Source organism: Sorex fumeus, unplaced genomic scaffold (assembly GCF_029834395.1).
Source record: "Sorex fumeus unplaced genomic scaffold, SorFum_2.1 ptg000265l, whole genome shotgun sequence".
Taxonomy (NCBI): Eukaryota; Metazoa; Chordata; class Mammalia; order Eulipotyphla; family Soricidae; genus Sorex; species Sorex fumeus.
Window position 1 is genome coordinate 3,915,581 of NW_026606322.1, and position 288,358 is coordinate 4,203,938.

At 41.2% G+C, this 288,358-nt stretch overlaps 1 protein-coding gene across 2 annotated transcripts; it reads left to right on the forward strand.

The window, feature by feature from the left end:
• The first annotated feature begins 21,845 nt into the window (after window positions 1–21,845).
• IGSF11 (immunoglobulin superfamily member 11) lies at window positions 21,846–208,855 on the forward strand. Of its 2 annotated transcripts, XM_056109386.1 has the most exons (7): window positions 21,846–21,954; window positions 179,395–179,558; window positions 184,556–184,763; window positions 186,460–186,615; window positions 202,889–203,011; window positions 203,805–203,955; window positions 206,609–208,855. In XM_056109386.1, the coding sequence occupies exons 1-7, from the start codon at window positions 21,903–21,905 to the stop codon at window positions 207,048–207,050; spliced, it is 1,296 nt and encodes a 431-aa protein (XP_055965361.1). In that variant the 5' UTR covers window positions 21,846–21,902; the 3' UTR covers window positions 207,051–208,855. The 2 variants fall into 2 exon arrangements, with proteins under 2 accessions (XP_055965361.1, XP_055965362.1); XM_056109387.1 differs by lacking the exon at window positions 186,460–186,615.
• The last annotated feature ends 79,503 nt before the right edge of the window (window positions 208,856–288,358 follow it).

The following is a 288,358-nucleotide window of genomic DNA, read 5'->3' on the forward strand; positions in this document are numbered from 1 at the left end:
GGTTCCCCCAGACATTGTTCTTCCACCCACTTGCTCAATTGCTGCAGTGACTCTGGAGCAGAGCAAGCGAAGACATGCCAATTGGAACTTTCTGGCCTTCTAACTATTTCTTTCCTTTGATTCCTCTTTGAAAATTTTTCTATCCTATGTGCTAGGGTTGGGACTTTCTGGGACTTCAATTCTTCCTGTGTCTGTCTCCGTCCCTCTGTGTATCTTACTCTGTGTCTATGTCTCTCTCTTGGTGTGAGGACTCAAACCCAGACTCTCGTCTATATAAAGTGTGACTCTACCATTTATTTATATATCAGCATCTTTTCCTTTCCTTGAAGCATGGTATGATATAACCTTGCCATAAACTCAGTTCAAAAAATAATAATTATTCTCAAGGCAGAAGAATGATCCCCACCAAAATTGTACCCATTTTCCCATTCTATGTGTACAAAATTTGTGGCGTGATATAAACGGGTAAAATATAGGAAATCAAGATTTACTAAAGAAAATAAAATTGCAGTGTTGTTTCAAAATATGTCCGTTATACATTCTATTGCTTTATGTTGATGTCAGAAATTGGCCTTCCTTTTGTCTAATCAACCTTCAGTCTCGGTAGTCATTTCTTAGGGAACTTTTCCCAACTCTCTCTAATTCTAAAAAAATGTTATGGTCTTACTAAAACCTTTCTTCTTTATTCATTTCCACATGCTGTCACATTTGTTGGTATGTTGAAGTACTGAAGAATTTCTCCCTTTCCCATAAAACTTGAAATTTCACAAAAGTAAAGACTTTTTGATTTTTTGCTACTTAAAGTGGTACTAGTACCTTGGACAGATCCTGAGACTAGTGTACACATTTTTAGAGAACTTCAGTATAATATGCTGAACTAGTAATGATAATTAGTGTATAATGCAATTGACAACTCTTGACCCAATTTCAGCTCTTTGTCAGCATAGGGGATAAAGGAGATAAAGGTTAGAGGCTTACTTTCTAAGGGAGGGTGTGCTGGATGGAGTGGGCTTAAAATTACTGACTTAGAAAGCAGATAATTCTGTCCTAGGAAGCAGACAGTGGGTCACTATCTTGTACATCCAGTGCTCTTGGGTTAAGGTGAAACCAGCGTGCACTCACTAGGCCAGGTGTCACTGAGGTTACCCTGGGAGTGTCAGTCGATATAGGATCCTGAAACAGTAACTGAGTTTGTTTGAAGGGCCACCAGATGGCACTAAAGCACAGTTAAGAAAATGCTATGGATGGATTCAGCAATTCCTGACTTGCTAGCCAGGTTATTGGCCGAATCATTTTATTAACTTCACAATGTGGCTGCACATTTTAACACAATATAACTGTTTGGCACTTAAGGCATCATTGTGGTATTTTTAATATTTGTTTTTGTCCGCCCCTCTCGGAGAGCCCGGCAAGCTACCGAGAGTATTCGATATGCCAGACACAGTAACAACAAAGTCTCCAATGGAGACGTTACTGGGCCCGCTCGAGCAAATCGACGATCAACGGGAGGGCTTTACCTTTACCTTACCTTTTGTGTATAACTGATGAAGGACTCCATGGAAGAAGTGCCATCCGCTACCAGAGTAAGGGCAGGTAGTGTTGGTTGTGAGGCAAAGGTATTTGTTAAAGCACGTGTGTCTGGAAGCCACTATAGAGAGGCCTATTAGGTTTATTCTATGGACATGTCTTCATTTTAAACATCAAATGAATGAAAGTATTTGTTTGGAAGCTATAAAACACAATAAAAGGGTTTGGTAGAAGACAAGGGGGATGTAGGTGGTGGCAGGAGGTGACCTAGGAGTATGGTTGGGGGTTCGTGGGCACTTTAGTGGTAGTGAGGAGAGGTAACTGTACACCATTAACATACATGTCAGCACTTTTGTAAATAAGGATAATATAGAATATAAAAATGTCTAATTTTTTACCCCCCCTTTTTTCCTTTTTTTTTCTTTTTTGGGGGCTCACAGCCAGCAATGCTCAGGAGTTACTCCTGGCTCTGCACTCAGGAATCACTTCTGGTGGTGCTTGGGCAACCATATGGGAGCTGGGACTCGAACCCAGGTTGTCCGCGTGCAAGGCAAACGCCCTACTTGCTGTGCTATTGCTCTAGCCCCCCCCCTCCCCTGGCTTTTTTTTTTATTGAATCACCATGAGATACACAGTTACAAAACTGTTCATTCTTGGACACACAAACTAATCTTGGACCCAAGCAACTTGTGGCAGAGATGGCCCGGGACTTTGCAATAGGCCTTCTCCACTGGGCTGCTCCAGACGGGGGTAGGTGTTGTCCCTCTGCCTGCCCTTTAAGAGCTCCAGTGGTCTCCATTTTCTAGAAGCCAGCAAGAAGCACCAGGTACAAGTCGTGGTGATGGTAAATCCCAAGTGTTGTGGGACAGGAGAGGAGTGGGCCCACCTCCCTCCCCCCACCTCCTGCCCTGATGGGACACCGAGATGACGCCACATCCGCCCACCACCCATCATCTACTTAAGCTCTCACGTGGCCAGGATCAAGAGACACACAAACGAATCTCGGACCCGAGCAACTTGTGGCAGCGATTTCTTCAGGCCCTAATTATTAAAATCTTAGAATTCCCAGAGTGTGTGACCACTCTCATGGCCGCACAACATTATATTATATCCATAACAAGCAATATAAAACACACTGTGTAGTAATTGTATTTTCGGCAGGTATGAAGAAGGGTGGTAGGACTGGTTTTGAAATATCGAAGGTAACTAAAGTAGAGAGAGAATATTTTGCAAATTGTCTGCCACACATGGAGGGCGAGGTGTGGAATGTGTGTGTGTGTGTGGGGGGAGGGAATACTTGGGATTTTGGTGGTGGAAAATGTGCAGTGGTGAAGGGATGGGTGTTTGATGACCATGTGATTGATGTTCAAACATGAAATTTTTGTTACTGTACCTCAGGTGAATTAATAAATTATTATTATTATTAAATAAATAATAAAATGTAAATGCTAAAAAATTTGTTCATGCTTGGATTTTAGTCATACAACGTTCCAACACCCTTCTCTTCACCAGTGTGCATTTCCCACCACCAATGTCCCCAGTTTCCTCCTGTCACCCATCTCCAACTTGCCTCTATGGCAGGCACTTCTCTTTCTCTCTCTCTGTCTCTCTCTCTGCCTCTTTTTCCTTTTGAGCATCGTGATTTATAATACAAATAATGAATGCCTTTGCCTATTTTCAACACTCAGTTCTCTTCTAGAGTGATCATTTCTACTATTACTGGCATAGTGGTCCCTTCTCTATCCCAACTGCCCACACCCCTCTTTATGGCAAGTTTTCAATGATGGACTCTCCTGTCCCTTGTTTCTACCGTACTTGGGTGTTAGTCTCATGCTATATTTTTTATATACCATAAATGAGTGCAATCATTCAATGTCTATCCCTCTTCTTTTGACTCAAAAATATATTTTTAATGAAAAGGCCTTGGTGGAAATATTTTACCCCTATGACAGTAAACTTACAAACAGAATCACTAATAAAATAAATATGTAAATAATAAATATAAAATAGTAATAAACTAAAAGTGGGATTAACAACACCAGTTAATACTACTTGCTAGGCTGATTATCTGTCCAGCATTAAAATTAGTATTTTCACATATGTTGCCTCATTGAATCTTTTATAAAAACCTGGAAAATAGGAATTACATTACTCTTCCTGTTTTTATAAAGGTGATAGTTGGGGTATCAAGAGATTGATTTTCAAAGGTTTACTGTCAATATATAGCAAAGGGCAGGGGAGATAGCTCAAAGGCTGGAGCACTTGCATTGTAAGCAAAGGCCTAGGTTTAGTGTCCAATGCTGCGTGGTATTGGGCACTAAACCTAGCGTATATACTCTGAGCACTGCTGGGAGTGACAGAGAATTAGTGAGCAGGAGAGGCCACTGAGCACAACTGAGTAGGGCTCCAGAGCAAAAGGTACACATAGACAGACACACACACACACACAGATACACAAACAGAAATTTCACTTGATCACTTGACATCCCATTACTCATCAATTTGCTCGAGTGGGCACCAGTAACGTCTCCATTCATCCCTGTTGCAAGCTAGTGCAGCCCAATGGTGTCTGCTTGTTCTAGGAACACGAAGAGCATCAAACCGAGATCGTTCAGGGTCTTGACAAAGAAGTCTGACCATCTCGTAGGTGGGCGGCCATGTGATCTTTTGACATCCCGTGGAATCCAGTCGGTAATGGCTCTAGTCCAGCGGTTGTCTGTAAACCTCATTACGTGTCCAGCCCATCTGATTTTCATCGCGTTGGCAAATGAGACAGCGTCCCTGATTCTTGATCGTCGACGAAGGTCGGAACTCCAGATTCTTTCTCTCATTTGAGTGAAGCAGGTTACTCCAAGCATAGCTCTTTTGATTCCTCACACAGAAATCTAAATTGAAAAAACCTTTTATTCTGTAGAAGTTAGAATGCAAAAGTTATACTCTGCTTACTTTTTTAAATTATAGAAGCAAACCCCACTGGTACTGGGCGGGGAAAGAGGAGTAATGGGTCTTTTTCTGGAAATACTCAACTTAGTGTCATAGCTGAAGGTGCTTGGATCTTCATGGGCCTCCAGGGCTACTTCCTCACAGGTCACCAGGACCACTGGGGGACATGTATTACCATGGATCAAATTCAGGGTCTTGCACATGCTAGGCACTGAGATATTTCCCTACTTTAAAGACTCTATTTTTTAAAAAAAATTTATTGAATCACCATGAGATAGTTATAATCTTTCATGTTTGGGTTACAATCACACAATGATCAAACACCCATCCCTCCACCAGTGCACATTCCCCACCACCAATATCCCCAGTATACACCCCCTTTCCCACCCTCCCCCTGCTTCCGTGGCAGACATGATGCCGCATAATCTCTCTCTACTTTTGGGCATTATGGTTTGCAATACAAACCCTGAGAGCTTATCATGTTTGGTCCTTTATCTACTTTCTGCACACGTCTCCCATCCCGACCGATTCCTCCAGCCATCTTTTTCTTAGTGATCCCTTCTCTATTCCAGCTGCCCTCTGCCCTTTGCTCATGAGGCAGACTTCCAGCTATGGAGCAATCTACCTGTCCCGTGTATCTACTTTCATTAGATGTTAGCCTCATGTTATGTTGTTTTATATTCCACAAATGAGTGCAGTCCTTCTATGTCTGTCCCTCTCTTTCTGACTCATTCCACTTAGCATGATACTCTCCATGTCTATCCATTTCTAAGCAAAGTTCATGACTTCATCTCTCCTGGCAGCTGCATAGTATTCCATTGTGTAGATGTACCAAAGTTTCTTTAACCAGTCTTCTGTTGTAGGGAAGTTGGGTTGTTTCCAGATTTTGGCTACTGTGAACAATACTGCAATGAACATATAGATACAGATGTCATTTCTACTGTGCTTTTTTGCACCCTCGGGATATAGTCCCAGAAGAGGTATTGCAGGGTCATATGGAAGCTCAATTTCTAGTTTTTGAAGGAATGCCCATATTGTTTTCCAGAAAGATCGGACTAGTGGGCATTCCCATCAACAGTGAAAGAGTGTCCCTTTTTCCCCACATCCACGCCAGTCCTGGTTGCTTTTGTTCTTTTGAATGTGTGCCAGTCTCTGTGGTATGAGATGATATCTCATTGTTGTTTTGATTTGCATCTCCCTGATAATTAGCAATGTGGAGCATTTTTTTTTATGTCCCTTTTGGCCATTTGTATTTATTTTTTGTGGATGCTTCTGTTCATTTCTTCTCCCCATTTTTTGATGGGGCTGGAGGTTTTTTTCTTGCACAATTCTATTAGTGTCTTGTATATTCTGGATATTAATCCCTTATCAGATTGGTAAAGTAAAGTAAGTAAGTAAAGGCCCTCCCGTTGATCGCCGATTTGCTCGAGCGGGCCCAGTAACGTCTCCATTGGAGACTTTGTTGTTACTGTGTCTGGCATATCGAATACTCTTGGTAGCTTGCCGGGCTCTCCGAGAGGGGCGGAGGAATTGAACTCGGGTCGGCCATGTTGGCCGCGTGCAAGGCAAACGCCCTATTGGGTAAATATTCTTTCCCATTCTGTGGGCTCTTTCTGTATTTTGGTCACTAAGTGCAGAAGCTTCTTAGTTTGATATAGTCCTATTTGTTTATGTTTGCTTCCACTTGCATGGTCAGTGCTGTTTCATCCTTAAAGATGTTTTTAGCTTCAATGTCATGGAGAGTTCTGCCTCCATTTTCCTCCATGTACCTTATGGATCCATGTCTGATATCAAGGTCTTTAATCCACTTTGATCTGACGTTTGTGCCTGGCCTTAGACAGAGGTCAGAGTTCATTTTCTTGATGGTAGCTATCCAGTTTTCCCAGCAGCACTTGTTGAAAAATCTTTTCTTGTTCCACTTCACATTTCTTGCTCCTTTGTCAAAGATTAAGTGGTCATATATTTGGGGGTCTGTGACAGAGTATTCAACTCTGTTCCATTGGTCTGCAGGTCTATTTCTAGCCCAGTACCATGCTGTCTTAATTACTACCACTTTGTAGTACAGTTTGAAGTTGGGGAGGGTGATGCCACCCATCTTCTTTTTCCCAAGGATTGTTTTAGCTATTCGTGGGGATTTATTGTTCCATATGAATTTCAAGAGTGTTTTGTCTATTTCTTTGAAAAATATCATGGGAATCCTGATAGGGACCGCATTGAATTCGTATTGTGCTTTGGGCAGTATTACCATTTTGATAATGTTAATCCTCCCTATCCATGAGCAGGGGATGTGTCTCCATTTCCTAGTGTCCTCTTTCATTTCTTGAAGTAGTGTTTTGTAATTTTCCTTGTATAGGTCCTTCACCTTTTTTGTTAAGCTGATTCCGGGGTACTTGACTTTTTGAGGTACTATTGTGAATGAGATTTTTAAAAAAAATTTTATTAGTGAAACACCGGGATTGTTTTTTTAATGTCTATTTTTTCTCTTTCATTATTTGTATGTAAGAAAGCCATGGACTTTTGGGTGTTGATTTTGTAGCCTGCCACTTTACTAAACTGACCTATTGTTTCTAGGAGATTTTATGTAGAATCATTAGGGTTTTCTAAGTATAGTATCATATAGTAAAGACTCTATTTTGTAATTGGCTAAATTGATTCTAAATACTCACGAAGTTACACCGGGGAGACCTGCGAGATTCTCTAGGACAAAAAGAAGTATGCTATTCCCATAGTTTAGACTGTAATTTGAAAAGAACTGTCTTTTCAAAAAACACTGTAGCACTGTCCTCCCATTGTTCATCGATTTGCTTGAGCAGGCCCAGTAACTTCTTCATTTTGAGACCTGTTGTTACTGTGTTTGGCATATTGAATACATCACAGGTAGCTTGCCAGGCTTTGTCCTGAGGACGAGATACTCTCTGTAGCTTGCCGGGTTCTCCGAGAGGGGTGGAGGAATCGAGCCTGGCTCAGCCGGGCTGTCTGCGAGCAAGGAAAACGCCCTACTGCTTTGCTATTGCTCCAGCCCCCCCCCCCCCCAAACAAACAAAAAAACCCCAGCACACACAACTGTAGGAGAGACTGGAGAGATAGTAGAGCAAGCAGGGCACTTGTGTTGCACGAGCCAGCCCAGGTTTGATCCTGGGTACCACATATGGTCTTCCAATCTCTGCCAGGAGTAAGCCCTGGGTACTGCCAGGTGTGGCCTCAAAAACCCAATCCCCTGCTTAAAAAAATAATCCCCAACAGATAAAACAAATGCAACAACAACAACAAAACTGTAGGATCCATATGGCTCTGAGTAAGAGCCGTTTACCAAATCTACTAAAGAGTTTATTTCTTCACCTGGATTTCCCAAAGGTTTATCCTGAGTCAATGGCTTATGTAAAATGCTTTTTATGTAAGAAACAATGTCTAGAAACAGGGTTAATTGGTGTGGGGAGTGATAAGGGGGGGGGGAGGAAAAGCCAATCAGGGATATATTCATTGTTGGTTGTTAGTTGATTTCTGTGGAATCTCTTGCAAAACTTGACCTCTGGACCTCCTGCAGATCTTGATGAACCCGGAACAGCACTCATGGAGAATGCAAGGGAAGATTGTTCATTGACTGTCATTCAGAGAATTGCTTCCAGGTCACAAGTCAGTGTCATCGGATTCCTCATCAAGAGAGCCACTTGGTGTATGCCAGGGTGAAGCAAGCTACAGTAGATTCATGCCTGTGAGAAACTGAACTTGCTTGCTGCAAAGGCTTGAATATGTCTGAGAAGATCTGAGAAGGAGGGCTGAGAACAGTGTGCTAAAAGGTGCTAACACTGTACGTTTCCTTTGAGACTATATGGCATTAGTATGTGAATTTTTGGTAATAATTAATATATATGGATTTTCCTAAAAAATTATATTAAAGTTGTGAACCAATTTATTGGAATCAAAATATCTTTTCTCTCAATTATGTTACCATAGAAACATAGCTTGCTGTTTTTAGTTTGAATCCCAACTTTTATAAGTTATTGCTGATCTTATTATTAATAGTATATAAAATCTAAGCACTATTTAGTTTTTAATCTTGCTAAATATAAAATTTCAGATTAACTTTCAGAGGGGGATAGTATCCCTCTGTTTAATTAAGACTTTTGTTTTTTAAAAATATATTACAAACTTTTTATATTAAAAGTTGGAAATAAATGGGGCTGGGGAGATAATATAGAGGGCGTGGTACCTGCCTTGCATATGATCAATTTAGGCTCGATCTCTAGCATTCCATATGGTCCCCTAAGCACCGCCAGAAATTATTCCTGAGTAACCCCTACATATCTTCACACCTGGCCCCAAAACAAAAAAAATAAAATCTACAAAAAATATTATCATTGTAAACTTGTCAAATCAAATAAATAATTGAAATTGAAGCATTAAGACAGTGAAAAGAAAACTGACCTTGATCTTGTCTAGTCAATATAAACTTTTACTCTCAACAAAAAATCAACAGGAAGAATGAGATAAATCTCCTTATTTTAGAGGGTTGTTGTGAAAATTTATACAAAAGTATAGATATGGATAAAGTGCAAAGCTTGTTTATAATGAGCACGATAGCAAAATTATTTAAAACTAATCACTTGATTACTTGATCACTTGACTTCCCGTTAATCGTCAATTTGCTTGAGCGGGTGCCAGTAACGTCTCCATTTGTTCCTGTTGTGTGCTAGTGTAGCCCAATAGCGTCTGTTCGCTCTGGGAACATGAAGAGCCTCAAACTGATTGTTCATGATCTTGATGAAGAAGTCTGACCATCTGGTAGGTGGGCGGCCACGCTGTCTTTTGACACCCCATGGGATCAAGTCGGTAACAGCTCTAGTCCAGCGGTCATCTTTAAATCTCATTATGTGACCAGTCCATCTGATTTTTGACACCTTGGCAAACGAGACAGCGTCCCTGATTCTTGATCATCGACAGATGTCGGAACTCCAGATTCTTTCTCTCATTTAAGTGAAACGTGATTTCCAAGCATAGCTCTTTCAATTCCTCTTTGGGAGACCCGAATAGCATTCTCATCCTGTTAACGTAGGGCCCAGGTCTCTGAGACATATGTTAATGCAGGAAGAACAGTGGAATCAAAGAGATGTGCCCAGAGCCGGAGGTTCTTCGTCCCTCCTGCTCAGCTCGGGTGCCAGGTCATTCATCATGTTGACTTCTCCACCTAGGTACACATAGCTGTTGCATTCGGACATGGTTGTTCCATTGAGAACGAATGGGGCATCAGGAACGAGGCTGTTTCTCATAAACATTTTCTTCATAAGATTCAGCTGTAGTCTGACCTTTCCACACTCACAGTCAAAGTCGCCCAGCATTTGTGCCGCTTGGCTGATGTTTGGTGTTATTAAAACAATGTCATCAGCAAAGCGGAGGTGGTGTAGTTGCCGACCATCTATCTTCACTCCCATTCCTTCCCATTCCAGTCATCGCATGATGCTCTCGAGGGTGGCACTGAAGAGTTTCGGGGAAATGGTATCACCCTGCCGAACCCCTCTCTTTTTTTTTTTAAATTTTTATTAGTGAAACACCATGAAGTACAGTAGTACATTAACAAATTTTTGTGCTTGGGTTTCGATTATACAATGATCAAATACCCATCCCTCCACCAGTGCCCATTTTCCACCACCATGGATAATATCCCTCCCATCCCCCCACCCCCGCCATGCAGAGGCAGGGCATTCCCTTTAGTTCTCTCTCTCCCTTTGGGTGTTGTGGTCTGCAAAAGAGGTATTGAGTGGCAAACATTTTCAGTCCATAGTCTACACCCAACACGCATCTCCCCTCCTGGGAGGATCCTCCAAACACCCTTTATTTGGTGCTCCCTTCTCTATCTGAGCTGCCCTTTCCCTTAGAATACCCGGCTGGCCTCTAAGCTATGGAGTAATCCTCCTGGTGCTGATCTCAGCTATTCTTGGGTATTAATCTCATATTTTGTTACTTTATATCCCCCAGATGAATGCAATCTTTCTATGTCTATCCCTCTCTTTCTGACTCATTTCGCTTAACATGATACTTTCCATGTGCCGAACCCCTCTCTTGACATCAATGATTACTTCTTTGTAGAATGGTGAGATCCTGGTAGTGAATCCGTAATACAGCTCATGGAGGATCTTGATGTATTGAGCTTGAATGCCCTGATTGGCTAGGGCTTCAATGACCGCTTCCGTCTCAACAGAATCAAAGGCCTTCTTTAAATCAATGAACGTTAGACAGAGCGGCATCTTGAACTCCCGAGAAACCTCAATGAGCTTGGTTATCATGTGGATATGGTTGATGGTGCTGAATCCTTTGCGGAACCCGGCTTGCTCGCATGGTTGTCCCTCATCTAGTGTTCTGCCAATCCTATTCAGGATGACTCGAGTGAACAACTTGTAGATGACAGACAATAGGCAGATCAGGTGATAGTTGCCAATGTCATGGATGTCTCCCTTCTTGTACAGTCCTGCTGGTTTTCCATTGTGATGGAACCTTGCATTCAGACAGGTAGCGTGTGAAGAGGTGAGACAGCATATTGATAAGTACTGATGGCAGGTTCTTCAGGTGTTCAGGTCTGACCTTGTCTGGGCCGGGTGCTGTTCGTTTCTTTACCAATGAAATGGCGTGTCAGATTTCAGAAGGGAGAACATTGGGAACAACATATCCATCCTGTGGAATTTGGTATGTTGGCAAGTGGACATGGCTATCGAAGAGATTTGAGTAGAAGTCATGGATAATCTTCTCCATTGCTGTTCTGGAAGATGTGATAGATCCATCAGGACGTTGGAGGGCAGTCATCTTGGTCTTGTAGTTGGCAAAGCACAGGCGGGCCTTACGAATACTTTTCCCGGCTCCTGCCATATCTACTAGCACTTCTGCTCTTCTCTCTTTGAGGTTGTCCTTGATCGCATCTCTGCGCTGCTTTGCGAGCTCTGACGTTAGCTTGTGGTTGCCTGAGGCATGCGTCAAACCACGCTGGTGAGTAAGCTCAAGAGTTTTCGAAGACAGGCTTTTTTTTTTTTTTTGTGGCCATCTCTCTCTTGGCATTCCTCGCACAATCATGGAGCTGCTGAACCAATCAATCGTATTCTTTGTCAATGTTGTCAATGACAGCATCTTCCCATGTTGCCACAATAGTGCCAAAGAGTTCCCAGTTGGTGGTCGTTCTGGAAGTTCTCTTCTTAAACTTTGCAGCTCTTTCTCCCCACTCTGTGAAGTAGAATTTTGCATGAAGGAGACGATGATCCGATCTCGTTTGGAATTTTCGGACAACAGCAACATTGTTCAGGCAAAACCGTCGATTGAATATGATATGGTCTATTTCATTGTGGAATTGTCCCCCGGGAGACTCCCATGTCCAATGTTTAGATTCGGTCTTCTGGAATTGTGAGTTACCATGGATGGTACATGATGAACTCAGACAGTCTCTCACCCTGTTCGTTCCATTCTAGGGCATGGGTCCCGATGTGAAGTTCTTCGACTGATCTTCTCGGTCCTATCTTGGCATTAAAATCACCCACAATAATCTTGCAGAAGGTGTGGTCTTCTTTATAGAACTTCTCCAGCCCCATGTAGAACTTCTCAACTTCTCCTTCATCATAATTAGATGTTGTGCGTAAACAACGAAGATAGAAACTGCCGGCAGTGAGCCACATACATTCAAATATAAATGTCGATTCAGGTTGTTAGGCATTCGAATAAATCAATGCTCATGACCAAGTTTGTGTTGACAAGAACACCAACGCCTCCGACACCTGTTCTATCACATGTTCCGAGGAACAATTCTTCTCCAGTGTCGAAAACGGCATGGTGAGATTGGTGCCTTCTTGTCTCGGTCAGACCAATGATGTCGTACTTGATCTTTCGCACTTGTACCATCAGGTCCTCGATGCATGCATCTGATGCTAGTGTACGTGCATTGAAAGTACAGACGATCATTTTTGTCTTCCTTCGTTGTGGCAGCCTAGTTCGGCCTTGAGATTTTATCGGCCTCTCCTTTCTCATCCTTCTCAGTGCTGCCATGTTGTTGAAGACTTCAGGGTCAGGGGAATGAGACCCATTGTAGTTACTGGTTTTGGCATATTGAATACACAACAGATAGCTTGCCAGGCTCTTCTGTGTGGGCGGAATACTCTCGGTAGCTTGCCAGTCTTTCCGAGAGGGATAGAGGCTTTTGGGGCGACCTCTAATCACCCTTGTAGGTGTTACCATATTTGAACCCTATCAGATATGGTACGGCAATTCTGGAAGATGGGTATTTAGTGTCTTATAATGTGTCCAAGGTCTCAGAGTTCCACTTATATTGTTCTGTGGGGCTTCAGTCGTGCGTGAGTCTCGGCCGGAGCTGCCACGTGGGTCTGGAAAGTGTCCTGGAGTGTGGTGGCGGCTGGGTAGTGGAGGTAATGTCGGTAGTGGAGGTCTGCCAGTGTTTGCAAATGATAAATGATAAGTATTTTTGTTTTCCTAACACTTGGTAAAAACTGTTGTGAAGGGGCTGGATTGATAGTAGAATGGGTAAGGCATTTACCTTCCATCCAATCCACCCAGGTTCGATCCTCGAGATCCTGTATGGTCACTGCCAGGAGTAATTCCTGAAGGCAGAACCAGGAATAATCCCTGAGCATCGCCAATTGTGACCCAAAAAGCAAAGAAAAACAAATGAAACCTTGCTGCTAAAATTCTCTGGTTATGAAATTTTATTTTTTGGAAGATTTAATACCATTGCTCCTATTCTTTTAGTTATATGGAACTATTCAAATTTTCTGTATATTTTTGAATAGATTCTAGCAAGTTGTATTTTTCTAGGATTTTTCCCTGTCTTTTTTAAGTGTCAAATTTATTGATAGAATGGTCCAGGGACATAGGGATAGAGGGAATATAGGGAGGGTCGATGCCTTGCATGCACCCAACGTAGATTCAATCTATGGCACCCTTTGGCCTTACAAGCATAGCAGGATATGTCTCTGCAGACTCCCAGGCACCATGGGGTGAAGGCCCAATCAGGACCTCATTTTCAGGTGCTAACACTGAAGCATTGGCATGGTTGGCTGAAGAGTGACTCCACCCTGATAGCTTTGGAGACTCCCTCAAATTACTTACAAGTTCTGTAATCTTTTTATTTGTTTGCTTTTGTGATATTTTTGAGTGGTGCACACCAGGCTGTGCTCAGAGGTTATTCCTGGCTCAGTGCTCAAGGACCTCCTGGAGGGTTAAGGGACCAGCTGTGGTATTGGGAATCAAACCCAGGTCAGCTACATGCAGGATTAGCACCTTATACACTGTACTATCTCTCCAGCCCCCATTTTCCTTATCTTTTGTCCATGGCATCTGTAGTAATGTCACCTCATTCAAAACTTGTTTCTCCAGAGATATGTTAATGATGAATGAATTAATTTTTAATATAGTTATGGCTGTAGCAATAGCAAAGCTGCTAGGGCATTTGCCTTGTATGTGGCCAACCTGGGTTCTATTCCTTCATCCCTCTTAGAGAGCCCAGCAAGCTCCCGAGAGCATCCTGCCTGCATGGCAGAGCCTGGCAAGCTCCCCGTGGCATATTTGAAATGCCAAACACAGTAACAACAAGTCTCACAATGGAGACATTATTGGTGCCCGCTCGAGCAAATCAATGAACAATGGGACGACAGCGCTACAGTGCTATAGTTATGGTGGTAGGAGTTCTATAGTTGATTGTGGTGCTCCAACACTTGGCTAAGGTGTGTTTGGAGAGGCAGATTTTTGTTGTTGTATCCAGCAATGTGGGGAATCTTATTTGTTGATGTGAGGCAATGCTGGGGATTTGACTCATGGTTTCATGTAGGCTAACACTGAGCCACAACCCTTGTTAATGTAATCAAACCTTTCCAAGTATCAACTTTTGATATTTTTATTATAAAATATTTTTTTATTATTCTCTTTTTATATATTATTCTTCATTATAAAATTTGTTCAATATTTTATTAACTTTGCCTGTTATTTTCTTCCTTCTACCTTCTCTAGACTTATTTTATGTTCTTCAAGCTTCTTAAGTTGTGTTTTTACTGTGTTTAGTCTCTCATCTTTTCTCATGTAAATACTTATGACAAAGTTTTCCTGCATTGTACAGGACATACAAAATACAGGTTTGTAATGCGAAATATCTTCACTATTGTTTTCCCTTTAGTTTCCTTTATGATCTACACTTAGATTTTGAATTATTTAGGGGTATATTTCTTAATATTCAAATGTGTTTGTACATGTGCATTTGTATTATTTTTATATCTGCTTACTAACATTATGCCCTAGCTGATATCAGCCTTGGAAGGTTTCTTAAGACTTGTTTCATTAATGATTCATTGTTTGAAATGTTTACCATGTCTCTGATATGTCAGCCACTTTTAAAGACACTGATGATCCAACAATGAATAAAGCAAATTAAGATCCCTGTCCTCATTGGTTCTGTTAAGTAAAGAAGACAGTAAGCAAAAATAAAAAGTCAAGTATAGATTATATGAGTGATGGAGTGCCGAGGACAAAAATACTATATGGGAAGTTATTTTAAAACATGTTTACAAGGAATCTAGAAATTAGTTTCAGGGGTGGCATGGCTGCTTTATAGGCTTGTGAGCATGAATTTGATACCTGGAACTAATCCTACATGTGTAATGTATCCTGGTGCTTTTGTGTTTGTGATCACTGCTGTTTGTGATCCTGGCATTACAACCAAAGTCCATCTCAGATGTACCGCAACTGTGTGTTATCACCATAACCAAGTATTAGAGTGCCATAACCAGATGTGTGTCACCCTTGATCTATGTAGGAAAAAAAGGAAATCGAAGGAAGAGAATGTCATGTTAACGATTTAGTTTATATGGATGGTCAGCACTGTAGCACTGTCCTCCCGTTGTTCATTGATTTGCTCTAGGGGACCCAGTAACGTCTCCATCATGAGACTTGTTGTTACTGTGTTTGGCATATCGAATACATCACGGGGATCTTGCCAGGCTATGCCATGCGAGTGAAATACTCTCGGTAGCTTGCCAGGCTCTCCGAGAGAGGTGGAGGAATCAAACTGGGGTCAGCTGGGTCGGCCACATCCAAGACAAATGCCCTACCCTCTGTGTTCAATAGTCTGGTCGGCTGAGTCAGGTTCGATTCCTCTTCCCCTCTCAGAGAGCCCGGCAAGCTACTGAGAGTATCTCGCCCGCAGGGCATAGCCTGGCAAGCTCCCTGTGACGTATTCGATATGACAAACACGGTAACAAGTCTCACTGTGGAGACGTTACTGGGCCCGCTTGAGAAAATCGATGAACAACGGGTGAACAACGGGAGGACAGTTAGGTGATAAATTTAAAATATATATAAAAAAGTCAGCTTTGCAAAGAGAACGAGCAAAATATCTAGGTGAGAACAATTTCAATGACCTGGAGGTAAACAATATTTTGCTTGTTTAAGGAACTTTGAGTAGGTCCATAAAGTGAGAACAGATTGTGAACGGAACAAGAATAGAAGCAACTAGATAATGTGGCACCAGACCAAGTTGGATCTTGTGGCAAGAAAAATAAGGTTTCCTTAAAAACATATTTATAGTTTCTAAGGATTAAACATTAGATACATTTTTTACCTGGCCGAAGGGAATTAAGTTTGCCAGTAGAATTAAGGTTACTTTTCACAGGACCTGAAGAGGAGGAGATTATCCTGGATTTATTCATGTGGGTCCACTATAATCATAAGTAACTCTAAGTGTGGGAGGGAATAGGAAAGAGTTGCGAGGAGGAAGTGTGAGAAAGACTTGATATTGAGGCCTTAAAGATGAAAGATGGAGAACATGAGTGTTTGGACTCTGGATGTTGGAGAAGTTAAGGAAATGCACCCATCAGAAATAAACACAGCCCCGCTTTCATCTATTATGTAGCCCAATCAGGCCCATTTTGACCTTTAGATCTATATGATGAATTTTTGTTTTATTGCCATGAAGTTAAAAATAATTTGTCACATCAGCAACAAATATCTAACACAAACTCTTTTTTGTTTTTAATGAAAAGAAATTTATAATGAAAGATGTGAGGGGTAAAAAGAGGAATTCAGCGAGAATATGGGCTTGAAAGAGCTAGCTTCTAACACACTCTTTGTAGTAAGCCCTTGTATTTGCAGCCTGAGTGAAAGGGGAAATCAGTGACAGGATAGAGCATCAGGCTTTCTGGCTCACCGCCAAAATTGTGCTGAGAATAGGCTATTGCAGGAATCTTCCACTCATCTAGCATCTGGCTTTATTTTTTCATATTTGTTGAGAGCACATCAATTTACTTAAGGTTTAAAAAATATATAAATCTACACTTTTGTATACCAAATTCTGTAATCTACTTTGTATCCAGAAATGCATTTTATTTTTTGCTGTTCTTGGGTCACACCGATGATGCACAGGGATTACTCCTGGTGGTGCTCAGGGAACCATATGGGAGGCTGAGAATCGAACCTGGGTCTGCCACATGCAAGGCAAACGCCCTACCCGCTATGCTATCACTCCAGTCCCTTCATTTTAAATTAAACTTAGGAAAATTTAAAACTGAGGTAACTGATAATCAATATCCCCATTTATATAAGTGACTAACAGATTGAGTGCTTTACTATATTTTATTTATGTATTTATTTGTGCTTTTTGGGTCACACCTGGTGATGCACAGCGGTTACTCCTGGCTCATGCACTCAGGAATTACTCCTGGCGGTGCTCAGGGGACCATATGGGATGCTGGAAATGAATCTGGGTCTGTCGCGTGCAAAGCAAACACCCTACCCGCTGTGCTATTGCTCCAGTCCCGAGTAGATTACTTTAGATTAGTAAACAAACACTAGTGTTTTATTCGTGATAAAGAGGTTTTAAAGAGTATTTGAAATTGCTTGAAAATTTTCTTCCTTAAAACAGACTACAAAGTTTTAAAATTTGACATAAATGCTTCTTAAATCGTAGCTTCTTTGAGTCCTAAGAAACAAAGCAATGCCCTTGTATACCTAAAGCATATAAGCATTTGCACTCCTACAAGCCAATGTTACATAAATATGCAGAACAGTGCCTTTTAAAGTTTGTCATTGGCATAAATTCAATAGAACTCTGTCATAATAGGCCCTGTTTAGAGAGTAATTGCCGAAAAATAAGTAATTTAAAAATAAAATACATCAAGGAAAAGAGTAAACTTGGGGCAGGGGTAATAGCACAGTGGGTAGGGCATTTGCCTTGCAAGCGGCTGACCCAGGTTTGAGTCCCAGCATCCCATATGGTCCCCTGAGCACTGCCAGGAGTAATTTCTGGGTGAAGAGCCAGGAGTAACCTCTCTGCATAGCTGGGTGTAACCCAAAAAGAAAAAAAAAGAATAAATTTGCCCCCAAATGGATGAAGACATTGAGAAATGTTAGCCATATTCATGATGGAGATTGGAGTTAGTGGTAGAAAGGAGATAGAGATAGAGTTTACCTTTGTATAAATTTTCTCTTAGTAAAACTTACCAGAGGAGTTGACAGAAATAGGTAGAAGAAAGGTAAACTCGTCAATATGTCTACTTGTAAATTGCTCCAAAATTTGAGAAAGATAATTGTAACATTCAACAATCGACTTCCATCTTTCTAGACAATAAATACTCATTGACTTGCTTGCTTGTTGCTATACTCTGACAATTCTATTTCCTTCTCCACTCTATTAATGCCACTTTAGAAACTTCAACTGCTCGTTAACTAAGAAGGGGGAAGAATTTCTCACATATTTTATCTCCAAAACACCAAGTTCTCTCTATACTCTCTATGGTTCTAAGCAGCTGGGATCAAGTCATTGGAGAATGAGTGACTGACTCAAATAAGATCAGAGAGGTATTTTAAAAACTCTATGAATGATGTTCTTAACAAAACATTTCATAGGCAAACATCCTCAAAAATTATGCAATTAACCCTAATTAAATACATGAATGGAGAGGGCTAGGTGGTATTTAAAATTTAATATAACTAATTAGAGTATAATTTATATTTAATATTGAAGGACATTATAATTCCCTCCATCATTTTCTTTCCTTAGTTATATTTTCCCTAAACTAATCATAAAATAAATGTTCCTTTCTCAGATGCAGAAGAATTGGTTCCAGAAAGAAATGACCCAGCATTTTGATGGTGGAAGAGAGAATCTGGTCTCGGATTAAAATTTGAACTTGGATAGTACATATTTAGATATTTAGAAGTTGACATATTATCAATGTTCTGAGCAAAGATCACTATTATAAGGTGGCTACAAAATAGGTTCTGAGCCAAGATTGCTATTATAAAATAGTTTTAGTGATTCTTTCCTCCATTTCTCCTTGGTGAAATTGCTTCTCTATGTTTGAAGACAGGGCAATCTCATCTGAATGTTACAGATACCCATATGGAGTTTGGGGGTGGAGATGGGACATAACGTGTGTAGATGACAGAAGACAGTATAAATGTAGGGGAAGCGACTACAGTTTTCCCCACATTGAGTTTTTTTCCCATAAAACTAACACGTTTTATTAATCGTCACTTGTAAGTCAAGTGTAACAACAAGTCTCACAATGGAGACGTTACTGGGCCAGCTCGAGCAAATCGATGAACAATGGGAGGACAGTGCTAAGTCAAGTACTTGACTTTACATTTTACTTGTAAGTCAAGCAAAATAAGGACCGAAAATCAGAGGTCATTTGTCAAATAGAAGGCATTAATAACTTTGCTGAAACATTTTAGAAAAAAATGGACAGAAAACACTGACAAAAATGTTACAGAGAATAGGAGGTGGTAAAAGATAAGCTCTATACATATATTAAACTTTTTTAATTGATTCACTGTGAGACAGACCCTTACAAAGTTGTTCATGATGGATTTCAGTCATACAGTGCTCCAACACCCATCCCTCCACCAGCGTACATGTCCCAGCACCAGTGTCCCCAGGTTCCCTCCCATCACCTCCCATTCCCCACCCGCCAGTCTGCCTTTATGTCAGCTTTATGTCAGGCGCTTTTCTTTTCTTCTTCTTCTTCTTCTTCTTCTTCTTCTTCTTCTTCTTCTTCTTCTTCTTCTTCTTCTTCTTCTTCTTCTTCTTCTTCTTCTTCTTCTTCTCTCTCTCTCTCTCTCTCTCCCCCTCCTTTTGGACATTGTACCTACAGAAAGTTTTAAGACACTATGATATATGCATTTCTTTACATGTTGTCTATAAAGGGATAAGAGAAAAAGACATTATGGTGTTCTAGAAAAAAACTATAGACTGTCAGAAGTCCTTGCTTCCAGTCCCTCCCATTAGTAATTGCGATCCCTTAAGGTGTCCCTTGATCTTTCTGAGATTTTTAAGTATCTAAGTGAAGAGAGAGTAATAATACCTGCCCTACCTACCTCCTGGAGTTTCTGTGAAGATCAAATCAGATAATAATATATGTGAAAGCACTTTGAAATTTATAAAGTATTATAGAGATGTAGGATGTCTGTTGCTTTAACACTAAGAATACTTAAGAGATTGAAAGAAATCCTACTGTGCTCATAAGGCAGATTAGGATAAAAGAGTTGGTGAATTTCATCTTTGCTAGTAAAAAGTTACTCAAAATACATGGCAGCAGGAATTAACTGTCTTAACTCTGAATTAAAAAGCACACTTCTCCATCTCACTTCTCTCCTCGCCTCCTCTTGCTTTTCCTGTGAGAATGTGCTTTTGGAAGCTTCAGTGTACAGCACTAGGAGTTTTTAGTACTCAAGATCTGCTTTCTTTTGAGTCCACCCTCTACCATCTGCCCTCCCCTCCCACCTTGCTCCTGGGCAACCAGATTGCCTCTTGAAATCTGAGGACACCACTCTTTCTTCAGAAGTCACACTTCTCTGTATTAAAGGGTTTGGCTCACCAAACTGTGGGCACTCTGTTCTCTTAATAACTCACTAGGTCCTGTTTGACAAGGCATTAAGTACACGAGGGTGATTTCATTCCTTTATTGCCATTAGAGATCTGGTAAGAGATTTTAGCAAGCTGGAATTTTAAATTGCAAAAGTTCAACCATCTTTAATTCATAATCAAACATCATCTTCAATGCATCCTTATAAAAGCTGATTGACATTTCTGAAATTGCTCCTTTATTTTACTTGAAATTAAGTCAACATTTCCAAGGGAGAAAAAGGGCACCCATAATTTCATATCTTGATGCTGTTCTCACTTTATAAATATCTTTCAGTGTTTGCCCAAATGCATAGAGATGTTTTCCATATTTGCTTTTCTTCTGCGAGCACATTATTTTTATTTGTGAGTTTCTTGGGAGGATTGTATCTGCCAGATGGAAGCAAAATGTTTGAAGGGCCTCAGGAATCCTCATTTCTGCCACTGTAGAAAAACTGGAAATTTCTGGAATGGGGATGGGGGGTGGGGTGGGGTGGTGGTGGATCTCCGTTCCCCGAAGAGGTTGGCCTCAAATTTGAAAGGTGATGTTGGAGGCTGGAGAGTGAAGATGGACTTGAAGACACAGCAGCAACATTCCCTAGACAGGGAGTAGAGGTTCAGTTTAACAGAGAAACAACTAAGTAGAATAATTCCATAACATACGGAATTATCGGGTTTGGGGTTTCAGATGGAAACATCAAACACCATCTTCAGGGCATCCTTCTGAAAGCTGATGGACATTTCTGAAATCGCTCCTTTATTCGACTTGAAATCAAGTCAACATTTCCAAGGAAGAAAAAAAGGGCATCCATAATTTCATATCTTGATTCATATCATTCATTGGGTTTGGGGGTTCAGATGGAAACCCCAAACCCAAGAAACAAATACCCGCAGCCTCTATTATCAGCTGGAAACCTTTCAAAAAACACAAGAAACAACCAATAACCCCCAAGCCCCACCTGCAGCCAAGGTAACTTATCATTCCCAAAGTCCTCACTGGTTAACACGATGGAAATCGACGTCAGAAAAAAGCGATGGCAACATCGACCAGGCAAAACCAGGCAAAACTGCAAGTTTACCGGAGTTTTTGGCTTTGGGCGGACTCTGGAGGGGAGAACCCGGCCCAGCCCCGAACGCTCTTTCGGAGGAAAGGGCGGCCAGCCGGTCACCTGCCCTGGACATCAGCCGCCGGGGGGCACCACCGAGGAGGAGGAGAGCGCATCCCTCGATGATCCCGACTGCGGCCCCCCGAGGCGGCCAAGTCCGCGCGTGGGAAAGTCCGCGGCGCGCGCGGGGCGCGGGTCGGGGCGCGCGCGCGCGCGGGGGCCGGGTGGGCCGCCAGGCGTCGCGCTGGAGCCGCGGTTGCCCGGGAGACCGGCGCGGCCGGGGGGCGGCGCGGAGCCGGCGGCGGCGGCGGCGGCGGCGGCGGCGGCGGGAGCCACTGGGCGCGGGTCGGGGGCGGCTCCCTCCGGGGCGGCGCGCGCGGGCAGCGGCGGGCCGGGGCGACGCGCGGTGGTGGCCGGGCGCTGCGGGCGCGGCGGGGACGCGGCCCGGGATGCCTGCCCGGGGCGCCCCTCTGGCGCCGCTGCTGCTGCTGTCTCTGCACGGTGAGTCGCGCCGCCGCCGCCGCCGCCGGGGGTCCCGCCCGGGGCCCCTGCCCGGGCTCAGGCGCGGCCCGCGCGGAGCCCCCGGCCGTTACCGGGCGGCCCCGGGGGTCCCCAGCGGCTGCGGGCGCGGTCGGGAAACTTGCGGGCCAAGTTGAGGAGTCGCGCCCGCGGCGGCGGGGACGGGCGCTGACAGCTGCATCCCGCGCTGCCCCGGGTTGCGAGTCCGACTTAGGAAAATGCAAAGATTTCCCTCCACCCCTCCTCCTCCTCCTCCCCCAGTTTTATTTTTATTTTTTAATCGACTTGTTAAGATGCACGGAATAGTCTGAGGTTGCAAAGGGAGTAGTCTGAGGTTGCAAAGGGGACAAACGCGCGTTTGATTTTTTGGATTATTAAATTGAGTTTTCTACCCTTTTTTTTTTTAACACTGTTTGCTACCAAGAGCTGTCGTTGGCAAATGCCTCCTTTGCGAGTGTATTGTTAGGTGGAATCTCTCTCTCTTCTTTTTTTCTGGTCTCGTTTAATTGGTTGATAAGATTGACTAAGGTTTATCCTCCAGGATGTCTTTAAAAAAGGTGCCGTGACCGGCGGGGCGGGTTATTGTGGTTGGCCCGGTTTCTTTTTGGAGTTATCCGTATGTTTCCCACAGTTTTCGGGCCTCATTTGAACCGAGTACGTGTCAGGTTTTGGAATGACCGTATTTTAACCGACTTCCATTGCGTAAATGCATTTTTAGTTCAGGGAAGTGAGGGATACAAAACTTTAGTATGAATTTTCCGTAGAAGCTAGTGAGGAGAATCGTCAGAATTACAGTATGTTTTGCAGGAGGGATAAGGTTGTAGGTAATAATTTATATATGTGGTTTAATTCTATTTGTGGTTTACAATGATTTTGTCTGCTTACTTGTTTGGGAGGGCCAACGTTTTTTTTTCCCCCTGTTCTCTTCAAGTGTGACATAAGATCGAATGAATGGATTTTTAAAATTTAATCCCTTAGGCAGAGCTGAAGAGGGTATAAATATTACTAGAAGAGCGGCTGGATTTTTTGATAAATTATGTTAAAATTTATTTTAATCAGTGCCACGGTTTGTAAACATCATTTGTGTGTAGTCTGCCTTTGAATTATTAGACAGTACTTACAAAGAGTTGATGTAATTCACAAGGATCAGTCTTACAAGGTCATCTGATTTTTTTCTTCTTTTTTTCAAATAGAAATATTTCTAAATCGCTAGGGTGTTTTTTAAAAACTTTCAAGGACATTTTAGACTTCTTGATAATCTAATCTGGAGACGCATTTTTCACCCTTCAAAAAATGAGCTGGTTGTTTTCCTTCTTTTTAAAAAATTTTATTTTTTAATGAAGTTGTTTACGATGATTTGTTAAATTTAATATTCCAACACCAATCCCACACCATTGCATCTTCCCAGAGTCGGTTATTTTCAACAAATATTTTTCTGAGTGTGTGTCTGGTAGGCAGGGATGGTGGTGGAAGTCAAAGGTGCCTGAGAGTTTGTCTGTCTTCAGCTCCTCAGGAGTTTGCAATTTTAAGCATTGCAGATTTAAGGCATGCACCTATGATTTATAACACAAGGAATATTTGATAAATGCTACTTTTTAATGGTGTTAGTCATGATGGAAGAATTAAAGGGTGGAAAGTTTATATTTGATCTGAACTTGGAAGGAGTAGGATTAAATCGGCTGAGTGGGAATGGTTCAACTTTCTTTCCTTCTTTCAAATTTTGTTTTTATTTTTATTAAAACTTGAAAAAATTGAGATTCTTTGATATAATTTCTTTGGCCCTATTTCTTTTTTTTTCTTTTTTTCTCTTTTTGGGTCACACCCAGCGATGCACAGGGAGGACTCCTGGCTCTGCACTCAGGAATTACTCCTGGTGCTGCTGGGGGACCATATGGGATGCTGGGAATCGAACCTGGGTCGTCTGCGTGCAAGGCAGATGCCCTGTCCAGCCCTGGCCCTGATTCTTTTTGGAGTTATCAGTGTTAGTAGTGTTTTTTCATGCACGTAATTGCAAGCTCACACTTATCACCAGTGTACTCAATTTTCTTCCTGCCAGGACCCCAGGGCCCCTCCCTTTCGGCCTATCCCCCACCCAACTCGATTGTGTGGATTAGTTCAATTGTGTTGCCTTTGGGCCTTTGTTACTACTTTACTCTGTATCTTTGGGTCTCAAATATGAGAGAGATCATTCTGTATCTGTCCTCCCGTTGTTCATCGATTTGCTCGAGCGGGCCCAGTAATGTCTCCATTGTGAGACTTCTTGTTAACTGTGTTTGGCATATTGAATACTCTCGGTAGCTTGCCAGGTTCTCCGAGAGGGGCAGAGGAATCGAACCCAGCTGGGCTGGGCTGGCTGTGCGCAAGGCAAACGCCCTACCGCTGTGCTATCACTCCATCCTGCATCTGTTCCTTTTATTTGAAATTTAAAAAGGACTTAAAGAGTTTTTTCTTTTTATTAAAGCACCGCAATTTACAATTATTGATAGTTAGGTTCTAGACGTACAGTGTTCCAGCATCTCTTCTGTCCCCAGGTTCCCTCTCCTCCCTCCGCCCGTCCCCCAGCCTGCCATCTTGGCAGGCACCTTTTCAAGTTTGGTCGTTAAGGTTTGGGTCTCCTGATTTCAGTTTTGTTTTCCCTGTGATTTGGATATTCAGCCCAGTGATTCCGTCACCCCATTGATGTCCCCGAATCCCCGCGATCATTGCCCATTGTTGCGTCTCTCTCCCCTACCCCCATTCCATTTCTTTTCTTCTCCCTCTACTCTGGGGCTAAGATTGATCTGAGCACTCTCTGTTTAAGCCATTGCATATCCTCAACCAGTTATTCTAAATACTACGTATAACTGATAATATCCTGTGTTTTCCTTATTCTTCCGGCTTACTTCATTTAGCATGCTCTCTTCCAGTTCTATCCATGTTGCAGGAAATTGCATGACTTCATCATTCCTTGTGGCATCGTAATATTCCATTGTGTATATTTACCACATCTTCATAATCAACTTCTCTGTTGTTGGACATCTAGGTTGATTCCACGTCTTAGTTATTATATTGAATGCTACAGTGAACGGTTGTGATCATTTGTTCTTCTGAGTGAATGTTTTTTTGTCCTGGTGATAAATGACAAAAGTAAAATTGCTGAGTCATATGGCAGCTCAATTTTGAGTTTACTTAAGAAACCTCCATATTGTTTTTCCATAGGCGTTAGGACCAGACAGAATTCCCACCAGCAGTGGATAAGAGTTCTTTTTCATGACATCCCCCAACCCAGATTGTTTCCAGTATTTTTGTGTGTTCTGTTCTCATTGGTATGAGATGATATCTTGTAGACTTAATTTGGATTTCTCTAATAATAAGTGATGATGAGCATATTTTTCATGTGCCTGTTGGCCATCCCTTGATCTTCCTCAGAGAAATTCCTATTTACTTCCATTCCCATCTTAAGAAAAAATTTTATTGATTCACTGTGAGATATAGTTACAAGCTTTCATGTTTGGGTTATAATAACACAATGATCAAACAACCATTCCTCTACCAGTGCACATTCCTCACCACTAATATCCCTGTTATACCCCCCTTTCCCACCCTCCCCCTGCCTCCATGGCAGACATGATTCCCCATAATCTCTCTCTACTTTTAGGCATTATGGTTTGCAATACAGACCCTGAGAGGTTATCATTCATGTTTGGTCCTTTATCTACTTTCTGCACACATCTCCCATCCCGACCGATTCCTCCAGCCATCTTTTTCTTAGTGATCCCTTCTCTATTCCAGCTGCCTTCTCCCCTTTGCTCATGAGGCAGGCTTCCAGCTATGGAGCAATCTACCTGTCCTGTGTATCTACTGTCCTTAAGTGTCAGCCTCATGTTATGTTGTTTTATACTCCACAAATGAGTGGAGTCCTTCTATGTCTGTCCCTCTCTTTCTGACTCATTTCACATAGCATGATACTCTCCATGTCTATCCATTTCTAAGCAAAGTTCATGACTTCATCTCTCCTGACAGCTGCACAGTATTCCATTGTGTAGATGTACCAAAGTTTCTTTAACCAGTCATCTGTTCTAGGACACTTGGGTTGTTTCCAGATTTTGGCAATTGTGAACAGTGCTGCTATGAACATATAGGTACAGATGTCATTTCTACTGTGCTTTTTTGCACCCTCGGGATATAGTCCCAGAAGAGGTATTGTGGGGTCATATGGAAGCTCAATTTCTAGTTTTTGAAGGAATGCCCATATTGTTTTCCAAAAAGGCTGGACTAGTGGGTATTTTTACCAACAGTGAAAGAGTGTCCCTTTTCCCCCACATCCACGCCAGCACTGGTTGCTTTTGTTCTTTTGAATGTGTGCCAGTCTCTGTGGGGTGAGATGATATTTCATTGTTGTTTTGATTTGCATCTCCCTGATGATTAGCAATGTGAAGCATTTTTCATGTGCCTTTTGGTCATTTGTATTTCCTTTTTTGAGGATGCTTCTGTTCATTTCTTCTCCCCATTTTTTGATGGGGTTGGAGGATTTGTTTTTATATAATTCTACTAGTGTCTTGTATATCATAGATATTAATCCATTATCAGATGGGTTGATTTGCAAAATGGATGGACAGATGAAGACCAGAGAATTTTTTGAGCCTTGGGAATATTCTCTCATATGATGAGTGACTGTATCACTGTCCTCCCGTTGTTCATCGATTTGCTCGAGCGGGCCCAGTAATGTCTCCATTGGAGACTTTTGTTGTTACTGTGTTTGGCATATAGAATACAGTCATGGGTAGCTTGCCAGGCTCTCCGAGAGGGGCGGAGGAATCGAACTCAGGTCGGCCATGTTGGCTGCGTGTAAGGCAAATGCCCTACCGCTGTGCTATTGCTCCAGCCCTTCAGATGGGTATTAGGTAAATATTCTTTCCCATTCTGTGGGCTGTTTCTGTATTTTGGTCACTGTTTCTTTTGAGGTAAAAGCTTCTTAGTTTAATGTAGTCCCTTTTGTTTATGTTTGTTTCCACTTGCTTACTCAGTGGTGTTTCATCCATAAAGATGCTTTTAGCTTCAATGTCATGGAGGGTTCTGCCTACGTTTTCCTCTATGTACCTTATGGATTCATGTCAGATATCGAGGTCTTTAATCCACTTTGATCTGACTTTTGTGCATGGCCTTAGACAGAGGTCAGAGTTCATTTTCTTGATGGTAGCTATCCAGTTTTCCAAGCACCACTTGTTGAAGAGGCTTTCCTTGTTCCACTTCACATTTCTTGCTCCATTGTCATAGGTTAAGTGGTCATATATTTCCTTTTCCCATTTTTGATGGAGTTTTGGGATGTTTTTGTTATTGATCTTCATAAGCACTTTATATATCCTGAATATTAACCCATTATCTTATGTTGTCCCTGAAAATACTTCTTTATTATTCAGTGGGCTGTCTTAATTTTAGCCCATGATCTTTGGTCATGCAGAAATTCTTCTATTTTCTGTAATAGTACCATTTATTTATTTTTGATTCTTTCATCGTTGCCAATGGTATTTTATCATTGACAACACTTTTGAAGTCCATTCTGTCCCACTATTTTGTCACAGCATCATCTGGTTCCATCTGTGTTTCTGTAAATTGCATGGTTTTGTTCTTTCTTAGAGCTGTGTAGTATTCCATTGTGTGGATATGAGTGTATATGTGTATATACCACAACTTCTCGATCCACTCATCTGTTGTTGCACATTCGGGTTATTTTCATATCTCAGCTATTGTACCAAGAACCACAATGAACATAGGTGTGCTTATATCTTTGAATTAATGTTTTTATATTTTTGGGGTAGATGCCAAGAAGTGATGTCGGTGGGTTGTAATGGACTTCCATTTCTTATTTTTGCTTTGTATCTACAAATTGCATTCCATAGAGGTAATAGTCCTACCAACAGTGGATGGTGGTTCCTTCCTCACTATAATCCTGCCAACACTATTTTCAGACTTTTGGATAACAGTACCATTCTCACTGGTGTGAAATGATATATCATTGTTTTGATTTGTATTTCCCTAATCAGGAACGACGACGTGCACTTATGCCTGTTGGCATTCACATGTCTTCTTTGGGAAAGTGTCTGTTCCTCTTCTTGGCCCATTTTTTTTAATTGAATCACTGTGAGATAGAACATTACAAAATTATTCATGATTGAGTTTCAGTCACACAATGTTCCAACAGCCATCCCTCCACCAGGGTAATTTCCCAGCACCAATGTCTCCAGTTTCCTTCTCACCCTTTAAGCCATCCTCAACCCTGGCCTGCCTCTATGGCAGGCACCTTTCTTCTCTCTCTCTCTCTCTCTCTCTCATTTTAGATATTGTGATTTGCGATACAGATGCTAAAAGGTTATTATGTATATCCCTTTACCTGCTTTCAACACTCAGTTCTTGTTCAGAGTGATCATTTCCAAGTAGTATTGTCATAATGGGCTAGAGCAATAGCACAGCGGGTAGGGCGTTTGCCTTGTACACAGCTGACCCAGGTTCGATTCCTCTGTCCCTCTCAGAGATCCCGGCAAGCTACCAAGAGTATCCTGCCTGCACGGCAGAGCCTGGCAAGCTCCCCGTGGTGTATTCAGTATGCCAAAAACAGTAACAAGTCTCACAATGGAGACATTACTGGTGTCCGATGGAGCAAATCGATGGATAACGGGAGGACAGTGCTACTGTGCTATTGTCATAACGGATCCTCCTCTATCTTAACTACCCTCTATCTCCCACATCACTGACCAACCACTGACCAGACCTCCTGGCCTGTTTTCCCTGTCATTGGATATTAGTGTCATACTTTTTTTTTTATAATGTAAATACATTGCATTTACAAATAAATGCAGTCATCCTGTATCTATCCCTCTCGTTCTGACTCATTTCACTCAGAATGATACTCTCCAAGTCTATCCATTTATGGGCAAATTTAATGACCTCATTTTTTCCTAACAGCTCTGTATTATTCCTTTGTGTAGATGTACCATAGTTTCTTTATCTATACGCCTGTTCTTGGGCACTCAGGTTGTTTCCAGATTCTGGCTATTGTGAATAGTGCTGCAATGAACGTAGAACTGCAGATGGTGTTTCTGCTGTGTGTTTTTCGGTAAGTTCCCAGAAGTGATACTGCTGGGCAAAATGGGAGCTCAGTTTCTAGTTTTTTGAAGAATGTCCATATTGTTTTCCAAAAAACGGTTGGACCACAAGCAATGAATGAATGAATGAATGAATGAGGGTCCCTTTTTTTCCTGCATCCGAGCCAGCACAGGTTATTCTTGTTCATTTACATGTATGCCAGTCTCTGTGGTGTGAGATGGGTATCTCATTGTTGTTTTGATTTGCATCTCCCTGATGATTAGTGATGTAGAGCATTTTCCCACGTGCCTTTTGTCCATGGCCCAATCTTATCCAAAACAAGAGCTTGGATGAAGGCTCTGGAGTGGATTTCTCAAATGGAATGTGCAGTGGCTAGTGTGGGAGACACGTGCAAAGAAGAAAAAATTAGAAAGATAATAAAAATAGCTAGTCGAGAGCCTTGAATGCCGAGTTGTGCTCTTACTCAGTAGAACATGGAAAAGCCGCTGGTCCTGTTTCCTGAGATCGAGAAGGGGCGGGGAGAAATAGTCCTAGAGAGCCTGTGTCTAGCACAACAGTTTCCAGAAGAAACAACAACATTCCCAAAGAATGTTCTGGCTGCATTTTAGTTCTCCAGCCAGCTAATGGCAAAATTGATTCAAACAAAGTAAAGCCCGTACTTTGAGCTTCTCAAGTGGAGTTAGTAGGGCGGCAAGGATATTAACAGAGTCGTTTCACTGTTAAGTGGGGAAGGGAGACGGAGACCAGATTTAAGAAGCAGAAACAAAATATGATGGTGGTGGGACATTTTCCAATGGGATAATGCTCTGAAGGGAGAAATGGTCTCGTCAGTTTTTGAGAGAAAGTGGCTATCAGGCAATGTTTTAGAATTTCATTTAGTTATCTATGGAGTAACTTCAAAAGGAATTTGAGTGGAAAAGTTGACCTTTGCATACGTCTACCAATGGGTTTGATATATTTAAAGTGTTTTTGTGCATCTTATGATTCCTTAGGTTAGTGAAAAATGTTCCTGAGTCTGAGAAGTTGTATAAAAATAGAGAAAACAACTAAAGGAAGTCAAGTGAATTATGTGCTTACTTGCTAACATTATGAAAAATTTACTGAAAAAAATTTAATGTATTCAGTATTTTGGAAGGACTTAATTTTTACTAAATATGTCCATAGTTTGACCTTCATGAAAAGTGAGAGTAGATGAAAATTTTAGAGAAATTAAGCTTAACTACACGTGATATTCAATGTGGACTATTAAGGAACAGTTTAAATATTAAATCGCCAATTGCTTCTAAAATGTTTGCTTAGAACTTGTCAGACCCACCCAAGGTGATGATGCAATGGGTGAAGACTTTTTCCCCCCAGTAACAGTATGTGGCACATTTTCAAATGTGTTTTCACACTTTGATAGTGGAAGCATTTATAATGAAAAGTGTCATTTGAATCTTCATACTTCAGCCATGTGATTCAGTGTCAAGCAAGGTGATGTGCTGGTGCACAGGATTTTTTAGTTGCAGGGACAAGTTTGGGAAAATCGTCTGAGTTGGGTGAGAGTTGGGAAAATTGTGGCATCCCACTAAAATTCTCATCGACAACTGTTTTATTTAGATAGACATCCTGAATGCATTGTTATCCATACTAATGATCATAATTTGCGTCTTAATTTTCGTCAGAGGTAGAATTGCTGCAATTGAGGTACTGTTGAGACTTTGTGTGAACAGTTGGACCATTGACTTCCTTTTCCCCAGAGGACTTCCTGGTGCTCACACAGCTCTCCCTGGGTTTTTGAGAGCATCCTTCAGACCATCTGCAGGCTTTGAAATCTTCTCTGTTCATGCTGTGACAGGAACTGGTTTCAGAGAAGTTATTGGTTTTGGGGGTTGTATTCAGAATGCCATCTGATTTGAACAGTTTAAATATTTGAACAGTTTAAACAATTTAAAAATTAAATTGCTGACTTTGAGTTTAAAAGTGCAAATTAATTTATTAATTAAGTCATTTTACTAACTGTGGAAAGATCTTTTCGTTTCTTCAGTATTTGGGTAACTGATTTCCTCTATACCTGGTTTCCTACCACCTAACGAATATAACTGGTTTTCATCTCTGATGGTTTTAAAATTGTAGAAATGAGAAATCTGTCAAAGAGATCTTGTTTCCTAATTTTACAAATGACAGACTCAGCCATGAATAAGATAAAGTTTATTATTATCTTTATCGAATATTGTATTGGTGTTGAAGGCTCTACCTCACTCATGTATTATAGGAGATAACTGAAATTTATTTATAGAATAGAATTAAACTAAATTAATACCAATCTGGTGCTGTGAACACAAATCTATTCAATAAAAAAATCTATAGAAGTCTCCTTTTGATTTCTGTTCACTTTACATTTTGATTGTGAGAAATTAAAAAACTGGTAGGATGAGGTGCATAGTTTCTTTAGAAAAGTGATGAAGAAGTAGAGATCCCAGAATTTCTGAGTTGGGAAACTCTTGTGTCACATGCAGTTTTTCAGAAGACTCATCAGAGAACTAGGTTAACCTCAGCTATGAATGGTTAGGATTGATTAGGATTGAGGTTTGGGATAGATGATTTAAATCTATGTTTGTATGATCAAAAATGAAATGGAATAATACATCCTTGTTTTGTGACTTCAGCATAGTGGGGCCACTGTAGGCTAGTTTTAAAAGAATCATTAATTCAATATTTTGTTTTGTTTTATTAACTTTCTTAGTGGATCACGGCAGTTTTTATTGAATGAAACTTGCTTAAAAAGATATGAGGGGACTGGAATGATAGCACAGTGGGTAGGGCCTTGCACACTGCCAATTTGGGTTCAATTCCCAGCATCCCATATGGTCCCCTGAGCACTGCTAGGAGTAATTCCTGATTGCAGAGCCAGGAGTAACACCTGTGCATTGCCGGGTATGACCCAAAAAGCAAAAGCAAAAAAAAAAAAGGATATGAGAGGAGAGAAAGAGGGAAAATAATGTGGTGAAAAGAAAATAGAGGTTCTCCAGAGTGGAAATAAGCTAACAAAGAAACAGGCAAGCGAGAGACAGGTGTGCAGAACATGGGGTTGGAAGAACAAACCTAATCCAATATTTTAAAACATGGAAAAAGAAAAAAAATTTTACTGAATTATCTTTCTGTTTTATGCCAGTGGAAACAATATTATAATTTAGAGAACTTTCTGTTTATAGCAGCTGCTCATATTAAATCATTTTTTTCCATTCTTGTATCTTTTAATGTTGACACTTGACTCTTTTCTCCTTATCTTTTATCTTAGTATATTCTTTTGCTAGAAGCATCATGTTCTTGTAAGATAAATATATCTAGTCGTTCGTAGCTCTAATTGTTCACCTGTTTTTTTTAAATTTAAATTTTAATTATAGCACAGCGGTAGGGTGTTTGCCTTACAAGTGGCCAACATGGCCAACTCGAGTTCGATTCCTCCGCCCCTCTCGGAGAGCCTGGCAAGCTACTGAGAGTATCTCGCCCGCAAGGCAGAGTCTGGCAAGCTCCCATGACGTATTCGATATGCCAGACACAGTAACAACAAAAGTCTCCAATGGAGACGTTACTGGGCCCTCTTGAGCAAATCGATGAACAACGGGAGGATAGACAGACAATTCCAACTTTTTAATTTTTAAAAATTTTTATTGAATCACCATGAGGTACAGTTACAAAGCTTTCATGATTGAGTTTCAGTCATACAATGATCAAAACACCCATCCCTCCACCAGTGTGCATTTTCCACCACCAGTGTCCTCAGTTCCCTTCTGCCCCTGCCCCCTCTCCGTGGCAGGCACCTTCCTTCTTGCTCTCTCTGTAATTTGGGCATTATGGTCAGAAATACCGTATGTCTGTTTTGAGAGTTGGTAGACAATAGCTTCAGCAACCCTGGGCCTCGACCTGGTGTATGCAAGTGGAGATCTCACCAGTGCTGATAGCTTCTCTTGTTCCCTAGAGTTAACTCTATGATCCGGTGCTTGGTATGTGTGCCAGGTGTATGTGTGTGTGTGTGTGTGTGTGTGTGTGTGTGTGTGTGTACATGTACGCATGTATATATTCCCTGAAAGAAAATGCCTGGTGGCCTGGTGTTGTGCTTAGTAGATACTGGTGACTGAATGTGAGTGAGTGGTTACTGTAAGAGTGGGAAGCCAGGTGTGCTTGCAGTACCTGGAAGAATTATTTTATTTAAAAAATTTACGTAATGCATTGTTTGACCACACCGGTGGTACTTGAGGGCTACTCCTAGTTGTGTTTTGGGGTTACTCCTGGTGGTGCTTGCGGGAACCATATGGTGCTGTGGATTGAACCAGGATCTGTTTGCATGCAAGGCAAGTGCAATAAGCCTTACACTACCTCTCCAGTTTGATATTTTTCCTCTTTTTAAAATTGAAACAATTGTATTTTATTATTATTATTATTATTATTATTATTATTATTTTGCTTTTTGGGTCACACCTGGCGATGCTCAGGTGTTACTCCTGGCTTTGCACTCAGGAATCACTCCTGGCGGTGCTCGGGGGACCATTTAGGATGCTGGGAATCGAACCCGGGTCGGCCGTGTGCAAGGCAAACCCGCTGTGCTATTGCTCCAGCCCCGAAACAATTTTATTTTTATAGTTAAAAATTTATATTAAAGCACTATGGTTTACAAAGTTATTCATATTTGAGTTTATACATATAGTTTTGCAGAACTGATCCCACGACCAGAGTCAATTCAAGGCTCTGTATTCAAGGCCTCTGTATTCAGTCTTCCCTCACTACCACTACCCTAAATTCTGTGACTTGTTAGTTTAATTTAAAAATGCAGTGGTTACAAATAATTTAAAACTAAATCTCAGTATATTTGTTATCCTAAAATATTGCAGGTTTCCGTTTTGAAATTGTTTTCCTAAAAGATTTTGAAGACTTCTTTTGGAGAATGACATTGGACTTCTGTGAAACTTTTTAGAAATAGGAAGTTTCTCATTTCCCTTTCTGGAATTTTTTTTTTTAATGTGTGTGTGTGTGAGTGGGTGGTTTGGGATATATCTGGTGTTGCTCAGGGTTTACTCCTGGCTCTACACGCAGGAATCACTCCTGGCAGTGCTCGGGGTATCATATGGGATGCTGGGGATTGAACCTGGGTCTTCCACGTGCAAGGCAGTTGCCTTGTGCTATCTCTCTGGCTTCGTTTTAGGTCACGGTCACGGTCACGGTCCTCCCGTTGTTCATCGAATTGCTCGAGCGGGCCCAGTAACGTCTCCATCATGAGACTTGTTGTTACTGTGTTTGGCATATTGAGTACGTCACGGGTAGCTTGTCATTTTAGCTATTCTTTTAAAATATATTTTTGGTTTGTTTTTGTGCCATACATATACTTGGAGTTCCTCAGGGCTTATTCCTACTGTGCTCAGGAGTCATATATATGCATTAACTAAATTAACCTTATGCTGGAATAATCTATTCCCAGTGGCAGTTGTCATTTGTTCTTCCCTTCTGACATCTTCATATTTCCAGCCTTCATTGATTTCAGCTGTGCCTTGTGTCCATAGGGAGCATCCTCTGAAATCTTCAGTGAAGTTTATAGCACTCAAAATGTCAGAAGACTCATGTGAGTCATAACTGATTCCCCAACCATGTGCTTAGAGGCCTTTTTTGTAACACCAGTCAATGATTGTGATAATTAATCTTTGTGGATTTTTTTGACCACACTCATAACTGTCTGTTATTTAACTTCTTTTTCTTTTTCTTTTCAGTTTTTTTTTTTTGGTCACACCCGGCAATGCACAAGGGTTACTCCTGGCTCATATATTCAGGAATTACTTTTGGCAGTACTCGGGGGAACCATATGGGATGTTGGGAATCGAACCTGGGTGGGCCGTGTGCAAGGCAAACGCCTACCTGCTGGGCTATCACTCCAGCCCCTGTCATTTGACTTCTTTCATGCAGGTCAGGATCATCTGCCAGAATACAAAGTCGATGGCAGAAAGAGGGGCTGCAGTATGTGAACGTAACTTAAATAGAGCAATTCAAATCAGACTAGTATTGAATTAAACCACTTCATTCATTAATTCAGTTTTAGGTTTTGGGCCACACCTGGCGTTGTTCAGGGGTTATTCCTGGCTCTGCACTCAGGGATTACTCCTGGGAGGGGGATATGGGGGTCAGTATGTGGTGCTGGGGATCTATCTGGGGTCAGCGACTTGCATGACAAGCACCCTCCCTGCTGTGCTATCACTCTGAGATTAGTATTTTGGACTGCCATTGACTTTGAAAACTTGAAACATGCTCACTTATGCCTATCGTCCATGGGTAAATACGGGCAAATACGGGGTTTATTCACTAGGACCTGAGAGTATGCAGAACGGGCAAAAAAAATTAAAGTTGGTGACATGTTTAAAGTGTTAAAAGTAAACTACAGAGCCATACCACAGCAGACCGGGCACTTGTTTCGCATGTGGCTGACCCGGGTTCAATCCCTGGGCTCCCATATGCCCTCCAGAACACTTCCAGGAGTGATCTCTGAGCAGAGAGCCGGCATAAGCCCTGAACACAGCCACATGTGCCCCCCCCCACCCCTTTTAAAAAAAAAAGTAAACTTTAAAGACTCTTGAATTTTTTTGTAATATTCAAGTCTAAACATTTGGGGGTTTTAAAGGTTATTGAAGACTTGCTCATGCTTTTTTTTTTTTAATGTGGATTGTGTCCATTGATACTGTGTTAGAAATGAAAAGTGATAAAATGAAAAAAAAATGCTAGTTTTCAAATAGCAATGTATTCATTATATGTTGACAAAAGCAGCAGGTTTTAGTGACAAGTCAAAATGTTTTCTAAAGGGGAAATCATTGGAACTGGACAGATCAAATGGGCTCAGCACTTATTTATGTGCAGGAGGCCCGGGGCGCTGCCTCTTCAGCCATCGTCTGTGTTCCTGTGTGTGGCTGTGCTCCCTTCATTCTGAGGTGGCGCATCAGTATGAAGGACAAGAGGATCGCCAGATCTCGTACAGACATGGAGAAAGGGAAGGAGCATTTTGTTGGTATTAATTGAAAGTAAATTTGAATATTATTTGATAGCCTACCAAAACTTGGTAAATGGTGATACTTGAAAGATTGATTTCAGGGGCTGGAGCGATAGCACAGCAGGTAGGGCAATTTGACTTGCACGAGGCCGACCCGGGTTCGATTCCCAGTATCTCATATGGTCCCCTAAGCACCACCAGGAGTAATTCCTGAGTGTAGAGCCAGGAGTAACCAGGAGTAACCCCTGAGCATCACCAGGTGTGACCCAAAAAAGCAAAAAAAAAAAAATAAAAAGATTGGTTTCAATGAGGAATTGAAAGCCATTTGATTTATTTATTTATTTTTTTTAGTTTTCTGGCCACACTCAGCTGTTCTCAAGGCTTTCTCCTGACTGTGCACTCAGGGAGAACTCCTGGCGTTGCTCAGGGGATCGAATTGGGTGCCAGGGATTGAATCCGAGTTGGCTGTGTGCAACGCAAGAGCCCTACTCACTGTATGATTGCTCCGACCCTGTAAAAACCATTTTTGTCAGTTTTTATGCTCTGTTATATTAAAATCCGTTGGTTTATCTTCAGGTGGATCTTTTGCAATACATAATTTTCATGCCATTGTACATTGTTATGTTGGCCCCACTGATGCAGATACTAAAAGTGTGGACATATTAAAATTTACATAAAACTATATTGTTAATATCACTATTGATCTTATCTGAACATATTTTTTAAGTACTGGGAAGCTGTTAAATTCACAGTGGCAGATACAAGTCTTTGAAATTTGATTATTTGTGCAAATTTTATCACTGCCAACAATCAGTTGCCAGTTATTTCAGTTGAAGTGCTAGTTTTATCTTGTGTAGTTTTGAGAGAAGTCGTTGCCAGTTACATAAATCTGAATAACTGTTATTCTTTCAAGTAAAAATGCTGATCCATGATAAAAGAGCAACCAGCTTATGTGACTTTGAGCTCCTACACTCGTGCCAGGGACTTTGGGACAGCCTGGGTTTTCAGTGAGTAAGGTTTCACCCTGCCTATTTTTTTCTCAGAAAGACAATACACAGGTCAGGATGTTTTTTTTTTTTTTTTGCTTTTTGGGTCACACCCGGCGATGCACAGGGGTTACTCCTGGTTCTGCACTCAGGAATTACCCCTGGGAGTGCTCAGGAGACCATAAGGGGTGCTGGGAATTGAACCCGGGTCGGCCGCTTGCAAGGCAAATGCCCTACCCGCTGTGCTATTGCTCCAGCCCCAGGTCAGGATTTTTTTTTTTTTTTATAACATTGCGGTTATAGGTTCTTCATCAAAGACATTCTTCAGTGGAACTGAATTTTCTCTTTAACTGTGGTTCATTTTGGTTAAGACTGCAGTGACTATAGGTAGGCACCGTTTTCTGCTAGTGCCTTGTGCTGTGAAGGTGTCAGCGTATTCATACCCCCTACCCCCTTGCTTCTGTAAAAGGACCTACCATTGCATACTCTTAGTGCAAACATTAGCACAGGTGAGAAAAAAAATAAATCCCCTTATAATTTCTATTAAGAAAATAGCTTTCAGGGCTGAAGAGTTTGGCTGAGCACAGATTTTTGCACTGGGTTTGATCCCTGGGTTTGATCCCTGGCACCACATGGTCCTCAAGCAATGAGTCAAGAGCAGACCCTGAACACTTCTAGGTTTTCCCTCCAAACCCAGAAAACAATTCGAAAACTACAAATAATGATAAAATAGCTTTCACTGCATGGACTTTTTGCAGGGGTTGGAGAACTTCACCTCCGTGGGCCCTTTGACCACACTTAAATTGCTAAAAGAAATAATCTATTAATGGTGAACTTAATTTTTGCATTATATTTGTATATTGTATTACATATTATATTTTAACTACAAAAGTAAGTCATTTCTGGCACAAAATTCAGAGCTGAAGTGTTTAAGAATGAGCTCATTCCCGTCCATCTTCCCAGTTCTCTGGTTTGCTTTGCATGTCAGTGACCATTTTTCTGGCCATAGTATAGCTTACACATAAATTTCAAAAATGCCATCAATTTTTATTTTGGTAATGCTGGGAATTGGAACCAGGACCTCACACTTATGGCATGCACTCTACTGCTAAGCCACATGCCTGGCCTTGTTTTTTTTAGCCATTTAAATGAGCACATCATTCTATCTGGTACACGACAATACCCTTTTAAACAGTAATTCTTTTTGCTGACTGCTATTTTTTTAAAATCGAATCACCATGAGATACAGTTACAAAGCTTTAATGTTTGAGTTTCAGTCATAGAATGATCAACCACCCATCCCTCCACCAGTGCACATTCGCCACCACCAATGTCCCCAGTATTACCACCTCCCCCCCTTTATAACCCTTCCCCTGCCTCTATGGCAGACAATTTCTCCCATACTCTCTCTCTACGTTTGGGCATTTTGGTTTGCGATGCAGATACTGAGAGGCTATCACGTTAGGTCCTTTATCTACTTCCATCACACATCTCCCATCTCAAGCGATCCCTCCAACCCTCATTGACGTAGTGGTCCCTTCTATATTCCAGCTGCTTTCTCCCCCAGCTTATGAGACTGGCTTCCAACGATGGGGCAATATTCCTGGCCCTTGTGTCCACTGTCCTTGGGTATAAGATTCATATTATGTTATTTTATATTCCACAAATTAGTGCAGTCCTTCTATGTCTGTCCCTTTCTTTCATACTCATTTCACTTAGCATGATACTCTCCATGACCATCCACTTAAAAGCACATTTCATGATCTCATCTCTCCGAACAGCTACATAGAATTCCACTGTGTGGATGTACGAAAGTTTCTTTAACCAGTCGTCTTTCTCAGGCACTTGGGTTGTTTCCAGATTCTGGCTATTGTGAACAGTGCCGCAAAGAACATACAGGTGCAGATGTCATTTCCGCTGTGCTTTTTTGCACCCTCGGGATATATTCCCAGAAGAGGTATTGCGGGGTCATGTGGAAGTTCAGTTTCCACTTTTTGAAGGAATGCCCATATTGTTTTCCAAAAAGGCTGGACTAGTCAGCATTCCCACTAACAGTGAAGGAGTGTCCCTTTTCCCCCACATCCATGCCAGCTCTGGCTGCTTTTGTTCTTTTGAATGTGTGCCAGTCTCTGTGGTGTGAGATGATATCTCATTGTTTTGATTTGCATCTCCCTGATGGCTAGTGATGTGGAGCATTTTTTCATATGCCTTTTGGCCGTTTGCATTTCTTTTTTGAGGATGCTTCTGTTCATTTCTTCTCCCCATTTTTTGTTGGCGTTGGAGGTTTTTTTCTTGTCTAATTCTACTAATGTCTTGTTTATCCTGGGTATTAATCCCTTATCAGATGGATATTGGATAAATATTCTTTCCCGTTCTTTGGGCTCTCTCTGTATTTTGGGTTGACGGGTATTTTATAGCATAATTTACTTAGCTCTTTTTTCAATGGTGTACATTTAAATTTTTTCTGATTTTTTGATATTAATGATATAGTTAACTTCTTTTTTCATCAGTTTAGAAATTCATGTATATATTTCTATAGTCTAACTTGCCCAAGGTGGAATTATTTGGAATTATTTGCATTGTATTTGAGGAAGATAATAGCATTGTGTCAAGGTTTGGCTTTGTATAGTCTGATATAGATAATAGATTTAAATTTCTGACTTGTCATTTTCTCTATGACTTTGGAATGCCATAATGTCCTAAGCTTGAGTTTGATGATCTCAGAGTGAAGGTGATGTTGTCCATTGCAAAGACTAAATTAAAATGACTCAAAACACATGGTGTAAACCAGTTTTAAAAATATGCAAGTAACCATCTGAAAACTGAAATGAAATGACCCCTTTTTTGGTGGTGCTGGTGGTGGGGACTGGTCTACACTTGGCAGTTCAGGGGACTGCTCTGGGCTCTGTGCTTCAGGATCACTCGTTTATTCAATGCGTGTTTTCTTAGCCCTTTGAACTCTCTGACTCCTAAAATGACACAACTCTAAAGTGTGTAGCATAGCGCTCCACACTTTTTCAAGAGCAAAAAAACCAGGATTGATCCTCCCCAGTTTGTCAGGAGGTTAGAGTCCTCAGAGTACTGGCTGAGGTGACCTTGGACCAGTTATGTCCTTCTCCAGGACAGTCTTCATTTGCAAAATGATAATCTGCTGTTCTTTTCAGCTCTCTAATCTAGTGATTCTTCGACTTGGCTTTCAAGTGTGCCATTGATAGCATTTCCCAGCTGTTCTTTTTACATTTCCATGGAATGTTTTTATGCAAAGCCAGGTGGTCTCCAAAATGGACAGAGTTGGCAGAACTTTCAAAACAATTCTGAGATTCATAAACTCACGCCTACTGTGTTATCTTGGTACATATAATTTGTTTTCAGATCGTTAAGTTTTTCCTGAAGCGAAGGCACTTTAATAAAGAAGTTTTTTGCTTTTTGTTCTCCAAAACAGTGATAGAAACTTAAACATGATTTATTTTCTAAGAAATGTTTTCTGAAGTTGTGACATTCAGTTCTTAATTTATGATTTCATTGTCTTCAATCTATACATGTTTCAGTTCTCCCTTCTGTCAATGGATACTTCCAGTTTCTGTCTTAATGCTTATTTATACTTCTTTAGATAAGTTTATTGAATTCTTACATTTCCTTCCCTTTTTACCTTGAATTTGGGGATGCATCGTGGGGATGCAGGTGATGGCTGTTGTGTTGTGTTTTTCATTAATGAGAAAGTGTAATGCTCCGAGGCATGGGGAGCTAGAAAGTAAGATCTCTTAGAGCCCTTTAATTCCATAATGTCCTTGATCCTATGAAGCTGCTCAGTAAATCTCCTCACAATTTCCATGACCAAGCCATCTGCCTGCATCAAAATAAATCAAATCTGCTTACTCCTTCAGTGTTAACAAATACTCTACGCGCTGATGATATAGGATGCCATGAACAGCGAAATAATTTGCAATTTTTGACACTTCCTCTTGAATTCTTAGCTTTATTGCTCTTGACATAGGATTGGTGTGCCAACTTTCTCTTGTGACTTGAATGAAAGGGAGTATAACTTTTTTCCCCTGCTCCATTTATTGAGTTGTTCTGCCCATGACAAGGGAACTAAAACTCTTTTGTGTTTTTGATCAAACTTTATAAAGCCTTTCTTTGCCTTCCTGTGTCACATGAGCCAGATCTTAGGTAAAAATGTATAATTTTATTTAAGGTGCTTTGCACATAGAAGATAGAGCAGATAAGCTATATATGTTATGTGTAACATATATAATAAATATAAGATATATAAGTATAAGGTACATAATATTTTATATAAGGTATATTAGTTGTATTAATATCTATATCTATACCATAAAAAACAGGTAAATATATATGGATTTGAATTCTGAATCTCAGGCAGAATGATTTGTATGTCTGGCCTGCGTTTCTGGTACCGTCCAGACTTGAGAGATGTGTTCATTGTGGCAGCATCAAGCTGGGTAATGCTTGCTCTCATAGCCTGTTCTTGGGCAAAACCGTTGCATCTCTGAAGTACTTGCTCTCAGCATTCTGAACTTTCTTCTGTCTTTCTTTCCTTACACCTGCATTGATTTGAATCCTTATCACTTTAAGTATTCATTCTAGTGATTTTCTAGCTGATCTTTACGGTGCCTTTCTTCTCAATGATCAGTCTTCTGTGCCCTGCCAGCTGCAGTTGCTGTCAAATACAGGCCTTCACTAAATCCCTCTCCTCTCCTTCCTTCATCAGCAGCAACAGCAAACTTCAAAAATATTAGAGAATGCCCCCGAGGTTCTTCGAGTGCCTCCCGTGTAGCTCTCCTTTTCCTCCCATGCAACCGTGATGATCCACTCTGCTATCACTTGCTCTCCTCTCCTCTTCAGTTTCGTTGCTTACACTTCTGGTCCTCTCCTGATTCATTATGAGTTTCTTACCTTCTTCTCTAGGTGTCTACACTGTCACCCTGCCAGCGCCCCCTCAAACATCTTTCCTTGGCGACTGCTCTATGGGACATCTTTTTTTTCTCTTGAGTTTCCCGAGCACCTGTGGTTTGTGCTGTTCCGTTGGTGGCACCTGCAAACTGCCTGGAGGCTCCACCAGATGAGTACTCTATGCTGTGCACGTGGCAGGTGCTTCATTTGTGGAGCGAATGGGTGAATTTTAGATATTTGCCTTCTATCGTGCACTAGATCGCAGACTATCAAATTCTCCCTGTTTTAAAGGCAAATGTTGAAATCCTGTATGTGAAAATGAGATATGTGGATTTTCCGCTAAAGATTTTACTCAAGCATAGACATTCTTCATTCTTAAAGTAGGATAAAATACAGATTCTTCTGTGCTTTGGGGTGAATTTGCATTTCACTGTGCTCCAGTTTTGAAAAGGTTAATAATAATATATCAGCCTTTTCCTTTATGTAAACTAAGTTTACAATGTCTTTTCAGTATATTTTAATGTATTCCTGCTGCCTTTCTGCAATTTGTACTTTTTCATTCCACTGAATAATACTGACTGAGTGATTTGTTTCTTTGATTCTGGTATATTTCAAAATTTTGACGTTCATTAAAGAAAATTGATGTAGCAAAAACTAAATTTTAAGTAAAATATATACAGTGTAGAAATAAGTGCCGTGTAATGATCTATTTATTGAATATACAGCCCTACTGTAATATCACTCTGCCGCCCATATTTCTTTGGCTCTCCCGTGTGGTTCTCAGGGAGTCTGAGAACCAGGCTCCTCCCAATGATACTCATCCAGTTGGTTCTCTGGAAGTGTATGTGGACCGTACTGGTGCTGGGAATTAAACCCACGTAGGCTGCATGTGAGGCAGAACCTTTAGCCTCCAAACTGTCAATCTGACCGAGGCATAGAATTCTTTTTTTTTAAAAATTTTTAATTTTGTAAGTTAGTTCACAATATTTGATTACATTTAATAGTCAAAGATCAGTCCCACCACCATGTTTCCATCCCAAAACCCAATCCCTGTCCCAAAACACAACCGAAAGAATGTATTTTGTATATTTTGAAGAACTCCTGAACATGCTTACAAAAAGTGTTTATATAGGAAACTGTGATGATTGTTCTATTTTGGCATGAACCTTTAAGACATTCTATAAGATATTACTAACACGATGTTAAAGTTTGGGTGATGTGAACTTTGGTATATATATCTGAAAATATGTATAAATGCATAGTCTCTGAATCTTGGCCGTTGATGGGATTGCACGGCTGTAATATATATATATATATATGTATTTCCCTTTATGATTTGTTGCCTACTGTCTGAACCCCATCAAATATGGTGTGGTAATAATGGAGAATAGGGAGTGTCTTATGATGTGTCGGTCCAAGAATATGTTCACTCATATGTGAGGCTCGGCTCGAGTGTGTGGGGAGCAGTCTTAAGTGTGGCAGCGGTTGGGTTGTGGAGGTCGGCCTCTAAGGCTAGATCTCTTGGGGCGGATTGGGCTCTCACCCACCTCCCTCTGGGGTGCCCTGAGTGAAAACAGCCTGGCATGGAATCTGGTGGCATGGCTATGGGGGCCTCATTTTGTGCTCCCTTCCGGGAGAAGCATAGGCATAGAATTCTTAACCATGACTCAAAAAGTACTATCGAGAATGGAGAAAAAAATTGTGAAACCAAGATTTCACAGAACTAAGAACTGTTCTTTAAAAAAAAAACCCAACAACCCAAAATGCGAATTAAAAGTCAAATCACACTGTAAGAGATGTTGCAACAATATAACAACTAAAGCACCAGTAGTCCAACAGAATTCTTTCTAGAATTCCTATCTCTCAGGTATTTGTGTGACAAGACTTGGGACTCAAGAGCTTAAACTTCATGCGATCTATCCTGCTGATGCATTTCATTCGACTTCTAGGATCTCGTCCATGTTCCCACACGTGATGTGATCAGTAAGTGCTAATAGCAGTGTTTGGGTTACAGTGACTCATTTATCAAAAGGGACCAAAATAAGAGTGCTGTGAAATTTGACTTTATTGTTAAACAACACTCATGGTCTCTTTATAGCATTTCCCCCACGCCCCTTTCTCCAGCTTATTATCTCTTCTGCCTCCTCTGTCATTTATGTCTTGGCCATCTCCTTCTGAATTAGGATTACCATCACCCGGAACTCATATTAGACACTGTAGACTTATGGTATCCTTTCATTTTACTTGTATAACAACACTTCTAGCTTATTTGTTTGGTACAAGGAATGCCAAGCAAAAAGGAATTTCACAAAAGTTGCATAAATTTTATGTAAAATTTGGTGTTAGGTGAATTTGATGTTTTAATTTGTCATGGGGAGAGTAGCTAGTTGGAAAGTATGTTTTATTTTTTTTTTTACTTTTTAATAAAGGGTCAATGGCAAAAGCACTCTGCACCACTGAATGGTAGATTACAATAGAGTACTTATCATGGTATCAGGATTTGTGGAACTTAATATATTTGGCTATAGGAATGCAAACAGCATTGTAGTTTTGAGATTTGTATGGATAGAAAAAAGAGAAATTATGGAATCCTTGTTGCAATGATGTAAGGATATGAAACATCATTTTACTAGTTATAGCACCATGTGGAAGAGAATAAAGCCAGATAGTTCATGCCCGTATGCATTCTTATCTGGCCTTTTCCCCAGTCAGCCAGCCTTCCCCCCAAAGGCCTTTGTTTCTTTCAAATTAACCTTTGTTTTCTTACTTTTATGGGCTGGAGCGATAGCATGGGCTGGAGCGATAGCACAGCGGGTAGGGTGTCAGCCTTGCACGCAGCCAACATGGGCGACCCGAGTTCGATTCCTCCGCCCCTCTCGGAGAGCCGGCCAGCTACCGAGAGTATCTCGCCCACACAGCAAAGCCTGGCAAGCTACCCGTGACGTATTCGATATGCCAAACACAGTAACAACAAAATCTCCAATGGAGACGTTACTGGGCCCGCTCGAGCAAATTGATGAACAACGGGAGAGCCTTTCTTACTTTTATTTTTGGCCCATACCTGCCGGTGCTCAGGGTTTACTCCTGATTCTGTGCTTAGGGGTCACTCCAGGAGGTGCCTGGGAGACCATATGTGGTGTTAGGGATGCCTCCTAGGGTCACAGTGGATGTGTTGTTTGCAAGGGAAGTGTTTTACCTTCTGTACCATCTCTTTTGCCAAATCAAACATATTCAAAAAGTGTAGGCACTGTCCCCTCCCACAGCAGTTCCAGAAGTCTTGGGCCACAGCTGGTGGTGCTCAGCTTCACGTGCTGTTCAGGACTCACCATGCCATGCTGGGGATCCAGTTCAGGCCGTGTGCATACTTTGTATGCGTTCAGCCACTTCAACCATCTCTCTGGCCCCTGCATTAAGCAGTTTTAAAGGAAAACCAAACTAGTGGATTTATCTTGCTCTGGGAATTTGGGGACAGAAAGGGGCTAACTGGATTTTCAAAGAAAAGCATGCTTCAGCTCATGATACCACAATGAATTGCATTATTGGTGAGAGTGCATTAATGTCTTGCATCCAGATTCCATTCTGTTGACCAAGCCAGGACTTTACATGGTTATTGGCTTCGGTAAGATCTGCTACTGGCGTTTGAAACATATGTTAGAGTTCTGGCATGGAGACAGTGGCAGAAAACTGATGGAGTTGGAAGCAGTGCGCCTGGTCCCTCATAGACTTCTCTAGGAAGTGCTCAAGACACTTAGTGGTGTTTGTATATCCTAGAGAAGGGAACTGAAGAGGCCTGAGGTTTATTATAAGGTATCCTTGTGTGAAGCCTTCAGGGTCAGGTGAATGAGACCAGTTGTAGTTACTGGTTTTGGCATATCGAATACACAGCGGATAGCTTGCCAGGCTCTTCCGTGCGGGCGGAATACTCTCGGTAGCTTGCCAGTCTTTCCGAGAGGTATAGAGGCTTTTGGGGTGACCTCTAATCACCCTTGTAGGTGTTACCATATTTGAACCCTATCAAATATGGTACGACAATTCCAGAAGACGGGTATTTAGTGTCTTATGATGTGTCCGGAAAGCGTCCTGGAGTGTGGCGACGGCTGGGTAGTGGAAGTAGTGTCGAGAGTGGAAGTCTGCCAGTGGGGTATTTATCTGGGTAGGGTGGGTCTCCTGTGCACAATTCGATCCATGATTATCCATGATTAAGTGATCCTTGTGTGAAGTTAGAGTAGAGAAATAAATGGCCAGGAATATAAGGATGGTGACGGGTACATATCCATCACTATCCCCCACTCACCACTGACCAAAAGAATACCTCCACAGAGGGTCCAATTGGCCTCATCTGGAAGTCTGGAAATAGCCAGTCAAGAATACTCGACAGTGGAAGCCTGTGAGTGAGGCCCAGCAGTCTTTGTGTGGATGATCACCTTGCCTTGGAGCATATGAGAAGCTTGTTCTTTATGAAGTCAGATTCTACCCTTGCTTGTTGTTTTGTTTTCTGGACTACATCCAGAGGTGCTCAGGAGCTACTCATGACCCTGTGCTCTGAGGTCACTCCTGGTGGTTCTTGGAATATCCTGCAGTGACCAGAATTGAATCCAGGCCATCCATTTGCAAAGCCTGTGCTCAGCCCCAGATTCCGCCTTGAAAAAAAGCAGTAAAGCAGTAAAGAAAGCAGTAAAATATGCACATGGAGTGCACATTTACCTCAGCCCTGCAAAAGAGACACTTCTAAGTGTCTCTTTTGAGGCTATTCAGAATTTTTAAAAAAATCTTTATTTTATTGCGATAGCACAGCGGTAGGGCGTTTGCCTTGCACGCAGCCAACATGACCGACCTGAGTTCGATTCTTCCGCCCCTCTCGGAGAGCCCTGCAAGCTACCGAGGGTATCTCGCCCACACGGCAGAGCCTGGCAAGCTCCCCGTGACGTATTCGATATGCCAAACACAGTAACAACAAAGTCTCCAATGGAGACGTTACTGGGCCCACTCGAGCAAATCGAGGATCAACGGGAGGCCCTTTACCCTTTACCTTTTTTTGGTCACACCCAGCAATGCTCAGGGGTTACTCCTGGCTCTGCACTCAGGAATTACTCCTGATGGTGCGTGGGGAACCATATGGGATGCCAGGGATTGAACCCAGGTCAGCCGCATGCAAGGCAAACCTCCTCCTGTACTATCGCTCCAGCCCCAATAGAGGCTATTCAGATTATCAGATCAATTTTGGTTACCCGCATTGGACTGAATTATCCCCCTAATTTCTGCCACATACACATACACACTGAGAGAGAAAGAGAGAGAGAGAACATATTAATTTGGGAGAAAATACATTGATTCTTTGCATATGCTAGCTAGCTTACTAATGCAGGAATATGAATGTGCTTATTGCTGTCCTCTTGATAACATTTGATCGAGAAGCTTGTCCCTCAGAATCTTGAATCCTCATCCGGCCAGATGCTCCAATCTTGATCTCTGGCTTAGTTTTAAATTGAAGCTAACGTACCAACATGGCAGCAAATGTGTAATAAGGAAATGCAAGAACCATACTTCAGTGGTTGATTGAATTTCAGTACATGATTGTTTCTTTCAAGAAAAGTCCCTTTATTTGCTTGATCACTTGGAGCGCTTAAAAAAAAAACAACTTGGATTTGACAGCCTTTTTTTTTTTCTCTCTCTTTTTGATACTGAGTTACCCACAGTGAACTGAATGTGGTTAAACATCTTGGAACACTGGCACTGACTAGGCTCTGCACACATGTGCCAGTGAGTACCAAGCCAAGCCGTCCTGCCCTCTGCCAGTTCTGATGAGCTTCAGTGTTGCCGCTGCCACTTCTGGGTGCCCCTCGGAGTTACACATGTTTCTTCTGCTTGCATTGCCCTAAGTTTGCAGTTTGGAAGTCAAATTTCCAAGAAGATTGAGTGCCACACATTACCTTGGCATCCCCCCCCCCCCCTTCATTCTCAAGATCAGCCTGTGGGGTAGATGAATATTAACCATGATTCCAAGTGAGGAAACTGATGGTGCAGTTGTATTGAATGAACTTGAGTACTTAGAGTTAAGTGCCTGGAAGACACAGGATCTTGTGTAAGGTGCCTAATACTGGGTCAGGCTCTGACAATAAGGGGATTGTGTTTTTTGCTCTTTAAGCTGTTGGTAAGTTGTGGTGTAGACTCCATTTTATGGTCTAATCCAGGGATCCCCAAACTTAATAATCTACTGCCCCTTTTCAGAAAAAAAAAGTCAGTGCTCCCTCCCCAGGAATCTACTTTTTAAAAAATGGAACAGCAGAAAGTGCTCACTCCCCCATTGTAAGCAGAGCTCCTCTCCACCACCTTCCAGTACCCCCAGGTTGCACACTTTGGAAAACACGAGCTGCGGAAGGAATTGAGAAACATTTATGAGTGTGAGTTGGGGTCATAAAGACTCTTAACCATGAGAAGATTATGGTATCCACACCAGAACAGCTCACAATAAGTTAAAGCTGTTTGTATATAGATTAAGTACAAAGTAGGTAAGCAAATCCAACACAGAGGCATTTTTTTTTTAAATCCAAAGGGCTGTTTTAGTCTGTTTTGAAATATAAGATATCAATAGCAACCCGCCCCTCTCTCATATTTCCATATTTTTTCACATTTCTCTGGTTATCTCCGCACTTCTTACTCTCCTCACTCCCACCTCCCCGGATGCTCAATGCTGAGTTTTTGTTTGTTGTTCCTGTTGGATAATATGACACTACCCGTGAATACTAAAAATATAAAATTTTAATTTTTGTTTTAGTCAAATAAGTAGATGTCATTGAAGATTTATATATTATCCAGTGCAAGGCAGGGAATGTTACATAAATTACTGTTACCTCTCTTTGAGATTACTTGTGAGCAAGAAATTGTGTTTGTCAGTTGTATTGGGCACTAGAGATGATAGGAGAGAAGTTGAAAACTGTCCATTCCTCCGTTCATGGATTTTAGTTTATGAGGAGGGAAGGAGAAAAAAAATTTGAGTGCCTTTGTGATACTAGTCCTTCAAGACTATATGTATATATGCCTACACACATATATATGTAAAGCTATGTATAGCATGTACTGAAAGCCCTCTTGCATCACTTCCATTTCATAAATCAAAAAACTGATGCTCAGAAACATTAATTTAAATAAGGACACAGCTTCATGTTTTGTTTTCCCCACTTACCACGGTCTTGCTTCAGGGATGAAAAGAACAAGAAAAATAACTGTTTTGTCAACCGCAAAGTCCCTACTCCACCTGTTCTCTGGGCATGGAAAATAATGCTTATCCTTCTTGATGTATGTCAGATGCTGCTGCTCTGCCCTCCCGAGCTGGCTTTTCCCTACCCTTCCTCCATGGAAGATATTTAACGTTAGCCTGTGCCTGTTTTCTATAATCCACACACTGTCTCTTTGTCGAACCCCCTCCTCCCTCCTTACCCCTGGCGCGGTGCCTGCAAGACAGCCCCGGCTTAGTCACTTTATTTCATAATTAATAAGCGATAACTATACTCCAGCCTGTCAGTGCGGCTGAAGTTCACAGAGACTCCACGGGACAGGAGAAGCCAGCGGAGCTTTGCAGGGCAGATTTGGACTTGAACCAGCACAGAGGGGCAGATGTCATCACGTGGACAGGAGCATTGCTGGGTCCTGTTAGGAAGTAATGCGAGCTAAATTTGGATGCCACGCTTGGTATTCCAGCCCTTTGAAATCTGTCCTAATGATATCTCTTTTCTTTTGTTTCCTCAAAATTAATTATCTTTTTGTAGCTATGGTAACTCATTTGAAGCTCTATTATGCATGTAATCTGTACACATTGAACTATTTGCTTCAGCATTCTAAGCATTTTCCTGCATCGTCAATAATTCTATATTTACAATGTTCTGTTCTGCTGAAAATTGGCTTTTCCCTTTGGAGTTCTAAAGATGATTCAAAAAGAAATGGTAATGACAGCTTGACTGATGAGTTGCCACAAATGACCATTTTTTGTCACTCGTGTGCATACCGTGATTTACTTGTATCGACATCTTTCTGGGCATTTTCCACTTTGAGAAACTTTGACCAGAGGACAGCGGGCCTCTGCCTCTCCTCTGCCCTGTGGTTGCTTGTTCTGGGGTGAGACACCTCGGCTCAGTCTTTCCGCCCACTCTGACTTCTGTGTTCTCTCTCTTCTCTCTTCGCCTCGATTCCCTCCCTCTCTTCTTTTCCTCCTCCCCCTCTGCCCTCTCTCTGCCTCCCCCATACCTCATTTCCCCCTCCCCTCCCCCAAATAACCGCCATGTTTCACCTGGGACTACTGTTCCCAAGCCTCCTAGCTTGTTGATGATACTCTGAATCTTTTTCTTCTGGAAAGCATGGCAGGCAAACCCTATCTGAGAAGGGACACACTGAGATGTTCTTCATCTGTGCAAAGTGAGTAAATGCCCAGGACGTCCCCATCCCTCAGCCTTTGGAATGGCAGCACTACTTTTTAAAACATCCAGTGCCTATTTTTTTTTTTTCTTTCTAGATCACACCCGGCAATGCACAGGCGATGCACAGGGGTTACTCCTGGCTCTGCACTCAGGAATCACTCCTGGTAGTGCTCAGGGGATTACATGGGATGCTGGGAATCGAACCTGGGTCGGCTGCGTGCAAGGCAAACGCCCTACCCGCTGTGCTACCGCTCCAGCCCCAGTGCCTATTGAATGATTGCTATTTGTACCCTGAACAGTTTTAGGTAGTGAGGATGTAATGTAGGCAAAGAAGAAAAAGGAATAGACTAGCAACATTTAAAGCTGTGAAAGTGAGATGGCACTGACATTTTTTTTTTAAACTCACTGATTTTGAAAAAAAATGCTCGTTTCCCTATATTACAGCAACAGGTTAAGAATGATACATCTGCTACTGAAAGGACTTATGATAAGAACCAAAAGCTCCTTAAAGTCACGGTAAGCATGCCTTTGGAAGCTTTCTCACAGCCTTTTGATTTTTGTCGGTGTTCTCTAGGTGGGCCTGGAGAGAGAGTTCAGCAGGTAGGGCGTTTTCCTTGCAAGAGGCCGACCTGCGTTTGATTCCTCTGCCCCTCTTGGAGAGCCCGGCAAGCTACCAAGAGTATCTCGCCTGCACGGCAAAGTCTGGCAAGCTACTCGTCACATATTCGATATGCCAAAAACAGTAACAAGTCTCACAATTTGTTGTGAGACATTACTGGTGCCCGCTCGGGCAAATGGATGAACAACGGGAGGGCAGTGCTACAGTTCTCTAGGTATCTGATGCCTTCCCTGGGGAAGTCATAGTTCATGGTGACAGCATGTGCTTGGGTCTCTGTGTCTGAATGGTAGCAGTTGGTTGTGTTAGACAAGCTGGATTTTTGTACAAGTTTATTTTGATGAAGCCACTAATTAAGCCACTCCCTCTTGCTAAGAGATGTAGCAAAAACTTTCAGAAATTTGTCTGAGAGATTCATTGCTCACTAATGCACGTTCCATGGTAAACTTATAGGAGGAAAAGATGAAGAACCCAGAAAATGTTTTGTTCTTTAGATGAACTTTTTGATCCTTCCTTTCTTTTGGGTTTCAGCAGCAGTTAGGCTTGATGGTTATCACCAGTAAAAAGACCACCTGACATCATCTTTGTTTCTCTCTCTCTTTTTAAACTTATTTTCTGAGTTCTTTCAATATGTACTACACTTGTTCTTAGCCAAAAGGCTAAATAAGTATTTATTCTGCTCCCAATATGTGACTCATAGACTTTAAAGGTATATGAGGAGTTACGAATAAACATTTAATTATTTTCTTCTGCATTGAATTTTGATCATTTCAAACCAGGAGAAAACTTGCTGTGCTCATTGTGGCTTCTGAGTGAAAATGGCTGTGGTGTTACACTGTCACAGAACTATAGTTCAGGAAAGTAGCTTCAATCTTCTGGTTTTCCCTCTTGCTCAAATCTGTCTCCTTTCCCACCTGCGTATATTCTTTGATGTTGTGTAATGAGAAACCCATGAAGTAATCTTTGCAAAACTATCCAGCACACGAGTGGCAAAGTCCGGACCAATGTCCAGCTTAGTGTCCTTTCCAATAGGCAAGGGAACTAACAACATCCGTGCAATATTTTAGTTGCATTTTTGGGTCTCGTTCAAATTAATTTTGACCTCTCCAAGGTCATGTGTCGTCTCTTTCTGAGGTTCTGTGTCTATTATCCCATCACCCCAACAGAAGAGTACACAGGAAAAATGTATGTGCCATGGGTGTAGACAGATGTGTACTCAGAGCACGTGCTTGTGAAATTGTGGTGGGATTATTAAAGTACAGTGTGATCCCAATAATAATGATGATGGTAACAGTAATGATATCTTGGGTGCCCTGCCCTTAGCGACATTGATGCTTCTGTCAGTCCTTGTATTCCAGACTGGGTAAGATGAAACAGACAAGAAAACACTCAAATTTCATTTCAGAATCTGTAGCAGCTGGAGCGAACGTCAAACAGATGGGCTTTTCCACCCTGATTAGCCTAACTTCCTAAATTTAGAAATACATGCTTTAAAAAAAATGTAAATTACCCGAGGGGGTGGCGTAGCACATGCCAGGCAGTGCTAACAAGTGCAAATAGATGTCATCTGCTGACTTAGATAAATCTCCGCTCCACTTCTGGGGCTCAGTTATTTCCTTGCCTTTACATTTGTTTTATGTCACTGCTTCCCTTACAGAAAATGTAGCATCAAGCCTTTTTCTTCTCCACGTGTAGATTACTGTTATTTTAAAATGTTGAGATATATACAGTATCCTAAGCCAAAATAATATTTAATCTGGCACATTGCTCAAAACTTCTTCAAACCGGCAGGATACTAGGGAAAAGACATCAGTGAACACCTTGGCAGCTAACAGTGGACTAACTTTGGGCCAGACTCCCGCTCTAATAGGAATGGATGAAACTGGACCACCTCAAATATGCCTTTGAGATGTAGCGTACTTGCACTGATTGTCTTCATGTCTGCATTTCTTTTGCGTTGCTCTGTCCAGCACAATTATAGTAGGTCATAATAAACACTTTCAAACGAATCAGCCCAGGACCAGATAGATAGTACAGGGGTTAAATGAATATGTTGGTGAAACCATCTTTATTCCAGAGTTAAAGTTGCAAGATAAGAGCAGGAAAAATGAGTGAAAAACTTCACTTTAGGGGTTGAGAAGAACTCTAGGAGGGCCAGTGGGTAGTGTGGAGAAGAGCTAATATTTCTGGGCAAAGAGATCAGATGGGCAGCGCCCCAGATTATTATCTGGGTGCTTGTCTGTAGTCAGGCCTAGCCTGGATAGAAGGGTTTAAGGAGACCAGAGGCTAAATAGACATGTGGCTGAAGGAGAGGCAAGCCCCCAGGGACTGTAGGTGAGCAGTGGAAAAGCCTTCTAAGGGTTTCATGGAGGAATTGCTTAAGTTTGCTCTCTTAACAGTTAGACTTTAAGGTCTGGTGGAGGGATTGGGTATAGACTTGGAGGAAGGAGAGATTGGTAAAGAAGTCACCATCACACCAGTCTAGTATCATATAAGATTTCATGTGTTGATAAAGTCCAGGAAGACATTATCAATTAGCGTATAAGAGACTTGACATATTTGGTGTTCAAGGTCTTTCCTTCTGCATGTAATATTTTCAGAATTTTCCTTAATATGTGGATAAACGGGATAATTACATGGCTGAAATCTAGCCACATGTTTGAGGCTGAAATCTAGTCATTTATGACTATTTTCTGCCACTGGTAGTGACCAGATCAAACAGTAAAAATCTGGATAGCATGAAAAAGGAGAAATTCAGTTTTAGTTAAGTAGTTCTCATCAGAGCACAAACTAAACTGCTTTGTTGGAAAAGGGAGATAAATTATTAAACCATTCAATCAAGGATCTTAACCATAGTGAAACCCTTATTGGAGAATTACTTTTATGGTTGGGAAATACAGTGAAATATGAGAAACTCATGATCACTTTGGTGGTGGTGATATACAATAACTTTGTATATCAGTACTATGAACTTAAAACTGTTATAAATATATTATCTAAATCTGATGAGAACAATTAAAGAAGAGAAAACTGTCATTCTCAGAATTATATATAATGACAGTTTCTTTTTACTTGAATTTATCTTGAGAAGCTTCTGATAATTTGCCATTTTCTCTATGTTTCACAGAAGTCCCAAAGAATCTTTGAAAATCTATTTGGGCATTATGGTTTGCAATACAGATACTGAGAGTTATCCTGTTTGGTCCATTATCTACTTTCAGCACACATCTCCCATCCTGATCGATTCCTCCAACCATCATTTTCTTAGTGGTTCCTTCACTATTCCAGCTGCCTTCTCCCTTCTGCTTATAAGGCAGGCCTTCAACTATGGAGCAGTCTTCCTGGCCCTTCTATCTACTGTCCTTGGGTGTCAGTCTCATGTTTTGTAATTTTATACTCCACAAATGAGCGCAGTCCTTCTATGTCTGTCCCTCTCTGACTCATTTCACTTAGCATGATACTCTCCATGTCTATCCACTTATAAGCAAATTTCATGACTTCATCTCTCTTAACAGCTGCATAGTATTTCATCATGTAGATGTACCAAAGTTTCTTTAATCATCTGTTCTAGGGCACTTGGGTTGTTTCCAGGTTTTGGCTATTGTGAACAGTGCTGCAGTGAAATATAGGTACAGATGTCATTTCTATTGTGCTTTTTTGCAACCTCAGGATATATTCCCAGAAGTGGTATTGTGGGGTCATATGGAAGCTCAATTTCTAGTTTTTGAATGTAGCCGTCCAGTGATGCCAACACAATTTTTTAAAGAGGCTTTCTTTACTCCACTTCACATTACTTGAACCTTTATCAAAGATTAGCTGAGCATATGATTGAGGGGAGATGTCAGTATATTCAACCCTGTTCCATTGGTCTGCAGTTCTGCCTTTGTTCCAGTACCATGCTGTTTTAATTATTACTGCTTTGTAGTACAGCTTGAAGTTCGGGAGGTTGATTCCTCCCATTTTCTTTTTCCCAAGAATTGCTTTAGCTATTCGTGGGGGCTTATTGTTCCATATAAATTTCAGGAGTGTTTGCTCCATTTCTTTGAAGAATGTCATGGGTATCCTTATAGGGATTGCATTGAATTTATACAATGCTTTTGGTAGTATTGCCATTTTGACAATGTTAAGTCTCCCGACCCATGAGCAGGGGATATCTTTCCATTTCCTCATGTCCTCTTTTATTTCCTGAAGTAGCGTTTTGTAGTTTTCTTTGTACAGGTCCTTTACTTCCTTAGTTAAGCTGATTCCTAGGTACTTGATTTTCTGGGGCACAATTGTGAACGGGATTGTTTTTTTCATGTTGCTTTCTTCTCTCTCACTGTTTGCGTATAGGAAAGCCATGGACTTTTGGGTATTGATTTTATAACCTGCAACTTTACTATACGAATCTATTGTTTCTAGGAGTTTTTTGGTGGAAGTTATTGGGTTCTCTAAGTAGAGTATCATATCATCTGCGAATAGTGAGAGCTTGATTTAAGGACTGTCCATATTGTTTGGAGGGACACATCTTTATTGCTGCCTAAGTAATTCCCTGTGTCCTTCCCCATCGTCACTTCCTCTGCTCCAGGCTCAGGTATCCACTTACCTACTGTGACCATAGTGTGCTAATTTGCATTTACAGAATTGTTGTAAATGGAATCATGCCATTCACATGGTTTTATATTGACCTTCATTCGGCGTAATGATTCCGAGATTTGTTCATGTTTCTGTGTATATCAGCAATTGTTGCCTTTTTTCATTATTGGAACTCTTTTGTATGGATAAACACTACAACTGGTTTTTCCCACCTTATACTAAGGAGAACTTGACCAGTTATTTCCAGCTTAGTAACTGCTATTGCAGGGGTATTTGTGTGACTTATTTTCAGATTTCAGGGGTCTTATGATTATTAATAGATTTTCTTTGGCAAAGTTATTTTATTATTTTACCCATTAAAATACTACTATTCTTAAATCTGAGTTTCTAAGTGATTTTTTGTCATTCTGTGAATTGCCTTTCACTTTATTAATGGAGTCTTTTGAAGAGAAATTTTTTCCCTTTTTTGGCTGTGACCTAAAAAAAGCAAAAAATAAAATTATTCTTCAAAAGACTCCATTAATAAAGGGCTGGGAATTGAATCTGGGTCGAGCGTGTGCAAGGCGTACACCCTATTTGCTGTGCTGACTCTCCAGCCCCGGAGAGCTATTGTTTTTAATTCTGAAATTTAAAGTATTTTTCTTTCATAGTTTGTATTTTGCCTAAGAAATCCTGCCCAAATTTGAAATTTTTGTTTGAGTCTATATTTTCCGTTTCAGTATTTATGTTTAGACTGGTAATTTATTTTGGATTGATTTTTGGATATGTTGTGGGGTTAAGGAGCATGCTCATTTATTAAAATGCAAATATATAGCTGCTAGAGTATCTTATTTGAAAGATGCTCTTTTTCACATTTAATTGATAAGTTTTATTTTATTCTCTCTAACTTGTCCTTTCTCTTCATTTTATTTTGGTGGGAGCTTATGTGACTAAATTTAGGCCTCCTTTCCCTTCACAATACACATATATAGCTATTACATTCCCTCTAAACACTGTTTTATCTTTCACATGGTTATATAACGTTTTTATATGAATTAAGTTCAAAGTATTTTCCGATTTACATGTGACTTTTTTTATAATTGATTTCTTGAAAGTATGCTCTTTGATTTGAAAGAATTTGAAGTTTTCAGAGATGTACTATTATTACATTTGCATTTTTAATTCCTCTATGTCCAGAAACAACTGTTTATAATGTAATTTCTTATAATTATATTGAAAATTATCTTTATAGACAAATGTATATACATTTATGAATGTACCATGTACACTTAAAAATATGTATACTTCACAGTTATGGGGAACCAAAGTGATTGATAATGTTGCACTGATCCTTTATATCATTGTTAATATTTTGTTCAGTGTTATTAATTGATAAAAAGAATGGGAGGTAAACGTGGAGGTATCAATATCTATTTTGAGTTGTATCAGTTTTGGTTTAAGTACTTTGAGGGGTATCGTATTAGGCATATATAAATTTTGAATTGCTGTGTGTCCCTGATGAATTAGTGATTTTGTTATTATACATTGTTTCCTTTTTTCTTGGATCTTACTCTTTCTTTGAATCTTTTCTCATTATTATATATACTTTTTCATTTTTTATAATTTTATTTATTGAATCACCGTGAGAGCAGTTACAGAGCTTTTGGGTCTAAGTCTCGGTCATACAATGAAACACCCATACCTTCACCAGTGCCCATTCTCCACCCCCAACAAACCAGTATACCCCCATCCCACACCCTCCCCCTACCTGTGGGGCAGATGATTTCCAAATTACTCTCTCTCTACTTTGATCACATTCAATATTTTGACATCAGACCCACCATTACTATTTGAGATTTTACCCCAACACTCAGATCTGCTGAAAAGGCAACAGTAGATAATTTGTTTTCCATTGCTGGTTAGGAATAATATATGATGTCGCGTGGCTGCAGTAGTGGCCACGCAATTTTGAAATTCCAAAATTTTAACACTTAAATCTGGAGGGATTTCTGCCAAAAGCCACTGGGTTTCGAGATTTGCTCCCGAGTCTCTGGGATCATGGCTGTCGAGCAGTTTGATCAGGAGCCAGAGAGGCCGTTCATGGGCAATGACTTGGGGGTCTCGTTGGGGTGGGGAGGACAGGACCGGCTCCTCCCCGATCCGAGGCCCAACAAGTTTCGTCACTGCGGGCCCAGACCTGACTGTCCAATGGCCTCTGGAAGATGAAGGCCACCGAGCCGCCAAGGGGGAGCAGGCGGAGGGGCAACACCCTTTCCCCCTGAGATGGCCTGGTGACAGTAACGTACTGTGGGGTCCGGACGCATTTCTGCCAAAAGCCGCTGGGGTTTGAAATTTGTTTCTGAGTCTTTGGGATCAAGGCCATTAAGCAGCTTGATCAGGAGCCAGAGAGGCCCTTTCGTGGGTGATGACTTGGGGTGTCATTGGGGTGGAGAGGACAGGACTGGCTCCAACCCCATCCCGTGAGGCCCAAAATGTCTCATCACTGCGGGCCCAAACCTGACTGTCCAATGGCCTCTGGAGGATGATGGCCACCGAGCTGCCAAGGGGGAGCAGGCGGAGTGACAACATCCTTCCCTCCCTGGGGTGGCCCGGCGACAGTAACGTACTGTGGGATCCAAACGCATTTCTGCCAAAAGCCACTGGGTTTCGAGATTTGTTTCTGAGTCTCTGAGATCATGGCCGTTAAGCAGCTTGATCAGGAGCCAGAGAGGCCGTTTGTGGGCGATGACTTGGGGTCTCATTGGGGTGGGGAGGACAAGCCCGGATCCACCCCCATCTCGTGAGGCCCTGCGTGTCTTGTCACTGGGGGCCCAAACCTGACTGTCCAGTGGCCTCTGAAGGATGGTGGCCACTGGGCCGCCAGGGGGAACAGGCCAAGGCACAAAACCTATTCCCACCTGGGTTGGCCCAGCACCAGTAACCTACTGCAGGGACCAGACGCAATTCTGCCAAAAGCCGCTGGGTTTCGAGATTTGTTTCTGAGTCTCTGGGATCATGGCCATTAAGGAGTTCGATCAGGAACCAGAGAGGCCATGCCTCCAATTATATAGCTGAGCCGGAGGTGGTTTGTGGGTGTGTTTCCCACATACCTAACTTTTGGCCGTTTACTTTCTTGGTAAACTTTGCCCCAAGTTTTTGGGGTCTGGCCAAAGGCACAGCAGCAATTTTGGGGTATCTGGAAGTCTAAAGGCGCCATCAGGCTGCTGATGCACTCGCCTCACAGGTACAAATTGACCTGCTGGCAGTACCATACCCCCTCTCATGATTATATTTTACCTTTCCCTATTTTTAGTATTTTCCATTTGCTTGGTATTTCTTTTCCTCTTCATTTTAAACATGACTTGTAGGCATATATATATCTGCATATATATACATACATATACATATATATGTACACACATATATGTGTATATGTCTTTTTTGCTTCTTAATATATTTGGATAATTATATGTTGACTTATAAAATATTCTTTATTTTGACTTTTTAGTTTTCTGGATTGTACTATAGATTCTTAAAATTATATACTCAGATTTGGTATTGTACCATTTCACATATAATAAAGAACCCCTGCAGATCCAGAAATTCATTTAGACTGACTCCCATTGTCCATTATGTTTTCATATGTCCTATGGCCACACATGCGTGTGCACACACACACACAAACACATATACACACACACCCTATATATTTTATAAACCCAAAGGCTGCTTATTATATGAGCATAAAGTAATTAAGAGTAATTTAATTTATATTTGCATGGAAATAATCATTTCTGATGCTTTCATTTATTCATGAAGATTGTTTCCCTGAATCATTCCATCCTCCCCTGCCCCCGCTCCCTGAATTCAGAAAAGCCTTTATTAAAGGAAAGGGAATGGAAGGCAGGGAAGTTCCAAGATTCTGTCAGGAGTCCTCTGAAGGAGGGAGACTTCCGGGGACTCATTTTCTTCTAACATAAATTTTGTGGGGTAGGGGGCTAAAGTGCTTGTGTTGCATGTGACTGACCCCGTTTTGACCTCTGGTGCTGCATCTGGTCCCTGAGGGCTATTAGGGATGATCCCTGAGCACTGAGCCACTAGGAGAAAAGTCCTGAGCATCACCAGGTGAGCCCTCTCTCTCCAGCAAAACGGTAGAAAAAGAACATTTGAAAATAGTCCTTCAGTAATTCTTATTGTGCACGGCTGCTCTTGCATTTCTTTATTTGAAAATGCGTTTTCTTTCATTCTTCAAGGATTTTTTTCCCCCCTGAATATAGTATTTCTGGTCTGGCTCTTGTTCTCCTCCCCGTGAATACTCTGAAGATACTGTTTGCTGTTTCTGGCTTCTGTGACTTTGTATGCATCTTTAGTGACTCTAATAGTTTCTCTGTGTGTGTTTCCTTTTATCTGGCAGCTCTGAAGATTTTCTTTTAGTTCCTTCTTCTTTTTTCTTTTCCAGAAGGCGTCTCCTTCCAGGCAGCACTTAGGGTGCCCAGGGACCACTCCTGGAGATATTTGGCTGGATGATTCAAAGCTAGGACTGGAGAGTCATAGCTTCTCAGGCCCTGTGGTTTTGGGAACTGCCACCCAGCTGGTCCTCGGGGGCCAGGTAGGACTGGGACCAAATTGGGGTCCATGCCTGCAAAGCATGCTTATTTTCCTTCTGTGCTATCTCGCCATGCCTTATTTCAGTTTCGTTTTCATACTTATTATGGTGTTTATTCCTGAGAGTAGTTTTATTCAAATTTACCCTGTTGGCTTTTACTAAGCGTCTTGAATTTGTAGAATTTTAGCATTTATTCAGGGAATTTATAGTCATTCTTTTGGGGGGAAGGGTAGGCAGGTGGATTTGGGCACCAGCAGTGTTTATGACTATCTTGGTTCTGTGTTCATAAGTGAGTCCTGGCAGTGCTCAGGGGACCATCTGTGGTGCTGTGGATTGGATCAGGATCAGCTGCATGCAAGGAGAGCTCCTTAACCTCCATGCTATCTCTTCACACCCCTGTAGCCATTAAAAAATATTTTTCTCTCTGCATTTGTTCTATTTCTTATAATAAAGCTACTGTATAACATATTGCACACATTTCTAATATTCAGCTACTATTTTTTTTAAAATCTTATCCTTTTTAGTCTGGATGATTCTTATTATTCTATCCTTTTGTGCGTTCATTCCTCTCATTCAGTTTCCTTTATCCTCTATCCTGAATTTAAACTTGTTGAATGCATGTTATGTTTTTTTTTCTAGTTCTTGATGGTCATTTTATTCTTTTAAAAGTATTATCTAACAGTTCAGTGGCAGAGTGCACTTGCCTTATATGTGTGAGACTCTTATTCATCCTGGAACCACCAAATATCTCCGCCCCCGTCTATTTTTTTTTCTTAACATAGAAATGTGGGGTTCCTCTGTTTTCATTCATTAGAATTTTTTTTATTAAAAAATTTTTTTAATAGTGAGACATCATGAGGTACAGTTGCAGACTTACACATTTTTGTGCTTGGGTTACAATTATACAATGATCAAATACCCATCCCTCCACCAGTGCCCATTTCTCATTATAATTTTTTGATGTAACTTTTCCTCCTTGACATAATTATTGTAGCTATTTTTAAATCTTTGATAATTCCAGCCAGCATCTGTTTCATTTGAGGCTATTATTTGTTAATTTTCTTTTTCTTTGAGAAAGAATTCAGTTTTCTTAACCTTTTATATGTGAAGTAGTTATAGACGGTATTCCAGGTGTGATATTATATTGTAGGAATCTTGCTCCTTTCACCTTGCTGTGAAGTTCATTGCTTTCTTTTTTTTCTTTTATCTGCTCACGTGGCAACTCTGTCGTCTTGCAGTAGTGGGGTTTCAGCACCCATTTCAGTCTGCCTTACATCTGGCTCTTGCCTCAGTGGTCAGCCAGAAATGGGGGCAATATTTATTAATTCTTTTTGTAGTGTGTTCCTCATTCTCTGGTAAACTTTATTGCTTTTAGTTCTGGTTTCTGGTAAACTTTATTGCTTTTAGTTCTGGTTTCTTTTTTCCAGAAAGATGTAGTACTTTCAATTTAGGCTTCCACATACTGTAGCCACCGTGGATGGTGGCTGATGTCAGAGTGTAGATTAATTTGGTCTGTCTCATGCACACAGACTCCAAGTCTTTATCAGGGATGTGGGAAATTTTTTTCAATTCCATATTGAGTGTTTACTCTCCCTGGCTGAATTTCTCCTGCCCAAGCACCTTGTCTCACTGTATGGTAGCGTTGCTTTTCCTGGACTCTGTTTTCCTGTTCTTCTCATTATCCGGACTGAGGGGCTGTTTTCAGGGCAGAGCAGCAAACCCAAAACTCAACCCATGCTTGTTATTTCCTCCAGGTTTAGAGTTCTCTCCAAAATGTTTGCTTTCCTCACTTGCCAGAGCCATTCGGTATGTATTTTATACAAGGTTGGCCAGAGTTAATTTGTTAGGCATGTCTTCTTCCACAGTCTAAGTAGGTCTTACAGTGATTTCGCTCCCACTCTCTCACTATCTTTAAGTAGGGAAGTTGGATCGAATGACATTAAGTTTTCCTCTCTTAAAATTAATATAGTTTAGGTAACATGGCTACAATATTATTTATGGTTTTGATGTACACTGGTACTGTATCTCACCACCATCATAGAATCCAGTTCCTTCAGTTTAAAGTTATATGGCACAGTGGCTAGAATGTTTGCCTTGCATGCAGCTGCATATCTAGAACTAGATAAATGATTTTTCTTGTCCTTGAAATGCCAACCTAGACCTTACCCAGTGTTATAGAACTTCAGATTGTAAGTACACTTTAATCTTTTCTAAGAAGCTGAAGCTTTTGCTGCAGGCTTTATTAACTTAGTTCGTGATTAGCTAAAATAGTCTTAGACATGTTTACCATATATAACTCTATGCTAGTCATGAACTATTCAAACCAGATGTCAGTTAGGATCCAGGCCCATATTGCTGTTTTCCAGTAGGGCAAATATCTTTGGATGTTCCATTGACACTTGAAATGGTATCGACCTGTGCTTAAATTCATCATCTTGTCCTAGATCCCAATCTCTTTCATTCTTTCAGTGTACTTACTAAGTAAGGTGCTGAGTATCCCAAGGAGAATATAACAAGATATGCTTCCTGTATTTATATTTTTGTGCAGTGGGACCATTAAACCATTTTATACTTCAAAGAAAGTCATATTTGTGTGTAGAGCGGGTTGGAGGGAGTTCAGGATATGGTCAAAAATGTTGGAAAAATCAAGGACAGATAATTGTGGCATTTAAGCAGAGTTATAATAGTGGCAACAAAGATGAAATAAATTTTTGTAATTATGATCAGTGGAACTTGGTGTGGAACTAAAGTGTGGGATTGGGGGAGCAGTTGTCCAAGTTGGTCCCCAGGTCTCATACTGAAGCACCAGTCAGGTGCTTTTTAACGGTACTGAGATTACTAAGTGCAGCATTGGGTAACAGGTTTGGAGTTAAAGGAGCTGCTCAGATTCACTGTCACTGTCACTGTCCTCCCGTTGTTCATTGATTTTCATTGATTTGCTCGAGCAGTTAACCAGTAACATCTCCATTGTGAGACTTGTTGTTAGTGTTTTTGGCATATTGAATATATCATGGGTAGCTTGCTGGGCTCTCCAAGAGGGGCAGGGGAATTGAACCCCGGTTGGCCGCATGCAAGGCAAATGCCCTACCTGCTGTGCATCGCTCCAGCCCAGTTTTAGAAATTATTAAGTTTAAAATTTTATTGAGAAAATCAAGCATTTCTTGTGAATTCCCTTTTACCAGTGAAGTTGTTCTTTTTTCTTCCAGTTCAAATGCCTAAGAGACATTCTTGATTCTTTTTCTTCCTCAGTCCTGTGAATTCTATATTTCTTCAGAGATTCTGGAACACTTCTTTCCCCTTCTTCATCATTTAGGATTATCTTAGAAGCTGGCCATTTTTCCCTTCGATGATTGTTCTCGTTTTCTTTTTTCTTATTTAAACTTTTGCTTTGGGGTCCCACTCGGGAGTGCACAGGGATTACTCCTGACTCTGCACTCAGGAAATATTCCTGGCGGTGCTCGGGGGAACCATATGGGATGCTGGAAATTGAACCCGGGTTGGCCGCATGCAAGGCAAACAACCTACCCGCTGTGCTATTGCTCCAGCCCCTCGTTTTCTAATTAGTCTCTAATATTTTGCTTTTGCCTCTCGTTAGTTCATAGTTTTCTATATCAACTTCTCAGAGCAAAAAGTATTTTCTGGGTGGGGGTGGTGGTGGGACAGAGGACTAGTGTCCAAATAGAGCACTTTATTGTTCTTAACCAGAAGAGCATTGCTTTTTGCTTATTTTTTTCACATCTGTAGTTTCTGTATAAAATTTTATTTGAAAACACTTTAAAAATAGTGATGTAGGTAATTAATTGACATACCCTTGCCCTAGTGAATCTTACAATTGCTCACTGATATTCATAAAATAGATCTGATTATCTCACCAATCTAAAATCCTTTAATGATCCACTCTTTTTTTTTTTAAAACATAAGACTTAAAATCTTTAGAATTACCAAAAAACTTCTCATGATATTACTTCCCCAAACTCATTTTCTGATACTCTGTCTTGTTCACAAATTTTACTTGGGGGAGGGAGGACTCTTGAGCAGTGCTCAGGGGGTCCTATGGACTCTCCTGTCAATACTTGGTCATCTGGACTAGACTGTTTGATGCTAGGGTTGAGGATGCAGTGCTGAGTGGTCCTTTGATGCTCAGAACCACCTTTGTCATGGTGGCTGTGCTCAGGTCCCTCCTTGAGCTAACAGTGTTTGGGGAACATGTGGCATCAGGAATTGAACTGGATTCCCACGCTGGCGCCCCCAACAGTGCTATTTCCCCAGTCTGTTTCTAAAATGTTTGTTTTGGGGGCCACACTCAGCAGTGCTCGGGACTTATTTCTGTGCTCAGAAGCCACTCAGGCAGGTTAGGAATCCATCTAGCCTTCTGGGGGTTGAACCCCGGTCAGCCATGTGCCTGGCAAGCATCTTGCCCACTGTACTTTCTTTCAATCCCTATTTCCACTTTTCTTAATAGTCTCTGAACCTCATTACTACATTCTTTCCTTTATTTCCTCTTTACATCATTTCTTTCTACTGTCCTTAAATGCTCTGCTCAGTTTTCTTGTTTTTATTAAACCTTTATGGGTCATCTCCATAAAAAACTTTTGTTATTGATGTGATTTGCATACTATAATATCTACCTATTTAAAGTGTATTTTGATGGTTTCAGCGTACAGATTTGTACAATCATCGCCATAATCTAACTTTAGAAAAATTTTATCAATCTAAAAGACTTGAAACATTAGCAGTTGCTTCGTCCTCCATTGTTCCCTTGTGGAACTGCGTAGCCACTGATTCTTTGTTTTTCGGTCAGTGGGCCACAGCCTACTTCATAGAGTGTGCAAGTCCAAGGTATAGAAATATTGAAAGTCATCCACCTGGTCTACTTCTGTCTTGATCACTTGACTTCCCGTTAATCATCGATTTGCTCGAGCGGGCGCCAGTAACGTCTCCATTTGTCCCTGTCGCATGCTAGTGTAGCCCAATGGCGTCTGTTCGCTCTGGGAACACGAAGAACCTCAAACCGATCGTTCAGGATCTTGATGAAGAAGTCTGACCATCTGGTAGGTGGGCGGCCACGTGGTCTTTTGACATCCCGTGGAATCCAGTCGGTAACGGCTCTAGTCCAGCAGTCGTCTCCAAATCTCATTACGTGTCCAGCCCATCTGATTTTTGATGCCTTGGCAAACGAGACAGCGTCCCTGATTCTTGATCGTCAAGGAGGTGGGAACTCTGGATTCTTTCTTTCATTTGAGTGAAGCGTGATACTCCAAGCATAGCTCTTTCGATTTCAATTTTGATTTTTTGATTTCAATGCACTTCTGTCTATAGAGCCAATTACTTGCGGGGGAGGGGCGGGGTTCAGATATGGTATCCTAAAGCATGAGGTGTCCTTTTTGTTCACTGAGTTTGACGTTTCTGAGTTTCATCTATATTTTAACATGTGGCAGTACTTCTTTGTTTGCTAAATAATACTACATGGACAGGTAACACATTTCTTTATCTGTTCATCAGTTGATGGATTTTGAACTTGTACCTTTCTGCAATCATGAATGTGAGCGTATTTTGTAAGTTTTTGTGTATGCATGTTTCCTGCGGGGGGCGGGGAGGGGTTGCATGTTGGGCCGCACCTGCTGGTCTCTAAACTGATAGTGTCATTTGAGCCATAAGCATTTTAAATTTGCATCAAATTTATAGATTTTTTAAGTTGCTTGTATGTTTGGTATCAATCGTACTTTTGGAATCAATTTTACAGTCTGTCTTTTTCCCTAGAACATTCCTCTCATTTCCAAGGTGGCCATGGAGTCATTGTAATTTATTTGAAAACCTGTAAACTTGTTACAGTGGCAGGACCAGACTCATAAAGACTGAATCATGGGCTGGATGGGTGAGGATAATGACAGTCCTGCCACTTTGGGAGAGAAATTTGGTGAAATTTGATGAAAAAAATGCTTTTTAAATGTATGAACAGGCTTCATACATTTAAACAAAATGTTTGAGAAATACCATTTAGATTATCATGTCTTAGAATTTTAGAATATAATTTAATTTTGTAATTACTAAGTGATTTATAAAAGGGAGGGGAGATTTGAGAGATACCTGCTCGTGAGGAATTTTCAACTGATATGTTAAAAATTTAAAATGCTAACTATAGCAGTATATTTTATTTCACATTTTTGGAGTATATGTTCTTTGTGGTGGTGTCTGTTGCATTTCCCTGGTCTTCCTCTTACTGCCAGTTTAAGGAATTGCTTAATTGTCCATTCTTGTTGGAAAGTACTGATTTCCATTTGAATGTAACAGTCTTTTTGCTAAGACTTTCCTATGGTTGATTCAAGCTAATACAAGAAGCCTTCTGTTTGTGGACTGAATGTTCAGCCAGCCGTGACTTAGTCACTATTATCAATGAAGCCTATTCATCACTTTCCATGCTAGTGCATTGTACAGGATTTTCAGAGAATCTTGAAGACTTTAAATGGCGAGCTTTCTGCTCTTCTTACCTCCATGCAGTGTTGGTATTAAGCAGTTCTGGTCTCTGTCTCTTCCAGATCTTGTGGATAATTACATCTTTTTGTTTTATGTTGATTCCTAGTAGTGTCTTTCAATGGTAGGCACTGGTTGTCCATTTTCTAATAACAAATTTTGTCCATTTTCTGATCACAAAATGACAGTTCAATACTCAGAGTTCCTTGTTTTCTTCTAAGATATAAGTACATAATTTTCACGTTCTCTTCTCTAATATGTGAATACTCATTGCATATACATTAGTATTTTATGAAGACATGGGTAATGTTAATGGTTTTATAAAATAGAACAAAGTGGAGATTAACGATGTTAAATTAAAAACTTATTACTATTCAATTAAATTGAGCTTTTAGATATTTACTCTTGAATATTGAATGATATTTACTCTTGAATGGTTGAATGATTAAAATCATAGATTAATTGCTGAGTTTTTCACATGTGTACATAGAGTTGGAGAGGTATGGGAAGGGTCACTTGCCTAGGTTCATGACCGGAATATAAAACTCGGCCTGTTAGAGACCTGGGTATGATCATGTGCCCTGAAATATGGCTGGTGGTTACTATGTGGGCCTGACAGTGGCAATCACATCACCATGAATGTGAACGTGGGCCTGTTCCACAACAGTGGTGTAATGATAATGGTTTTCCCTGTGTGTGTGCGTTGTTTCTCATTGGAAACAAATATCACTGACAGCATGGCACTTGAAATGTTTCTTACTTCATCTACCTCCACGCTTACCTTTTCCAAAATACTTCACAAAAGACGGTCTCTCTCATTCCACATTTTTGCTTCTCACAGGATTCACTAAGCCTATGATACTGACTCTAAGAAAGAGCAGAATTCTGGGCTTCCCTGGAATCTGCATTTAATTTTGAAGGTCTGCACTGCCCCTGGAGACTGGGGAATGCCAGAGATTCTACTTAACTCAGCAGTTTTTATTTGGTGGGATCAAGTTTTCCCTGGGACTTCCAGGAAACATTCATTTCTTCGGAACAAGGGGCTTTTCCTTCCCTGTCCTACGCACACACACACACAGACACACAGACACACAGACACACACACACACACACACACACACACCTGCACCCCTGAATTTTCTCGAAAATTCAGAGTGTCTCTGGATTGAAAATGAGTTTTAGTCTCATTACACATTAGTTTTAGTCATTGGATTAAGTATATCAGGTGCTCTGTAGTTCAGATATAATGTTTGCGACAACTCTAGGTAAAGACGTTGTGTAAAGAAGTGAGTTGCCCTGCTCTCTTTTGTATCTTTCAAAGTGTAGAAAATGATGCTTTGTGAATCTACATAGTAAATGTGCTGGCTACAATTCCTTCCCCATTATAGATATTAGAATTTTACATTTTGCCACCCACCTACCTCTCCCACCTCATCAACGTTTACTGTGCTTGAGATTACAGAGCATTTATATTTTCGTCCTACCTCTTTCCATTTTACATTGGTATGTTTCCTGTCAGTAGCTCACTTATCTTTAGGCTTATAGATATTGTATACATCATGCCACATATTGATAAAAATGAACAACTGTGTAATTACAAACTGAGTCATATTGATAACGATGGACTGTTACACATTCCTATTACACAGTTGTACATTTAAGACATTTCTCGGAGCTATCCTCTCTTCTCTCTTCCTTAGCATGATAATACATGTTCCAGCAGAGACAAGGACCAGGAATATTGCTCCCTGGTTGGAAACCTGCCTCATGAGCTGGGGGAGAAGACAACTGAAATAGAGAAGGCATCGCTAAGTCAGTGATGATCGGAGGGATCGCTCAGGATGGGAGATGTGTACTGAAAGTAAATGAAGGACCAAATGTGATAGCCTCTCAGTATCTGTATTGCAAACCATAATGCCCAAAAGTAGAGAGAGGGTGTGAGGGAAATTGTCTGCCATAGAGGTAGGGGGAGAGCTGGGATGGGGAGGGGGGGATACTGGGGACACTGGTGGTGGAAAATGGGCACTGGTGGAGGGATGGATGTTAGATCATTGTATGACTCAAACTCAAACATGAAAGCTTTGTAACTATCTCATGGTGATTCAATAAAAAAAAAATAAAAACCATAAATTTTCACTTCACACATATATGTTGTAATCTGACTTAATTTCAACAATCTCAAATCATATTTGCAAGAACTCTTCTCATTCTGAGCACAAGTGCTTCAATAGCTCCCCACTCTAGGGGACTGAGATAGAACTAGTCACATCATGGAAGCAAGTTGCTTCGAGGAGATTGTTTGCTGTCATTTGCAAATGAAGTGTTTTTTATTTTTATTTTTTTCTGGTTTAACTGACTTAGTACGTGCGTCAAGACATTTCTGTCCTTAGTAGAATGCAGCTTCCTTACCTCTCCCTTCAACCCCGTTTCACTCATCGGAATTTGTATGTTTTGAAAGTTGTATTCACCTACTTTAAGGAGCTTGGAAATTGCCCCCTTTTGTGTGATTCCGAAAGCTATGGTGGAAAGCACTGAGCGCCTGAATTCTAGTCCAGGCTTTGCAATTAACTGGCTGCTTCACTCTAGACAAGTCAAAGTCTCTTTTTTTTTTTTATAACTTGTGACCTTAATCAAACATCCAGACACGATTATTTCTATGGTTGTTGTAACTCAGCCCTTTGATCCTCAGAAGGATCAATGTTGGCTTGTTTTGCTGTTTGGCTTTTAACTCTGGTGAGGATCTTTGTAATCATCATACACCTTTTGTGCTAGCAATGACGATATTATCTTGGCATTTTTCTTTGTTGTTGTTTTTGCCTCCTTCCTTATTCCTATAGCTTCCTCAAAAACCTTATATTCTTATTTATGTTGCCCGTTCTTGGTGTGGTGTCTGATTTCGTGGCCAGTTAAATGCTGGTTGACATGTTTAACTGACCGCTGTCCTTTGCTTTTACCAGGGGGCACATTGGTGTGGTTGTATATTTGGTACCCAATTAATAGATTACAGAACATTTATTGAAGCAGTCAAAAAGCTCTGTGAGAGTAATGCTGGTCAGGTTCATGTGCAAAACAGGTGAGGGTTCTGGTTATTCATTAATTGCTTTCCTTAGGAATATCGAATTGATTATTAGCTTATGAAGGATCAAGTTGCTCTGTCTGGGCCTTCTTGACCTCTGGCAGGAAAATTGTGGATTCTCTGCCCACAGACCGTCCAGCCCTTCCTGGCAGCCTGCCCAGAGTACCAAGTCACATGCCCAGTGAGTCGCCGCTTCTCCCCCTTTCTTGTCTTTTTCAAGGCTGCTGTTGTTGGGCTCTCTGCTTACTGTCCCTGAATTGCAGCTCTTGTAGTTTTCTGGGTGATGAATTCCAAACATTGTTCAGCATCTGATGCAATCTTTATTGAGGCTGGGATGCCTTCACTGAATAAGCCAGGCAGAATTTTGACACTTTGCCATCAGGTAGGGTGTCAGGTCGGGTTTATTCTAATGCTCGTACCTGGGACTGAGACATTAAACATACAGTCTGCAGAGCCACGGCTTGGCACACAGTGTCCCCGACCTAGGGCATATTCTGTGAGAGGCAGCTTGTTCTCACCTATATTTGGGAGGAGGGAAGTCCTTTTCCTCTGGAAGAGGGAATCCTCCTCCTCAGGAAATGAGAAAATGAAATAACTTTCACACTTGGCTTTCCTGGTTAGGCATTTCATGTTAATTCTATTTGCAGATCTCAGCCTTTTGTCTGTTTGGAATATCTTTCATATATCAAAATGTACAAGCAGTCAGTACTCTAGGTTTTATTTGATACAACGATAAGTGACGGTCTTGGATTAAAACAGTTCGCATATTCAGTGGGCAGTTTTTCTGGTCCACATATTTATGTGATGGTTTACGAAGGTTAGGAGTTTAGTAGATAGACATCTGGTGGAATAAAATAATTAATGCCTAAGTTTGCTGAACCTTAACCTGAAAGTTAACCTTAACTTTCCTGAGCATGGTGTTCTGAGTACCAGCCCTGATCTTAGAATGACCCTTTCACCCTGAGTCATCTGTTCTACTAAGAAATGTGGACAAAAAACTGTGAAACAAAGATAACTTAGAAGTGTTTTGTCTTTAAATTGCTCCTTCTTTCCATCTAGCTTCTATTTTCTCTCGCATGTGTGAGACAATGTTTAGTTTATGGGGAAAACGATATTTAAGTATTTACTCATATTGACCTATCCACTTTCCAACTGTGCACATTGGGAGAACTTCTTAAAATCTCTGAGCTGTAGTTTTCTCCTCTATAAATATAGGATAATGCCTCTCTCTTTGACAGTTTTCAAAGTCAGTATCATAATAGAAAGCCCTTTGTGTGATGTATTGCAAAAAACTGTAATGAAGGATTCTTTTCATTTTCCTGTACATATAAATACAGATCACATATAAAATACAGATCACAAATTTCTCCTGAATCTGTATTTAAAAACTTGGAGAAAATGTTTCCAATCGAATCAAGTAGAAATTGAGGTACTTGAAAGTATACAATTTAGTTCAGTGAGCATTTCTTTTGTGCCAGATTCTCGGAGAGGAGATTTCTTGGGGCATGACTCATCTTCTCAGCACTGCAGATATGTCAGCTGCTGCTAAGAATATGGTCGGTGGCACAGCATTGTGGCTCGCATGCTGAGATGGGGGAGGTACTCGCTAAGAGGAGGGAAGAGGGAAGAAAAATCAGAGAAGTGTTCTTTTATGTTATCAGTTCTTTTTCTCTCCCCAATTTAATTAAACGTTGTGGTTTATAGAGATGTCATGATGCATTTGTTACAAGCATTCAATGGTCCAGCCTCAATTCCACCGCCACTGTGACCTTTCCTCCATTATTGTCCCCATTTTCTTTTTTTTTAATTGAATGACTATGAGATACAGTTACAAAACTTTAATGTTTGAGCTTCAGTCATACAGTGATCGAACACCCGTCCCTCCACCAGTGCACATTCTCCACCACCAATGTCCCCAGTCTACAACCCTCCCTTTCCAACCTTCCCCCGCCTCTATTGCAGACAATTTCCTCCAGACTCTCTACTTTTGGGCATTATGGTTTGCAATACAGATACTGAGAGGCTGGTTTGGTTCTTTATCTACTTTCAGCACACATCTCCCATCTCGAGTGATCTCTCCAACCATGATTGTCCTAGTGATCCCCTGTCTATTCCAGCTGCCTTGTTCCCCAGCTCATGAGACTGGCTTACAACTATGAAGCAATATTCCTGGCCCTTGTGTCTACTGCCCTTGGGCGTCAGTCTCTTATTATGCTATTTCATATTCCACAGATGAGTGCAGTCCTTCTATGTCTGTCCCTTTCTTTCTGACTCGTTTCACTTAGCATGATACTATCCATGACCATCCACTTATGAGCAGATTTTATAACTTCATCTTTCCTAACAGCTGCATAGTATTCCATTGTGTAGATGTACCAAGGTTTCTTTAACCAGTCGTCTGTTCTCGGGCACTTGTTTTGTTTCCAGATTCTGGCTATTGTGAACAGTGCTGCAATGAACATACAAGTGCCGATGCCATCTCTATTGTGCTTTTTTGCACTCTGGGCATACAGTCACAGAAGTGGTATTGCAGGGTCATATTGAAGCTCAGTGTCTAGTTTGTGAAGGAATGGCCATATTGTTTTCCAAAAAGGCTGGACCAGTCAGCATTCCCACCAACAATGAAAGAGCGTCCCTTTTCCCCCACATCTGCACCGGAACTGGTTGCTGTTCTTCTTTTTTGATGTGTACTAGTGTCTGTGGTGTGAGATGGTATCTCATTGTTTTCGTTTTCATCTCCCTGATGATTAGCGACATAGAGCACTTTTTCATGTGCCTTTTGGCCATTTGTATTTCTTTTTTTGAAGAAGCTTCTGTTCATTTCTTCTCCCATTTTTTGATTGGGTTGGAGGTTTTTTCTTGTTCAATTCTACTAGTGTCTTGTGTATCCTGGATATTAATCCCTTATCAGATGGGTATTGGGTAAATATTTGTTCCCATACTATGGGCTCTCTCTGTATTTTGGTTACTTTTTCTTTTGAGGTGCAGAAGCTTCTATAATGTAGTCCTGTTTGCTTGTGTGTGTTTCCACTTACTTGGTCAGTGGTATTTCATCCTTAAAGATGCTTTTTGCTTCAATATCATGGAGGGATCTTCCTACATTTTCCTCCATGTGCCTTATGGATTCAGGTCTAATATCGAGGTCATTAATCAACTTTGATCTGACTTTTGAGTCTGTCATTAGCTAGAGGTCAGAGTTCATTTTTTTTTTTCTTTTTTGCGGGAAGCTGACCAGTTTTCCCAGCACCATTTATTGAAGAGGCTTTCCTTGTTCCTCTTCACATTTCTTGCTCCTTTATCAAAGACTAAGTGGTCATATATTTGAGAGTTTGGGACTACTGCTTTGTAGTACAGTTTGAAGTTGGGGAAGGTGATGCCACCCATCTTCTTTTTCCCAAGTATTGCTTTTGCTACTTGTGGGGTTTTATTGTACCATGTGAATTTCAGGAGTGTTTTCTCTATTTCTTTGAAGAATGTCGTGGGTATTCTGATAGAGATGGCATTAAATCTGTGTAGCACTTTGGGGAGTATTGCCATTTTGATAATGTTAATCATCCCTATCCATGAGCAGGGGATGTGTCACTTTTTATTTCTTGAAGTAGTGTTTTGTAATTTTCCTTGTATAGGTCTTTCACCTCTTTAGTTCAGCTGATTTTCTGAGGAACTATTGTGAACTGGGATTTTTTTTTAAATATCTCTTTCTTCTGTTTCATTACTTGTCCCCATTTTCTCAGCCAACTCTCAAGCCTGCCCCTGTAGCAAGGTCAGAATTATTTCAATTTATCATTACCATGAAACAGCTAATGAAATTATCAAAAAATACTTCAGTAAAAAATTTGTGAAAATTGTTATTTCTTTTTTTAAAATTTATTTATTTGCTTTTTGGGACACACCCAGCAATACACAGGGGTTACTCCTGGCTCTGCATTCCAGAATCACCCCTGGCGGTGCTCAGGGGACCATATGGGATACTGGGAATCGAACCAAGGTTGGCCGTGTGCAAGGCAAATGCCCTACCCGCTGTGCTATTGCTCCAGCCCCAGAAAATTGTTATTTCTTACCATGGAAACATCGAGTCCTTGTCTGAGGGCTTGCCAAGCTGTTATTGCTAAGTTGAGCCTTCCTGGTTAATGTTTTTCCTAATCGAGCTTAGTTGACTTTGTTGATACTGGGATATTAGTATTGTAGAATTTGGAGATGTTGTGTGACCGCACACTTGAGAAATCCAGAATGTTTAAGTGGGCAGTGAGCTTACATGGTGGCGGTGGTGGAATGTGGGTGTGGCTGCTGGGGCTTCTCAGCCAAAATCCAATGGTGTACCTGAAATTTTCGGCAGTTCGGAGTTTCTGCAGAGCACAGTCGTGAGGTGGTGGAGTCCGGCTGGCCATAGGTGTTGCAGCAGCAGTTGGAGTATGAGAACCACTGCCTGGACTTCAGCAGGGTTGGGTCTTGGCCCGCCCCTCTCCCGGAGTCACCCCAGAGGGTGGATCTGAGAAATGTTTGTGTCTAGTTGATCTCTTTCAAGATTTAATCATGAGTCTCTGAAGCTGGACTAATAGATGAGCTTACATGACAGTGGTGGTGGAATCAGGAAAAGTTCTTAAAGGAATAGATTAGTGTTTTGTTTATATTATTCCTCTGACCCCGACTTCTGTTGTTTTATTTGCAGTGTGTCTTAGTATAAAATTAATCCGGGTCTTTTTTTGGGGGGGGGGGGAAATCTTGAGTTTCTGGCCCGTTCTCTCTCCTCTCCTCCTAGGACCTCTGTGATGTGACTGTTTTCCTTTTTGAAGCCGTTCCATGAGTGGTTGGGTGATCTGTAATCCTTCTATTTTTTGTTCTTTTTCCTGTTCTTTTCCCATTGTTTCTACTTCTTTGAGTGCACTAATTCAATTAAAGAAGGGTTTTGGACCACACCTGGTGGTACTCAGGGTTACTCCTAGTTCTCTGCTCTGCTCAGGAATCACTCCTTTTGGGGCCCAGGGTTCCATGTGGGCTGCTGATTTGCAAGGAAAACACTTTCCACTCTACCATCTCTCGGCCCCACTGATTCAGTTTTTGGTCTTCTGACATTTTGTAATGAATCCTCCACTCTATTTATTTTTCAGTTTCGCTATTACGTTCTTCAGTTCTATGATTTCTTTCTAGACTCTTTCTTAAAATTCCTTCTGTACTTTCTGTTTGTTGAAATTCTCTTTTTATTTAACTCATTTCTGAGAGACATCACTAGAAGGGTTGCTTTGAAGTCTTCTCCAGGTAGTTTGCAAATGTGTGTTGCATTAGGAGTTCTTTTCAGCCATTGTCTCAGTTCCTTAGTATTAGGTGGGCTCTCTCCCCAGTATGTTGGTGCTTTAAGAAAGCTGGGGCAAAAGCCTTAACAGACCTAGGAGTTTGTGGTTACGAGTGCCTGGAACCTGCTCAAGTACCAGTGATGCATGTGCCTGGGGCAACAAGGAGATTTCCATCCAGGGGTGCCAGCTCCCACTGTGGCAGTGAGTTTGCATAGAGCCGGGAGGGACCAGGGTGTTGCAGTTAGGAGTATCTGGGGGTACTTGTAGGCCATGTTTGAATGGATCTGGTGGTAACCAGGAATTGAAGGTCAAATTGCTCAACAACCATTGGATTGTCTTGGTCATGAAAACATGTGTGGTGGTTGGGGAACCCATGCTGGAGAGGAGACCTCAGTCTCTGCCGGTGACAAAAGAAGCAGTCTGCTTGCTCCTGCCAGAAAGAGAGGGACAGACATAGAAAGACTGCACTCATCTGGGGAATATAAAGTAACAGAATGGGAGTCGAACACTCAAGAATTGTTGAGATAAGTACCAGGAGGTCTGCTCCATGGCTGGGAAACTGGCAGCGCATGTTGGAGGAAAAGGCAGTTGAAATAAAGTAGACTATAGACCGAACACGATGACTACTTAATACCTCTATTGCAAACTACAACACCCTAAAGGAAAGAGAGCGCACTTTGGAATGTAGGGGTTGGAGAAAAGATAATAAAAAGAGTTTTGGAAAAATTTAATTTTTTGCTCTTGTACAGTGCAATTGAAGGGGAAGGAAAATCAACAACTGGCTTGATAGATATCTAGGACTTCTGGGAGTCCAGAGCAGAATGTAATTTTTTTTATCTTAATCTTAAACGATAGTGACAACAATGCAGTAAACAGCAAGTGAAATGGTCCCTTTGTTCTTGTATTGTAACAGAAAGGTAGTGATTTATAATGCATACATATGTATATATACATATATATATGTTTACAAATGAAGCTATTTGATAGATTCCTCACCTTCCTCCCTCTATTATTTCTTTAATAGAGAGGGTATATTGCTATCTTTTCTCTCTCCCTCAATTCCCACAGTGCTGTTTGGTTTGAAAGACTGCTTTGAAATTAAGATGGAATTTTGAAGAGTCTTAATTTTTTTTATTTTTTAAATAGAATCACTGTGAAATACAGTTACAAAGCTTTCATGTTTGAGTTTTGGTCATGCAATGATCAAACACCCATCCCTTCACCAATGCACATTTTCTACAACCGAAGTCCCCAATGTCCCCACCCCCCCATCCCATCCCAACCCTTCCCCTATCTGTGTGGTAGACAGTTTCCACAATATTCTCTCTCTACTTTGATTACATTCAGTATTTTGACACCAGTCCCACCATTATTACTTGGACTTTTCCCGTCACCACTCAAACCTGCCGAAAAGGCAATGCTAAGATAATTTATTTTGTATTGCTTATTTTGAATAGCATATGATGTTGTGCGGCCTCCAGAGTGGCCACGCGATCCTGAAATTCTAAAATTTTAATAATTAGGGTCTGGAGAGATCTCTGCACCAAGCTGCTTGATTCCGAGTTTCTTTTGTGTGTCTCAAGTCTTAAATTTTAACGTGAGTTACTTGATGTGACTTCAAGTTCTGCATTTCATTGTTGCTCAGCATATCTTCTAATGCTTCTGGGAACACCTCCGATTATTTCTATAGCTCCTAGAATAATATTATCTTTAACTTTCAAGCGAAAGTTTAGACAAAATTATGAGAAGACTATGGATGTCCTTTCTAGGCTGTGGCAGGGATCAGTGTAAACACCTTGGTACAATGGTTTTTTTGTCTCGTTTACCACACCCTGAAACCTCTTTCTGGGAGCTCTGTGAAACACCGTCGGAATTAAGGTGTCCCTGAGTAAAGTGTTCAGTGACAGAAGGTTTAACAGCTTACAGGTTGGGGGATAATCATCTATATTTTACCTTTTCCCTTTCCCCATAAAGAACGGAGACTTCATCTTTATTTCCAGAGGGCCTTTGGCAGTTACACTTTTGTACAGTCTCATGGTACCTTTTTATGACTTGGACGTATTTTTCTGAATGATTCTTTTCTCAATCCTGAGACTGACAGCAGTTTGTCCTTTTTTAGGCTCTTTTGCTAGAGTAACTTTGAATATCAGCCTTTGTTCTGACCTCCTTGGAATTACAGGTTTGTTCCTGTTTCTTCCCCCCACCCCCATCCTCTTTCTTTCTCTTTCTGTTCATTAGGAAAAAAATAAGTGTACTAGTATCACACATACTCCCTTACCACTATACACTCACTAAACTTGTATAGTGCTCTGGCTGCAGGACCAACACCTTTCCCATAAATTCTCCTGTAAAGTTCGTGGTCTCATGGAACCCATTTTATTTTCATTCACTTTTTTTTTTCCCCCTTTATTTTATTTTATTTTTTTAAAGTTGTAGATTTACAATTTTTTGTGCTTTGGTTTCAATTATACAATGATCAGATACCCATCCCTCCACCAGTGCCCATTTTCCACCACCATGGATAATATCCCTCCCACCCCTATCCCCCCACCCCCCCTGTCTCTGTGGCAGGGCAATCCCCTGTGTTCTCTCTCTCCTTTTGGGTGTTGTGGTCTGCAAAAGAGGCATTGAGTGGCAAACATGTTCAGTCCATAGTCTACTTTCGACATGCATCTCCCCTCCTGGGAGGATCCTCCAAACATCCTTTATTTGGTGCTCCCTTCTCTATCTGAACTGCCCTTTCCTCCAGAATGCCCGACTGGCCACTAAGCTATGGAGTACTCCTCCTGGTGCTGATCTCAGCTATTCTTGGGTATTAATCTCATACTTTGTTACTTTATATCCCCCAGATGAATGCAATCTTTCTATGTCTATCCCTCTCTTTCTGACTCATTTCGCTTAGCATGATACTTTCCATGTAGTACCACTTGTATGTAAATTTCATGACTTCATCTTTTCTAACAGCTACATAGTACTCCATTGTGTAGATGTACCAAAGTTTCTTTAACCAGTCATCTGTTCTTGGGCATTCAGGTTTCATTCACTTTTGTTGTGAAAGGTGTTCTTTATGTAACAGGTGACATTATAATGTACTGACTGGTGTGTTTTCTGTTCCTGGTATTTCCTGATGCCTCTGACAGCTTGCCCCTCTCTGATTATCAGGGGAGGGAAGAGAGGCCTCAGCAGAGTGCGGAGGAGGGGAAAGTGGCTGGGTTTTGAATTGCACAGATCACAAAGCCTCGGTGTAGCTTTCAGACTAAAATCGCAAAAGACAGGAAAGATGGTTTTGTCACCTCTTTGAAGAAGAACAGTAAGGCAGGGAGTGGAGAAAGCCTCGATATTTTTACTGTGCTCTAAAGAAACCCTAAAATGTAAAGGAGAGAAGACCCTTCACCAAGACCTCAGAGCAAACTGCCAAGACCGTTTCTGCCCCTCACTTAAATAAGGGATCACAACTGAATTTAACTCTAGTTACAGGAAAAAAGCACAAAGGGATGTCGTTCTTCATCTTCCCTTTGTGCCTTGTAGACTGAGGTTTGTATCTTCCGGTCCTTTTTTCCCTCTGTCTCTTTCGTTCTCTATCACTAAGATAAAACAGTGTATTCTAGATTTTGATGACACACACACCCTTACCAAGTGTACTCACTCAGCTTTGTATTATTCTGGCTACAGGACAGAATAGTTTTTCCTTAAATACTTTGCTTAAAACTTGAATCACTGTGAATTCCAGTGTTACCGAGATATTTATGATTGAGTTTCAGGCGTATATTGTTGAAACACCAGTCCCTTCACAAGGGCCCACTGCCGCTCTCCTTCCCACTCCCAGCCTACTTCTCTGGCAGGTTTCCCGTCTCCCAGTGTCCTAGTGTTCCCTTCTCTGACTTATCCAACTCACCCCTGCCCCAGTGTCAGTTTTCCTACTGAAGACCAGTTCTGTTCTTGGTTATTATTGCCATCATGCATTTGGTATTCCCCTATGAGGTTTCTGTGTATCCCACGGTGAACAGAGATCACTCTGACTCTGTTCCCTTCCCTCTGATTTCATTCAGCACTATCCAGATCCACTCATTTTGAAAAAAAAAATTACATGGCTTTATCTTTTCTTATGGCTGCAAAGTGTATGTGCCTATGTATTGTAGTTTCTTTATCGAGTCATCTTGTTTGCGGTCATTTGAGTGATTTCCATATTTTAGTTGTTGTATATTGTGTCCCCCCCCTCAGGTGTCACCGACTGCCAGTGACAAAGAGCGATAGCACAGCGGTGGGGTGTTTACTTTGTGCGCAGCCAGCCCGGCCAAGCCGGGTTTCATTCCTCCGCCCCTCTCGGAGAGCCAGGCAAGCTGGGCAGCTACCGAGAGTATCTTGCCCTCATGGCAAAGCCTGGCAAGCTACCTGTGACGTATCTGATATGCCAAACACAGTAACAAGTGTCACAATGAGACGTAGTTACTGGGCCTGCTCGAGCAAATCAGTGAACAACGGGAGGACAGTGCTACAGTGCTATATTGTGTTGCGGTGAACATTGGAGTACAGATGTCTAACCTGCTTTGTGGTTTGGGGCCCTTGGGGTATGTTCTTAAGAGTGGCATTACTGGGTCATATAGAAGTTCAGTTCCTAGTGTTTTTGATCAGTGTCTGTGTTGTCTTCCAAAAAGACTGGATCAGTCGATTCCAGCCAGCAGTGAATGAAGGTCCTTCCTTCCCCACCTCTTTCCCAACATGGGTTGCTATTCTTTTTGATGAGTGCCAGTTTCTGTGGTGTGAGGTGTTACCTCATTATTGTTTTGATGTACATTTCCTTGATGAATAGTAATATAGAGATTTTTTTCCTTATGCTATTCTACCATTTGTATTTCTTCTTTGAGAAGTTCCCGTTCATCTCTTTTTCCCATATTTTGATAAGGTTGGATTTTTTTTTCTTATACAGTTTTACCAATGCTTATCTCTTAGATGTTAACCCTTTGTTGGATGAGTGGTAAGCAAATAATTTCTCCCCGTTTGTGGGCTGTCTTTATATCCTGGTCATTTCTTTCAAGGTGTAGTCGCTTCTAAGTTTAATGTAGTCACCTTTGTGAACCTCTGTTTTTACTTCCGTGCTTAGTGGCATTTCATTCATTTTGGGGGGAGTGTCACACCCAGTGGTGCTCAGTGGTTACTCCTGGCTGTTCTAGAGGACCATATGGGATGCTGGGGATCAGACCTGGGTTGGCTGCAGGCAAGGCAAATGCCCTTCCCACTGTTCTACCTCTCCGGCCTGGCATTTCATTCTTAGAGGTGTCAGTAGCTTCAGTATCTTGAAGAATTCTGTTTATATTTTCCTCTATGGACCTTATGCATTAGGACTGATATTTAGGTCTTTAATCCATTCACATTTTGCTTTTGTACATGGCATTAGAAAGCGGTCTGACTTTATTTATTTGTTTATTTTCTGCAGGAAGCTGACTAGATTTCTCAACACCACTTGTTGAAGAGGCTTTCCTTGCTCCACTTTATATTTTTTATTTCTTTATAAAAGAGTAACTGACCATATACCTGAAGGTCCATCTCTGGGCTTTCCATGATATTCCCTTGATCTGAGGATTTTAATTACTGTTTGAATTGCTGTCACTTTATAGTACAGGTTGAAGTTGGGGAAAGTGATACATCCCACTTTCTTTTTCCTGAGGATTGCTTTACCTATTTAGGGTGAGAAGAGGGAGGGTTATTGTTCGATATGAATTTCAGAAATGTTTGATCTATTTTTTTTGAAAAGTGTCATGGATATCCTTATAGGGACTAAATTGACTCTTACAATGCTTTGGGGAGTATTGCCATTTTGATAGCATTAATCTTCCCAATCCATCAGCAGGGGATGTATTCCATTTTCTTGTGCCTTTGTTTACTTCTTGAGGTAGTATTTTGTAGTTTTCTTTGTATAGGTATTTCACCTCCTTAGTTAAGCCAATTCTGACATAATTGATTTTCTGATGCACAATCATGAATGGGATTGTTTTTTAAATATCTTTAAAAAATCTTTATTATTTGCATATAGGAAAGCTATGAAATTTTTCTGTTAATTTTGTAGCATGCAACTTTACTGTACAAATTAGTTGTTTCTAGGGTCTTTTTTTGTAGAATATATATGGTTTTCTAAAAGCATGCCATATTCAAATAGTGAAAGCTTAACTTCTGTCTGGGCCTTGAAATATTTTACTTGCCTAACTGTTATGTCAAGTACTGCCACTACTAAACTGAATAGAAGTGGTGAGAGTGGGCATTCTTGTCTTGTGCCTTTTCTTCATTGGAAAGATTTTAGTTTTTCTACATTGAGTATAATATTTTTTGCTGTAGGCTTGTGGTAAATGGCTTTGACAATGTTCAGGGATAGTTTCTTCAGTTCTCTTTGTTTTTTTTTTTTCTATCATGCGTAGGTGTTGAATATTGTCAAATGTTTTTCCTGCAGCTATTGGTATGATTATATGATTTTTTTTTTTGTGGCATTGAAATGGTATGTTATATTGATTGACTTGTGTTTGTTAAACCATTCTTGCATACCTGGAGTAAATTTTATTTGATCATGGTATATGAGTTTTTATGAGTTTTTGGATTCAATTTTCTAATATTTAGTTGAGGATCTCTGCATTTATGGTATCAGGGATATTGGTCTGTAATTCTCTTTTTAGTTCTGTTTCTGTCTTCTCTTGGTATCAAGGTAATGTTTGCTTCATAGAAACTGTTTCAGAGTGTTTCTGTTTCTTCAGTTTCCTGTAAGATCCTGAAAAGTATTGGCAGTAAGTATTCTTTAAAGATTTGGGAGAACTCACTGGTGAATCCATCTGGGCCTCGGCTTTTGCTATTTTGGGAATATTTTGGATTGCCACTTCAATTTCCTTGGTAGTGATGTCTTTTGAGATATTCGATATCATTTTGGTTCAGCCTTGGGAGGTTATAGGACTCTAGTAATTTACCCATTGCTTCTAGGTTCTCTCATTTCACAGCATATTTTCAAAGTAATCTTGGATGCTCCGTTGAATTTTTTTAGTGTCTGTTGTAATGTCTCCCCTCTCATTTCTGATTTGGTTAGGAGTTTTTCTTTATGCATTTTGCTAGTGGTTTATTAAAATCTGGTTTATTTTTTCAAACAGCCACAATTTTGGTTTTATTAATCTTTTTGTTTTTGGATTCCAATTCATTAATTTCTGCCCTAAGTTTTTTTTTTTCCTTAGTGAATCACCGTGGGGTACAGTTACAGACTTAACAAACTTTCGTGCTTGCATTTCAGCCATACAGTGATCGAGTACCCATCCCTCTACTAGTACCCTTTCTCCACCACCAATGATCCCAGTCTCTTTCCCACCACCCCATCCCATCTCCTCCCCCCTGCACCCCGCCTCAGAGGCAGGACATTCCCTTTTGTTCTCTGTTTCCTTTTGGGTGTTGTAGTTTGCACTAGAGGCATCGAGTGGCCATTGTGTTCCAGCTTTAGTCTACCTTCAGCTCGCATCTCCCAACCTGAACTGGTCCTCCAAATACCCTTTACTTGGGTACTTCTCTATTTGAGCTGCCTTTTCCCCCAGCATTTGAGGCTGGCTTCCAAGCTGTGGAGTAAACCTCCTGGTCCTAATCTCTGCTATCTACCCAAGTTTTATTATTTTCTTCCCCCAGCATGCTTTGGGCTCTTTTTGTTGGTCATTTTCTAGTTTCTTAAGCTGTGTGCTGTTAGGTTATTTATTTGGGTGTTATCTATCTCCCTGGGCTGGAGCGATAGCACAATGGTAGGGCCTTGCACGCAGCCAACATTGGCTGACCTGAGTTCGATTCCTCCGCCCCTCTCGGAGAGCCTGGCAAGCTGCCGAGAGGATCTCGCCTGCACGGTAGAGCCTGGCAAGCTACCCGTGACGTATTCGATATGCCAAACACAGTAACAACAAAGTCTCACAATGGAGACGTTACTGGGCCCGCTCGAGAAAATCGATGAACGACTGGAGGACAGTGACAGTGATCTATCTCCCTGATGAAGACTTGCATAGCTATGAACTGTCTTTTTAACACTGCTTTTGCTGTATCTCATAACTTTTATTCTCATTCTCATTTATTTCTAGGAATCTTTTATTTCCTCTCTGATTTCCTCTTTGCCAGTGGTTATTCAGTAGAAAGCTATATAATTTTCAGGTATTTGAGTTGTTTCTCTATGTTTGTGATTAACTTCTGTTTTTAGAGCATTTATGGCCTGAGAAAATAGTTACTATGAATTCTATGCTCTTGACCTTATGGAGTTATGTTTTGTGGTTTCTCATAGAGAATGCCCCATGTACATTGGAGGTGATTGTATGTTCTAATTTGGGGGGATTAAAAGCCACATATATATGTATATATGAGGGTTGCCTTCTTCCGCCCTCCCCCAGTATCCTGATGATTCTTATGTTGTTCCTCTGAATTCATCCCAGAGTTCTCTTTCCTGATGTTCATTTATTTTTAACATCTTCCGCTGCTCTTTGGAGGCTTTCTGCATTTCATCAGGAGTCACTGATTTTATCCTCAGCTACTGTTACTCTGCTACTGATCTCTTCCACTGAGGTTTTTTTCCATTTCACCTATCAAATTCTTTATTTTTTCTTTTTTGGGTCAAACCCGGCAATGCACAGGGGTTACTCCTGGCTCATGCACTCAGGAATTACTCCAGGCGGTGCTTGGGGGACCATCTGGGATGCTGGGAATCAGACCCAGGTCAACAGTGTTCAAGGCAAATGCCCTACCCGCTGTGCTAATGCTCTAGCCCCTCACCTATTAAATTCTTCAGCTTGATCATTTTTGCTTGTAGTTTTCTAATTTCTACATTCATATTGTCTTGTACCACACGCTAACCGATTGCGCCACTGGAGCACAGCGGGTAGGGCGTTCGCCTTACTAGCGGCCAACATGGCCGACCCGAGTTCAATTCCTCTGCCCCTCTTGGAGAGCCCGGCAAGCTACCGAGAGTATTCGATATGCCAGACACAGTAACAACAAAGTCTCCAATGGAGATGTTACTGGGCCCGCTCGAGCAAATCGACGATCAACGGGAGGGCCTTTACCTTTACCTTTTATTGTCTTGTGTTTTTCTCTATGTTCCACTGATTCTTTGAGCTTCCTAAATTTTCTTAACATTTCCTCTTTAAAGTCTTTATCAGAGCGGTCATGTAACTGGTAATTAGTGATTGAGTGTTCAGGGCTACCGTCATTGGTGACTAAGGGTGGTGGGATTCTGCGTAGCTTTCCCATTGTGCCTTCCGCATCCTGAAAAGTTTCGTGTCCTGTTGTTGGATAAATGACTAGAGTTGGCGTGTTGGTATATCCTCTCAATGAGATATGATGCAGTGAAGAAGCACTTTGGTGGCTCCTGACTAATGTGGGGACAAAGTTGTGCAGTTCTCAGTTCAGCTTCCCAGCTGTCCCTTAAATACTTCTTGTGAAGTCCGTGGTCTCATGTAACCCATTTTATTTTCATCTGCTTTTGTTGTCAAAGGGCTTCATTACATAACCGGTAACATAAGGTACTGCTTTTAAAGCTGGCCAGAGGTTCTGCTTTGATGTCTTTCTTGAAGTTGGGTTGGGTCACTTTCCTTTACTGTATAAGAGGAGGTGATTTGATGTCATCTAGGAGCCAGAGCTCTCTACGGTGTTTCTTTGGAGATCCACATATGGCTGAATCACTGTTTGGAAGACAGGTTGTCAATTCAGATGGGGTATCTGTGAAAAAAATAAACTTTGTGTAAAGTTGATCAAACTTCAGAATTAATTTGCTACCAAGAAATTTTGAGGATTAATATAATTTGACTGTTACTATTTGTTGTAATTACATAGTTGAATACCAAGGGAAAGATTATATTATATAATAATTATGTACTATATGTAATTATATAGTTGAATACCAAGGGAAACTGTTGAGTGGTTAGTTTTCACAGAGACATTTTGCTGAAGATGTGAAGGAGAGAAGAACACATCGAGAGGTCTCCCTGGTCTGGAATTTTTTTGTTTGAAGACTTTTATGTATTGTTAATTTCAAATAGTTTTGTTCCAGAATGATAATTTATAATACTTTATTAGTGAATGAGTTTGTCAGATCCTGTACTGGGGAGGAAGTTTTATCAAAAGGTCTGGATAGGGCTGGAGATATAATAGAGAGGTTCTTGCCAGCTGCCTCTGGTTCGGTACCTAGAGCTGCGTGTGGCCTCCTGAACACAGAGCTCCTGAGTACTGATGAGTGCTCCCCCCAAGTCCCACAAACTGTGGATGAGAGAATCTAGAATTCCAATTAGGTTTTGAGGAAAGGAGGGGTTGCTGGGTAGAGGCTGAGGATGAAGCAGTAAACAGGATCCGAAGATCCTGTTGAGGAAAGGTGTTGAGTTTCAGAATATTGCCCCCTGTCCCTCACCAGTGCTGCTGTTAATATCTCTCTTACCCTGGCATGTCCCAACATTGGGAAATAGATTTGATGCTTGGAAAATAAGTTTTTAAGTATCTTTAAAGACCTTGACACAGAAAAGAGGGTTTATTAAATTACTCTTTTGATCAGTTTTCTTCCATCAATTTTCATATAATTTTCAGATTGAGTCAGTATGAAGATGAGCAAATAAATACTAGAATAAAGTTTAAGAAAATTGCAAGTATTCGGTGACTTGCTTAGAGATTAAACAAACCAAGTTTATTTGGTAATGGGACCAGGTAATGTGAAAAAATATGGGACCTGCTACCGGATTAAATCAGTGATCACATATCCCATCTATCCATTTCACGTTACCCACACTGGCTTTGTTGAGAAAATAGGTGCATGAAAACACGTGTTTTCTAATTTTTCTTTTAGGACCAGGGACTATGCAGTGTTGTATAAGAACAGCTGATAAAATGCAACTTTTCCTGAAGAGATTAGAAATTTCTATCTCTCCCTGTTGGAATGTTCCATTTTGGGACTTAAAGAGTTAGAGGAACTTCGATATTCCTTAATCATGTAACTATTTGGCTTTAAGAAAAAAATGGAATCATAAAGTTTGGTGGTCCTGCTTGCATGGAAGCACTTTAACCCCTGTAATATCTTCTGGCCCATGTGTGAATATGTATTTTTGGTCTCATAGAGAACCGTCCTCCCCCAGCCCTCCTGTCCCCCCGTCACCACCAAGGTGACCCCAGTGGTCAGCAGCTCTGGAGAACCTAAGCAGCACCACGTCCTTGAGTCTGTGCTGGAACTTCAGGCCAGGTTGGCTGAAAATTGCCAGAAACTCCTGGGCCTCCTGAGCGCTGATTGGAGTCGGGCCCCAACCCCCCAAAATGTAGGAGAACAAGCTTGGTAGTTTCCCCTGTAGTCACCATGAAATTACCAAATTATTCCTGATGGAGTTTCAGGCATACAGTGTTTCAAAGCTCTTTGGATCCCTTGACCAGGGTCCTCTTTCCTGCACCAACCCACCCCGTGTGCCTCCCACCCATAGTCTGCCTTCGCAGGGGGCACTCTTTAAATAAGTTTTTACCTCGTATTTTACAGTAGACTCTGTGCTGTTCTCTTCCAGGAGCTGGGTTTTATAGTCTCTGAGTCTTGACTGTTGATGGGATTACAGGGCGCCAGGGGGCCAATTGGTGGGTGTGACCCCTGCCTACTGGAATTTGGAGGATCTGGGTGGAGGATGTTCAGCCCCGATCTGAGTAGGCTTAGAGATCTCAGCCCCGGGACCCGCGTAGCTTTGTTCCTCTGCTGGTACCTTCCTGTGTGCGGAGAGTGGTCTCAGCATGGTGGTGGCTGGTTCTGGAGGTCTTCGGCTGCTGGAGCCCTGGTCGGGCATGCGGGTCCCGGGGCTGAGATCTCCAAGCCTACTCGGATCGGGGCTGAGCATCCTCCACCCAGATCCTCCAAATTCCAGTAGACGGGGGTCACACCCACCAACTGGCCCCCTGGCGCCGTGTAATCCCATCAACGGCCAAGACCCAGAGACTATAAAACCCAGCTCCCAGAAGTGGACATCTTATTATCTCATTCTTACTTTGGACAATCTGGCAGGCTACCGAATGTAGCCTGCCCACACGGCAGAGTCTGGCAAACTCCCCATGGCGTACCCAATATGCCAAATACCAGTAACAATGATGGGTCTCATTCTCCTAACCCTGAAAGAGCCTTGAATATGGCACTTTAAAAAAAAATCTCAGGGCTAGGGCAAAGGAGACGTTACTGGGGCCTGCTGGAGGCAATCAACGAATAACAGGATGGTTGTGATTGTGATTGTGATTTTACAGTGATGATGGGGATTCACACATAACACTCTACCACCACCCACGCCACTCCTCTTCCCTGTCGGATGCTTCCCTCCATCATAGACCTTGCCCCCTCCCTGTTCTATCCCCCAGTCCCCTCAAGTGGCCTGTTTCCCACTGAATTCCAGCTCGCATGTTCTTTGTTTCCATTATTTTTGGACATTGTTCCACCATTGTTTCTTTATATTACACATATTGATGTATGCCATTCCATGTCAGTCTCTTTTTTAAAAACAAGTATTTTTTAATTGAATCATAGTGAGATACACGATTATAAAGTTGTTCATTATTGATTGGGTTTTGATCGTATAATGTTCCAAAATCCTTCACCAGAGTGGTCTCTCTCCCTCTGAGTAACTTCACTCTGTATATCATGCTCCAGGTCTCTCCATGTAAGCAGAAAATTACATGATTTTACCCTTTACTTATGGCTGAGTACTAATACATTGCACATATAATCAGAACAAACTTATTTGTGAAAGGAAGATTTTGACTTTATCTTTTGACATTGTCTTTCAAGTGACGAGTTTAGATGAACAGGGTTGGTTAAAAAGATGACCTGCCCTTTCCTTGTGGAAAGCTGAGACTACAGACTTAGCTGTTGGGTCCAAATTAAAGACCTTCGCAGTATCCCAGTTTTGTATGTGACAGAACACATGCGTTGGAGCCAGCTTTAGAAGTATGATTTATTAGACAAATTCCTTACTATTTTCTGTGCACAAATGTATTGTTCAACAGAGGTTTGCATTGATCTCTTTAAAATGTTAACAGAAACATGTGAAATTAGTCATGTTTTAAAAAGAAAGATACTATTGAAGAAAATAGAAGTGAGACTTTCTGTGGAAAAATGACTTATGTTTTCATTTCAAGGCAAAGTTTCTTTAAGAGGAGATGAGAATTTCTTCTCTGTCAAATTCAGTTGCTAGCCATCTGCTGCTGTATCTCATTATATTCTTCATGTAATTAGAGCAATTAGTCTGAGGATTGCACTATATATTAGTCTTGGAAGGAGGCTTGAACTATTTGCAGGCTTATTTTGAGAGAAGAGATTAATGGTTTAATCTTTTAGGTAAACTGATAGAAACAGAAATGTTTAAGCTAGTTAAAAAATATTATTTTTTTCTTTTGTGGATCTTATATTCCCTTCTTATCACCATGGAAACTAGGTAACTTGGCAAATACATTTTTCCTGAGGTTGAGTCAAGGGGTGATAGGGAAGAAAGACTGTCGAGTGAGAGAGAGCTGCTTGGAAAGTGGGATGGAGGGAAGGAGGAAAACATGAAGCAAAGACGTGCGGAGCTGCCTTTTGGGAAGTTGGTGGTTTTAATGTGGTTCTCCTCCTTCCGGGATGGCAGTGGGACCAGGCGTTCCAACCCAGCGTCTGGGATCCAGACGGGACTGTGGTCCAGTCACCCTCACTCCACCAGGGCTGCGTTCGGAGACTCAAGGTTCTCTCTCCCTCACCTCCCTCTTTGCCTTCTTGCGTCTCCAGTTGCCAACAAACTAATGGTTATTCTTGTTATCAATAACCAACCTGTGACGTTCAGTTTTCAATCTGACCTTTCTAAAGTGACTACTACTCCGGTTCAGCCTGTGAGTGCAGGCTGTGCTTTGATAAAACTGACCCCATTTTTTTGTTTTATGAAATATCACGTATTTTGTAATGACAAAGTGTCCTTGTCTCTGATTTATGCAGAGCTTTTAGTAAAGGCTCTGCATCGTCCACAGTGCTGGTCCTTAAATTGTGCTCTTCAGGGTCCCCTGAAGGGGAGACTGAATGAGTCCCTGTACCCAATTGCAGTGAGGCGGTATGTAGAGGCTTCCCCAACAAAGCCCTACTGGGTTCGATTCTAACCTTATCTGCTGGAGACAGCATCGGACCCAACACACAGAGGTTCTCATGCCTCCCTCATCCCACTGTTTCAGAAGCCATTCAAGCTGCGCTGCTTCCCAGGCTTCTGACCAACCAGCTAGGGAGGAGGAGCCCACGGCTTCCCTTCTTTGGTTCTAGTTTGTGGAAAGGCCCACAGAACTTAGGAAGCCCACTTGCTACTAGATTACTGTTTTATTATAAGAGGATAAAAGTAAGGATACGAAAAAAAAAATCCAGATATCTGACTTGCACTGGGTCGGGTAGGGAAAAGAGTTGGATAGGAGCACCCTCCCCCTCCCCAGTGTTTGCTCATTCAGCTGGAAAGCTCTCTGCTCTGAGGCCTTGGGTTGGCATAGAGCCTCATTACGTGGGCATGGTTGCCGAAATCATTGACAGCTGGTCCAGTGGCCTGTCCCTGAATTCAGGTTACGGGGCCTGGACTGCAAGTTCCAACCTTGCAGTCACAGGGTCGGTCAGCACTGGCGGCCACTTCATTTTTAGGTGCTTTCCCAGAGCCTCATTAACATCACAAAGGCCGTCGGCCTCATTCATCTCTACAAGTCAGAAATTCTTTGGGTTTGGGAGCCAGGAACCATGAGGACTCATTACATATGAAAACGTACTTTGGGCCTCTAAATACCCAAGTATGTGCTTTTCTTACAACAGTATGACAGAGAGAAACTCACGTTATTACTGATAGACCTTTGTCGTGAACACTAACTCTTGTCAGGTAGTATCTTCCCTGTCCTGAAGATGTTTTGTGTTCAGTCATCTCCTCTGTTGCTTTTCTGTATGTGCCTTTTGCTTCTCACTGAAAAACTCCTTGTTTCCTCATCAACATCATAAATAGATGTCCATATAGAAACCTCTCTGTAGAAAAAACCCTTGTTTCTATATCAATGTCATAAATTTTAATTTTTTTTTCTGAGGGGGTGTGTGGAGGCTTCCCCCACTAAAGCCCTCCTCAGTTCAATTCTAGCCTTATCTACCGGAGACAACATTGGACCCCAAGCACAGAGGGCTCACCCACTCCCCCCCACTGTTTCAGAAGCCAGTGGTTTTGGTTTTGGGGTTACGCTCGCTGATGCTTAGGGGCTATTTCGAGCTCTGTTCTTGGTGGTCACTCTCGGCGGTGCTCTGGTGAATATCTGGTGGCAGACTCAGGCCTCCCAGATGTTAAGTATGCTTTTTAGTCTGTTGAGCTTACTCTTTCTAGCCTCAGTCCTATGCTTTCAAAATATCCAACTGACTTCTCTATCCCATTTGTTTTCTGATGTCTCTAATATTTTAGTTGTTTTATTCAGTGTTTACTACACTGGATGTTGAATAGTTGGTGTCTGAAACACCGGACTTCAGAAATGGAAGAAATGTGAGAGATCGAGTGTCTTATCTTCTTCTTTTTTTTTTAAATCATTTATTTGATTAAAGAACCAGTATTTATAAAATTACTGATAGTTGAGTTTTAGCCATATAATATTTCAACTTGAATCCCACCAGTATCAGCTTCCTTTCTTTTTTTTTTTCCTTTTTTTTTTTTGAATTTCAAATGGTTGTGGAACTTGTAATTTGGGAACTCAGACAAGTCAGCTTAAAGAAATTAGTTGGGCCTTATTTCATTCTTTTGTTTAATCTTCTGGCTGAGTCCTAGTATCATTGAATTCCACCATGTCCAGGCAGTTGACAGGAAAAATCTTTTTTCCTCCAGTTTTGAGGGGATTTGTCCTGGACACATTGAATGTGTTTAACTTCTGGGTATGTGCCCAGTGCTAGATGCATGGAACAGTTAATTCTAGGGGCTGTCCATGCTTCCCTCTATTCAGATCAGGATTCATTTATGTGTGCCAGGCCACTACCGAGTTTGGCAAATGCTGGTGGGCAGGAGAGGCCTGCTTGTCTCTGCGACTGACAAGCTCAGCCAAACAGGCCGGGATGGGGCTGGGAGAGTCAGAATGGGCAGAAAGTGCAGTCAGAAAAGGAGAAATATAAAACATAAGATAGAAGGATTGCTAATCTGACTGAAACTGACCCTAGTAATGTCGAATATGAAAATTTCTGACCATATCAATAGAATTTGCCACGCCATTTGGATATCCCAATCACTCCTTTGATTTTGCACTCTTATATTGTAATCGACTCTTGTATTTCTTCCCGAGGCTGCTATCTGCGCCGAGCTCGTGAGGTAGGCACATCTGTCAGTTCCAAGACACCCCAGGATTTTCTTGTTAGGCTCCAGGACGGATGGAAAGCTGAAATGGAACTCCTTCCTCTCAGCCTTTTCTCTGTCCATTCTGTTTCAGCTTCCTCCATTCTGCTGAGATACCATACTATTATTCTTGGACTGTTTTAAAGCTAAATGTATATGCTATCAAAGAACAAATTGTATTTGTTTTAAGAGTAAACTTCTAAAAGGATCTGCTGTGCTTTTCCTTTCAAAAAGTAATAGGTCCTTGAAATTTGATCGTATTTAAGATATGGTAGTGAATGTTTTACTGAGAGACTAGAAACTGCTCAGTAGTACCGACTCTTAGAATAACACTTAAACACATTTAAAAGCATTACTTGAGCTATAAGAATTGATGTGAATATCCAAATTTGAAAACCAAATTCAAAACCTTTCCACCCAAAACTGATTTCCGTTATTTCTAATGCTGTAGTTTTGCTGATCTCAAAGTCTGGAAACCATGAGTTGAATTGATTTCCTTTCCTGCTCAGTATCTTCTACCTCTGTCAAACATTTCTGCAAGGCTTACTTCTCTGTACCTCTAAATAGACCTATTTAGTCTTCGTTCCCAAACACCTTTACCTAATTTAGCCCTCCTCTTCTCTTCGTTTGATGTGATAATGGTTTGAGCTATTAGCCAGTGCCCCTCCATGTAATTACTATTCTGCTTATTACACCTCCTTCCCCCCACCCCCCATTTTTCCAGTTTGGAAGTCTGACTTATTTTTTAAGAAAAAGATCACAATCACAATCACAATCACGACCATCCTGTTATTCGTCGATGGCCTCGAGCAGGCCCCAGTAACGTCTCCTTCGTCCTAGCCCTGAGACTTTTAAAAAAAGTGCCATATTCAGGCTCTTTCAGAGTTAGGAGAATGAGACCCTTCATTGTTACTGGTATTTGGCACATTGGATACGCCACGGGGAGTTTGATAAACACAATATATCTCACAGGAGTCAAGTGCTTGTTTTTGAATTTTAGGTCGGGCATAAAGGGAGTTGATTTGGAGTATTCCAAATAATTTCTGTCTGTGTAAAAGTATGGCTTGGAATAGCACAGACATTCTCTGTGATCGGCGTGTGGGGGTGGTCTAGGGTGGTGGAACTGAGGTAACGCTGACAACTTTTCACAGCAGAGGTAGCTTAGGAGGAAGCGTGGGCATGCCTAGTTGCCCAGAAGGGACGTAGATGCAGCTTGTATGCCCAGAAGGACATGGGCATAGCGAGCCAGGAAGGATCCTTGGAGGCTTGTGGAAGGGATTGGGGGAGCATCTGTGTAGATCTGCTGGTGGGTGGAACAGCTTCCGATAAAGACAAATAATGAGCTCGATTATTCCTGACCGTCCCTCGCCAATCATAGCATTCTGTACTCCTATGGAATTAGATGCCATTCTCTAGAAAGGGGAAACCAGAAACTGAGATAACCCTGAATTAAGTGAAATTTAGTTTTTACTTTATAGTACAACGAAAGACTCAACATGCAGATTAAAAGTTTGGTGATACAGAAATGCGTCCCCAGGTTCTTGTACACCTGAGTGTGTGCTTTGTAGTGGGACCTGTTACCTTAGTTGCTTTCAGGTGCCACTTTTATAACCTTGCGGTTTTCCGGCTGGCTATAATCATGGCTTTTTGTTATACATGACCTGGATTTCCGTGATTCTTCAGTTGGGTTTTACCCCCTTTTTCCTTTCCTGCTCTTCTCCAGCTTGAACCTTTCATTTAGGCAGGCCGGTCTCCTTCCTAGCCTCGCGTCAGCTTTTGATTCAGCCACACTTTCTTTGTTTAGAATTCTCTTCACGTTCACACATAGGTTTATATTGGCTAGTATAAATCTTGTCCATTCACAAGGCTCAACACAAATTGTGCTGCTTTTATATTCCCCTTCCCACTTTTCTTTTTTTTCAAATTCACAAGCCCAGGGGTTCTGGCTTAAAGAATTACAGTACCTCTTAGTACTTAGTTATATGATACTATTTGTTCCTTGTCCTTTGCTCTGTGGCCATTAGTTATTTTTCTTCCAGCTAAATGAAAAGCGTCTTAGAAATATGAACAACACCCCCGTATTTTTCTTGCACTCACTTGAATCCTAGCCCCTGGGGGGTGGGGGCAAGGAGAAGAGAATGAAAAATGACTCACTAATTAATGGGGTAGAAGCCATGACTATTTACATCATGCCTGTGAGATGAATTTTATCTTTATCTATTTCTTCTTTATGTATGTCTCTGTCTCTACACTCTACAGTTAAATCGAAGAAGCATGCAGTGGGTGGATGCTCTGTGCGTGTCTCTGACAAGGAAAACAAAGCTGATTTGCTCTATTTTTGGAAAGCTTGATGGTGTTCATTTTTCAAGTGCCACTTAAAAATGGGTAGCTAAATAAGGACTTGAACGATGCCTTTGGAAGATGGGCATCGCAGGCTTACCATTTTTTGTTAAGTTTTGTTCAAAGTTATTGAAGGTTAAAGAAAGTGGTTGTTTTTGTCTTTAATATTTTTAATTATGAGAAGGCTGACAGAGCTTTTCTTTTTGGGTCACACCCGGCGATACACAGGGGTTCCTCCTGGTTCTGCACTCAGGAATTATTCCTGGCAGTGCTCAGGGGACCATATGGGATGCTGGGAATTGAAGCTGGGTTGGCCATGTGCAAGGCAAATGCCCTACCCGTTGTGCTATTGCTCCAGCCCCACAGAGCTTCTTTTTAACACAGCGTGAAAAAATGATTTTATTAGTTACATGTTATATTTATTTGCTTGAATGAAACTCAGTTGGTTTTCGGCCCTGTTCTGTCAGTGACTTTATCTCTTAGGAATCTCTTCCTAGGAGAATCTCTCTTGTCTGGGTTCTTGTCTGCGTTTGGCTGGCTCTTCTTTCCTGGTATAATAATACCAGCAGGGGAAGCAGGCAGAGGGCCTGGGGAAAGAAGCGAAACCTGAGAGGCTTCAGCCCACAGGGCGACATCCTGCTCCACCCCCCCTCCCCCAAAGTGCACTTGTTTTCCTGATCCTAGAAGACACAAAACCTGCTTTGCAGAAGTGGGTTAAATGCTTGTCTTTCGAGATCATATTCGTAAATCACGCATCTTGTTAAATATATGGAAATGTAGTATTTTAAAATCTTCAAATGTGAGCTTTGCAATACTCATATTCACCACTTACTGTCTGCACTCTGTCTTTCTAACTCAATAACTGGTTTATAATCTTTCGTTGCATAATTGTACACAGTTTAGTAGGGAATAATTTTATTTGTGTGTTTGGGCCACACCTGGCTGTCCTCAGGGCTCACTCATGGCTCTGTGCTCCGCAAACACTCCTGGTGGGCTCGGGAGTCCTTATGGTGTCAGGGATCGAACCTGGGTAGGTTACATGCGCGGCAAGTGCCTTACTTGTATCACCTTTCTCACCCAGTAATGAATGATTTTTAGGTAATACTAGCACGGCTTTTTTTTTTCTTTTTTAAACTTTCACATAATTGTCACCCTCCACTTTCTTTGGAAAAAGAATCATGCAGTCTGTGATGGTTTTGTCCGTGAAATTAGGGTACTCTGCTAATGAGGCAACATGTCTGAGGTCCTTTTTTTTTTGTTAAGATGCTCACAAAATATATACAAAACACATTTAGTTACTGGAAACAGCCGGCATGGCAATAAACTGCAAGGCTATTGGAAAATGTGTTCTTATTGTGAGAATACAGAAGAACATGCTTTAACAATGAGTGAATCTTTGTCCCATCCAGTCTCACAACTTGTCAGTGCACATTAAAAATCAGATACAATAAGTAAAAAAGTTTATAGAAGGAGATTACTAAAAACATATATATTCACTTGGTAATTCGGTTATTATAGAATCGGTTTGTATCAAGGACACTTTAGATACTAATACCCAAAATTGGGCCATGTGGTCCCTAAACTTGGAACGAAAGAGGTCTTTGCTGGCACAGACTATGCAAGGTTAGGTATGCTGGGCAAGACTAGGGCCCCTGCCTTGCAGTAGTTTTGAGACTTGAATCTCTCTTTCTCTCTCTTGGTCTCTTCTCTCTTTGGTAGTTTGTTCCATTCAAAATACTGTACCACTAGGTTTAAATCATATCTATACCACTACATGGTATCTGCCAACTTAGAGTTGTTTATCCCCAAGAATTAGAATCACTTCTCTAAAAGCATTTTAGAAAACATATTTTGTAAAAGATAATTGTGATTTTTGTTCTTGTTTGTTTGTTTTTGGGGCAACACTTGGCTCCACACTCAGGGATCACTCCTGGAGGGCGTCCAGGGACCATATGAGGTGCCAAGGATCGAACCTAGGTGCAAGGCCACGTGCAGGGCAAGCACCCTACTCTCTCCTGTCTCTTTTACTCTGATAATTGTGGCTATTAACCTCATTTATTTTGGAGCCAAAACTAATGAAGTGGAAATTAGGAGAGATAAGAGCACTTTTGTTTACTAATTTATGATACCTATTAGATTTTCAATACCCAGGTTTCCTTTTTTTTTGTTTTGCTTTTCCTTCTTTTTACCTTTCTAGACTACCTTTCCTCTCACAAGTTTTAGTTCAGGAATGGAGTCCCATTAGCTGTCCTTGGTGTGAGTTGTGTGATGTCTGTTATGCCTCACTATGGCCTGTTAGAAGCCATCTTGATACAAGCTGAATATTTCTACATTGCAATATTACCTTCTCTAAAATTGTTCATCAAAATATATTTATGTGTCTTCTTTTCTGGGAGGAGAGTTGGTCTATGAGTTTCATTAGATTTTCAAGTGACTCTATGACTAGTTACTAAAGATTTTATTCCTCTAAGAGCTAGTTATAATCTAGCCCATAAGTGGTTAACTCTTGGCAAGACACATAACTTCTTTGTATATGGTATACATAATAATATTAATAAATCATTTATGAAAAATTATTAGGAAAAAATCAAGGGGCAGTTTACTGACAGTTTAAATTACATAAGTTATTGTTAATATATTTTGAAATTAGCTATAAGCTATGGGATGTGGTGAACAAAATAGATGTGGTTTGATTTGTTCATGCTATGAGGTGTTTCCTTACCATAATTTCAAATGTGAGAATGAATTTTTTCGTCTTCTGTTAGTCTTCACAAATAGAATCAAATATTAATTTATGAGTGGCTTAGAAGGTAACCTTATTTAGAATTATATTTCAGGTTTTATTTGTAGCTTCTCTATTTGCCTCTAAGTAATTTGTGCATTTGCTAAAATCTATGTACTCACTTTAAACTTGTGTTTTTAAGCCCTTGTGTTCTCAGCTTTTGATGTGTTGGAGGAAAAACTTCTACCTAATCCCTTCCTTTCCTCTTAAGCTACATCCATTCTCAGCCCACCCTCTGATTTGCATTCATTTTCTACATATGTAGACCTTCTTCTTATCAAGTGTTCTGGTGTACTTCCACAATCAGATACAATCCACCCAACTTTTTACTTTTCCACCACTTCATCGTTTATTACAAGATCTACAAAGCAAAAATACAAATCCCAAAACAGTCGTACCCTAATACCATTCTTCTCAAGGTCGTCTGTATTACAGAACTCTACATATATTTCAACTGGAAGAGCTGAAGGGAACTGTGCAGATCTTCTAGATTCTTGTGTGTAGGGTGCGGAAAGTTAAGGATTTTAGAACAGAGTGTCCGGAAGGTTGAATGCCCCCAACAGATCTTTCTGGCTCCAGTATTTTGAGACCTAAAAGTTGTCTCATCATAGACAGCTGAAGCTCATTGTACTTAGAAGAGAACTCATCACGAGACTATCACCAGTCAATTAAGTCAATACCAATTAGGGAATAGTAATTAAAATTGTAGCCTCCCTAAGGAGGAAAACATTGATTTTTTTTTTGTATATATGTGTGCGTGTGTGTATGTGTGTGTGTCTGTGTGTGTATACGCACACATATAGACAGGAACATACATGTATGTAAACAACGATTTGTTTTCTCCATATAAATAGTAGATATGTAGTAATTAATCAAAAGAAAGATAATGTTGACAGCTTTTGAATTTGCATGACTTCATTTTAATTCTTCAGTATAACCAGCCAGAACGTTTTGGTTTTTGCTTTTTATTTACATGGTTTATTTGACCCCTAATCCCTCATATTCATGGATCTCCCTGATACCAATAAGCAAAATTATCACCTTAGCCCTCCCAATACTTTCTCAATCCTTATTTAAGTTATGGTACTTCAAAATTCAACTGGACTTATGTAAATAAAAAGAATAATTATTCTTCTCTTTATTATATATTTATCAGGTAATTTCTGTCTCCTGAACAGATTTAATCATTGCTTCAGTATGCTGGTTTTTGAGAGACAAACTACTGAACTTAGAAATCTTAGAAACAGAATGAGTAGTGAGGATCAATAAAAATTGATCCTCAGATTTTCGCATGCCTAAGAATGACTTGGAAGGCTGGTTCAGGATACATAATATTAGCTTTTGTTCTCCTATGGGTTTTGATATTTGGATGTCTCAAGTAGGTCCCTGGTACCCACATTTTATTAACTGATTTATTTAAGTAAAAGTGGGATTGATTAACAGTACTACAGATATTTCAGGATGATGGCTTCACTTCTCAATTACATCTGTATCATGCCTTGTGGTCACCCCGCTCCCCAGTTCTAGGCACATTCCTGACTATTTTCCATAGTAATCATGAAATGGAAAGAAAAATAGTGGCTAGAATATAAAATAAGGATAATAAACTAAAATAAGGATAATAAAATAAGGATATTAAAATTTCTACACATGTAATAAGGGCTGAAGTAATAGCATAGCGGGTAGGGTGTTTGCCTTGCACGCAGCCAACCTGGGTTCGATTCTTTCGCTCCTCTCGGAGAGCCCGGCAAGCTACCGAGAGTATTCTGCCCGCACGGCAAAGCCTGGCAAGCTCCTTGTGGTGTATTCGATATGCCAAACACAGTACAACAAGTCTCAAAATGGAGAAATGGAGATGTTACTGGTGCCCGCTTGAGAAAATCGATGAACAATGGGAGGACTGTGCTACACGTAATAATGATTGTGACAAAATAAGTACAGCAAAACTTAGAGGAACACTTGCATGGCAATCTTAAATTGATGTAAGATTTTTTTTTTAAAGGGGATAAACAGGTAATGAAACGCTTTCACAAGAGTGAATTCTAAAAGATTTGGCCAACAGCTGCAGGTCGAAGTACAGAATTAAAATAGCTCTTTGTGTTTTTTCCATTGTAAACATGGTGCTAACCTTTGTTTATTTAGAATGCTCTCTCCAAACACAGAACTTTGTGATTAGAGATAGGAACTGTACCTGAAAGGAACTCCAGTACTTTCAGCAAACATATCTGAAAGCTAGATCATGTTATTACATGTGAGTAAGTCCCATCTGACTTTAAATATGTGAAATCATTTCCACATGCACACAATTTTTTACTAATCAATAAATAAAGGGAAACATACCAATTCAAAGTTTCTTATATGCTATATTTCTAATCCATAGCAATTCAGAGTTGTTTGAAATTTAGACTAGCATATTTTTTCAATAGAGTAATTTATCAGTGACATCGTATAAAATTACAGGCCCATGGTAAAAACAAGAAGCAAGCTGACTTTCAAAAACTTATTTTTGATAGATGGAAATAGTACACCCTGTGTTGTCAAACTCCTGTGCCCTGCATATGTATGCTCACACATTCATCTCTGGTCAGAAATCTTAGGATTTAAAAAATACATTCTCTTCTGTATTTCCTGGAATTAATTTTGATATTTTTTCTAACTTGTGCACCATATAATTTGATTAGTTTACCTTTGTCAGCTTTCCCTTTGGCACTTAAAAATTGTGCTTTTTCACAGTGTTCTTTCAATCGAGTAAAACTGACCCTTTCCCCAGTGTTTAGTCTTGTGAGGTCTTATGAATAAGTGTGGTGTGTGTGAACTTTGCAGGAACTGAATGTTGCTGCTGAGGTCTCTTCACAGCCCATATTCTAGCTAGGATCAGGGGCACAGAGTGTGTGGAGAAAACCCAGAGTCAGCCACATTTCATCGGGGAACAGTAGCAAGAGGCACCTTGTAGCTGAAAACAGCAAGAACACCAGGGGTGCACTGGGCAACAGGTCTCCTCCAGTCTTTACCAGAAGATTATCCATCGGATTCTTTTGTCTCCTGATAAGGGGGAACTGGTGATGGAGGCTGCTGAAAATTTAATTTAATTTAATTTTATCCCTTCTAAAAATTGAATAACCATTATATACACAGTTACAAAGTTCTTCATGACTTGGTTTTAGTCATGGTGCGTTCCAACACCCTACGTTGCCCAACACCAATGTTCCCAGTTTCCCTCCCGCCACTCATTCCACCCCAGCCTGAACCTGTGGCAGACACATCTTCTCTCTCTCTCTCTCTCTCTCTCTCTCTCTCTCTCTGTCTGTCCCCAACATGCACACCTCTCTCTCTTTCTTCCCCCCCCCCCCCACCCACAGACACTGCATTGTCACTGTCACTGTCCTCCCGTTGTTCATAGATCTGCTCGAGCGGGCCCAGTAACATCTCCATTGGAGACTTCGTTGTTACTGTGCTTGACATAATCGAATACATCACGGGGAGCTTGCCAGGCTCTGCCGTGTGGGCGAGATACTCTTGGTAGCTGGCCGGGCTCTCCGAGAGGGGCGGAGGAATCGAACTCGGGTAGGCCATGTTGGCCGCTTGCAAGGCAAATGCCCTACCGCTGTGCTATCGCTCCAGCCCAACACACACTGCATTATGCTTTGCAATACAGGTACTGTTCCCGTTACCTACTTTCAGCACTCAGTTCTTGTCCAGATCATTTTCAACTATCATTGTCACAGTGGTCTCTTCTTTGCTCTAGCTGCCTTCCCCACCCCCAACTTGGGGGAAGCTTCTGACCATGGGCCAGTCCTCCTGGCCCTTGTTTCTACTGTACTTGGATATTAGTCTCATACTATGATATATTTTTTGTATTCCACAAATTAGTGTAATCACTCAATGTCAGTCCCTCTCCCCCGGCTCATTCCACTCCGCATGATATTCTCCATGACCATAGATTATAACCAGGCCCTCCCGTTGATCGTCGATTTGCTCGAGCGGGCCCAGTAACGTCTCCATTGGAGACTTTGTTGTTACTGTGTCTGGCATATCGAATACTCTCGGTAGCTTGCCGGGCTCTCCGAGAGGGGCGGAGGAATCGAACTCGGGTCGGCCATGTTGGCCGCTTGTAAGGCGAACGCCCTACCCGCTGTGCTATCGCTCCAGCCCAGATCTCATGAATTCATTTTTCCTGGTGACTGCATAGTATTCCATTGCGTAGATGTACCATATTTTCTTTGTCCACTCATTTGTTCTTGGGCACTTGGATTTCAAATTCTGGCCACTGTGAATAGTGCTGCAATGAAAATAGAAGTGCACATCTCATTTCTACTTTGTGTTTTTGTGTCCTTAGGGTGTAATCCCAGGAGTGGTATTTCTGGGTCGTATGGGAGCTCGGTTTCTAGTTTTTTGATAAATGCCCATATCGTTTTCCAAGGACTGGAGAGATAGCACAGCAATAGGGCATTTGCCTTGCACACAGCCAGTCCAGCCTAGCCGGGTTCGATTCTTTCGCCCCTCTCAGAGAGCCCCGCAAGCTACTGAGAGTATCTAGCCCACACAGCAAAGCCTGGCAAACTACCTGTGATGTATTCAATATGCCAAACACAGTAACAACAAGTCTCAAAATGGAGACGTTACTGAGCCCGCTTGAGAAATCAATGAACAACGGGAGGACAGTGATACAGTGCTAAATTGTTTTCCAAAAAGGCTGGACCAGTAAGAATATCCACCATCAATGAATGAGTGTCCTTTTTCCCTACATTCATGCTGAGAGCTGAATATTTTATATGCACAGAGCCTTCCAAAGGAGACCATTCAAACCAGTAGTTATGGCAAGTGAGACTTTGAGTAGATAAATATTTAACTTAAAGGATTGTTTAAAATGAAAGATTCTGAGATACTGTTGATAAACACATCTGTTATCCCATTTCCCACTGTGTGATTGAGGCTTCAAAGAATGACTAAATCAGCCATTGAGATGAAGGCAGCATTTCTTTATAAAACTGAATGGTTAAAAATTAATTTATGATGTTTTAACAAAAAAATAGATTTCACATTGCTAAGTGAAAATATAAGCAATATAAAATAAATCTGTGAGAAAAAGATCAGAACTATGTGAAGAAACCAAAACTCAGAGTAGTGAAATTGCAAGTGATTTTTATGTCTTTTTCTATTCTCCTGCACACCCCTCCCCAATTGTCTTAAAGAGATTCTATACTTAATAATTTTATTATTAGGAGAAACAAGTGCTATTAAAAATAAGAAATTAATGTACGAGTAAAACTGCACTGCACTGTAGCACTGTCCTCTCATTGTTCATCGATTTGCTTGATTGGACACCGGTAATGTCTCCATTGTGAGACTTGTTACTGTTTTTGGCATATCGGATACGCCATGGGGAGCTTGCCTGGCTCTGCCATGCAGGCAGGAGACTCTAGGTAGCTTTCCGGGCTCTCCGAGAGGGACAGAGGAACTGAACCCAGGTTGACCTCTTGCAAGGCAGACACCCTACCCGCTGTGCTATCGCTCCAGCAATATATAATTTATAATTGCACTGTGTCACACTGTCCTCCCATTGTTCATCGATTTTCTCGAGCGGGCCCAGTAATGTCTCCATAGTGAGACATGTTGTTACTGTGTTTGGCATATCGAATACGTCACAGGTAGCTTGCCAGGCTTTGCCGTGTGGGCGAGACACTCTCGGTAGCTTGCCGGGCACTCCAAGAGGGATGGAGGAACCGAACTTGAGTCGGCCATGTTGGCTGCGTGCAAGGCAAATGCCCTACCTGCTGTGCTATAGCTTCAGCCCATAATTCATTATATATGTATATATATATATAATGTTCATCATAATCTTATAATGTAGAAATGCACACAAATGTTTAGATATTTAGACACAAATATTTGCTTTTCATTATATTTAAATAACATGATAATAAACATTATATTTAAATAACATGATAATACTCAGAGATTTAGCATTTATTTATTAATTTATTTATTTTTGAGGTGAGTGAGCCACACTGGTGGTGCTCTGGACTCACTCTGGTCCTAACATTTATGGTGTTCATGTACAAAGTTACTGCACCCCATTCCGCTGCAGTGGAATGATGCTTAAAGTCTGAAGTTTTATGATGATACTTAAAGTCTGCCTCTTTATTCCCCCCTCTCCCCTGTCTCCACAGTTCAGCAATCCGAGTTTTATAATCTCAGACCAAGAGTTTGTCAGCATTCTATACCATCTACTCTCATGTTTTGTTTCTCTCTAAATATTATCCAGTATTAGTCCTTTTCACTCTCCCTTATTTTGTTTAATTTGGCACCTTCAGTTACATCTAAGTTGCAGAGGACTGCAATATTTTTTTCCTTATAGTTGTGTGGTATTCCATTGAGTTTGTACACCAAAAATCTTGTTTAATACAGTGATTTTTGTATTTTTCATGTTTTCTTTAATTTTTGTATTTTTAATGTTCATTGAGATTCTCTCATTTACAATACTGTTGATGATAGTTTTCTGTGTACCTAATTCCGGCACGACACCTATAACCAAGGACACCAGTGCCTTACCTTTTCAACCCCATCCCAGAAGCACAAATACATGGATTTTTCCTCTGGTTCTGTTGCCTTTGGCCTTTTGTTGCTACCTTGACATGTGTCTTTAAGTGACACATATAAGGGATTTTTCTGTATAGATCATTTACTTCTAACTTCGCTCAGCATGGTCTCCTCCAGTTTCATCCATGCCTTGGAAAATTTCATGATTTAGGTCTTTCTTAGAGCTGCAAAGTGTTCCATTGTGCATATAGACAACTTCCTGATCATGATAGATGATAGATGATGCCCATCACCTATAGATGGGCACTTGGGGTTTTCTGTATCTTGGCTATTGTTCTAAGAACTGTGATGAACACAGGCATGCATATATCTTTTAGAATTAATGTTTCTGTGTTTGGATAGTAGATGCCAAGAGGTGGTATCACTGACCTCTATGGGAGTTCTATTTCTGCTAGATAAATCTCCATACCACTTTCTGTAGAGACTGAACCAGATGATGTTCTCACCAATAGTGGATGAGGGTTTCTCACCACAACCCTGCAGACACTGACTATTTCCAGATGTTTGGATATCTGTCCTCACTGGCATGAGATGATATCTCGAATTTTGTTTTGATACATATTTTTAATTTTTATCATGAATATTATGTGTCTGCCCATCTGATTTTTGACTCCTTTTCAAATGAGACAGGGTTCCTGATTCTCGATTGTCGATGGAGGTTAGAACTCCATACTCCTCCTCTTACTCGAGTGAAGTGTGATACTCTAAGCATAGCTCTTTCGAATCCTCTTTAGGAGACACGAATAGTGTTCTCATCCTGTTTTCATAGGGCCCAGGTCTCTGAGGCATATATTAGTGCAGGGAGAATGGTGGAGTCAAAGATATGTGCCCGGAGCCAGAGGTTCTTCATTCTCTTAGCTATTTCTTCGATGCTCTTGAAGGCGTTCCACACTGCTCTCTTTCTCCTGCTCAGCTCAGGTACCAGGTCGTTTGTCACACTGAGTTCTAGACCTAGGTACACATAACTGCTGCATTCGGAGATGTGAGTTCCATTGAGGGTGAATGGAATGTCAGGAATGAGGCCATTTCTCATAAGCATTGTCTTGCTGAGATTCAGCTGGAGTCTGACCTTTCCACACTCATGGTCAAAGTCAGTCATGCCTTTTGGCTAATGTTTGGTGTTATTAGAACGATGTCATTAGCGAAGCAGAGGTGGTATAGTTGCCGACCATCTATCTTCACTCCCATTCCTTCCCATTCCAGTTGTTGCTTGACGTTCTTGCGGGTGCCACTGAATAGTTTCAGTGAAATGGTTTCACCCTGCAGAACCCCTCTCTTGACGTCAGTGATCACTTCTTTGTAGAATGGTGAGATCCTGGTGGCGAATCCATAATAAAGCTCTCAGGAGGATCCTGATATATTGAGTTTGAATGCCCTGTTTGGCTAGGGATTCCATGACCGCTTCAGTCTCAGCAGAATCAAAGGCCTTCTTTAAATCAATGAATGTTAGACAGAGTGTCATCCTGAACTCCTGAGAAACCTCAATGAGCTTGGTCACCAGGTGGATATGGTCAATTGTGCTGAATCCTTTTGGGAACCCAGCTTGCTTGCATGGTTGTCCTTCATCTAGTGTTCTGCCAATCCTATTCAGGATTGAACAATTTGTAGATGATGCACAGCAGGCAGATTGGGTGATAGTTGCCAATGTCGTGGATGTCTCCCTTCTTGTACAAAAGAACAGTCCTGCTGGTTTACATTGTGACGGAACCTTGCATTCAGACAGGTAGCGTGTGAAGAGCCGAGCCAGTGTATTGATGAGTACTGACAGTAGATTCTTCAGGTATAATTCAGGTTTGGGTCTGACCTTGTCTGGGCTGGGTGCTGTTCGCTTCTGATGAAATGGTGTGTCGGATTTCAGAAGGGAGACTGTTGTGAACGACATATTCATCCTGCCGAATTTGGTATGTGGGCAAGTGGACATGGCTATTGAAGAGATCTTAGTAGAAGTCATAGGCCGGACATGTAATGTGATTTGAACACGACCTCTGGACTAGAGCCATTACCAACTGGATTCCATGGGACGTCAAAAGAACACAGGGCTGCCCACCTACGAGATGGTCCGACTTCTTCATTAAGACCCTGAACAAACGGTTTGATACTCTTCATGTTCCTGGAATGAGCAGACGCCATTGGGCTATCCCAGCACGCAACAGGGATAAATGGAGATGCTACTGGCGCCCGCTTGAGCAAATCAATGAGTAATGGGATGTCAAGTGATCAAGTGATCAAGTGATTGTGGCCATAATAGAAAAAACCACTTTTGAATCAGAAACTGAAGTTGTGTTTTCATGTACTTTCTTCCTTTCTATGTATTTTTCACCTGTAATTCACCTTTTCAGATTTCCGTTTGTTTATCCTCTCTTTGGTGTCATTTGTCAAGAACAGCCTATGTGAGAGTGGGTACAGTATGTCACAGGTTATGTTACTCACACATTGTTGCCCTTAAGGTAAAAAAAGCACCTAGAAACCCCTGGTGCATATTATGGAACACTGTTTCTGCACCTTTGTGGAATTGTATTTAGAGCCATTGAATGACCATATGAATTTCATTCATGATTGCTTAGCACAGTGAGTAGGGCATTTGCTTTGCACGCGGTCAACCTGGGTTCGATTCTTCTGTCCCTCTCAGCCCGGCAAGGTACTGAGAGTGTCCCGCCCGCAGGGCAGAGCCTGACAAGCTCCCCGTGGCGTATTTGATATGCCAAAAAGAGTAACAACAAGACTCAAAATGGAGATGTTACTGGTGGCCGCTTGAACAAATCGATGAACAATGGGAGGATAGTGCTACAGTGCATGAATATTATGATTATTTTCCTTTATTTTCAAAAGCATTTAATCAGTATGCTAAAGACCATGGTTTTTCTGTATGCAAATAATGAAATTTAAAGGAGAGAAAGTTGAAAAAAGAATCCTGTTCACAGTTGTACCTCAGAAAATTGAGCACCTAGGGATCAGCTTAACAAAAGAAGTGGAAGACCTATACTAAGCAAACTACAAAGCTTTGGTGAAAGAAACAGAAGAGGACAGGCGGAAATGGGAAAACATTCCCTGTTAATGAATCAGGGAGGGTGTTAACGTTATCAAGACGACAGTACTCCTCAAAACATACAGATTCAATGCAGTCATATTTTTAAAGAAGCTGGGCAGATAGTCTAGCATGTAGGGTGTTTGTCTTGGACTTGTCTGACCCAGATTTGATCCCTGCATTTCTAATGGTCCCATGAGTCCACCAGGAGTGATTGCTGAGGACAGAGCCAGGAGTAACCCTGACGACTGTGGTGTGTGGCCCGCAAACAGAAAAAAATAACTCCCCCAATCCTATGATGTTTCTTAAAGAGATAGATAAAAAAAACCCTCCCAAAATTCATATGGAACAGCACCCCACCTACCCCCACTCTAAATAACCAAAGCAGTCCTGCACTGTATCAGTGTCCTCCTGTTGTTCATTGATTTGCTTGAGCGGGCACCCATAATGTCTCCATTTTGAGACTTGTTGTTACTGTTTTTGGCATATCGCATTTGTCACGAGTTGCTTTTTAGGCTCTGCTGTGCTGGCGGCATACTCTCAGTAGCTTGCCAGGCTCTCTGAGAGGGACGGAGGAATCGAACCCAGGTTGGCTGTGTGCAAGGCAAACGCCCTACCACTATGCTATAGCTCTAGCCCAAAAGCAGTTCTAGGGAAAAGAAAATAAAAGGCATCACTCTCCCCAGCCTCAAACTGTGCTACAAAGCTGTGGTAAACAGTGTGGAACTGAGATAAGGACAGGCACTCAGTGGAATAGAATCGAAAATCTAGAGATAGAGCTTCAGGTTTGTAGAAAACTAATCTTTTAAAAAGGAACAAAAAGTATGAGGCAGAGCAAGAAAAGCCTCTTCAATAGGTGCTGGGAAAGTTAGTTGGCTACATGCAAAAAAATGAACTCAGATCCCTTCCCTTTCTAAAACCATGCATAACACGAATCACAACCATCCTGTTATTCATTGATGGCCTCGAGCAGGCCACAGTAACATCTCCTTCATCCTAGCCCTGAGATTTTTAAGAAAGTGTTATATTCAAGGCTCTTTAGGAGAATGAGACCCATCATTGTTACTGGTATTTGGCATATCGGGTACGCCACGGGGAGTTTGCCAGACTCTGCCATGTGGGCAGGTTACATTCGGTAGCCTGCCAGTTTGGCCAAAGTAGGAATGAGATAATAAGATGTCATAATAAGATGTCGCACGGCCGCGAATGCGGCCACGCGGGTCTGGGAGCTGGTTTTTATAGTCTCTGAGTGTTGGCCGTTGATGGAATTACATGGCGCCAGGGGGCCAGTTGGTGGGTGTGACTCCCGCCTACTGGAATTCGGAGGATCTGGGTGGAGGATGCTCAGCCCCGATTCAAGTAGGCTTGGAGATCTCAGCCCCGGGACCCGCATGCCTTTGTTCCTCTGCCAGTACCTTCATGTGTGCGGAGAGTGGTCTCAGCGTGGTGGTGGCTGGTTCTGGAGGTCTTCGGCTGCTTGAGCCCTGGTCGGGGCAGGGAGGAAAACTCAACCTGCTCCCCTCCAAGGGGCCCCGACAAGGACAGCCATGCATAACAGTCAAATGAAAATGGATGAAAAAATCTCAGTATCAGACCTGAATCCGTAAGGTACATTGAAGAAAATCTAGGCAGAACTCTTTCCAACAGTGAAACTAGAAGCATCTTTAAAGAGTTGGTGACATTCTCCAAGATAACAGTAACATAGGTAAACAAATGGGCTGCATTAAATCCAGAAGCTTCTGCATCTCATCTCAAAGGAGATGGTGACCAAAATGTAAAGACACCCCATAGACTGGAAGAAATTATTTGCCCATCACTCATTGATAGAAGGCTAACTTCCAAGCTTTATAAAACACTGCTAGAAAAGAACTTCTGACTCTATCAAAAAAATGGGAGAAGAGATGAGGAGAAACTTTTTCAAAGACAAAATACTGATGGCCAAAAGGCATGTGGAAAATGCTCTGAATCACAGTCATTAGGGAGATGCAAATTAAAACAACAGTGAGAAGCAACAACTTCACAATGAACAAGAGTGATGTATGTTAGTGTGCATATGGGGGAATAAAGGGACTCTCACTCAATGCTGGTGGGAATGTCAACTGATCCAGCCTTTCTGGAAGATAATCTGGACACTCCTCAAAAAACCAGAAACTGAGCTTCCGTATGACCCAGAAACACCACTTCTTGGAATATCCCCCAAAGGTACAAAGAACAATGGAGAGAAAACATTTGCATTCCTATGTTCTTTGTAGCCCTATTTACAGCAGCCAAAATCAGGAAGCAACTCAGATATCTGAAAATAGATGATTTGATGAAACTATGGTGCATGTACACACTGGACTGTTACTCAGTCATAAGGAAAGACAGCATCATGCAATTTTCTGCTCCATGGATGGATCTGGAGAATGTCATGTTAAATGAAGCTAGTCAGAGGGAGAGAGTCTGACAGAATAATCTCTCTAATATGGGGGACATAAAGAAACATAATCGTGCAAAAACGAATGTCCAAATGGAAACAAAGAACACGAGGACTGGTCTTCAGTAGGAAGCATGCCACTTGCGTGTGGAGGTGGTAGTGGCTGGAGACCAGGACGAGGATGGGCAACAACTATTGTGGAGGGAAGTGTTCAGTCGGAAGGAGGAGGGATGCTGAAAGACAGTAAAGTGTTATGCGTGAAACCATGTAAGTAACACAACTGTAAGCTGTAGTGCCAAAAGTTATTTTTCAAAAGCATAAATCATGTGCCTCTGTAGAGGAGGGTGGGTGAGAGGCAGATGGTGGGGGCAGGGATCGGTGGAGGGAAGAGAACTCCAGTGAATGGAGTAGGGTGGAGATATTGTATGCCCGAAGCCCAGTCATAAATAACTTTGTAATTTCATGGTGACTAAATAAAATAAACATTTAAAAGAGGATTCAATCAACAGCTGTATAATCGTTTGCTGATGAACGTTTTTCTTTTTTTAAATAACCATTTTAAGTAATCCTATATATACATCTTTGCTTGTAAATCTTTGCCTCTTTGATGTTTCCTTTCTTTAGATTCCTTGATATGGTGTTACTGAACCAGATAATAGGAATATTTATTTTCAAAGCACTTGCTAATTAGTTCTAATTTTGGTGATTCTTTTAAAGTCTTCACTAACAAGCTACATTTCTTGGGTCAAACCTTTTCATTCTCTATATATATTTTTTTATTTTTAACAACAGCAAAAAAATTAAAACACCCTGCTTTTTGTTTATGCACACACAGAGCTGTCCTACCTTCTCAGGACTTATCTGTTCTCTTTGAGGAGAAATCTCTCATTATTTATTGGAGCTACTCTCCTACTAATTAGACAGACAAGCAGTGACATAGTTTTGGGAGCCCCCTTTTTAAGTAGATCATATTTCCCTAAGCTTAGTGACATTATTCACTTATTATTCCTTCAGGAGCAACGTGGCATATTTTTCTTAAGAATTCAATGCTTTTTCCTTTGTTTGGACTTTGGTTCTTTCTCCTTGCTGTTTAATTTCCTGCCTCTCCAGGTCTCACTAAAGATTCAGACAGTCCACTGTCTTTCTGTTTTGAGTTAAGCTATGTCACTATCTTTTCTGATTCCAGTTAGCATTTGTAGTCTAAATCAGGTGACCTAAGGGCTTGAATCTTGACTTCAAGAAGAGACCTATTACTTATACATGGTTAAGGGACATAACCATGTATAAGTAATAACCCTTTTCTTGTTACTAGAACATTATGTGTCTATAACTCAACTATCAATAACTTTGTAAATCACAGTTGTTATAATAATAATCATCATAATCTAAAAACCAGCCTTTTATACCGATTGGAGAGCGGGTGCCAGTCAGTAATTGTCTGATTATTGTCCCACGCATCTGATTCAGATAGCACTGCCTGTGTGGCATTTAGCATCCAGTGAAGTCTGGTGTATCCAACTTCATTTGCTGCAAAAATGGCCTTCTCTGCCCCACATATTTTTTTTTCTTTTTTTTTTTCCCCTTTATTTTATTTTATTTTTTTTAAAGTTGTAGATTTACAATTTTTTGTGCTTTGGTTTCAATTATACAATGATCAGATACCCATCCCTCCACCAGTGCCCATTTTCCACCACCATGGATAATATCCCTCCCACCCCCATCCCCCATCCCCCCTGTCTCTGTGGCAGGGCAATCCCCTGTGTTCTCTCTCTCCTTTTGGGTGTTGTGGACTGCCCCACATATTTTTAAGGTGACTCTGTAGTCCGTAGCATTCAGTAAAAGCAAACTTATTGCTGGAACAAAGGAAGGGAGTTAGCATTTGCCACATACAAATGGACTGATGATTTCTGTTGATGTAGCAAATCCCATTTTATGCTTTTTTTCTTCTTCATAATGCTTAGCCCAGGCAAAGGACGAAGCTTGCCCTTAATAAGCATCTGTCCTGTTTTCATTTATATATCTGTTTCTTTTTATTATGATGCCTTTTCCTGATAATTGCTGAGGAACAATTATTATAGAATTTACATATTAATCTGTCAGGTCAATGTTTGACCTTGTCATTATCTCAGCTCTTTACTCACTGCAATTAAATCTGGCATTCTTCATTTTCTAAATTCATTCCAGTAGCAATCATAACTATCAGATGTTTATATTTCTGGATGTTACTCTAGTGAATATGCATGTGTTTCTTTGTAATGATTTGATTTCTCCCACTGCCTCTGACATAATCCTTGTTTTTTCCCATTGGCTAGGAAAAGTTGGGGGCTAATGAAATGCGTGATGACACAGGGTCCCCGGCCACAGTCCTCCTAGAAGTCATTTCTGAGTACATTGTGATCAAGTCAGGAAAGAGAGAAATAAAGCCACTAGATTTAGTCACAAAATTTGCCTCCATTGCCCTGTGAGCTTTTTTCTCTAAAGCACAGATGGTGGTCATAGTGATGGTAGTTATGGCATTTCTGGATTCTGGTTCACTGCCGTCTTTGTAAACTTTGATTCATACCTCTTCTTCCTTTTTAAAATAAGAACACTGGTGTTCATCATGGATAAGGAGAGTTTTGAACTTTTAACTCTGCCTGTAGTAAAACTTTGAATCTTTTAGAGGTTCCTATTTGCTGCAAGTTATAAGAGAACTTTGTCAATATCTATGATTCTGAAATACAAGAAAAGAGGAGATTTGCAAGTGACTAGAATAAGCAGTGTTAAGTTTAGGATTGACTTTTTCTTCTGAAGATCCACTCTTGGATTTTATCACCTTTGATTTTGGGAGGGCTGCACAGCTGCTATAAACCCAGCTCATTTTACTAATGTCTTACTACTCAGAACATAAATATGTAAGAGGATCAGTAGCAAAAAGAAAGTAGGAATAATAAGGAAATTTGGAGGGTCATGGCCCTCCCAGGCAGCCCAGAAATCAAGAGAGGAGCTTGACTCCTGTTACTCTGGTTATTTGACTCCTATTCAAGTTGTTAACAAAACTATCTGTTCTTTACTCTCTCAGCGTCCAGATGAGGCACTTTCTACTGAAGTCTCAGTTAATAGTTGGCTCCTCTTAATTTCACTCCTTAAAATTGGGGTGAAGACTAGTAATTGCATTAAAGAGAGTGAGATATTCTCTTCGTGAAGTAAGTGATGACTGCAAGAAGTAAGCTTGCCCATGAGGGGTGGAGAGCATGGTGACTGGGGACTATGGCTGGACATCTTGTTTTCAAAATAGAGCTTTGTCATTTATTAACAGAGCTGGCAGATTGCTTAATCTCTCTGTGTCACACTGTTTTTGTCTGTGAAATATGGACATTATTATTTCATCATAGTACTTATTTTATGTAAATGTTCTAAAGATTGAACTGATGTGTGCCACGAATTTAGAATGGGCTTAACAAATAGTGAGTGCTCATTATTGAACTGTTATTTTGAAGTTGAACGTCACTTGAAGATGATTATTATGTGAATGTGCGATTCTTTGTGAAAAGGAATTTGAAAAAAAAATAGTCATGCCTTGTAGGAGAAGCAACCTTGTGTGTGTGTGTGTGTGTGTGTGTGTGTGTGTGTGTGTGTGTGTATTAAGTTTGAAAGGAAAATTCCATAGGGGAATAGTAAAGATGTTTATTGTAAGGGTGATTTTTTTTCCCCCTTGAACTTTGAAGGATACATTTTATTACTGCCTTTCTAGAGACACTAGAAAGGGGGAAACTGAGGTGCGTCATGTATGTGTTGTCATGTCTATAATATCCTATAAAGAAAAATACATTAATACATAAGAAACTTTAACCTAAAATATTCTCTAATAGAAAATTAATAATATTTTAGATTTTTAAATGTTTTTTTAACCTGTATCACATCGTGGCAATCAATATCTGCTATTGATACAATAATGCTTTGGGAAACAGCATAGCTTTAGTTAATGGTGATTAGAAGAAGTTTTGCTATGTTAAAGTTTAACTGGGGGAAACTTGCATGGTGGTGAAATGATATACTAGATTAAATCCCTTAGAGCTGCTCAGGTTAGTTGAAATTTTTATGTTTCTGTCACCTTTCATGATGAACCCATGTGATACTCTTGGGACAGAGGAATCACAGACTGCAGAGGGAGTTTGGGTGGCTATTGATTCTTTAGAAATATCTGGGAGCATCACATATTTTGTGCTGTGGGAGATAGCCATTCACCCTGAATAAATCTGTGCTTCTATTCCTTATTCAAATATAAATGACTAATAGTTGTTTTCTCTCTATTAACTTTTCCATTTTAAACTGTTCTTTACTTCCTTGGCCTAACCTAATCCATTCCACGTTTTAAGCTTGAGGACTACAGCCGATTTTTAAAAATTGAATCACAGTGAGAATCTCAGTTACAAAGCTGTTCATGACTTAGGTTTCAGTCATATAATGTTCCAATCAGTGTACATTTCCCACTAGGAATGTCCCCATTTTCCTGCTCCCCTCCCACCTGTGGAAGCATCCGTCTCTCTCTCCCTCCCCTTATGTTGTTGGCCACTGACTAATGAGTATGGTGGTTGCTTAAAGTTAGCATGGTGTGGTCATTTTTGAAAAGCAAAATGTAATGAAGTTTGTTTATTGTTTGATTCTTTCTTTGGTTTTTCTGTAGTATGGGTTGGAATTAATTTCTTCCTAACTCTTGTAAACATTGATTTTTGTACTTCTTTCATGAATCATCAATATTCTTAATGACAGCTAGAATGGAGAATCCTTTCCAGAAGTAGTTAGAGTCCACTGTAGAGTTGTTAAAGGCCTAATAATAACATGCTTGTTTCAGGAATTAGTTGTAGGGAGGCACGAGGATAGTGATCAGGATGGCCAGCCTGTGGAGCCGTGAGAGTATACATAGCATTTTTCAATTCAGCTTGCCATCTTAGACTAGTATTGTTTATAGTACTTCCAAATAATTCTAGTAGTATCAAATAATATGAATTATAAATCATAGCATACAGCGTACAATTTTATTTGCTTTTTGGGTCACAGTCAGCATTGTACAGGGGTTACTCCTGGTTCATGCACTCAGGAATTACTCCTGGAGGTGCTTGGGGGACCATATGGGATGCTGGGAATCGAACGCAGGCCAGTGGCGTGCAAGGCAAATGCCCTACCCACTGTGCTATTGCTCCAGCCCCTATTGTACAATTTTTTTTTTTTTTTTGCTTTTTGGGTCACACCCGGCGATGCTCAGGGGTTACTCCTGGCTCATGCACTAAGGAATCGCTCCTGGCGGTGCTCGGGGGACCATATGGGGTGCTGGGAATCGAACCTGTGTTGGCCATGTTGGCTGCGTGCAAGGCAAACGCCCTACCCGCTGTGCTATCGTTCCAGACCCCCATTGTACAATTTTAAAATGCTGTAAGAATGATCAAGTGAACATGTGCTGCTGAGAAAATTGTGCCTATGTATTTGAAGACTGTTACCAACCTTCACTCTGCAGTCCATGCTTTTTGTGTGACCCGCAAGAAGGCAAAGCACAATAAAATGAGAATGCGTCTGCATGCAGTTAAAGTGAGGATGTCTGTGCACGTTTAACACAATGGAGAACAAGAAGTTTACTAAATAAAGTACAAAATAAAATGATCCAAAGGCACTAACTGATATTTATATAACAGGGTACATATAATGCATAGGTTCAGAATTAACTTTAACATATGCTGAAAATGTACCTTTATGGTCTTAATTGATTCAAGAGTTCAAGTTATATTTACTTTGATTTTTCGATTATTATTTATAACAGTTTATTTTTATGATTTTTAAAATATTTTAAACAGTGTTGTTTACAAAATTGTTTTTGGTAGGGTCTCACAAAAATTCCATCACTCTCCCCTCGCCCAGAGTGACCATCTCCATTCACCATCATCCCCTTGTACTCCCCCCCTCCATCCTCCGTCCCCCTGTGGTGAGCCTATGACTATTGACAACCACTTCTCAGTTGCGGTTTCCTTTGTTTATCTATTTTTCTCTCCCATACTTCTTTATTTCTGGCATGTGAGAGAGATCGTATTGTGTCTGTCCTCATATTTCTGGCTAACTTAACTCAGCATATTAATTTGCAGATCCTTCCAAGTAGTGGGGAATTACATTATTTCATCTTTTCTTATAGCCAAGTACTATTGCAATGTGTATATGTTTTCTAGTTTCTTTATCCCATCAAGTGACATTTATATTAATACCCATTTAACACATTGATATATGCAGTTCCTAACTAAGTTTTCATAAGGCACTTCCTATATTGTTAGGGAATTTGCAAGATATAAAAATGAGCAAATTGACACATCTTACCTTTGGACTATTACCTTCTTTGCACTTGCATTAATATATCTTGTAGATCGCTCTGGGTGCTCTGACTCAGTAGTAATTAAATCTCATATATAACGTTTGAATCAAGTTGGAAAAATAGTACGCTCTTGACTCTCTCCCCTTTCATGATTTAAATTGTTAATATTTCCCAAAGGACATTAAAATACAATATTTAAGAATTGAAACGTATGCAGAATATTTTTTTCCAAGAAGGAATGATGATCTATTTTCTTCATTTCAAAGTACAACCTTCTTACATTAAAGACAAGATGATGGGACTGGAGAACGTATGATACTTAAGCTGTGCACTGCTTTGCATGGGGCCATTCCTGCTCTGACCCCTGAGCATTGCAGGCCGAGGCCCTGAAGACCCCAGAGCACTGCCAGATGTGACCCTGGAAGTACTGGTGTTCTCCACGACGGTGGTCCTGGTGATCTCGGTCACAACAGAGCCCAAGCAGCATTATACCTTGGGAGCCTGCATTGAACCACCAGCCCGATTGGCCAAGAATCACTGGTGAGGTTCTAAGTCTACTGAGCACCTCATGGGAAGCCTATATCATTGTAGCACTGCACTGTCCTCCCATTGTTCATTGATTTGCTCAAGTGGGCCCAGTAACATTGTGAGACTTGTTGTTACTGTGCTGGCATATTGAATACATCACAGGGAGCTTACCAGGTCTGCCTTGTGGGCGTGATACTCTGAGTAGCCGGACTCTCCAAAAGGGGCGGAGGAATTGAACCTGCATCGGCCATGTCAGCTACGTGCAAGGCAAATGCCCTACCACTGTGCTATCGCTCCAGTTCCATGGTAAGCCTAAAGATGATAAAATCACAACAAAGATTGAAGAGTGCTTCCAGTGAATTAAAATCTTCATGATATGTGCCTACCAATTAATTCCACTTTTCCTAGTGTTATTGAAATTACTGACTCTACCTAATTAGCAATTGGTACTGTTGTAGCCATAGTAATATGTTCAGTGCAAAGCTGATTCCATTAACTTCTTTCTCACCTTCAGTTTTCTGCTTTCTTGAAGGGGCACAGGCAGCTCCTCCTGGCTGGCAGACAGTCTTTGCAGACAAGATTCTAATATGTCCAGTTTTCTCCAGTGGCATCTGGAGGCATCACACTGGACACTTTTGCCCATTGAGAGAGTCAATTGGCATATTGACTCAGGATATAAAATACAAAGGACATAGCTATTGTCCCACGTAGAGAGGATCCAGCAGCCTTTGTCATTTCTAAAAATTATTGTTTTTATTATATATGTTTTTCTTTGGCCACACTAGTGATTCTCAGGGACTTACTCTTGCCTCTGTATTCATGGAACTCCTGACAGGCTTGAGTGATGGTAGGAGATGCTGAGGATTGAACCTGGATTGAATGCGTGCAAGGCAAATGCCCTACCCTTGGTCCTATCGCTCCAGTCTATTACTCGAAGCCATTTGGTAAATTCCAAGCTAACTATTCCTGATACTGTCTTGAAACAATTAATGGCCCTCTTACTATTTAGAAATGTTAAAAAAAACATATTTCAGGTTGAGTTTTAGGTGTTTGAAAGTTTGGAGATAACTTATATATTGTTTAAATTAGTGTTGCTTGTTTAAACCAATTTCACTCTTTTCTAAAATTCAGCTCATCGAGTGGAACTCCCTTTACAATAAAAAATAGAGTTTGTCCTCAGTAGTGCCTCTCTTCCCCTTTAAGACTATCTGAGACTTTGTCAACACACTTTTATCCTTCTAGAATCTCTGTTTCATTTCATTTTCATTTCATCATCCTGTTAATCGTCGATTGCCTCGAGCAGGCCCCAGTAACGTCTCTTTCATCCTAGCCCTGAGATTATATTCACGGCTCTTTAGGAGAATGAGACCCATCATTGTTACTGGTATTTGGCATATTTGGTAGGCCACGGGGAGTTTGCCAGACTCTGCCCTGTGGGCAGGCTACATTCGAAAGCCTGCAAGTTTGTCCAAAGTAGGAATGAGATAATAAGATGTCATAAAGAAAAGTTCTGATAAGATGTCGCGCGGCCGTGAATGCGGCCGCGCGGTTCCGGGATCTGGATTTTATAGTCTCTGAGTCTTGGCCGCTGATGGGATTACACGGCGCCAGGGGGCCAGGTGGTGGGTGTGACCCCCGCCTACTGGAATTTGGAGGATCTGGGTGGAAGATGCTCGACTCCAATTCGAGTAGGCTTGGAGGTCTCGGCCCCGGAACCCGCGTGGCTTTGTCCCTCTGCCAGTACCTTCAGGTGTGCGGAGAGTGGTCTCAGCATGGTGGTGGTTGGTCCTGGAGGTCTCCGGCTGCCGTAGCCGGAGAATCTCTGTGAATCTCTGTAGAATCTCTGTGCTTTCCATAATGAACACCTGTTGTGCATCGATGTGAAGCAATGGATTGTCTTGCTAATCTCCGTGCTATTTCCAGTAGATACTGTGAGCCCTTCTGCACATAGAGACTCTGAGGCTCAGAGTCCTTGTGCTTCTCCACCCAGCTGTCCTTTATGGACGTTATGAAAGAAGCACTCCCACGTACTTAGCATGCCACTGGAGTCTCTGTGCTGAAATCAAGTGGTACATCCAGGATAGACATTTTATTATTATTATTATTATTTATTATTATTATTATTATTGTCATTATTAGTTTGGGGCCACACCCAGCAGTGCTCAGGACTTACCCCAGGCTCTGTGCTCAGAGATCATTCCTTCTGGTGCTCGGGGGCTTGAATCCAGATTGGTTGCATGCAAAGAATAAACACCTTATCCACTGTTAATTAATTAATTAATTTGCCTGCCTGAAATTTTATTATTCTGAATCAGTCCTATTTATTCTTGCCTTATGTCTTATTTTTATTCTTTAAAAAAGTTTTAATTGAATATTCATGAGATATATAGCTATAAAGTGGTTCGTGATTGTATTTGTCATAAAGTGTTCCAACCCACCTCTTTAGCAGTGCACGTTTCCTGACACCAGTGTTCCCAGTATTCCTTCAGACCCCCTCCCCTCTCTCCCTTTCCCCACAGCCTGCCTCTAATAGCAGACACTTCCCCCCCTCCACACACACACACACACACACACACACACACACACTCATTTTCTTTTTAAGCACTGTGATTTGCAATACTGTTACTGAAAGGGTATCATGCGTATCACTTTACCGCCTTTCAGCACTCAGTTTTTGTCCAGAACGATCATTTCTAATTGTCATTGTTGCACGTGGTCCCTTTTCTGTCCTAACTGCACTTCCCCCTCCTCCTTAGCCACAAGCTACTTACCATGGACCAGTCCTCCTGGCCTTTGATTCTGCTGGATATTATTGGATATTATTCACATGCCAAGTGTTTTTATATAAATTCTTCCAATGAGTACAATCATTTCGTTTGCTTTTCTCCCTCTGACTAATTTCATTCAGGACGATGCTCTCCATGTCCATTCATGTATATGAAAATTTTATGGTTTTATTTTTCCTAACAGCTATGTAGTGTTCCATTGTATAGAGGTACCAGTTTCTTTATCCACTCATCTATTCTAGGGCACTTGGGTTGTTTCCAGATTCTGGCTATTGTGAACAGTCCTGCAGTGAAAATAGGAGTGCAGAAGACTTTTATGAATTGTTTTTGGGTCACTAGGGTATATTCCCAGGAGCTGTATTGCTGGGTTATATGGAAGTTCCATTTCTAGTTTTTTTGAGGAGTGCTGTATTGTTTTCTAGAAAGGCTGGATCACATCAACTGGTATTCCCACAGAGAATTAGAGTCCCTTTCTCGCTGCACCCACACCATAACTGGTTGTTCTTTTTGACATGTACCAATCTCTGTGGTGTGAGATATCTCACTGTTGTTTTTATTTGCATCTCCCTGATAATTAGTGATGTAGAACACTTTTTTCATGTACCTCTAATGTGAAATGCAAAATACCATTTATATTTCATCTTTGAGTAAATCTATTCATCTCATATTTTGATGGGGTTGGATGTTTTTTCTTGTAAAACAAGTGCCTTACATATCTTGTATATTAACCCCTTATCAGTAGAATCGGGTGTTGGGTAAATAATTTTTTTACATTCAGTGGGCTATCTTTGTGTTCTGATTATCGTTAACTTTGTGAGGCTTCTTAGTTTAATGTAGTCCCATTTTATGTTGGCTTCCACTTGCTTGGTTAGTGATGTTTCATCCTTGAAGATGTCTTAGGTTCAGTGTCATGGAGAGTTTTGCGCTCATTTTTGTCCATGTATCTTATGGACTCAGGTCTGATGTATCTTGTGGACGCAGGTCTCATATCAAGGTATTGAATCCATTTTCATTTGATTTTTGTGCAGGGCATCAGAAAAAGGTCTGAGTTCCTTTTTTTTTTTGTATGTAGCTGAGCCATTTTCTTTTTACTACTTGTTGAAGAGGATTTCCTTGTTTCACTTAATATTTTTGCTCCTTTGTGGAATATCATCTGATCACATCACTGAGAGTGTGTCTCATGACATTACATCTATTACATTTTCTGAGGGTTTTTCTTTATTCTAATACCATACTGTTTTAATTACTACCATTTTGTAGTACAGTTTGAAGTTGAGGAACATGATGACTCCATTCTCCTTTTTCCCAAGTACTTTTTTAGGTATTCGGGGGTGAGGTTTATTGTTCCTCATGAATTTTAGGAGAGTTTGATCTATTTCTTTTAAAAATGACGTGACTGTCTTTATAGGTACTGAATTGAATCTGTACAGTGCTTTGGGGAGTATTGCCATTTTGATGATAATAATCCTCTCAATCCATGAGCAGGGGATTGTTTGCATTGTCTCATGTTCTCTTTTATTTCTTGAAGTAATGCATGTGGTCTGTATTGAAGAATGTCCCATATGCATTGGGGAAGAATATGTATTTGGTCTTTTGAGGATGAGAAGCCATATATATGTATATATATGTATGTATGTCTCTATAATTTGCTAACCCTCTCTCTTCCATTTCTTCCCTCAAAGTATTTCCTTGCTGAGTTTTAGTCTACTTGATCTATCAAGAAGTGACAAAGTGGTGTGGATATCTCCAACTACTATTGTATTGCTATCAATGTCTTTCTTCAAGTCTATTAGCAGTTGTTTTAAGTATTTTGTTTGTCTGATTAGGTGCATATACATTTAGGAGTGTGAATTCTTCCGGATGTACAAATCCCTCAATCATTAAAAAATGACCTTCACTATCTCTTAGAACCTTTTTCAGCTTGAAGTCTGTGTTGCTGGATACTAGTATGAGTAAAATTTTTATTCGCTGGAAAAAATATTTACTGGAAAATTATGTTCATTATTCCCAAAGGTAGAGAAAAGAAGGATTTATACTGAAATATGGCAGAATATTCCGTTCTTAATAATTTCAGTTGCATGTTCAGCATGCCAAATTTCTCAGTTTCCTCTTGCTTCTATTCTTACATTATTAGAAGAATCTTACACTGAAGCAGTATTTCATCTTTTGTGTAACTGTAATGTTTAGAACTTTTACACTTATTGTAATTGATATGATCATGTTTAAGCCTATATGGCCTGTTTGATCTTCATTTTTTTTATCCTTTTCTGTTTTCTGCTGAATTAACACTTTTTTAGTTTTCCGTTTTTTGTATTCTCTGTTGACTTTTTTTTCCCATGAAGGAGGGGGAGTCTCCCAGTAGATTCAGTGCCAATACCATTGGTTTCTCAGTGGTCAGGGCCAGAGTTTCAATACTGGGATGCAAGAAAGTTGTTATTCTCAGACCCTATGGTGCCTGAAATTACTCAGGCGACCCAGTAGTGCTCAAGGGCTCATTTGCCTTGAGTCCATTCTCAGCAATAGTGGTGTACCTTTAAGGACACACCAAGTGGTGCTTCGTGGACTATGACATGCTGGGGATTGAACTATAGTGCAGGCGAGGAAATCCCTAACTCCTGTACTGTCTCTCTGGCTCCTCTCTTTGCATTTTTGCATTATATTCATCTGTATTTTTAGCTGGTTGTGGGTAATATTATAATCTCTGTTTTTTATCATGATCTACAATATTATGCTAATTTGTGAATAATTTACAACATAAATTAGTATATAGCTATATATGACATTATTAACTTTATACATAACTGACAATTGTGTATTTCCATTTAGTTCTTTTTTTGTACTTTGTGCTATTGTTATGCATTTTACTTTAATATATTTTACAAATTGAACACTACACTTTTGCAAGTTTTACCTTTAAATGTCTTTTTTCTATACAAATATTCATTTTATTATTGAAAAACTATTTTTAGAAATATGGAAAGAAAAGCCTAATCCACAGTAATTTTTAAGATATTCAAGATTCTTTTAACTAAGTTAAAAATCAGAAAAGTATTGTACCATTTATGGGATTGTTCATTTTTTTAATATATTTATCACAATCACGATCATCCTGTTGTTCGTCAATTGCCTCGAGCAGGCACCAGTAACGTCTCCTTCGTCCTAGCCCTGAGATTTTAAAAAGTGCCATATTCAAGGATCTTTCAGGGTTAGGAGAATGAGATCCACCATTGTTAAGGGTATTTGGCATATTGGGTACACCACGAGGAATTTGCCAGACGCTGCCATGTGGGCAGATTACATTTGGTAGCCTGCCAGATTGTCCAAAGTAAGAATGAGATAATGAGAAGCCACACGCTTCTGGGAGCTGGGTTTTGTATGTAGTCTCTGGGTCTTGACTATTGATGGGATTACACGGCACCAGGGGGTCAGTTGGTGGGTGTGACCCCTGCCTACTGGAAGATGGAGGATCTGGGTGGAGGATGCTCAGCCCCAACCTGAGCAGGCTTGGAAATCTCAGCCCTGGGACCCGCGTAGCTTTGTTCCTCTGCCGGTAACTTCATGCGTGTGGAGAGTGGTCTCAGCATGGTGGTGGCTGGTTCTGGAGGTCTATATATTTATAGTCTGATATTATTTGATATATCTTCACTCTGAAGAGTTTTCTGTATATGATTTGTTATATCTGCTGATAACAGATTCTCTCAGCCTTTACATGTATGAAACGTTTAAGTTTTAGCAGTTTTTTTAAGGCACTGTTTTATTTTTCCTAAATGAGGTATGGTAAAGTAAAGTAAAGGCCCTCCCGTTGTTCATCGATTTGCTCGAGCGGGCCCAGTAACGTCTCCATTGGAGATTTTGTTGTTACTGTGTTTGGCATATCAAACACATCACGGGTGGCTTGCCAGGCCCTCCGAGGGGGGCGGAGGAATCGAACTCGGGTCGGCCATGTTGGCTGCGTGCAAGGCAAATGCCCTACCGCTGTGCTATCGCTCCAGGCCGGAGAACAATGTTTATTTATTTATTAACATTATTTATTAACATAGTTTTCTTAAGTAGTTTTCCTGGTACGTGCTCTTTTCTCCCCCTCTATTCTCAGACTGCAGTTACACATATGTTGATTGTTTCATATTGTCCCACAGATCCCTGTGACTTGATTATTTTTTCAGCTTTGTTTCTTACTGTGCTTGAGTTTGGAAGTTGTTTGTTGACTTTTCTACAAGTTAACTGATTTATTCCTCTTTGGCAACACACCATTCTGTGTGTGTGTGTGTGTGTGTGTGTGTGTGTGTGTTTTGGGTCACACCTGACTGTGCTCAGGGCTTACTCCTGGCTCTGTGTTCAACGTTCATTCCTGGTGGGGCTTTGATGACCATACTGGGTACTGGTGGTAGAACAAAGATTTGGTGCGTGCAAGGTAAGAACCACACCCCCCGTACTATTTCTCTGCCCTAAGTGAATTTTAAAAAAAATTTAAAAATTAAAAAAAATTTAAAGTAATTTTTAAAAATGACTGATTTTATATTTCTCTTTTCTAGAATTTTTGTTTTATTCTTTTTTGTGGGAATACATCTCCACTAATTGAAAATTTTGTTTACTCATAAGTTTTATTTTTTCTTTGAAGTATCAAACATTTATGCCTCAAACTTACACTGACAACCTTATATTGATTTAAAGCCTCAAACTTATAATGACATTAACATGTAAACATAAAATTGCTGTTTTTTTGTGTGTGATACTTCTTAACTCTCTGTGGTTTCTATACTCACTTTCATTAACTCTTTTTCTTTCCTGGCTATGTTTCACATTTTCTTTTTTCTTATTCTGGTAATTTTTATTGGATGGTGATATGCTGGTTAAGAGTTCAAATTTTGGGGCTGGAGCAATAGCACAGCAGGTAGGGCATTTGCCTTGCATGCAGCCGACCCGAGTTCGATTCCCAGCAACCCATATTGTCCCCTGAGCACCTCCAGGGTAATGCCTGAATGCAGAGCTACGAGTAACTCCTGTGCATCGCTGGATGTGACCCCACAAAGCAAAAAATAAAATTCAAAAAAATTTTTAAAAAAAGAGTTCAAATTTTATTGTTGGACTATTGAGTTTTCATCAGACAGAAGGATAATTTACTAGACAATTAACCTAATAAATTTGAGGCTCCCTGAATCAGGGTATATGTCATTGCGTTTATGTTCTTTGAAACCCAGCGAGCTCCCTGGATCAGGGTATATATCACCGTTCTCTTTTTGGGGAATTTTTCTATTTTCTAAGCTGTTATTTCTTCCACCAAATATTTTCCCCTTTCTCTCTTTCCTTTATAACGAGAATTTTTTCTCTTAATGCTATCCCACTAATCTCATTACGTTTTTTTAATAAAAAATTCTTTTTTCATTGTTTTCTTTCTTTTTTGATATCTTTACCTGTCTTTGACAGCAGTGATTTGCTTTTCAGATTCGTCTTTCTGCTGCTGAATAGAGAGCGAGAGAGGTGTATATTTAGTTCAAGTATTCATTCATTTCTGTTTGAAGTTTTTTTCATGTTTGTCTGAACTTCAGGATAATCTCTTCCTTTGATGTGTTTCATTTAAGATTGATACAATTGTTGCTTGGAAGTCTTTTTAAAGTTTTTTTGGGGTGCGTATATCCAGAGATGCTCAGGGCTTGTTCCTGGCTTTTGCTCAGAGATCACTCCTGGCAGTGCTTGGGGGATCAGGTGCGATGCGAGGGACCTAATCTGCGTCAGCCCCGAGCAAGGCAAGTGCTCTGCCTGCTGTTCCATTGCCATAACCTGTCGGAAGTCTTCCTTGGGGAGTTCTGGGAGTCCGGGTTTTTCTGAAGGTTTCCTCTCCTTTCCATCTGCAAAGTCATGGATTTCTCCCCTTTCTTCATGCCTGGCTGCTCCATGAGGGTTAGGGGGAAGGTGTGAGCTTGAGTTGTCTGGAAGGACAATCAGGGGCTCCAACTCCCTCACGAAACCATGTGGTGCCTCTGGCTCTAGGTTTGTGTGTGCCTGGAGGCTTTGGGCACATGTGCTCTTAGCACTTACAATGTTGAGGTCTAGCGGACTTGAGTGCTGACCGCAGATTTACAGTTGCTAATTGTATAGCAGCAAAGAAGCGTCAAAGTCTAGCCCATCCTAGCAGCAACTGGAAATTGCAGTCATGTACCTAATAAGATCTGTTAGTTGACTGATCTTCTTAGCTACCAGAAGTTCTGCTTTTCCTAGCAACCAGCTGAATGGTTGAGCCCAAATCCAGCAGGCTTTATATATGGAGTGACATTGCAACTGCTTGGATGGAAGATGCCATGTAATCTCATCAGCGGCCAAGACTCAGAGACTATAAAATCCAGATCCCGGAACCGCGTGGCCGCAAATGCGGCCGCGCGACATCTTATCAGAACTTTTTTTTTATGACATCTTATTATCTCATTCCTACTTTGGACAAACTTGCAGGCTACCGAATGTAGCCTGCCCACAGGGCAGAGTCTGGCAAACTCCCTGTGGCGTACCAAATATGCCAAATACCAGTAACAATGATGGGTCTCATTCTCCTAAAGAGCCGTGAATATAATCTCAGGGCTAGGATGAAAGAGACGTTACTGGGGCCTGCTCGAGGCAATCGACGATTAACAGGATGATGAAATGAAATGAAATGAAATTGCAACTGCTTGAGTAGATCTAAGGACCACCTTAAGAGTGATTCGAGGGGACTGGAGCAATAACACAGCGGGCAGGGCGTTTGCTTTGCACGCGGCCGACCCATATTTGATTCCCAGTATCCCATATGACCCCCGGAGCACTTCCAAGGGTAATCCCTGAATGCAGAGCCAGGAGTGACCCCTTCGCATCACCTGGTGTGACCCCAAAAGCAAAAAATATAAAGAGTGCTGAGAGTGGGTCTTTGCTGCCATATATCACATGTATTTTCCAGGATGCCTGAGTGCCATGTTTTAAAAAGCAGGTCTGAAAGATGATCAGTGGCACCTAGTCACCATTAAGTCTGTAATCGGTCTGTGTCATGTTTGTACCAATCTGTTGGACTGCCTATTGTACAGTCCTTTCCTCTTTTCTTATTTTTATTTATTATTTTATTTTTAATTTAATTTTATTTTTATAAAGTAGTTCATAATATTTGCCCGCTTCCGGGAGCTGGGTTTTATGTCTCTGAGTCTTGGCCATTGATGGGATTACACGGCGCCAGGGGGCCAGTTGGTGGGTGTGAGCCCCGCCTACTGGAATTTGGAGGATCTGGGTGGAGGATGCTCAGCCCCGATTCGAGTAGGCTTGGAGATCTCAGACCCGGGACCCGCTTGCCTTTGTTCCTCTGCCAGTACCTTCATGTGTGCGGAGAGTGGTCTCAGCATGGTGGTGGCTGGTTCTGGAGGTCTTCGGCTGCTGGAGCCCTGGTCGGGGCGGGGAGGAAAGCTCAACCCGCTCCCCTCCAAGGGCCTCCGGGAAGGAACACCCAGGCGCGGGGGCAGAGACTGCACTGTTCTCGTCCGGGATCTGGATTTTATAGTCTCTGAGTCTTGGCCGCTGATGGGATTACACGGCGCCAGGGGGCCAGGTGGTGGGTGTGACCCCCGCCTACTGGAATTTGGAGGATCTGGGTGGAGGATGCTCGACCCCAATCCGAGTAGGCTTGGAGATCTCAGCCCCGGGACCCACGTGCCTTTGTTCCTCTGCGGTACCTTTATGTGTGCAGAGAGTGGTGTCAATGTGCCAAATACCAGTAACAATGAAGAGTCTCATTCTCCTAACTCTGAAAGAGCCTTGAATATGGCACTTTTTAAAAAAAATCTCAGGGTAGGACGAAGGAGACGTTACTGGGGCCTGCTCGAGGCAATCAACGAATAACAGGATGGTTGTGATTGTGATTGTGATAATATTTGATTACATTTGATATTAGAAACTCAATCCCATCACCATTACTCCTTTCCACCACCATATTTTGGATTTTTCCATCCCGGACCCCAAACCTGCCCCAGAGCAGAACCGAAATAATTCATTTTGTTTATTTGTTATGAATAAACCGCTGAAAATGATCCAAACAGTTTTCTTGGAGGAAAGTGTGTCAAGATTGTTGTCATTCACCCAGGGGCCATTAAGCCGTCCAATAAGAGATCACTCACATGTTGTTTAAGGTTGAAGCGCGTGCATGTGTGTGTGTGTGTGTGTGTGTGTGTGTGTGTGAGTGTGTGTGTGTAGATATATATCTGTAAAAATATATTTCCCTCTAAGATTGGTTGTCTTGTACTTTAAACCCCACTGAATGTAGTGCACTACTCTTGGAATATGAATGGTGTGAGGTAGGAAATGTCCAGTAATAAGTTCACTCATGGGTGAGGGTTGGCTGGAGCGTGTGGAGAGTGGCCATGAGCATGGCTTGTACAACCCTTTTCACCAGTTTATAAGGACCTGGATAGCACTGGTGAGGAAAACGAAGCTTTTTTCCTGCCCAGGGATAGTTGTGAAACATTCTTTTAACCCTGTGGGCGAGGCTTCAGGTCATAAATAGCTCCTGGTGCCTGGGCACATATATTGTGAGGGCTGTGGTGGCAGTTGTGGGCTTCATGTCACCAGAGCTTGTCAGTATTCAGGCTGTCCTGTGTGGTCTTTGTGTGGATCGATAACTTGTGTGGTGACCTGGGCAACGTGGGCACTGGGCCTTGGTCACTACGCTTATTCTCTGAGGTTGACTGTCAGCACAGCTGGCCAACTGGGGCAGGTCCCTTGCGAGCTCAGAATGCTTTGTGAGACGTGGCCCCTTGCTAGTATGTGACAGTGGGCCAGCAGGGCAGAGACCGTTGTTTTGGCCAAGTGTCAGTGAACCTCCCGGTTCCTTTACAATTGGCTTGGACTGGGCAGGGCTTACCTCAGGTATTGGAGCCTCCAGCCAGGGTGACAGCAGCGCCAGAGACAGCATTCCTTCTGACTCCAACCCGAGTGTCCATTTCTGTCCCATTCTTCCCAGTGTAGCAGATGTGAAAGGAGAACTGGGTAGCTGGGAAAGCTGAGTGCTAGGCCACCCCATTGTTTCCTGTTGCCTTAGAAGCTTGCAACTGAAATCTGTTCTTGGGACACTGAGCCCTAGCTGTTTAGCACTGTTCTGAGCACTCAGATTCTTTTTGCTGCTGTAGCAACTTGTAATTCCACTGCCGGGCTCCTTTCCTGAAAGAATGGCTGAATTCAATGACCTTCTGCTAGAACTCGGCCAGGACTCTGCATTTGATTCCAGTTTTGGTGTAGATTTTTGCAAGAGCACTGTGGACACTCCCTCTGTGGACTGTCTTAGTCTTTCCGCTTAGGAACTAGTGAGCTTGAAATTGAAATTGAGCAGCTTCATCTAATTCAACTTTTGTTGTATCTGAGAGAGAGAGAAAGACAGAGGGAGAGAGAGATAGAAAGGGGAGAGAGAGAGAGAGAGAGAGAGAGAGAGAGAGAGAGAGAGAGAGAGAGAGAAGGATATAGTGGGTAAGGCCCTTGACTACATGTTGCCAACCTTGATTCAATCCCCAACACAGAATATGATCCTCTGAACACAATCACAAGTGATCAGGGATCACAGAGCCAGGAGTAATCCCTGAACACAGCTGTGTGTGTGGCCCCCAAACAAGAAGAAGAAGAAGAAGTTAGAATCTGGAAGGACTAAGTTGGAATGCTATGAGATGTCCCCACCAGTTCACAAGCTGCTGGGTGGAATGACCATGGGTTAAGTCTCTAGCTCAGCTCAAAACCCAAGGTGGTCCATGTGCACCATGTGGGTGGAAGTGATCAAGGGTCTGGGGCTAATTGCTGTTCCCAACTGTAAGTTATTTTGAGGGGATAAAAGTAGAGAACTTCAAAAGTTGTGTAGAGAAAAGAGATACTGATGTTGTATAAGAACTTGAACTATCTTAGATGGGATATCATTTGAATTTTCTAAAGTATTAATATTTTTAGCTCAAAAGTTGATTTGAAGCGTATATTTTATTGTGCCACCTTTCCTGCTGTGACTTAAATGCAGCTAAGTTCAATGTAGCTCAGTCAACCAGAAACTAATAATCTAGTAAAAATATAGTTGTTAATTGAATAAATACAATGAAGATTGTTGTTACACAAAGGATAAACTTTTCTCAGGCTGAGGCAGTTCTGAACATGAGCTTTGGTTGTTATGGAGAAACATTTCCCCCCACACATATTTCTACTCCGAGAGCCACTGGCTTGCACAAACTGCTGAGACTGTGTGTTTCCAGAAAAAGAACATGAATCCAGGATGGCTGACAGCAGCCCGAGAAACACAGGGGTCTAAGGGGCAAAACTTGGAGCCGTCGGACTCCAAGCTCAAGGCACAGAGGCTCTCCAGTTTGGTAGGGATTTCTGTTGCTTTTTTTCCCAGATTTTATTTCATTAAAGCACCATGAGTTATGTAGTTATTCATAGTTGGGTTTTTGACAGATAATGTTCATCATCAATCCTGTCACCACTGTTCATTTCCCTCCACCAGTGTTCCCAGGTTCTCTCTCCTACGTATGCCTCACCCCCGCCCCCACCCCAGCCCAGCGTGCCCTCTTGACAGGCACCTTTTACGTTTGTTTCTTAAAGTTTGGGTGTTGTGATTTCAGGGCTGTTGACTCTGCGGTTTGGATATTTAGCCCTATTATTCCTTAACACCACCAATGTATCGGAATCCCCTTAACCTGTCCCTGTTGCTTCTCATCTGTCACGTCTTCACTTCCCCTTCAGTCTCGTCTCTTCTCCTCAGAACCTGGGGCTAAGGATGATCTAGGCATCTCCTGTGAAGCCATTGCATTTCCTCATCGAGTTACTCTCGGTACCACATATAAGTGATATTCTGCATTTGGCCTTCTTCATTTAACGTATCTTCCAGTTCCATCCATGTGGCAGAAAATTAAATGATTTCATGATTCCTTACAGATGCATAGTTTTCTGTTGTGTATGCATACCATCTCTTCGTGATCCACTGACCTGTTGTTGGGCATCTAGGTTGATTCCAAGTCATAGCTGCTGAGTGCTGCAATGAATTATGTGCACATCTGTCCTTTAGCATGAATGTTTTTCTGTCCTGTGGGTAGATACTCAGAAGTGGAATTTCTAGGTTGTGTGGTAGCTCAATTTTAATTTTACTGTTTAATTCTAACCAAGATGATCAGAAGAAGCCAAGACTGGTAGGAGGTACGTTTGTGGGCTTCAGAAAAAAAAAAGTCATAGTGAACTGGAGACACCAAGAAAAACTGGTAGAACTTTCTGGATTGTTACCACTTTCTTGCAAAATCTACATCTTTTCTGAGAGAGTCTGGTTTTCTGTCACTCAGCAGTGCCTGGTATTTTGTTAACAGCTTGAGTTAAAATCACCTTCTCTCCTCTTTACCTTTTCTGCTCGTATTAAATTATTTGTTACTTTCCAGTATAATTTTATATTAAACTATTCATTATATTCAAGAAATTTGTCTTCCTGTGCCAGTAAAATTATTAGATATGAATATCTAAACAGAATCAATAACAAGACTTCACCAGCTGAGTGATAAAGAAGCTTGGCTGCCATCATTTATAACATAAAAATTCAACAGTGAACATTTCAAAATCCCCAAGTTGGAAGGAAGGGCGGGCTTTAGAATTCTAGTGTAGCCGTCATGCGTTTAGATTTTCTGAGCTAGGAATTAGAGTCCCAGAGCTTAGTGACTGAAGCACTGAGGAGATCTGGGGCTGTCTATCAAAAGAGTAGGTGTTGTAGGGGAGAACTTATTTATTTGAGGACTCTGTCATCTTGCCCTACGAGTTTCCCTTTCTTGGAAAATTCCCTTTCTATAGAATGGTCCTATGGGGGCTCGAAACTTCCTGCAGGCATTAGGCCCCTTGCTTTGCATGTAGCCAACTCCCTCACATGCAGTGGTTTCATCACCACCATTGTTCATGGCCCCTTGGGCGCAACCAGGGTGCAGCACAGACCTGGGAGTAATATCTGAGCACTGCTGGACTTGGCCAAGAGGAACAATCCTCACCCACACGCCCTTTCAAAAACATTAACGTAAAATTAAAGGGGAATGTTTGCCTAAGAGTGACTTTCTTGCTTTCTTCTCTAACGTGTTGCTGGTGATGACGCTTTTCATTTCTGTTCTTTTCACTGTGACCAGCAGTATAATGTGCAGTAGGCACAGACTCCTAATCTTAGAACATTCCTGCTCTAGCAGTCTTAACCCGTTCTTCTAATCAGACATGGGGGAGTCTCTTTGTCTGCAAACTCTTTATTTTACTAAGACAACCTCACTGCAGAGATAAGATTCATTGTGAAGTGCTATGAATATGTTACCAACACCAACAATTATATCCCATGTAATTGTTATGGAAAATAATTATAACCGGTCTAGCTTTATTCTGCTTTCAGTGGTTTGTCTTGTAGCGCAATATCAGGTTTCAGAGGAATGTGTGAATTGTTTGAACCCATTACCGAATTCAGCAGTTTTTCAAGATTTCTATGGAAGTGCACATATATAATATACGTGCATACAAAAAATATATATAAATATATACATGTATATTTTAATCTTCACATCTATTTCTTGCCACTGCAGTCCTCTGGTTGCTATGGAGAAGGTTATAATAAGGAAAAGCATCAGGGGTTAAAAGTTCTTCCTGCATCTGGGACAAAAATAACGGTCCGCCCAGCCTCTCTTTACGCCTCGCCCTCGGGTGCTGATCTTTAGCACTGCACGGCTTCCTACCGAGGAGGAGGACTGGATGCTTTATTCAAAATTATACACAGAAGAGCTTACTCTCAGGAGGAAATTGTCTGCCAGAGGGGCAGGAGGTGGGGTGGGGTGGGGTGGGGTAGGGGTGGTGGGAGGGAAGTAGGGACATTGGTGGTGGCAAATGTACACTGGTTGAGGGATGAGCGTTGGATCGTTGGATGACTGAAACTCAATCATGAAAACTTTGTCATTCTATCTCACAACAGTTCAGTAATAATAATAAATTATTGTGATTCATTAATAAAAAATTTAAAAAGAAGAGCTTATTCTCTTCATTTGTACTTTTAAGCTTTATCACTATCATGTTCACTTACTTAGGAATAGGCAGAAAGAAAAGATAAAAGAGGGCGAATTGTCCAGTGATTTTATTTTCCACCTTAAAAAAAAATTGGTTGCTTACCATTCATATTTATTCTGTCTGTGCTGGTCCAAAAAAAGAAAGACTTAGAGAAAGAACCTGATGTAGAACAGTTGGGATTTGGTTAATCTGCTTAGAACTAACACTAATCGGTGGATCAGACGCACGTCCACAGTGATGGCCTCTATCCTTGTTACGCTCCTGTTCTTTTCCTGCCCATTTTCCCTGTACTATTTCTGGTTTCATTTATTTCCTACCCAGTATTTATTTTCTGATGCTTCTTTCAGAGTTTTATTTCACATCACACTTTTTAAATTTCACTCTTGCTTTATTAGGAGGAAGTAGCCAGTCTTTTGGCATTTTATTCAGGGACTGGATCCTACAGAGATGTAATAACACATACGTCAAAAGACATTTTCTGATAGACATATGCTTGAGTGTAATTCCACATAGTTTTTAATAATCATACGTGTAAGGTATGTGTCAGAACACATATATGATTGGGGCTGGAGTGATAGCACAGTGGGTAGGGCATTTCCCTTACACGCAGCCGACCTGGGTTCAATTTCCAGCATCCCATATGGTTCCCTGAGCACCACCAGGAATGATTCCTGAGCTCAGAGCCAGGAGTGACCCCTGAGCATCACCAGGTGTGACTCAAAAAGCAAAAAAAAAAAAACCCCAAAACACATATATGATCATAATTTCCTTGAGTTTTATATCTGCATTTTATGTTTCATGTTAGCATCAATCTTTCTCACCAGATTCTAAATAAAAACTACAGACGCATGCCCCAACACACAGAAATAATAAGAGAATAAATGTCTGTTTATATTCAATACTATCCATCAAGAAATTCTTTGTCAAATAGTATTCTGAACACTTTATATAAGGTTTATGGAACAATAATGAAAGTCTAGGTGAATACACAATTACAACTTCTCTTTCTTGTGCTGCTTATTGCTACTTTGGTTTATTTAATGAAATCAAATTTAGTTATAATTTATTAAGAGCCTGTGTTATACCAGGAACTTTATTGTATACTGTATATGTCTTCAAAGTGGTCTTGTGAAAGAAGGTATTTTTACCCCTTTCTTTGAAATGTAGAAATATTCAGCCCTGCAATGTTTATTTAGGTAATGTGTCCCAAGTTTCACAGTAATAAATGTCTGCTCTGAGATTCTTTATTCCTGCCCATTTTTTCCCCTGTTACCAAGGGGCTAATGGAGGAATGTTCTAGAAAGGCCTGGAGTCAGACTGGACTTTGCTTTCAGTCTCAGTTCTAGCTGGAGAAGGTTTTTGGCGTATCTGGGCCTTTTTGTCCTCATGTGGAAAATGTGATTAATAATCTTCTCACCCCCTGTTTTGTTACTAATCCTTATATAAAGTGTTCAGAACATTTTTTGTCACAGAATTTCTTGATGAATATTATTAAATACAATTGGACATTTTACTTTTGTGTGCTGGGATATATGGGCTGGAGCGATAGCACAGCGGTAGGGCGTTTGCCTTACAATCGGCCAACACGGCCGACCCGAGTTCGATTCCTCCGCCCCTCTCGGAGAGCCCAGCAAGCTATCGAGAGTATCTCGCCCGCACGGCAGAGCCTGGCAAGCTACCCGTGACATACTCAATATGCCAAACACAGTAACAATAAATCTCACGGTGGAGACTTTACTGGGCCCGCTCGAGAAAATCGATGAACAGGAGGTCAGTGACAGTGTCAGATGTACCAACGGTTCTTTAACCAGTCATCTGTTCTAGGGCACTTGGGTTGTTTCCAGATTTTGGCTATTGTGAACAGTGCTGCAGTGAACATATAAGTACAGATGTCATTTCTGCTGTGCTATTTTGTATCCTCGGCATATATTCCCAGAAGTGGTGTTGCAGGGTCATATGGAAGCTCAATTTCTAGTTTTTGAAGGACTGTCCATATTGTTTTCCAGAAAGGCTGGACTAGTGAGCATTCTCACCAACAGTGAAAGAGTATCCCTTTCCCCCTGCATCCACACCAGCACTGGTTGCTTTTGTTCTTTTGAATGTGTGCCAGTTTCTGTGGTTGTGAGAGGATATCTCATTGTTGTTTTGATTTTCATCTTCCTGATGGCTAGAGATGTGGAGCTTTTTTTTTATGTGCCTTTTGGCCATTTGTATTTCTTTTTTGAGGAAACTGTTAATTTATTCTCCCCATTTTTGATGGGGTTGGAGGTTTTTTTTTCTTGAACAATTCTATTAGTGTCTTGTGTATCCTGGATATTAATCCCTTATCAGATGGGTATTGGGTAAATATTCTTTCCCATTCTATAGCTCTTTCTGTATTTTAGTCACTGTTTCTTTTGAAGTGCAGAGGCTTCTTAGTTTGATGGAGCCCCATTTGTTTATGTTTGCTTCCACTTGCATGGTCAGTGCTGTTTCATCCTTAAAGATGCTTTTAGCTTTAATGTCGTGGAGAGTTCTATGAGGCAGATGTTTTTCAGGCTGAAGGAGAACACCGTAGAAATATGAAAGATTCCCATCTAGTTCTGGACCCAAGAAAATATATACTGAGAGAGAAAGTGTGGTAAAGCTGGTTGGAAGAATAAGTGAAATCCAGATTAAGCAAGTCCTTGAAGGTCACGGGAAATTCTTGGATGCATTGTGACTGTACAGAATTATGAGACCCTATTACCTCCTTCTGAATTACTAGATTTTTGAGATCATCTTGCAGGATACATAACCAAACTTCCTGCTTCCAAAAATATAAATCTTCTACTTGTTCATGTTGTACAAGTAAGGAATCATTGAAGAATATATTAGTTAAATTTTAAGCTAGGACAGACATAAAAATAAATAAAAAATTAAAATAGGGTTTAGTTTGGAATGAAGTGATGCTAGTTAACAAAAATAAAATATTTCAGTTTTGCCATTTTTAAAAAGAACTAAATTAATTTCAGAATATAAAATCCTTCCTGATGGCTTTATTTGCTCATAAATAACTCTACTTGTTGATTTAGCTACTTTTATCATATGAATGCCTCATTAAACAAATGGAACTGGCTCATTATAGCCTAGTGGGGCTGTATTCAACCAAGTGGTAAAGTTGAGAGTACCCTGGTTGTTTAACAGTAAATATAAAGACCATTTATCTGGTGTTTTGCCATCTGGAAATGCTAGTATTTCCCAATCTAAGTCTTCAGTTGGCTAACTAGGCTGATAACTGGATTTCAGCTAAGATTGTAATGTCGGAAAGACCTACAAAAATACAAGCTAAAGTATTCTGTAATTTCTTTAGAGAAGAAAGCATAACTTAACCAAGAAGGAAAAATATTTTCTCCCCCAGTTATTGTCCAGAAAACAATATTTAAATTGTAGATATTAAAAAGTTATTTAGAAATATGAACACCAAAAAAGCCTTGATTTTTTTTTCTCCCTGAAAAAGATAAGTCATTCACAAGTTCAGATTTGGCTAAAAGATACTCTCTGCAATAAAAGACAATTTGGAAACCATGAAAAATGGCCCATAGATTGGAGACTTTCTCTACCCTAACCCCTCCCCTATCTCTAAACTATGATTTCTGAAACTTGAAAGCACAGATTTACCAAAAAGAAGTCTTTCAAATATACTTTGAGGTATGAAGCTTGGTTTCTAAATGATATTATTCCTTTCATCTACAAAGATTTGAAAGAAATGCCCATTTTTCTTAAGTGAAATACAGATGGGAGACTCTTCTAACAGTATGGCAGGAAATGTAATATCACATATTACTGGGCTTCCCTCACTGCAGTCTCTTAGAGCCAAAACACTGGGGGACCCTGATGGTCTCCTATGGAGTAACTACTAATCTTGCCCAAGTTTGAGCCCTTTGAAGAGTCCTTTGAAACCTGACACTCGTGGCCTTGCAGAACAAAAGGAACCTTTCAGTAACAGAGTCCCAGTAGCCAGGAGCAGCTGTTACTGCCTTTGGCCCCTGAGGAAGCTGGAACATGGGTCCTCTCTACTCGAGACTTCGGGCACCCTTCCATGTCCTTTGCAGGGGCTCTTTGCGCCTTTCTCAAGCTTAGAGGTATTTTCCCTCCCACTGTTTCCTCAGTGAGCTCAATCTCTCATGAGAATTGGGAAGCCCGATTGTCTTCAGCAGTTTAGCCTTCCACCTTGCAAAAGCCAATGAGTTAAGCCAATGCAAATAGACTTGGAATAGGTAGGAAACATATGAGAGAAAGAGCAGCACTTTTCAGGTTTATTGTTGATTCAGAGAATGTTTGTCCTCTTCATGCCTGGCTGGTTTACTCTGAATAGCATTACTGTCCTTAGAGAAATTCTCACATTGTGGGCCCACTTCCCTCCTGTCAGAAGTGAGAATTTAAATCTTGTGCAGCTCAGACTTCAGGTCTTTAGTGAAGACTAAAGACCTAGGCAAGACTATCCACAGGAAAGAGAAAATTGTGAACCAATAGTTGTCCTCTTTGATACCATCTAGAGCAACAGGAGAATATGACTTTAAGGGTTGCGGGTGTCACAGAGCTGAGTGCCAGATTGAAACCGGGAGTGATTAGTAGTTGCAGTCAGGTTCTGGCACTTAGGGTCTGCAGCCTGGGGCAGATGTAGCAGCCTTCTCTTCCGGCCAGTTCTATACACAGTTCTGGCCAGTGTATGTACGGTTCCGTGAGTTTCCTCAAATCCTCATTTTTTAATTAAAAATCACATTTTCAGATACAATGTACATAATGTCATTTTTAGGATTATATAGTTGGCTGGTTTCTGACAAAAACTTAAGGTTTTTATAATCCCTGTCATAACTGATAAAAATTTTGTCTATTCCCCAAAGGGTTCCTTCAGTTCTCTGTGCTCACTTCCGCCATCCATCCCAGCTCCAGCCACTTGCTCACAAATGGATGTTGTTTTATATGCCCCTAGAGTTTTACTGTTTATATAATATAATTTTAAAAAGTGAATTTGTACTGTGACTCGTCTTGTTCAATTTATTGAGTAATTTTCTCTTGCATATCTATACTGCTTTTGTGTTATCTATTCATAACTTTCTGTATATTTTAGTTGTTCATGCATATATTTTTTTGCTATTGTGAATAAAAATTCTGTAACCATTTTCACAAAGGTGTTTTGTAGATATATGTGCCTCTCTTGGATAAATGCCTAACATTGGGATTGCAGGATTATATGGTTAAATGTATATTTTGTTGAAAACTGTGAAACTATTCCCAAGTGACTGTACCTGTTTTGTTGTCCTTCCAGAAACAGGAGAGTTCAGGTTGTTCTGTGTTTTTGTTCGTCATTTAAATGTGATTCTTTCAAGTTGATGTGTGTTGATGTCTCAGTGTGTTTCAGTTTCCCCGTTTACCAATGAAATTGGGCGTCCTTTTATGTTCTCGTCACTCAACTGTATAGATTTCACATTTTCTGCCCGCTCCCAGCCTTTTTGTGTGTATTTTGCTTCTTCTTTGTTTGCCACCCCTGTGTTGACTTTCTGGCTCTCTGCTCAGAGATCTCTCCTGGTGGGGCTTGTGGGATCAAATGTGGTGCTTGGGATCGAACCTGAGTCGTAAGTGTGAAAAGCAGGTGCCTTACTCGCTGTACTCCCTCCAGCCCCTCAATTATATATATATATTTTTATGGTCTGTCGTGTTGAATTTTGCAATTTGTTTTTATACTATAATACAAGTTACTAATATGTTTCGAAAATATTTTCTCAGTATAGCTGGTGTATTTTTTTTTCTCTTCCCTTCCTTCTCTTTTTTCCCCCTCTTTCCCCCTCCTCTCTCCTTTTATTTCCTTTGCTCCAAAGCAGTGCTCAGGGGGTCCCGGAGTGGGGTGACCCACTGGCGAGCCTTGGCTACTTGGGCCATCACTTCAGTGCAAGGACCCAAGATGTGGTGCCCAGGGCTGCATCTGGCGATGCTTGGGGACCATTTGGTCCTGGGATTAAAAACTTGGTTCTGAGTAGAGAGAGAGTTAAGTGGAAATCATCTGCCTCACAGTCATCGGGAGGGGTGGGCAGGGGGGTATGTTGGGGTTCTTGGTGGAGGAGAATGTGCGCTGATGAGGGGATGGGTGTTTGATCATTGTATGACTGAGACTTAAAACTGAAAGCTTTCTAACTTTTATCAACTTTAATAGTCAATGCATTTCATACCCAAAGAAATCTTTTTCTAACTCAGACTAGTAGAAATGTTCTTCTGTGTTTCCACTGACAGTTTTTATCCTTAGGTTTAATTTTTAAAAATCCATTTTAGGTTAAATTTTATATAAAAGTTAAAGGTTAAAGTTCATATTGCATATGGGATTGTAATTTTTCTAGAACTGTTTTATGTATTTATTTATTTTATTTCTGGGCTTCTCCTTTCTGTGTTTCAGAGCTTGCATGCTCTGTGCTTAGGGATCGCTTCTGCCTGGAGAACCATATGTGGAGCCCGGGATTTTGCCTCAGCCGTCCGAGGCAAGCACCTTAACCCTGTGCTGTATTTCTGGCCCCTAGCACTGTTTTTTTTTTAAAAGATGATCCTTTCTCATTTATCAACCTTGATGCCTTGGTTGGAAATTAATTGAACTTATTTGTGTAGATTTACTTTAATACATATATTAGCACTGTCCTTCCGTTGTTCGTCGATTTGCTTGAGCGGGCCCAGTAACGTCTCCATCGTGAGACTTGTTACTGTGTTTGGCATATCGAATACGTCACGGGTCGCTTGCCAGGCTTTCCTGTGTGGGTGAGATACTCTCGGTAGCTTGCTGGGTTCTCCGAGAGGGGCGGAAGGGCTGACTCGGGTCAGGGTCAGGCCTGTGGGCCGCAAACACCCTACCCGCAAAACTTAATGCATATGTAGTCTTATGTAAATTCCATCCATACTACTTTCATTTCCATAGCTCAGGAGTTATAAGAATTCAAAATTTACATTTTTTTCTTTTTAGATTTGGCTATTTCAGCCTTCTATTTTATCAATACATTTTAGAAACAGTTTCATTATTTCTACAAAATTGAAAGTTTGTTTAGATTGCTTTAAATCAGTGAAAGAATTTTTGGAGACTCACCATCTTAACAGCATCATGTCTTTTCCTCAAAAGACAACAGCTTATCTCTTCTGCCTTCTTCACTGCTAGGATGGTTCAGATTATCCCAAGCACCACAGGACCTGAGTACACCTGAGCAGTATTGTCTCTCCAGGCACTTGCATTAAACCACCAGATTGTTTGTGTGAAAATTGCATGGAGGGCTCCTGGGCCTTCAGCACACCACTTGGGAGAGCACCTGCCCCCAGATAAAAAGAAAGAGGCAAGGAGGGAAGGAAGGAAAGAAGGAAGACAGAAGGAAGGAATGGAGAAGGGGAAGGGGCATGAGGAGTGAGGGAGGGAAGGGGGCAGCAACCCCTAAAGGTGGTATTTCAAATCTCACTTCCAAGTATGTATTTCTATTATCTAGAAATATAGTAGATATTTGCATCTTAGCCACCTTTATTCCTGTAATTTACTAAACTAATTTACTAATTAGAGAGTCTTTTTGGTAAATCCTTTAGGATTTTAATGTACTCCTTTTGCGGTAGGGCATTTGCGTTGCATGTGGCCTGCCCGATCAAGCCTGGTTTGATTCCTCTGCCCCTCTCGGAGAGCCCGGCAAGCTACTGAGAGTTTCTCGCCTGCACTGCAAAGCCTGGCAAGCTCCCCGTGACGTATTCGATATGCCAAACACAGCAACAAGTCTCACAATGGAGACTTTACTGGGCAAACCAATGAACAGCGGGAGGACAGTGATACAGTGGTACTTTCATTATCAAGGATAGATATGTTATTTTCCTTTCCTAACTGTATACCGTTCTTTTAAAAAAATTCTTATCAGTTCTTTTTTCTTTTTTAATCACCATGAGATACACAGTTATGAAGTTGTTCATGATTTGGTTTCAGTTATGCAATGTTCCAACACCCATCCTTTCAACAGGGTACATTTCCCACCACCAATGTCCCTAGTTTCTCTCCTGTACCCCCCTCTACCTCCCTCCACCCCCTGTGCTCACCTCTATGGAAAACACTTTTCTTTTCTTCCTCCCTTCTCTCTTTTTCTCTCTCTTTCTCTCCTTTTTTGGGTACTGTGGTTTGCAGTACTGTTACTGAGCGGTTCTCATGTATATTATTTTACCTCCTTCCAGCCCTCAGTTCTTGTCCAGAGTGGTCATTTCCAATTTTCATTTTATAGTGGATTCCTCTCTGTCGTAATTGCACTCCCCCATAACTTGTGGCAGAGCTTCCTACCATGGACAGGACTTCCTGACCCTCATCTCTACTGTCTCTGGATATTAATCTCCTACTACGTATGTGCGTTTTTAACATCCTGCAGCTGAGTGCCATTATTCCGTGTCTGTGCCTCTGCTTCTGCTCCTTTCACCCAGCATGTCCATCCATGTGTAAGAAAATTTTGTGGCTTCCCGTTTTACCTGGCATCTATGTACTATTCAGTTGTGTAGCTATACCGTAGTTTCTTGACCCGCTCACCTGTTCTCAGGCACTCGAGTTATTTCCCCAATCTGGTCATTGAGAATAGTGCTGCAATAAACATGGGAGTGCAAATGGCTTTTCCACACTGTTTTTGGGCCACTAGGGTATAATCCCAGGACTGGTATTGTGGGTCATATGGGAGCTTGATTTCTTGTTTTGAAAATTTTGTTTTTGTTTTTTTGGGTCACACCCAGCGATGCTCAGGGGTTACTCCTGGCTCTGCACTCAGGAATTACTCCTGGCAGTGCTTGGGAGACCATACGGGATGCCAGGGATTGAATCCAGTCAGCCATGTGCAAGGCAAATGCTCTCCCTGCTGTACTATCGTGCCAATCCTCAATTTTTATTTTTTTTTAAAGATTTTCCATATTGATTTTCAAAAAAAGCTGGACCAGTCGGCATTTCTGACAGTAATGAATGAGAGTCCCTTTCTTTCCACATCCACGTCAGCTCTGGTTGTTTTTGTTCTCTTTGATGTGTAGCAGTCTCTGTGGCTTGAGATGTTTATCTTATTGTTGTTTTGATTTTCATTCCCCTGATGATTAGTAATGTGGAGCATTTTATCATGTGCCTTTTAGCTATTTTTTTCTTCTTTAAGTTTCTGTTCATTTCCTCTTTCCAGTTTTTGGATGGTGTTGGATATTTTTCTTCTGAAGTTCTATCAATGCCTTATATATCTTTGTTATTAACCTCTTATCAGACACATATTGAGTAATTTTTCCCATTCCATGGTTATCTTGGTATCCTGGTCATCATTTTCTTTGAGGTGCAGAAGCTTCTTAGTTTAATGTATTCCCATTTGTTTATCTTTGCTTCTGCTTTCTTGGTCAGTGGTGTTTCGTCATTGATGATGCCTTTAGCTTAACTGTGTATCTTTTGGTTCTTGTTTTATTACTGTTATCACTAGCAATGTATGATGAAAAGCAAATAGTTTTGCCTTGTTTCTGGTAATAGGTAAAACTATTCACTTAGAAAAAGTTGTCCTTTTCCATTAAATATAATGTTATTTAGCATTTTATCATGGAGGTATGTTTTGTTTCTGGTACCAGGTTGTGAGTATTCCCTACTTTTTTTCTGTTTGTAAAGATTATAATGAATACCAGTTTTTGTTATTGTTCGAGCCTGTGGAAGAGATCATATGTGTTGCTTAACATGATAAGTCACTCTGATCTCTAACATTGAATGAATGTTGCATTCCTGAGAGTGTTATGAGTAAATGCCCTGTTTCTGTTGCTAAAGTGAGGGCTGAAGGCCAAGGGTATTAGGGAGCCTCTCTTGGCAATCCTTGGCCGTGGCTTGTGGGCCTCCAGATTTTGATGCTCAGGCCAGTGTCTTGTGTAGATGACCAGGGCCACACCCGGGGTGCTGGAGTAGAGGAGGGCACGTGATGCTGGCCACTGAGCTCTGGGTCTCCTGCGTGTTAATTTTGTATTCCTGCCCTTTGAGCTTTTTCCTGGTTTCTTGCTAACGAGTTTTATTTTTGATTATAGAAGGGATCTTAGACTCCAGTTTTCTACACATGTATTTTCTTTGTTGGAGTTTATTAAATATAGTGCTGGTCGCATAAAATTAACTTGAAGTAATTCTGTGTTTCCCCCCTGAAAGAGTTCATAGATTAAAAAGCTGGCAAAATAGTCTACTGAGATTAAGGTATTTGCCTTGTGTACAGAAGATCTCTGCTCAAACCCAGCACCCCAGGCTCCCTCCTGAGCACAGAGCCGGGACAAACACCTGAGCACGGTGGGCCGTGGCCCAAAAAGTTTATAAAGGAATAATTTTCTCTCCAATTAAGTGTTTGGCAGAGTTCACCTTTTAAGCCATTTGAACCTGCTGTTATCTTGGTGGGATGATTTTGGAATGCAAATTAAACTAATTTCCTTTAGTGACATAAAGCAATTCAGTAGTTATCTCTTAGAACAGTGTTCTTCAACATTTTTACACCTGCAGAACGGCAGGTAGCCTTCACACAGGTGCAGGGATTGGCAGTTATAACGAAGGCGATAGACCACGGATTTTCAACCTCTCTACAACCTTTCTGCACTGTTAAAGTTGAAGACCACTGTTTCATGTAGACTTCTGTGGCTTTGTGTTGTTTAAGGAATTTTGTCACTGTTTGTCACTGTTATCAAATATAGTAGCATGAAGATATAAATATCCTTGGGTTTTTCTTGTAATGTCTCTAGGATAAGGTAAGGTAAAGGCCCTCCTGTTGTTCATCGATTTGCTCGAGCGGGCCCAGTAACGTCTCCATTGGAGACTTTGTTGTTAGTGTGTTTGGCATATCGAATACATCACGGGTGGCTTGCCAGGATCCGTAGTTATGGTTTATCATTCATAATGGCAATTTGTGTCTTCTCTTTTTTATTCTTGGTAAGTCTGACCAGATACTTATCAAACTTATTGACCTCAGAGAAGCATCTTTTGTATTTAGTGATTTGCTTTTATGATTTCCGTCTTCATTTTTATTGAATTCACTTTTATCTATTTTTATATTTTTATTCTTTTGAATAAGTTTCGATTTAATTAAAAATATTTTTTCAGAGTATTATGATGCTATTAGTTTCTCTATAAATCTGTTTTATTGCTTTCCATAGAATTTTATATTCTATGTTTTCATTGTCTTGCAGTTCAGTATGTTTTCTGAATTTCTAGTAGTTTTCTTTTGGCCTGTAAATTATTTAGACATAGGATTTCATAAATATTTTCTATATTTCTTTATGTTAATGAGTTCTAATTGACATGTTTGTATGATTGTAGTTATTTTAAATTCATTAAAATTTATTTCGTATCACAGGATATAGCTTTACTGGTTGAAGGTTTTATGTGGGTGCTGGAGAGATAGTACAGTGGGTACAGCGTTTACCTTGCATGTGGCCCATCAGAGTTTGATACCTGGTATCCTGTTATGGTCCCCTGAGAACTTTCAAGAGTAATTCTTGGGGGGCTGGAGTGATAGCACAGCAGGTAGGGCCTTTGCCTTGCACGCAGCCAACCCGGGTTCGATTCCCAGCATCCCATATGGTTCCCCAGACACCGCCAGGAGTAATTCCTGAGTGCAGAGCCAGGAGTAACCCCTGTACATCGCTGGGTGTGACCCAAAAAGAATAAAAAATGAGTAATTCTTGGGTGCAGAACTAGGAATAACCAATGAACACTGCTGGGTTTAATCCAAAACACAAAAATAAATAAATAAATAATAAAGGCTCCTTGGCTCTAGATAATTATATACATTCTATTATGCTGCGTAGAGTGAACTGGAAAAAAATTTAAGTTCATTGATACTCTTGCTAAACTTTCATATTTTGTTTGAGTTTAGTCTGTTGTCTGTCATATTTTTATCTTTTATAGTTTGTTTGGGCTGGAGAGATAGCACAGCGGTAGGGCGTTTGCCTTGCACGCGGCCAACCTGACCAACCTGGGTTCAATTCCTCTGCCCCTCACAGAGAGGCCAGCAAGCTATCAGGAGTATCTCGCCCGCACGGCAAAACATGGCATATCCGATATGCCAAAAACAGTAACAACAAGTCTCACAATTTGTTGTGAGATATTACTGGTGCCTGCTCGAGCAAATCATTGAACAACGGGAGGACAGTGACATTGATATTTTGAGTTTAGTCTGTTGTCTGTCATATTGCTAATGGGAGAAGAGTGTTCTACAGCTCTAATTTCTCTTTTTCTGGAGAGCATTTCTATCAGTTTTTGCTTTAGGCCATCTGAAATTTTGTTGTTGGCTGCTTATACAGGACAATTATGTTCTGGGTGAATTGTCTCCTTTATAGTTTTTTTTTAAAATTTTTCCTTTATTGTTATTTAATGTGATTCTTTAACTCATTTTTTAGTGACATAACTCATCCCTCTTCACTTGCTTTTCTTTCTCAACCTGTCTTCCAAAAGAGAGACAGTCCTATTGGATTTTCTAGGTACAGTTGTATTTGGCACACCGAGGATCTTATGACAAAATATATCTGGTAAACACCTGTTCGTAGTTTAGGAGGTGTTCTGGTTAACTATTGATTCATGGTATAATCACGTGTATCTAGGCCATGAAGGAGATCCTGTACCATGGATGTGTTGTTCTGTGTTAAGGGATTGTTTCACTCTGCTTTCTCTGAGGGAAATTTTAAGCTGAAACGATAGCACTGCAGGTAGGGCATTTGCCTTGCATGCGGCTGACCCGGGTTCGATTCCTCCATTCCTCTTGGAGAGCCCGGCAAGCTACTGAGAGTATCCTGCCCACACAGCAGAGCCTGGCAAGCTTCCCATGGTGTATTCAGTATGCCAAAAGTAGTAACAACAAGTCTCACAATGGAGTTGTTGCTGGTGCCCGCTCGAGCAAATCGATGAACAACGGAAGGGCCGTGCTATAGAGCTACAGTGCTACAATGCTCATAATATCTTTCCCATAATAACTTTATGAAACCTGGTTCAGATTTTATAGTTTATTCTTTGAAAAGTCAATCATAATCAAATTATTCATTTAATCTTTACAAATACAAATGCACATAGAGATTGGGTGGGTGTCCTGAGTGAAGTGGATGATGTTACAGAATACTGAGGAGTGATGAGGATTGCCTCAGTGTAGTCATGCTTTGTCTCAAGGAAGACAACTCCTGGAAATTTAAGTTCGATGTTGCTCACTCTTACAATTTTCCAGATAGATTGATAATATATATAATTTTGTATCATTTAATTATAGAAATTAAAAAAGTATTATTCAGGATAAAAACAGTTCTGGCCATTAGAAAAACTGGGATAAACAGAGTATTTGTACAGCTCACTTCCTCCCCTTACCAGACTGTGGTAGCCCTTTTAAGCAGGAATTCTGAAATGAAATAGAACACCCATGCCCCTACCCAGGAGAGAGTGATGATGATGGGAGACTTGGTTTAGAGAATTCTGACCAAGTCCACAAGGGGAGCAATCACTGACTAAATAATCACCCGCATAATAAATATGCCATGGCGTGAAGGGATCAAGTATAAAAAAAAGGTACATTTTCTGCACCAAAAAATGACAAAGGAGAGTGATAACATCCAGTGTGTGCATTGGATTGTTGGTGCTCAGGGATCACTCCCGGTGAGACTTAGGGGGCCGGGTGAGTGCCAGGCAGTGAACCTGAGTCAGCTGTGTGGAAGGCAGAAGCCTCAACTTGGACTGTCTCTCAGCTCCCAGACATGTTTTACAAGACAAACCCCTCAGGCCCTGCCAGTCCTGATCTTAAGTAATATGTTTTACAAGTAAATATTATGAGTCATAAGAATTTCAATAAATTTTAAATCCAATATTTAGCATTAAAAGTTTAAATTCCTATCTAGATCTTCACACTTAGAAATACGCTCTGAAAGGATATAGGGTTTTTAGTTTTTAAAAATTAGTAAAAAAATAAATTTGACATTTAAAAAAATTGAAAAATAAATTATTTTCCTTCTTCATACTCTTTTAAAGAAAATTTGCCATGATGCTTAGCTTGACTTTTTATGCTAAATAGGAACAGAGACATAATTGTAAAGCAACTTTGTTTCTTCCAATTTCTTTTAAATCTTTTTGAATGCCATTTTTTTCCTCTAGATGAAAATATAAACAGGTTATACAACTTTTTTGATAAGCCTGAGTTTAATAAACATGAAGAAAAACAAGGTAAAAGGTAAAAGGTAAAGGCCCTCCCATTGTTCGTCGATTTGCTCGAGCGGGCCCAGTAACGTCTCCATTGGAGGCTTTGTTGTTACTGTGTCTGGCATATTGAATACATCACGGGGAGCTTGCCAGGCTCTGCCGTGCGGGCGAGATACTATCGGTAGCTTGCCGGGCTCTCTGAGAGGGGCGGAGGAATCGAACTCGGGTTGGCCATGTTGGCTGCGTGCAAGGCAAACGCCCTATCGCTGTGCTATTGCTCCAGCCCAAGGCAGTCTCAATTTATGCACAGATACATATGGGTTGTTTCCGTAATGATTGTGACCCACCCTCTAGGAACGGAACGTTAACTTTCTGCTGGAGACTCATTTTATGACCCTCTTAAGGTCTAAGATGATCTTGCTCCAGATCTTTGCATGTTTACTTTGGACCCATTTGAAAGATGAAGGAATCCTTTGTCCCGATACTTTCAGAGGAGGTAGGCTCTTTATCTGGCTTGGAATGGCATAGAGTATAGAGCACACCACAGTATAGTAATTTTTCCATACTATCTCAGTATTACTGTGGAAAAATATTTTTTACAGACTATCTGATTAAAGTTCTTTCAAATGATTATTCATCCCCAATCCATTATTCCCTATGTAGACTTAAAAGTTATATAGGGGCTGGAACGATAGTACAGCGGATAGGTCGTTTGCCTTGCATGCAGCAGACCTGGGTAAAATTCCCAGAATCCTATATGGTGCTCCAAGCACCGCCAGGAGTAATTCTTGAGTGCAAAGTCAGGAGTAACCCTTGTGCATTGCTGGCTGTGACCCAAAAAGCACACACACAAAAAAAGTTATATAGTCATTTATTTTTGTCCATTTTTTTTTGTGCAAATCATTTAGGAGGGTAATTTAAAATGCACTTTGATATCTTATGTATTTTTTTCTAACTTTATATAACACCATGTCTTACAGAGTTGTTCATAGTACAGTTGTTTGGGGCATTTAATGTTCCAACACCAATCCCACCATCAAGTGTGACCTCCTCTCCACCATTATCCCCAGTTTTTCACCCCCACCCCACCCCCAGGTACAAGATAATTTGTTTTATACTGCTTGTTACAAGATGGTAATTGAAATTATAAGAAAACTAGTTAAATAAAAGAAAATCTGTGAAAAGTGTTGTATCTCACAAAGGTGTTATTAAACTCATTGTTTGGAGATTTACCAAGCTGTCTGTTGCTAGCTAGTAGGTGAGCCTTCTGTGTTATTGTTCCTGCTTTTTGAGCCTAGTGGGCTTCAATGCTGCTTTCCCGTCTAATTTGGTGCTCCTCCTGGGCTGCAAGTATTGTGGAATTTGGAGGTATTGTGTGGTAGCATATGTGGCTGTGCACTCCAGAAGCTGTGGAACTGGGGTGACTATTTGGCTTGGATTCTCTTTTGGGTCACACCTGGCAATGCACAGGGGTTACTCTTGGCTCTGCACTCAGTAATTACTCCTGGTGGTGCTCAGGGGACCATATGGGATGCTGAGAATTGAACCCGGGTCAGTCATGTGCAAGGCAAACGCCCTACTCACTGTGCTATTGCTTCAGGCCCCTCCCCCCCCTTTTCTTGGCTTGGATTCTCTTGAGCTTACTTTATATACCAGAGATAAAGGGTGTGGGTATGGCTGCTGAAACTTCAGCAAGGTGGGAATTAGGCATGCCCCCCTCCTGAGAAGGCCCCAGACTTTGCATCCTGAAAACAGGTTTACCTGGAAGTTTCATAAAATCGGTGGGGTTTTTTTAGATTAGTTGATTTTATCTGATACATGTCATTTAAAATGACTTTTATATTTTGTTTTATAGAGAATCTCATAGTGAAGAACATAACATACTTCTTTTCTGTTAAATATTTTTATGTATATGAGACTGATATTAGAGCAAATGTGTTTACAAATAAATTGAGGGCTTTCCCCCCTTTCACTCACCATCAATTCTGTTGGTAAATAATCCTCTATTTAGCCTAAATCTTGTAAGGGAAATTTTTGTAGCTGGAGAGATGGTGAAACACATGAGGTGCTTGCCTTGTGGGCAGCTAATACAGGTTTAGTCCCTGGTAACACATATTATCTCCTGAATGTTCTAGAAGCCACTTTGAGCACTGAGTCAGGAATAGTCCCTAAGCACTGCAAGGTGACTCATAAAACAAAAGCAGTGTTACCGCCACTGGCCGAGCAAGTGAAAACAGAGATAGATAAATGGGACTATCTTAAACTAAGAAGCTTCTGCACCTCCAAAGAAACAGTGACCAAAATACAAAGACTGTCTACAGAATGGGAAAGGATATTCGTTGAATACGCATCTGACAAGGGGTTGATATCCAGGATATACAAAATACTGTTAAACTCCACAAGAAGAAAACATCCAACCCCATCCAAAAATGGGGCAATGAAATGAACAGAAACTTTCTCAAAGAAGAAATCCGAATGGCAAAAAAGCACATGAGAAAATGCTCTACATCATTAATCATCAGGGAGATGCAGATCAAAACCACAATGAGATACCATCTCACACCTCAGAGACTGGCCCACATTCAAAAGAACAAAAGCGACCGATGCTGGCGTGGATGTGGCGAGAAAGGGACACTCCTTCACTGTTGGTGGGAATGTCCACTGGTTCAGCCCTTCTGGAAAACAGTATGGACGATTCTCAAAAAATTAGAAATTGAGCTCCCATTTGACCCAGCAATACCACTCCTGGGAATATATCCCAGAGAGGCAAAAATGTGTAGTCGAAGTGACATCTGCACTTGTTTGTTCATTGCAGCACTCTTTACAATAGCCAGAAACTGGAAGAAACCTGAATGCCCAAGAACAGATGACTGGTTAAAGAAACTTTGGTACATCTACACAATGGAGTACTATGTAGCTCTTAGAAAAGATGAAGTCATGAAATTTACATACAAGTGGTACTACATGGAAAGTATCATGCTAAGTGAAATGAGTCAGAAAGAGAGGGATAGACATAGAATGATCGCATTCATCTGGGGGATATAAAGTAACAAAGTATGAGATTAATACCCAAGAATAGCTGAGATCAGCACCAGCAGGATTACTCCATAACTTAGAGGCCAGCCGGGTATCCTAGAGGAAAGGGCAGTTCAGATAGAGAAGGGAGCACCAAATAAAGGATGTTTGGAGGATCCTCCCAGGAGGGGAGATGCATGTCGAAAGTAGACTATGGACTGAACATGTTTGCCACTCAATGCCTCTTTTGCAGACCACAACACCCAAAAGGAGAGAGAGAACACAGGGGATTGCCCTGCCACAGAGACAGGGGGGATGGGGGGATGGGGGTGGGGGGGATATTATCCATGGTGGTGGAAAATGGGCACTGGTGGAGGGATGGGTATCTGATCATTGTATAATTGAAACCAAAGCACAAAAAATTGTAAATCTACAACTTTAAAAAAATAAAATAAAATAAAGGGGAAAAAAAAGCAGTGTTACAATCTTTTGTTTTCTGCAGTATGCTATGTGGAAGAGTTTAGTATAGTAAAAAGTAGACTCTTGAAAGTTCAGGCATGAAGGGTAGGATCAAGAATTTATTGAGGAACCTGATAAATTCTGACACTGATACTTTACAAGCATTTTAGAAAAGTTTCTATACTCTTTCCCCTGACTCACCAATGTTCCGTCTTCTGTCTACTCATACTCCCTTACCACTCAACCCCACTTAAAAAAATGTTTAAATTTAGAGTTCCCAGCAACTTTCTAATGGCTTCACGACCATAGTACTCCTTATTGGAATCTCAGTAGTGTCTTATAGAGATGCACATATTCCCTTTCCTTCTTAAAATACATTTACAATATGCTTTCACCCTTTCTGGATATTTTCTTCTTATAAGAATTATTATAACTCCTAGATTTACCAAGTTGTTCAAAATACAGTTGTTTCGGGCATTAAATGTCCCAACACCAGTTCCACCAGCAAAGCGTCCCTAGACTTCTTCCCTCCACCAATGTCCCTGATCTCCCACCCACCACCCCAGTCTGCCCCTTGCAGTCAAATTTATTTCATATTATTTGTTACAACACAAAGGCAAAAAGAAGCATCAAATCTTAGATCAATGAGAGTCAATTTGGGTTAATTGTTATATCTCACAATGATATTACTAAAGTCACTGTCTGAGGATCTACTGTGCTGGTTGGTGCAAGTTGGTGAGGAACGGGGATAGTGGAGGTGTGGAATTAGGTCTACTCCCATTCCAAGGAAACCCCAGAGTTTTTGCCCGTAAACTGGTGCCAACTGAAAAGATTAGCTGCTCGTCACTCTTCTAAGACTGGATGTGGAGCTGGACCATCTCTGATCTCTGAGTTGGAGGGTGTGTCTGTGAGTGGCTGAGCCATGAGGTAGAAAGGGCAACCTACCCACCTCTATTCTGTGAAGACCCCAGAGTCCCAGTGCGGTCTACCTGTGAAGACTCAGCAGTACGTGCTCTCTTAGCACTGTGTTCTGTCTGGCTATTCAATGTGATAATCCTCAAAGGGGAGCTTATTATTTTCACGCTAAACTTTCTTTCTACAGACTCTCATCTTCTACCATGACTCACATATATGCCAGTGACTTCTTATTGTAGCCCTTATTGTAGACTTCTTATTGTAGAGACAGCACAGGCAATAAAGCACACACTTGTGTGTACCAGACACTGGTTCAATCCCCATCACTGCAGGTGGTCCACCAATCCCACTGGGATCCCTGAGCAGAGCTATGAATAAGCTCTGAGTATCACCATGTGTAGCACCAAGACAAAAACAAATTTCTCTAACCAAAATCTCTTTCCATATCCACTATCTTCTGACAGGTTAATGTAGCTAACTAAAAGGATCCTCAATAAACTCTCGATCCTACCCTCATGCCTGCACCTACACAGTATAGCTGGCTCCATTCTAGGCTCCCATGCCAGCAAACAAACCAGTCATCCCTAATGGTTAGGCAAGTCTGAAACCTAGAAATCTTTCTTGATTGCTTATATTCTTTTTTTTTTTACAGTTGTAGATTTACAATTTTTTGTGCTTGGGTTTGATTATACAATGATCAGATACCCATCCCTCCACCAGTGCCCATTTTCCACCACCATGGATAATATCCCCCCACCCCCATCCCCCCATCCCCCCCTGCCTCTGTGGCAGGGCAATCCCCTGTGTTCTCTCTCTCCTTTTGGGTGTTGTGGTCTGCAAAAGAGGCATTGAGTGGCAAACATGTTCAGTCCATAATCCACTTTCGACATGCATCTCCCCTCCTGGGAGGATCCTCCAAACACCCTTTTTTTGGTGTTCCCTTCTCTATCTGAGCTGCCCTTTCCTCTAGAATACCCGACTGGCCACTAAGCTATGGAGTAATCCTCCTGGTGCTGATCTCAGCTATTCTTGGTATTAATCTCATATTTTGTTACTTTATATCCCCCAGATGAATGCAATCTTTCTATGTCTATCCCTCTCTTTCTGACTCATTTCACTTAGCATGATACTTTCCATATTGTACCACTTGTATGTAAATTTCATGACTTCATCTTTTCTAAGAGCTACATAGTACTCCATTGTGTAGATGTACCAAAGTTTCTTTAACCAGTCATCTGTTCTTGGGCATTCAGGTTTCTTCCAGTTTCTGGCTATTGTAAAGAGTGCTGCAATGAACAAACAAGTGCAGATGTCACTTCGACTATACATTTTTGCCTCTCTGGGATATATTCCCAGGAGTGGTATTGCTGGGTCAAATGGGAGCTCAATTTCTAATTTTTTGAGAATCGTCCATACTGTTTTCCAGAAGGGCTGAACCAGTCGACATTCCCACCAACAGTGAAGGAGTGTCCCTTTCTCGCCACATCCACGCCAGCATCGGTTGCTTTTGTTCTTTTTGATGTGGGCCAGTCTCTGAGGTGTGAGATGGTATCTCATTGTGGTTTTGATCTGCATCTCTCTGATGATTAATGATATAGAGCATTTTCTCATGTGCTTTATTGCCATTCGGATTTCTTCTTTGAGAAAATTTCTGTTCATTTCATGGCCCCATTTTTGGATGGGGTTGGATGTTTTCTTCTTGTGGAGTTTAACCAGTATTTTGTATATCCTGGATATCAACCCCTTGTCAGATGTGTATTCGGTGAATATCCTTTCCCATTCTGTAGACTGTCTTTGTATTTTGGTCACTGTTTCTTTGGAGGTGCAGAAGCTTCTTAGTTTAAGATAGTCCCATTTATCTATCTCTGTTTTCACTTGCTCGGCCAGTGGCGTGGCATCTTTGAAGATACCATTAGCTTCAATGTCATGGAAGGTTTTGCCAACTTTATCTTCAATGTACCTTATGGTTTCTGGTCTGATGTTGAGGTCTTTAATCCATTTTGATCTTACTTTTGTACATGGTGTTAGGCAGAGTTCTGAGCCTATTTTTTTGCATGTAGCCGTCCAGTGATGCCAACACAATTTATTAAAGAGGCTTTCCTTACTCCACTTCACATTACTTGCACCTTTATCAAAGATTAGATGATCATATGATTGAGGGGAGATGTCAGTGTATTCAACCCTGTTCCATTGGTCTGCAGTTCTGCCTTTGTTCCAGTACCATGCTGTTGTAATTATTACTGCTTTGTAGTACAGTTTGAAGTTAGGGAGGTTGATTCCTCCCATTTTCTTTTTCCCAAGAATTGCTCTAGCTATTCGTGGGGGCTTATTGTTCCATGTAAATTTCAGGAGTGTTTGCTCCATTTCTTTGAAGAATGTCATGGGTATCCTTATAGGGATTGCATTGAATTTATACAATGCTTTCAGTAGTATTGCCATTTTGACAATGTTAAGTCTCCCGACCCATGAGCAGGGGATATCTTTCCATTTCCTCATGTCCTCTTTTATTTCCTGAAGTAGCGTTTTGTAGTTTTCTTTGTACAGGTCCTTTACTTCCTTAGTTAAGCTGATTCCTAGGTACTTGATTTTCTGGGGCACAATTGTGAACGGGATTGTTTTTTTCATGTTGCTTTCTTCTCTCTCACTGTTTGCGTATAGGAAAGCCATGGACTTTTGGGTATTGATTTTATAACTTTCAACTTTACTATACGAGTCTATTGTTTCTAGGAGTTTTTTGGTGGAGGTTATTGGGTTCTCTAAGTAGAGTATCATATCATCTGCGAATAGTGAGAGCTTGATTTCTTCCTTTCCTAACTGAATGCCCTTAATATCTTTTTCTTGCCTAATCGCTATTGCAAGTACTTCCAGTACTATATTGAACAGCAGTGGAGAGAGTGGGCATCCCTGTCTCGTCCCTGATCTTAGAGGGAAGGCTCTCAGTTTTTCCCCATTGAGGATGATGCTTGCTGTAGGCTTGTGGTAGATGGCTTTAATTATGTTGAGGAAGGTCCCCTCTATACCCATTTTGGCTAGGGTTTTCATCATAAAGGGGTGCTGGATCTTGTCAAATGCTTTCTCTGCATCTATTGATATAATCATATGATTTTTATCTTTTCTTTTGTTGATATGATGGATTATGTTGATTGATTTTCGAATGTTAAACCATCCTTGCATCCCTGGGATGAATCCTACTTGGTCATGGTGTATGATCTTTTTGATAAGTAGTTGGATTCTATTTGCTAGTAGTTTGTTGAGTATCTTTGCATCTGTGTTCATCAGGGATATCGGCCTGTAGTTCTCTTTCTTTGTGGTATCTCTGTCTGCTTTTGGTATCAGTGTGATATTTGCTTTGTAGAAACTGTTCGGAAGTGTTTTTGATAATTTAATTTCGTGGAAAAGCTTAAAGAGCATTGGGAGTAAGTCCTCTTTAAAGATTTGGAAGAATTCACTAGTGAATCCATCCGGGCCAGGACTTTTGTGCTTGGGGAGACTTTTTATTACCATTTCAATTTGCTTGATGGTGATAGGTCTGTTCAGGTATTCCAGGTCTTCTTGGTTCAGCCTTGGGAGTCTGTAGGAGTCTAGGAATTTATCCATTTCCTCGAGGTTTTGATGTTCCGTGGCATAAAGCTTCTCAAAGTACTCCCTGAGGATCCTCTGAATTTCTGTAGTTTCTGTTGTAATGACCCCCTTTTCATTTCTGATTCGGTTTATTAGGGTTTTCTCTCTCCCTTTCTTTGTGAGTTTTGCTAGAGGCTTATCGATTTTGTTAATTTTCTCGAAGAACCAGCTCTTGGTTTCATTGATCTTTCGGATTGTTTTTTGGGTTTCCATCTCGTTAATCTCTGCTCTGAGTTTTATTATTTCCTTTCTCCTGTTCGGGTTGTGCTCCTTTTTTTGGTCCTTCTCCAAGCTCTTAAGCTGTGAGGTTAGGTTACTTATGTGTGCTCGCTCCTCCTTCCTGAATAATGCTTGTAGAGCTATAAACTTTCCTCTTAACACAGCCTTTGCTGTGTCCCATAAGTGTTGGTAACTCGTGTTCTCATTTTCATTCGTTTCTAGGAATCTTTTGATTTCCTCTTTGATTTCCTGTCTAATCCACTCATTGTTCAATAGTGCACTGTTTAATTTCCAGGTGTTTGATTTAGTTTTCTGTTTTTGTGTGTAATTTACTTCTAATTTCAGCGCATTATGGTCTGAGAAGATTGTTGATACAATCTCTATCTTCTTAATTTTATGGAGGCATGTTTTGTGGCTCAGCATGTGGTCTATCATGGAGAATGTTCCATGTACGCTTGAGAAGAATGTGTATTCAGCTTTTTGTGGATGAAGTGTCCTGTATATATCTACTAAATCCCTTTCTTCCATTGTTTCCCTCAAATGAAGTATGTCCTTGCTAAGCTTGAGTCTGGTTGATCTATCAAGAGGTGACAAAGCAGTGTTGAAGTCTCCCACTAGTATTGTGTTATTATTGATGTCTTTTTCCAAATCTATGAGTAGTTGTTTTAAGTACTTTGCTGGTCTCTCATTAGGTGCATATACATTTATTATTGTAAGTTCTTCCTGTTGTACAGATCCTTTGATCAATAAGAAATGGCCTTTACTGTCTCTTATGACCTTCCTCACTCTGAAATCGATGTGGTCTGATATAAGGATGGCTACCCCAGCTTTTTTATGGGAACTGTTTGCCTGTAGGATTGTTTTCCAGCCTTTGACTCTGAGTCTGTGTTTGCTTTGACTATTGAGATGTGTTTCTTGCAGGCAGCAGAATGTTGGGTTCAATTTTCTAATCCACCCTGAGACTCTATGTCTTTTAATTGGTGAGTTTAGCCCATTGACATTGAGAGAGATTATTGTTATGGGATTTTGTCCCATTGTTGTGTTAAAATTTGGTGTATTTGAGGGGCCTTTCTTGCCTTAAAGTAGCCCATTTAGTTGTTCTTGTAACCATGGTTTTGAGTCTATGAATTTCCTGAGCTGTTGTTTGTCTGTGAAACTGTGTGTTGTTCCTTCTATTATAAATGAGAGTCTTGCTGGGAAAAGTATTTTGGGGGAGGCATTTATTTCATTGAGTTTTTATCACTATGTCCCACCACTGTTTTCGGGCCATGAGGGTTTCATCAGAAAAATCAGCTGTGAATTTTAAGGATGCTCCTTTGTAAGAGATTTCTCTCTTCGATCTTGCTGCTTTCAGAATTTTGTCTCTGTCTAAGGTTTTAGTCATTTTGATCAGAATGTGTCTTGGGGTATTTTTATTCGGATTTCTTCTAGCTGGTACCCTTCGGGCCTCCTGAATGTGTTCACAAGTTTTCTTCAGCTCTGGAAACGTTGTAGCAATGATGTCTTTGACAGTTTCTTCTTCATCAAGATTTTCTTCCTGTCCCTCTGGGACTCCAATAATTCTTATGTTACCCCTCTTGGCTTCACCATGATCTTCTCTTGCCATCTGTTCCCGAATTGTGAGTCTCTTTTCCATTTTCTGCTCTTTTCTGGAGAGTCTCTGAACTTCATCTTCGAGCTCACTGATTCTGTTCTCAGCAGCTCTTACTCTGCTGCTGAGGCCTTCCACTGAGCTTTTCAATTCGCCTACGAGATTTTTCAGGTCTGACATTTCTGATTGCATTTTCCTCATTTCTGCCTTCAGATCCTCTTGTCTTCTATTGACATTGCTTTCCATTGTTTCTTTTAATTCCCTAAGCATCCTAAGTAGCTCCCTTCTGAATTCCTTGTCAGAGAGGTTGTCTAACACTACAGTACTGTTGGTGTCATCTGGGCTAGACTCTTCAATATGAAAGTTTGGTGGGCTTTTGCGTTGCTTTACCATTGTGAGAGGTGTGGTTTAGTCCTTCACGTTCACTGTTACTATTCTGCTTGATATGCAGTGTGAGTTAAGGTAGGCTTATGAGTTATTGGCTACTGTGTTTCTAGTGGCTGAGCTAAAATAGAGAAGTTTCCATCTAAGAAGGTAGCTTATGGTTCCTATGGGATACGTAGTGGGAAAATATTTCACGGCCGCGTTAGTGGCCGTGGCTCCGGTAAGAGTTCCTGGCACTGGGAGAGGAGTTGGGAACGTCTCCTGTTTGGAATTGGAGCCGTTCAGCTTTGTTGCCCAGAGCTGGGCCTCCGTGCCCGTCCCGCGCAGATCAGGGGTTGAAAACTGGCTTTCTAGGAGCTGGATCTAGCTGCGCATGCCCAGAGAGGGTCCCAGGCCCTTGGGGGCGGGCTGTACCTGTTTGGAATTGGAGCCATTCAGCTTGGTTGCCCAGAGCTGGGCCTCCGTGCCTGTCCCGCGCAGATCAGGGGTTGAAAAAAGATTGCTTATATTCTTATCTCTGAAACCCAATCTCTGATCAAATGTGATGCATTTCACCAACCAAATTTAATTTTTTGTTCTCCTTTTTCTGTCTAATTTTTATGTCTAAACACCAGCCCCTTTACTTAGAAACCTCCTACTTATCCTTCATATTAACATGTGTTTCTCACACAAAATACACCTTTCCTGACTCTGTAGACTAGGTGAGAATCTCTATTTTCATTCTGAACACTACCTTAACTTATAATCAAAATTCACCATGTGGTTATTTCAGATAATAAATGATAAAATCTATGAAGAACTCCATTACTATAAGGACATAGAAAAAGCTCAATAAATACACATTGTTGAAGTATATTAATTCAGCCACTAATCCTTTCAATTTTTATACTCTTCATGTTCGCATGAAAATATTAGAGAAACACAAAGAGAAAAGCTGGTAAAAATATTAAGATATATATCTGTGTGTTTTGGACTAGACCCTGGAAGGGAACTGTGGTGCAGAAGAAAGGAAGAATTTCATTTAAAATGGAAGTATTGGAGGGTGTTTAAATGCTATTAAGATTCTAATACAGAAGGAGAGTTGAAACTATAAGAGAGTTTAATGTATAATAATAATATCAATGAAGCCAAGAGGAATTTACTATAAACTAATTTTAAGTTAGAGATGGCCTTAGGTGGGTTCATCTGACCTAACAGGATGGGGAGAAAAAGAGGAAGATGGAAGCAAATCTGTAGGTTTGGGAGCAGGCAGTTTAAGGAGCTTTTGTTAATTATGGCTTTAGGTAGATCTATTCTAATGAAAAATCTTGTAATTGTATGATATAGTAGTGATAATGGGCTGGAGTGATAGCACAGTGGGTAGGGCATTTGCCTTGTGGGCGACCCAGGTTTGATTCCTCTGCCCCTCTCGGAGAGCCTGGCAAGCTACCGAGAGTATCTCACCTGCACGGCAAAGTCTGGCAAGCTACCCGTGACGTATGTGATATGGCAAACACAGTAACAAGTCTCACACTGGAGATGTTACTGGGCCCGCTCGAGCAAATCTATGAACAATGGGAGGACAGTGCTACAGTAGTGATAATGAGAAACACATTTGTTTTTTATGTATGTAGTAATTGCAGTAGTTTCATGTCCTTTCACCGATAAACTGAACTTGAGTCCATACCTTACCATTTCTTTCTTTGCTTTTTGGTTTGGGGGCCACATCCAGTGGTGCTCAGTGTTTTCTCCCGGCTCTGCTCTGGACTCATTCCTGATGGGACTCAGAGGACCCTCTGTAATGGGGATCAAACCTGGGTTTGCCGTGTGCAAAACAAGCGCCCTACCTGCTGTACTCTCACTCCAGCCCCATAGCGTCTCTGCCTCCCTGTTGAGCAATCAACCCCGAGTCTGTGCCAGGCGGGAATAATCACCTCTAAACTAATAAAGATGGCCTTTACCACTTTTTATGTGACCTTGAGCAGGCTTTTTATTCTCGCTAGTCTTCAGGTTTTTTCCTATAAAACTTACTCAGAGATTGACTTATTTGAGACTGCAGAGCTAAATAGATTAAGATGCCAAGTTTCAAATCGGACAGTCCTGCTCTAAGTGATCACTTTTACGGGAAGGTTTTACTAGAATATTTCTCCTGCAGCACTCTCAGTACTTGAGATTTGAGAGATAGTCTTTATATAAAAATGTTTAGTCAGGAGACTTCACTTGCCACCCGCCTTTAATGATATGTTCCCACTGGCAAAGGCAACAGAATAAAAAATAAAGGAAGGGAACTGCATCAGTTTAAAGAATTTATGCATGGAAAAAGAAACTTGGGATAAAACTAAAAGACAGCTAACTAAATGGGAGAAAATATTTGCATTCAACGCATCAGATAGAGTTGATATACAGAATATATAAAGTACTAACAAAAATAAACAACAAAAAAGTCCAAAAACCCCATAAAAAATTGGGAGTAGAAATGAACAGGGACTTCTCTGAGGTAGACTATTAGATGACCAACACTTAATCACTTAACTTCCCGTTAGTCGTCGATTTGCTCGAGCGGGTGCCAGTAACGTCTCCATTTGTCCCTGTCGCGTGCTAGTTTAGCCCAATGGCATCTGTTCGCTCCGGACACATGAAGAGCCTCAAACCGATTGTTCATGATCTTGACGAAGAAGTCTGATCATCTGATAGGTGGGCGGCCACGCGGTCTTTTGACATCCCGTGGAATCCAGTCGGTAACAGCTCTAGTCCAGCGGTCATCTTTAAATCTCATTACGTGACCAGCCCATCTGATTTTTGACACCTTGGCAAATGAGACAGCGTCCCTGATTCTTGGTCGTGGACGGATGTCGGAACTCCGGATTCTTTCTCTCATTTGAGTGAAACGTGATATTCCAAGCATAGCTCTTTCTATTCTTCTTTGGGAGGCCTGAATAGCGTTCTCATCCTGTTTGCGTAGGGCCCAGGTCTCTGAGACATATGTTAATGCAGGAAGAACAGTGGAATCAAAGAGATGTGCCTGGAGCCGGAGGTTCTTCATCCTCTTAGCTATTTCTTCGACGTTCTTGAAGGCGTTCCAAGCCGCTCTCTTCCTCTTGCGCAGCTCGGGAGCCAGGTCATTTGTCATGTTGACTTCTCGACCTAGGTACACATAGTTGTTGCATTCGGAGATGGTCATTCCGTTGAGAGCGAATGGCGCGTCAGGAACGAGGCTGTTTCTCATAAACATTGTCTTCGTAAGATTCAGCTGTAGTCCTACCTTTCCACACTCACGGTCAAAGTCGGCCAGCATTTGTGCCACTTGGCTGATGTTTGGTATTATTAAAACAATGTCATCAGCAAAGCGGAAGTGCTGTAATTGCCGACCATCTATCTTCACTCCCATTCCTTCCCATTCCAGTCGTCGCATGATGTTCTCGAGGGTGGCACTGAAGAGTTTCGGTGAAATGGTATCACCCTGCCGAACCCCTCTCTTGACATCAATGATCACTTCTTTGTAGAATGGTGAGATTCTGGTAGTGAATCCGCAATACAGCTCTTGATGTATTGGGCTTGAATGCCCTGATTGGCTAGGGCTTCTATGACCGCTTCTGTCTCAACAGAATCAAAGGCCTTCTTTAAATCAATGAACGTTAAACAGAGCGGCATCTTGAACTCCCGAGAAACCTCAATGAGCTTGGTTATCGTGTAGATATGGTCGGTGGTGCTGAATCCTTTGCGGAACCCGGCTTGCTCACATGGTTGTCATTCATCTAGTGTTCTGCCAATCCTATTTAGGATGACTCGAGTGAACAACTTGTAGATGACAGACAATAGGCAGATTGGGCGATAGTTGCCAATGTCATGGATGTCTCTCTTCTTGAACAGTAGTACGGTCCTGCTGGTTTTCCATTGGGACGGAACCTTGCATTCAGACAGGTAGCAAGTGAAGAGCCGAGTCAGTGTATTGATGAGTACTGATGGCAGGTTCTTCAGGTGTTCAGGTCTGACCTTGTCTGGGCCGGGTGCTGTTTGTTTCTTTACCGATGAAATGGCGTGTCGGATTTCGGAAGGGAGAACGTTGGGAACGACATATCCATCCTGTGGAATTTGGTATGTCGGCAAGTGGACATGGCTATCGAAGAGATTTGAGTAGAAGTCATGGATGATCTTCTCCATTGCCGTTCTGGAGGATGTGATGTGGAGTTCCCAACTGGGAACTCTTTGGCACTATTGCGGCAACATGGGAAGATTTCATTGTTGACAACATTGACGAGGAATACGATCGACTGGTTCAGCATCTCCATGAATGTGCGAGGAATGCCAAGAGAGAGATAGCCACAAAAAAAACGCCTGTCTTTGAAAACTCTTCAGCTAATTCGCCAGCGTGGTTTGGCGCATGCCTCAGGCAACTGCAAGCTAACGTCCGAGCTCGCAAAGCAGTGCAGAGATGCAATCAAGGAAGACCTCAAAGAGAGAAGAGCAGAAGTACTGGTAGATGCGGCAGAAGCTGGGAAAAGTATTCGTTATGCCCGCCTGTCCTTTGCCAACTACAAGACCAAGATGACTGCCCTCCGACGTCCTGATGGATCCATCACATCCTCCAGATGACCAACAGGCACATAAAAATTCTCATTATCACTTATTAGAGAAATCTGAATCGAGACAAAAATGAGATACCATCTCACACCAATGATAATGGCACAGATCAAAAATACTGAGAACAATCTATGTTGGTAGGGATGTGGTGAAAAGGAACACTCACCCATGACTGGTAGGAATATTGTATGGTTCAACCCCTGTGGAAAACAGTACAGCGAAAACTCAATAGACTAAAAATTGATCTGGCATATGACATAACAATTCTGCCTCTTCATATCCATCCCCAGGACATAAAACTTTCCTTCAGAAGGAGTATTTACACCATTATTCATTGCACCACTTAGTTCAATCGCTAAATACAGAATCACCGTAGGTGCCCAAAGATAGGTAAATGGATCATGAAGGTACGATATATGTACACAGTGGTATCCTGTGCAATGAAAGGAGCAATGAAATCATGGGATTCCAACTAGAGGATACCATGTTAAATGGTGTAAGCCAGAAGAAGGAAAAAATTTAATGTGGTATATAGAATAATTGGATGAGGGAATGCAGTGTTTTAAAAGGGATATGCCTAGATCTTCTTGGCCCAAAGTATAGGGAGGAGGACAGAGAAGGAAAGAAGTTGAGGGGGGTGAAGAGATAGGAAGTATTGGTAGCGGGGGTGAAGGGGATCCAAGTGCATCAGTGGTGAAAAGGAGTGTAGCCAAGTATCCAAACCCAGAATCAGCAACACGGAAAACAAGAGATCTAGACTTTAGCAACCAATTCAATGGCGTGCCTCAAGGGGGCTGACTTGGGCTGGGGGAGGCTGAACCCTGGTGGAGGGAACGTTCCTTGGTGGTGCCATTGGTGCTGGAACATAGTATGTCTAAAGCTCGTGGTAGAAACAGCTTTGTAAATCATGGTGCTTTAATACAAATTGTTGAGTCAGTCTTGGCTGGAAAGAGATGTCAGGGACTTGAGTGCGTGTTTTTGCACTCAGGAGGGCTGGGTTTCATCCTGTACCTCCTGGTTCCCCACGCACTGCCGGGAAGTAACACCCAAGCATGAGGCTGGGAGTAGCTCTGGAGCTCTGCTAGGCATGGCCCCACAATCTTAAAAAGAAGTCAGTATTTCATAGCTTTTACTGTCCTGCGGACTTGCTATTCCAGCCTGCTCTCTCTCCCCCACCTCCAACCCATCCTGAACATCTGCCCTTCCTTTACTTGAGCCCTCCTGTCTTATTTTGGTAGTTTCCTCTATTTTGCCCAGTACCAGTACCGTCTCCATTTTGAGACTTCTTGTTACTGTGTTTGGCATATTGAATACGTCATGGATAGCTTGCCAGGCTTTGCCACGCGGATGAGATACTCCTGGTAGCTTGCCAGGTGCTCGGCCAGGCTGCCTGCGCCCAAGGCAAACGCCCTACAGCTCTGCTATTGCTCCAGCCCTTTCATCATCTAAAACACTTTCATTCCTAGTTTTCACTGACCTTTAAAAATATTGTATTACAAATTGTATGAGTTCTACTTTGGAGGACAGTAAGCATCGTTCTGTGTCATTTTGGGGGGCATAGTCCCTTCACTTCTTCCTGGGAATATAATCAAAAGAATGAAGTGATGGAGATTTTGTCACCTGTTTGGCTTCAGTACCTACTCTAAAAAATCTCTGGTGACATCTGTCGTGATTTATGTAACAAATAGATTCCTTTTGCCCACGTGTGCCAGGCACTTTTTTTTCCCTGGTGTTAAGTGTTTTTTATCCTCTCGCAGATGATCTGTTTTATGAAGTATTTTCTCCTACAAATTTAACTTCTGAGAACATCACCAGACTCTTTGTGAAGAACATGAAATTCTATAGAAAGAAGGTGTTATGTCCATTTTCTTAAATTCATTTTTTAATTGAATCACAGTGAGATACACAGGTACAAAGTTGTTCATGATCTGGTTCTAGTCATACAATGTTCCAATACCCATCCCTTCACCAGTGTACATTTCCACCACCAATGTCCAATGACCCCAGTTTCCCACCCACCCCTGCCCCCTGCCTCTGTGATGAATATTTTTCTTCTCTCTGTGTGTCTCTGTCTTTCTGTCTTTGTATCTCTCTCTCCTTTTGGTTTGCAGTACAGATACTGAAAGAGTATCAGGTGTATCCCTTACTTCCTCTCAACATTCAGCTCATGTTCAAAACCATCATTTCTAGCTGTTATTGTCATACTGGTCCCTTCTCTTTGCTAACTGCCCTTTCCCCCAGACACTCTTGCGGCAAGTTTCCAACCATGGAACAGTCCTCCTGGCCCGTTTTCCCTGGCTTTGAATTTTAGTCTCATACTACTTTTTTATATCCCACAAATGAATGCAGTCATTCCATATCTGTCCTTCTCCTTCTGACTTATTTCACTCAGCATGATACTCTCCTGGAGGTCTTTGGCCACCACCATGCTGAGACCACTCTCCGCATACATGAAGGTACTGGCAGAGGGACAAAGTCACGCGGGTTCCGGGGCTGAGATCTCCAAGCCTACTCGGATTTGGGCCGAGCATCCTCCACCCAGATCCTTCAAATTCCAGTAGGCGGGGGTCACACCCACCACCTGGCCCCCTGGTGCCGTGTAATCCCATCAACGGCCAAGACTCAGAGACTATAAAAACCAGCTCCAGGAACCGTGCGACTGCATTCGCGACATCCTATTATGACATCTTATTATCTCATTCCTACTTTGGACAAACTGGCAGGCTACCGAATGTAGCCTGCCCACATGGCAGAGTCTGGCAAACTCCCCGTGGCGTACCCAATATGCCAAATTCCAGTAACAATGATGGGTCTCATTCTCCTAAAGAGCCTTGAATATAATCTCAGGGCTAGGATGAAGGAGACGTTACTGGGGCCTGCTCGAGGCAATCGACGATTAACAGGATGATTTGTGATTGTGATTGTGATGATATTCTCCATGTCCATCCATTTATATGCAGATTTAATGACTTAAGTTTTCCAACAGTTTTCAGTGTAGTATTACATTGAGTAGATGTACCAGTTTCTTTATCCAGTCATCTGTTCTTTGGCACTTGGGTTGTTTCCCGATTCTGGTTATTGTGAATAGTGCTGCAATGAACATACAAGTGCAGATGGTGTTTCTGCTGTGTGATTTTGGGCCCCCACAGTCTATTCCCAGAAGTGGAATTGCTGGCTCTCATGGGAGCTCAATTTCTAGTTTTTTGAGGAATGTGCATACTGTTTTCCAAAAAGGCTGGACCAGTCAGCATTCCCAACAACAATGAATCAGTGTTCCTTTTTTCGTGCATCTACATCAGCATTGGTTGTTCTTGTTTTTATGAAGTGTGCTGATGTCTGTGGTGTGACATGATATCTCATTGTTGTTTTTGTTTTGATTTGCATCTCCCTGATAATGATGTAAAGCAGTTTGTCATGTGTCTTTTGGCCATTTATATATCTTTTTTGAGGAAGTTTCTGTTTACTTCTTCAACCCATTTTTTTCTTGTGGTTGGATTACATACTTTTAAAAAACTAATTAAAATCATAACTGTATGCTATGGTGTTACTGTTGTGGAAAGAACTGAGATAGCTTTAAAATAAAAATGGTTTCAGATGCTGCAGGGGACTTAATGTATTTTTATCATTACAATTACTTCCTATTGAATATGCCTGGACTATTTTAATCCCCATCTTGTCCCACAACGTTCTGTAGTCCCAAGGGCAGGCATTATTTTAAGAGCTAACAGTTTGGTTTTAACTTTAGTCTCCTCTCCTATCCCCACCTCTCCTTCCCCTCTCTATCCCTCCGCACCCCTCCCTTCCTCTCCCTTTCCCTCTCTTGTATTTGGGATTGCATAGACAATAGTGCTGTGAATGTTCGTGGTCCGGTTGTGACATATTTTAATTTTACTTAGATTTACAGTAATGGAATTGGTGAGTTGTATGGTCACTTTCTGATATACTTTTTAAGAAACAAAATATTTTCTAAAGAGGCTGTGACTCTTTACATTTCTACTATCACTGTAGTACTGTAGCACTGTCCTTCTGTTGTTCATTGATTTGCTCGAGCGGGCACCAGTAGTGTCTCCATTGTGAGACTTGTTGTTCCTGTTTTTGGCATGTTGAATATGCCACGGGGAGCTCGCCAGGCTCTGCAGTGCGGGAGGGATACTCTTGGTAGCTTGCTGGGCTCTCCGAGAGGGATGGAAGAATTGACCGCAGATGCCTTTCTTGAGAGCCCAGCAAGCTACCGAGAGTATCCAGCCTGAGGCAGAGGACTCGAACCCGGGTCGTCACATGCAAGGCAAACGCACTACCTGCTGTGCTGTTGCTCCAGCCATTATCAGTGGCTGAGAATTCTGATTTCTTTACATCCTCATCAGTATCTTCTTTAGTTTTTCTTAGTTCATTATAGTTTATATATAATGGTATCTTACTGAGGCTTTAATATTTTTAAGACAGTTTTAGAACAGTTTTACATTCACAGAAAAGTTGAAAGAAAGACACATATACTTTCTACTTCCACATAAGTAGAGCCTCCCAATTATCAGCATCACTACTGGACTGGTCCAGCTGATGATTTACATGGACTCTTCAGAGGTCCTAGCACCCATAGTTTATAAGAGGGTCCACTTTTTGTGGTGTACGTATTTTAAGTTTGTTCAAATGCATAGTGACAAGTTTGCATCACTTTTCTGTTCATCTTCTATTTGTTAGTTTTCCAACACCCTGGCAGCTGCTGATCTTAAGCCTGTCCGTTGTTATGCCTATAACTGGAATGATACATCATGTACATTTTTTTGCGGATTAGCTATTTCATATAATAATCTGCATTAAGATATCTTCATATCTTTGTGGCTTGGTGGTTCAGTTCATTTTAACACTGAATATATTTCCATCTGTATACAAATCATTGTTTGTAATTTTCCCTTAGAAGGACTTGTAGGTTATCTCTAAGTTTGGGCAATTATGAACAAAGTTGTTATAAGAGTCTAGGTCCAGTTTTTTGCTTCACACATAAATTTTCAACCCCCCCACACTTCTTTTTTTATTAAATCACTGTGAGCTACACTTACAGAGCTTTCAGGTCTGCGTTTAAGTCATACAATGTATGAACACCCATCCCGCCACCAGTGTACATTTTCCACCTCCAATTTCCCCAGTATCCCTCTCCCCGTCCCCATCCAAACCCTCCCCCTGCCTCTATGTCAGACAGTTTCCCTCTTTCTCTCTCTCTACTTATGGGGATTATGGTTTGCAATACAGAAAATGAGAGGCCATCATGTTTGGTCCTTTATCTACTTTCAGCACATATCGCCCATCCCAAATGATCCCTTCAACTATCATTGACTTAGTGATCCTTTCTCTGGTCCAGCTGTTTTCTTCCCCAGCTCATAAATCAGGCTTTCAACCATGAAGCAATCTTCCCGACACTCTCTCTACTGTCCTTGGGTGGTATTCTCATTTACGATATTTTATATTCCACAAATGAGTGCAGTCATTCTCTTTCTGACTCATTTCACTTAGCATGATACTCTCCATGACCATTCACTTATAAGCAAATTTCAAGACTACATCTTTTTTAACAACTGTATAGTATTTCATTGTGTATATGGACAAAAGTTTCTGATCTTGGGCACTTGGGTTGTTTTCAGATTCTGGCTATTGTGAACAGTGCGTCAATGAAAATACGGGTGCGGATGTCATTTCTACTGTGTTTTTCGCACCTTCGGGATATATTCCCAGAAATGGTATTGCTGGGTCATATGGAAGCTCAATTTCTAGCTTTTTAAGGGAATGCCCATATTTCCAAAAAGGCTCAACCAGTCGGCATTCCCACCAACAATGAAGTTTGTTTCTCTCCACATCTGTGCCAGCACTGGCTGTTCTTGTTCTTTTTGATGTGTGCCAGTCTCTGTGGTGTGAGATGATATGATATCTCATTGTTGATTTTTATTTGCATCTCTCTGATGATTAGCAATGTGGAACATTTCTTCATTTTGCTTTTGGCCATTTGTATTTCTTTTTGTTTTTGAGGATGTTTCTGTTCATTTATTCTCTCCATTTTTTATGGCGTTGGAAGGTTTTTTCTTGTACGATTCTACTAGTGTCTTGTATATCCTGGGTATTAACCCCTTATCAGATGGTTTTTGGTAAATATTCTTTCCTATTCTGCGAGCTCTCTCTGTAATTTGGTCACTGTTTCTTTTGAGGTGCAGAAGCTTCTTAGTTTAATGTAGTCCCATTGGTTTATGTTTCCACTTGCTTGATCAGTGGCGTTTCATCCTTAAAGATGTCTTTAATTTCAATGTCACGGAGGTTTCGGCCTACATTTTCCTCTGCCCTTAAGGATTCAGGTCTGATATTGAGGTCTTTAATCCATTTTGTGCCTGTCATTAGGTAGAGGTCAGAGTTCATTTTTTTTTTTTTTGCAGGAAGCTGTCCAGTTTTCCCAGCACCAAAGAGATTTTCCTTGTTCCTCTTCACATTTCTTGCTCCTTTATCAAAGATTAAGTGATCATATATTGGAGAGCCTGTGACAGAATATTCACTCTGTTCCATTGGTCTTTTTCTGGCTCAATTCCATGCTGCTTTAATTACTACTCCTTTGTAGTATAGTTTGAAGTTGGGGAAGGTGAGGCCTCCCATCTTCTTTTTCTCAAGGATTGCTTTAGTACTCATGGAGGTTTATTGTTTCATATGAATTTCAGGAGTGTTGTGCCTATTTTTTTTGAAGAATGTCATGAGTGTCCTTATAGGGACCACATTAAATCTGTATAGTGCTTTGTGGAATATTGCCATTTTGTTAATGTTAATCCTCCCTATCCATGAGCAGGGCATTTTTCTCCATTTCCTAGTGTCTTCTCTTATTTCTTGAAGTAGTGTTGTGATTTTCTTTGTGTAGGACCTTCACCTCTTTAGTTAAGCTGATTCTGAGGTACTTGATTTTCTTAGTCACTATTGTGAATGGGAGTTTTTAAAAAATATCTCTCTTCTCTTTCATTATTTGTATATTGAAAAGCCATGGATTTTGGGTGTTGATTTTTAGCCTTCCATTTTACTGTATAAACCTATTGTTTCTAGGAGCTTTTTAAATAGAGTCTTTAGGATTTTCTAAGTATAGTATCATATCGTCCACAAATAGTGATAACTTGATCTATTCCTTTCTTATCTGTATGCCCTTGATAGCTTTTTCTTGTCTAATTGCTATGCAAGACCTTCCATTACTATATTGAATAAGAGTGGTGAGAGTGGGCAACCTTGTCTTGTCCCCAGTCTTAGAGGGAAGGCTTTTAGTTTCTCCCCATTGATAGTGATGCTTACTGTGGGCTTGTGGTAGATGGCTGTGACTATATTGAGGAAAGTTCTTAAGTGCCCATTTTGCTGAGAGATTTTATCATAAATGGGTGGTGAATCTTCTCAAATGCTTTCTCTGCATCTGTTGATATGATCATATGTTTTTTCCCTTGATTGATATGATGGATCATATTGATTGACTTGCAAATGTTAAACCATCCTCACATCCCCAGGATGAATCCTACTTGGTCATGGTTTATGATCTTTTTAATGAGTCATTGGATTCTGTTTGCTAGGATTTTGTTGAGGATCTTTGCTTCTGTGTTCATCAGGGATAAGGTAAAGGTAAAGGTAAAGGCCCTCCCGTTGATCGTCGATTTGCTCGAGTGGGCCCAGTAACGTCTCCATTGGAGACTTTGTTGTTACTGTGTCTGGCATATCGAATACTCTCGGTAGCTTTCCGGGCTCTCTGAGAGGGGCAGAGGATTTGAACTCGGGTCGGCCATGCTGGCCGCTTGTAAGGCGAACGCCCTACCAGCTGTGCTATCGCTCCATGGGCCTATAATTTTCTTTCTTTGTGGTGTCCTTCTGTTTTTGGTTTCAGGGTGATATTTGCTTCAGAGTAACTGTATATTTGCTTCAGAGTAACTGTTTGGAAGTGTTTCTGATTCTTAAATTTCCCTGAGAATCTTGAAAAGGATTGGGAGTAAGTTCTCTTTAAAGATTTGAAAGAATTCACTAGTGAATCCATCTAGCAGGACTATTGTTTTGGGGAATACTTTTTATTACCATTTCAATTTCCTGAATGGTGATAGATCTTCTTGGTTCAGCCTCGAGAAGCTATAGGAATCCAAGAATGTATCCATTTCCTTGAGGTTTTCCTGTTTTGTGGCATAAAGATTCTCAAAGTAATCTCTGAGGACCCTTTGAATTTCTGTAGTGTCTGTTGTGATGTACCCATTTTTTGTTTCTGATTCAGTTTATTAGGGTTTTCTCTTTCTTTCCTTGTTAGTCTTGCTAGAGATTTATCAATCTTGTTTATTTTATCAAAGAACCAGCTCTTGGTTTCACTGATTTCATGTTGCATTTTGGGCTTCCTACTTGTTAATTTCTGCTCAAAGTTTTATTGTTTCCTTCATTCTGCCTGGGTTGGGCTCCTTTTGTTGGCCATTCTCCAAGATCTTAAGCTGTGAGGTTATATTACTTATGTGAGCTTGCTCTTCCTTCCTGAGGAATGCTTGTAGGGCTATAAACTTTCCTCTTAACACAGCTTTGCCATGTCCCATAAGTTCTGGTAACTCGTGTCTTCATTCTTGTTTGTTTCCAGGAATCTTTTGATTTCCTTTTTAAGCCACTCATTCAGTAGTGAGCTGTTTGATTTCCAGGTGCTTGATTTGATTTTATGTTTGTGTGTGTGATTCACTTTGATTTTTTTCAGCGCATCATGGTCTGAGAAGATCGTTGATACAATCTCTATCTTCTTAATTTTATGGAGGTATGTTTTGTGGCCCAACATATGGTCTGTCTTGGAGAATTTCCCTTGAACACCTGAGAAGAATGTGTATTCAGCTTTCTGAGGATGAAGTGTCCTGTATATATCGACTAAGCCCCTTTCATCCATTTCGTCCCTCAGATAAAGTATGGCCTTGCTAAGCTTGAGTCTGGTTGATCCATGAGAGGTGACAAAGCAGTGTTGAAATCTCCCACTAGTATTGTGTTGCTATTGATGTCTTTTTCCAAATCTATGAATAGTTGTTTTAAGTATTTTGCTGGTCTCTCATTATGTGCATATACATTTAAAAGTGCAAGTTCTTCCTGATGTACAGATCCTTTGATCAGTAAGAGATCATCTTCACTGTCTCTTGTGACCTTCTTCAGTCTGAAATCAATGTGGTCTGACACCGGAATGGCATGTGTTTCTTGCAGGCAGCAGAATGTTGGGTTCAGTTTTCTGATCCATCCTGCCACTCTGTGTCTCTTAGTTGGTCTGTTTAACCCATTGACGTTGAGAGAGATTATTGTTATGGGTGTTTTTCCTGTCTTTCTGCCAAAGTTTGGTGTATTTGAGGACCTTATCTTGTCCTAAAGTAGTTCATGTAGTCGTTCTTGTAACCATGGTTTTGCGTCTACGAGGTTCCTGAGTTGTTATCTATAAAACTGTGTTGTTCCTTCTAATATGAATGAGAGTTTAGCTGGGTAAATTATTTTTGGTGAAGCATTTGTTTCATTGAGGGTTTTTTTTTTTTTACTATATCCCACCACTGTCTTCGGACCCTAAGAGTTTTATCAGATAAGTGTCTGCAAAGCTTAAGGTTGCTCCATTATAGGCAATTTCTTTTTTTGATCTTGCTGGTTTCAGAATTTTATCTCTGTCTATGTTTTTTATCATTCTGATAAGGATGTGTCTTGGAGTATTTTTATTTCTATTTCTTCTAGCTGGTACCCTTTGGGCCTCCTGAATCTGGTCGCGTGTGCTCTTCAGCTCTGGGAAGGTCTTAGCAATGATGTCTTTGACAGTTTCTTCTTCGTCAGAGTTTTCTTCATGTCCCTCTGGGACTCCACTGATTCTTATGTTATTCCTCTTGGCTTCATCCCGATTTTCTCTTGACATCAGTTGGTTCATTTTGAGACCCTTTTCCATTTTCTGCTATTGTCTGGAGATTCTCTGCACTTTATCTTGGAGCTCACTGATTCTGTCCTCAGCAGCTGTTACTCTGCTGCTGGGGCCTTCCACTGAGTTTTTCAGTTCATCTACCAGGTTTTTCAGATCTGTCATTTTTGTTTGTAGTTTTGTTTGCATTTTCCACATTTCTGCTCTCAGATACTCTTGTATTTTTTTGGCGGTAGGTTTCATTGTTTCTTTTAGCTCCCTATGCGTCCTCAGTAGCTCCTTTCTAAATTTCTTGTCAGAGAGGTTGTCTAGCTCACTATTACTGGTTGGGTCTTCTGGGCTAGTTTCTTCACTGACTAAGCTTGTCTGGCTTCTGCATTGCTTTACCATTATGACCTGTGTGATTTTGACTTTCGCTGTCACTGTTACTGTTGTCTTTTTGGTGTCATATAAATTGAGGTGGGGCTAATGAATTATTGGCCTAATGTATTTTTGATGATCAGTCTGCCCTAGTGAAAATTCCACATGAGAGGCTAACTTATGGTTCTTACAGGATATGGAGGGCGGGAATAAGGCTTTGTATGCTACCCCCCTCCAGGGTTCTGACCTGGATTGGAAGAGATGGATTCCTTGGCGTTTGAATCTTAGCAGTGGCTTGCCTGGGATTCTGTCCCTCCAAATTCCCTTCTCAAAAACAGTCCCAACCCACGCCTGGCCGTGGCTCTAGACGCCATCCCTTCTGGGCCTGTGACCAGAAAAAAAGAGGGGACAAAATTCTAGCTCTGGGATTCTTTTTTTTAAAAAAAAAATACCTAATACCCTTATATTTGCATTCTAGTCAGAAGGTTCATGTCTTCTTTACTCTGTATTCGTGCACTGGGCATTTTGAAGATTTTCAACCCTTTTTTGTAGACAACAAGGAGTATGATTGCTGTAGTATATGGTGACAGAATTGTTTAGTTTTGTAAGAAATTGAAAAATGGTCTTCCAAAAATAGCTATACTGTTTTTCTTTATACCAGCACTGAAAGAATACCTGCTACATGCCATCAGTATTCTGTAGTATAGTAAATTTAATAAGTGTGAAATGGTATACCCACTCTTGTAATTGGGTGTTCCAATTTGCATTTTCATGATAACATAATATGGATCACCTTTTCATATTCTTAATTTCACTTTGTATATGTTCTTTGGTGAGGAGTTTATTAAGAAATTTGGTCCATTTTTAATCAAACTGTTATTTTTTAATCTTTTTTTATTGAAACACTGAGATAATCCTTACAAAGCTGTTCATGATCGGATTGCAGTCATACTGTATTACAATACCCATCCCTTTACCAGTGTACATTTTACATGGTGAAGTTTCTCTTGTTATTTTTATTAGATTAATATTAGAGAGCTGGAGCGATAGCACAGCGGGTAGGGCGTTCGCCTTACAAGCGGCCAACATGGCCGACCCGAGTTCGATTCCTCTGCCCCTCTCGGAGAGCCCGGCAAGCTACCGAGAGTATTCGATATGCCAGACACAGTAACAACAAAGTCTCCAATGGAGACGTTACTGGGCCCGCTCGAGCAATATTAGAGAATTACATAAGTTTCAGTTGTAGCATAATTAAGACCAAACATATGTATATATTTTGTGAGGTTTATCCTTTAAAGTTTAATTCACAATAAAAGTTATTTCTGAGAAATGCGTGGAGAGTAGACTATAGTCCGAACAAGATTGCCATTCTATGTCTCTTTTACAAACCACAGCACTCAAAAGGAGAGAGATAACAAAAGGGAATTCCCTGGCACAGTGGTATGGTGGGATGGGAGGATGGGGGGTGGGAGGGAAACTGGGACTGGTGGTGGTGGAGAATGGGCACTGGTGGAGGGATGGGTATTCGATCATTGTATAACTGAAACCCAAGCACAAAGGTTTGTAAGTCTACAACTGTACCTCATGGTGTTTCACTAATAAAAATTTAAGGGGAAAAAAAAATAAATGTCCAAGCTATCTCATAAAAAAAAAAAGAATACAATCGAATGGCCAAAAGAAAGAAAAGTTATTTCTTTTATCCAATTTACCCCTCTCTTTTAGTAACCATAAATTGGTCTTATAGTTTACAGATTTTATTTTTGCTTGAATAAGCTGATCTCTTTGTTTTCTCGATAACATATAAATGAAATCATACGGGATTTGCTCTTCTTGTCTTATTTCACTAAGCATAATTTCCTGTAGGTTCACCTGCATTGCTACAAATGACAGGAAATTTATCTTTTTTTAGAACTGAGTAGTATTCCATTTTATACTACATCTTTACATAAATCCTCATTTATGTAAAGCTCATTTATGTAAGGCTCACTGGGCCTTGCTTTGTATTAAAACTGATGCTTCAACAAACATGGAGTGCATACCTCTTCATCTTCATTTTTTCCCCCTTAGGTACCCAGAAGTGTGATAGGTAGATATCATGGATTTTCTGTTTTCAGATATTTGGGGAGTCTTGAGACAGATTTCCACAATAGTCGCACCAATTTACATTTCTGCCAGGAGTGTCTAAGGGTCCTTCTTTCCACTTCCTCTTCAACCCTTCTTTTTCTCTGTGTGTTGGATAACAGCCATTCTCACAGGTTTGAAGTTCTATCGTATTGTTATTTTGAGTTGCATTTCCCTAGTAAGAGACAATGAAGATCTTTTCACATGCATTTGGTGACCTATATGTTTTGTTCTGAGAAGTGTATTTTTGATCTTCTGATTTTTTTAATTCAGTATTTTTTGCTGTTCTTTGTGTATTTTTGATGATTACTAACTAGTGTATGTATAATATGCAAATATCCTCCATTCAATAGTATGCTTTTTCAGTTTTGATGTAAGTTTCTTTTGTTGCACAAAAGTCTTTCAGTTTGATGTAATTTCATTTGTTTTTGCTTTTATTTCTGTTCCTATTCTAATTCTCTAGGGCCTGTCTATGACAAGGAAAAAATTACCTAGATTTCCTCAAACCTTTTACGATTTAAGATCTCATGTTCAAGTCTTTAACCCATTTAAAATTAATTTCAGTGTATTGAGAGAGTGATTTAGTTTGAGTTTTTGTATGTGTATATTCAATCTTCTCACTGTATTTTGGTTTGTTTGTTTTGGAGGCCATACACAGTGGTGCTCAGGGTTTATTCTGGGTCTGTGCACAGGGATCACTCCTGGAGGGCTCAGGTGACCATACGGGGTGCGGGGATAGAACGCAGGTCAACGGCCTGCATGGCAAGCACCCTACCCACTGCCCCAGTCCCCCTCCGACTGTCCTGTCATCAATTTTGCCTTTTAGCTCATGCCCAGTGATGCTCAGAACCTATTGCAGTTTGGCCTTTGGGCATTACATCTGCTGGTTCTTGTGGATCATACAATACTGGGGATTAAACCTGGACCTTTTGTGCTCCATCTCTCTAAATCCCACCATGATTTGCTGAAGAGATTTTTCTGCCTCTGTTTTAGGTTCTTGAGTCCTTTGTTACAAACTAGCAACTCATAGATATGTGGTTTTATTTCTCAGATCTCAGCCATGTTCCAGGAATCTGTCTTTTTATTCCAGTACCATTGCTTCATTAATTGTTATCACTTTTCTGATATAGTTCTATAAAAGGCAAGGAAACCCCACTCAAAAGAAGAAAGGTACATAAAAGACATAAATTGGGGGGAGAGAAGGGAGGATTATAAAGAGAACTTCCAGAATGAAGCTCAAGACTTCTTGTAAAAGAAGAAAGAAGCTTTGAATTTAAGGTGTAAAGTACACAGTAACCATAAAACAAAAATGCTTAAAAAAAACCCAATAATGAATAACTTTGTAATTTCACGCTAACCAAATAAAAACATATTAAAAATTAATGAGGTGAATGGAAACAGATAACTATGTTAAAGGCCAGGATCAAAGTGTAAGTGGAGAAAATTTTTAAAAAGCCAGAGAGCCGACACTCCACTGACCAACCAAGTGGAAACAGAGATAAAAAAATGAGACTATCTTAAATTAAGAAGCTTCTGAAACTCAAAAGATACAGTGACAATACAAAGAATACAAAGACAATCTACAGAATGGGAAAGGATATTTACCCAATACCCATCTGATAAGGGGTTGATATCAAGGATATACAAAGCACTGGTTGAACTCTACAAGAAGAAAACATATAACCCCATGAAAAAATGGGGTGATGAAATGAACAGAAACTTTTACAAAGAAGAAATCCGAATGGCTAAAAAGCACGTGAGAAAATGCTCTACATCACTAATCATCAGGGAGATGCAGATCAAAACAACGAGATATCGTCTCACACCACAGAGACTGGCTCACATCCACAAGAACAAAAGCAACTGGTGTTGGTGTGGATGTGGCAAGAAAGGGACCCTCCTTCACTGCTGGTGATAATGCCAACTGGTTCAGCCTTTTTGGAAAACAGCATGGACGATTCTCAAAAAATTAGAAATTGAGCTCCTATTTGACCCAGCAATACCACTCCTGGGAATATATCCCGGAGAGGCAAAAAACTACAGTCAAAATGACATTTGCACTTCCATGTTCATTGTTGCACTATTCACAATAGCCAAAATCTGGAAAAAACTGGAGAACAGATGACTGATTAAAGAAACTTTGGTACATATACACAATGGAATACTATGCAGCTGTTAGAAAAGATGAAGTCATGAAACTTACATACAAGTGGTACTGCATGGAAAGTATCATACTAAGTGAATTGAAAGAGAGGGACAGACATAGAAAGATTGCATTCATCTGGGGAATGTGAAATAACAAGATAGGAGACTAACTTCCAAGAATGGCCGAGATAAATACCAGGAGGTTCACTCTATGGCTTGGAGGCCAGCCGCACATGCTAGGGGAAAAGGCAGCTCAGATAGAGAATGGAGCACCAAATAAAGGGTGTTGGGAGGATCCTCCCAGGATGGGAGATGCATGCTGAAAGTAGACTATAGACTGAACATGTTTGCCACTCAATACCTCCTTTGCAAACCACAGCACCCAAAAGGAGAGAGAGAGAACAAAAGGGAATACCCTGCCACAGGGGTGGGGTGGGATGGGGGGGAGCAGGGGCGTGAGAGGGATACTGGGATCAATGGTGGTGGGGAATGGGCACTGGTGGAGGGATGGGTACTCAATCATTGTATAACTGAAACCCAAGCACAAAAATTTGTACGTCTACAACTGTACCTCATGATGTTTCACTAATAAAAATTTTTAAAAAAGCCAGAGAGCCAAAACAAAACATCCTAAATCCTCATAGAAAAGTGGCAATGAATCCCAATACATTGGAATCCCCAGTCAAGAGTTACAGATTATGACTGGATGGGGAAGCAAAATCCAATCTTCTGTTGTTTACAAGAGATATACTTGAACAGCGACAGTAAACATAGACTCAAAGCAAAAGGCTGGGAAATAAAATCAAGTAGGTGCAGAATAACTTTTAAAAGGGCAGAGACAACTACACTTGCGTGAGTCAGCAGAGAGTTCAAATTTAAATTTGGTAATAAGAAATAGGGTTGGTTCGTGGAGGGATGGGCGCTCGAACATTGTATAATCGAAACCCAAGCACAGAAATTTGTAAGTCCACAACTGTACCTCATGGTGTTTCACTAATAAAAAAAAATAAAAAAAGAAATAGTGTTGGACATTATGTACTGATTAAGATATTAAGTGAAGTTAGCTCTTTCCAGCAATATGCACCAAATGAAGATATAGCAATGTTTTTAAAGCCACTACTTACAGAATTGAGGAGGAGCTACATTAATTGCAAGTTGGTAATAGTAGTAGTAATAGAAGATGAAGTCGATTAAAACCTCATTCTCATTCACTGGACAGGTCACTCAGGCAGAAAATCGGTGAGAAAACAGTTGCCTCCGTGTATCTAAAGCTCAACTATTAAAATTTTGTAAATCGTGATTTTTTTTAATAAAATAAAAAACTTTAATAAGGTAAAGGCCCTCCCATTGATCGTCGATTTGTTTGAGCAGGCCCAGTAACGTCTCCATTGGAGACCTTGTTGTTACTGTGTTTGGCATATCGAATATGTCACGGGGAGCTTGCCAGGCTCTGCCTTGCGGGCGAGATACTCTCGGTAGCTTGCCGGGCTCTCCGAGAGGGGCAGAGGAATCGAACTCGGGTCGGCCATGTTGGCCGCTTGTAAAGCGAACACCCTACCACTGTGCTATCACTCCAACTCTTTAATTAAAAATTAAATTAAAAACTAGCAGTTAGAGTGATAGCACAGCGGGTAGGGCATTTGCCTTGCATTTGGGCGACCTGGGCTTGATTCCCAGCATTCCATATGGTCCCCTGAGCACCACCAGGAATAATTCCTGAGTACAGAGCCAGGAGTAAGCCCTGTGCATGGCCAGGTGTGACCCCCCCCCCCCCCCCAAGCAAACAATAAACAAAAAACAAACAAGTGAACCACTCAAAAAGAATAAATTGGAATGGCTGGGCTTAAGAGACAGATGGGACCTCCCACCGCCTCAAAATCAAATACACAGGGACAGAGCAGTAGTACAGCAGGAAGTGGGTTTGCCTTGCAGGCAGCCAACCTGGGTTCAGTCCTCAGCATTCCATAGGTTCCTCTGAGCACCACCAGGATCAGTTCTTGATTGCAGAGCCAGGAGAACCTCTGAGCATTGCTGGTTGTGACCCCAAAAGCAAATCACAATCACAACCATCCTGTTATTTGTCAATTGCCTCGAGTAGGCCCCAGTAACGTCTCCTTCGTCCTAGCCCTGAGATTTTTTTTTTTAAAGTGCCATATTCAAGGCTCTTTCAGAGTTAGGAGAATGAGACCCGTCATTGTTACTGGTATTTGGCATGTTGGGTATACCACGGGGAGTTTGCCAGACTCTGCCGTGTGGGCAGTTTACATTCGGTAGCCTGCCAGTATGTCCAAAGTAAGAATGAGATGATAAGATGTCGCAAGGTCGCAAATGCGGCCGTGTGCTTCTGGGAGCTGGGTTTTATAGTCTCTGAGTCTTGGCCGTTGATGGGATTACACGGTGCCAGGGGGCCAGTTGGTGGGTGTGACCCCCACCTACTGGAATTTGGAGGATCTGGGTGGAAACTCCCCAAAACCAAAACCAAGTATACAAATACACATTTGTCTCAATGGACATGGAACAGTTTTTAGGGTAGAATGCATGCGGGGACACAAAACAAATGTCCACAAAGTTAGAAATCATATACTGCAGTGCCACGAAGGTAGAAGGTAATTATGAAAAACAAAGCTAGGTGAAGCGCGAGTGTTTGCAGAATGAAGGGAAGCAGGAAGCACAATATCTTCATATTTACTTTTCTCCCATCATAGTTATTTTTGCTAGTCATAGTGTTTCATAGTTCCAAATAAATCTTAAGTTTTCGGGTTCTACTTATATGATGAACAGTTAGGATTTTGATAGGTATTGTGTTGAGTTTATAGGCTAGAGCGATAGCACAGCGGGTAGGGCGTTTGCCTTGAACACAGCCAACATGGCCGACCCGAGTTTGATTCCTCCGCCCCTCTTGGATAGCCTGGCAAGCTACCGAGAAAGTATCTCGCCTGCATGGCAAAGCCTGGCAAGCTCCCCGTGACGTACTCGATATGCCAAACACAGTAACAACAAGTCTCACGATGGAGACGTTACTGGGCCCGCTCAAGCAAATTGGTGAGGACAGTAACAGTGACAGTGTTAAATCTATATATTGCTTTAAATAATAGAATGATTTTCACAATGTTCATCAGTCTGTAAGGAATGTCTTTTCACCAGCCAACTCCTCTAGCTACTTAGGCCAGTCGTAGCAGTTTATGGGATGAAAGAAGGTCTGTAAGGAGCCGGCTGTTATTGTGACTATGCTTCGTGGGGGCCTGACTCATGTTCATGACACTTCCAATACCCATCATCCTGGGGTCCCAGATCTAAGACTCACTAGTCTGTCTACTGATATTGTAGTTCATGAGCTCAATACAGGTCCTAAGTCCTAAGTGGTGGTGGAGGAGATGTATATTCTGGTACAGGCTTCTTAGACTTTTTCCAGTGACCCCTTTTCACCTCAGAAAATTTTATGCAGCCACTGGTGACTAGGTATCAAGCAGTTAGGCGAATCAAACATTTACTGGTAATAAATCACAAAGAAATTGTATTTTAAGCAGTTGGTGGGAGGTAGGCCTTGCTCAAGCAACTCTTAGGAAAGAGGCCTGCTCCTTCCCGGGATTCTTGGCTAGCTGAGCCAGCAGTCTTTCAATGTGAGGGCTGAGAAGGTGCTGCTGCTTGGGGCCTGTCTTCCTGAGTTACGGGCTTGCCTCATGGTACTGAGGGACCATGAAGGGCCGTGCTCTGTAATTCTCTGGAGACCACATGATGCTGGGTACAGCGTATTCCCCAATCACCATGCCATGTCACAGGCCCCAAAACAACTTAAAGATTTTTTGCAATCTCCACATTCAATGATGTCACCTCCTAAGGGGCGTGTCCCACAAGGAGGCTGGGTTTTAGGGCGGGAGGGTTGATCTGGTTATGACATCTTTAGTTGAGTCAACGGATTGGCTTGGCTTGGCAGGTGTCCCCTTCTTGTTTTGCTCCATGCCCCTACTGAAGTTGAGTTCTCTGTCGAAGAGGACGGCTTTCTCCGGACAGAGATGGACAATTCTTCCATCGAGGGTAGACAAGCAGCTGTACCTCCATGCCAAAACTTCCCCACAGGCTCAAGACGCTGATTCCAGAATCCTCTCTCTCTCTCTCTCTCTCTCTCTCTCTCTCTCTCTCTCTCTCTCTCCCCACAGCTCCCACTCCTCAGACTTGACCCGAGCTTAGGGCATGTGCCTCCACACTGTCTCTGCTCTTTCTTTTCCAGGACTCATGGCTCGTCTGGCAGCTTTTCTGTGCCCCCTGCCCCCAGACACCACCTCTGCTGCCCCATCTTCACACTAATGTGTGGATTTTCTCAGCTTCCTCTCTAGTGCATGCGAATTTGCCTCTGAGCTGCTGGCACTGTTTCACCACTGTACTTTGGGATTCTCAGCAGGGTCTCTTTCTGAATAATTGCTGCTCTCTCTCAGGAGCAAACTAGGGAACCTCCTCTGTCACCATCTTGGCAGCTTCTCCTGATCTCACCATATGGGAGCATTGCATACCTGTTCTCTTATTTAGTCTTATTTGATTTACTTCAGCAGCACTTTATGAATAGTTAATGATGTGAACACCTTTCCATGATTTTTTTTTTTAGATTCTGTGTCTGTATATTTAAACTTTTTACCTAGTTTAACATTTTAAACTTTTTTGTTATTGAACTCTGGTATGTAGTTGTTTAGCGACGCCATCATGTCAACTCACACTATTGATAATATGAAGAACAAACTATTTTTCAAGGGATTTGGACTTTCAGGACCGCTTCTGTGATTCCTATTTCTTTTTCTGCAGGTGTTGCTGTGTCCCTGGAGGTCTCCGAGAGCCCCGGGAGTGTGCAAGTAGCTCGCGGTCAGACAGCAGTCCTGCCTTGTACCTTCACAACCAGCGCTGCCCTTCTTAACCTCAATGTCATTTGGATGGTCATTCCTCTCGCCAATGCTAACCAACCCGAGCAGGTAATCGGGTGCCAACCCCTGCTACCACTGACACACAATTCTCCTAAGTTCTAGTACTTTGAGGGAAATCTGAAGTGTATTTGAAGAGTTAGGGGAAAAAGAAAATAAAATCTAAAAGGGATTGCACAAGGACAAGAATGTTTTGAAGCAAAGGAAGAACTTCTTCAATGGAAAAGGGAAAATCAGAACTAAAGATAGAGAAACAGCAAAGATAGGGAAAATGACAGGGTCTAGAAAATGAGAGGAGAAGTTCTTATTTCTTGAAACACTTTGTGAACCACACACTTCACAGTTTAGAAGCAGCTGAGGCGGGCAATAATGACTGTATATCAGAGGAGCTTGTCTTTCTTTCTCGCTGAACTTAGGCCTCAGACCTAAATAGGTCTTCTCTATCCCAAGCCAGATTTCCAACCTGAAGCTGTCCTTAGGCTTGTTTTTATTTATTTATTTGATATAAAGCATATTTTAAAAAGTCCATAGCATTGAACTTTTGGTGGTGATTTAATGTGGTATAATACATATTCTGATTTTAAATGATGCATGCCTGAAACATAAATGTTACAATACAGTCTGCTTCAGTTAAAAGAGAAAAAAGAAGGTTCACATTATGATTTTATGTAGAAACTTGAAATTTGTGTGTCTAATAAGCATATCTATTGTAAAAGTGAAAAATACAGGGGAGGGAGGTATGGTGCTGCCAGCAGGTCAATCTATACCTGTGAGGTGAGTGCATCAGCAGCCTGATGTCACCATCAGACTTTTAGATACCCCAAAATTGCTGCAATGCCTTTGGCCAGACTCCAACAACTTGGGGCAAAGTTTACCAAGAAAGTAAATGGCCAAAAGTTAGGTATGTGGGAGACACACCCACAAGCCACCTCTGGCTCAGCTATACAATTGGAGGCATGACCTCTCTGGTTCCTGATGGAACTATTTAACCGCCATGATCCCAGAGACTCTGAGTCTTGGCCGTTGATGGGATTACACGGCGCCAGGGGGCCAGGTGGTGGGTGTGACCCCCGCCTACTGGAATTTGGAGGATCTGGGTGGAGGATGCTCGACTCCAATCCGAGTAGGCTTGGAGATCTCGGCCCCGGAACCCGCGTGGATTTGTCCCTCTGCCAGTACCTTCATGTGTGCGGAGAGTGGTCTCAGCATGGTGGTGGCTGGTCCTGGAGGTCTTTGGAGAACAGTGCAGTCTTCTGCCCCTGTGCCTGGCTGTTCCTCACCGGGGCCCCTTGGAGGGGAGCAGGTTGAGCTTTCCTCCCCGCCCTGACCAGGGCTCCGGCAGCCGAAGACCTCCAGGACCAGCCACCACCATGCTGAGACCACTCTCCGCACACATGAAGGTACTGGCAGAGGGACAAAGTCACGCGGGTTCCGGGGCTGAGATCTCCAAGCTTACTCGGATTGGAGTCGAGCATCCTCCACCCAGATCCTCCAAATTCCAGTAGGCGGGGGTCACACCCACCACCTGGCCCCCTGGCGCCGTGTAATGGCCAAGACTCAGAGACTATAAAATTCAGCTCCCGGAACCGCTCGGCCGCATTCGCGGCTGTGGACATCTTATCAGGACATCTTTTTTTTTTTTTTAATGACATCTTATTATCTCTTTCCTACTTTGGACAAACTTGCAGGCTATCGAATGTAGCCTGCCCACAGGGCAGAGTCTGGCAAACTCCCCGTGGCGTACCAAATATGCCAAATACCAGTAACAATGATGGGTCTCATTCTCCTAAAGAGCCTTGGATATAATCTCAGGGCTAGGATGAAAGAGGCGTTACTGGGGCCTGCTCGAGGCAATCGACGAATAACAGGATGATGGAAAAAAAAATGAAATGATCCCAGAGACTCAGAAACGAATCTCGGAACCCAACAGCTTTTGGCAGAACTGTGTCCGGTCCCTGTAGTAGGTTACTGGTGTCAGGCCACCCCAGGTGGGAATAGGTTTCGTGCCTTGGCCTGTCCCCACTAACGGCCTGGTGACTGCCATCCTCCAGAGGCCACTGGACAATCAGGTTTGGGCCTGCAGTGACGAGTCATGCAGGGCCTTATGCAATGGGGGTGGAGCTGGACCTTTCCTCTCTGTCCCAATGAGACCTCGAATCGCCACCCACAAATGGCCTCTCTGGCTCCTGATCAAGCTGCTTAACAGCCATGATCCCAGAGGCTCAGAAACAAATCTCAAAACCCAACAGCTTTTGGCAGAAATGCGTCCAAACCCCACAGTAGGTTACTGTCACCAGGCCACCCCAGGGGGGAAAGGGTGCTGTCCCTCCACCTGCTCCCCGCTGGTGGTCTGGTGGCCGCCATCCTCCAGAGGCCACTGGACAGTCAGGTTTGGCCTGCAGTGACGAGACACATGGGACCTTGCAGGATGGGGATGGATCCGGCCCTTTTCTCCCTGTTCTAAGGAGACCCCGAGTCACCGCCCACGAACGGCCTCTCTGGCTCCTGATCAAGCTGCTTAACGGTCATGATTCCAGAGACTTAGGAACAAATCTAGGGACCCAGCAGGTTTTGGTCGAAATCCCTCCAGATTTAATTGTTAAAATTTCAGAATTTCAAAATCGCACAGCCACTGCTGAAGCCGCACATCATCATATGTTATTCATAACCAGCAATAGAAAACAAATTGTCTACTGTTGCTTTTTGGGAAGATCTGAGTATTGGGGTATAATCCCAAATAATAATGGTAGGTCTGGTGTTAAAATATTGAATGTAATCAAAGTAGAGAGAGAGTGATGTGGAAATCATCTGCCCCACAAGTAGGGGGAGTGTGTGGGATGGGGGTATACTGGGGTTGTTGGGGGTGGAGAAAGGGCATTGGTGAAGGTACGGGTGTTTCATTGTATGACCAAGACTTAAACCCGAAAGCTTTGTAACTGCTCTCACAGTGATTCAATAAATAAAATTATAAAAAATGGAAAAAAAAGTAAGGTGGAGTTCATGGCCAATTCAATCAGCCTAATCAGTGGCTGAATAAATAGCAGTACTCCTACATTTAAAAGAAAAAAAAATAATTTGAAGTGTTTTGTGAGTTGAGAAATTTTGGAGGGAGCTTGGAAAAATGTATTTATGTATTATGATTTTGAGTAAGCTCTCTGGAAGCCTAAAACATTTCCTATGTGATTATATGTATTCTAAATGAATTTTGTTTCTTTTGGTAGATGCTTATTGTCAGTTTCAGTGTTATAAGCATTTTAACAGTGTCAGTGTTATAAGCATTTTAAAAAGTACATTTATTTTTCTGTCAAGACCAAATGTTTAAAAACGAAGTTTTGATTGCAGGTCTCGTTATTTATTAGCTACAGTTGTGAATAGTAAATGGATAATTTACTCTGTGTGTTGTACTAAAAAGTAGTAACTGTTGATAGTGGTTAATTAATAGCTGTAGCCTTTAATCATTATTAATATATTGGCCTCATAAATTGCTAGATGAAAGATGTGTTATCGGGAAAAATAGTTTATGAATAAATAATTCTCCAGGCTAAAGATTTTCCTCTTCCTTTATAAAAAGAAATACAGTGGAAACTTCTTCCCTTTTCTGTTATTTTCTAAAATTTTTTTAAACATTCTGGTTTACAAGGATGTTCCTGATATAGCCGTTTCGGGCATTCAGTGTTCCATCCCCACTCCCGCTATCAGTGTCACCTTCCGTCCACCATTGGCCCTGGTTTCCCACCCACTCTGCAAGCTTTCCCCCTTAGAGAGAAAAAAATAATTTATTTTGTATTGCTTGTTACAACAAAATGGTAAATGGAATTAACAAAAAATAGAAAAATAGTAAAACAAAATTGTGAAAAGAGTTAAAGTTCACAACATTGTTACTAAAGTCATGGGGGATTCCTGAGCTGTGTGTTGCTAGTTGAGCCTTCTCTTTTACTGTTTTGGCTTCTTGAGCTTAGTGGGCTTTCATGCCACTTTTGCATCTAATTTGCTGTGCTCCTACTGGTTTGTCAGGGTAGTGAGATTTGCCAGTGTCCGGTGGCCAAGTACGTGACCATGCACTTCGGGAGCCGTAGGAGTGTCCGGTGGCCAAGTACGTGACCATGCACTTCGGGAGCCGTAGGATCATTCGAACTGGGAGGGTTCTTGGTCTGGCCCCTTCCCAAGGAGACCCTAGAGTTTTCAGGCTGAAAAGACGGGTGTCTCTGGGAGTGTTTTTGGCTTTGTGTCTCTTCTAAGATTAGCCATGAAGCTGTCTGCTTAAACATAATTTTTTTTTATCAAAAGACAAACGCTTTTGATAAAGTAAAAAATGCTGGGACAGAAATGGCAAAACATATTTTGACAGCGAGTGACTAGCACTAACACAGGTGGGCGAGAGAATATTTTCTAAAGATAATGATTTTATTAAAGAAGTTTCATGTGGTGGTAATGCTTGGTTTATTTGTCTAATATTACTAGTATTTTATAATTAAATGTAGCTGGGCATACTCGCCTGCTTGTACATGAAAACAAGCTACTCCCTTGGAATCTGCATTGAAGGTAAAAGACTCATAATTTGTGTACCTACTACATAAAACAGTGCTTGAAAATTAATGAGACGTAAGGGTAACAGTCATGGACTTGAAAGCCTTCTCTTTTATGGCATTTATTTATATTTATCAGAGATTTGGTGACCTAGTCAACTTGAGAATATCAGTGCTAATTTTTACAATAAATTTTATTTTGGAATTATTTTTCTGAACTGATAAAACTAGGTACAAATAGTTTAGTAGCATTAAAGTCTTTCATACATGATAGTGAGTTAGACGAGATAAAAAAGAAAGGAAATAAAAAAGAAGACAGTTACTCCAACCTGGTTTGAAAAGAATATAGAACCGCAAGGTATCTATCTGTGGACAAATTCTATAGTAAAGAGCTGGTAGCTAGCTACTCTTACTAGAAAGAAATGGTCTCATATTTGTTACAGTCTGCTTTATCTTAGGTATTTATTATATCTCCAGAAGTGGGTGCCATGGTCGTCTTGCTTATTTTGCTTTCTCCTTCAGGTCATTCTGTATCAGGGTGGGCAGATGTTTGACGGCGCCCCCAGGTTCCACGGGAGGGTTGGCTTTACAGGCACCATGCCTGCCACCAATGTCTCCATCTTCATCAACAACACCCAGCTGTCAGACACAGGCACCTACCAGTGTCTGGTCAACAACCTGCCAGACCGAGCAGGCAGGAACATCGGGGTCACTGGTCTCACAGTTTTAGGTGAGTGACAGAAAGTGTTTCGGGCACTGCCGCTTTACTTAGGATCTACTTGGAAGCATCTTTACTTTGACTTGTCCTCCAGGTAATTGGTTGCTGCTTCTTTTCCTTTTTCCTTTCCTCTCAGCCCCCTCTTGACTTTTCCCCTCATCCTGATAGTCACCTTTCTTTATTCCCAGTAGCTTTCTAAAACATTTCTTAAATCAGTTTTTTTCTGTACATGGAGAAAGAAGGTATGGAATATGCTCAGAAATGGCCTTTTGCCATTCTTTAGATTCTTCAGTACAGGTCTGGAGAAAACATTGGGATTGCTCGTATTAATTTTGAGAATAACCACTGCAGTTTTGAGCTATGTGACACCGAATAGGGTCATTACAATTCTCAGCTTACATCTGCTGTCCTGGCATTGTTTTAATAGTGCCTCCTTTTGTTTGATTTTTATTTTGTTTGGGGGCCACACCCAGTGATACTCAGGCGTGAGAGGCAAGAACCTGTTCCCGTACTATAACTCCAGTCCCATGATGATGACTTTTTTACTTTCAGAAATATCCTTGTTTGAATGAGAGATTTCCCTCATAAACATATGATCTATTTGGTCTCAGTATTGAGATTTAGAACCTCTTTCAAACTTATATAAACAATGAACACCAGTAAAGTTTAAATTAACATGTAATTCTTAACCAGAGCTCTTCTAGTAAGTAATTTAGGGATGAACAGAGAGTTCAGTGGAGTAGAGCACATGCTTTTCATCCCGAAGACCCACTTAGGTTCTATCTCTGCCACTGCATGATTCCCTGAGCACTGTTCCAGGTGTGAATCATGAGCACTGAACCAGGAATAGCCCCTGTACCACAAGTGTAACCCCAAAACAAAGAAAAAGTTGAATGGCTGTACAATACGCATCGTATAACATTTATTATGCTATAAGTGTCTATTTCGAGCTTCAGGTGTCCATTTCAGTATTTTTAAATCTATTTTGATCAACCTACCATAGAGCATCTTGTACAATATAAACTCTGTATCTATTAATTAATATTTTCCCCTCTCTCAAACACTTCAACTTTGTTTCTGTGAAATTGCCTATTATATATACTTCAACTAAATGGAAACAAAACAGTTGTTTTTTTTTAATGACCAATTAACTCACTTAACACAATGGCCTCAAGACTCATCCATGTTGAAGCATGCATCAGAATTTCATTTAAATACTGAAACTATTTCACTGGGTAGATATACCATTTTTGTCTGTCTATACGTTGACACTTGAGATATTTTTTCATATTTTTTATTGTGATAATGCTACTCTGGATTTTGTTATGTATTCATCCAATGCTGCCCTTAAAAGCATCCTTAATGCGGTATAATACTTAAGGGCAGTATTCCAGGAGGGATTTTAAGAATTCTTTAAGGAAACAGTAAAACCAATACCATAAGAAATCTTGAAAATATACCCAAGGGTGTATCTCTTTCCAATATTTGCTGTCTAGATAATGGATGTTGTAGGCTCAGCATCAAAGTGCGAATTCTGTAAATAGCACTTGACTGTTCACTGTCGTCCCCCATGTGGTACCTTCCTACTATGCTCAAAAACAGTCAAATATGAAGTCCCAGTATACTGAATGTTGCTTTCTTCCCCTGCCCCCATCATCATTCAGCTCATTATAAATACACACATTGTTGCTGGCTTTTCTTATTATAGTTCCTCCTTCTGCTCCACACTGCCAAATTCAAGGGTCCCAGGACATAGGCAGTGATGTCGTCCTTCTCTGCAGCTCAGAGGAAGGCATTCCTCGACCAACTTACCTTTGGGAGAAATTAGACAACACCCTCAAACTACCTCCAACAGCTACTCAGGGTATGTACAATATTACTGTACCACATTCAATAAATTGTTATGGAAATTTATGATCTAAGACTCATGAAAGAACTTTATTAGATTACAATTTACCAGAGTGTATTTGTGACTATCAGTGGAAATTCTTTTCTGTTCTGGAGAAGATTTAAAACAGCTAAATGGGAGTTATTTGTTGTTATAATACTTGAAGAATATAACTGAAAATCTATTTTGTTTTTGATACTGAACTACTGTTTTAGTATGAGAAACATCAACATGGTCATAAATGCTGGTTTGTTTGTTTTATTTTGCTTTTTGGGTCACACCATCCTGTTTTTTGAGGGGGTTGGGTTTTTTTTCTTTTTGGGTCACACCTGGCGATGCTTAGGGGTTACTTCTGGCTCATGCGCTCAGAAATTACTCCTGGCAGTGCTCAGAGAACAATATGGGATGCTGGGAATCGAACCTGAGTTGGCTGTGTGCAAGGTAAATGCCCTGTCCATTGTGCCCATTGTGCTATCACTCCAGCCCCTCAATCCTGTTTTTTTCACCTGAAGTTTAATTACAAGAGGAACATAGGAAAGCAAATGGGAAAAGGCCACAACATAGATCCTGGGAGACCAGGAGTTTATCCCACCAAATTGGTAGAGAGAGAGGAGGTCTGGCCTGGGCCGTGGGAGAGCCCAGTGGTGGTGCCAATGGGCAGAAATGAGGACTGTAGTTTGGATCTCTGCTATCACTCCACTTTCCAAGTGTGATCCTGCAGCACAACTAAGTGTGTGTTCTCTGGCACACCAAAATCAAATGTGTGCAATCACGACTAAAGTGTGCGATCCCCACAAGCTAATCGGAACCCCCTGGTGAACACAGCCAAAGTGTGCAAGCAGCACAATTCACGTGCAAGCAGTGAACCCCAGGATGTTATCCATATCCGTCTCAAAGACAGTCACAAAAAAAGAAGGTGGGGAGCATAAGATAGAATACTGTAAAGACATGTCAAATACAAGTCATTTCAGCTCTCTCAACTTTGTTGATGGAATATCTTTTAAAATACGAGAAAATTTTATTAAACGAAATAAGGCAAAATTACAGCATTTTATAGAAAAACTTCTATTTTAAGGAATTAAAATTAAGCAGACTTGAGCTTACAGTATATAAAGGCATCCTCTTAATTTGCCCTTATTTACATGGCAAGCCTGTCTCTTACAAAAGAAAACAATACACAGTAATGCTGGTATAAAGTGAGTCCGATGGTCAAACACTGTGAAAAGACTCCACCATTTGCTCCTTATCCCCCACAAAGAAAATCCAAAAGCAAACCTCAGAACAAAAAAACCTGGATTGGAGTCTAGACAGGGGAAGTTAGCATTACAGGGCGTTATAGGGAATTATTGAAGCAACTGATAGGATAGATCTGAGTGTAAACTAGATTAGACCATACTAATTGTGTCAATGTTAATTTTTTTTTTTACTTTGTTACGTGCACTGTGATCATATACAAAACTCCTGTTTTTGTCTCTGGGAAAGGTAGCCCAGAGGGCCGGAGTAGGGCCCCTGGTTCAGTCCCCAATACCAGACAACCGTCCTGGTGCCCAGATAGAGCTCTAGTGGCTCTGCTGCCATTGGGGAGACTTCCTGACAAAACAAAATAGAATGTCTTAGTAACACCAAGTACTTAATGATAAAGCAGCATATCTTCTCTTAAGAGGGTCAGAAATATATTTAGAATTTAATAAAAAAAAACTTGATAATCCAATTAGGCAAGTAATAGTAAAATCTGAGTAGATGACACAAGGATGTGCAGAGTCCTTTGTAGGTTTCAAATGATCTAAATGAAATTTACCAAAATGATCTCATCTGATTTTTATGATGATGGTCAAGAGTTGAGTAAGTAGGGGATCATAGGAGCAGGATCCTGTGGCATATGCCTCATTTCTATGCCTGGGAATAGCGAGGTGGATTCAGTGTTGCTTTCTTGGTACACATTTCTAAGGTAAATGAAAAATACGTTTAATATGGATGCTTGAAACACAATGTCGTCATTTGGCCTACACTGGGCCATTGCCCAGGTTTCATTGAGAACATAAAGCATGAGACAGAGATTACAGTCTCCATGACACTGGTTATCAGTTGATGACAGCTTCATTTAGCAGCATCTGAAGATATTTTTGGCAGCTTGATACGATGGTGTTCTGGCAGTGGGTAGAGGCCAAGAATATGTGAAACTGCCTGTAAAGCACAGGATGGCTCACAACAAAGAATTATCCAACCCCAAATGTTAACAAATGATTTACGCTACAATCTGTCGACTACATTAATGGATTTTTCTAATGTTAACATATGCTTAGATTCCTAGAGTGAAGATTATTTAATTGTGTTTTTTTATAAATTGATTTATTTGGTATATTTGCTTTATTTGGTATGCCGAATATTGCTGGAGCGATAGCACAGCGGGTAGGGCGTTCGCCTTACAAGTGGCCAACATGGCCGACCTGAGTTCGATTCCTCCGCCCCTCTCGGAGAGCCCGGCAAGCTACCGAGAGTATTCAATATGCCAGACACAGTAACAACAAAGTCTCCAATGGAGACGTTACTGGGCCCGCTCGAGCAAATCGATGATCAACGGGAGGGCCCTTTGGTATGCCGATAGTATAATAGAATTTTTTGTCTCTATAATCATAAGTCAGAATGACTTATTAATTTTTTCTGTCTTCTGTTCTAGTTTTAATATCAGATGATATATAAGGGAACATAATGGCCCATAAAAATGAGTTGGGCAGCTTTCCCTCTTTTTCTGTTCTCTGAAGCAATATAAATAAGATGAAGCTTAGCGGATGCCTTTGTAGAGTTGGTCTTTCAACTCTGCTTTACTGTTTCATTTATTCTTTTAATTTTCAGCGATTTACAGTATTGCTACTGATAAGGTTTCGTACATAAAACATTTCAGCACCACACCTTTCACCAGACTGTCCTTTCCCCTCCACTGCTGTCCTGGTGTCCCCCCACCCCTGTTTTCTATATTCTCCCCTCTCTACCCTGCTCGGGTGAACTTATTGAAGATCAGTTTTCGGTTTCTGTTTTCTCTGGGTATTTGTTATTTACTTACCGTTTCTTTATAGTGCTTACATGAGAGAGGTTATTCTCTGTCTCGCCTCTTCTGGCTAACTTCCGTCCACGTGATACTTCGTATCTACACAGCCTCAGATTGCATGACTTCATCTCTCCTTAGAATGGAGTCGTAGTCCATTGTGTATATGTGCCCTAATTTCTATATCCAGTCATCTGTTCTTGGAAACGTGCATTGTTTTCAGATTTTGACTGCTGTGAAATTTGGTTATTAAAGTTTGGATCTCACGATTTCAGTGTTTTTTACTCTGTGGTTTGGATGTTTAGCTCTGTCATTCCTTAACACCACCAACATATATCAACCTTGACCCTTTTTTTGCTACTCATCCGTCTCTTTTCCCCCTCCCCTCCCCTCGTTGTCTTTCCGTTTCCTTTTTAAACCTTGGATGAAGGGTGATCATTCAGCTTGTCTATAAGTACAATTTCAAAGTTTAAACGCCATGATTTATGAAGTTGTTCTTAATACAGTTGTTTCAGGCATTCAGCATCCCAATACCAGTCTCCTAGCAGTATTACCTTCCCTCCACCATTGTCCATGATTTCCCACCTATCCAGCAAGCCTTCTCCTTAGCAGGCACAAACAAATTTACTTCATAATGCTTATCACCAAAAAATTACAAATGGGATTACCAAAACAAAAACCCAATAAAAGTAGTTTGTGATAATAGTTTTATCTCACAGTGGTGTTACTGAAGTCCTTGTCTGGGGATTAACTGAACTGTGCTCCTACTGGGAAGTCAGTACTGTGAAATTTGGAGATTGTGAACTCTGGAAGCTGGGAAGCTGGGAAGATTTGGTGGCTTGATAAAGTCTAGTTGTGGAGCTCTGGTATGGGTGGGGTCTTCTGGGCCATCCAGCAGGCAGGGAGTAGGGAGTCTGTCCTTCCGTATTTGGAGAAGGTCTCAGAGTTCTTAGCCAGAAGATCACCATCTATCTAGACAATCTAGAAATCAGTGGCTTGGCATTTTCTCCTGTTTATGTATTTATTTATACTAGTAAATACCACTTCCTCATTCTCTTCTGACCCACAGAGTCTCATTTAATATATCTGCTGTGAATCTTATGGAGTTTCTGTTGTATGTGAGTTCCTTCTTTAATCTTGTTTCTTTCAAAATTTAGTCTATGAGTTTATATATACTGCATCCATTTGTTTATAGTATTGCCTCTGTGAAAATAGAATGTTTTTAAGATGGCAGGTCCTGGAGTCATAGGAAATGTTTTGGAATCCTGGATCCGGAGTTGCTGACTCTGTGATTTGTGCTTTCGTATTCTTGTATCTAAACTGTAAGGATTATAATAACAGCCCCCACCTTCCCAGTGGTAGAATAAAGATTCAGTAAAAACTTGAAATAGCAGCTGGCATGCCTAAGCACTAAATAAATTTTGGCGTTCATTTTAGTGATCATAATATCATTAGCATTACGAATTTTAAAACTACCTATATTCCCCTCATTTTATTTGTAATTGTTTCTTCGTGTTTTATGCCATTTAAAAAAATCTGCTGAACTCAGCTATTGTTTTATCTATCATATTTGATCCCTGTATTAATTTTAGTTCTTCATTTCTTCATTAATTCTTCAAATAGTAGTTTTGAATCTACCAGGTGCATAAGAGATTACCTGTATGCTAGAAATATATCCGTGAACTGAAAAAAATCCTTTCTGCAGTTTTATTTACATTCTAGTAAGTAGAAATAGAACATAATGATTCAGTAGATTGTATCCTTTATTAAAAGGCCTTTGGTGGAAGAAAATGAAAAAAGTTTGGTGGAAGAAAAATAGATCAGGCTGAAATGGATTAGCTAGGGCATCAAGATGCTGCAGCTTTTAGATACAGTGCCTAGAGTAAGAGTGCATAACATTCTAGCACAGGCTTTAAAATGATAAAGAAATAATACATGTGACTGTCGGACTGGAGAGAATTGGGGACTGAGGGGTGACCCCGTGAAACCCTGGGATATGTTCTTAATAACTAGCGTTGAGTCTATGGCTGAAGTGGAATAAGACTGAAATTAGTAACATTATAATTACAAATTAGTTATGTCTAGTTACAAGTGCTAGGATATATTATTTCTAATATTTTATTTTTATTTATTGAAGTTTTTCTTTACCTCACCTCATTCTATATCTTCTACTTATTATTTCAGTACTCTTTTTGAGTTACTCATTTTTCTTCATGATTCCTGAGAAATCCTCTGTTGAACTCATCTTTCCATCATTTAATATAGTGAAGAGAGGTACATTTTTTTTTTTGCTTAAGGATTCTATTCATAACTGTCAATGGAAGTCATCTAAGGAACTCTGTGTATAATCTTTTCCCTGTAGTCCAATATTATCTGTGTTACAAGGGAGAAGACTTATTCCAGATGCCCAGAGAAGGTATCAGGTTGCCCAGCTGTCCTGATATGCTTGGTAACCTCAGAAATCTTGATTAGCATCCTTGAACTGCCATTTCTCTTTCCCTTCCCAGTATTGACCTGGTGTTCATAGTGAGTGGTTTCTCCTACTAATGTTCATGGCGAATGATTTCTCCCACTTGTTTAATAAGCAAGCTTAGTCCTCCTTCATAGTCAGAATAGTTTCAGGGTATCATTCTGACTTAGGGCACGCGGTCTTCAGAATCTTCATAATCCATACATCTGTCATTGAATACCCAGATTGATTCTATACCTTAGCTATTGTTGTACTGAGTACAGCAATAAATAATGATGTGTAACATCCTTTCTCTAAAAATTTTATTTATTTATTTATTTGTGAGACACCATGAGATACAGTTGTAGACTTTTGAGAGAGTGATTTTATGTCCTGGGGATAGATGTCCCAAAGTGGAATTTCTGGGTCATATTGCAGTTAAATTCTAAGTTTACTGAGGACCCGCCTTACTGTTTTCCACAGGGGTTGTAATAGACATCATTCCCACCAGCAGTGGATCAGAGTTCTGTTCTCACTATATACCCGCCAACACAGATTGTTCCTATTATTTTTGACATATGTCATTTTCATTGGTGTAAGATGGCATCTCATTGTTGTCTTGATTCGCATTTCTCTGATGAGAGTGATGCTTACCATTTTTTTATGTGCCGACTGGCTATCTGCCCTCATCTATTTATTTCTTCTCCCCACTTGTTTTGAATTTCTTTTTTGTTGATCTTTGTGAGTAATTTATATATCCTGGATATAAAGCCTTTATCTGATGTGTTGACTGCAAATATTTGTTTCGTTTGGATGATTTCTACTTGTGCTCAGGGCTTACTCCTGGATCTGTGCTCAGGGATTACTCCTGGGAGATTCAGGGGACTGTTTGTGATGCCAGGAACCAAACCTGGTTAGCTGCATGTAAGGCAAGTACTCTCCCTGCTGTACTACCCCTGCAGCACTGATTTATTCTTTATACATGTATCTTTGTTTATATAACCCTTCTATAAAGAAGACCACACCTTCTACAAGATCATTGTGGGTGATTTTAATGCCAAGATAGGACCGAGAAGATCAGCCGAAGAACTTCACATCGGGACCCATGGCCTAGAATGCAACGAACAGGGTGAGAGACTGTCTGAGTTCATCATGTCGACCAAGACCATCCATGGTAACTCAAGATTCCAGAAGGCTGAATCTAAATGTTGGACATGGGAGTCTCCCGGTGGATGGTTCAACAACGAAATAGACCACATCATATTCAATCAACGGTTTTGCCTGACCGATGTCGCTGTTGTCCCAAAATTCCAAACGGGATCGGACCACTGTCTCCTTTGTGCAAAATTCTACTTCATAGAGCGGGGAGAAAGGGCTGCAAAGTTTAAGAAGAGAACTCCCAGAACCACTACTAACTGGGAGCTCTTTGGCACTATTGTGGCAACATGGGAAGATGCCATTGTTGACAACATTGATGAGGAATACGATCGACTGGTTCAGCACCTCCATGATTGTGCAAGGAATGCCAAGAGAGAGATAGCCACAAAAAAATGCCTGTCTTCGAAGACTCTTGAGCTTATTCGCCAACATGATTTGTCGCATGCCTCAGGCAACCACAAGTGAATGTTCAAGCTCGCAAAGCAGTGCAGAGATGCGATCAAGGAAGACCTCAAAGAGAGAAGAGCAGAAGTGCTGGTAGATGTGACAGAAGCCGGGAAAAGTATTCAGAACGCCCGCCTGTCCTTTGCCAACTACAAGACCAAGATGACCGCCCTCTGACATCCTGATGGATCTATCATATCTTCCAGAAGGGCAATGGAGAAGATTATCCATGACTTCTACTCAAATCTCTTTGATATCCATGTCCACCTGCCGACATACCAAATTCCACAGGATGGATATGTCGTTCCCAATGTTCTCCCTTCCAAAATCAGACACGCCATTTTGTCAGTAAAGAAACAAACAGCACCCGACCCAGACAAGGTCAGACCTGAACACCTGAAGAACCTGCCGTCAGTACTCATCAATACACTGGCTCTGCTCTTCACACGCTACCTGTCTGAATGCAAGGTTCCATCCCAGTGGAAAACCAGCAGGACTGTACTACTGTACAAGAAGGGAGACATCCATGACATTGGCAACTATCACTTGATCTGCCTATTGTCTGTCATCTACAAGTTGTTCACTCGAGTCATCCTGAATAGGATTGGCAGAACACTAGATGAGGGACAACCATGCGAGCAAGCTGGGTTCCGCAAAGGATTCAGCACCATCAACCATATCCACATGATAACCAAGCTCATTGAGGTTTCTCGGGAGTTCAAGATGCCGCTCTGTCTAACGTTCATTGATTTAAAGAAGGCCTTTGATTCTGTTGAGACGGAAGCGGTCATTGAAGCCCTAGCCAATCAGGGCATTCAAGCTCAATACATCAAGATCCTCCATGAGCTGTATTATGGATTCACTACCAGGATTTCACCATTCTACAAAGAAGTAATCATTGATGTCAAGAGAGGGGTTCGGCAGGGTGATACCATTTCACCGAAACTCTTCAGTGCCACCCTCGAGAACATCATGCGATGACTGGAATGGGAAGGAATGGGAGTGAAGATAGATGGTCAGCAACTATACCACCGCCGCTTTGCAGATGACATTGTTTTAATAACACCAAACATCAGCCAAGCGGCACAAATGCTGGCCGACTTTGACCGTGAGTGTGGAAAGGTCGGACTACAGCTGAATCTTATGAAGACAATGTTTATGAGAAACAGCCTCGTTCCTGATGCCCCATTTGCTCTCAAACGAACGACCATCTTTGAATGCAACAGCTATGTGTACCTAGGTCGAGAAGTCAACATGACAAATGACCTGGCACCCGAGCTGCTCAGGAGGAAGAGAGCGGCTTGGAACGATTCAAGAATGTCGAAGAAATAGCTAAGAGGACGAAGAATCTCCGCCTCCAGGCACATCTCTTTGATTCCACTGTTCTTCCTGCATTAACATATGCCTCAGAGACCTGGGCCCTATGTAAACAGGATGAGAATGCTATTCAGGTCTCCCAAAGAGGAATTGAAAAAGCTATGGTTGAATATCACGTTTCACTGAAATGAGAGAAAGAATTCGCAGTTCCGACCTAGAGGTCGATGATCAAGAATCAGGGACGCTGTCTCGTTTGCCAAGGTGTCGAAAATCAGATGGGCTGGTCACCTAATTAGATTTAGAGATGACCAATGGACTAGAGCTGTTACGGACTGGATTCCACGGGGCATCAAAAGATCGTGTGGCCGCCCACCTACAAGATGGTCAGGCTTCTTCGTCAAAACCCTGAATGATCAGTTTGAGGCTCTTCATGTTCCCAGAGCGAACAGATGCCATTGGGCTACACTAGGACGCGACAGGGACAAATGGAGACGTTACTGGTGCCTGCTCGAGCAAATTGACGATTAACGGGAAGTCAAGTGATCAAGTGATAACCCTACAAGTACAACCTTTATTTCATGCAACTACTTCAGAATAGAATGTTATAGAGAAGTAGGCAAAATTAACTATACGGAAATGTGTCACCTTTTTAAAAATTAAACTGTGATTTACAAAGTTCTTGATAGTTGAGTTTTAGGTATATAACATTTCAACACCAATCCCACCACCAGTGTCAATTTCCCTCCATCATTGTTCCCATATTCCTTCCCCACCACATATTCCTTCCCCACCACATCCCCACCTGCCAACTTGACAGGCACATTAAAAGTTTTACTGGTTTCCTCTTAGCTCTCATGTTTTCAGTTCTGTTGAGTCTGTGTTTTGGACATAAGGCTATACCCCTCACTCATATCACTGGTATAACTGAAGCCCTGATGCCTATTTGCCTATTACTACCCATTCTTTTCTCCCCCTTGATTTCTTTCCTTCTCTGTTCTTCTCCTCGCTGCAAACCAGGGTCAAGTGTAGTCAAGGCGTTTCCCTTTTACTATAATACAAAAATGTATCAACATTCTAAAGCTTGCTGTCTAATGGTGGAGACAGATAAATGGATAATTATAGTAAAGGTAAAGGTAAAGGCCCTCCCGTTGTTCATCGATTTGCTCGAGCGGACCCAGTAACGTCTCCATTGGAGACTTTGTTGTTACTGTTTTTGGCATATCGAATACGTCACAGGGAGCTTGCCAGGCTCTGCCATGCGGGCGAGATACTCTAGGTAGCTTGCCGGGCTCTCCGAGAGTACTACATATTTAATTCTTTAAACGTATTTATAATGCTTTTAAATTGAGCATTGATAAGTTTAATAATAGCTTTATGGGGAAAGAGATTCCTGAGAATAAAGGACCTTAACGAAGTAGTAGTTTAAGCAGGTGAGGGGGTGTTACCAATAATGGGAAGCATGCTTTCCAAATCATGCGACTATGTTTGAAGTTTTAAAATTAAAAGGTGTAAAGTTGACAAGATTTGTGGAGATAGAGCTAGAGAGAAGATATAAATTATATAAGGCATATCAACACTCAAGGAGTTTTTATCTTTGAGACTTGGGAGTCTGTAGAATTTATAAAGCAAGAGACAGTATTCAGTGGTGTATTTTAGGAACAGCTTGAACAGCCAGGGTGAGAGATCAGAATCCTGGTGCCAAGTGACAGGTTTTGATCAAGGGAGTGCCATGAAGAAATGAAGAGGGTGAGGTTCTAGTAATGGAGCTACAGGAGAGATGTAGTTCAACGATGGGTTTTGAGAGAGAATGAAGATTAAATTTAAACTGGGCATGATTAGATTTTGGAACACACAGAAGAGCCAAATTTGACTCAGACTCTATTATATTTCATCAACTGAATGGTAACTGTATTAATGCAGAGAAGAAGTACTTAAAGTCTTGCTGGAGGAAGGTAGTGAGGGGATCCTCTGAACCCCTAGATAGGGACTGCAATATGGGAATAGGGAACAATTTCTGATCACTAAGCACCTGGCTCTTTTGAGATAATTCACCTATTAAAAGACACTGGTTAAAATAGGACAGTGATATTAAATTGAAAACAGGGACACATAGAAATCAACATTTCTGGGATACTGAATAGGAGAGAAGCATCACTGTCTAATCAATTGGTCTTGCTTGTAGCTGTTGCCTCAAGTGTGTCTTCCTGACTCTCTTTGCTAAGGGTGAGTCATTCTTGCAAAAATATACTGGTATTAATATGTTTGTATATAGTATATTTTATTCAGTGTCATGCATACTATTATAATAAGCTTTGCAAGTAAACTATTTCCTTCTCATTTGGGAACAGACCATGAGTTTGTAGCTAAAATAGTATGGTGCTTGCTGAACCGATGCTCCATCTCAGGTTCTCCGTGACTGCGTAAGCAGCCTGGTTTGGGTTCTCATAGTCCTCCCTTATCACTCTGCCTGTATCATTCCCTGGTTAGTTATAGCAACAGCATGTCAATCTTGCTGAAAATACAGCCTTGGTATCTATGTCTAAGAGATAAAAGGAAGAACAGTGATTTCACCTTTTAAAAATAACTTTCTAAAGCAAGAGTCCTTAAATTCTACCTCTTTCTACATGCCAGAATGCTGTTTAGATCACTTGTTTAAAATTTCTCAAATTATCTCTGTAGAAATGTCAACAAAATTACTGGTTCAGTGTAAGCTGATCAAATTCTTAGAATTTTAGGGCTTAGTAAGACAGCGACAGTACTGAGTGTAGAATTGTGGGTTTAGTTACCTGGAGATTATGGTTTTCTTGCGTGATGTCATTAGGGTATATATTAAAGTTCGTGAGGCAGATGGCTTAGTTTAATAATAAGGATAGCATCATTGCATGGTTAGGCAATGCCCTATAGAGAACCCTATAGAACTTTGTGGTTTCAAAGGCAGATATGTGGTAATTATGAGCTTTGGATATGGATCTACCTGATTTTATAGACTGATACTCATTGTATAGTTTGTGATCTTGGACAAACTACATGGCTTCTCTGAGGTTTTTCATCTTTGAATGATAGGAATATATATATTCATCATAAAAATTAAATGAGAAACGTGTAAGCCCTTAGTTAACAGTGGGTGTGAAATATAGTAGACACTTAAGGGGGCCCCTTTCTGTATACTGGGTAATTTCTTAGAATAATATAAAAGGGTGAATAAAACAAACTTGCTCACTTATCTTAATGAGGGCAATGAATGAGGATTTGAAGCAAATGGGGTAAGTGCCCTCATTTACAATTATAGATAATATAGGGTACTGGAAAGCACATAGGAAGGCATTAATGAGGGGATGAGAAACAATAGAACACAAAGGAGAATTAAGCTTCCCCCTAACTTACCCAAGTATATGAATTCACTGGAAGTCTGTCCCATATTGACAGCCCCAAAGCTTGCTTTTTAGGAGCAGAAAATAAGACACAGGTACAAACCAGATACCACCAAATGTATACAGTATAATTCAGACATCTAAATTCATAGTATACAGCTGTGGCTAAATAAGATATCCATAGAGCATGGGTTTTACTCTTTAAATGCTCTTCAAATTTAAATTTCTTTAAACTCTTTAAATTTCACTATGTGTTTGTTGATACTATATTCAAAGGTGGAGAGAGTGCATTGCTTTATTGTTTTTGATTTGGGGGCCATACTTAGAAGTGTCCAGGCTCACTCCTGGCTATGTGCTCAGGGATTACTTCTGGTGAACTGGAAGACCATTCTTAGTGCCAGGGATCAAACCCAGGCCAGCTGTCTGCAAAGAAAGGTCCCCCTCGCCCTCGCACTTTTGATCCACCCTTTTGGATAAAAAAAAAACACCTTTTTTATAGACCTGTGTTTTAAAAGAACATTTTCATACCTCTTCAAAATATATGTTGCCACTCTAGAACCACCTACAGAATAGCAGTGTCCTTACACCACTGTCCACTGGAATTCCTGGAGCCCCTTCAGTTTGCTTATCCTCATGATGTGCCTATGTACCCCCTTCCAGACATCTGTCTTGTGGTGCTCCTACCCCACTTATTGCAAAATTGTTACCTGCTTGCTTCATTGATATAAGGGACAGAGTTTTCCTTCTTCATTTTGCCACCACTATCCTTAGAAATTACCTAATATGCATAAAAGTTTCATAATAAATATCTGTTAAACGAGTAAGAGTATGGATGTGACATTTGTGCTGGTTTTGCTTATCAGTCTTCTCTGCTTCTGTAGATCTCCATAGAATTTGAGGTGCCCCTTAGAAAAATGCTAACTAGATCTTAGTGCCATTTAAAAGTCAGTCAGTCCAGGATGGAAATAGCTGCAACTAACACAGAAATGTGTTAGTTGGAGGTTTTTCTATTTACTCTTAGACTTGCAGTTATTTCGGGTGGTTGAGACGACTGAATGTATTATGTTCTGCCTGAGAGAGACTGTGAGGCCCAGAGCTTAGAGGTGAGACCATCATCCATCCAGGTCTAATTCCATGTAACAAGCTATGTAATCTTGCTACCCACTGAAATTCTCAGTCTCTCTTCATGTTCAGCGGGATCAACAATATTTCACAAGGTCATTTTCAAGATTCAGATAAGGTAAGCAGTTCTTGGCATGTAATAGTAACAAGTATGTTTAACTTGTATTTATTTAGAAGGTATAAACATGTCATGCTCATACTGATTATTAAACTGTGGGATACTAGAAATTGCCTTGGAAATACCAGTCTTGCAACCTTTATTCTCTACTCTGCTCAGATCCCTTGCTCTGGAAACAGCTGACTGACAGTCCCAAATGCTTCCTCAGGGATCCACCACTGCTTGGCACCCAGGCCAGATTCCTTTGTTGCTCTTAACCAGTGACCGAACAAGTGGACAGTTAGTACAAGCTTAATCCTTAAAGGAATGGCCTTTACTCAAAGATTCCTCAACAGGCTAGTGGAGACATCTATGAATCTTTGCTCTGCACCTGCATGTTCATTGCAGCACAATACACAATAGCCTGAATCTGGAAACAACCCAAGTACCCGAGAACAGACAACTGATTAAAGAAACTTTGGTACATCTACACAGTGGAACACTATACATCTGTTAGGAATGATGAAGTTATGAAATTTGCTTTTAAGTGGTGATCATGGAGAGTATCATGCTAAGTGAAATGAGTCAGAAAGAGAGGAACAGACATAGAAGGACTGCACTCATTTGTGGAATATAAAATAACAAAATATGAAACTGACACTCAAGGACAGTAGAGACAGGGCCAAGAATATTGCTTCATGGTTGGCAGCCAGCCTCGTCAGCTAGTGAAGAAGGCAGCTGGAACAGAGAAGGGAATCACTAAGTCAGTGATGGTTGGAAGAATCATTCAAGATAGGAGATGTGTGATGAAAGTAGACAAAGAACCAAACATGATAGCCTCTCAGTATCTGTAATACAAACCATAATGCCCAAAGTAGGAGAGCAAGTATGGGGAAAATTGCCTGCCATAGAGGCACAGGGAGGATTGGGATGGGGATGGGCAGATACTGCTGACATTGGTCCTGGAAAATGTGCACTGGTGGAGGGATGGGTTTTTGATCATTGTGTAACTGAAACTCAAACATGAAAGCTTTGTAGCTATCTTACGGTGGTTCAATAATAATTAAAAAAATCTGTGCTGTACTGAGAAACACCCTCTCTGGGTTTTCTTCCTTCCCTGTCCCTTCCCAGGGGGCAGACCTCCACTGTAGATAGGTCTTGTAGCCTGTGGCTCTCCACACCTCTGCCACTTCTCCCTCACCCCATCCATCCTCCTTTACTGGAGTTTCATCCAGACTGTTTATGTAAGATCTGGACTGAGACAAAGTTATAATAGTTGTTTGAAGGGAATAAGAGTCAACAGCACACAGTATTTTCCCCAGCAGTGATGAGGTGAAAATTGTTATAAAGATGAACTTGATCACTTGATCACTTGGCATCCCGTTACTCATCAATTTGCTTGAGCAAACACCAGTAACGTCTCCGTTCATCCCTGTCACGTACTAGTGTAGCCCAATGGTGTCTGTTCACTCCAGGAACACGAAGAATCTCAGACTGATCCTTCAGGGTCTTGATGAAGAAGTCTGATCATCTCATAGGTGGGCGGCCATGCCATCTTTTGACGTCATGTGGAATCCAGTCAGTAACAGCTCTAGTCTAGCGGTCATCTCCAAAACGCATTATGTGTCCAGCCCATCTGATTTTTGACACCTTGGCAAATGAAACAGCGTCCCTGATCTCGATCATCGATGGAGGTCGGAACCCCGGATTCTTTCTCTCATTTGAGTGAAGTGTGATACTCCAAGCATAGCTCTTTCGATTCCTCTTTGGGAGACCCGAATAGCATTCTCATCCTGTTTTCATAGGGCCCACATCTCTGAGGCATATGTTAGTGCAGGAAGAATGGTGGAACTGAAAAGATGTGCCCGGAGCCGGAGATTCTTCATCCTGTTAGTAACTTCTTCAACACTCTTGAGGGCACTCCAAGCTGCTCTCTTCCTCCTGCACAACTCAGGTGCCAGGTCATTCATCATATTGACTTCTTGACCTAGGTACACATAACTGTTGCATTCAGAGATGTTCTTTCCATTGAGATCAAATGGAACATCAGGAATGAGTCTGTTTCTCATAAACATTGTCTTCATGAGATTCAGTTGCAGTCTGGCCTTTCCACGATCACAGTTGAAGTCGGCCAGCCTTTGTGCCATTTAGCTAATGTTTGGTGTTATTAGAACACCAATAACTCCACTACCTCCACTTCCCAGCCGCCACCATACTCCAGGCAGCTTTCTGGATGCTCAGGCTGAGACTCATGCATGAGTGAAGCCCCATAGAACCAGGTAAGTGGAACTTTGTGTCCTTGGACTCCAGGCTCGATGGGACCCGGAAACAGAGATCCTCTACCTGCTCCCACCAATCTGCAGCGACCCAGGGATCACACCCAGAAACCCCACCCTACTGGTACCAGATAAATACCTCATCGGCTGATCTCCACTATTTCCACTAGCTCCACTACCCAGTCACCACTACGCTCCAGGCCACTTTCCGGACTGTGCGACACTTAATACTCATCTTCCAAGATTACCATCTTCACCATATTTGATAGGGTTAAAATATGGTTTGAATATGGTCAAATATGGTTTGAACCATGGGAACACCTGCAAGAGCGATTAGAGGCCATCCTAAAAGCCTCTATTCCTCTTGGAGAGCCTGGCAAGCTACCGAGAGTACCCCGCCCGCATGGCAGAGCCTGGCAGGCTATCTGTGGTGTATTTGATATGCCAAAAACAGTAAATACAGTAAAGATGAACTATGTTTCTGTATTTCCTTAGAATGAATATTGGGTGTGACTCATCAGAAAATGTCTAGGAGAGATGAAAGTCACACTTTCTTCAGGGAAGGCTGCTAACATTTAGGACTGCAGGTAGAATAGATTTAAGGTTGCTCTTAATTTAAAATAATCCTTCACAGTTGTAGGTCTGTAATATGATGCATGATTTTAGTTCTGAATAAGCCAAAAACTTTCTCAAAAATTCTCGTGGGGGCTGGAGCGATAGCACTGTGGGTAGGGTGTTTGCCTTGCATGCGACCGACCCAGGTTTGATTCAGAGCATCCCATATGATTCCCTGAGCATTGCCAGAAGTAATTCCTGAGTGCAGAGCCAGGATTAACCACTGTGCATTGCCAAGTGTCACCCACAAAGCAAAAAAAAAAAAATAAGTTCTTGTGGAGTTTATCTGTTTTCATCTACAGACTTTTGCTTTTTATTTTTCCCTTCTGTCTTCACTGATGATTCTGTCTGGGACAGACCAGGTGCAGGGAACCGTCACCATCCGGAACATTAGTGCTCTATCTTCAGGTCTGTACCAATGTGTGGCTTCTAACGCCATCGGAACCAGCACCTGTCTTTTGGATCTCCAGGTTATTTCCCGTAAGTCTATATAAAATTTGGATGTTCACTCTGGAACATTTCTGCCAAGAATTTTGTGAATCCAAGGACTGAAGAGTTAATTGTCTGTAGACATTCTGAAGAGTAAATAATATTTCATTTTAATAGTTGTGGAAAAGATTTATAACCGTATTAATATACCCTCCAGCCTCAATAATATGCTATGTTCTTTATTGAAAAATAGATTTCTTTTCCCCTCAGGATCTCTAGTATCAAATTTGATTTTCAAGTGCTATAATAGTAGACAGTATAGGCATTTGTAATGATCTACAACTGTCTCAAGACCATTTTGTTCTTTAACCTTATCCCTTACATCTATGTACAGGGGAATACATGGGTCATAAAGATAACTACAGAATTTTAATGTTAGTATAAGTTCAACAATTTGTCTTAGGTTGAAAATTCTGGGTTATTTGCATTCCATTTGAAAAGGGAGAGAGATCTAGCTGGAAGGAGGTGACAAGCCATCTCCCTGAGTGTCAGGGGGTCTGAGGGCTACAGTGGGCTAGGCAGGCCCCCTCTTTCGCCTGCTGTCCTGTAGATGGGCCCCCAATTGCTCTGAAAATTATAATTGTTTATCTTATCAGAAAGTATTTGTGTATTTGGCCATGCATCAGTCCTGCCTCTGGGAATGCAGAAAGTCAAATGAGGTTAGACTTTACATGGATACAAATATGTAGGCAATTTTTATACATTTTAAGAAAATTATTTAAATTTATATTTATAAAGTTGCATGGACATGTATGCTATCTCTCATCTTAAATATGTTTTTCAGCCCAACCCAAGAGCTTTGGACTAATTGCTGGAGCCATTGGCAGTGGTGCAGTTATTATCATTTTTTGCATTGCACTAATTTTAGGAGTATTTTTTTATTGGAGAAGCAAAAATAAAGAGGAGGAGGAGGAAGAAATTCCCAATGAAATAAGGTATGTGTATCAGATCATCTTATATCACCACTGTCTATAAATTTTTTTTATTTTGGCAGCTAAGCTTTCTTTTCCAGCCTTATACTGTGATTTCCTTGATAGTTAAGGTAGGCAATGGTGTTTTCCGTCATGTGATGTCACTCAGTCCTTTATAGAACTGTTTGGTTTTCATTCCCAGATTGTTAAAGCGGCAGGGAGGATGCAGCAGGTGCCCATCTAATTGTGAGGATAAAAGTGAGGAATTTGCTCTACCCGTTCCACTGCTCCAGGATAGGCAGGGTCAGGTGCTGCCACTTTAGAAAAGTTCATTGAGAATACATAACTTACACTGGTCTCTGTAACACAGGAAAATATAAACACAGGAATATCACAGGAGCCTATAAGCTTTATACAATGATGGGCCAAAACGTGGTGGCTTGGAGTGAAAGAAGGCTCAGTTCAGAAAATAAATGTCTTGAGAAACCAATGTCAAAATGGGATTTAAGGGATAAGAACTTTAGGAATATTGTGGCAGTTTGAAGGTTGAGGATCAGTCCAAGTTCCATGACGACAACTCCTTACTGGAAATACATTCAGGAATCCTGTCTACTTGGCGTGCACAGCCGTTGGGCTTCAATCTCATTTGCTTGCCTGGTTTTAGCTTTTACCACATCCCCTGTTGTAATCATGTTGTATTTCTTGTGCTTTGATCAAGTCTCTGCCTGCTCTGTGCCTTCTCTTTTCATCCATCTCTTCATTAATTCTTTACTCCGTCAGAGTCAAGAATACTCCAGGCATCACGTCCTCATCTAACTTGACTTCAGGTTCTCGCCCCTAGAGCTGCCCCAGTGACTATGAACTTTCTGCACTCTGGAGCTGTTTATTTTTTATTTATTTATTTATTTTTACATAAAACATCAAGTAGACTTCCTGGAACTCGATAAAATGTTAAATGAATTAGTTGGTATATTTAATGAAATGATGGCTTCTCTTGACTTCTTGTTAATTTCCAGTGGTTTTGAGAAAATACAGGGAGATAACGTGTCACAGTGTAAGATAATCAAAGAAAATATTTTATCAGTATATACCAATGATTTTTCAAACTTTGAACTACAAAAATATCAAGACTGCTCCAATATTTTTTTAAAATAAAATTTTGGTTCTTCTATTAGTTTACAATGCTACTTCCCTTAGTTTAAAATTTTTCAGGGGTAGAGCATCATACCTCAAAATATATATATCCACACTCCCCCAGTGCCATTCCCAGGGCCTCCTGCCAGTCTTGGCACTTCCTTCCTCAATTTGTTCTAGCAAACACTTCATTTTTTTTTTTTTGAGTTTGCTATTTTCCTTGTATCTTGTTGGTTTTCTTTGTTAGTTTATACTCCACGTGTGAGTAAAACTTGCTATCTTTGTTGTTCTGCTTCTGAATTATTTCACTACCTTAGTGTAATTGCCTTAAGTTGCATTCATGTTTTTATGAAAGTCAGGGTATTATCTTTTTTTTTTTCAGTTTTTGGGCCATGCCTGGTAGAGCTCAGGGTTTACTCCTGCCTTTACACTCAAGAATCACTCCTGTCGATGGGTTTGGGGGACCATATGGGGTGCCAATGATCAAACCTAGGTTGGGTATATACAAGGCAAACATTCTACCTACTGTACTATTGTTCTGATTTAAGATTTTATCTTTTTAATAGAAGAGTCTAATCATGTTTTGAAGTTTCCCCTACCAGGAGCTTGACTGCCTAATTACTTTTAGAAAATTTCTCAGTGGATTTCTTTATGGACTATTTTAAGCAAAAAATAATAATCCCATATATAGTTTTGGAGCAAAATATATATATATATACATATACTCCAAAATGTATATATACACTTTTATATACACACATGCTTGTATGCATATAAATATACACACATATGTATATATACAAATGTGTGCACATTATATACTCCTATTTCACTCATGCTGGAAGATAATCTTTAAGATAACCTTTAAGAGATAATACCTTTTTTTATTTGTGACTGAGATCTGAGGGAGAGCAATAGCACAGCGGTAGAGCATTTGCCTTGCATGCGGCCAACCCTGCCGACCCGGGTTCAATTCCTCCGCCCCTCTCGGAGAGCTCAGCAAGCTACCGAGGGTATATCACCCACATGGCAAAGCCTGGCAAGCTCCCCGCAACGTATTCCATATGCCAAACACAGTAACAAGAAGTCTCACAATGGAGATGTTACTGGGCCCGCTGGAGCAAATCGATGAACAATGGGAAGACAGTGACAGATACCTCCAAGGGAATGGACTTGTCAGAGCAGAGGTCCCCAGGACCTTCTTTGCTTTCACAACAGTTTGAGCTGTCCCAAGGATTTGTATATTGTAGACATGTTTGCCTTCACAGTTGGAAAAGATGTGCTGTGCTGGATAGAAGGGGCGTGGAATAGACCCCAAGAAGAGCCTAAGGAGAGAGGGCTTGGGGAGAGGGGAGGTGCTTGTCTCAGGTATGGCTGACCCGCCTGACACTGCATGTGGTCCTCCCCTCTCCCCTCAAGCCAGGAGTAAGCTCTGAGCAACCTGGATGTGCTTCCACTCCCTTGCTCCCCCCTACCCACCCACCCACCCACCCAAGAGAAGGGAAGAAAGCCTAACAGCATCTTGACGTTTGTTCCTTTGCAGAGAGGATGACCTTCCACCCAAGTGTTCCTCTGCCAAAGCATTGCACACCGAGGTGTCCTCCTCCGAGAACAACACGCTGACCTCTTCCAACACCTACAACAGCCGGTACTGGAGTAGCAACCCCAAGGCCCGCAGGAACATGGGGTCGTTCAACCACTTCAGCGACCTGCGCCAGTCCTTCTCTCTGCACTCGGGCACCGCTACCGTGCCGTCCATCTACGCCAATGGGACCCATCTCGCCCCTGTGCCGCAGAAGACTCTGGTGGTCTCGGCCAACAGAGGGTCCTCACCGCAGGTTGTGTCCAGGAGCAACGGTTCAGTCCCCAGGAAGCCTCGGCCCCCCCACGCGCAGACTTACACGGTCAGCCAGGCTGCCCTGGAGCGGATTGGTGCTGTGCCCGTTATGGTGCCAGCCCAGAGCCGGGCTGGGTCTCTGGTGTAGACTTTGGGCAGGGAAGAATCGGTGGGACGCCCCCTCCCCCAGGGGAGTGTGGAGTCGAGGTGTGCTGCCAAAGGAACACTTCAACACTTCTTGGCTAACAAGAACAGCAAAAGGCGGAGGAGGAGGAGGAGGAGGCAATGCATTTTCCCGGTCGCCAAGATGTGTGCAGTGACTATTCGGTGAAAGACTGGTGTCCCCACTGTGATGTCCCAGGATTCTGTCCACAAAGCTGGATCTCAAAGATGTGCCAAGCCAAGGGGGGGTGGGGGAATAGGAAAGCAGAAGAGCCCTTGAAGTTGCAACTGAAGTCCGACAGGCTTGCTCTTTAATACATGCCTAACTTGATAATAATTTTCCAAAAGACTCAAGTGCCAGATGGAGTTTAAATAATGAAATTATTTTAAAAAGATAGGTGTCTTTAGGAAAAACAGTGAGCAACCCTGTGATCTGTTCTGCCTTTCCAATTCACTCTGTGTCGAGGGCTTGATGGTTAATACTGGTCTCAATAACAAGGCTGGTTCTTGTATCATTTTTACACAAAATTCAAAAGAAAAGGGGGGAGGGAGAAACTTCTTTGAGAAGCCCTTTCATTTTTATATATTATCTCTTCCCAAACCATGAATTTCATATTTGGAATATTGCTCTATGGACAGACTGCCTCTCTTGCCTGTCTCTTTTTCTAGGGCCAGTTGTTGGTCCATGACAATTACTGTTCATTATTTCCTAAGAAAATACTTTTAAAAGAAAACTTTTGTATTAAAAAATATATATATATGCAAGGCATTGGGCTAAGGACAAAAAGACTGTGGTCAGCGCCCTCCCCCGACCAGGGGTGATTCAGAGATTGTTCGCTGACCCTGCAGTAAGGAGAGCAGCTTCTGACGCCTTTCCCACGGGCCATAGATAACTCTCTCCGTGTTTGACGAGTGGAGGGTAGTAAGGCTGTTTCAGGGACCACAGGGATATTTGTTTTGGTTTGTTTCCCTCCAATTATTTCTGTGAAAGAGATGAGACAGATATCTTCAGGTATGCATCGGAGGCGGTCTGCCCTATATTTGTCACAGCTCAGGGTCGCAATTTTGCCCAAACGCATTTTATACCACTGTAAAGAGACTCCCTTTGTGTTTAATAACCTGACTCGGTGGCTCTGGCCTTTATCAGATACTTTACAGACTCTCGGTTTTGTGCTGTGTAGATCCGAACTTGTACTGGTAACTTGTCTTGCCTGAATAATTCACATGTTTAGCAACACACAACCGATTTCTTGCCAGATTCGTGTTGTAAATTATTTAAGATATGATGCCGATGAAAGATTGGATCAGAGAATCTTTTCTTTGCTGATGCTTTCTCACTCTCTCTTCACACTAGGCTTCTTGCCCTCTGTTCCTGCAAGCAGAGTCATGCTTGCAGTCATACTTGCAGGAGGACAAGTAGCCGCCTGATTTTCACATAGATAAATATATATAAATATATGTGCAGATATATTTATATATACAGAAACCATCAGCTGCTTCATACGCTCTTTTTCTAAGAGGGCTAAGTGCAGAGTCTAACCAATATGGCGAAAAGCTGAATTGACTTTAGCGTTACTTATTTTTCTCCACTTGATGGTTCTTGACTTTGTAAAAATTTAAATGAATGTCTATACTTTTTTATAAAGAAAAATGAAAATACTATGACACAAAAGAAACTATCAGATGTCTAGAAAGCATTTATCTTGCGATTCTTTATTCTTTCTAATGATCTAAAATTAAATAAAATGTATTCATATAAAAATAAGTTGTCTTTTTCATATGCTAATGAAAATATGATTTGGTGTTACCCTTAACATTATTATGAACATTTCCCTTTGATCACAGTGTTTAATCATTTTAATAATCACATATTCCAAAATTATTAAGCCTCACTGTTAGAAATCTGAGTCCAGTTTGCACACTTACCCTGAGGTGTTGTGACCCCTTTGTGTACAGTGAGCTATCTTTCCATTTCCTTTTTTAAGAAAACAACACTCGTGATTGCTTTTTCATCCCTTATCACCTAGCATAGCCCCTGGCATGAGCATTGAGTAGATAAACAGCATTATTTCTGAACTGATGTGCCCAAGTTTCACTTTAGAGAGTTATCATGATAGTAACTTTTGACTTATATTAGACGTTACTACGTTTTCATTGATTTGCTATAATTTTATATGAACATGTAATGGTAAAAAATAAAGTATATAGTTTCCCACATACCCTGTCCCTGGTCTCTCCCTTCAGTAACATCTTGTGTAACTATTAGAATTTATCAACCATTGTGTTGCACTCAGCTGTGTACGCATGGGCACCAGTTCATCTAGTTACCTTCAGTCTATCATGTCTTCACCTCTCGTGTGCTGCCACAACCATCTTCCTTCTTTGCAAGTCGCATGTTCTTAGTTATGTTGTCATCTCTTTAAGTCTGCCTTACACAAGAACTCAGTCTCATCCATGATACTTCACTTGATTTTTCCACTCAGCATAGTGTTATGACACATCGAGGTTGTTGCATGTATCAGTAGTTCGTTCATTTTTATTATTGCTGAATAGTATTTCAAGCTATGGGTGTTGTGGTTTGTTTTGCCATTTGCCCATAGAAGGAGATAGAGCATTTTCAGTTCTTTACAATCTGGAGCTATTACGAATCAAGCTGCTATGAACATGTTTTGTACAGGCTTCTATGTGAACAGTAGTTTTCATTTCTCTGAAATAAATAGTCATGCATTTATCAGTATCAATATGTCGAAATATATTGATATTTCTTCCTCCAATGAATTTTTTTTTTTGCACCTTTGAAAACAATTGTTTATCCCATAGTTGTGTGGCTCTCTTTCTGAGTTCTTAAGCTGTTCCACAATATCTTTGTATCTTCCCCTGCACCAAATACTGTGCTGACCACTGTAGCTATTTAATAACTTTTAGCATCTGGAAAATTTTCTCCTCCCACTGTTGTTTTTCAATTGTTTTGGCTATACAGGTTTTCTGTTCTCCCAGAAAATTTTGACTAGATGGTCAATCTCTACAAAACATCTTGCTATTTCAATAGGAATCACACTAATTGTACAGTGTAATTTGGAAAAAAATGTAATGTTCGCTATAATTAGTCTTCCAAGCATTGAACATGAAATATCTTTCCACTTAGATCTTGATTTATTTCAGTAGCATTTTGTAACTTGGGAGAACGCAAATCTACTTAATTTCAGAAATAAATTTTAGATATAAAATTTTAGGTATAAATTTTGGGTTTTTTAAAACTGCATTTTATTTTTATTAAGTTGTTCACAAAGATATATAAAATATTGATTATTGTAATCATTTATTACATTTAAAATTCCAACATTGATCTCAGTACAATTACACCTTCCCACCATCATTATTTCCAATTTTCCCAACCATTTTCCAAGCCTGCCCCAAAAGCAGGCTCTAAATAATTTATTTTGTATTGCTTGTTATAAATAATAGATAAAAATGATCCAAAAAATTTCCTTAGAAGAAAATGTGTGAAGATTGTTGAATGTCCCCCTGGAGCCATTAAGCCCTTATACACAAACTACTAACATGTTGTTACAGGTTGTTACTTGTGTGTTAATATTTTCTTAATTGAGATTGGTTTGTTATACTTTGTTATACTTTGCATCCCATCCAATGTGGAATGCTACTTCTGATATATTAGTGGTGTAGAGAATGAGCTGTTGCTCCAGAATTTCTAAAATTTTGAATGGGGTGATATAATTGGAGTTAAATTTTTAACTGGATGGTGACTTTGGAGTCCGGAAGCATCTCTGCAGGTTGTTGATCTCTTTTGAGATTTATTTATGAGTCTCTAGATCGTGGCCAGTTAATGAGTTCTATTAAGCATCACGAAACACCAGAGGCAGTTCTTGGGTATGACTGCTAGACTCCCAGAAGAAAAGGTGGATGGGAGGAATGAGAGGAGGTCTCCCATCCCTGACTCTGAAAACCGGAGATTTAGGTCACAAAACCCGTGTTAGGAATACATTTTGTGGGATTTATACCTGAGAATTTAATTTTCTTTGAAGAAAAGCAAATCCCTTTAAAGTTTCATACACACACACACACACACACACACACACATATATATATATATATATATTCATGCTTATATAACGAAAAGTATCTATTCTAGGAATTGTGTCAGGAAATTTTATCATGATGAAAACATCATAGAGTGTATTTACACAAACTAGATACATATGCATATGTGGTCTGAAGCAAAAATTATAGTCATAAAATATATGACTATTTGTTGTTGATGGAGATTTAATTGAATTTTTGTGTTAATTTTGTATTATGAAGTATACTCAACTTTCTTCATTTTTAAAAATTGTTTTTGTAGCTCTCTTGGGATTTTCTACACATGACATGTGAAATCATGTTCTCTAAGAACAAGGATAATTTTCTTTTTCTCCAATCTTTTTTTGTTTTGTTTTGTTTTGTTTTGTCTTATGATAATCACTGAAGCAATAGCACAATGGGTAGGGTCTTTGCCTTGCAGGCGGCTGACCCAGGTTCGATTCCTCCATCCCTCTCAGAGAGCCCTGCAAGCTACGGAGAGTATCCCGTCCTCACGCAGAACCTGGCTAGATCCCCATCACGTATTTGATATGCCAAAAACAGTAACAAGTCTCACAATGTTCCCAACATTGGGGAAAATTATCCTTTCACCATTATTGATGTTATATGTTTATAAAATGCTTTTTTTGTTGTTGTGGAGCTGCACAAATTGGTGTTAAAGACTTATTTCTTACTCTGTGCTCAGATATCACTTCTGGTGGTGCTCAGAGGACCACATATGGTGCCAGGTATCAAAAACGCTGGGGTACATGCAGAGCCAACACCTTACCCTGGACTGTCTCTCTGGTCCCACAGTGTAGCTACTGTTTTTGTTTTTAAGTTTTATGCTTACTAGAGACAGACTATCATATATAAATGGTAGAATTTTCCCAATTTTTATTTATCCACTGAAAAGCTCCTATGATTTCTTTTCATCAGTCAGTGAAATGCAGGTTTACATTGAGTAATTTTTGAATCTTGAATCAACATTGTCTACCTGGATAAATTTCAAGTTGTCATGGTATATTGTAGGATAGCATTGGTTTGTCCTTCCTGCCTTGCCATAGGGAGCTTAGGTTTTTTGGGTTACCCCCATCACAGTGCTCCCATTCCTCTGTTTTGATTTGTAACCTCTTTCCTTGTGCTCTATTGTAAATATTGCTTTTCTCTTCTCCTTAAGTCCTTTACATAGTTAATTCAGAGTATTGTTTTTTTGGGGGGGGCTGGGGGCCTGGAGAGATAGCACAGTAGGCGTTTGCTTTGCACACGGCCGACCCAGGTTCAATTCCTCCATCCCTTTCGGAGAGCCCAGCAAGCTACCGAGAGTATCCTGCCTGCATGGCAGAGCCTGGCAAGCTTCCCTGTGGCATATTCGATATGCCAAAAATAGTAACAACAGGTCTCACAATGGAGACGTTACTGGTGCCCACTTGAGCAAATCGATGAACAACGGGAGGACAGTGCTACAGTGCTACAATATCCTTTCTGTATAGACACAAGAAGACAGTTAATACTATGCCTTTGTTAACTTGGGAGTTAATAAACTCCGGATGATATTCACTTCTGGGCATCTGTTTCCTCAACTTAAGCCTCAGTTGCCCTTAGTTCCTAGCACCCCAAAAGCAGGATCCCGACAAGGGACTGAATGGACCCAGGGCAAGTAATGAGCTACCCTGCCATCGAAATGGGTCAGGCCAAAGTGCCATAATACTTACCTATAAGTTAAGAGCATGGTCATGGACAAGCTTTTTCATGATCCAAAAAGTAACATCTAGATTAGTACCCTGCTAGGGTTAGGAAAGATTAATCTGGCCTGAGCACTGTAGTCTGAGATCTATAGTGAGATGTCCTCAGGAGAGCCACCCCACAAGCTTAATGTATCTCTGACTGTGTCCATACAACATAAAATTAAGAAGTAGAATTAAGATGTCGATTAAGATGTTAAGTTATTGGACTAAGAAGAGGAGAAAAACTCCTCGGTGGTATTTCCCACCCTTAAGCCTGAAGGGCCTTTGATATGTTGATTCTGCCACCTGATGGGGTGTGGTGACTATCCCCAATGCGGGGAGTTGGCAGGAGCAGGCGAGGGGTGGGGTGGGCCCGGAGAGGAGAGACGTGGCTGTGAGAGGGTGTGAGGAGAGATGAGCAGATGAGCGGGAGAGACAGGAGGAGACGAGAATGCGGGGCAGTGTGAGAGTAGAATGGGGAGTTTAGAGAGAATGGAACAGGCGTGTGGGGAGAATGGGAGAAACGGCAACTGGTCATCAATCAGCCTGGCTCTCATTTCCTCCTTGGTCCGCCCATGGCATCGGCCGTCCCGGGTGGGGAAGTGGCCCGATTCCACCGAACACAGGCGGCAGGCAAGAGGGATCTCCCTAGCCACCCGGAGGTTAGACAGTATATAGTTGTTTTAAATATTGAAGGACTTGATTTGCTAATACTGAGGATTTCTATGTATAAGCACATAGAATTTTCTAGTCAAATGATCCGTGTTTTTTAATCTTTAAAATTTACTCATTTACATTTTGGTTTTTGTGTTGTTCATTCACAGGGTTGCTTCAGCCCTGTTCTGCCTCAGTGCAGGCTCACGTCTGGATGCTGATCCTGGCAAGGCAATGCTTCTTGAGCCTAGTGGGGCCCAGGCTACTCAGACCACTCTCACCAGGACTTGGGGTCATGGGTTGCTGGGGAGGGAGCACCAGACCTCACGCATGCTAGGCATGTGTTCCATCACTTGGCCCCTCCTGTGTTTTTTTAAATGTAGAAGTATTACTATTTATTCAGCCACTGACCAGGCTGATTGAATTGACCATGAACTCCACCTTACTTTTATTTTTTCCCCTTTTTATAAATTTATTTATTGAGTCACTGTGAGAGCAGTTACAAAGCTTTCGGGTCTAAGTCTCGGTTATTCAATGATGAAACACCTGTCTCTTCGCCAGTGCCCATTTTCCACCACCAAAAACACCAGTGTACCCCCATCCCACACCCTCCCCCTACCTGTGGGGCAGATGACTTCCACATTTCTCTCTCTCTCTCTCTGTCTCTCTCTCTCTCTCTCTCTCTCTCTCTCTCTCTCTCCTTTAATTACATTCAATATTTTGACACCAGACCCACCATTATTATTTGGGATTTTACCCTAACACTCAGATCTGCAGAAAAGGCAACCGTAGACAATTTGTTTTCCATTGCTGACTATGAACAGCAAGTGATGTTGTGCGGCCTCAGTAGTGGCCACACAACCTTGGAATTCTGAAAATTTAACAAATCTGGAGCGATTTCTGCCAGAACCTGCTGGGTTCTGAGATTTGTTCCTGAGTCTCTGGGATCATGTCCGTTAAGCAGCTTGATCAGGAGCCAGAGAGGCCATTTGTGGGTGGCGACTTGGGATCTCGTTGGGGCAGGGAAGGAAGGGTCGGCTCCATCCCCATCCTGTGAGGACCTGCATGTCCCATCACTCAGGCGCAAACCTGACTGTCCATTGGCCTCTGGAGGATGGTGGTCACCGAGCCACCAGGGGGAACAGGCCAAGGCACAAAACCCATTCCCCCCTGGGGTAGTCCGCCGCCAGTAACCTACTGCAGGGACGGACGCATTTCTGCCCAAAGCTGCTGGGTTCTGAGATCTGCCTCTGAGTCTCTGGGACCATGGCCACTAAGCAGCTCAATCAGGAACCAGAGAGGCCTTGCCTCCAGTTATATAGTTGAGCTGGAAGTGGTTTGTGGGTGTGTCTCCCACATACCTAACTTTTTTTTTTTTTTTTTTCCCCTTTATTTTATTTTATTTTTTTTAAAGTTGTAGATTTACAATTTTTTGTGCTTTGGTTTCAATTATACAATGATCAGATACCCATCCCTCCACCAGTGGGCGTGGCCTATTTTCCGGCTTCAGAGTGGGCGTGGCCTATTTTCCGGCCGGCGGCCGCTTACGCGGCCGCAGGGTGTTTACTAATTCAAAGGAACCTAGTTCCCAAGGAATTTGGTCCCCAACTTACTCAGCAATATGAAGAAACAAAGAAAATCCCCACCTCAAGCGGAGGAGAACAAAAACAATCCAGAACATTCTGTCGATACAGCTCACCTAAGGGATCTCTCTGACACAGAATTCAGATATGAAGTCATCAAGATGTTCAATCAACTAAATGAAACGGTCAGACAGACAGCCAGCAACACCACAGATAAAATCGACAAATTACGCGAAGAAATGAGAGCAGAAATGTCACGATTAAAAGACTCCATAGATGAAATGAGAAACTCAGTTTCTTCTCTTAAAAATAGAATGACTGCAGCTGAAGAGAGAATCAGTGACCTAGAAGATCAGCTGCAACAAGCCAACACGCAACAACAAACACTGGCAAGGGACCTCAAAATGGCTCTACAGAGAATCAGAGTCCTAGCAGATGACTCCAAGAGGATCAATATTAGAATTATGGGACTACCTGAACCTCAGGGAAACAATCCCAACGAAAAAAACACCGTCAAACAAATCATTGCTGAAAACTTCCCAGAGCTGCACAATGCAGCCATTCAGGTTCAAGGAGCCCGAAGGGTGCCAGCTAAAAGACACCCCAACAAAAACACTCCAAGACATGTCATACTTAGAATGATCGATACTGCCGATAGAGACACAATACTGCAAGCAGCAAGAGCAAAGAAGGAAATCACATACAAAGGAGCATCCCTTAGATTCACAGCAGACCTATCAGAGGAAACCCTACAAGCCCGAAGGCAGTGGCGAGATATAGTCAAAAAACTCATGGAAATGAATGCTTCCCCAAGAATACTCTACCCGGCTAAACTCTCCCTCAAAATCGAAGGAACAGTACATTATTTTATAGATAAACAGCAGCTCAGGAACTTCATAGACTCAAAACCAAACCTAAAGCAAGGCCTAAAGGGGCTACTATAAGAAAAGACAAACCCTACAACCACAACACACCCGCACAGAAACATGACACAAAACCCCATAACCATTCTCTCTCTCAATGTCAACGGTCTAAATTCACCAGTTAAGAGACACAGAGTGGCAAAATGGATACAGAGACAGAACCCAACATTCTGCTGCCTACAAGAAACTCACCTCAACAGCCAGAGCAAACACAGACTCAAAGTCAAAGGATGGAATACAATCCTGCAAGCAAACAACTCCCTCAAAAAAGCTGGGGTGGCCATACTAGTATCTGACAACATTAATTTCACCTTGAAAAAGATTAGAAGGGACAGTGAAGGCTATTTTCTCTTCATCAAGGGATACGTACAACAGGAAGAAATCACACTCTTAAATGTATACGCACCTAATGAGGGAACAGCTAAATATTTAAAACAACTACTAACAGATTTTAAGGAGGACATCACTACCAACACAATAGTACTTGGAGACTTCAACATCGCCTTATCACCTCTGGATAGATCAACACGAACAAAACCCAGCAAGGAATTATTGGCTTTGAAAGAAGTAATAGAAGAGAAAGGGCTTATGGACTTATACAGGGCTTTACACCCCAAAAAGAAAGAATACACATTCTTCTCCAGTGCGCACGGAACATTTTCCAAAATAGACCATGTGCTAGGACACAAAACACACCTCAACAGAATCAAGAAGATAGAAATAGTATCAGCCATCTTTTCAGACCATGATGCACTGAGGATAGAAGTGAATCACACACAGACACGGAGAACCAAATCAAACACCTGGAAATTAAACAACTCGATGCTGAACAATGAGTGGGTCAGGAACGAAGTCAAGGATGAAATCAAAAGATACCTGGAAACAAATGAGAATGAAGACACAAACTACCAGAACTTATGGGATGCAGAGAAAGCTGTATTAAGGGGAAAATTTATAGCTCTGCAAGCCTATCTTAAGTCGATAGAAACGATGCACATAAACAATTTGACCTCACAGCTCAAGACCTTAGAAAAGGATCAACAGAAAGAGCCTAAATCAGGCAGAAGGAAAGAGATCATAAAACTTAGAGCAGAAATCAACGACATGGAAAACAAAGAAACAATCCGAAAGATCAATGAAACCAAGAGCTGGTTCTTCGAGAAAATAAATAAGATAGATAAACCACTAGCAACACTCACAAAGAAACAGAGAGAGAGAACCCTAATAAATCGAATCAGAAATAAGAATGGGGATATCACAACAGAAACTAAAGAAATTCAAGAGATCATCAGAGACTACTTTGAAAGTCTCTATGCCACGAAACACGAGAACCTAGAAGAAATGGATAAATTCCTGGATCTCTACCATCTCCCAAAGCTGAATCAAGAAGATATAGAGTACCTGAATAGACCCATTCACATCAAGGAAATTGAAACTGTAATCAAAAGTCTTCCCAAAAACAAAAGCCCAGGCCCAGATGGATTTACTAGCGAATTTTTCCAAACATTTAAAGAGGACCTATTGCCAATTCTTCTCAAGCTTTTCCAGGAAATTGAAAAAACAGAAACTCTCCCAAACAGCTTCTATGAAGCCCATATCTCTCTAATACCAAAAGGAAACAAAGACACCACAAGAAAAGAAAACTACAGGCCAATATCCCTGATGAACACGGATGCGAAGATTCTCAACAAAATACTAGCCAATAGAATACAACAACTCATGAAAAAGATCATACATCATGACCAAGTAGGATTCATCCCAGGGATGCAAGGATGGTTCAACATTCGGAAATCAATCAACATAATCCATCATATCAACAAAAGAAAAGATAAAAATCATATGATCATATCAATAGACGCAGAGAAAGCTTTTGACAAGATCCAGCACCCATTCATGATGAAAACCCTTGCCAAAATGGGGATAGAGGGGACTTTCCTCAATATAGTTAAAGCCATCTACCACAAACCTACAGCAAACATCATCCTCAATGGGGAAAAACTGAGACCCTTCCCCCTAAGGTCAGGGACGAGACAAGGATGCCCACTCTCTCCACTACTGTTCAATATAGTACTGGAAGTACTTGCAATAGCGATTAGGCAAGAAAAAGATATTAAGGGCATCCAGATAGGGAAAGAAGAAATTAAGCTCTCACTATTCGCAGATGACATGATACTATACTTAGAGAACCCTAAAACCTCTACCAAGAAACTCCTAGAAACAATAGGCTTGTATAGTAAAGTGGCAGGCTATAAAATCAATACCCAAAAATCCATGGCATTCCTATACGCAAATAGTGAAAGAGAAGCAAGTGACATCAAGAAAACAATCCCATTCACAATTGTGCCCCAGAAAATCAAGTATCTAGGAATCAGCTTAACTAAGGAAGTAAAGGACCTGTACAAGGAAAACTACAAAACGCTACTTCAGGAAATAAAAGAGGACACGAGGAAATGGAAAAATATCCCCTGTTCATGGATGGGGAGAATCAACATCATCAAAATGGCAATACTTCCCAAAGCACTATACAAATTCAATGCAATCCCTATAAGGATACCCATGACATTCTTCAAAGAAATGGAGCAAACACTCCTGAAATTTATATGGAACAATAAGCCCCCGCGAATAGCTAAAGCAATTCTTGGGAAAAAGAAAATGGGAGGAATCAACCTCCCTAACCTCAAACTCTACTACAAGGCAGTAATAATTAAAACAGCATGGTACTGGAACAAAAGCAGAGCTGCAGACCAATGGAACAGAGTTGAATATACTGACATTTCCTCCCAAACATATAATCATCTAATTTTTGATAAGGGGGCAAGAAAAGTGAAATGGAGCAGGGAAAGCCTCTTCAACAAACTGTGCTGGCAAAATTGGACGGCTACATGCAAAAAAGTGGGCTCAGATCTCTGCCTAACACCATGCACAAAAGTAAGATCAAAATGGATTTATGACCTCAACATCAGACCAGAATCCATAATGTTTATTGAAGACAAAGTCGGCAAAACTCTCCATGATATTGAAGCTAATGGTATCTTCAAAGATGTCACGCCACTGGCTGAGCAAGTGAAAACAGAGATAGACAAATGGGACTATCTTAAACTAAGAAGCTTCTGCACCTCCAAAGAAATAGTGACCAAAATACAAAGACAGCCTACAGAATGGGAAAGGATATTCACCAAGTACACATCCGACAAGGGGTTGATATCAAGGATATACAAGGTACTGGTTAAACTCCACAAGAAGAAATCACCCAACCCCATCAAAAAATGGGGTGAGGAAATGAACAGAAACTTTCGCAAAGAAGAAATTCGAATGGCAAAAAGGCACATGAGAAAATGCTCTACATCACTAATCATCAGAGAGATGCAGATCAAAACCACAATGAGATATCATTTCACACCACAGAGACTGGCCCACATCCACAAGAACAAAAGCAACCGGTGCTGGCGCGGATGTGGCGAGAAAGGGACCCTCCTTCACTGCTGGTGGGAATGCCGGCTGGTCCAACCCTTTTGGAAAACAGTATGGACGACTCTCAAAAAATTAGAATTTGATCTGCCATTTGACCCAGCTATAGCACTCCTGGGAATATATCCCAGAGAGGCAAAAAGGTATAGTCAAAGTGACATCTGCAATTGTTTGTTCATTGCAGCACTCTTTACAATAGCCAGAATCTGGAAAAAACCTGAGTGCCCAAGAACAGATGACTGGTTAAAGAAACTTTGGTACATTTACACAATGGAGTACTATGTAGCTGTTAGAAAAGATGAAGTTATGAAATTTACATACAAGTGGTACTACATGGAAAGTATCATGTTAAGCGAAATGAGTCAGAAAGAGCGGGATAGACACAGAAAGATTGCATTCATCTGGGGAACATAAAGCAACAAAAAGGGAGAGTGACACACAGGAATGGCTGAGATTAGTACCAGGAATTTTGCTCCATGAATGGAAGGCCAGCCACAGGCTCTAGGTGAAAAGGAAGCTCAGATAGAGAAGAGATTACCAAATGAAGGGTGTTGTGAGGGCCCTCCCAGGGTGGGAGAAGCATGCTAAAAGTAGTCGATAGACCAAACATGATTGCCACTCAAAGCCTCTCTTGCAAAACACAGTACCCAAAAGAAGAGAGAGAGAACAAGGGGGAATACCCTGCCACAGAGGCAGGATGGGACGGGGGGGGGGGGGATGAGGGGGGGGGATGCTAGGACCCATGGGGATGGATGACGGGCACTGGTGGAGGTATGGGGACTTGATCATTGTATAACTGAAACCCAAGCACAAAATTTGTAAGCCTATAACTGTACCTCATGGTTTTTCACTAATAAAAAAAAAAAAATAAAGTTGTAGATTTACAATTTTTTGTGCTTTGGTTTCAATTATACAATGATCAGATACCCATCCCTCCACCAGTGCCCATTTTCCACCACCATGGATAATATCCCTCCCACCCCCATCCCCCCAACCCCCCGTCTCTGTGGCAGGGCAATCCCCTGTGTTCTCTCTCTCCTTTTGGGTGTTGTGGTCTGCAAAAGAGGCATTGAGTGGCAAACATGTTCAGTCCATAGTCTACTTTCGACATGCATCTCCCCTCCTGGGAGGATCCTCCAAACATCCTTTATTTGGTGCTCCCTTCTCTATCTGAATAGCCCTTTCCTCTAGGATACCCAGCTGGCCTCTAAGTTATGGAGTAATCCTCCTGGTGCTGATCTCAGCTATTCTTGGGTATTAATCTCATACTTTGTTACTTTATATCCCCCAGATGAATGCAATCTTTCTATGTCTATCCCTCTCTTTCTGACTCATTTCGCTTAGCATGATACTTTCCATATTGTACCACTTGTATGTAAATTTCATGACTTCATCTTTTCTAAGAGCTACATAGTACTCCATTGTGTAGATGTACCAAAGTTTCTTTAACCAGTCATCTGTTCTTGGGCATTCAGGTTTCTTCCAGTTTCTGGCTATTGTAAAGAGGGCTGCAATGAACAAACAAGTGCAGATGTCACTTCGACTATACATTTTTGCCTCTCTGGGATATATTCCCAGGAGTGGTATTGCTGGGTCAAATGGGAGCTCAATTTCTAATTTTTTGAGAATCGTCCATACTGTTTTCCAGAAGGGCTGAACCAGTGGACATTCCCACCAACAGTGAAGGAGTGTCCCTTTCTCGCCACATCCACGCCAGCATCGGTTGCTTTTGTTCTTTTGAATGTGGGCCAGTCTCTGAGGTGTGAGATGGTATCTCATTGTGGTTTTGATCTGCATCTCCCTGATGATTAATGATGTAGAGCATTTTCTCATGTGCTTTTTTGCCATTCGGATTTCTTCTTTGAGAAAGTTTCTGTTCATTTCATTGCCCCATTTTTGGATGGGGTTGGATGTTTTCTTCTTGTGGAGTTTAACCAGTATTTTGTATATCCTGGATATCAACCCCTTGTCAGATGTGTATTCGGTGAATATCCTTTCCCATTCTGTAGACTGTCTTTGTACTTTGGTCACTGTTTCTTTGGAGGTGCAGAAGCTTCTTAGTTTAAGATAGTCCCATTTATCTATCTCTGTTTTCACTTGCTCGGCCAGTGGCGTGGCATCTTTGAAGATACCATTAGCTTCAATGTCATGGAGGGTTTTGCCAACTTTATCTTCAATGTACCTTATGGTTTCTGGTCTGATGTTGAGGTCTTTAATCCATTTTGATCTTACTTTTGTACATGGTGTTAGGCAGAGTTCTGAGCCTATTTTTTTGCATGTAGCCGTCCAGTGATGCCAACACAATTTATTAAAGAGGCTTTCCTTACTCCACTTCACATTACTTGCACCTTTATCAAAGATTAGATGAGCATATGATTGAGGAGAAATGTCAGTGTATTCAACCCTGTTCCATTGGTCTGCAGTTCTGCCTTTGTTCCAGTACCATGCTGTTTTAATTATTACTGCTTTGTAGTACAGTTTGAAGTTTGGGAGGTTGATTCCTCCCATTTTCTTTTTCCCAAGAATTGCTTTAGCTATTCGTGGGGGCTTATTGTTCCATATAAATTTCAAGAGTGTTTGCTCCATTTCTTTGAAGAATGTCATGGGTATCCTTATAGGGATTGCATTGAATTTATACAATGCTTTCGGTAGTATTGCCATTTTGACAATGTTAAGTCTCCCGACCCATGAGCAGGGGATATCTTTCCATTTCCTCATGTCCTCTTTTATTTCCTGAAGTAGCGTTTTGTAGTTTTCTTTGTACAGGTCCTTTACTTCCTTAGTTAAGCTGATTCCTAGGTACTTGATTTTCTGGGGCACAATTGTGAACGGGATTGTTTTTTTCATGTTGCTTTCTTCTCTCTCACTGTTTGCGTATAGGAAAGCCATGGACTTTTGGGTATTGATTTTATAACCTGCAACTTTACTATACGAGTCTATTGTTTCTAAGAGTTTTTTGGTGGAAGTTATTGGGTTCTCTAAGTAGAGTATCATATCATCTGCGAATAGTGAGAGCTTGATTTCTTCCTTTCCTACCTGAATGCCCTTAATATCTTTTTCCTGCCTAATCGCTATTGCAAGTACTTCCAGTACTATATTGAACAGCAGTGGAGAGAGTGGGCATCCCTGTCTCGTCCCTGATCTTAGAGGGAAGGCTCTCAGTTTTTCCCCATTGAGGATGATGCTTGCTGTAGGCTTGTGGTAGATGGCTTTAATTATGTTGAGGAAGGTCCCCTCTATACCCATTTTGGCTAGGGTTTTCATCATAAAGGGGTGCTGGATCTTATCAAATGCTTTCTCTGCATCTATTGATATGATCATATGCTTTTTATCTTTTCTTTTGTTGATATGGTGGATTATGTTGATTGATTTCCGAATGTTGAACCATCCTTGCATCCCTGGGATGAATCCTACTTGGTCATGGTGTATGATCTTTTTGATGAGTAGTTGGATTCTATTTGCTAGTAGTTTGTTGAGGATCTTTGCATCTGTGTTCATCAGGGATATCGGTCTGTAATTCTCTTTCTTTGTGGTATCTCTGTCTGCTTTTGGTATCAGTGTGATATTTGCTTCGTAGAAACTGTTCGGAAGTGTTTTTGATATTTCAATTTCGTGGAAAAGCTTAAAGAGCATTGGGAGTAAGTCCTCTTTAAAGGTTTGGAAGAATTCACTAGTGAATCCATCCGGGCCAGGACTTTTGTGCTTGGGGAGACTTTTTATTACCATTTCAATTTCCTTGATGGTGATAGGTCTGTTCAGGTATTCCAGGTCTTCTTGGTTCAGCCTTGGGAGTCTGTAGGAGTCTAGGAATTTATCCATTTCCTCGAGGTTTTGATGTTCCGTGGCATAAAGCTTCTCAAAGTACTCCCTGAGGATCCTCTGAATTTCTGTGGTTTCTGTTGTAATGACCCCCTTTTCATTTCTGATTCGGTTTATTAGGGTTTTCTCTCTCCCTTTCTTTGTGAGTTTTGCTAGAGGCTTATCGATCTTGTTAATTTTCTCAAAGAACCAGCTCTTGGTTTCATTGATCTTTCGGATTGTTTTTTGGGTTTCCATCTCGTTAATCTCTGCTATGAGTTTTATTATTTCCTTTCTCCTGTTCGGGTTGTGCTCCTTTTTTTGGTCCTTCTCCAAGCTCTTAAGCTGTGAGGTTAGGTTACTTATGTGTGCTCGCTCCTCCTTCCTGAGGAATGCTTGTAGAGCTATAAACTTTCCTCTTAACACAGCCTTTGCTGTGTCCCATAAGTTTTGGTAACTCGTGTTCTCATTTTCATTCGTTTCTAGGAATCTTTTGATTTCCTCTTTGATTTCCTGTCTAATCCACTCGTTGTTCAATAGTGCACTGTTTAATTTCCAGGTGTTTGATTTAGTTTTCTGTTTTTGTGTGTGATTTACTTCTAATTTCAGCGCATTATGGTCTGAGAAGATTGTTGATACAATCTCTACCTTCTTAATTTTATGGAGGCATGTTTTGTGGATCAGCATGTGGTCTATCTTGGAGAATGTTCCATGGACGCTTGAGAAGAATGTGTATTCAGCTTTTTGTGGATGAAGTGTCCTGTATATATCTACTAAGTCCCTTTCTTCCATTGTTTCCCTCAAATGAAGTATGTCCTTGCTAAGCTTGAGTCTGGTTGATCTATCAAGAGGTGACAAAGCAGTGTTGAAGTCTCCCACTAGTATTGTGTTGCTATTGATGTCTTTTTCCAAATCTATGAGTAGTTGTTTTAAGTACTTTGCTGGTCTCTCATTAGGTGCATATACATTTATTATTGTAAGTTCTTCCTGTTGTACAGATCCTCTGATCAATAAGTAATGGCCTTCACTGTCTCTTATGACCTTCCTCACTCTGAAATCAATGTGGTCTGATATAAGGATGGCTACCCCAGCTTTTTTATGGGAGCTGTTTGCCTGTAGGATTGTTTTCCAGCCTTTGACTCTGAGTCTGTGTTTGCTTTGACTATTGAGATGCGTTTCTTGCAGGCAGCAGAATGTTGGGTTCAATTTTCTAATCCATCCTGCCACTCTATGTCTTTTAATTGGTGCGTTTAGCCCATTGACATTGAGAGAGATTATTGTTATGGGATTTTGTCCCATTGTTCTGTTAAAATTAGGTGTATTTGAGGGGCCTTTCTTGCCTTAAAGTAGCCCATTTAGTTGTTCTTGTAACCATGGTTTTGAGTCTATGAAGTTCCTGAGCTGTTGTTTGTCTGTGAAACTGTGTGTTGTTCCTTCTATTATGAATGAGAGTCTTGCTGGGAAAAGTATTTTGGGGGAGGCATTTATTTCATTGAGTTTTTTTACTATGTCCCACCACTGTTTTCGGGCCATGAGGGTTTCATCAGAAAAATCAGCTGTGAATTTTAAGGATGCTCCTTTGTAAGAGATTTCTTTCTTCGATCTTGCTGCTTTCAGAATTTTGTCTCTGTCTAAGGTTTTGGTCATTTTGATCAGAATGTGTCTTGGGGTATTTTTATTCGGATTTCTTCTAGCTGGTACCCTTCGGGCCTCCTGAATGTGGTCACAAGTTTTCTTCAGCTCTGGAAATGTTGTAGCAATGATGTCTTTGACAGTTTCTTCTTCATCGAGGTTTTCTTCCTGTCCCTCTGGGACTCCAATAATTCTTATGTTACCCCTCTTGGCTTCATCACGATCTTCTCTTGCCATCTGTTCCCGAATTGTGAGTCTCTTTTCCATTTTCTGCTCTTTTCGGGAGAGTCTCTGAACTTCATCCTCGAGCTCACTGATTCTGTTCTCAGCCGCTGTTACTCTGCTGCTGAGGCCTTCCACTGAGCTTTTCAATTCGCCTACGAGATTTTTCAGGTCTGACATTTCTGATTGCATTTTCCTCATTTCTGCCTTCAGATCCTCTTGCCTTCTATTGGCATTGCTTTCCATTGTTTCTTTTAATTCCCTAAGCATCCTAAGTAGCTCCCTTCTGAATTCCTTGTCAGAGAGGTTGTCTAACACTACAGTACTGTTGGTGTCATCTGGGCTAGACTCTTCAATATGAATGTTTGGTGGGCTTTTGCGTTGCTTTACCATTGTGAGAGGTGTGGTTTAGTCCTTCACGTTCAGTGTTACTATTCTGCTTGATATGCAGTGTGAGTTAAGATAGGCTTATGAGTTATTGGCAACTGTATTTCTAGTGGCTGAGCTAAAATAGAGAAGTTTCCATCTAAGAAGTTAGCTTATGGTTCCTATGGCATATGTAGTGGGAAAATATTTCGCGGCCGCGTTAGCGGCCGCGGCTCCGGAAAGAGTCCCTGGCACTGGGCGAGGAGTTGGGAATGTCTCCTGTTTGGAATTGGAGCCGTTCAGCTTTGTTGCCCAGAGCTGGGCCTCTGTGCCCGTCCCACGCGGATCAGGGGTTGAAAACCGGCTGTCTCGGGGCTGTTTCTAGCTGCGCGTGCCCAGAGAGGAACCCAGGCCCTTGGGGGTGGGCTTTACCTGTTGGAATTGGAGCCGTTCAGCTTTGTTGCCCAGAGCTGGGCCTCTGTGCCCGTCCCACGCGAATCAGGGGTTGAAAACCGGCTGTCTCGGGGCTGTTTCTAGCTGCGCGTGCCCAGAGAGGAACCCAGGCCCTTGGGGGCGGGCTGTACCTGTTGGAATTGGAGCCGTTCAGCTTTGTTGCCCAGAGCTGGGCCTCTGTGCCCGTCCCACGCGGATCAGGGGTTGAAAACCGGCTGTCTCGGGGCTGTTTCTAGCTGCGCGTGCCCAGAGAGGAACCCAGGCCCTTGGGGGTGGGCTTTACCTGTTGGAATTGGAGCCGTTCAGCTTTGTTGCCCAGAGCTGGGCCTCTGTGCCCGTCCCACGCGAATCAGGGGTTGAAAACCGGCTGTCTCGGGGCTGTTTCTAGCTGCGCGTGCCCAGAGAGGAACCCAGGCCCTTGGGGGCGGGCTGTACCTGTTGGAATTGGAGCCGTTCAGCTTTGTTGCCCAGAGCTGGGCCTCTGTGCCCGTCCCACGCGGATCAGGGGTTGAAAACCGGCTGTCTCGGGGCTGTTTCTAGCTGCGCGTGCCCAGAGAGGAACCCAGGCCCTTGGGGGTGGGCTTTACCTGTTGGAATTGGAGCCGTTCAGCTTTGTTGCCCAGAGCTGGGCCTCTGTGCCCGTCCCACGCGAATCAGGGGTTGAAAACCGGCTGTCTCGGGGCTGTTTCTAGCTGCGCGTGCCCAGAGAGGAACCCAGGCCCTTGGGGGCGGGCTGTACCTGTTGGAATTGGAGCCGTTCAGCTTTGTTGCCCAGAGCTGGGCCTCTGTGCCCGTCCCACGCGGATCAGGGGTTGAAAACCGGCTGTCTCGGGGCTGTTTCTAGCTGCGCGTGCCCAGAGAGGAACCCAGGCCCTTGGGGGTGGGCTTTACCTGTTGGAATTGGAGCCGTTCAGCTTTGTTGCCCAGAGCTGGGCCTCTGTGCCCGTCCCACGCGAATCAGGGGTTGAAAACCGGCTGTCTCGGGGCTGTTTCTAGCTGCGCGTGCCCAGAGAGGAACCCAGGCCCTTGGGGGCGGGCTGTACCTGTTGGAATTGGAGCCGTTCAGCTTTGTTGCCCAGAGCTGAGCCTCTGTGCCCGTCCCACGCGGATCAGGGGTTGAAAACCGGCTGTCTCGGGGCTGTTTCTAGCTGCGCGTGCCCAGAGAGGAACCCAGGCCCTTGGGGGCGGGCTGTACCTGTTGGAATTGGAGCCGTTCAGCTTTGTTGCCCAGAGCTGGGCCTCTGTGCCCGTCCCACGCGGATCAGGGGTTGAAAACCGGCTGTCTCGGGGCTGTTTCTAGCTGCGCGTGCCCAGAGAGGAACCCAGGCCCTTGGGGGTGGGCTTTACCTGTTGGAATTGGAGCCGTTCAGCTTTGTTGCCCAGAGCTGGGCCTCTGTGCCCGTCCCACGCGAATCAGGGGTTGAAAACCGGCTGTCTCGGGGCTGTTTCTAGCTGCGCGTGCCCAGAGAGGAACCCAGGCCCTTGGGGGCGGGCTGTACCTGTTGGAATTGGAGCCGTTCAGCTTTGTTGCCCAGAGCTGGGCCTCTGTGCCCGTCCCACGCGGATCAGGGGTTGAAAACCGGCTGTCTCGGGGCTGTTTCTAGCTGCGCGTGCCCAGAGAGGAACCCAGGCCCTTGGGGGTGGGCTTTACCTGTTGGAATTGGAGCCGTTCAGCTTTGTTGCCCAGAGCTGGGCCTCTGTGCCCGTCCCACGCGAATCAGGGGTTGAAAACCGGCTGTCTCGGGGCTGTTTCTAGCTGCGCGTGCCCAGAGAGGAACCCAGGCCCTTGGGGGCGGGCTGTACCTGTTGGAATTGGAGCCGTTCAGCTTTGTTGCCCAGAGCTGGGCCTCTGTGCCCGTCCCACGCGGATCAGGGGTTGAAAACCGGCTGTCTCGGGGCTGTTTCTAGCTGCGCGTGCCCAGAGAGGAACCCAGGCCCTTGGGGGCGGGCTGTACCTGTTGGAATTGGAGCCGTTCAGCTTTGTTGCCCAGAGCTGGGCCTCTGTGCCCGTCCCACGCGGATCAGGGGTTGAAAACCGGCTGTCTCGGGGCTGTTTCTAGCTGCGCGTGCCCAGAGAGGAACCCAGGCCCTTGGGGGCGGGCTGTACCTGTTGGAATTGGAGCCGTTCAGCTTTGTTGCCCAGAGCTGGGCCTCTGTGCCCGTCCCACGCGAATCAGGGATTGAAAACCGGCTGTCTCGGGGCTGTTTCTAGCTGCGCGTTCCCAGAGAGGAACCCAGGCCCTTGGGGGCGGGCTGTACCTGTTGGAATTGGAGCCGTTCAGCTTTGTTGCCCAGAGCTGGGCCTCTGTGCCCGTCCCACGCGGATCAGGGGTTGAAAACCGGCTGTCTCGGGGCTGTTTCTAGCTGCGCGTGCCCAGAGAGGAACCCAGGCCCTTGGGGGCGGGCTGTACCTGTTGGAATTGGAGCCGTTCAGCTTTGTTGCCCAGAGCTGGGCCTCTGTGCCCGTCCCACGCGGATCAGGGGTTGAAAACCGGCTGTCTCGGGGCTGTTTCTACCTAACTTTTGGCTGTTTACTTTCTTGGTAAACTTGGCCCTAAGTTGTTGGGGTCTGACCAAAAGCACAGCAGCAATTTTGGGGTATCTAGAAGTCTGAAGGCGCCATGAGGCTGCTGATGCACTCGCCTCACAGGTACAGATTGACCTGCTGGCGGCACCGTACCCTGCCTGCCTCCTGCCCTCTGTTTTTTACATTTATATTTGAATTATTTGTTTCTTTCAGTGGTAGGGCGTTTGCCTTGCATGCAGCCAACTTGGCCGACCCGAGTTCTACTCCTCCGCCCCTCTCAGAGAGCCCAGCAAGCTACCGAGAGTATCTCGCCCGCACGGCAGAGCCTGGCAAGCTCCCGGTGACGTATTCGATATGCCAAACATAGTAACAACAAGTCTCATGATGGAGACTTTACTGGGCCCGCTCGAGCAAATCGACGATCAACGGGAGGGCCTTTACCTTTTACCTATGTTTCTTTCCATCTTAGTATACTGCTGTAGGCATGTTTTAAATGGTTTCTAATAGATACGATGTTTTACAACATGCTATCTGTAAGACTCAGAGTCAGAGATACAGTGCAGGGTTAAGGTCTGTGCCTTGCATACAGCAGACCCTGGTTCAGTCCGAAGTACCTCATATGATTTCCTGAGCACCACCAGAGTGAGTCCTGAGAACAGCCACAAGTAAGGCCTGGGCACCATGGGTGTGGAGCCCCCCTATCCCTCTAAAAGTAATCAATTGTTGAATCATATTTTTTGTATTTGCTCTGCAAATAAATCTTTTAATTGGTATGTTTAGATAATTTACATTTAAGGCAATTAAAATATTTAGAGAACAGTTCTGCTATTTTATTTTTTATTTTCTATCCCCCCCAGTATAACTTTGATTATCAGTTTTCTTCTTCTTTTTCTATTCTGAATTAGTTGAACAAGATTTCAGCATACATTATTGATTTATTCATATTGCTTTTTAAAAACTAAGTTTTAGATTTTTGTGTTCAGGCACTAGGATAAGCATGCATAGCATGCCACAATCTTGCATTGAAGTTTTACCACGTGGAGGAAAGTATAAAAACATGCTTTCATGTATATATGATTTTTATTTTCCCACTTTAAAGTATTTCTTATTATAAAATCATATAAATATATTTATTTATTTCGGTCATCAAAACGGTTCTAGAACTTGATATAAAATTGAATTGTACAAATCTTTATTTCTGGAGATTTTGTTGTCCTTTCTTTTTTGCTAATGGACCTAGCTTTCTTGTTATTTTCTTTCTGTTTGAAGGACTTTTCAGACTATTTGTGAGGGTAGGCGTGCTAGCAGCAAGGTCTGTTTGTCTGTGTCTGATGATGTCTTTATTTCTCCTTTATCCCTCTCTGGATAGAGTGCTCGTGGCTGACAGTTCTTTCAACACTTGAAAAATTGGAAAGTATTCAGCCATTATTTCTTAAAATACTCTTTAGACCCCACTCTTTCATTTCTTTCCGAGCATCTGAAGATGCATCTTTTATTATTGCTTCACGGGACTCAGATGCTGTTTTTGTTTTCCTAGTCTATTTTCTCTTTGTTGTTCTGGACAAATTCTATTGATCTGTCATCAGTCTTACTGATTTCTGTCTCTTTTCATTCCCATTCTACCACTGAGTTCACACAGTAATTTTTAAAATTTTACCTAGATTTTTTTAGTTTGATGACTTACATTTGATTGTTAAAAATTATTAATCTAAACTTAAATTTTTGTTAAGATAGAATTTATGCACTCTAAATTCTACTCTCAGTGTATATTTTAAGTTTCAAGTGTGATTACATATTTGCACAAATATAATCTAATTTTAGAGCATTTTCATCAGCCCAAATAGAAGCCTGTAACCACGCAAACAGTGACTCCTAATTTCATGTCACCTTCAGCCCCAGGCAAACACAAGTCTACTTTTTGTCCCTATAGATTTTTCTTCTCTGAATATTTCATACAAATGCCTTCATACAAAGAATGTGGATTTGAGTGGGTATAACTGATTTCACTTGGAATGTCTTTTATGTTTGTCCACATTGTGACACATATTACAGTTTCATTCCTATTTACTGAGATGTTCTAATTTTTAAATTGGTTCCAAGAGAATTCGTAATTGCTACTGAAACCATATTCATTATATCTGCTGTAAAAATCATGTCTAGTGATTCTGGTTTATAAATACAATTCATCTTGGTGCTCTTCTCTCATTTAAGTTGGGATAAAGAGTGACTATTTTTTTAAAAAAAATTCTCCTAAATATTTTGGATATGATATCCTGAGAAATATTTTAGCTGCCATTACCCTTACTGAGGTGCATAATGGGAGCCGTATGGGTGCATATGTTAATTTCCTCCTGGCCTCTACTGGTATTTCCTTGGTAGAAGTGGAATGCTTATACCATGACTTTGGACATGTGTGGTACAGTGGTAAAGCCAACTTGGATATGCAGTTGCCTTCAGGTGGGTATGTATGCCCAGCCCCAGGATGATACCATAGGGAGACCCAGAATTCTGAGGTACATACTTGGGGAGGGTCATAGGAATAGGAACCCAACCCAATACTGCCCCACAAAGCCAGGGCAGAGAGAGGGAAATGCACCTCCTTGGGCCTTATCCATGGTAAATGGTGCAGGATCTTCCCTTCCCCACTGACCTGCTGAGCACAGGATAAGGGGCCACAACCCTTTGTTTACTGCTTCCTCATCTTTTCACCTGGCTGGAACTGGTGCAGGAAGAGTCAGCTCCCTCGCTGGTGGAGTAACAAGGTTCCAGAAAATCTCTCTTCTCTCTGTTGTCCAAAGTCGTCCAAGGATTGCTGTTCTTGTTCAAAAAAAATGTGCAGGGCTTTATTCAACTAAATGGTTTCGTTTTTATAGCATGGAAGATCTCTGAAGGAGGCTGTAATGGAATCTTGGCTGGAACTGAAAATCTCGCACTGTCCTCCCGTTGTTCATCGGTTTGCTTGAGCAGGCCCAGTAACGTCTCCATTGGAGAGTTTGTTGTTACTGTGTTTGGCATATCGAATACGTCACGGGGAGCTTGCCAGGCTTTGCCGTGCAGGCGAGATACTCTCGGTAGCTTGCCGGGCTCTCCGAGAAGGGCGGAGGAATCGAACCTGGCTCAGCCATGTTGGCTGCGTGCAAGGCAAACGCCCTACCGCTATCCAGCCAATGACTCATCAGAGTTATTCCCAAGAGAAAAGTGATACCTGGGAGACCGGCAACTGACATTACATTAGGGAGACTATATATGGAGATGCACAGCAGAGCCTGGCAAGCTACCCATGGTGTACTCGATGTGCCAAAAACAGTAACAATGACAGTCTTCATTCCTCTGACCCTGAAAGAGCCCCCAATATGCCATCAGGCTACACTAGCATGTGACAGGGACGAATGGAGATGTTACTGGTGCCCACTAGAGCAAATCGATGAACAATGGGATGTCAGTGATACACTGATGACAGTATCTATATCTATCTCTCTATAGTCTATATCTGGGCTGGAGCAATAGCACAGTGGGTAGGGCATCTGCCTTGCACGCAGCCAACACGGCCAACCCGAGTTCGAGTCCTCCGCCCCTCTCGGAGAGCCTGGCAAGCTACCAAGAGTATCTCACCCACACAGCAAAGCCTGGCAAGCTACCCGTGACATATTTGATATGCCAAACACAGTAACAAGTCTCACAATGTTACCGGGCCTGCTCGAGCAAAATCGATGAACAATGGGAGGACAGTGACAGTGACATAGTCTATGTCTATAGAGAGATAGAGATAGAGATATCTCAGAAATAACACATAAATGTAGTGATTTAGAAGCACCCCATGTTTAGTAGCATGAAATGTGTATAAAATAATAACTATTACTTGTTTGTGATTACTTCATGGGAGGGTCTTTAAAATGCATTGAGGGCCAGAGAGATATTACAGCATGTGGGGCACTCGCCTTGCATGTGGCTGGCCTGGCTGCAATCTCTGGAGTTCCATATTTTCCCCTGAACCCAGTCAGGAGTGATCCCTGAGCACAGAGTGAGAAGTAAGCCCTAAGCATTATCTGGTATGCATCTCCCCTCCCCCCCACATACACCAAAAAAAAGAAATCAAAATGTACTTCAGCATTAGTTCATTGAACTTGGTTTTAGTTCTATTTGGCGGGTATCATCAATCATTATCATCTAAACACTGGAGGTTGCTGATGGTTAAGCAATTTGACCAAACTAATAAGTACTCTGCCAGTTGTTCTAATCGGTAGGTTCTCCTGACTCAGTGAGCCAATATCTAAATAAAAATCTGGGATCAGGGTTTCTTAGTTGTTTTACCCTGCCTGCATTTTGTTTTGTGGTTTGTAACACTGGTATTCAAATCCAGGTTCTCATACATGCATGGCAGGTGCTCTCCCACTGAGGAACATCTCTCGGCCTGTTTTCTTTCTGATCATACTTCTTCAAGGTGTCATCTATGATCAGTAAGAAATAATTTTATATAAAAATGAGCAATCTAGGGAAAAGGTGATTAGAAAATTCCATGTGTATAAAGTAATTTATAGCATTTTCTTACATTAGTCCTTTGTGACTAATGTATTTCACTATCTCAGATAAAGTTCAGGTACAAAGTTCTGACTTAATTATAAGATATTAATGATAGAGGCAAAATTATCAGCCAAAGAAATCACAAGTGTCTCCTGTGTATGCAACACTGGATTCAGTTGATAGTTGATTAGTTTTAACAGGTTGCTGTGAATTTAGCCTAAAATTCAATTCCATTTCTTTATGAACAAATGCTTCCAAATTTGTCAAATTTATAGCAGCTTTTAATTTGGGGGCTTAAAAAACCTTATGCCATTTATCTGTACACAGTTGAACACCAGTTACAAAATTCCTAGGACTTAATTTCAGCTACAAAAATGACAATAATAGTAGCTACCTTTGTGATTTTGAGGACTAAATGAAATAATGGAACCAAGAAGGCAATATCTGTTCCTATTAAAAAGAACACTCAGTATCAGCATTATTAGTAGTACTTCCGAAACTAAATTTCTAGGTGACAGCTAAGTCATTTACACCTACTCAGTATTCTAACTCCTCTTCTGTCGGTATTATTTGAGTGCTGCTGCATGTTAAATAGTACTTTCAGATTTTTGTTTAAGAGAAAGAAGACTCAGTAATTATTATGTCTGCCAGATAGTCCCTTGTTTCCTATTTTCTGTTTTATTCCAAAATAGCACATCCATGTCTGATTACCATCCATTTTAAGTAACTGAGGAGAATTAATAAGATGGAAAAACATCAAGATTTTTAGAGCATTTACTGACTGATGAGGGGTAGGCTCGGCCCTTGGTGTGTCGCACATGTGATTGGCCCAGGGCTCTTCCAAGTTTGGTTTTATGCTCACTTGGTAGATGAGGAAACTAGGCTTAAACAAGGCAAGTAATTTTCTCAAAATCACACAGTTGGTAAGTTACAGAGCCAAGTATTGCTCATGGGTTGGCCACAGACAAGATTGTTAAGAATTCTACAAATCTTGACACTTGTGGAAAATAAAGAAACACAGTAAGGAATTAACAAATACCCAAAGACAACAAAACCTAAGAAATGAGCATGTCAAGGAAGGGGAGAGTGGGGGAGAGGGTTTGATAAGAGGGGTGCCCTGAGACAATGGTGTGGGGTGTGGTATGGACTGTGGTTTGCATGAAACCTTACCACTTACAGTATTGTAAACCAGGGGGTCTAAAATAAAAAATTCATAATAATTAAATGTTGACACTCTGAAATTCAGCATGACATAGAACGTCTCTTCCCTTTGGATCAGTCTCTACCCTCTGCCAGAGGGTTTTTTTTTGGCGGGGGGCGGGGGGGGAGTCACACCCAGTGATGCTCTGGGTCTGGTCTGCACTCAGGAATAACTCCTGGTAGTGCTGGGCAGGAGTGGGGGGGGGGGCATATGGGATGCTGGGAATCAAACCCAGGTTGCCCACGTGCAAAGCAAACCCCCTACCTGCTTTGCTATCGCTCCAGCCCCAGGGTTTCCTGAATAAGGTAAATTTTCTTTTTTACTCTATGGTTCCACTGTCGCACTGTCCTGTTCATCGATTTGCTCCAGGGGGCCCAGTAACGTCTCCATTGTGAGACTTGTTGTTACTGTGTTTGGCATATCAAAAATAAGTATAGTAGAAGTGACATCTGTGCTTGTATATTCATTGCAGCATGGTTTACAATAGTATTTGAGAATTTTTTGCAGCTAATAGATCATTTGAGATGTAATCTTGAGTCAGTCTATGAAGCGGTACTGATAGAGGAGCATCAGTGGCTGTGGTGAGGGGATGTGAGTGTGGCTGCTGGGGCTGGGCTGGAGAGACCCTCCCCCACACTTTTTAAAATCAAATATTTACTGATTCATTTCTTTTGGTTTTTAAACTTCTTTGAATTGAGGTTCTGTAATTTATAGTACCATTAATGACTTCCCATGCACATAACCCCTTTGCTCCAGCTATCTCAAACTCAGATGTGTACAGAGGCTGAGTACACGAGAACTGAGCCTGGTGGGAAGTCGTGAGCTCTAGACTGAATCCCGCACTCAGACATAGCAGCTACTAAGCCCCCACAAAGAGCTGCCCAACCCAGACTGTCCAAATCTCTTGAATCTTAATATAATATACACTTATGCAATTTTTAAGGTTGGATACAATTATAATGATGCGATATAACTTCGAGTTTTTAAAAAATAGAAAACAGGAAATGCTGATTTGTATAATTCCTAGATTGTGTGTAGGCAACATACTTTTCCAGAGTTTAGCACCATTCACATTAGCTTTGTGTGGTTGTGGACCTTAGTTGACCGTTAGTAGGTCAGTACATACAGTCTGTTGGAGAACAGGTCATTTCTTGAAGCTCCGTAGCTTGAGCCAGCCTGGAGCTCTCTCCTGAACAGCAGCTGTGGACCAGAAATTGTTCAATGTGTTCAATTGTTCAGATGCTGTTCATTTTACACCTACTAAGTTATTTTAATTTTTTTTACTTTAAAAATTACTTTTAATTGCATTTTTGTGCATTTTTTATTTTATTTTCTTTTTTAATATTTAATTTTTTAAATTAATCAACCTTGAGATACAGTTACAGATTTACAAACTTTCATGATTATGTTTCAGTCATACAATAATCAAGTACCCATCCCTCCACCAGTGCCCATTCTCCACCACCAATGTATCCCCCCCCCCCCACACACACCTACTAAGTTATTTTTTGCAGCAATTCTCAGGTAAATGCTAGTACTGTTTCATTTTACAGAGAAAGAAATGATCTACAAGCAACGAAATGATCATGAGTGGCAAATCTGGGACCAGGCTTTAGCTGTAGGCAACCTGGGTTTTATAGTTCTATAAATGAGTTATTTGGGGAGATTGGGAAGGTTGGGTCACTTCCCGTGGTGCTCAGAGGATCATTGGCGGTGCCAGGACTGAATCTGGGTTGGTGCATGCACAGCGGGCTCCTTACTCCTGTGCTCTCTCACTGGCCCCTTATTCGTGCTGTTGCTTATGCTTCTAGTAGCATAAAAAAAACTGAATTTTTCATTTTTTTGTTTTTGGGCCACACCTGACATTGCTCAGGGATTTTTCCTGGCACTGCACTGACGATCACTCCTGCCAGGGTCATGGAACCATATGGGATGCTGGACTCGAACCCCGGGTCAGTGTGTGCAAGGCCGATGTCCAATGCATGTATTTTTCACTGTGGGCCCTGAAGAAACAGTGTATTTTATGATCATCTTAAAGCAAAGAGGAAGATGAAAATGGCATCCTTGTCCGCAGTTCTCATAACAAGCTGGCCTTAGATTTGCAATAGAGGGGGAAATGGCTGATCTAGCATCTGTGTTCTTAAGTGAGGTTCTTCTGGAGTAAATGGAGCTGAAAGCCCCCATTGTGCCAACTCCCCTGACCCCTCCTCCAGCCAGGAGTCACGAGCAAGTCTGGAGCCTCTACTTAACTGTACAGGCCCACAGAGGAAAACTCTTCATTAACAATGCATCGATTTGTGACTGCACTTTTATAAAAAGAACAACTTTAATAGAGACTTCTGCAGATTTCTTTTTTTTTTAGGTGTAGTGTTTCTGGTAACTTGTAAAGCACTAAAGAATTAACTTTTAGATGGGTACAGGGAACCTTCAGATGTGTTGCTGCTAGCACTTTTTTTCATTAAGGATAAGAGTGAAAAGAATGTTAAATTTCAAGGAGGATTATCAGAAAAGAGAATTTCTTCTCAGTTAAAACACAGCCCAAAAGGGGATGTGTGTGTGGGGGGGAATCTTTCACCTAGCGCCTACTTTATTCCATACAATTAAAAAAAATTCATCTTGTCTGAAAAAGGAAGTGAAAACTTGTCATTTCAGTCTTGCACTAGGAAACTTATAAATATTTTTGAGATGAAAACAGACATTTTTTGGGGTTGAAATTTTTTTGGCTGGATAAGAGGAGGGCTCAGAGGTTAGTCACTCCAGCCCAGGAAAAGGAAATGATTTATAGAGAGCATGCCATGTGCTAGACACAGTCCATACATTATCTTATTTATTCTCACTTCAAGTTCATGAGGTAAGTATTATTCTCCCAGAGGTGTTGGAGAAAGGAAGTCATCCTCAATTCCCCTCCACCCCCAGGTCTCTTTCTTCACCCCCACATGAAGTTGTGGCTTCAGAGATGCTGCTTAGTTAGCAGTGGATTGGAAAGTTTGGAGCAAGGTGGAGGAAGGGGAAGAAGCTTTTTTCTGTAATTGTGGTAGCAGAGCAAGGAGACATTTTATTTTAACTGTGTGTTCAGAAAGGGTGCGGGATGAGAGGAGAGTCAACCTCCCAGCACCACCACACATTCATAACCCCTACCTCCAGAGAAGCCACTTCCTCCAGCCTGTGCATTTGACATTTCAATATCCTTTCCCGCCTCTTCATTCCAACTGTTTTTCTGTTAGCTTCTGTTTTTCCCTTATTCACTTGGACTCTCATAACTTTAGCTGGGCCTGCTGACTTCAATCTGTCCCCTTCCTAACTTTCCTCATCCTGTTGCTTAAGTAAAATGTGATATCCCTCCACTGAGTGCAGTCTTTAAATATCACTTATTACCTACAGAAAGAGGTGCATTAAAACCTTTCAAATGGTAGAACTGGTAAGGGTCAACCAATCTGTATTACTCAGAGGAAGCCGGTATCTTCACAGAAAATAGGATGTGTAGTCTCATTAGGATTAAGTGGACTCTTGAGTCCTCTGGTACGGCATACAAGACCCTTAGTGGTCAGCAGTGCTCTTGCCTCATGCTTCACCCCAATCCTAACTTAGACTCTGCTTGTCAAACTAGTTCTTCTCTCCTTCCTTGACTTGAAGAAAAGCACTGTAGCACTGTCCTCCCGTTGTTCATCAATTTGCTCAAGCGGGCACCAGTAACGTCTCCATTGTGAGACTTGGTGTCACTGTTTTTGGCGTATCAAATACACCACGGGGAGCTTACCAGGTTCTGCCGTGCTGGTGAATACTCTCAGTAGCTTGCCAGGCTCTCTAAGAGGGATGGAGGAATTGAATGCAAATGTCCTATCCGCTGTGCTATCACGCCAGCCCCTTGGAGTAAAAACATATTTAATCACTCAGCAATCACCTCTATATAGGTACGAAGACTTTTTATTTCCATGTTAGATTTGGAGTACCTTTGCACATTACCTCATAGTATTTATGACCAATGTACATTTGTGAAATAAAATTAATACATTTGGGGTTGGAGAGATAGTACAATGGGTAGAGCACTTGCTTTGTATGTGGCCAACTGGAGTTTGATTCCTGGACATTCTAAATGGTACCCTGAGCCCACTAGGAGTGATCCCTGAGATCAGAGCCAGGAGCAAGCCCTACACATAGCTGAGTGTGGCCCCCACACAGAAAATGAATATACTTTACAATTAATCAAAGTCACACAAAATCCCAAGTTTTTGTGAGAAGATGACATAGAAATATTAGGCAGATTGACAAATGTTGTGGAAGGCCAACAGATGGAGATGGGAGCTTTCAGCACGTCGGCTGTGGGCGTGGTATGACAAAGTACTTTTGAAGAGGAGTGAGAAACTGAGCGGTGGAACTAGCTAGCTGTCAGGATGAAGTCTCACATGGGCTCTTCATCTTTTAGCTGACACCCTCTGGCAGATCTCAGGATGTGGGTTCCACATCTGTCAATAGCAGCAGAACCCAAGATGGCATTCAGAGGGAACAATGACCCCTTTGCCCCCTAGGTGACTGACTTCCCCCCATTTTACCCTAATTGTCATATATTAGCATGTAAATGAAACACCTACCTGCACTCTGAGTCTTTCCAGTTGCCATGGTAACTCCAGGATAGGAGTCTATTGGCATCCAAGAGGGGTGGGACCTTGCTTCTTGAAAAAATAAAAATAAAAACCCTGACACTCCTCAGGATACAAGACCCCTGTACTCTGCATGCAATTGGAGACCATCATCAAAAGATCCAGTGAAACTGTGTGGAGTCCATTTGGGTCCTGCCCTGCTATATGCTTCATGGTAAAGTCTCGGTCTGTCACTCATTTGCCTTTGTGATATTTTCTTCAAAGGAAGTACCTGAACTTCCTGTTACCCTGGAGCAAAAGTATTCCTAAAACATGAAAAATCATGGCAATCACTGTTACTTCAACAAAAATTACTTGTAACTATTAGGAAAATTTTGGACACCATGAAGAAGCCCAAAGAACCTTCCCAATGCATTCTTACTTTACAAAGCAGATGCAGGGGCCAAGGAAATGGTGGAGAACAGAGAGGGGGCAGGGCTCTTGCCAGTTGTCCCAGATCCCACCAGGAGTGAGCCCTGAGTACTGCTGGGTGGGCCCAAAACACCCCCTGCGCAAATAGACTATAAATGATCAGTTCCTTGCTTTTCGTCATTTAATGCCATATTAAAATTGTTTAATTTTTAAAAACTCAGACACCATAATTGATAATACCAGTCACACGTGTGTTTTAGGAATCCAACGTTGCTGCACCTCAGCCAGGATGAGTATCACCAGCCGCTACCACAGTCTCCAGCCCTCCACACCACCTTCCAACGCTCAAATCTCCAAATTCCCAGGGCTTCATCATTGGCCTTTATTTGTTCTCTGGTTATTTCTTTATCATCCACATACGAGTGAGATAACTCAGTATTTTATCTCCTTTTCATTCACTTCACTCATGATACCTCTACTTCATATTAACATTTATTTTAATAAACATTAAATAACATTCCATTTCGTTGTTATATGTGTGATCTACTCATTCTTAACTATGGCTTATATATAAACCATCAACAGTTTCCAAGCTCTGATGAGAAGGTTTTAGCAGGTAGCATTACCAAAAAATGGGATGGAGTTTGATATATTGCCTCATAAAACTTATTTTAAATATTATGTATACACACCTACAGTCACGGTCACGGTCCTCCCGTTGTTCATCAATTTGCTCAAGCGGGCCCAGTAATGTCTCCATTGTGAGACTTGTTGTTACTGTGTTTGGCATATTGAATATCTCACGGGTAGCTTGCCAGGCTCTGCCGTGCGGGCGAGATACTCTCGGTAGCTTGCCAGGCTCTCCAAGAGGAGCGGAGGAATCGAACTCATGTTGGCCATGTTGGCTGCGTGCAAGGCAAACGCCCTACCACTGTGCTATCGTTCCTATATACATATATACGTATATATGTGTGTATGCACATATATACACACAATTTGAATTTGACTTTGGCTTGTGACTAAAAATAGGAAATAGTAAAAAAAATAGGTTAGGACCAGAGAGATCGTATCGGGGTTAAAGTGCTTGCTTTGCATGTGTCTGACTCCGGGTCACTCCCTGGCCCAGGTGGTCTCATTGCCATCCCCAGGTGTAGCTTTAGGGGTCCCCAAGCACCACCAGAGTAATACCTGGTACCACAGGGTCTAAGCATTGAACTGCTGGCTCAGCTGGCTAAGAATCCTGAGGACATCCCCTCCCTTGAGCACTGCTTGCGAGGTCACCCCAGAAGAAAAGCTTAAAAACTACTGTTTCGAGCATTCTGCAGCAAAAGGACATTTGTTATTATGCATTTCTTACTATTGCAACTAGCAGTATAATGCATTTCTTTGTAAATTATTATTTTTGGATAGTAAATAAGATATGGCAAATAATTTAATAAAAACATATTTAGCATTCTCACATTTTTTCAGATGATTTTCTACAAAAAGTATTTCGAACTCTGCCACTGGAAACAATATCAGTACACTCAGATGAATTTTTTAGAGCTGAACCCAGAGGAATGATCACAATAATGAACATCCCCAAGCATTAGATGAGGGGAGAAAACACATTCCAGGCCAAAAGCTGAATTGTGACAGTAACTGAGGTGGAGGTTCTAGAATTCCTAGTGATTTGGTAGAGTTGTGGACAGAGAGAAGGGATGTAAGTGAATTAAGCCAGACACAGAAAGACTAATGATCTCACATAAATGTGAACCTCTCATAGACAACGCATAGAAGCAAATCATATTGTGGTTGCCAGAGGCAAGGAATGGGTGAATAGAAAGGATGGAGTGGCTTAAAGGTATGTATTTCCAGTTAAAATATTAATAAATCCTGGGAAAGTAACTGTTCAGCATCACTGTTGGAATATTGTATGACTGAAACTCGGTCATGAACTTTGCAACTGTGTATCTCAGTGGTGATTCAATTAAAAAAGAAAAAGAAAATCACTAGGAGAGTAGATATTTAAATTTCTCACTACAAGGAAAGAACATTCAAAGAAAGATTCTTCGAATGTTACATAAATTTACTGTGGCAGTTGTAAATCCAGCAAGTAGATCATGATCATGACAATCACGACCATCCTGTTATTCGTCGATTGCCTCGAGCAGGCCCCAGTAACGTTTCCTTCGTCCTAGCCCTGAGATTTTTTAAAAAGTGCCATATTCAAGGCTCTTTCAGGGTTAGGAGAATGAGACCCATCATTGTTACTGGTATTTGGCATATTGGGTACACCACGGGGAGTTTGCCAGACTCTGCCGTGTGGGCAGGTAATATTCAGTAACCTGCCAGATTGTCCAAAGTAAGAATGAGATAATAAGATGTCTCGTGGCCGCATTCGCGCTTCCGGGAGCTGGTTCTTATAGTCTCTGAGTTTTGGCCGTTGATGGGATTACACGGCGCCAGGGGGTCAGTTGGTGGGTGTGATCCCTGCCTACTGGAATTTGGAGGATCTGGGTGGAGGATGCTCAGCCCCGATCCGAGCAGGCTTGGAGATCTCAGCACCGGGACCCGCATGCCTTTGTTCCTCTGCCGGTACCTTCATGCGTGTGGAGAGTGGTCTCAGCATGGTGGTGGCTGGTTCTGGAGGTCTTCGGCTGCCGGAGCCCTGGTCGGGGCGGGGAGTTTCCAGCAAATAGATATGTTAAATTATTGTGTTGTGTTCCTTAAACTAATCCAGTGCTATATGACAATTTCATTTCAATGAACCTGGAAAAAGTTGGAAAAAATAAGCAGAGGAAACAGCTTTTTAAAAAGAAAAAAAGGCTGGAAGATAGAAAAATATCCTTGTTCCAGTATTTAAGGGATTTACATGCTTTGCTAAATTTTCCGTCGGGAGTACTATAAGGTTTGGAAATAGTGGTGAGATAAAAAAGTATGCTACAGAAGGACAAACTGCAGAAGAAACTTGCTTTAGATGCTGGGTAGCAGGCTGATTTAATAATGTTGGTTAAATGACGCCCACTGTAGCCATGCCACTGATCCCTGTGCCAGGCTGTTTCACTCAGGGTGCCCCAGAGGGGGGGATCAGGTGAGAGCTCTCCCCGTCCCAAGGGACCCAGCCCCAGCAGCTGAAAACTTCCACGACCCAACTGCCGCTATGCTCAAGACTGCTCCCTCAGCTAGGCCTATTCCTGGACACATCATAAGACACTCTCTACCCATACTCAACGAGTACCACACCACATTTGATGGGGTTCAAATAGTAGACAACCAATCATAGAGGGAAATCTCTCTCTCTATATATATGCATATATATATATTTACAGATTATATATACGGAAGTTCACAAGGCTCAACCTTTAACAACATGTTAGCAATATCTTAAAGAATGTCTTGATGTTAATAGGTCTATTCAGATACTCTAGATCTTCTTGATTCAGCTTTGGGAGATGATAGGAATCCAGGAATTTATCCATTTCTTCTAGGTTCTCTTGTTTCGTGGCATACAGACTTTCAAAGTAGTCTCTGATGATCTTTTGGATTTCTTTGGTTTCTGTTGTGATATCCCCCTTCTCATTTCTGATTCGGTTTATTAGGGTTCTCTCTCTCTGTTTCTTTGTGAGTGTCGCTAGTGGTTTATTTATCTTGTTTATTTTCTCGAAGAACCAGCTCTTGGTTTCATTGATCTTTCGGATTGTTTCTTTGGTTTCCATGTCATTGATTTCTGCTCTAAGTTTTATGATCTCTTTCCTTCTGCCTGATTTAGGCTCTTTCTGTCTATCCTTTTCTAAGGGTATTTGATCATTGCATAATTGAAACCCAAGCACAAAATTTGTAAGTCTACAACTGTACCTCATGGTGTCTCACTAATAAAAATAAAAAAATTAAAAAAAAATAATTAAAAAAAGAATGTCTTAATGACCCCTGTCAAAATAGAATAATCTTCACATTGCTTCTTCTATGGATGTTTATTTGTACCATTTTCAGCAGTTTTTCATTACAAACAATACAAAATATATTATTTCGGTTGGGTTGGAGAGATAGCACAGCGGGTAGGGCATTTGCCTTGCACGCGACCGGGTTCGATTCCTCCATCCCTCTCGGAGAGACTGGCAAGCTACTGAGAGCATTTCACCCACGCGGCAGAGCTTGGCAAGTTCCCTGTGGCATATTCTATATGCCAAAAACAGTAAAAACAAGTCTCACAATTTGTTGCCTGCTCGAGCAATCAATGAACAATGGGAGGACAGTGCTACAGAGCTACCTTAGAAAATTAAAAAATTTAAAAAAATTTTAAAAAAATGCAGGCTAAAAGTGCCGAGAAACGGAATTCGAATCAGACATATGGGGATGCAAAGAGGGGTCCTGTTGGAGAGGCATATCTTACATGGAATCAGAGAACTCCGGTTTTATCATTAGAAAATGGACAGTCAGTATTGGAAATGGACACCGGTTTGTCTGAGGGTGCAAGTAACAGTGATACCACAGTTTACCGGTAGGGGGCATTGCAACCCAGCCGAACAATCACCAGACCTGCCCGGTGCATTCCAGGGAATCTTGGTGTGTGCTTGTTTCTGGCCCTGGGTGGCAATTAAATCTTCTTTTGATCTGGGGTTGACTGTGTTTCTGGAACAATTTGATAATGTGATGGCATGGAAAGGAATACAGTCCAAGTATAGAAACACGCTGTCTCCCAGCCCTGCACCCAAATATCCTACTTAGAATAAACAGGAAACCGTTTCTAGTGGACAAAACCTAACTAACTTTGGTGGGGAAATTTTGAAGACAGAAGGCTTTGACTTGAGGAAAAATTGTAAGCAACTTTATTATTTGAATATGGGATTTATAAATGTAAAGGAAATGATTTGCTCGAGCGGGTGCCAGTAACGTCTCCATTTATCCCTGTTGCGTGCTAGCATAGCCCAATGGCATCTGCTCGTTCTAGGAACATGAAGAGCCTCAAACCGATCATTCAGGGTCTGACCATCTTGTAGGTGGGCATCAACGTGATCTTTTGACGTCCTGTGGAATCCAATTGGTAATGGCTCTAGTCCAGAGGTCGTCTCTAAATCTCATTACATGTCCAGCCCATCTGATTTTCGATGCCTTGGCAAACAAGACAGCATCCCTGATTCTTGAGTGTTGATGGAGGTCTGAACTCAGGATTCTATCTCTCATTTGAGTGAAGCGTGATACTGCAAGCATAGCTCTTTCGATTCCTCTTTGAGAGAAATTATTCATTGCATAATGTAGTTATAAGTTTAAAGGAGACTACAATTATGGGGGGGGAACTTTGAGAATTACAAGAGTAAGACAGTATGAAAGTTAATTTTTAGTTATCTTTTAGGAACCTGAAAGCTTGTGTAGACCCAAGATCAATAAAGTGCATTATTACTGTTGATTCTTCAAGAGCAAAGAAGGTAGGAATAGAATTATGTATTAAGGAATGCATATCCTAACGTCCATTCCCACTCCATTCCCACTCTTTGTAGTAACTATAAGGACTTGGGAATAACTTGCATGACAGAAAATGACAGCTTGAAACTAGTTGAACACTCTGTCAACTCTAGCAGTTTCATTATATAGTTGTTGTCCTAAAGATACTTCCTGTGCATTGATGGAGGGAAGAGTACTCGACCATTGTATGACTGAAATGTAATCACGAAAGTGTGTAAGTCTGTAATTATATCTCACAGTGTTTCATTAAATTTTTTTTTAAAAAAGATACTTCCTGATAAATAGGTAGTGAAGGAGAGGTACTGTACTAAACAGGTGTTACTTCAGTGTCAAGTGAAATGGAACAATGGATTTTCGTTTCTGTCTGGACTATCTTGTCCTGGTTAAAATGTAGACAGTGTCCTGCATTATGTGATGTTTTATATATACTGTTGTCCCAGTCCTCGCTCATGACACCCTTTTGCTGCCAAGCATCTATTGTTTGATAGCTCTAGGGTGACACTTGCTGCAAATTGTTGAAACTGCATCCCTTAGAAACGAAGCATTCTAGTTTCTGCAGGCATCTGAGAGGTGACCGGCTTGTAATGACATTACTACCACAAAACTCCCCTCAAAACCAGCATTTCCATGTCCAGGAACACCACATTCTTGTGGAATTGTTACACACCTGGAACTAGAGAGCGTGTCAATAAACGCCTTTGAGTGTCGGCACTAAGCACGGTGCTGCCATCGTGTGGTGCTAAGAGGCAGTGAGGCAGAGGCTCTGGAACACTTTGGGCTACAGTCAAAGTTTTGTGCCCCATTTTATCGCCTTTCCCTTATCTATTATTACTGGGTTGTAATTTGAATCAGTTTGTATGCCATGGACAAAGAAGCTATACTAAGGTACCCTCACGGGCCTTACACTCTTGAGCAATGTAATATGACCCACACATGATAACACAAGCCTCAGACACAAGCTCTTGGCAGGAAGATACATAATCGCTAACGCTTTGCAAAGTTTTGTTTGTTTTTGCTATGACAGTTCAGCTGGGACTCTATAACCCCCGGAATTCCTTCCTTGTAAGTTTCAGGGTTTAGGGTTGGCGAATTTTGGAAGGTGCGCGTGAAAGCGCAGGGTGCGGCTTCTCTTTCTTGTTGCAAGGACCAGTGCTGTGGCTGCAGACTATATTTGGAGGGATGCAGCAGCTGGGTCTGATTTGGAGTCGAGCAGCAACTTACTCTTCCTGCTTCCTGAAAATCTCTTTCAGCGTTGCCGAGTGTTCCAAGTCAGGTGTGTAGGGTCTAATCCCTAATATAAACCCACCCCTTCCCCAACCCCCACATCCACCAGTGTTCAAGGATCTGTGTTCCGAATCAGTAATTTTCTTCTCAGATTGAATCTCTTCCCAGATTGAATCTTTCATGGCACCCAATTTTTAGAAACTCTCCTGAATGTTTTTTTGTTTATGTTATTTTAAAAATAATTTTTATTTTTTTGCCTTGTGCACAGGCAGCCTGGCCGAGCCAGGTTCGATTCCTCCACCCCTCTCGGAGAGCCCGGCAAGCTACCGAGAATATCTCGCCCGCACGGCAGAGCCTGGCAAGCTCCCTGTGACATATTCGATATGCCAGACACAGTAACAACAAAGTCTCCAATGGAGACGTTACTGGGCCCGCTCGAGCAAATCGATGAACAATGGGAGAACCGTGACCGTGACCGTTTGTAAAGTTGTTCATGATGATTTCTAACATTCAATATTCCAACACCAATCCCACCACCATAATATCCAATTTTCCCAACCTCCATCTAAGCCTGCACCAATAGCGGGCCCTAAATAATTTATTTTATAATACTTATAAATAATTCACTAAAAATGATCAAGAAAGGTTTCCTTAGAAGAAAGTGTGTGAAGATTGTTGTTATCTTACTCTGTATCAAACCTTATATATGACAATTAAGACCTTGTATAAGAAATTGCTAACATAGTATTACAAGTTAAACCTTGTGTTAGTATTTTAGTTGAGATTGATTACCTTCTACTTTATATCCCATCCAGTGTGGTGTGCTGCTCCTGGTATATCACAGGTGTAGAGTTTGAGATGTCGTGCGTCCACAAATGCAGCTGCGCTCCAGGAATTCTAAAATTTTGAGGGTAGAATTTCCGAGGGTAGAATCTCAACTTCAGTTCCAGTGTCTTTGCTTTATATAATTTCTGCAGAAATTCTCCTAATTATTATTCTTTTTTCAGTAGGGACTTCTAAGAGGTGCTCTTAAGTTCCCACCCTCTACTCAGTGATGCCCCTCTCCAACCAACCCATGAATCTATTGTGACATTGTCAGGTCCTGGTGATGTGGTTCTGTTGGACCTTGTGTTATCAGAAACCCACCCCTTCCCCAACCCCAACATCCATCAGTGTTCAAGGATCTAGGAGCCATACATGTGGCCATGCGGTACCCTGCATCTAAGTGCACTGGGACAATTGCTATCTCCCTGGCCCAGATTATAATTTTCCTTGCTGTTGTCGGAGTTCAGTGACAGAGATTATCTTTAAGGATAAAGACTGTTGCGTGAAAGAGCTAAATCAGCATGAGAACAAAATGTGAGCTCCAGCCTGGAACAGCTACATGAGAAAAGAGCACAGGCTTTCTGCCAGAGTGAAACCGGAGGCCTAAGAGCTGAATGGAGCAATAGGGTTAGGTTCCTAGAGGAGACCTATGCAGAGTCTTTCCCGAGAGACCCAGCCACAGGCACTGAGACTGGTTAAAATGACCAGCAAGTCCCAGAGTGGGAATCCAGAGGGAATTCAGCTTTTTGACAGAATAACTATTCTGTAAGAAGAAAAAGAGCGACTGGTGTCAATATATGAGTAAAAATGCAGTTGTTAATAGCGACCTTCCAAATCTCATTGCGCCTCAACTAAGGGGCAGTTAGAGGCAACTAAACACTCTGTCCTTGAGTCTGTGGTTGAGGTGTGGCTGACCAGTCTCTTCATAAGATTTCCCTCACCCTATGGCCAGAAAGGTGTCTGTGACCTGGTTTGTGCAGACCAAGCCTTGTCGATAAGAAGTGTAAAAACACTGGGTGTTGACTGCACTCACCTGGTCTCAGTGATTGACTCATGGATGAAGCAATGGTGTCAGTAGAGAGTCTAAGCTATCAGAATGATATTTCTTTCTCTGTAAGTATGAGCACAGTGTAAGTGTGAACTATTTGGGGGTCATATTGTCGGGCCAAATTAAAATGTAAATTACACATCATATTTTGAAGATAATATAAGAGAAAATATAAGACATCTCATTAGCAATTTTAATTGATTACATGTAGAGAGTAGATGATCTTAACAAATTTGACTACTAAATTTAAGAAAAAATTACCTGGATCTTCAACATTTTTCGTGTATTTGCTAACAATTTTTAAATGATATATGTATTTTACATATTTCTATTGGTTAACACTCCTGTATACTCAGTTACAGTAGCGAATAAGTGACACCCCCTTTTTTTAACTGATTTTAATTTAAATTGAGCTTTTTGAGATCCATATAGATAGCACAGAGGTTAAGTCACATGCTTTATATCCTTCCTACTCTATTTGACTCTCAGCATCACATGGTTACCCCAGCATCATCCATTGCAGGGTGGGAGTGGCCCTAGAGGTTCATGGTAATCCCTGGCACCTCAGGACCCCAAAAGCACTGAATTCTTGGGCCCTAGAATTGAATCACCAGCTCTAGTGTTGTAGAATTACAAGGAATGGCCACTGGGCCCCCTGAGTACTGCTTGGTAGTCCCCCACTCCAGTTTATATTTTGTCATTCCCAAATTAAAGAATTAGGAGAGACATACAGTGGTCCCCAGTTTAGAAAGTTCAGAATCCGTGGAAGCAGAAGGCAGAATATTCTGCCCTACATGTATCTGCAGGTCCACAGCTTCTGTGATCTCCAATTTAAGTCACCCCCACCTATCTTCCTAGACCTAAGCACAGAATAAAAAATTTCACCCAGTTGTGTCTCTTTGGGATTTATTAGCCCTGCAATGCTAACATGGATTATAACCAAACCACCAAAGTCTGTTGGTCCATAATTCTTCCAAATTTTAAGTAATCTTAGACCTTATCCACTCCTAACACATCTCTTGCATTTTAACAAAACAAAACTGTGGGCCAGGATAAATTTTAACTCCCCTTTGGGTGTTAACTCAATTCAGGGACCTGAAAACTGATTAGTCTGAAAACCAGCTGCATCTTTTAAAAATGTTCTTTGCCTATTAAAGCACTTCCAAACTGATGGCAATAAAAAGTGTCTACTTTCTGCCATCATCTTTTCTATGAGAAAGCCCACAGCCATCTCCTTTGTGTATATATATATATATATATATATATATATATAGGGATTAATTAATCCTCTTGATTGCACCACTTGTGTAGTATCATAAATGTTGGTCTGTAGCACTGGTTGAAGATATTTAATGAAAATGAATAATCAAAGATTGACAAGTTATATTTATTTTGGTGTCGATTGTTATTCGTCGATTGCCTCGAGCAGGCCCCAGTAACGTCTCTTTCATCCTTGCCCTGAGATTATATTCAAGGCTATTTAGGAGAATGAGACCCATCATTCATCGTTTTCATTCATCGTTTTCATTCATGAGGTATGAGAATGAGACCCATCATTCATCGTTGTCATTCATCGTTTTCATTCATGAGGTATATGACATTTGACACATTTACTTATCAGATTAAAAAAAGAGAACAAACCTTATGCACTAAGTGGAAAATAAATAAAAACTGTTCTTCAAAATTGAGTCAAGGTAGGGGAAGACACAGAAAAGATAATTCAGAGTAGTAGACAAAAATAATCCTAAAGAATAAGTCATAAAGAATAACAGAGATTTAAGATAAGAAAAGAATGAAAACATAGAGGTGCACATTGAAGAGACATAGAGTGGTTTGTCTATATAAACAATTAAAAAGACATTTATTGCTTATTTTTATTTTGGGAGGTCACACTTCATGGTACTCGGGGGACCATGGATTGCTGGAGGTCTAGGATTGGACACAAGCTTCCTTCATGCAAAATATTTCCTCAGCCCACTCAATACCTCTATTGCAAACCACAACACCCTAAAGGAAAGAGAGAGCAAAAGGGAATGCCCTGCCACAGAGGCAGGGCAGGGTGGGGGGAGGGAGGGATACTGGGATTATTAGTGGTAGAAAACGGGCACTAGTGAAGGGATAGGTACTCGATCATTGTATAACAAACCAAAGCACGAAAGTTTGTAAGTCTACAGCTGTACCTCATGGTGTTTCACTATTTTTTATTGGCTTTTTGGGTCATGCCTGGCGATGCACAGGGGTTCCTCCTGGCTCCGCAGTCAGGAATTACCCCTGGTGGTGCTCAGGGGACCATATGGGATGCTGGGCATCAAACCTGGGTTGGCCGCGTGCAAGGCAAACGCCCTACCCGCTGTGCTATTGCTCCAGCCCCTCATGGTGTTTCACTAATAAAAATTAAATTTAAAAAAATTTCCTCAGCCTGTTGAGCCATCTTTCTGGCTTGGAAAGGAATCTTTACTTTTCATTTAGTTATTTATTGGTTTATTGATTTTGGGTCCACATCTGGCTGTACTCAGGGCTTAATTCTGCCTCTTTGCTCTGAATCACTTCTGATGGAGCTAAGGGGACCCTTTGCCATGTTAAGGATCAAACTGGGGCCAGTGTGTGCAAGGCAAGTGCTTTCACTCCTGTCCCATCTCCGTGGCCCCTGGAAAGATACCTTTAAATTTAAAAAGTTGTAACTTGGAATAAGGGTTCTACAGGGTTGATTCTTTTCTAGGACAGATTGCTAGAATTTCTAGACACGTCCTCGAGTTCTATTTTGAGGATGACTTAACGTATCTTCTGATCAGGTATCACCAATTAAGACTCACAGGACTGGACTGGTAGGTGAGTGTGGATTGCGTCCCATACAATATGTGATGTTTACCCCCCAGATGCTCGAGACTTTGCTTCAAGGACCTGTCTATCAGCTTCCTGTAGGAGGGGCAGGAAGAAACTGGGAATGGCCACAATCATGCTCACCCACTTGGGTCTGTAATAATCGGCTCAATTTGCTCTAACAAAATTATTGCACCAAGTGTCTTAAACTACTAATGAATTTTCTCAGGTTACAAGGGAAAAATCAAGGTGCCAGTGGGGTTATTTCAGATGAAGCTTCTCTTCCTGGCGTACAAAAGAGCTGACTTCTCACTCTGTGCGAATATAGTATATAAAATTCTGATGTTTCTTTTTCTTTTAAAAAATGATTAGAAGGGGCCTATGAGGGTGCTATAGGAGTTAAGGCCATGCGTTCTGTGCAGCCAACCTCAGTTACATCCTTGACATCATGTGGTGTCCTGAGAATCACCATGGCTGGGTGTGGTCCTGGAGGACCCCTGGCACTGCCCAGTACTAAAAGGCCCACAAAACACAGCATCTTTACCCATTGGCTGAGAACTTCTGGGGGCTTCTGAATATGGGAGCCCCTGCATTGATAAAATTTGACCTGTAACATTGTATATGTTTTAGGAGTAAGGTGTTACTATGGTACATTTGTATACCGAGAGTATCTCGCCCGCACAGCAAAGCCTGGCAAGTTACCTGTGACACGTTCAATGTGCCAAAAACAGTAACAAAAAGTCTCACAATTCGTTATGAGATGTTATTGGTGCCAGCTCGAGCAAATTGATGAACAACTGGAGGACAGTGCTATGGTGCTATTGTAATGTGATTGCCAGTGTAGCGGTATTTCTCAAATTGTGTCATAGTAGTACAATATTCTTTATATTTATGCTTCTGCGTTGTATTTGCTATTTGTTGCATATTTTTACCCTTGTCCTATCTTGTCCAATCAGACTGTCCTTTGGTAATTATTATGATATTTTCTTTTTACAGTTTTAGTTTTAATTTAGTCCTTACTGTTTACTAATTAATCTGGAGCATCCCAAGCAGTGCTCAGGGGGCTGGGGTTTAATTCTGTTGATACTTGGCCAACTGGGTGGGTGTTTAATTTTAGGGTCTGAAGATATAGTGTTGCTCAGGTCCTGTAATTCTGAGTTCCACCAAAGCCACCCTGATTGTGCTCAGGAGCCAGATGTCACCTGTGCTGTCTCCTTGCCCCAAGGTTCTACAAGTAGACGATTCCATGCAATCCTTGCCTTTCTCTCTGACTTATCTTGCTTAGCATAATGTGCTAATAGCCCAGGTGTATTGTCACAAATGGAAGAAATGTTCTTACTCATGACTGAGTAACATTCCTCTGTGTATGCCATGCATTCCAAACATTTTTACCCACTCATCTGTTAATAGACATTTGTATTGTTTTCACATCTCAGCTATTGTGAAAAATGCTGTGATAAACCTGGCATGCTTATATCTCATTAAAATTAGTTTCATTCCTCTGGCCTTGTGCTTAGAAGTGGCATCGCTGAATTTTATCATACACCTGTTTTGAGAAGTTGTCATATAGATTTCCATAGTGGTTTGACCAACCTGCACTCCTACCAACAGTATATGTTGGGACTTTTGTTTCTCTTTGGTGATAAACATTATCATATCTTGATGATAACATGTGAGCCCTACTTTTGATTTGCATGTCCTTGATAATTAGTAAAATTTAAAACGTTTTAATGTACTCATTATTCATTTTGCTGCTGGATTCTTTGGAAGAAATGTCTAATTTTTTTCGATCATATAAAAATAAGGTTTTTTGAGTTGTTTGATTTCTTTCTTTTTTTTTTTTCAATCCATAGCCTGGTAGTACTCAGGGATTACTCCTGGCTGTGTTGGAATAATCCACTTGGAGCACCATATGTGAGGTCCTCTGCATGCAAGGCATGTGCCTTACCCCCTACCTCTCTGGCCATAAGTTCTAATGGAATCCTTGATTACCAGGAAGTGACAACTCCTATTCTTTATGACCTTCTAAAATTTAGATTCTATGTTGTTATCGCATGACTTACCTGCCTTTTTGAGGAAATTGTGTCTGTAAGATTGTTTTTCAGTCTTTGGTTCTGAGTCTGAGTTTACCCTGGATGTTCGAGTATGTCTCTTGTAGGTATCAGAAAGTTGAGTTCAGTTTTCTGGTTCATCCTACCCTCTCTGTTTCTTGATTGGTGAACTCAGGACATTGAAATTGAGTGAGATTATTGAGGTAAGTAAATATACTACAAAATTTACATGTGTACTGTGTATAGTATATATTACATATTATATATATTATGGTATCACGTACTATGCACATAGTAGTTATAGTGTTGAATTTGTTGTTTCAAATTCTGGGTGTAGATTACCTGGTTGGTTTAAATGCCAGTGGCTCTGCCTCTCCTGTAGCTGTAATTTGTGGCTCTGTGGCTGCTCACTATCATGGCCATTCCCCACCCCCATTTTGTGAGATAAGTGGATGGATTAAGGAATGAGTCACTATTGGTGCTATGTACCTGAAGGCTACCAGGTCTATACCTGAGCCTGTGGGTTTGCTGCAAGTAGTATGCATTTGTGCAACGTAGCTGGGCACTTGTGACATATGAGACAGGCCTAACATGCAGTGGCCTGGCTCTTGTGAAACTTAAAATGATTCAGTCTACAGCCGAGATGCACAGTTCACTTGTCTGATGTCCACCCATGGCAAGATCCCTCAGAATCCAAAGGCCCAGTTACCATGGAGGAAGGACATAGTGACATAAGGGAATGATGATGGTGGAAGGGGTTTATGACTCAACAAAGCAGCTGTGGTGTGGGGAGGGTCCTCTGATTTGTAGCCAGAGAGTCAGTTTTCAGCCAGCTGATCAAAGGAGGAACAACTGATCAAAAGGAGCTGATGAGAAGGAAGGTGATAGCTGCAGGAGCCTTATGGAGGGAGGGAGAATCAGGAGTGGTGAGCCCACGATTTAAAAGGGGAGCCAATAGCCAAGATATGGAAACAACCAAAGTATCTAACTACAGATGAATGGATCAAGAAGTAGTGGTGTATATATACACAATGGAACATTATGCGGCTCTAAGAAGGAACGACATTTGCAATTTGCAGCAAAATGGATGGAGCTAGAAGGTACGCTGAGAAGTCAGAAGGAAAGGGATAGTTACAAAATGATGTCTCACATATGTAGGTCTTAGAGATACACAAGATATGCTTCAAGATAGCAATAAAAGTCCAGAGGCAATATAATGAGAAAACTGACCCACAAAATTGATTTTGGGGATTGGCAGGGAACTTGGGAGAGGGAGGGGTACATTTTTGAGGAGATTACCACCTAGGTGTAAACTAGTTGTTGGAATTATGTGCATGAGATACCATTATTAAAGCATTGTAAACCACAGAATATCTATAAAAAATTTAAAAAAAACCTGGGGGGCCAGTCATCAGTAGGCTGAGTCTTCAGGGAGCTGCTGTAGCATGGCAACAGGTATATGAGGATGTGAGGTTGATAGAGAACAGAGATTGGCCGTGTGGTTCCAGGTAAGGACTTTTAAAATGACTCTATGGAGAGGACTTAGAGGTCATCCACTAACACACCAAGACGGGGGCAGGGTGGAGGCTGTGCTGGGGAAATTCCTGACAATATTCATGTGAACGGGGGAACAGAATAGTCCAGATACAAAATGGCACAGGGAGGACTGATTTCCTTAATACCTTTGGATATTAACTATATTATGTGCTTGTAAAGATATGCTTTCATTATGTGGGTTTTCTTTTCTTTGCGTTAATTGTACCTGTTGTGCAGAATATTTTGAGTTTAATGTTCTGCTTGATATATTCCTTCTGCATTCCTTACGTTTTCTAGAAATTTTATGTCAGTTCTTATTCTCAAATCTTTGACTATTTCAAATAAATTTTGTGAATGGTATGAGAGAGTTGTCAGGATTCATTGCTTTGTATGTTTCTCTGATTTGCTCAGTAGCATTTGTTGATGAGGTCATCTTTTCCCTAGTTAAATTTTACTTCTATTGTCAAATTTTAGTTGACTGTGTGTCACCATATTTAATTCTAGGCTTTCTATTTCTATTTTGTTTAATTGGTTGATATATATTTTTTCTTCCTGCCAGTACTATTCTGTTTTTATTACTGTGGACTTAGAGGTTGAAACCTAGAAGCATTTGGCTGTATTATTATTTTTCTTAGAATTGCTTTAGCTATTTAGGCATTCTTGGTTCCACAAAACTTTTAGTATTTTTTTTATTTTTCTGTGAAAATGTCTTTGATAGTTTGATGGAAATTACATTTAATTTAAAGATCTCTTTTGGAGAGAGAGAGAGAGAGAGAGAGAGTACAGGAGATTAAGTCTCTTCTTTTGCATGTGACCAACCTCTGTGTCATTGGTCATATGGTCCCTCCACTCTGCCAGGAGTGACCCCTAAGCATAAGAGGCAGGTGCAACCCTTGAGAACTTTTGAGTGTGGCCCAATCCACTATCCTCAATAAATCAAGCATAGCCTGGCAAGCTACCGAGAGTATTCAACATGCCAAACACAATAACAAGAAGTCTCACAATGGAGACGTTACTGGGCCTGCTCGAGCAAACTGATGAACAACAGGAGGGCAGTGTTTGCAGTTGGCATGATGACTTGAACAACATTCATTATTCAAATTCAGGACACATGATATATTTCACAACACAACATTCATTATTCAAATTCAGGACACATGATATATTTCAATTTGTTTGCCCCGTTCTCAGCTCCCTTGAGAAGGCTTGCAGTTTTCATTGTACAGATATTTTATTCCCTTGTTAAATTTATACCTTAATATTTTATTGTTTTTGGTGTTGTTATGAAACATCAAAATAGGTTCTATCTATTTTTCACATAATTCACATGAGTGCAAACAAATGCAATTGATTTTGTATTTAATTTCGTATCTTGCCATTCTACTGAAATTCTACTGAAATTCTAATAGGATTTAAACAGACTGGAATTTTCTATATGATTAAAGAATTAGCAAATATAAAATTTTACTTCTCTCTTCCTCATTTGGATACATTTTATGTCCTTGTCTTCACTAATTTCTGTAGGAGGATTTATAATACTTATCAAATAGGAATTATACATTCCTGAAGCTGGGCTGGAGTGATAGCACAGTGGGTAGGGCATTTGCCTTGCATGTGGCCAACCCCGGTTTTATTCCTCTGTCCCTCTCAGAGAGCTCGGCAAGCAACTGAGAGTATCCCGCCCACATGGCAGAGCCTGGCAAGCTCCCTGTGGCGTATTCCATGCACATTCAGTTCACATTATCCCAACTTGCCTTTAATTAAAAGTACCTTTAATAAAAGTTGATTTGTTTTGTAATAAAAAAAAAGCAAAAACAGTAACAAGCCTCACAATGGAGACGTTACGGTGCCTGCTTGAGCAAATCGATGAAGAATGGGAGGACAGTGCTACAGTGCTATTGAATAGGAATTATGAGAGTGTGTAACTTTGTCAAGTCCTAATCTTTAGGGGAAACATTTGTAAATTTTCTTCACTACAAGTTATGGTTTTTGAAGTAGATGGCTTTTATTTTGTAGAGTTATGTTCTTTTTAACCTAATCGATTGTTTTTTGGAGGGGTACACAGAGAAGGTTGGGTTACAGCCAGGTATACAAGAGCTTACCCCTGGCTCTGTGCTCTGTGATCATTTTTGACAGTGCTTGGGGGATCATAGGAGGTGCCAGGGATCTACAGCATCCAAAGCATCATCTAAAGTCCTGTACTGCACTTACTCTTTGGAGTTAAGATTCTTGCTTTAAAAAATAATATAGGATATAGTATCTTATCAATTTTTTAAGCATTTATTAGTGTGATTTTTGTCTTTCATTCTATTTGATGCAATGTACTGCACTTATTAGTTACATATACAGAGCCATCCTTGTATCTCATGAAAAATTCCTATTTGGTAATAGTGTGTCACCATTTAAATCTGTTAGTGAATTTGGTTTGCTAATATGCTATTGAGAATTTTTGCATTTATATTTATGAGAAACATTTGTCTAGAATCATTTTTGGTGTCCTCTTCTGGTTTTAGCATGTTAGTAATGCTGCCTTCACAAGCGAATTTGGAAGATGTCCTCCTCTTTGGTATTTTTGGAAGGGTTTCTTTTCTTTCTTTTTTCTTTCTTTTTGATTGTGATTAATGATAATCTACTACTCATTATTTGTTTATATATTTTATGTATTGATTCAATCTTGGTAGGTTTTATTTTTCTAGAGGTAAATGCATCTATCACATCCATCACATCCTCCAGAAGGGCAATGGAGAAGATTATCCATGACTTCTACTCAAATCTCTTCCATAGCCATGTCCACTTGCCAACATACCAAATTCCACAGGATGGATATGTCGTTCCCAATGTTCTCCCTTCCGAAATCCGACACGTCATTTCATCAGTAAAGAAAGGAACAGCACCCGGCCGAGACAAGGTCAGACCTGAACACCTGAAGAACCTGCCGTCAGTACTCATCAATACACTGGCTCGGCTCTTCACACACTACCTGTCTGAATGCAAGGTTCCGTCCCAATGGAAAACCAGTAGGACCGTACTACTGTTCAAGAAGGGAGACATCCATGACATTGGCAACTATCGCCCGATCTGCCTATTGTCTGTCATCTACAAGTTGTTCACTCAAGTCATCCTGAATAGGATTAGCAGAACACTAGATGAAGGACAACCATGCGAGCAAGCCGGGTTCCACAAAGGATTCAGCACCATCGACCATATCCACATGATAACCAAGCTCATTGAGGTTTCTCGGGAGTTCAAGATGCCTCTCTGTCTAACGTTCATTGATTTAAAGAAGGCCTTTGATTCTGTTGAGACGGAAGCGGTCATTGAAGCCCTAGCCAATCAGGGCATTCAAGCCCAATACATCAAGATCCTCCATGAGCTGTATTACGGACTCACTACCAGGATCTCACCATTCTACAAAGAAGTAATCATTGATGTCAAGAGAGGGGTTCGGCTGGGTGATACCATTTCTTTTTTTCTTTTTTAGTTTTTTTTTTTATTAGTGAAACACCATGAGGTACAGTTGTAGATTTACAATTGGGTGATACCATTTCACCGAAACTCTTCAGTGCCACCCTCGAGAACATCATGTGACGACTGGAATGGGAAGGAATGGGAGTGAAGATAGATGGTTGGCAACTACACCACCTCCGCTTTGCTGATGACATTGTTTTAATAACACCAAACATCAGCCAAGCGGCACAAATGCTGGCCGACTTTGACCATGAGTGTGGAAAGGTAGGACTACAGCTGAATCTTACGAAGACAATGTTTATGAGAAACAGCCTAGTTCCTGACATTCCATTCGCTCTCAATGGAACAACCATCTCTGAATGCAACAGCTATGTGTACCTAGGTCGAGAAGTCAACATGATAAATGACCTGGCACCCGAGCCGCGCAGGAGGAAGAGAGCGGCTTGGAATGCCTTCCAGAGCATCGAAGAAATAGCTAAGAGGGCGAAGAACCTCCGGCTCCAGGCACATCTCTTTGATTCCACTGTTCTTCCTGCATTAACATAGGCCTCAGAGACCTGGGCCCTACGCAAACAGGATGAGAACGCTATTCAGGTCTCCCAAAGAAGAATAGAAAGAGCTATGCTTGGAATATCACGTTTCACTCAAATGAGAGAATGAATCCGGAGTTCTGACATCCGTCGACGATCAAGAATCAGGGACGCTGTCTCGTTTGCCAAGTTGTCAAAAATCAGATGGGCTGGTCACATAATGAGATTTAAAGACGACCGCTGGACTAGAGCTGTTACCGACTGGATCCCACGGGATGTCAAAAGACAGCGTGGCCACCCACCTACCAGATGGTCAGACTTCTTCATCAAGATCATGAACGATCTGTTTGAGGCTCTTCATGTTCCTAGAGCAAACAGATGCCATTGGGCTACACTAGCACGCGGCAGGGACAAATGGAGACATTACTGGCGCCCACTGGAGCAAATCGACGATTAACGGGAAGCCAAGTGATCAAGTGATCAAATGCATTTTAGGTTATGTACTTAGTTGGTGTTCCTCTCAGTCTTTTATGAGTGTATATTTATGTAATATTTCCCCTTTCTGAATTAGAGTAATTTTGTTTTTTTTCTTTTTTGGCCATGCCCAGCAGTGCTCGGGGTTTTCTCCTGGTTCTGAGCTCAGGGGACCATATATGGTATCAGATATTGAACCTACCCTACCTACTTTACTATTGCTCTGGACCTTGAATATTTTCTTAGTTAAATATTTGGTATTTTGTCTTTAGATATTAGTTTCCTCCCCTTTTTATATTGTTTAACTGATCTCTATTTCATTTATTTCTGCTATGCTTTTAGTTTTTCTTCTACTAACTTTGGGCTTATTCAAGTTTTCTAGTTCCTAGAGGCATAACATTTATCTGAGATATTTCTAATCTATCTGTATATGAATTTATTGATATTAACCTTCATCTTATAACTTTTATCTATGTTTCATATTTGATATTTTTATTTCCATTTTTATTGGTTATCCATTTGAAATTTTTTTTATCTCATTTTTATCTTACCTAGTAATTTTTTAGAAGTCAGTTGTTTAGTTCCAATATATATATACGTAGCTCTACTTACTTTACTCTTGTTGATTTTAGTTTCAAGCCATTGTAGTCAAAAGAGATCGTTGGAATTAGTTTAGCCTTCTTTAGTTTGCTAAGATTTGTTTTGTGGCTTGTCATTTGATCCATTATGGAGAACATTCTATTATACTTTAGAAGAATGTTTATTCTGCTATTATTGGATAAAAATTTTTATGTTTTAAAAGTAATTTTGTGGGTCAATCTTGTGTGTGTGTGTGTGTGTGTGTATGTGTGTATGTGTAGGTGAGTGGGACTCTCAAGTGGTGCTCAGAAGACTCAAGGATTCTACTAGTGGTTCTTGCCAAATTAGCTTAGAAGTTCAGATAAGACATGAGGATATGGTGCTGTTGAGACCCTGTAGTACTGGAATCACTTAGGCTTCTTCAGGCTGCACCACGCAATGGTTGGGAAGCCATGTGGCACTGGAGATCAGATGCTTAACTGCTGTGCCATGTACCATCTCCGGTCCCCTACATCCCCTTCCCCTACTTAAAAAAAATTGAGTCATACCTGGTTGTCCTTAGGGATCACTCCTGGCAGGGCTCGTTGAACCATATTCCATGGGTCAAATTAGTGTTGGCAAGTGTTTTAACTCCTATTATCTCTCTCCAGAATCCTCTCCCCAACCACCATGTTTTTATATTTTTGGATGTTGGGAGCTTATATATTTGATCGCTAGATATGCTTCTTGTACTAACTCCTTTATTTTTTATCACTTGATTACTTGATCACTTGACTTCCTGTTAATCGTCGATTTGCTCGAGCGGGTGCCAGTAACGTCTCCATTTGTCTCTGTCGCGTGCTAGTGTAGCCCAATGGCATCTGTTCGTTCCAGGAACATGAAGCGCCTCAAACCGATCATTCAGGGTCTTGACAAAGAAGTGTGACCATCTTGTAGGTGGGCGGCCACGTGGTCTTTTGACATCCCATGGAATCCAGTCGGTAACGCTCTAGTCCAGTGGTCATCTCTAAATCTCATTACGTGTCCAGCCCATCAGATTTTCAATGCCTTGCCAAAAGAGACAGCATCCCTGATTCTTGACCATCGACAAAGGTCGGAACTCTGGATTCTTTCTCTCATTTGAGTGAAGCGTGATTCTCCAAGCATAGCTCTTTCTATTCTTCTTTGGGAGACCCGAATAGCGTTCTCATCCTGTTTTCGTTGGGCCCAGGTCTCTGAGGCATATGTTAATGCAGGAAGAACAGTGGAATCTAAGAGATGTGCCTGGAGCCAGAGTTTCTTTGTCCTCTTAGCTATTTCTTCAACTCTCTTGAAGGCGTTCCAAGCCACTCTCTTCCTCCTACGAAGCTCGGGTGCCAGGTCATTTGTCATGTTGACCTCTCGACCTAGGTACACATAACTGTTGCATTCAGAGATGGTTGTTCTATTGAGAGCGAATGGAATGTCAGGAATGAGACTGTTTCTCATAAACATTGTTTTCATGAGATTCAACTGTAGTCCGACCTTTCCACACTCACGTTGAAATTGGCCTGCATTTGTGCCCCTTGGCTAATGTTTGGTGTTATTAGAACAATGTCATCAGCAAAGCGGAGGTGGTGTAGTAGCCGACCATCTATCTTCACTCCCATTCCTTCCCATTTCGGTCATCGCATGATATTCTCGAGGGTGGCACTGAAGAGTTCTGCCAAACCCCTCTCTTGACATCAATGATTACTTCTTTGTAGAATGGTGAGATCCTGGTAGTGAATCCGTAATACAGCTCATGGAGGATCTTGATGTATTGGGCTTGAATGCCCTGATTGGCTAGGGCTTCAATGACCGCTTCTGTCTCAACAGAATCAAAGGCCTTCTTTAAATCAATGAACGTTAAGCAGAGCGGCATCTTGAACTCCCGAGAAACCTCAATGAGCTTGGTTATCATGTGGATATGGTCGATGGTGCTGAATCCTTTGTGGAATCCGGCTTGGTCGCATGGTTGTCCTTCATCTAGTGTTCTGCCAATCCTATTCAAGATGACTCAACTGAACAACTTGTAGATGACAGACAATAGGCAGATCGGGCGATAGTTGCCAATGTCATGGATGTCTCCCTTCTTGTACAGTCCTGCTGGTTTTCCACTGGGATGGAACCTTGCATTCAGACAGGTAGCATGTGAGGAGCCGAGCCAACATATTGATGAGTACTGATGGCAGGTTCTTTTGGTGTTCAGGTCTGACCTTGTCTGGGCCAGGTGCTGTTCATTTCTTTACCGATGAAATTATTTTTTATATAGTGACATTTTTGTCTCATATTTGACTTCATCTTTTTAAAAATTCTTTTTGTTTATATAGTATGATTATATTAATTTTTGTGTTTTGATGAACAAAGTTACTGTCCCTTCACTATCACCAAAGCGCCCCAGATTCTCCATCTGTTCTTTTGCTTTTTTTTTGATATGACTATGACTGCTTTATTTTGGATTTTATATGAAATATCATTGTTCATTCTCTCACTTTGTGCCTACTTCTGTCTTTTGAACTGAGTCCTTTTCAGACAACATATGTTGTTGTTATTGTTGTTTTAATCTATTCAGATACTCTGTGCGTTTTGATTTCTGACATTTAGGGTTCTACTGTCAATTTTGCCTCTGGTTATATCATCTCATTTCTCCATTGTTTATTTTTATCTTCTGTTTCTGTCTATCTCTGTATGTTGGTGGATTTTTATGGTGATTTTTTTCAATCTCCTTTTTTTCTTGTCTTATGCATCCTAATGTATGTCTTAGATTTTTATGTGCTCTGGATTTTAGCTTTGTGGTTACCATAGATTTGCAAATATATTTTGTACATAGAATAGTTAAGTTATTTTTGTTTTCCTTTTTTACTGATAGCAATTTATTTTCATTCATCTACAAGTTTCACAAAGGAGATGTTACTGGTGCCCGCTCAAGCAAATCAATGAACAACGGGAGGACAGTGCTACAGTGCTACAATGATTTTTATCAATTTTCTTTCTCTCTTTTGTTTTTAAAATCACAACTTTTCTGATGGTGCAATATTAATACATTGTAGTAGCTATAGCTAATTTTAGTACCCTTGCCCTTTAACTTTTATGCTATAATTGAATGTATATACTATTATGAACAATATCTACAGTGTTGGGTTGGAGCCATAACACGGAGGTAGGGTGTTTGCCTTGCACGTGGCTGGCTCGGCTGAACCGGGTTTGATTCCTCTGCCTCTCTTGGAGAACTGTCAAGCTACTGAGAGTGTTTCACCTACTCTGCAAAGCCTGAGAAGCTACCATGACGTATTGGATATGCCAAACACAGTAACAAGTCTCACAATGGAGACATTACTGGGCCCGATGGAGCAAACAGATGAACAATGGGAGGACAGTGCTACAGTGACAGTTCTACAGTGTTATAATTCCAACCCATCAACATAAATTTTACTCACTTTCACCTTTTAAAGAGCTCCTTTCAAAATTCTTGTAAGGCACATGTAATGGTGATGAGGTCCCTTGGCCTTTGCTTGTCTGGAAGTCCTTTATTTCTCCTGTCTATATGAAGAATGCCAGATAGAGTATTTTTGGCTGACTAATTTTATTTTTAACTTCTTTGAATATCATTTTACTTTTTCCTGACCTACAGACTATCTTTGGAGAAAAGCTGTTGATAGCATAATAGGGATTCCTTTGTTGGTCTCTGTAGTTTTCACTAGCTGCTTTGATTTTACTTATTTTGTTTTTACTTTTATTTTAAAAATTTACTTGAACACTGTGGTTTACAAGGTTGTTCATAATACATTGGGGTTTTCAATGTTCCAATCCCAATCCCACCCCCAGTGTGACCTCTCCTCTGTCCCTGTCCCCAGTTTCCCAACCCCCCCAAGACCGCCCCCCTCGGCAGGCACAAAATCATTTATTTTACATTGCTTTTTTATAACAAACAGTAAGTGAAATTATAAAAGAGGTTCAGAAAAAGTTTGTGAAAATTGTTATATTTCACAATGTGGTTATTAAAGTCACTATATGAGAATTTGCCAAGCTGTTGGTTGCTAGTTGAGTCTTCTGTGTTATTGTTTTTGCTTATTGAGCTTAGTTGGCTTCTATGCTATTATTCTGTTTAATTCGTTGTGCTCCTACTGGGCTGTTAGTAGTGTGGAATTTGGTCATATTGGCCGCATGCCCCAGGAGCTTCAGGATCTGTGTTGTCTGGGAGTTTTGTTGACTTGGCGTCTCTACAGAGATTAGTCATGAAGTAGTGAAGTTGGCCCACGGGCATGGAGGCAGCTGTGGGATGTGGGTGCAGCTGTGGGGGTTTCAGCACCGTGGGCACATTGGCTAACCCCACTCCCGAGGGTGCCCCTAAATTTTCAGTCCAAAGCCCAGCATACATGTGAGCCTCTTCAGCTTGGCTTGTGTCTCTTCTGAGATAAGTTGTGAGGCTGGGCCATTTACATGGTGGCAGCTCTGGGCTGTCAACATCAACTGTTCTCACCTGTTGGCAATCCCACTGTATGTTTTAAAAATTATGCTCTATCACTGATTTTGACAATTTCAATGTCATGTGTCTTGGTTATATTGCATTGAAATCCTAAAGTGTTCTATGAATTTCATTTGGGCAGTTCTTTGTTGTTCTTGAAGCACGCTCTCTTCTACCAGAACTCCCATTATTCTTATGTTGAAATTTATGATGGAGTTCAATAAATTTCACAGGGTTTATTTATTTAAAAAATGCTTAGTTCTCTTTCTTTCATTTAAACCAGTTCTAGATTACTGTTTCCCACTTATTCTGTCTTTGAACTGATTTTCTCTATTTCAATGCATTCTATTTCATTCTTTATAGTGGTTACTGAATTTTTTTTAACATCAGCATTTCTATTTAGTTCTTTTTTAGAATTTTAGTCTTTTTAGTAAAGGATTTCTGTTCTTTTCATCGTGAAGTCAGCATATTGCCTGAGTTTTCTTGAAGCTTGTTGAAGTTCTTCAGGGCCACTCTTTCGTGGTTCAATTACACTGAACCATTCCATGCTTTTGAAAATAGTTGCTTGAAAATGTTAATTTTCTTTTATCATATCCCTTACCATGATTCTTTTTTCTATTTGTTTTTGGCCCATATCCAGCTGTGCTCAGGGATTATTCCTGGCTCTGGGCTCAGATTACTCCTGGCAGTACTCAGTACTGCAATTTGTCATGGCGTTCCATAAAATTGTCATTCTGCAATTGCATTTAAAATAGGGAATGCCTTATTTAGGGACGGCTTTGTTCACTTTGGATTCTATCTGCTCAACAGGTTGGTAATTATGAGTTTTCCTTTTGTTTTCCAGAAGATGGTGCTGTGTCACAAGTTTTTTATTTTTAAAACCAGTTGACTGCCTGCTAACACTGGGGATTGAGATACAAAAGCTAGCAAAAATAAAAGGGGTAACAGCAGAAGGGAAGAATATATATGCCTAGCACTCGATCTTTGTGTGTACCCCATGCTTTATAGGAGGATACTCGTGTGTGTGTGTCTGTGTGTGTGTGTCTGTGTGTGTGTCTGTGTGTGTGTGTCTGTGTGTGTGTCTCCCAGGAGAGAAAAGAGACAACTTATACTGCCTTCATTCTGACATCATATCTCCTCCTCCTCCTTCCCCTCCTCTCCTCCTCCTCTTCTTCCTCCTCTTATCCTTCCTCCTCTCCTTCTTCTTTCTCCTCCTCCTCTTCTCCTCCTCCTCTTCTTTCTTCTCTTCTTCTTCCTCCTCCTCCTCTTTCTCCTTCTCCTCTCCTTCTCTTCTTCCTCCTTCTCTTCCTCCTCCTCCTCTTCCTCTTCCTCCTCCTCCTCTACCTTCATCTCTTATGACCTCATTTAACCTTAATTATTTCCCCAAAAGGCTTTTTTTTGAAATATAGTCCTTTTGGGGGTTAGGGCTAAAACATATGGATTTTGGAGACAAATTTTAGCACATTAAAGTGGCCAAGTTCGAATTTTGGAATGTTTTTACTGAAAAAGGCTTCTCCCTCCTCAACTGTCTGATAGTCATAGGAAAGGATAGCAAGGCACTGGGAATGAAAGCTTAGGGTCAGCGTGATGATGATGATGGGGTAGGAGTTTGGGGAGAGGTGGCCAGAAGAAAGATGATCAAATATCCCATCTACTATGGATCAGAGGTAGAAAACAGCTGCTACAGTTCTGAGGGGATCAGAAACAAAATTTGCTCTTGCGACCACAAAGGTGAACTTGTGATGATTCAACATAGTGATTCACCCAAGAACTATCTCAGAAAAGGAAGGAGTAATACCATAAATTGGTTCTAGTTTTTCACTAGGCAGAGTCTTAGTTTTATTTAAAATTACCCATACTTTTCTCAAGCTTGTGGAATTAGATGTTAAATAAAGTGTTGTGGAAGAAGAGAGCAAAGGATGTGGGCTGAAAGACGTGAGGATTGATGGATAGGATTGGGAAAGAGATGTACAGAGGAGATTCTGATGTTTAAATTAACCCAAAGATAAGACCATTAGCAGAGTACATTTACTATCTGGCCTCTGGTTTATCACTGTGGAAGATCTTCATGCTTTAGGTGAGTGTTGTCCAGTCACAGGATTTTGGAGGAGGTGGCTTATATGTTTTGATCCTGAAGTGAATGGTATTGAACCAATGACTGGGATATGGTTTGGATAGCATAGACTTTATTGCATTCACTTTTGGTGTAATGAAATTGTTGGAAAAACCAGCTGAAGGATATAGTCCACTGTGACCTCATGGGCTGATGCACTTTTGAGTAGTGAGTAGTTTTAAATACACCACATAATCAGCCTTTCTTCAAGCCAATGAAGAATGTAACGGAGCAAAATCTTAACATATTTACACTAGTTAAGAATGTTTCAGGAGAGGAAATGGAAAGTGGGTACGGGCTCATACTCAGAAGAGAGCGAGGGCATTCTGCAGTTGGTAGAGAACAGAAAACAAAAAGACTGAGAACTAGTGAGAAGAATGTCAAATTGATCTTTAAGTTCAAAGGTCCTTCCCAAACTGTATATAGAAAGCAGGGCACACAGTGAAACCACTTTTGCAGAACTGAGTATCCCAATTCCATGTAAGCTGAAGGTGGATACATAGGCCCTATACCAGAGGACAGGCCAGGAAAAGAGAGGAAACCCTTAGGAGTGCAGCTCACCCATGGGTACAAGAATTCATGAGTATCTGGGGAAGTAGCGCTTAGATGGCCCTGATAAGTATCTTCTCTTCTTCGTGTGAGAGCCATGAGCTGGAACACAAGCAAAACTGTTTAGGTGCCGAATGTCTCAAGTAAGACCAACCCCCTGTTGTGGTTCTGTGTCTTGGAGACCAGACACAATTGGAAAGTGGACATGAGTTTAGAAATTGGTGTGGGAGGGAAGTGAGGGTGATTGTGGTGGAGAGGTGTTGACATCTAAGGAGACTGGAGAGACTGAGGCATGAATAAGAGAAACAGAAAGCATTTTTCTGCCTCGCCAGCAAGCTCAGAGACAAAGCACAGTTCCTGTCCTGGGTACCTACTTCTTAGTTCTCATGTTTCTGAAGACCTACATCTACATTTGTAGTTACCATTGTTTTGACTCCATGTGAGATAGCCCGATGCTTTTGAGAGAAGAGAGTGTGTCTGTGAACCTTATTTTCCTTGGAAATAGTGGTGGGTGAAATTCTAAGCCCATGTTTAGAGCTGCAGACTTGTCCTGGAATTCAGCAATTTTGCGTTCAGTCCTCAGGATCAGACTCCATTTGTCACAGTTCTCTAGGAGTTCAGCAGCCAATATGAGTCTCTCAGCGGAGACTGGTTCCTCTGAAGACCCGTCTCCTGAGATGCTGCAGAGTGCTTGGTTCTGCCCTTAACTCAGAGTCACTTCAACTCCACATACCCCAGTGATCTTTTGTGATGCTGATAACACACTGTTGGAAGATATGCCTCAAGACCTGCTCACAGCACTAAATGGACCCAGAATTCTGCTAAGTCAAATCTTCTTTTTTAGAGCAGTGCTCGACACGCTTCTTTGGAAGAGTCAATGGTAAATATTTTAGGCTTCATGGATCATTTTCCCTTTTAGCTACTTAACTCAGCCCTTGTACCACAGAAAATACCTAGAAACATATGGAAATGAGATTATGGTTTTATTTCAACAAGTATTTTTTAAAAAATTTTATTTATTGCTATTGAATCACTGTAAGATGCGGTTACAAAACTATTCATGGTTGGATTTCAGTCATACAGTGCTCCAACACCCATCCCTTCTCAGCGTACAATTACTGTCACTAATGTCCCCAGTTTCTTTCCAGCCACCGTCCCCCCGAGCCTGTCTCTGTGGCAAGCACTTTCCTTCTCTCTCTCTCTCTCTGAACTTTTGTGTTCACTGCAGCACTATTTACAATAGCCAGAATCTGGATACAACCCAAGTGCCCGAGAACAGATGACTGGTTAAAGAAACTGTGGTACATCTACACAGTGGAACACTATGCAACTGTTAGGAAAAATGAAGTTATGGATGAACATGGATGGTATCATGCTGAGTGAAATGAGTCAAGGAGGAGAGAAATAGACCTAAAATAATTGGACTAATTTGTGGGATATAAAAATACTAATTATGAAACTAATACCCAAGGACAGTAGAAACAAGGGCAGGAGGATTGGTCCACAGTTATTAGCCTGCCTGACGTGCTGGAGGAGCGAGGGAGGTTGTTGGAATAGAGAAGGAACCACTGTAACAGATAGTTGAAATGGTCATGTTAGATAAGAACTAGGTAAAAGTAAATAGGTAAAGGAGCAAACATAATAACCTCTCAGTATCTGTAGTGCAGACCACAATGCCCCAAAGTAAGTCTTTTTTTAAAAAACAGGACTGACTACTGGCTGCATTTGACCCACAAACCAGTTTGTTGATGCCTGATATTAAATATATTTTATTATCAATTTCAATCTTAACCTCCTGCCATTGATACATATATATATATATATATATATTTAATGTAGGAGTACTGCTATTTATTCAGCCACTCATTAGGCTGATTGAATTGGGCATAAACTCCACCTTACAGTTTTATTCATTTTTATAATTTTATTTATTGAATCACCGTGAGAGCAGTTACAAAGCTTTCGGGTTTAAGTCTCGGTCATACAATGAAACACTTGTACCTTCACCAGTGCCCATTCTCCACCACCAAAAACCCCAGTATATCCCCATCCCACATCCTCCCTCTACCTGTGGGACAGATGATTTCCACATTACTCTATCTCTACTTTGATTACATTCAGTATTTTGATACCAGACCCACCGTTATTATTTGGGATTTTACCCCAACACTCAGATCTGCCAAAAAGGCAACAGTAGACAATTGGTTTTCTATTGCTGGTTTTGAATAACATATGATGTAATGTGGATGCAGTAATGGCCATGCAATTTTGAAATTCTGAAATTTTAAAAAATTAGATCTGGAGGGATTTCTGCCAAAACATGCTGGGTTCTGAGATTTGTTTCTGAGTCTCTGGGATCATGGCTATTAAGCAGCTTGATCAGGAGCCAGAGAGGCTGTTCGTGGGCAGCGACTTGGGGTCTTGTTGTGATGAGGAGGAAAGGGCCAGCTCTACTCCCCATCCCATGAGACCCCATGTGTCTCATCACCGTGGGCCCAAACCTGACTGTCCAATAGCCTCTGAAGGATGGCAGCCACTGAGCTGCCAAGAGGGAGCAGGCAGAGGGACAGCACCTTTCCCCCCCTGGGGTAACCCAGCGACAGTAACCTACTGTGTGGTCCAGACGCATTTTTGCCAAAAGCCATGGGTTTTGAGATTTATTTGAGTCTCTGGGATCATGGCCGTTAAGCAGCTTGATGAGGAGCCAGAGAGGCTATTTGTGGGCAGCGACTCAGGGCCTCCTTGGGACGAGGTGCTCCACCCTCATCCCATGAAGCCCCATGTGTCTCGTCACTGCGGGCCTAAACCTGACTGTCCATGGCCTCTGGAGGATGACGGCCACTGGGCCGTCAGGGGGAATAGGTCAAGGCACGAGACCTATTCCCACCTGGGGTGGTCCAGCGCCGGCAACATACTGCAGGGTCCAGACGCATTTCTGCCAAAATCCATTGGGTTTCGAGATTTGTTTCTGAGTCTCTGGGATCATGGCCATTAAGCAGTTCAATCAGGAACCAAAGAGGCCTTGCCTCCAATTATATAGCTGAGCTGGAGATGGTGTGTGGGTGTTTCCCACATACCTAAATTTTGGCCGTTTTCTTTCTTGCCCCAAGTTGTTGGGGTCTGGCCAAAGGCACAGCAGCAATTTTGGGGTATCTGGAAGTCTGAAGGCTCCATCAGGCTGCTGATGCACTCGCCTCACAGGTACAGATTGACCTGCTGGCGGCACCATACCCCTGCCCCCGCCATTGATATTAATTACATTGCATAGTTGTTGTGTTGGCTGCGTGCAAGGCAAATGCCCTACCGCTGTGCTATTGCTCCAGGGCCTCGAGCATAGTTGTTGTGAGTCGGGGGGGGGGGGGGGGGACAGGTGGGCCTTGAAAATTCAAGTTGTTTTGATGAGTATCACAGGATCTTAGCCCTTGATAAGAGCAGGTATGTAGGCTTACATGTCAGCATTTCTGGATAGGAGTTACTGTGCAGAGTTTGAAGTTTCCTCCCACTGTTCTCTATCCTTAGAGAAGGCAAATACCTCTCCTCTGCTTAGAAAATATGGCGATGATGGAATAATCCCTCTCCAACTGTATATGATTACAAAAGCAGTTGCTAAAATGTTTCCAGGTAAAAATAGATGTCACTAATTAAAGTTCAAGAAATGTACGTTGAATAAATGCAAATGTTATTTTGCTAGGTGTTGCCATTTGTCTATCTGCCAGGTAAGAATTAAGAACAATTATTTCCTGTATCCTCACCAAAATATATTTGTTAAGACTCATGGATTTTTTTTCTAAGGGATAAGTAAGAAATATACACCAGTGCTTTAAAAACATCCTTTCTCTTAATAAGAGTGAGGTAAATATTTTAATATATTAGCAAAACATTTTTATTGCCTGTGAATTTATTTGTTAGTATTTGTTGTTACTCGTTTTATTTGGTTATCATTAGACTTTTATGCTAGAATATTTATTTGGGGGCCACCCCAGTAGTGCTCAGGCTTACTCTTTGCTCTGCACTCATCACTACTGGAGAATTTAGGGGTCCGTATGGGGTGCCAGGTATCAAAGTCAGGTCAGACACGTGAATTAAACGCAGGTCAGTTATGATCAAGGCAAGCGCCCACGACCCAGCTTGCTGTACCATTGCTCCATCCCCATGTGCTAGGATATTTTTAAAGAACCTTCAAGTGCTATGGATACAGTTTTTTTTAATGGTATATTGTATTGATTCTTTTTCTGTCTAAGATATTCTTACACAAAGCATTTTAGAAGTAATACAGTGACTTCGTTTAATTCTCATGTTGCCCTTTTGAAATAGATCATGTTATTTTTCTTTTGATTACTTTCAGTTGAGGCAAGGTAGTTTAGAAACATCAAATATTCTTAAAATATAAGTTGCATGTTCATTTATATTTTTTAAATGTAAAAATCCCATTCTTAAAGACATATTGTATGTAGTTAAATCAATCTTTATTTCTTCTGAAATAGGTCATCTAGGAAAATTTTCCTTCTTTTCAATTTGAAAAGAGTACATCTATTTATATTTTCATTCTTACATGATTTTTTTCTAATATTTACATATATGACTAAATTTGAAATTATCTTGAATAGTATAGTATGACGGTGAAAATTTTGTTTTCAGATGGCTATCTAGTTATCAGGGTTTTTCTGAATTTTTTCTTATGCCTGTTCCAAAAATATTTTATAATTAAGTTGCCAAGACAAGAAAACAATCATTGGTATTTTTATTAAGGTTACAGCAAATTTGTTACTGTGTCTGGCATATCGAATACGTCACGGGGAGCTTGCCAGGCCCTGCCTTGCGGGCGAGATACTCTCGGTAGCTTGCCGGGCTCTCCGAGAGGGGCGGAGGAATCGAACTCGGGTCGGCCATGTTGGCTGCGTGCAAGGCAAACGCCCTACCGCTGTGCTATGGCTCCACTCAGCAAATTTAGCAATGAATTCAGTTTTGAGATTGTCATGATGTTGTCTCCTTGTTCAGTGTTCAATGTATTTTCCCATTTGTTCACATCAGTGCTTTAAAAACATCCTTTCTCTTAATAAGAGTGAGGTAAATATTTTAATATTTTAGCAAAATATATTAATATATTCACAAATGTGAATAATGTTCATCATTCTCTGTCAGTTTCAAAGAACTGAAAAAGAATTTGGGGGTCCAACTGTTTAGTGATATATCAGGTTTTGTTTCTCTGAAAATGTATTTTTGTTTATGGAGAATGGTTATATATTGAACTTTAGCTTTATAATGTTCATTGTTCCTTTCAGCATTTTAAATGTGTGATCCTAGTCACTCTCGGCAATCTTCCGTTACTTTTGCTTTGCCACCTCCCTGCTTTTATCATTGCTGGTTCAGTGACCAGAGTTTGCAAGCATGCTTAGTGCTGTTGCTCTCACACTTAGTTGTGGTTTTCATCAGTGGTTTGGGGGTACGGAAGTGACTGCTGAGAATGCCCCCGAGGTGTCAGCTGACAACAGGTAACCAGAAAAAAATTTGCAGCTAGTTAATCTCTTCACAAATTCTTTTCAAGTGGTACTCACTGGGAATAGTGCTCTTTAGAGTTACAACACACACACACAAACACACACACACACACATTAGCTGCTGTGTTTCGAAACAGCCTGAAGCCCCAAGGGTCACAGTCAACAGAGCAGCCAGGTGGGGACAGCAGCGTCCTTGGGATCAGACTGGGCAGATGAGGTGGCTGTCACGGTCACTGTCCTCTCGTTGTTCATCGATTTGCTCGAGCGGGCCAAGTAACGTCTCCATTGGAGACTTTGTTGTTACTGTGTTTGGCATATCAAATACGTCACGGGGAGCTTGCCAGGCTCTGCCATGCGGGCGAGATACTCTCGGTATTTGCCGGGCTCTCCGAGAGGGGCGGAGGAATTGAACTCGGGTCGGCCATGTTGGCCACTTGTAAGGCAAACGCCCTACCGCTGTGCTATTGCTCCAGCCCCAGATGAGGTGGCACCAGGGATTAAATTCTGGACCTTATATTGAAAGAAAGGCTCTCTGAGTCACTTAGCCTTTCTGTAGACAACTTGTTTCCCATTTATTTTTTGTTTTATTGGGATACACCAGGATGTGCTTCAGGCATACTCCTGCCTCTGTACTCAGGGTTAACACTTAGTGGTGTTCAGAGAACTTGATGAAATGGGTTGGTCACATACAAAGCAAACACCTTAACTCTTGAGCTCTCTCCATCAGTCCTCCTTACCTTATTTTATTTTTCACTGTTTTGTAGAAAAAAAATTCTAGAATGTTATTTATTTTTTTTATTAGATACAGTTATAAAGTTGTTCATTATTGTGTTTCAGTCATACAACATTGTATGGAACATTGTTTGACTTACTTTAAATAAGTTATTCTTAGTATTTTCTGATTTTATCTGTATTTCTTCTTATAAAAGCACAGCGGTAGGGCATGTGCCTTGTGTGCAGCCAGCCTGACCAAGCCAGGTTCGATTCCTCTGCCCCTCTCATAGAGCCTGGCAAGCTACCCTGGCAAGCTATTCAATATGCCAAACACAGTAACAAGAAGTCTCACAATGGAGACGTTACTGGGCCCGCTCGAGCAAATCGAAGAACAACGGGAGGACAGACAGTGACAGTGTTCTTTTTATAAAATGTGGAAACAATATATCTTTATTTAAGTAACGATACATTATTTCAGTTTAGAAGACCCAGTTTTACATAATTAAAACTAGAACTTGCATGGAATGTATTCAGTTCACCACTGAAAGTTTGATTCTATCCTTTACCTTAAATGGTATTATGAGACACTTCACCAGTCTTTCTGAAATGTGATGCATTTTCTCTATTTATTTAATATTTATATTGGTAATAGTGGTGTCTAATTTTCTTTCTTTTTTAAAGAGGGTCTCCCAGGTGGTGTTCAGGGGACCCAGGGTCAGTCTTGGCTATTCTTGGTCAACTTGGCCAGGAATTCAATGCAAAGGCCCTGGGATGAGGAGTTGATCCAATCCTGTGGTGCAAGGGATTACCTGGGCTGTCTGGTAGTGTTTGGGGGCAGCTAGAGTTAGATCTGGTGCCTTGGAAGATTATGTGGTACAGGGTACTGAAAGGCATCAGCTGCACACTATCTTCTGTTCCATGTCTCTGATTGGACAAGGTACCTACTTTTTATCAAAAAGTTAAGAAAGGCTTAAATTTGTTTAGAATATCTTCACAATCCTATGGTCTGGAAACTTAGCCTTTTCATTTTAGAGATGAGCTTCTACATCTCTTTTCCTATTTCATGTATTTCCATAAATGTCACTATAATGAGCTTATATGATATTGAAAAACTTACTTGAATTGTGTGTTACGCCTTGGTCTTTGAGTTATACAGACATACATATATCTATACATATATGACACTTTCATTCATTATTCAAATATATTTAAGTTTCTTTCACTTTTTCTTTTCTTCCCTCCTTTCTATTTTATTTTTTTAATACATTATCTCTTCCCTACTGGAAACCCAATCACTTTGACCAGACAACTTTATAATACCCTAATGTCATTGAGATGTTTCTATTCATTTTTCTAGCACCCTTCTTTCGCTTTGCTTTGTGTTTTATTTGGGATAGTTCTTATTGTTCTGATGTTCTTATCGTTCTGCTCATTGATCTTAATCCTTCACTATCCAGTCTGTTATTAGGTTCATTTGGTGCATATTTTATTTACTCTCAGCTCTATTTTAAGTAACTTTTTATAATTTTGATTCTTTTATCTATGGTCTCTATTTTTGAGAATCCCTATGTATGGATCAATTATATTTATCTTTTAAAATATAGAATTTATAGAATTTATTTATATTTAAAAAATATAGCACTTATTTACATAATTTGCACAGCTGTAGGGCGTTTGCCTTGTGCACAGTCAGCCCAGCTGAGCCGGGTTCGATTTCCTCCGCTCTTCTCGGAGAGCCCAGCAAGCACCGAGAGTATCTCGCCCGCACAGCAAAGCCTGGTAAGCTACCCGTGATGTATTCAATATGCCAACCACAAGTAACAACAAGTCTCAAAACGGAGACGTGGGCCCACTTGAGCAAATAGATGAACAACGGGAGGACAGTGCCACAATGCTAATTGCAACATATTTGTCATCTCTGAAGTGATTCCATTGATTTTTTAAAAAAAAATCTTTTTGGGGGGCATCCACATCTAGCAGTGCTCAGGACCTCCTTCTGAAATCTCTGCTTGGGGGTCACTCCTGGCAGTGCTGCATGGGGAACCCTATGTACCACTCTGGATCATTCTGGGTTGGTTGTGTGCCAGGTGAGTGCCTTAACCTCCTTGGCCTTCATCACTTTTCATTTTTGACAACTTTTAAAATTGTGTGCTGGGCATTGAAGATCCTACATCTTAAAAAGCTTGCTTTTTGCCTTTTATTTTTTAATTGAATCAGTGTGAGATAGAACCTTGCAAAGCAGTTCATGACCAAGTTTCAGTCATACAGTATTCCAACACCCATCCCTACACCAGTGTACCTTTCCCAGCACAGTGGCCCCAGTGTTGTTCCTTCCCATCATCTCCCACTTCTACCCCCAGCCTATTTATGGCAGGCACTTTCTCTCTCTCTCTCTCTTTTCCCCACCCTCTCTTGCCTCTTAAAAAAGCTTTGGGGTTTGTTATATTAGGCAATTAATTAATTTAGTGGAGGATCTATTCGATGTTTCAAGGCACATTTTATTTATTCATTTTTAATTGGATCACTGTGAGATACACAGTTACAAAGTTGTTCACAACTAGATTTTAGTCATACAATGTTCCATCCAAAGTAGTCTTACTTTGGACAACCTGGCAGGCTACCGAATGTAACCTAACCACACGGCAGAGTCTGGCAAACTCCCCGTGGCATACCCAATATGCCAAATACCAGTAACAATGATGGGTCTCATTCTCCTGACCCTGAAAGAACCTTGAATATGGCACTTTTTGAAACCTCAGGGCTAGGACGAAGGACACATTACTGGTGCCTGCTCGAGGCAATCGACGAACAATAGGATGGTCATGATCATGAACGTTCCATCACCTGTCCCTTCACAGTGTGTACTACCAATGTTCCCAGTTTCCCTCTTTCCCTTTCCCCCCAGTCTGCTTCTCTGGCAGTCACTTTTCTTCTCTCTTTCTCTCTTTCTCTCACTTTCCTTTTGGGCATTAAGGTTTTCGAGGCAGATTTTAAAGTTGCATTAGGATATTTCTATGGTAGACTTTATACCTAGGAAGAGGCACTTTGTGAATCCTGTGGTGTGCAGTGAGGTTTCTTCACACTGACGGATTGCAACACCGTGTCTCCACGTGCTCTCTTATAACCTCTCTGTCTCCATCCCGAGTTGCTGTTCCTGTTATTCTCCTCATGTTTTATTCTGTGTATGTACAACTTCATCATCATTCCAAATGTTAAGCAGATACATTTTCAGAATTCTTTCTCTTCCCCTCTGTGAAGCTCTTATTCCTAGTACATGGTTTCACAAACACTAACTCCAATGAGGTCCTGATCTCCACGCTCTGTCCAAATTATATCTCCATTGTTCTCTGTATGAGTTTACATCTCTGAACTATGACTCAGAAATTGCTATCATATAGAAAGCCGAGGGGGTCATAGGGTGGGTTAAACTTCATTTTCCCACTTTCTTTTTTAGGCTGCCTATTGCTCAACATCTTAAAAAATAGCTTTCTAGATGTGTCCAATCTTATAGTTGGTGATGCTAAAAATATTAGTTTCATATCACTTACTGTTATGGTTAGAAGCATGAGCTGTCTTTTCCCCCTTGTCCTTATTACTTGACATAATGTTCAGAAGAAAACTTTGTAGCCCTGGGTAGTTTATTTAGATAGTATACTTTTCAGTGAGTTTGTAGTTTATTAAACTTACAGACAAATCTGTCATGTTTTAGTATCCTTTTAGATTCTAAAATTCTCCTTCATGAGTTTAACTTTGGGTCCTTATCTCTGGAGCAAAGATCTCAAGTGTTTTAGCAACTGCGTTTTGCTTTGGATTTTTGCTAATTTGTCACATTTGCCTCTGAGCTTGTCACTGTATTGACCTTCAACCCTTGAGGGACACTTTCTGGCCTGCCTTCCTTCTGTATCCCACGATTCTAAGGTTAGAAACAACAATAGCTGTGCTATTTCCTAATCCTTGTGTTAGGACATAGCATCAGCAGAGGCAGTTCTTCACAGAAAGTTGAAATAGGCATCATCAGTTCTGAGAGTCACAAAAGGGCGTACAAAAAAAAAATACAGTTTCTGTGATAAGGGCCTGAAGTTTCAAGCCAGCAGCCCCTGGGCTTGTTCCTGTTGACAGCAATCTTTGTGGCGAGCCTCAGAGGGATTAACAGTGACTTTGCCTCTCCAAAGTGTCTACCAGTCGGGGTGATGAGGCTGTCACCTCCCTGGAATTATAGATTCATATAGTGCAGCTGCTTAATTCCCATAGAGAACCAATGTGGCTTCTCACTGTCATGCTGAGATGCTTTTTTCCAGAGGCTTTTTACAAAGAAAATGCCACCCCTCCCCGTCCACTTGGTCTTCCCTGGTCTTCTACCAGGTCCTGTATGCTCATGAATATATGTAATTGTTCTAGTTATGGACCCAGGGATGATGGTTCCTTTTCTTTTTCTTTTTCTTTTTTTTTTATGATGGACTAAAACTCTGGGTTCATATGACATTTAACAACAATTTTAATTTCTGTGGGGAGGAGCTTAAAAAAGGTATAGCTTTTCCCATATTATTTATAAAAACCCAGGCAACAGAGGAGAAGATACATGAACCGTATTTCTTGGATTCTCCCCCTGCCTTTCCCCTTCATTTTGTGGACGCTGTTGGTCTCACTCACTTGGGTGGTGCAGTGCTCACACATCTGCTTGTGGTGCCAGCTGGGGTTAGACTAGTGTGGCAGAGCCACCGCCAGTTATGGCAACAGCCACAACAAAGGAGAAGTGGGCGAAGGCACAGAACACGCAGTGCTCTCTCCTTTGACATGTAGTTAATATAAATAAACTGGGAGAGAGAGGGCTTTGTTAGCCAAAGAGGACAAAGCTGTTACTGAAATCGTAAGTGCACAGGAGGCCAATGTGTGCAGCAGCTGCAGGCTTGCACTTGCTGTATGCACATGCTTGCAGTGCCCTGGAGCTCGGGCACTGGGTTGGAAGGCTGAGGATCACAAACCACCTTTCGTGTGAAGTGGAATAAGGGGTTGAACTCATGGTTTTAGGCCTGTGAAATCCCAAGGGAATTTTGTTTTAATTTAACTTGGGAAGGGGCGTGTTTGGGGATGCCCAAACGGTATTTAGGAAGCTTGGGTGGCCTTGCCAAAAAACGTCAGCCAAACCTTCTGGCTGTCCTTGCAAGGGCCCGAGGAGGGAATGCATCCTTGTCGCCTTCTCTAAGGGATTTAAAAGCGAGGGAACCGCAGTTCCTTTTCTCTGTGTGACACAAGCTTTGATTCTTCCTGTTTTTGCTCGGGTTGTTTTCTTCCATTCCGCACTGCCGTGTTTTCTTTGCTGACCAGTGCGCTCCTGCTGGTCTGTAGCTGAAAGGCTTTTCCCAGTCAATTATTCAGCCTCTGCCCCGCTCTGCGGTGTGTTTCTATATTGCAGCCACATTGCATTATTAAACATTTTCATGATAAGCAATTCAGAGTAGCATTCAAAATTAAAAACATTCATCCTGAGGCAAATAGGAATTCTAGTTTATTGAAATATGCTTTAATAATAATCTGATATTTCTCAGAAGCAAGTTATCAAATTACAATCTGAGTTGCTGGACGATAGATTTCCTACCGGGGCCCCCCCGGGGCCAAGTGACCCTTTATGAATGGACTCAGGTTCTTAGCAGGTTGTGAGCTTTGCTCACGAGAGTGCATTTTCTACAGAGAATTGTCCCCCAATTTTTATTCCTTACCACACCTCTTGGAGAAATCGGAGACAGTTTATTTCCTCCATTATCCATTAGTTCTAGGTGAGCTCCATTGTTCTAGTGTATTAATTGAGTTGTGCTCTTTGAATAATGCACCAAGCTGAACATCATGTAAATGAATAGACCTTTAACATTCTCCCCAATTCTGGAAGAATTTTCTTTATTATCTTCACCCATGAGACAATCTCCAGGGTAATCGAACATTCTACCTCATGTTTCTTCAGTATTGTGGCATTGCATTTGAAAGAGTACTTCTCAGGTATCCGAAAAAAAGAGGTGAGTCTGCAACAGCAGTGGAAACATCCTTCTGAATCCTCCATGCTTTTCACAGGTCATATGTTAATCCATTTTCTCAGCAGGAAAAATGAAGATTATTGTGATTTCCAGCATTAAAGATTATTGTGCGTGTACTTGTGGAGTACTAAGGAAAGTGAATGAGACATTATTTTAGTGATAAATACCAGTTACTCTCAAGGGCTTACTGTTATAAACGCATATTTAAAATCATGGATCAAGTCAGTATTATATTTAATGTTATTTTGTCCCTCTGCTGCCTCAAGATCACTAATTGGATTCATGACATAGGTTTCTCCTGACACATCCTGAATGAGCTCAAGGTAGTTAGTAATCTTGAACATCTTTCTGCTTCATCTAGATTATTCCTGTTCTGATTTGTTGAATCTTTCCTATATTTATTTTCAATGCTTTCTGCCTACTGAATAAGGTAACCTCCAATGTCACAGTTATGAACATTTATTCTTGGAGCCATTTTCAGCATAGCTTGGTCCCCAGTGGCACCCATGAAGCCACCGGGGCTGCACCCAGTGGTGCAGCTCAAGAGACCCAGCGGTGCAGGGATCTGTGTGATGGCCTTGCACTTGATAGGCATGTGCTATCCTACTAGAGCTCAATCACAACACAGCTCCAACTTGACCCTTGCTCCTCCTTTCCCCTCTTCAAAATCACTGGTGTCTTTTACTGCCAGGCCACGTGTTCTTCCAGACCTTCTCCTCACATTCCACATATTCCAAATAAAGAGGGACTCAGATGCGATGCCATTTTTACTTTTAAAAAGTGTTCTTTTTCTCAGGAACAAAAATTAATTTCAAGTTTTAGAGGGATAATATTTGAAATCCTTCACAAGCAGTTACTCCTCAACGTAATGTGGGGAGATAAATGATCACAACAAAGTATGTTGTGAGGGGCTTTGTTTATGTACCACATTTCTGAGACCCTTGCTTCTTTTAAATATTTTTTATTAAGTTGTTCATGATTTATTACATTCAGTATTCCAATACTAATACCAGCTTCCTACTACCATTATTTCTAATTATCCCAACCACCATTCAAGCCTGCCCCTATAGCAGGCCCAGAATAATTTATTTTATAATGCCTGCTATAATTTGATAAAAATGATCAAAAAATATTTCCTTAGAACTTCTTCTAAGGAAAATGTGTGAGTGTTGTTGTATCTTATCATGGAGCCATTAAGATCTTTTATGAGATTACTAACATATTGTTACCAGTTAAGCTTTGTGTTTATATTTTCTTCATTGAGATTGGTTTCCCTTTACTTTACATCCCGTCCAATGTAGTGTGCTACTCTTGGCTTATCAGTGATGGAGAATTTGAAATGTTGTGTAGCTACACATTCCAGGAATTCCAAAATTTTGAATGGGGTTAGTACAGCTGGAGTAAATTTTAAACTGGATAGTGACTTTGGGTGCCCTGAATGACAGAGCCTGGCACAGAGTCTGGAAGCATCTCTGCAATGTTGTGATCTCTTTCAAGATTTATTCGTGCGTCTCTGGATTATGGTCAGTTAATGAGATTATTTGGCACCAGAAGCAGTTCATGGGCATGACTGTCAGGCTTTTGGAAGATCAGGGAGATGGGAGAGGTAGCCCATTCCTGGCTCTGTGAGATCCTGGAGACTTCAGTCACAACACCCACATACCTGAGTTTTTTAAAATATCAATTTCTGGATGTGTCTCATGCTGAGTAGTGGAGTTTGGCTGTGAACATGGTGGCAGTTGTGGAATGTGGATGTTTTTGGCCCCCGGGGCTCTGTTTGAGCAGGTGGTGGGCTCACCTGCCCCACTCCAGGGTGCCCCGGAGGACTCAGCCTCTATGGAGGTCATGAAACATCGGCAGTAGAAAATTTCTAAATGCAAACGAGCCAAAAATAAATTCAAAATCATTCACTAGCATTTAGGGCACTTGCCTAGCAGGCATTCTATATCTGGGTTTGATCCCTGGCATAATCTGATCCCTAAAAAAATCACTGGCTCAACCACCCTGGAGTCCCAGGGAATCTCTAGGTGTGGCTCTGGAGGCCCCCAGCACCACCAAGTAAACCTAGTACCCCAGGGCTCAAGCAGCACCTTATCCTTGGGACTTAGGATTGAATTGCTGCCCTGTTTGGCCAATTATTACCAGTGGGGCTTCCAGGTTTCCAGAGCTCACATTGCTTGAGGAGCTTCCTCTGCCCCCAAATAAACAACATAATGAGTCCAAGTTGTTCTTAAACAATGCTTGCCTATGTGTTGCCTTTCTTTAGTGTATAGGGGTTGTGAGTGGGAATAAGTGTAAAGAAGCACAGTTATAGAGAGTCTATGGGTCTCCAAAATTCTTATGTGGAAGTCTAACCCTCAAAGTGATGGTATTTGGAAATGAGGTCTTGGGAAAAGGATTATATCATAAGGATGAAACCCTCATGAATTCAGAATGCTTATGAAAGATACCAGAGAGCTCTCCCTTTCCCCTCTGTCAAGTGAGGTTGCATGGGAAAAAGCCATCTATGATCCAAAAAGTGAATGCTCATCAGATATCAAGTCTCAGGTACTTTGACCTTGAACTTTCAGAATCTGTGATTTCTTTTTTTTTTTTAAATTTTTTTTTTTATTAGTGAAACACCATGAGGTACAGTTGTAGATTTACAATTTTTTGTGCTTGGGTTTGATTATACAATGATCAGATACCCATCCCTCCACCAGTGCCCATTTTCCACCACCATGGATAATATCCCCCCACCTCCATACCCCCATCCCCCCCTGCCTCTGTGGCAGGGCAATCCCCTGTGTTCTCTCTCTCCTTTTGGGTGTTGTGGTCTGCAAAAGAGGCATTGAGTGGCAAACATGTTCAGTTCATAGTCCACTTTCGACATGCATCTCCCCTCCTGGGAGGATCCTCCAAACACCCTTTATTTGGTGTTCCCTTCTCTATCTGAGCTGCCCTTTCCTCTAGAATGCCCGACTGGCCACTAAGCTATGGAGTAATCCTCCTGGTGCTGATCTCAGCTATTCTTGGGTATTAATCTCATATTTTGTTACTTTATGTCCCCCAGATGAATGCAATCTTTCTATGTCTATCCCTCTCTTTCTGACTCATTTCGCTTAGCATGATACTTTCCATGTTGTACCACTTGTATGTAAATTTCATGACTTCATCTTTTCTAACAGCTACATAGTACTCCATTGTGTAGATTACCAAAGTTTCTTTAACCAGTCATCTGTTCTTGGGCATTCAGGTTTCTTCTAGTTTCTGGCTATTGTAAAGAGTGCTGCAATGAACAAACAAGTGCAGATGTCACTTTGACTATACATTTTTGCCTCTCTGGGATATATTCCCAGGAGTGGTATTGCTGGGTCAAATGGGAGCTCAATTTCTAATTTTTTGAGAATCGTCCATACTGTTTTCCAGAAGGGCTGAACCAGTCGACATTCCCACCAACAGTGAAGGAGTGTCCCTTTCTCGCCACATCCGCGCCAGCATCGGTTGCTTTTGTTCTTTTGAATGTGGGCCAGTCTCTGAGGTGTGAGATGGTATCTCATTGTGGTTTTGATCTGCATCTCCCTGATGATTAATGATGTAGAGCATTTTCTTATGTGCTTTTTTTGCCATTCGGATTACTTCTTTGAGAAAGTTTCTGTTCATTTCATTGCCCCATTTTTGGATGGGGTTGGATGTTTTCTTCTTGTGGAGTTTAACCAGTATTTTGTATATCCTGGATATCAACCCCTTGTCAGATGTGTATTCGGCGAATATCCTTTCCCATTCTGTAGACTGTCTTTGTATTTTGGTCACTGTTTCTTTGGAGGTGCAGAAGCTTCTTAGTTTAAGATAGTCCCATTTATCTATCTCTGTTTTCACTTGCTAGGCCAGTGGCGTGGCATCTTTGATGATACCATTAGCTTCAATGTCATGGAGGGTTTTGCCAACTTTGTTTTCAATGTACCTTATGGTTTCTGGTCTGATGTTGAGGTCTTTAATCCATTTTGATCTTACTTTTGTACATGGTGTTAGGCAGAGTTCTGAGCCCATTTTTTTGCATGTAGCCGTCCAGTGATGCCAGCACAATTTATTAAAGAGGCTTTCCTTACTCCACTTCACATTACTTGCACCTTCATCAAAGATTAGATGATCAATGATTGAGGGGAGATGCCAGTGTATTCAACCCTGTTCCATTGGTCTGCAGTTCTGCCTTTGTTCCAGTACCATGCTGTTTTAATTATTACTGCTTTGTAGTACAGTTTGAAGTTAGGGAGGTTGATTCCTCCCATTTTCTTTTTCCCAAGAATTTCTTTAGCTATTCGTGGGGGCTTATTGTTCCATATAAATTTCAGGAGTGTTTGCTCCATTTCTTGAAGAATGTCGTGGGTATCCTTATAGGGATTGCATTGAATTTATACAATGCTTTCGGTAGTATTGCCATTTTGACAATGCTAAGTCTCCCGACCCATGAGCAGGGGATATCTTTCCATTTCCTTATGTCCTCTTTTATTTCCTGAAGTAGCGTTTTGTAGTTTTCTTTGTACAGGTCCTTTACTTCCTTAGTTAAGCTGATTCTTAGGTACTTGATTTTCTGGGGCACAATTGTGAACGGGATTGTTTTTTTCATGTTGCTTTCTTCTCTCTCACTGTTTACATATAGGAAAGCCATGGACTTTTGGGTATTGATTTTATAGCCTGAAACTTTACTATACGAGTCTATTGTTTCTAGGAGTTTTTTGGTGGAGGTTATTGGGTTCTCTAAGTAGAGTATCATATCATCTGCGAATAGTGAGAGCTTGATTTCTTCCTTTCCTACCTCAATGCCCTTAATATCTTTTTCTTTCCTAATCGCTATTGCAAGTACTTCCAGTACTATATTGAACAGCAGTGGAGAGAGTGGGCATCCCTGTCTCGTCCCTGATCTTAGAGGGAAGGCTCTCAGTTTTTCCCCATTGAGGATGATGCTTGCTGTAGGCTTGTGGTAGATGGCTTTAATTATGTTGAGGAAGGTCCCCTCTATACCCATTTTGGCTAGGGTTTTCATCATAAAGGGGTGCTGGGTCTTGTCAAATGCTTTCTCTGCATCTATTGATATAATCATATGCTTTTTATCTTTTCTTTTGTTGATATGATGGATTATGTTGATTGATTTCCGAATGTTGAACCATCCTTGCATCCCTGTGATGAATCCTACTTGGTCATGGTGTATGATCTTTTCGATGAGTAGTTGGATTCTATTTGCTAGTAGTTTGTTGAGGATCTTTGCATCTGTGTTCATCAGGGATATCGGTCTGTAATTCTCTTTCTTTGTGGTATCTCTGTCTGCTTTTGGTATCAGTGTGATATTTGCTTCGTAGAAACTGTTTGGAAGTGTTTTTGATATTTCAATTTCGTGAAAAAGTTTAAAGAGGATTGGGAGTAAGTCCTCTTTAAAGATTTGGAAGAATTCACTAGTGAATCCATCTGGGCCAGGACTTTTGTGCTTGGGGAGACTTTTTATTACCATTTCAATTTCCTTGATGGTGATAGGTCTGTTCAGGTATTACAGGTCTTCTTGGTTCAGTCATGGGAGTCTGTAAGAGTCTAGGAATTTATCCATTTCCTCGAGGTTTTGATGTTCCGTGGCATACAGTTTCTCAAAGTACTCCCTGAGGATCCTTTGAATTTCTGTAGTTTCTGTTGTAATGACCCCCTTTTCATTTCTGATTCGGTTTATCAGGGTTTTCTCTCTCCCTTTCTTTGTGAGTTTTGCTAGAGGCTTATCAATCTTGTTAATTTTCTCGAAGAATCAGCTCTTGGTTTCATTGATCTTTCGGATTGTTTTTTGGGTTTCCATCTCGTTAATCTCTGCTCTGAGTTTTATTATTTCCTTTCTCCTGTTCGGGTTGTGCTCCTATTTTTGGTCCTTCTCCAAGCTCTTAAGCTGTGAGGTTAGGTTAGTTATGTGTGCTCGCTCCTCGCTCCTCCTGAGGAATGCTTGTAGAGCTATAAACTTTCCTCTTAACACAGCTTTTGCTGTGTCCCGTAAGTTTTGGTAACTCGTGTTCTCATTTTCATTCTTTTCTAGGAATCTTTTGATTTCCTCTTTGATTTCCTGTCTAAGCCACTCGTTGTTCAATAGAGCACTGTTTAATTTCCAGGTGTTTGATTTAGTTTTCTGTTTTTGTATGTGATTTACTTCTAATTTCAGCGCATTATGGTCTGAGAAGATTGTCGATACAATCTCTATCTTCTTAATTTTTTGGAGGCATGTTTTGTGGCTCAGCATGTGGTCTATCTTGGAGAATGTTCCATGTACGGTTGAGAAGAATGTGTATTCAGCTTTTTGTGGATGAAGTGTCCTGTATATGTCTACTAAGTCCCTTTCTTCCATTGTTTCCCTCAGATGAAGTATGTCCTTGCTAAGCTTGAGTCTGGTTGATCTATCAAGAGGTGACAAAGCAGTGTTGAAGTCTCCCACTAGTATTGTGTTGCTATTGATGTCTTTTTCCAAATCTATGAGTAGTTGTTTTAAGTACTTTGCTGGTCTCTCATTAGGTGCATATACATTTATTATTGTAAGTTCTTCCTGTTGTACAGATCCTTTGATCAATAAGAAATGGCCTTCACTGTCTCTTATGACCTTCCTCACTCGGAAATCGATGTGGTCTGATATTAGGATGGCTACCCCAGCTTTTTTATGGGAGCTGTTTGCCTGTAGGATTGTTTTCCAGCCTTTGACTCTGAGTCTGTGTTTGCTTTGACTATTGAGATGTGTTTCTTGCAGGCAGCAGAATGTTGGGTTCGATTTTCTAATCCATCCTGCCACTCTATGTCTTTGAATTGGTGCGTTTAGTCCATTGACATTGAGAGAGATTATTGTTATGGGATTTTGTCCCATTGTTCTATTGAAATTTGGTGTATTTGAAGGGCCTTTCTTGCCTTAAAGTAGCCCATTTAGTTGTTCTTGTAACCACGGTTTTGAGTCTATGAAGTTCCTGAGCTGTTGTTTGTCTGTGAAACTGTGTGTTGTTCCTTCTATTATGAATGAGAGTCTCGCTGGGTAAAGTATTTTTGGGGAGGCATTTATTTCATTGAGTTTTTTCACTATGTCCCACCACTGTTTTCGGGCCATAAGGGTTTCATCAGAAAAATCAGCTGTGAATTTTAAGGATGCTGCTTTGTAAGAGATTTCTTTCTTCGATCTTGCTGCTTTCAGAATTTTGTCTCTGTCTAAGGTTTTGGTCATTTTGATCAGAATGTGTCTTGGGGTATTTTTATTCGGATTTCTTCTAGCTGGTACCCTTCGGGCCTCCTGAATATGGTCACAAGTTTTCCTCAGCTCTGGAAACGTTGTAGCAAGGATGTCTTTGACAGTTTCTTCTTCATCAAGGTTTTCTTCCTGTACCTCTGGGACTCCAATAATTCTTATGTTACCCCTCTTGGCTTCATCACCATCTTCTCTTGCCATCTGTTTCCGAATTGTGAGTCTCTTTTCCATTTTCTGCTCTTTTCTGGAGAGTCTCTGAACTTCATCTTCGAGCTCACTGATTCTGTTCTCAGCAGCTGTTACTCTGCTGCTGAGGCCTTCCACTGAGTTTTTCAATTCGCCTACGAGATTTTTCAGGTCTGACATTTCTGATTGCATTTTCCTCATTTCTGCCTTCAAATCCTTTTGTCTTTTATTGGCATTGCTTTCCATTGTTTCTTTTAGTTCCCCAAGCATCCTAAGTAGCTCCCTCCTGAATTCCTTGTCAGAGAGGTAGTCTAACACTGCAGTACTGTTGGTGTCATCTGGGCTAGACTCTTCAATAAGAAAGTTTGGTGGGCTTTTGCGTTGCTTTACCATTGTGAAAAGTGTGGTTTAGTCCTTCACGTTCACTGTTACTATTCTGCTTGATATGCAGTGTGAGTTAAGATAGGCTTATGAGTTATTGGCTACTGTGTTTCTAGTGACTGAGCTAAACTAGAGAAGTTTCCATCGAAGAAGGTAGCTTATGGTTCCTATGGCATATGTAGTGGGAAAATATTTCGCGGCCGCTAAAGCGGCCGCGGCTCCGGAATGAGTCCCTGGCACTGAGCGCAGAGTTGGGAACGTCGATGGAGCTAGCTGTGCATGCGCAGAGAGGGTCCCAGGCCCTTGGGGGCAGGCTGTACCTGGTTGGAATAGGAGCCGTTCAGCTTGGTTGCCCAGAGCTGGGCCTCTGTGCCCGTCCCGCGCAGATCTGGGGAGAAAACCCAGAATCTGTGATTTCAAGTCTGACATTTCTGTTGGATATAGGCCGCTCTGTCTGTGGCATTGTTGTTATAGTGATTAGTACCAGATGACTGGAAATGACCTTTCAAATGGGTGACCCCATTACTGTTCATGCGGGCTAGTTTCTGTTTACACATGCAGTCCTAGAAATTATTAATAGTATTTTTTCTTAACTCACACAAGTGTCTCAGCTTGAATTGTACATTAGATGGTTAGTGTACCTTGAACTGTCATTTTGTAATCACCTTTTATGATGGAAATTCACATTCTAACATGAATTTCACATAGATCCCTACATTTACTTTGCAGCCTGCTGGTTTCTCTAGTATCTTCTGTTTTAGCAACTTGCACACAAAAATTCTAGAAGAGATAAATAACTTATGCCACAAAGTCTAACATACCCTGTTAATGGGGCAAGTGGTAGTGAAATCAAGGAAGTAAATCTCTACCACAGTAGATCAGAAAAATTTCTTCGGTCAGTGATTTTTAGCTGTCAGTTCAGATTGGTGCTAGTCCAGTGGCATAAAATTGTTGAAAACCACTTTCTTAAGTGATAACCTTCTTCTGAAGGTTATTAGGAGAGGTGGAGAAATATTTTGTTCTTCTCTAAGATGCCATGTGTTTATTTGTCTTTTCCTTATTCAAATTTAAATTTCCTGTGGCTATACATTTTTAATTTATACATTTATTTGCATATATATTTTAATTGAGGCAACTCGGTTTAAGTATTAACACTACTATGTTTAAGTCATATAATATTACACTGCACCACATTCACTACCAAAGTGCCAGTATCCCTCTGACATTGACTGTTAAACACTTCTCAACCACTCCAGTCTTTCCCACCTCCCCAACCACTCCATCTGCTGTTTGATAAACTCCATTATTAAAATATACGGTTTGTTTTTATTGGATATTGTGCATTCCCTTGCTTTTTTGCAACATCCCATACAGGAGTAAAACAATTTGGTCTCTTTCCCTTCTAATTTCCCTTTTTCCCTCTTCTGACTTATTTCATTTAACATGACACCCTCTAGTTACATTCAGATTGTAGAAAAGGAGAGTTCTTTTTTTTTAAATTATTTTTAGTGAAACACCATGAGGTACAGCTGTAGGTTTACAATTTTTTGTGCTTGGGTTTCGATTATACAATGATCAAATACCCATCCCTCCACCAGTGCCCATTTTCCACCACCATGGATAATATCCCTCCCACCCCCATCCCTCCCATCTCACTCTGCCTCTGTGGCAGGGCAATTCCCTGTGTTCTCTCTCTCGGAAAGGAGAGTTCTATATCTAAAAAAAAGCTGAATAGTATTCCATTGTGTGTGTATGTGTTTGTATGTGTGTGCATATATATTAATAATAATTTCTTGATCTCTTTACGTGTGGATATTTGGGTTGCTTTCAGATCTTAGCAGTTGTAAATAGTGTTACAATGAATTAGTGTTTTGTGTGTATGTTCTTGGGATAGGTACCAAGAAGTGGAATTACTGGATTGTATAGTAGTTCTATTAAAATTTTTTTGAGTAGAGCACACCTGAAGATGCCCAGAG

Coding starts and splice junctions, on each gene's coding strand:
- IGSF11 (XM_056109386.1), top strand. CDS start 21,903: ATGCCTGCCCGGGGCGCCCCTCTGGCGCCGCTGCTGCTGCTGTCTCTG. Junction 186,616..202,888: donor ACCTCCAACAGCTACTCAGG/GTATGTACAATA, acceptor TGTCTGGGACAG/ACCAGGTGCAGGGAACCGTC. Junction 203,012..203,804: donor GGATCTCCAGGTTATTTCCC/GTAAGTCTATAT, acceptor TATGTTTTTCAG/CCCAACCCAAGAGCTTTGGA.